Genomic DNA, 272,549 nt, shown 5'->3' on the forward strand with positions numbered 1-272,549 from the left:
AGTCGGGAACTACAGCTACGCTTTATTCGCCATCCACACCCTCCTCTGCGAGCCTTCTTCCCCGACCGACGCCCTTGGCTCAGAAGACATTCACAGAATGCAGCTGCACGTCTCCGCCCACCTCCACCAAGCGCACGCTCGCGGGTGGCATCCGGTGGCTGAAGTGGAGGTACTCTTCATCCCCGACCACTGCCTGCAGGGGGAAAGCTTCAATTAGGCCTAAATGCCGATCGCCGTCCACTCCTTGGGAAAACGCTAACCACAGCGAGACTCTCTCCTCAGAGGGAAAAGTGGGTCTGTTGTTCATTTTAATGGGACACAGTGAGTTCAGATCCACACAGGACAAAGGTGTTTCTTGTGTGGGGGCTGTTGATGTCGTCGTCGCCACCACGATTTGAGCGTCCATCTATGGCAGCGGGGACTGAAGGTGGTGAATGAGAGGTCTCTTCCAAGGCTCCTCCCAGTACCTGATACTGGATGTTGGTCTCAGAGCACAGGGAGAGCGGTTTGTGTCCACAACACCTGCTAGGACACCCACCCTTGGGGCACTTGGCTTTTGATCACTAGACTTGGTGTTAAGAGCAGATCAGGAGAGAGGGTCTGTGCCCGCACCAGGCCCGGGTTCCACGACCCCAAGGATTTCCTTCCCCATGCACGTAGCTCACTGCTCTAGGTCTGGGTCTGACCCATCCCCCTCCAAAGACGCACCTTGAACCCTTCTTCTGTGGTTATGAGGAGGACTTCAAAGGGCTGCCCGCGTTGGAAGGGGATGCCAGAGCCCCGCTCCTCACGGCCCCATTTGCCCTGCTGTTTGGTGTTGAAGACTACCTCAGATGTGTCGAGCCTCGGGTTAAAGTGCAGGGCGGCGTCTGCCCCCTGCTCCTCACTGCACAGCAGGTTTACGTGGAACCTGCCAGGAACAGTAGGCCTCAGAGATCAGCAACACCACGCGAAGGTTTATATGGTTCCCTGGGCACACATCCACCCACGCAGAGTCCCCATGTTCATAGCCTCATTTCCAGACACTGGAGCTGTCCTGGAGTTCTGGTGTGCTCAGTGGGCTGTGTTCCTGATTACAGGGAATCCCACCCAAGATATGCAGGCCTGGTAGCATGGACCCTATTATTCTAGACTACCAATACTCCCATAAAGTCCGAGGTCCCAATTTTAGTAGACCATGGGCTTGATGACCGGGTACTCCGGTGTCAAGACCCAAGGCAGATTTTCAGGCTCCTGAAAAATGGGACATGGAGCTCCTAGGACTGACCAGGGATTCTTGAGGTTGCCCTAGAACCCTAAATTTTTAGGGAGATTTGAGCACCCATCTATGAAAGTCTTTGGGAACATCAGTGAATATATCCAAATTAAGATAGCAACAGACAATCAAAGACCCTACTTGATAGAACAGGCCCCAGGGACCCCATGTATGTGCTGTAAGGAACGATCTACTTAGCCAGGAGAGCACCTACTTTTCATCCCCCACCCATGCCCTGGAGCCCAGGATGTCACCTGCCAGCCTGTTCAGGGACAACACCTCGAATTCTCATGACCATGCCGGGACGCAGGCCCTGAAGCAGAGGGGTCTTGTGGTGGGTGGCCTGAAAGATTTGGGTGGGGCAGGGATGAGAACCAGGGAGACAAAGAAACAGATGGGCCAGCCCCCAGTTAGGAACTCCAGGGCCAGGACAGAAGACAAGCAGATTAGAGGGGAGGCAGAGAGACAGGCGTGGATGGACAGAACAGTTACAAGGGAAGCCAGCCTGGGGACGACCTTCAGGACCAGCTGGTGAGACCCAAGAGTCAGGCAGCACTCAGCTCTCCTGAGGCTGTGAAGGGGAGGTTTCCAGAAGGCCAGACCTCCCAACCTGCCCCACCCGAGTGCCAGCTCCCCCAGCCTCAGAACACTTACGGAGCTCCCAGACATGGTTGTCACAGCAATTCAAAGCGATGAGGCCAAGAGCTGCAAGACGGGACCTTAAGTAAAGGCTGGGTGGTGGTTCAGCTCCACCCTTTCCATCCAACACCCACTCCTGGCACAGACCCCTGCCCTAAAGGCAGAGCTGTTAAGGCTGGGCCAGTCTCCTCCTGCCCTGCCCCCCACCTCCGTCAACTGAGGGTGAGGCTGTCTTCCCCCTTTTCTACACCAAAACTGGAGAGGTTCTCTCTGTACCCCCTCCCCCGCCGCCCCACCCAGCATAGGACTTCCCTGGATCCAGAAAGGCTCATCCAGCCAAAGCTGCTACCAACTCTTCCCAGAGGGAGACTCCTCCCAAGAGCCCAGGCTGTTCTGCTTTGCCCAGCCCAGCTCTACCTCTGCCACTGGGGGCAGACACAATAGCTCAATGGTATTTATTGGGGCCCCCAGGAAACCCATTATTTCTTCTTGTCCTATGCCAGGCCCCAGGTTACCAGTGTGTTCTGTCTGGCACATTTGAAGTGCCCAGTGATGGGGGCAAAAGGATGAAGGCACACTTAACAAGGGCCCCGGTGAGGTCTCTGGTGTCCAGATGTGTCAGAATCCCTGAAGCCACCAGGACACACAGACAGCAGCCGCCCCAAGCATTAACGTACAGGGATTGAGCTGGTGGGAGCAATCTGCCCAGAGGTCAAACTGCCACAAGCCGGGTAGTCTCTAGGTGCCCCCCTTCGGTGGTTCTGCCCCGTCTCCATCCCTGATAGCATACCCATGCTTGCTTTTCCCCTCTAGTCTCCAGCAGAGACTTCTGACCTGAGCCTATCTTCCCACCCAATTAGGGGGACATGGGATATGGGTTGGTGGGTGTCCCAGCCCCGAGTCACCACCTAGAAAAATTAAAAATAGCTTGGCTTTTAGTCGCCAGGACTCTAGAGAAAGCATGGGGGAAATCAGATAGAATGACAAAAGACGTTTCTAGAAGACAAGCAGAGGGTGGGTGGGAGTGCGGAGCAATTACCGCTCCTGACAGCCCAGCAGCCTTCTCAGAAGATCTTTCCCATCCCTACCCCCACCACCCTACTTCTGCCCCACCCACCAGGTGGCAAAGCCCTGGGCCAGATGCCTGCTGGGAGTAGAAAGTTGGGGTGGAGACTGCTTCCTATTGCTCCTCTGCCCCAGTATCTCAGATTCAATTCCCATCCCTAGAATAGGCATCAAGGACTCCCACGTGCAGGTCCAAAGAGGGAGCAGAAGATGGAAGGAGAGGAGCCGCAAGGCTGTGGGAGCCCCTCCCCCCCCTTTTCCCTAGACAGGGTTTCTCTGTGTAGTTTTGGTGCCTGTCCTGGATCTCACTCTGTAGCCCAGGCTGGCCTCGAACTCACAGAGATCCACCTGGCTCTGCCTCCTGAGTGCTGGGATTAAAGGTGTGCACCACCACCGCCCGGCTGCACCTCCCTTTTTATATAAGAGAAAACAGACTTGAGCTGGGCATGACGATCCACACCTGGAAATCAGGACTTGGAGGTGGAGGCAGGAAAGTCAGCTCAAGGTCATCCTTGGCTTCATACTGTATGGGCTGCACAAGACTGTCTCAAAAAACAGCAACGGCTGGGCACGGTGGCAAACGCCTGTCATCCCAACACTTGGGAGGCAGAAGCAGGTGGATCTCTATGAGTTAGAGGCCTGTTCTATATATCCGGCTTCAAGATAGCCAGGGCTACATAGAGAGACCTTGTCTCAAAAAAACAAATACACGTCTGGAGAGATGGCTCAGTGGTTAAGAGCACCAGCTGCTCTGCCAGAGGACCCAGGTTCAATTCCCAGCACCCACATGGCAGCTCACAACTGTCTGTAACTCTAAGCTCTGACACCCTCACACAGACACACATGCATACACCAATGCATATAAAAAATAAAGATAAATACATTTTTGTTTGTTTGTTTGTTTTTTAAAAAAGAGTGAGCACTGCCCTTGCAGAGAAACTGAACTTGATTCCCAGAACCCACAGTGGGTGACTCATAACTGCTTGTAACTCCAGCTCTGGCTTCTGAGGGTACTCACAGTCACATGCACAGAGAAACATAAGTAAATCCTTAGTTTTTAAAAACAGAACAAAGGCTGGAGAGATTCTTCGGTGGTTAAGATCATAGCTGCTCTTGCAGAGAACCCTAGTTCAGTTCCCAACATCCACATAAGGGGGTCTCACTACTGCTTGTAACTCCAGGTTCATGGGATCTGACACCCTCTTCTGGCCTCTTCAGATACCCACACACATGTGGCATACACACCATTTAAATAAAAAAAAACAAAAAAAAAAAAAAAAAAAAAAAAACCAAAAACAAAAAACAAAAAACGAACCTTGTGTCAGAGGGGAACATCTTGAGCAGGTTTTGAAGGCTTTGGCTTAGGATCCTACAGGACAGGGACACATCAGAGGGCCGAACCAGAGGACATGAGGTTTCATGTTACATAACCATCCATTTGTTAGGCCGAAAATTGTGGCTTCTTTATTCTAACTCATGCTCTGAATAAATCACTGTCTGACACCTGGTGCATCTCACTGTTGTTACTGGTTCCCATAGACTGGCCTCTCATTTCTTCATCAGAGCTGGATGTGAGTTTACACACAGGTCTGTACTTGCCTTCGGCGATTGGCAAATATGCTTGCATTCAATCCTTTATCAGTTCCTATCTCTGCCTCCTTTGTGGGAACTGAGACTGCTGAGTCCTTGATTGATTTCTCTTTGACTGTCTCAATGATCTTGGTGGTAAGCTCTGAATACCATCCCCTTGAACATATTTTTTTTTTTCATTTCTAGTACATTAATGAGTGTATTTATTTCCTAGGACTCACTCTTATAGAAACATACTATGAATTAAGAAAGATTTTTAACAAAATAGGTCCTTGAAGTTTTGTTTTGTTAGGAGTGTGTGTATATGTTGTTGTTTTGCTTTATTTTTGAGACAAAATTTCACATAGCCCAGGCTAGCCTTGAACTTCTTAATTAGCCAAGGGTGACTTTGAATTCTTGATCCTTCTGCCTCTCTACCTCTCAAGTGCTAAGCATGTGCCCCCACAATTGGTTCATGGAATGCTTGGGGTTGAACCAAGAGCTTTGTCCTTTCTAGACAAGCACCCTACCAACTGCACCACATCCCCGGCTCAGCTGTGGGAACTTAAAACCCAAGACAACTCAGCACTCTATCCATCAATGTCAGTCTGCTAAAATTTTTATTATTTTTTGTACACAGTGAAAATATGAAGTGAAGCTGATCATGACACTTGGGAGGCAAATGCAGGCAGATCTCTGTAAGTTCAAGGCCAGGCTGATCTACAGAGTGAGTTCCAGGACAGCCAAGGCTACACAAAGAAACCCTGTCTTGAAAAACAAACAAACAAACAAACAAACAAACAAACAAGTAAACAGCCACCCTCAAAAAAGAAAATAAAATAATTAGCTGATAATAATACTAAAAATCTAAACTTTAAAGATTTTATTTTGATTTACGTGTGTCTGAGGGTGGGGTATGTGCATGTGAGTATAGTGCCTGGGAAGATTAAAAGAGGGTGTTGGGTTCCCTGGAACTGGATTACAGGGGCTTGTGAACCACCTGACATTAATTTTATTTGTTTATTTTATGTGCATAGGTGTTTTGCCTGCATGTGTGTATGTGCACCATATGAGTGCAGTACCTGAGGAGGTCAGCAGAGGGCATCAGATCTTCCAGAACTACAGTTTTAGACAGTTATGAGCCACCTGTAAGTCTTGGGAACAGAACCCGAGTCCTCTGGAAGAGCAGCCAGTGCTCTTAACCACTGACCCATCTCTCCAGCCCCCTCTTTCTTTCTTTTTAGATGAAGTTTCCCTGTGTGGCCCAGTCTAGCCGGGGACTATTGATTCTCTTTTCTCAGCCTCCCCACTGCTGGGATTACAGGTCAGAACCACTGCGCCTGTGTGAAAGCTAATGATTCTAATGATAACTGTAGCGAACTGAACATTCCAGTCTCTGCTGAGGGCAAGTCTTTTCTCGTAGTGTTCAGCTCCATTTATGAACTTATTTAATTAAAAGCTCTTAATTATCTTAAGCTGACAGTATGGTTTTTTACAAGGCATTCATTTTCCAGTGTTTTAATTGTGCAGTGAGCATTTCTAGGTCATAAAGTGGATCTTGTAAATTTCAAGGCCTGATAATAAAATGCTCTGGGTGACTCTCTCCTCTGACTTCCTGTCTTTCTTTTCTTCCTTACCAAGTCTCATTGTATAGACCAGGCTGGTCTAGAACTTAGAGATAACTGCCTGCCTTTGCCTACCGAGTGTTGTGATCAAAGATATGTACCACCAGATATGGCATCCCACCTAGTTTTTGGAGACAGTCTGGAGTTGGAAGATTTGGCCAGGTCACCTAGCCAGCAACCCCCAGGAAGCCATCTGTCTCCAAATCCCCAGGGCTGGGATTACAAGCATGCTCTGCGATGCCTGGCTTCTTATGTGGGTGCTGAGGATCAAACTCTGGTTCTGGTGCTCGTGTGGCAAGCACTTGACCAACTGAACGACTTCCCTAGCCCCCTCGATGACAGCCCCAAAGAGTATGAGATGAGTTGGCCACCACTAGTTCCAGTCAGAGCCACCCCTCCTGGAGTGATTAACAGTGCCAAATGGGTGACTCACTCAAAGCTGTTTGTTTGGTTTGAGATCCTAATATAATTACAATATTCCTCCCTTCTCTTTCCTCCCTCCAACCCCTCCCATATACCTCTCCCTGATTTCATGCCTCTTTTTTCTCTAATTTTTATTTCACACACACACACACACACACACACACACACACACACACATATATATGAATATACATATATTTTAAAACATAGCCTTTCAATCTAATGTTACATACATTAGAAACATGAATACATGAGTAGTCAGCCCTGGAAAACCAATTCAGCTAGTCTTCCTTGAGGAAGATCTCTCTCCCTCTCAGCTTTCCTCCGCTGCCTGCAGTTCTTTGTGTAGAGTTGAGGCCATATGGACCTCATCTACTTTGGCATGTCTATTAGGACCATCTTGGTTCAGCTCATTTTGGGTGGTCATTGTGATAAGACTTTATGGGTGTAGCTTTGGCTATTACTAGAAGACAGGATCTCACAGCAGACTCCCTGATCCTCTGGCTCTTAAACCCTTCCACCTCCTCTTCCGAAATATTCTCTGAGCCTTAGGTGCTGAAGTGTTTTGTGGGTGTATCTATTGGGACTGGGCTCCACAAGCATGCATTTTGACTGGTTGTGGTTTTCTGCAATGGTCTCCATCTGTTGCAAAGAGAAGTTTCCTTGATGAGGGATGAAGATTACACTTCTCTGTGGGACTAAGGACAAATGTTTATAGACCGTTGTTATTATGTTGGCTTAGTAAATTAGTGGTTGTAGATTCTTCTCCAATAACCACAACATCATTAGCACTGAGTAGTTAGCTAGGTTTCTAGCACTAGGCACAGTTTCCCTCTTGTTGAGCAGGTCCTAAGTTCTATTAGAGAGCTGTTGGTTACAACCAAGGTCTGTGTGCCACTGCTGTGCCTGCAGGATTATTGTGCCACACTGGTTGTTGAAGTGGTTCACAGGTGTCACAGCTGGATAGGACTGTGACCCAAAGTTTTAAAACAAAGGAAACAGAAAAAATGAGGGGAGGGATGCTATGCTTTTACCCATATTTAGTACTTTGTGGGCTCAAGGGAGGAGTTAGTGTTTTTAGTACTTATTTTATTGAGCATACCAGGTGTGATGGCACATGCCTGAAAAGCCAGTCTTCTGGAGCAGAAGTGGGAGGGTCACAGATTTGGATTATGTGAGGAGATCTTCTCTCTCTCACACACACACACCTCAAAAAGAAAGAGACAGGGAGAAGGGAGAGAGAAAGAAGAGTTATGTGGAAGTGAGCTGTTCAGTGATATGACCCACTCTTTCTTTGTGGGCTTCCCACTGTCCTTGCTGGGGACCTCACAAGAGTCAACACTGTTATTTTGGACTTTCAGCCTTAACTATGTTGCTACAGCACTAAAACATCACAGACCATTCGGTGTTATTCCCTGGTAAGGATGGAGAAAGGGTGAAGGAAATAAACCAATCACCAGATGAATGGTAACTACTTAGACCTGGGACTGAATCCTAGGCAGAAAGAAATGCTCACTGAACGAAGAACTTCCAAACTGGGAGGAATCCATGGAGCCAGGCACCTCTGAAAACAGGCCTGAAGCAGGAGGCAGAGGGAAGAAGGAAATCCTCGGGGTGGTGGTAAGGGGAGTTTCTGGACAGCAGCATCCTCAGGGTTCCAGCCTCCTGCCCACCCATAGGAAATGGAAGGCAGACAGAAGGCACAGCTGGCCTGAGAGCTCCGTGAAGGTGAAGTTGACATACCCTTGACTTGTTTCAACACACTGAGCAAACCAAGGGCTTCAGTCCGATATACAGAGAAACCAATGGCACCCAAGAGTAAGCAAATGGTTCTGATGGCCAGGAAGCGTAGTAAGTTATGCAAGGAGACATCCCCACAGACACACCACAGGGCTGGGTGGAGAAGGATGCTACATTGTCTCAGTGACACCGACACTGAACACTGAGTCAAGCAGAACTACTTTGTGTATCTATTGTAGACAGTCAGGGTCGGGAGAGTCGGAGTCCAGGAGAGACAGAATGGGCAGTTACATCACCTAACAGTAAACCATGGAGAAAGTGAGGGCCTGGAGAACTGGCTCAGTGGCTGAGAGACTTTACCCCTCTTCGATAGGACCTGGGTTCCCATCAAGTGGTCACCACCACCTGCATGCAACTCCAGTTCCAAGGGATCCCACGCCCTCCTCTAGTCCCTTTGGGGAGTGGAGATCTTTAGGGGCGGGGACCCACCTGCCTCTGCCTCCCAAGAGCTGGCCTTATAGGCATACCCTTCCATGTTTGCCTAAATAAAAAAAATTTTAATATAGTTTCAAAAATTAGGGCAGCCTGCTCTACATAGAGAGCTCCAGGATAGCCAAGTTGCATAGTGAGACCCTGCCTCAAAAAACAAACACAAAAAATTAGGACAGGCAAAATGGCTCAGCAGGTAGAGGAGAGGCACTTGCCACCACACTTGAAGACCTGAGTTCAATTCCCCAGACCCATATTGTGAAAAGAGAGAACTAATTCCCATGAGTTGTCTTTTGACCGAAACACTTGGGCTGTGGCACATACCCATACATACACCACCACCACATGAAATACATAATGATAAAAATGTATCTTTATTTTTAAATGTTTTTAATTAAAGCAGAATCACACACCTTTTCTCCTTCCTTTATTGCATCCTCCCTCCAACTGTCCCACAACCCTCCTGCATCCCTCCCCACTCTTCTCAGATTGATATCTTCTGTCTTTGGTTACTATTGTTACATATATATGTAACCTATGCATACATCTGTAAGGACAACTTGCTGAGTCCGTTTTTGTGGCTTGTGTGTGTATTTTTTCAGGTCTGACCACTCTACATTAAACAACCAATAATGGGGCTCATCCCTCAGAGAGGCTAATTCTTCTTCTCCCAGCAGCTGCCTGTAGTTTTTGGCCCAGGGGTGGGACCCTGTGCATTTCCCCCTTCCATGTTAGCGTGTCTGTTAACATTGCGCTTGCTTGATCGTTATGCCGCCGTTTGCAGGAGAGTTGTCTTCACAGCAGACTTGCCTCCGCTATTCCGGCTCTAACAATCCTTCTGCCCCTCTTCTGTGATGCATACCCCGGCAGCTAGGCATGGTAAAACATGCCTAGAATTCCAGCTAACAGGGAAGCTGGGCTGCAAAGAGTGACAGGGCTCATAAATTCAGCAGCCACACGACAATGTAGCGCTCTCCGAGAGCAACTTAGTCGAATTGGTGTTAGTGGGTTCTGTCTCGGGGAGCAGTTGTTCCCAATCGGTGCAGGTTGGGCTTATGTCTTGGGTGGTTGTTGGGTTCGCAGGGGCTGGATTTTTTGGCGAGGGAGCAAGGAAAGGTAGCTGCCTGGTCTCTGGGGCTCTGATGGCTGGGGCCTAGGGGCTAGAGACCTGGTCTGCCAGTCCAGAGATGGGGCCTTACCTGTTCTTAGTCGGTGTAGTGGGGGTTTATGACTGGTGATCTGGTTCGGTGGCTGGACGGCTCCTTCTTCTGCATTCTCAGGTCTCTTGCTCACTCCTCAGCTGATCTTGTTTCCTCAGACTGAAGGCTGCCGGCTTCTGACACCTCTCCCAAACGAATCTCAGCTGAACAGGTTGATCAGTAGGACAGTCTCACCAACACCTCCAAGTTGTTGGGGTTTGCAGAATCAGCAGCTGGGCCCCTGGTCGGCCTCTGGCAGAATGCTCACATCGTTCTGGTCACATCCCACAGAGATGAATATAGCTCTCTCAAAAGAAGAAAACACTAGCCAGGAGTGGTGGTGAACACCTGTAACATTCCAGAAGCTAAGGCAGAAAGATTGCTAAAAGTCCAAGTCCAGGACTTGAGGGATGGCTCAGAGGTTGAGAGCACTTGACTGCTCTTCCAGAGGTCCTGAGTTCAATTCCCAGCAACCACATGGTGGCTAACAACCATCTGTGATGGGATCAGATTCCTTCTTCTGGTGTACATGAATACAGAAAATTCATATACATAAAATACATAAATAAATAAATCTTTTTTTAAAAAAAGAGTCTAAGGCCAGCCTTTCTCAACAAGCATCCTCATTAGAGTGATGTCATCTTTAAACCCTGTGTGGCAATCCTTGATGCACTGCTGTGATGCCCTGGGAAGACAGGGCAACCTAGAAATCCAAATGCTTTCTTAGGATCATTCTTAGTAACATTCCTTTACACTATGTGAATATATGTCTCCGTGATTGGTTTACCAAAGAAGCTGACTGACCAATACCTGGGCAGGAAGACAGTGGCCAGGAGAAAGAAGGGCAGAGTCTGGAGTAGCAAGCAGATGAAGAGAGAAGCAAGATACACATGCCATGCTGAGACAAGGTACCAAGCCACGTGGCAAAGCATAGATAAAAATATAGGTTAATTGAAAATGTAAGATTTAGCTAGTAACAAGCCTGAGCTATTGGCGATCATTTATAATTAATATTAAGACTCTGTGTCAGTTATTTGGAAACTGATGTGTGGGAAAGAAAAGTCTGCCAGTTGTGGTGGTGCACGCCTTTAATCCCAGCACTTGGGAGGCAGAGGCAGGTGGATCTCTGTGGGTTCGAGGCCAGCCTGGGCTACAGAGTGAGTTCCAGGACAGCCAGGGTTGTTACATAGAAAAACCCTGTCTGGGAGAGAGAGACAGAGACAGAGACAGAGAGAGAGAGAGAGATCATCCAACTTTCAGATGATTACCCAAAATGCTTCATTGTGGAAGCAGGCAATGTGGCCTCCAAGCAGATCCACACCAGATCCACATGTCCCTGGGCAGGAATACTGTAGTGCTGCTGAATAAGAACTCCAGGATGGGGAAGGCCATCGAGGACACCTGGAGAACCACCCAGCTCCAGAGAAATTGCTGCCTCATTCCGGGGAATGTGGACTTTGTGTTCACCAAGGAGAACTCCACAGAGATTAGGGACATGTTGCTGTCCATGCTGGTGCCATCACCCCATGTGAGGTCACTGTGCCAGCCCAGAACACTGGTGTGAAGCCTAAGAAGCCCTCTTTCTTCCAGGCTTTAGGCCTTACCGCTAAGACCTCTCAGAGTACCATTGAAATTCTAAGTAACGTACAGTTGATAGAATTGGAGACAAAGTAGGAAACAGTGAAACCACACTGCTGAGCATCTCCTCCATCTCCTTTGCTAGGCTCAGTCAGCAGCTGTTTGACAACGGCAGCACACACAACCTGGAAGTGCCTGACCCCACAGAGCCTGCTCTGCACTCACACTTCCTAGAGTGTGTGGGAAACGTTGCCAGTGTGTGTCTGTGGACCGCATGACTGTTGCCTCAGTGCTTCAGATGAACGGATACAAGCAGATCCCGGCTTTGTCTGTGGAAACTGAGTACCCCTTCCCACTTGCTGGGAAGGTCAAGGCCTTCTTGGCTGATCCATCTGCCTTGGTGGTGGTGGCTGCAGCCCCAGGCAGGGCTGAAGCCAAGGAAGAGGAATCAGATGAGGGTTCAGGATTCGGGATTCGGTGTCTTTGACTAATCCCTCAAAGCAACCAACTCAGCCAGCTTAATTTGAGCAACGTGGAAAGCCTTACTTCTCTTTAAAAAAAAAGAGTCCCAGGCCAGCCAGGACGGCACAGCAAGACCTTTGTCTCACAAACAAGATTTCGCCAGGTGATGCTGTGTCTCTATAACCCCAGCACTTGGGTGGTAGAGGCAGGATGATTAGCAGTTCAAGGCCAACCTGGGCTACATAACAAGTTTGAGGACAGCCAGGGCTACATGAGACTCTGTCTCAAAAGACAAACTAATGAACTAACCAGAAAGAACAATATTTATAGAAGTCTCACAGAATATTCATGATCATACTGTAATTATAAGGGAAGATAGATGGAGTAGTTATAAATTCCACTCCCATTCTTTAAAAAAATACTTAGTTTTAGTTTAGTGTGTATGCACGTGTGCAAACTCCTTTAAACAAGCTTGTGAAGGCCAGAGACCTTGAGTGTACTTAATCAGGAACTATAGTTTTGAGATGGTTCACAGGTTAGGATAGGTTGGCTGGTCATCAAGCCCCATGCCTCCTCCTGTCTCTGTCTCCCCAGAGTTACTGGGATTACTACGAGTACCTGCCATCACATACCTAGCTTTTGGGGTTTTGTTTGTTTGTTTGGTTGGTTTGTTTTTTTTTAAAACAGGATTTCTCTGTGTAGCCCTAGCTGTCCTGATACTCCCTCTACAGACCAGGCTGGCTTCAGACTCAGAGACAGGCCTACCTCTGCCTCCCAAGTGCTAGAATTAAAGGCACATGCTATCATGTCCAGCTTATGCCTAGCTTTTTTTATTTTTTCTCGAGACAGAGTTTCTCTGTGTTGTTTTGGTGCCTGTCCTGGATCTCGCTCTGTAGACCAGGCTGGCCTCAAACTCACAGAGATCCTCCTGGCTCTGCCTCCTAAGTGCTGGGATTAAAGGCATGCATCACCACTGCCCAGTTATGCCTAGCTTTAAAAACATTTATGGGCCGGGCGGTGGTGGCGCATGCCTTTAATCCCAACACTTAGGAGGCAGAGCCAGGAGGATCTCTGTGAGTTCAAGGCCAGCCTGGGCTACCAAGTGAGTTCCAGGAAAGGCACAAAGCTATACAGGGAAACCCTGTCTCGAAAAACCAAACAAACAAACAAACAAACAAAAAACCATTTATTTATTTGTTATTTTAGACAGAATTGCACTGTGTAGCCCTGACTGGAATGGAATTTGCTGCCTCAAACTCATAACAATTCACCTGCCTCTTCCTCCCAAGTGCTGGATTTAAAGACATGTGCTACCACACCTAGAGCCTTTTGGATGGATGCTGGGTATTGGACCAGGTCCTATGCATAATCAGCAATCTTTCTATTAACTAAGACATCTCATCCTCTTATTGACATTTATATTACCTTAAAAGGGAGATTCAATTCAAATCAACTTCACTAGTTTACTCATAAGTAAGAGAATGGGAACACAGAGATGTAGTATGACTTTCCAAACCAGGCCAGAAAAGATGAAGTAGATCTCCCCTGGGAGGCTAATGGGGAACTTACTTGTGGACTCCCTTGCAGCTAGATTAACTTGACAACTATACTGACATTGTACCCCTTAAGAACTCAGAAGGTGCAAGAGAGGCAATGCCTGTGGGCATGAACATGTTCTCCTCCCTGGAAAAATATGGATGGATATGGATAATGTTTTATTGGCTGCTTCTAATACAGATACCTTAAAAGAATGTTTAATGTAGTATAAAAAAATTTTTACCCTGTTAAGGATTATGAATTGCTCCTGAAGAAAATACAAAGAGATTCTCTTAATTATTTAGTATTTAAATTAAGTAAACAGAGAATCCAGCTACAAAGGGCATAGATTAGAAGAGATCAATTGCACACTCTTAATGATTTTCAAAAATTATTGGGTAATATTAACTAGTTGCAGCCTACCATTGGACTGACTACTCAAGAATTGAATAATGTTTCAGATCTTGCAAAGTGACTCAGATTTAAACAGTCCGAGATAATTAACAGCTGAAGCAGAAAGGGAATTGACTCAAGTAGAACAAAAATTGCAGGATGCCTATATAGATCAATTAGATCTCACAACTGAATGTTTTTTAGTAATTGCACCTTTCACTCATTCCCTTACTGGACTTACTATGCAGAGGGAGGATTATCTTTTGCAATGAATTTTCCTAGCTCACACAGTAAAAAGTTAAAAAACTAATAATAACAGTTTCCAAATTAACTATAAGGGAAGATAAGACTTCGTCAATTGTCATGAATGGATCCAGCTGAGATTGTAGTACCTTATACTCATGTTGAAATTATGTGATTGTGGGGGCTGGAGAGATGGTTCAGCAGTTAAGAGCACTGGCTGCTCTTCCAGAGGAGCCAGACTCAATTCCCAGCACCCATGTGGCAGTTCATAACTCCCTGTAACTCCAGTTCCAGGGGCTCTGACACCTTCACACAGATATACATGCAGGCAAAACATGAATATACATGAAATAAAAAATGAATAAATTATTTTTAAAAGGAATTATACAATTTTGGGTGATTAATGATGATTGGCAAAGAGCTTGTAACAATTTCTTAGGAAAAATAAATGATAACTAACTCAAAAGCAAATGGCTTCAGTTTACAAAAAGAACTAAATGGATTCTTCCCCACATAATGAAAAGAGCACCTGTTTCTGGGGCTGTTACTTTTTTTGGGGGGGGGCTCTTACATTTTATACTAATGCAAGTAAGTTAGAAATGGCTGATTATAAAGCAGGAAACAACAGTAAAGTAATTCAAAGTTCATATGATTCAGTTCAAAATCAGAGTTGTATGCCATTCTAATGGTTTTATTAGACTGTAATGAATCTCTTAATAATTACTGAATCTCAATATGCAGAAACAGTTTTGTTGCATATAGAAAAGAAAGTAAGAAAGAAAGAAATTACAGAAGAACTGTCCTACTTGTTGATTGTATAATCAAATTTCTTTACCTAACAGAAGTAATCCTAAAGGCACATGTACACAAAAAAATGAAATTTGGCAAGTGGATATCGTGTGATATTTTGATTGTGTTCTGATAAATAAAGCTTGCTTGGAGTCAGAGGTTGGAGCTATCCACTAGATGTCCATAGAAGTTTGGAGGACTGTAGACAGAGAGGAGACCAGAAGTAGTAAGGCAGCTCTTTTTTTCAGTCCAAAAAAAAAAAAAAAGAATCTCAATCCTTTTAGAGAGAGGAATGGTAGGGTAGGAAGCAACTAGCAGCTGCTCCCTGCTTCTCTGATGTTTCAGGTTCTTACCCCAACTTTTGACTCCCAATTTTTTATTGTTAAAGATTCATTAGATTAATGCTTCAAGTGGATGTATTTCATTTAACAGAATTTGAAAGATTCAAATGTATTCATCATACCATTGATACATACTCCGGATTTCAATGGGCATCTGCTTAAGTTCTGAAAAGGTTGATTCTATAATTACACATTTTTTAGAGGCAATGGAGATAACAGCATACTAATACAAATTAAAACTGATAATGTCCCTGATTATGTTTCTAATAAAATGAAACAATTTTTTGCATGTTACAACATAAAACACACTCCAGGGATACCATATAATCTCCCAGGACAGGCAATTGTTGAAATTGTACTCTAAAAGAGATGCTTTTTAAGCAGAAGGGGCATATGAGGACTCCCAGGGATAGATTACTAACTTTAATTTTGTAAATGCTAATGAAACAAGAACCACAGCTGCTGAAAGGCAGTGGATTGTGGGGGAAAACAGCTGGCTTGAGTCAGCCTGTGTATTACTAGGGTGTTTTAACATCAGAATGGAAACCAGATGGGCCCAAGAACATGCTTATGTTTCTGCAGGAGACAAAAGGCTGTGGATACCATCAAAACTGATACAACTTTGACATGAGCAGGAGGAGTCTCTTGGATGCTTTGGCTGCTGAGATGTGTGACATGACTTTGAGAAAGAAGACATGATCTCCCCACCTGGGGACAGCTTAAGAATTTGTGTGACAGAAGGGATAGTTCAACTGGCTGGAGAACATTTAAATGCTGCAACCTTGTTCCTTGCTGTGCTGCCTGTGATAACTATACAGGTAACAGGGACCGATCATATATATTATGCCTACATTCCTAATCCTCCAATTAACATAGGAGCAAGTTGGGGAGATATGGATATCACTGTGGTGGTTAATGAATCTTCTTGGCTACCTGGTCCTTATGACAAGCAAGGACCTGCTAAGCCTATGTATGAAGGAGGGTAAGGAAATCACAAATTATACTATGGGAGTGCAAGGAATTCCTATTTGTGAGATGTGGGTTACCAACAAGGAATCTGACTGGGTACATTGGCAACAATTAAGAGTGACAAACTTCGAGTGCTAATTACTGTCTCCCAAGAGACATCATTGATTAGAGCTTTTACAGCTTCCCTCAAGGAAAATATTCTCACTCAGAGTTAAGATGGCACAGATATACTTTGAATGGAACTGCAGACATTAATTCTACTGTTAATGAACCTATTCAATGGCACTGAGTTGGAAAATCAGGTCCTCTCCTACAATTTGACAATTCAGTTCAAACTAACTTGTGGAAATTAGCAAATGCTTTCGACCCTCTCAAAGCATGGGAAGGAAAGTTAAACATTAAGTATAAGTATACTCTGTCTTTTAGACTAAATCTAAGCCGTCCTTTTATGGCATATGTACCATTACCTTATTTGCTACTGAAGGGGCCTGTACAATGGCACCCTAATAATTAGAGCATCACTTGTGAATGTTGTACCCTTCATACCTGTGTTAATTCTAGTATGTCTTTAAACATAACTCTGAAAGTTTATACATTTCTTAGAGCAAGGCCAGCAACCGGGATACCGGTGAGGTTCCAAGACTCTCTTGTGATGATCCTGGTACAGAAACTCGCTGAAGGAATATTAAGAAGACCTGATTGAATGCTTGGAATGATTACTGCTGTACATATAGAAATTGTTGCATTGACTGCTACAGCTGCAACAGCTGGACTGGCCCTTCATGAAGAAATTCAAACTGCTGAGTTCACTAGAGACTGGCATAAACATTCCACAGAACTTTGGACTGAACAAGATAAAATAGATAGTGATATAGTTAATAAATTAGCTGATTTGAGACAAGCTGTTATATTATAGGAAGATCAGTTAGGAATATTGAGCGAACAGGTAAAATTAAAATGTGATTGGAATGTTATACCCTACTGTATTACACCTTTAAAGTTCAATAATAGTGGGTTGGGGATTTAGCTCAGGGTCAGGGTCAGGGACAGGGTTAGGGCCCTGGGTTTGATCCTCAGCCCTCAGCTCAAAAAATAAATAAATAAATAAAAATAAAAAAGTTCAATAATAGTTCAATAATAGCAAGTATGACTGGAATAAGGTTAAGATGCATTTGATGGGTCACCCTAACTCTTCTCAAATGATTTATGATTTACAGAAAGAAATTAAGGAAACTCTTTCAAAAAAGGTACCCGATGTGACAGGAACGGATGTTATGGAAAGCTTTGCAGATACATTAGCCTTGTTCAACCTGAATATCACTTTAATAAATTTCTTGTTCTAGCAATAATAACTTTATTGGCTTTAAAATGTATTTTGACTTATTTGCATAAGATTTCGAAACAACACAATAGAGAAAAGGCTGTATTTACAGTAAGGCTACAGAATCATCAACATAATTAATTAGACAGAAGTGGGAGGTGTAGCAGGAGGTCCCACAGCGCTTGAGTTCCGGAGCCTGGGCCTTGAACTGCCTCTGTGACTGCCGCCTTTTGTTTGAGGTGTTTCATTCTCATCTGAATTCTTTCGGAAGGGTCCCAGAGCCTCTGCAAAACTTACTTATGAGAGGACTTGGAAAATGAAGAGGTCTCACGGTTGAAGATTGCTTGGGCAAATGGTTCCTCCAAACTACTCAAGATAAGAGGTTTTGATATGATATGATTTGCTAAGAGGCGGAAATTGTGTAATAATAAAAAAAAGATTTCCGTGAAGCAACAGCCAGTCAGTTCAACAGAAGCTGATTCACCCTGCTGCTAAGCCCAAATTCATCCTAGAGTGACCCTAATTCTTCCACGGACAAGAGCAGAGCAGTGTGAGAATAATGCCTTTCAAGGGGACTTTTCCGGCTGCTGCCCACTCTTCCTTAGCTGCCTCCCAGGAACTTCTTTTAACTCAGTACCTGATTCTCCTCTGTCAACGTTCTTCTCTGCTATTGGTGGTGGCGCACACCTATAATCCCAGCACTTGTGAGGCAGAGGCAGAAGGATCTCCGAATTTGAGGCCAGCCTGGGCTACAGAGTGAGTTCCAGGAAAGCCAGGGCTACACAGAGAAACCCTGTCTCAAAAATAGATAGATGGATGGATGGATGGATGGATGGATGGATGGATGGATGGATAGATAGATAGATAGATAGATAGAAAGAAAGAATAAAATAAAATAAAATACAGATTCTTCTCCAAGTGAAGAATTGGGCCTAAAGTGAAAGGCTGATAATCGGCGCTGGTGGTGGCGCTGGTTGCTTCATGGAAAGGTCACAGTCACGACAGAACCAAGTATCAGTATTCAGAGCTTTATTAGGAGGAAAGTGGGGGGGAGGGGAACAGGCCTGGTGAGAGAGAAAGATAGCCAGGTGGGGGAAGAGGGAAGCAGAGCAGAGCAGGGAGCAGAGAGCAGAGAGAGCATGGCATCTGCATCTGGCTTTTAAGGTGCAGATTGCATGACCACGCCTTGTGTACATAGTTGCCAGCACCCCCGCACCTCCCACCCCCGATGACATAAGACTCAAGACCCCCGAGCTCTGCATGTTTAGGACTGAGGGTAGGATCCTAACATAAAGATTCATGAGCAGGTTTCTATTTCCTCTCAGCTCCTTTTTCCTCTCATTTTTGAGCTGGGTGGCGACTGGGGACTGGAACACCCCAACCCATATTCCATCTCACCCATCTGCAAATTGGGTGGGAAGATGAGAATTCAGGGAGGTGCTTAAAGGATGAAAGCAAGACACAAGTGCCTGGACTCTGAGCTGGAGATGGAGACAGTCAGGGCAGAGCCCTCAGGAGAGAGGTGCTTAGAGTCACTGGCCCAGTGGCCCAGTTAATGGTTGCACAGTTTGACCTCTGGGCAGATTGCTCCCACCAGCTCAATCCCTGTACGTTAATGCTTGGGGCGGCTGCTGTCTATGTGTCCTGGCGGCTTCAGGGATTCTGACACATCTGGACACCAGAGACCTCACCGGGGCCATTGTTAAGTGTGCCTTCATCCTTTTGCCCCCATCACTGGGCACTTCAAATGTGCCAGACCCCCAGGACCCAGCACTGGACAAGCAGGCATGGTGCAGCCCCTAGGAGGTCGAGTTTGAGCACTGAGTTCTTATGGCTGGGACCCATGGCAGAGGTGGATTTGCTTTGGCAGGGCAAAGCAGCCGGGGTTCCCGGGCTGAAGGTCTGTGCTGAGAAGGTGGAGGCTGTAGCTTGCTGAGCTGGTGACTCTAGAAACCCAACAGAGTCCTGTGCAAGCGAGGAGTCAGATGTCCTGGGGGGACAGGGCAAGCCTCCCCAGTCTTGATGCTAAAGAATGTCCCTATTCTACAAGCCTGGGAGAGGGGAGAGCAGCTGCACCCCAGTGTGTGTGGGGGCAGGGCAGGAGGAGACTTGCCCAGCTTTGACAGCTTTGCCTCAGGGCCAGGGTCTGTGCCAAGTACGGGTGATGGCTGGAAGGTTTGGGCTGAGTCACCGAATTGGCCTCCTTTACTTAAGGTTTCCTTTACCAGCCCCTGTCACACTGTTGCTGTCTGTGCTCTGTGGCTGAGCAGGGTGGTCTGGGTCAGGGAAGGACCAGATGAGGAGGCTGGGCTTGGCTGTCTCCCATCAAAATAGAAAGCGGGCATCGGAAAAGCTGGGCCTTGCCTGTCTCTCTGGTTTCACTAGCTGGTCCTGATGGCAGTCTCCCTGCCAGCTTCCCTGTCTTATAAGATTTTGTCTCTCTCCCAAGTGTCTCTTCTTCCTCTCTGAGCCGCTCTTCTCTATGCCGTCTGTCCCTGGAGTTCCTACCTGGGGCTGATCCACCTCTCTGTCTCTGGGCTTCTCGTGCCCTTCCCCACCCAATCTTGCAGACCATCTCCCTTAAGACCTGGGTTCAAAGCTATCTGTATGATCAACGGAATGAGAATTAAGATACTATCCCTAACCAGGCTGGCAGGTAACATTCCAGATCCCAGGGGAGAGGGTACAGTGTCTCTGGGATCATCAGATCCCCATTTTCGTAACCAGATATCGTGTCCCTGGGGCCACTTTTGATCATTGGTGTCTTGAGTTCCTTGTTCTAACTGAATTTAATGTACTCACTGGGTCCCTGAGTCTCTCTGGGAATCTGAGGTTCAAAAGCAACTGTTGAGCCTCTAGTCAATCCTCAGAACGCCATGTCCAAGCCTCCAGGAGTCTGGACACCTGCTAGAGCTCTCTGTCACCCTTGTCGTCTAGGGTTTCCTGGTACTGAAACTTCAAGCTGTGTGGGAGTGTGTGTGCCCTGGAAAGGGTAAGCTTCCTGGTATTGTCCCTGGAGATCCTCTAGGACACCAGGGCCATCATACCAGGACAGCTGGGTCACACCAGACTCTGGAAATGAAAGGACCCTTGTATGATGTAACTTGTCCTGGGGAATCATGGACAAATTTCTATTCATTCCAGAAAGTGCCCTGACAACAGACCGAAGGAACAATTCCACAAAAGTCCAACTTAGAAAATGGATGAGCTGGGCGGTGGTGGCACATGCCTTTAATCCCAGCACTTGGGAGGCAGAGACAGGCAGATCTCTGTGAGTTTGGGGCCAGCCTGGGGTACCAAGTGAGTTCCAGGAAAGGCACAAAGCTACACAGAGAAACCTTGTCTCGGAAGAAAAAAAAAAGAAAGAAAGAAAGAAAGGAAGGAAAGGAAGGAAGGAAGGAAGGAAGGAAGGAAGGAAGGAAGGAAGAAAGGAAGAAAGGAAGGAAGGAAGAAAGGAAGAAAGAAAGAAAAAAATGGATGAGTTTATTGGGGTAGCTTACAGGAGCAAGATGGGTGAGGGGTTATTTATTGTATCACAGATTACTCAAAGGTAGCTCTGTCACCAAAAAGCACACCCCATCATAAATGAAATACTCAGAGAGTCTTCTCTCCCCAGCTATCATTACTGCTTAGATTACCTTTGGGAGGGGCCTTGTGAATCCTGTAAGTTTGAGGAACTCCCTGACACTTGGAAGTTGTTAACTCCTGAGCCTTATCAGTTTTGAACTTCCTGAATCCAAGGAGCCTCCCTCCAAAATGGAATGTTTCAATTACAAAAAAATGGCCATGTAACATCCTACCCCTTCCCTGGCTCTCATAATCATTCTGCCAGCTCTCCTGCATTTGGGCCTTGGATGGAGTCATGTGGTTGGCTGATTCTTTTCCTTCATTTATAGCTAAGTCTTGAGCTATTGTGCCACAGGCTACTGACCAGTTATGAATCTCTGCAGCACACCTCCCACTGCAAAAATGGAATTTTCTTCCATGGCGAATCAAGGCTGACTAACCCAGAGCCACAGGAATAAAGGTTCTGAGCAGTGAGGTGCTGAGTAGAAGAACTAGAGATGAAAAATAAAGAAAACAAAACATAAGACAAAAACAATAGCTGGGACAGGAGGCCTTGCATAGGCTGATGACTTGTGCCAAGCAAGTTTATTAAGAAGTACAGCAGCCTATATCCTTTTTGCAAGGGGGGAATGACCGAGGTCTGCAGAGAGCTAAAGCAGGTGATATAGGTAAAGAGAGCACAGGATATCCCAAACACAACTGCCTTAGGACTGTAACTATTGCCCAGAGAAAGAGTTGGGTCCCTAGAAGGCACAACCTTGACCCCTTCAAGGCCTCAGCTCCAGCCCTAGATTGGCCTTGCCAAGTCCACTCCTAGACAAGGACACAGAACTGAGGTGTCCTTTGTCCTTCCATCAAGGCCTCTGAGAAAAGCTTGGGTTGGTTTGGTTTCCCACAGCTGACAGCCACAGTGATCTGTGAGCATAAGCAGAAATGTCTAGAAATAATTTGACAGATTTATCACATATATTCAAACAAAACAATAGTGGAAAATTACACCTTGGAGCCTAGGACCGCCTCAGCCACAGGCTTTGGTCTTAGCTTATGGCAGCAGATGGAGGAGCCTTAAGTCCAGCGGGACTCACTACTGCACTTGGGGTGACTCACCTTGCGTGTTGATACCGTAGCACCTGGCAGAGCAGGATTGCTGCTGGAGACAGTTCTCTCCCAGCAGTCTGAATGATATATTCTATCACTACAAAAACCAGCTAGCAGCCAGGTGTGGGAGCGCACGCCTTTAATCCCAGCACTTGGGAGGCAGAGGTAGACAGATCTCTGCGAGTTTAAGGCTAGCCTGGTCTACAGAGTGAGTTCCAGGACAGCCATTACACAGAGAAACCCTGTCTCGAAAAAAAAAACAAAATAAAACAAAACAAACAAACAAAAAACCAAAAAACGAAAAACAAAACTTGTCCCAAGAAGCAGTGATGAATCTGTGACAATGATATTATTTGTGAATGTATACGTAGATTTTTTTTAAAGATGCAGAAGCTGGGCATGGTGGCATGTGCCTTTAATCCCAGCTCCTGTGGGGGCAGAGGCAGGAGGATCTCATGAGTTCAAGATCAGCCTGGTTTACATAGGGAGCTCTAGGACAGCCAGCGAGGGCTATATAGAAAGACCCTGTCTCAAAACAACAACAACAACAACAAAAAAGACACCCCAAACAAACAAAACAAGGGGGTGAGAGGTGGCTCAGTGGTTAAGAAAACTGGCAGCTTTTACAGAGGACCCGGGTTCAATTCCCAGCACCCATGTGGCAGCTCATAACTGTCTGTAACCCCAGTTCCAAGACATCTGGCACCCTCACACAGACATGAATGCAGACAAAACACCAAATGCACATAAAATAAAAATAAATAAATCTTAAATTTAAAAAATAAAGATAGAATATGAAAACATCAACTGTTTTGTCAAAAGAAAAAATGTTGGGCTCAGTGGCATAGATGAGGGACACCACAATGCCTGGCTCCTACATATATTTTTTTTCATTTTTTTCCCCGGAGCTGAGGACTGAACCCAGGGCCTTGCGATTGCTAGGCAGGCACTCTACAACTGAGCTAAATCCTCAACCCGTATATATATATTTAAAAACAATAAAAATAAATCTTTAGGGTTGGAGGGATGGCTCAGCAGTTTAGAGCATTTGCTGTTCTTGCAGAAGACCCAGGTTTGGTTCATAGCACCCATATGTAGGTTCACACTATCTGTAGGTACACGTGTGGTGCACCTCCACATGTATGTATGTGCACAAAACACTCATGCACATAAAATAAAATAAATAAATCTAAAAACATAAAAAAGTTGTAGGACAGGTCTAGAAAGATGGATCAGTGGTTCAGAGAAGTTGCTGTTCTTTCAGAGGACCCAAGTTCAATTCCCAGCAGCCATCAAGCAGCTCACTAGCACCTGTAACTCCAATTCCTAGGGATACAACTCCAGGATCCTCCAAGGCATTCCACACTGTGCATACATATGCACACACTCATACACATACATACACACATGCACACACACTCGTATACATACACACATACACACCAGGTGTATGTGCCTCTAATCCCAGTACTTGAGAGTCAGGACGACTGTTGAAATCTCTACGTATGTCTTGGCTAGTTAGCAAGTTCCAGGCCTGGGCTACATAGAAGACACTGTCTCAGATAAGGAAGAGGAAGGCAGGAAGGGAGGAAGGAGGAGAAGGATGGATGAAAGCTGGATATAAGGAGGGTTAAATGAATAGATATTTTTCTTTGTGAGGCAGTGTGTGTGAGATTGTATGAGTGTGATTTATGAATAAATGATGTTAGGTGTTTGGATGCATGGAAAGAATGACAGCTGGAGGTGAACGCAGGATTGGATGAATGAATGGATGGATAAGCAGCTGGGTAGATGGAGCTAGGTAGACAGGCTGGCAATGAATGCTTGGACATTAAGACAGTTAGAAAGATAAGAGGTAGGTGTCTGGCCGGATGGATGGATGGATGATTGGGTGGGTGGATGGATAGATGAGTGGATGGGTGGATGGATGGATGGGTAGGTGGGTGGGTGGGTGGGTGGATGGATGGATGGATGGGTAGGTGGGTGGGTGGATGGATGGATGGATGGGTAGGTGGGTGGGTGGGTGGATGGATGGATGGATGGGTAGGTGGGTGGGTGGGTGGGTGGATGGATGGATGGGTAGGTGGGTGGATGGATGGATGGGTAGGTGGGTGGGTGGATGGATGGATGGATGGATGGATGGATGGATGGATGGATGGATGGGTAGGTGGGTGGGTGGATGGATGGATGGATGGATGGGTAGGTGGGTGGGTGGGTGGATGGATGGATGGATGGATGGATGGATGGATGGATGGATGGATAAGTGGGTGGGTGGATGGATGGATGGATGGATGGATGGATGGATAAGTGGGTGGGTGGATGGATGGATGGATGGACGGATGGATGGATGGGTGGACGGATGGATGGATGGATGGATGGATGGATGGACTTATGGTTGGCCTCATGAATGGAGAGAATGATGGAAGTTCAGATGATGTCCTACCTTTATCTCTGCTGCTGTGAGAAAATACCCTGACACAATCACTTCAGGAGGAAAGGGTTTTCGTTCACAGCTCCAGGTTGTGAGGAAGTGGAGACAGAAGCTCCATCTCGAGGCAGCAGGTCACATACATCCATAGTCAAGAGTAGAGAGAAGACAAAAAAAAGCCTGCTTGTGTTCGCTCCCTCTCCACACATGGGCAGTCCAGAATTCCCTTCCTGAGGAATGGTGTCCCCCGCAGTGGGCTGTCTTCCTACCTCAATTAACACAATCAAAATAATCCCCACAGACAGATCCACAGGCCAAACTGGTTTAGACAACCCTTGTTGAAACTCTCTTTGCAGATGATTGTAGATGTGTCAGGTTGACAATCAAAACCATCACAAGCCAGATTAAAGGCAGACGCCTTTAATCACAGCACTCAGGAGGCAGGTAGATCTTTTTTAGTTTGAGGCTAGCCTGATCTACAAACTGAGTTCCATGTTGGGGCTACAAAGTGGGAGTTTAAAAAAATTGTAAAAACTACAGGGGTTGGGGATTTAGCTCACTGGTAGAGCACTCGCCTAGCAAGCACAAGGCCCTGGGTTTGATCCTCAGCTCAAAAAAAAAGAAAAAGAAAAGAAAAGAAAAAAATTGTAAAAACTAAACATCACAGGTGGGTAAGCGGGTAGATGGCTAGAATGATGGGAAGCCAGACCACATTCCTAGTTCTGAAGTTTGTAGGCTATGTAACCTTGGGCAACTTCTTCCTCTCTTTCTGCCTCCTTCCTGCTCTCCCTCCTTGTTTCCCCCCTCCTTCCCCTCCTCTCTTCCTTTCTTCCTTCCCACCCTCCTTTTTTCTTCCTCTCTCTATTCTGAGACAGGCTCTTACTCTTAGCTCAGGCTAGCCTCAGTGTGACTGTAATCCTAATGCCTTAGCCTCTTAAGTGCCGGGATTGTAGAACACTCTACTCTGCAATTTTTTTTCTTTTCTTCCTTCCTTCCTTTCTTCCTTCCTTCCTTCCTTCCTCCCTCCCTTCCTTTCTTTCTTTCTTTTTTTGAGACAGGGTGTGGCGATATATTGTTTGTAATATAAGAAATAAACCTTGTCTGAAGATCAGAGGACAGAGCAGGCCACAGCCACCACCTCTTACCTCACCAACTCCTCAGCCTGACAGAGGAAGATTCTGTCTCCTCAAACTGAATTCCCCTGAGTCCTCAGCCAAGAGAGCTCTGAACTCCTGTCTCCTCCCACCTTACATTCCTTTCTCTGCCCAGCCACATCACTTCCTGTCTCAACATTCCTAGTGCTGGGATTAAAGGTGTCTGATCCCAAGTGCTGAATTACAAGTGTGTGGCACCACTGCCTGGCTCTGTTCCTCTTTTAGACTGGATTAATCTCAGTAAAGCCTTGAACTCACAGAAATACAGACGGATCTGTCTGCCTCTGCCTCCCAAGTGCTAGGATTAAAGGGGTGTGGCAGCACTGCCTGACCTCTGTGGCTAACTCTGTGGCTAGCTCTGTCCTCTGATCTTCAGAGGACAAGTTTTATTTCTTAGATTACAAACAATATATTATCACATTTCCTCTTTTTGTCTAAAGTAATAAAAGGTTATAACTACTATAAGAAAAACTATATACAATAAGTACAAAAACTATATACAAAATATACACTCAAGAATTATAAGAATTACATTAATAACGTCCAGTCCATTAACAATTGACAAATTCAGAGAAAATACTCCATTATTTATTATATTTTGGTGAATCCAAAGTGTTGTACCTATCCTATCCTAATTTGTATTAACAACAACAGGGTCTCATTATATAGTCCTACACTATGTAGCACAGGCTAGCCTTTGAAGTCCTACCCCACTTCTGTCTTCCAAGTGATGGAGCTACAGCAATGTGTTAGTATACCTAGCTTGGCAATTTGCCTATTTTCCTTCCTACCCTTCATTTCTGTGACAGAGTCAGGTAGCCCAGGCTAGCCTCTGGCATACTATATAACTAAGGATGATCACGAACTTCAGATCTTCCTGCCTTCACTTCCCAAGTGGGGATTAGAAGCATGTACCACCACACTCAGCTTTTTGTTAATCTCCCCTACCCCACCCCCGCCCCGCCCCTCGGCCCTCACGCACACTGCCTGTTTCCTCATCTGTTATGATGAATAATAGCTGTAGTTCCTAATCTTGGAATTTGGTGAGGAGTGCGTGGATCGATACACATAAAGCCAGGGCTTGGAGCATACCTCTGTTTGTTGTCGGGGGGGAGGAAAGATGGGTGGGTGTCTGGAAAAACAGGGCAGGATGGAAGCTTCCGGAGCCATGGGGGAGGTGAATGAATCACTCGCTCACACAGAGACCCCTTAGACATTTTATTAGAGGCTTAGACAGAACTAGGGGTCTTTCGTCTTTTCCAGGAGGAGCTCAGATCTGGACATAGGACAAGGTGATGTCGCCTTTGATCTCCAGCATGTCTATCCTCTGGAATGCTTGGAACCGGTGTGAGTAGTCAAAAAGGTGCTGGCCGTTGGCGAACACTTTGAATCGATCCGTGCCGCAGCGGATTGACAGCTGTGGGAGAAGGGAGAGGTAAGGCCCAGCAGGACCCGGGTCTGTGGGAGGCGGAGCAGGGACCCCCAGACTCACATCAAAGAACTGCCCAGGGCCAAATGGGTTATAGGTGATCTTCCTCTCCTCAGAGCCCCAGGAGCCATTCATAAAGGTGTTGCGAACCACGCCCTCACCCACACGAGGGTTGATGTGGAGAGCTATGTCCCCCGAAGACCCCACCTTGAAGTTGATGATAAAGCTGAGGACAAATGAGTTGTCAAGTGGTGTCCAGCCTCGGAGTCCTAAGAGGAGAGGGTCTGGGGTCTTGACCTCTGGGTCTGAGGGAGGAGGCTGGGGTCTTGATCTCTGGGTCTGAGGGAGGAGGCTGGGGTCTTGACCTCTGGGTCTGAGGGAGGAGGCTGGGGTCTTGACCTCTGGGTCTGAGGGAGGAGGGGAATTTCCCATGCCAGCCTGCGTGCTTACTTCTTGGCTGTGGGAAGTATATAGCCCTTGACTATGATGGTTCTTCGGGCTATAAGCCCTCCATGTAGGGTCCCCACATATGGTACAGGCTGTAAAAAAGAACATGGGTCCCATCCAGGCTCTGACTAGAGAAGCCAGGTACAAGACCACATTTTCACAGAGAGGCAGCATTTTGCCTGTGAACTGCCTGCCCCCAACCAAGTCTCCTCCTAAACCCTGGCCACCAATTGCATCTACTCCTCACCTCCCACCCCAAAACCCCTCAGCCCACATGTAGTCCACCCTTTCTGGGCTCCCCACATTCCCTGCTTCTCTTCAGCTTGCTCCCCAGAGAGCCCCTAGTCCCTGGAACACCATACCGGATTGAAGGTTGGGGGCCCTGCCATGACCTGCAAAAGAAGAAAGTGGTGTCACAATACAATTTTTGACAAATCCCTCTCCCCACCCCAAACTATCCCCACCCCTCCACGTGCCCACTATGCCCCTCCCACTTACAGGCAGGCTGTTCATCTGTGGAGGGTAGTACCCAGGACCCTACAGGGTGGACAGACAGAATGCAAGAGTGGTAAGGAAATGTGGAGTCCCTTGACTGTCCCAAATCTCCTCTGCCATTAATCTTCCACCTCTGGGAGAGCCTGCCCACCCCTCAGCAGGTACTTACAGGGTAAGGTGGACTAGCCATATGTCCCTGTGGGCACAGAGAGGGAAGGAGGTCATGGTTGGGACCCTTAATTCTAGACTGGAAAGTGTGGAGGAGTATAGCTTGGGGCAGCCCCTTGGGAACGTGGATAGACCCTGCTGTATTTGGGGACCACCAGCGCCTCGGCGGCAGCTTTAGGACAGCACCTGGTAAATTCTGTTCTTTGTTCCGCCTTCCACAACCTTGTATTAATCCCCTCTGTCCCAGGTCCCCATTCAATCCTTGCGGTTCCCTGGCCTAGGACCAATCTAGAAAGTTGAATTCCAGAGGCAAATGGGGCCCTGGGTACTTCTTTCCAGGCCTGTGATGACAGTGTCTGTCATCCTGTCTCTAGCCATCACTGGCCTGCTTCACACCCGTCCCTAGAGCAAGGCAGAACTAGTCAGCTCAGGTTCCTTTCCCCACCCGGCGGCTCTCATGTGCTGGCTAACATCTCTTCCGGTCTCCACAACTCAGTCTCTCTTGGAGCCGCCATGCTGTACAGGTGACTTGCTCTCTCCAGAACACCTCCCCAGCCTCTTTGTTGTTTCTGTTTATCGAGACAGGGTTTCTCTGTGCAGCCCTGGTTGTCCTGGAACTGGCTCTGTAGATCAGGCTGGCCTTGAGCTCAGAAATCCCCGGCCTCTGCCTCCTGAGTGCTGGAATTAAGGGTGTATAGCACCACTGCCCTGCTTATCATCCCCATTTTTATTGTTTTCTCATCTTTTTAATTAACTCCTGTTCTGAAAGCCCTTCAAATCAATCAATCAATCAGTCTCCCACCACCACCACACACATACAAATACAAACATCAGGGTCTTGATATGTGGCTCAGTGAACATCCTGCCTCAACCTCCGGATGCTGGGATTACAGGCAGGAGTCATCATGCGGGGTCAGACTCCATATTTGACATCAGCACCCCTACCCCATGGTTGTGCGGCTGTAACTTGTTCCTTCTCTCCTTTGGGTGATGAACTCATCATTTTGATTCACGGACTTGTTGAAGAACAGACTGATTTATTTTATTTTCAAAATATTTATTAAATGTATGCGTATGTGCCTAAATACACGTCTGTGTGCCATGAGTGTGCAGAGCATGTGGAGGTCAGAGGAGGGTTCAGATTCCCTGGACTGCACTTACAGATGCTTGTGAGCTGCCACTCTGAGTGCTGGGAACTGAACCTAGGTAGGTCTTCCTGGGTATTTGTTTGTTTGTTTGTTTTTAAGACAGTCTCACTATATAGACAGGCTGGCCTTGTGCTCACAGAGGTCCTCCTGCCTCTGCCCCCCGAGGACTAGGACTAAGGTGTGCCACCACCTTCGAGGTGTGTAAGGTGCTCTGCATTGCCGTCCCTCTAGCCCCAGGCTGACAGTGACTCTTAGGCTTTTGTTGCTTAGTTGGTTGGTATTGAGAAAGGAACTGAGGAACTCATCCCACACCCTAAGCTAGCTTACTCTAGCTGAGCCAGGGCCCTAGCTCCTTTCTGGGGGATTCTAGGCAGGGGCTCTACCACTGAGCCACACCCCCAGCCCCTCACTGGGGGATTCTAGGCAGGGGCTCTACCACTGAGCCACACCCCAGCCCCTCACTGGGGGATTCTAGGCAGGGGCTCTACCACTGAGCCACACCGCAGCCCCTCACTGGGGGATCCTAGGCAGGGGCTCTACCACTGAGCCACACCCCAGCCCCTCACTGGGGGATTCTAGGCAGGGGCTCTACCACTGAGCCACACCCCAGCCCCTCACTGGGGATTCTAGGCAGGGGCTCTACCACTGAGCCACACCCCAGCCCCTCACTGGGGGATTCTAGGCAGGGGCTCTACCATTAAGCAAGCTTCAACTTAAGACTTTTGGCAGTGGCATGCTACTGTATCGCAGTGGGTGTGTGTTGGAGGCTCCTCGTAGGCTGTGTACTTGGGTGTGGAGCTTCTAGGACACTGGGACTCATGTTTGCTTGGCCTTCAGATCTAGTTCTGTTGGCCAGTTTCCAAGGTGACTGCACCAAATTGCTCTCTGAACAGCCATATGGTAGCTGTGCTGGCTGATCCACATGCCCGCAAACAGGACACATGGTATTGTACCGTGCTTTGTTCCATTACAACCCCGATGGGTAGGCAGTGACAGCTCACTGTAGCTGTGTTTCCTGGATGACTCATGTGCCAGGCAACCTGTCCTAAATCCGTTTGCTAGTCCTAAACTTTCCATCTACAAGCTTTTCTTGTCTCACTTTCTGACCCAGTTTACACATCTCTTCTTCCTCCTGGAAAGCCTTCTTGATTAAGTCATATTCTTCCTTTGGCAGCTCAGAACTCCTTGCTATAACCCCACCCCCAAGAGCACCCTCTGCCTGAGCCTCCTCATTGGATCCCGACCCTCTCTCTACCTGCATCCCCTCTCACGGTCTTGACCATGGGAGCCATGCCTGGCTGGTCGTGTGTCTGTCTTCCTGATCTTGATCACCACAGTGTCCCCAGCCCCACCTGTCCGAGGGACCCAAGGTGGGACCATAGACAGTGACGAACGTGAGAAGGGGTCAAGGAAGCAAATGAAGAGACCTTCCGTACCGGATATGGGGCTGGGGCAAGTTGGCCTCCAAGGAAGTTGATTGACTGAAGTTCCAAGTCTCCATCCACATGCAGATGGTTGACCATCTGTAGCGGCAGCCGGTGTCTATATTCATAGAAGGGATTTCCATTTACCACGACCTGGAGGCCAGAGAGAAGGTGTCACACATCAGCACCCTGACACAAGGGGTGTGAGAAGGAAGAAATGGGGTTGTATCTGTTTATTTAGTGTGTATGTGCGTGCATGAGAGTTCAAGGATGTGCGGGTGCATGTGCGTGCACGTTTATGCGGACAACAGAGGTTAGCTGTGAGTGTTGTACCTCAGAGTACCATCGGCCTTGTTTTTTTGAAACAGGGTCTCTCACCGAACCTGTCAGCTGTCCGGTAGGCTAGGCTGGCTGGCCAGCAAGCCCCACGGATCCTCCTGTCTCTGCCTCCCTGGAGCCGGGGTTATAGGCGTGGCCACCACTCCCAGCTCATTCCTAGGCAGGGATGGACTCGGTCCTCAAACTTGCACAAGCAGTTCTTTAAAGACTGTCATTCCCCAGCCTCAAGGGATCTTCTCCCATTCCCCGAGAGACAGGGCTTCTCTGTGTGAGGTCCCCACTGTCCTGAAACTCACTCTGTAGACCCAGGCTGGCCTCCAACTCACAAAGATCACCCGCCTCTGCCTCCTGAGTGCTGGGATTACAGGCGTGAAATCTTAATTAAAACTGGCGGTGGCGGTGCACACCTTTAATCCCAGCACTCAGGAGGCAGAAGCAGGTGGAAATCTGTGAGCTCAAGGCTGGCCTGTTCTATATAGCAAGTTCCAGAATAGCCAGGCCTGTGTATAGAGATCCTATCTCAAAAAAACCAAACAAATGAAACAAAAAAACCGTAAACGTTAAAGGAAGGCTGGGAGTGCAGCTTAGTTATAGAGAAAGCACTTCGCGCTCTTGCACAGTGTGCTCCAGGCTCTGGAGTCCACCAGCAGGGTGGACAGCAGGAAGGGCAGGGGTGAAAGAGGGAGGGCTGCAGGGGTGAGGAAGGCTACAGGAAGAGGGAGGCTGCAGGGAGAGAGGGCTGCAGGGAGGGAGGGCTGCAGGGAGGGAGGGCTGCAGGGAGGAGGGCTGCAGGGAGGAGGGCTGCAGGGAGGAGGGGCTACAGGAAGAGGGAGGCTGCAGGGAGGGAGGGCTGCAGGGGGGGGGGGCTGCAGGGAGGGAGGGCTGCAGGGAGGAGGGCTGCAGGGAGGAGGGCTGCAGGGAGGAGGGGCTACAGGAAGAGGGAGGCTGCAGGGAGGGAGGGCTGCAGGGAGGGAGGGCTGCAGGGAGGGAGGGCTGCAGGGAGGAGGGCTGCAGGGAGGAGGGCTGCAGGGAGGGAGGGCTGCAGGGAGGAGGGCTGCAGGGAGGAGGGCTGCAGGGAGGGGGGCTTGCCGGGGTGGGACTCAGACCTTGTAGTAGTCGGACATGACCATGAACACCAGCTCGAAGTGGCTGCCCCTCGAGAAAGGCATGCTCATCTTCTTCTCCTCTTTGCCCCATTGTCCGTTCTGCTTCGTGTTGAGGACCACCTTGTCCCAGCCGTCAAAGCGGGGATTGAAGTGGAAAGCAATGTCCGCCCCCTCATCCTGCCCCACAGTGAAGTCCACACGGAATCTGGGGGCGTACAAAGGGCTGCTTCAGCGTCTGCGGGGTGCGTGAGGTCTTCTGTAGAAGCTCCGACTTCCTGTCCTGGAGCCGCCCTGCCGGGGCCCTGGCCCCGCTGACCAGCTCACAGGCAGGTAGGGACCCTGAGCTCCGTTTGCCCGGGCCTTGTGGCCGCCCTCCTCCCTCCTTCTCTTTCTCCTCTCCCCAGCCTGCCCAGCGGTCAGACTTCTGTCTTCCTTTTATCGTTTTTTTCTTTTGGGGGCTGGTCGGGGGATGATGTAGGTCAGGGCCCACTCTGTAGCCCAGGCTGGCCTCAAATTCGTCATCTTCCTGTCTCAGCCTCCAGAATTCTGGGATCACAGGCATGCACCACCTGAGGACAAGGAACTTTGTTCCCATCCAGACTCTGTTCTCGGCACACATGGCTATTTAATGAGGAGGGAACACCAAATAAAGACACAAGAATTGGGGGCTGGAGGAACACTTTAGCTGGTGCACACTGTGTAAGCATGACAAACCCGTGGGGCGTGTGCTCACCAACCCGCCAGCCTAACCAACAAGCTCTGGCCCAGTGAGAGACTCTGTCTCACAAAACAAGGTAGATGAACCAGGTGTATTGGCACACGCCTTTAATCCCAGAGACAGGCAAATCTCAGTGAGTTTGAGGCCAGACTGGGCTACAGAGCAAATTCCAGGCTAGCCAGAGCTACATAGTGAGACCGTCTCAGAAACCAAACAAACCAAACAAACCAAAATGAAATGTGACTAAAGAGATACCTAAAGTTGACCTCTGGCCTCCGTATGCACACATATATGTTCACACCACACACACACACACACACACACACACACACACACACACACACACACGTCCATACGTACGTACACTCTGCACACACGTGCACATTAAAATGATAAGGAAACAACTTAGTTCAATAATTCCCACATTGAAGCCTGGAAAAAGCCAAGCCTCAGTGGAATTGCTCTCTTTTGCACATTAAAACCTGACAATCAGCCCATTTTACAGTGGGAAGCTGAAGTGCAGAGATGTCCAGTACTCGCCCTAAATTACACAGTGGCTGAGTGTCCCCACCCCCAGGGGGCTGACCTTAGGCTCTGAGCTTGTGATCTGAGTTCACTCTCTCAAATCTGTCAGGGTATTATCTCAGCCGTGGGGCCACCTCTCCTGGTGACCCCTTCCTGACCTCTTAGCCAACCTTGATAGGACTCACTCAGCCTTTTACGGGACCTCCATCACTTCCTTCCTTCCTCCACCTCCTAGATTGGGGTCTCCCTGTTCATTTCGGTCCCCATAGGCCATTTGTACCCCACAAGCAGCCAGAGGGACCCTGTGAACACCAGAGTCCCAGCTTGCTCCCAACTGTGCCTGCCGCCAGAGTTAGGAAAGGGAGAAAGCCCCTCCCTGGGGTGAGCAGGGGTGGGGTGGGGGCTGTCTCACCGTTTCATGTTCTCTTTGGCTACTCCTTGGATGTAAACGGACATTCCAACATTGAGGCCACCTGGGATGGGCCTCTTGTAGGGCAGAGTCTGCAGAAGGAGCCAGTTAAAGAGCCTCAGAGGCCGCCTGCCTGTCACAGCCCCATCACCCCAAAGACCCCCAGTCCCTTAAGCAAGGGAGATGAAACTAGGGTGAGGGGCTGGAGGTGTAGCTCAACAGAATACTTGCCCAGCATGGCAAAGGGGGGGTTAGAAGAGGGGGTTTGGGGAAGAGGAGGTGTGGGCTCAGGTGGGCATCTCACCGGGTTGTAGGTGGGCTGGTAGCCTGGTGCAGGGACAAAGGCCATCTTGAGGGTCTGGGCTGGTAGCTTGTCCTGAGAGAGGCGAGGGAGTGTGGAATGGTAGCAGGCTGCAGGTGACCCTTATACTAGAGGGAGCGGCTGTCAGGAGAGTTCACCACGTCTCCCTGGTACGGATCTCTAGGGCACACCCTAGCCTCCCGTCCTGGCGGGGACGCTGCCCCTCCGAGGCCCCCTCCCCCTCCGAGGAGGAAGTGTTCCTGGACTTTGACCCTACGTGGCTTTATCAGAACCATAAAGCCCTGCCTTGCGGCCTGTTGGCAGAGGGAGGGTGAGATCAAGTGGACAGGGCAGAGGCTGGGCCACAGCAATACCTGGACAGGTGGCCAGTAGAAGCCAGCCAGAATGATGGGGAATCCTGTGTACCTCCTGACCCTGCACACTGTAAGACAGGGGCTTAGAGCACACACAGCTGGGGCCACAGGTTCTGGGTTCCAGCTCCACCCTTGCCCATTCCAGAGCCAGCACCTCACTCTGTTTGCCCATTTGTAAAGTGGAGGAAATGTATCCACCTATGAATCCTTGGAATGAACAGCAGACAGTGGTGGTACTGGGGACCCAGGCTATAACCCCAGCACATAAAAGGTGGAGGCAGGAGAATGGCAAGTCTCAGGTTAGCTCAGTCGGCAGAATGCTTGCCTGGCCTGCAGGAAACCCTGGGGTTCGTATCCAGCACTACATAAACAGAGTACGGTGATATGTGCCAGCATCCAAGCACCCATGAGCAGGATGTTCCAGGGGGATCAAGGTTATCCTTCATACACAGTGAATTCAATGCCAGGCGGGGCTATGCGAGATCCTGTCCCAAACAAATGAAAACCCAGCAACAAAGCCAAGTGTGGTGTCTGTAATCCTGACACTCAAGGAAGCAGAGGCAGGAGAATTATTTGCAAACTCAGGGGCAGCCTAATCTACAGTGCAAGACTCTACCTAAAAAAAAAAAAAAAATCTAGTCATGGTGGCGCACGCCTGTAATCCCAGCACTCTGGAGGCAGAGGCAGGTGGATCCCTGTGAGTTGGAGACCTGGTCGGCATAGTCAGTTCTGGGATGACCAAGGCTTTGTAGAGAACGAAAGAAAGAGGGGAGGAGGGAGGGAAAGAGAGAAAGAAGAAAAGGAGGGAGGGAGGGAGGGAGGGAGGGAGGGAGGGAGGAATATTCACAGCAGGAGACAGACAGGATGCTCATGTCTGTAATCTGAACACTAGGGAGGCTGAGGCAGGAGGATTGCTGAGTTCAAGGACATCTGACAGCGGTGGGGTGCAGGTGAGGAAACACTGCCTGGCCCGGTTGCACAGGCCTGTAATCAACCCCATCTGCTCAAGAGGCTGAAGCTTGAAGAACAACAATCCAAACCCTGCCTGTCTCAAAAGAATTGTTAAGCATATGGCACACACCTGTAATCTCAGTGCTTGGGAGGTGAAGGCAAAAGGATCAGGAGTTGGAGGCCAGCTCGGGATCCATGAGATCCTGTCTTTAAATAAGGAAGGAGGACACGGACGAGGTGGCTCAGTCAGCAACGTTCTTCCCACACAGCTCTGAGGGCTTGAGTGCAGCCCAGGGGCCAACACACGAAATGGACTCTGCGCACTGGAAGAGGCAGAAACTGGCCCTAGATCCCCCGGGCTAGCCAGGCTAGCATAATCGGCGGCTAGGTAAAGGGGCTGGAGACACGGCTCATCAGCTTAAGAGAGCTTGTTCTGGCAGAGGACCTGGGTTTGGTTCCCAGCACCCACATCAGGTGGTTCACAACCAGCTGTAACTTCAGTTCCAGGAATCGTACACCCTCTTCTGACCTCTGACGGCACCAGTGATCTACATATGGTGGCCTGGCTAATTTTATGTTGACTTGACACAAACTAGTGTTATCTGGGAGGCGGGAAACTCAATTGAAAAAACTCCTCAGTAAGATAGAGATCTAGGCAGATAAGTGTGTAAGGCATTTTCTTAATTACTGATGGATGGAGGAGAGCCAGCCCTTTGTGGGTGGTGCCATCCCTGGGCTGGTGGTCCTGGGTTCTGTGAGGAAGCAGGCTGAGCAAGCCATGGGGAGAAGCCAGTAAGCGGCTCCCCTCCATGGCCTCTGCATCAGCTCCCGCCCCCAGGCTCCTGCCCTGCTGGAGTCCCTGTCCTGACTTCCTTTGATGATGGACTGTTATATGGAACTGTGAGTAAATAAGCGCTTTCCTCCTCAGTTTACTTTTGGGCATCGTGTTTTGTTGCAGACACACATGCAGGCAGAACATCCATACATAAATGAATTAAACTTTTCAAAAGCCAAGCAAAGTCAGGGCTGGTGAGGGGCTCAGCGGTGAAGACCCCATAGCCCGGGTTAAGAGTCCCAGCACCCGCAAGACGACTTACAACCTCCCAAAGCTTCAGTCCCAGGGACTCAACACCCTTTTCTGGCACCAGTGGGTGAAACATGCATGTGCTGCGCATATATACAGGCAAAACACCCATACATAAAATAAAATTAAAAAGCAAAAACCAAGCCGGGCGGTGGTAGTGCACACCTTTAATCCCAGCATCAGCAGGCAGAGGCAGGTGGATCTGTGAGTTCGAGACCAGCCTGGTCTACAGAGTGAGTTCCAGGACAGCCAGGGCTACACAGAGAAACCCTGTCTTGTGGAAAACAAACAAACAAATAAACAAAAAACAAGGTTGAAGGGTCCTGAGGAGTACCACCAAAGGTTGAGGCATACATGCAGACATTCAGACAAAACCCAAAGTAAAATTAAAATAGAAATAAAAAGTAAAGAGAGGGCTGGACTATAGCTCAGAGGTGGGACACTTGCCTGGTATGTGTGGGGCCCTGGGTTCCAGCCCCAGCCAGACAAGAAAGAAGGAAGGGGGGGAGGGGCTCACCAAGTTAATAAATGCCCATAACATGACTCAGCATACAGAAGACACAAAGTAAATGTTTAGCCTTACACTCATTCCAAACAGAAATCTAGAAGGCCAAGATTATTCATGGATAAGAAAACCCAAAGTTAAAAAAAAAAAAAATGCAATTAGGCAGATTGCTAATGTACACCTGCAAATGGGAGTGCAGGGTCATTCTCAACTACACAGCGAGTTCCCTGCCAGAGCTGTCCACGTGACACTGTGTCTAAAGATAAAATAAAATAAAAGGCCTGCAGGTTGGCTCAGCAGGTAAAGGCACCCTGTGCAATTCATGGACCCATGTGGTGGAAACAGAGAACCAACTTTCTTACAAATACACACACAAGTCCACGCACACGTGAGTGCCTGCGAATGCAGTGCCCTCAGAGGGCAAGACAAGGCCATCCGACCCTCTGGACCAGAGTTCTAGACCGTTGTGAGCCACCACACAGGAACCGAGCTCAGGTCCTTCCCGAGCTACGTCTTCAGACCCAACCTGGAATTCTTGATTCTTCTGCTTCCACCTCTGGAGTAGAGGCATGTGTTACCACGTCTGGCTTAACAACTCTTAATATAAGTAGGAAAAAAAAAATCAGGTTGCAAAAGAGAAAAATAATAATAAAGTAAAATAAATAAAAATAAAAAACAAATACACAAATAAATAACAAAAGCAACACTTAAAAAAAGATGTTTATTCATGAATTTACACACACACACACACACACACACTCTGTCTCCTTGCACACCAGAAGAAGGAATCTGATCTCATTACAGATGGTCGTGAGCCACCATGTGGTTGCTGGGACTTGAACTCAGGACCTCTGGAAGAACAGCCAGTGCTCTTAATCACTGAGCCGTCTCTCCAGGCCCCAAATCAACATTTTTTTCAAAGGAGCTGGAGAGATGGCTCAGTGGTTAAGAGCATTTGCTGCTCTTTCAAAGAAAGAAAAAGAAAGGAGAAAGAAACGAAGCTCAGGATTGGTAACCACGAGCTCAGCCCAACACCAGGCCTACTGTGCTGCGCCACCCCTGCACAGGGAACAGGTGTGGCCTCTCAGCCTTCTGTGGCCTCAGTTCCCTGCACACTTCCTCTTGGCCCAGTCAGGTTCACCTGCCAACCTTCCCAATTGCCCTCCCTGGAGCCAGGCATCTGAGCTCCCACCCACTGCAGTAAAGACACCGGGCTGTGTTTAAATTTTATTGTTCGCAGTGAAGATAAGGCCCTGGGACTGAAAAACTAAGTCATAAAGTTCTACCTTGGGAGACCACGTGGAGGAAGGCACTGAGGGGACCATCCCGACTCTCCATGGAGCCTTCTTCTCTCAGGGTCAGGAAGGCGCTCAGAGCTTGGAGAAGGTGACACTTTTTGTGTCCTTCCTCTCCATGGCTGCCTGGACTGACTTGATGATGTCCTGGGTCTGCAGCATGCTCATGTTCCAGGTGGCCTGGATCAGGGTGTGGGAGAGACCGGCAGGGCACCAATCAGAGGAGGGCATGCCTGTGCAGATTCCCTGAGCCCTAGCTGATGGATGGCTCTGGGCCAGGGAGGGCCATGATTGGTGGAGGCGGGCCTTACCATGTAGTCAAGGCTCTCATCCACAGAATGGTCTCGGGAGTAGAGTAGGTTGATTTTTGACCCCTGCACAGCCACGGGGCTCTTGCTGGAAATCTCGGCTGCCAGGGCAAAGGCTGCATTCAACATGGCGTCCTTATCGGGGAACACGCGGCTGCCAGGGAAGGAACAGGTAAGAGGGACTTTCCCCCTCTCCTCTGTGGATGGCCAGGTGGCCTCACAGAGAAAATGGGAAACCCCAAACAAGGGGCTCAGCCACAGGGTGATGCTCAGAGGAAGAAACAGCGGCTCTGAGAAAGGCCATTTGGACTCTGGAGTGAGGATACAGGAGACCATAGAGCCCCACCCTGGCCTGGATGGCCCTGTGCCCCTCCCTGCCACCAGCCAGTCAGGGTCCTACCTGACCAGCCCACTGTCCAGGGCCTCGTCAGCCATCATCTTCCGGGCGGTGAAGGTCAGCTCATTGACCAGGCTGCATAAGGGGGGGAGGTCAGGAGCCGCTGTCCTCCTGGCTCCGGCCCCACCTCTCCTCTCCGGGTCACTGGCACCCCTCTCACCTCTGGTTCCCGATGACCTTGGGCAGCCGCTGCAGGGTTCCCACATCGGCAGCCAGACCGATATCTACCTCCTAGAGGGAAAGAGTTATCAGTGTTTGCTCTGTGTCTGCTACTGTCTCCCACACAAGCTCAGTGCATCACCGCCCACTGCAGAGGTTTCAGCACCCTTCAGCTCAGACACTCTCAAGATGCCATTGCCACCTGACCACCCACCCCCACCCCCCCCCCCCCCCCGCCCCCCAGCCTGCTCACAAGGCCCTTTCCAGAACCCTGGGCTCTATCCCGCCTCCTCCCCTCCCCAGCACAGATGGCAACATTCCCAGCTGTCTCTGTGCATAGGCCACTAGCTCATAGATGGGAGTGCCCAGGGTGACATCCTCTACAGCTGAGCCTGTGTCCCCTTCCAGTGCTGGGCAGCGCCAACTCGGAGCCTTTTTTCCTGCCCTCTACCACTGAGCTATATATTCCCACAGCATCCCTGCCTCCACCACCGTTTTGACAAGGTCTCTCTGGGTAGCTCAGGTTGGTCTGTGCAATGGCTTGTATTTCCTGTCAACCTGACAGAACCTAGAGATCAGCTCTGACGTACTATCTTTTTTTTGTTTTTTCAAGACAGGGTTTCTCTGTGTAGCCCTGGCTGTCCCGGAACTCACTCTGTAAACCAGGCTGGCCTGGAGTGCTGGGATTAGAGGCGTGTGCCACCCCCACCCCACCCTAGCATGTGGGTGGTGCATTAATTGATGCAGTTCACTGTGGGTGGCACCCTGGCCTGGGGGCGCTGAGCACCAGCATGCACTGCTCTCTCCTGACGGCCCTGGTAATGACAGCTGCTTCAAGTTCTCATTGCCTTGACTTCCCCGCCACAATGGACTGTACCTGGGACTGTGGGCTAAAATAAACTCTTCCTCTGTTACGTTGCTTTTCCAAATATTTTATCGCAGCAACAGGAAAAGAAAACATGACAGCCCTCCACTCACTCTATAGCCCAGGCTGCCTCAGTCTCTGAGGCTGAGGCTACAGGTGTGCCACTGCCTTGGCCTGCACTGTCCCTGCTGGGCCCCCACTCTGTGGCTGCCTAGCACCACAAGGGTGCCAGAAGGGGGAGCTCAGGAAGTGCCTCACTCACCTTGACCTGGAAGAAAGCATCCTGGGCACAGTAGCGAATGTCACAGGCAGAGATGAGGTCCACACCTGGAAGGAAAGGCCAGGGACAATGAATAATGACAGGAACCAATTCCTCCTCCCAAAACACGGGGACACAGCTGGGGACCCAGCTGGGGACCAGGTCTAATTAGCAACAGCTGGGCTCAGGTCACTGGGTGGGGGTTGGGGAGTGCAGAGGGTCAGAAGTCTCACCTAGTGGTGGCCAGCGGCTACAGACTCACCTGCACCAATGCAGCCTCCATGAATGGCAGCAATCACTGGCTTGGGGCACTAAAATGGAAAAGGAGGGTTGGGGCAAAATCTAGCTGAGGCAGGGTAGGCAGAAGGGATGCCACCCAGCCCTGAGTCACCTTCTCAATGACAGTGAAGGTCTTCTGATATTTGCTGATGAGGTCACGGAGGTGCCAGGCCATGCGGGCCACATCATCTCCCGGAGGCTGCAGGAGGCTTGCCATGTCCACGATATCAATACCTGGTGAGAAGGCATGAGGGGGTTACTTAGCTTTCATGGCCCCGCTTACTACCCCAGCCAGGGCTCAGAACCCAGGAGCTGTGGGTCCAGATACAAACATCTCCACAACAGAGAAAAAAGCTCACAGAGGTCTGGGGATATCAGGGATTTCCTGTAGGACATCAAATATCGATTTGTTGTTTTGTTTTGCTTAAGACAAGGTTTCTCAGGATGGAGAGATGGCTCAGAGGTTGAGAGCACTGACTGTTCTTCCAGAGGTCCTGAGTTCAATTCCCAGCAACCACATGGTGGCTCACAACCATCTGTAATGAGATCTGGTGCCCTCTTCTGGCTTGAAGGAATACATGCAAACATAACAAATAAATAAATCTTTAAAAAAAAAAAAAAAAGAAGACAAGGTTTCTCTATGCATGCAGCTCAGGCCAACCTCAATTTAGAGTCTCCAGTTTCAGCTTCCCCAATGCTGAGAATGTTGGTGTTCCCAAGAAAGACTTCTCCATGAGTGGTAAACTATTCCTACACAGCTAGGGGGAGCCTGTGAGCCACTGTCTTCCAACCCAAGCAGAATAAGTCCTAGCTGGTTTGTTGTAGTGGAAGAGCAGTTGCCTATGACTCACTCACCAGTGAGGTGGAGGGCATGGCTCTGTGCTAAAGTATTCGCTAAGAATTCACAAGTGAAGACCTGGGGGTGTGGCTCAGTGATGGAGCACCTGCCTAGAACGCAGAAGTCTTGGGTTCATCCTCAATGTTTTAAAACCCAATCCAAAAGCCAGGCAGTGGTGGCACATGCTTTTAATCCCAGCACTCGGGAGGCAGAGCCAAGTGGATCTCTGTGAGTTCGAGGTTAGCCCGGCCTACATAGTGAGATCCAGGACAGACACCAAAACTACACAGAGAAACCCTGTCTGGGGGGGAGGGAGAGTCCAAATAAAAACAAAGTCCTTCAACCGAATGCCTGGAGCCCGGCACCTGGGAAGAAGAGGTAGAAGGATTGCTTTAAGTGTGAGGCCGGTCTGGTCTACAGACTGAGTTCCAGGACAGCCTGGGCTACAAAGTGCAAAACAGTCTCAAAACAAATAAACTAAATAAACCACTAAATGCAGAGATTCCTTGGTGGTTAAGAACACTTGTTACAGCATCACAGCAAGGCCGCCACGGTCGTTGCTGCTCTCCCAGCTACATCCTGCCTTCCAAGGGTGACAAAAAGGAAGTCGGCCAAAGGAAGACAAAGACGCAGTAAACAAGTCTGGAGGCAAGGCCAAAATGAAGTGGTCGGAGGGCAGCGTTCAAGACAGGCTCCAGAGTCTAGTCCTGTTTGACGAAGCTCCATACGGCAAAGCCTGTGCTCTCCAAGAGACTGGGAGTGGCCGTTCCTTGGCCAGGGCAGACTCCAGGAGCTACTCAGTAAAAGACTTAGCAAGCTGATTTCGAAGCAGAGCCCAAGTCTACACTTGAAACAGCCGGGTGGAGAGGCCCGCTGCGGGCCAAGACGCAGGAATGGGTTCAAGCAGCTGAACATTTGGGGAAATAAAGCTTCATTAAGTAACAAAGAAAAAAAGAGCACCTGTTGCTCTTTTGGGGTGGGCTTTGGGAGGTCCAGCTCCCAGCATTGACGTAGGAGCTCACAATCATCTGTAACTTCTTTTTGGGGGGACGGGGGCTTGAGACAGGGTTTCTCTGTGTAACAGTCCTGGCTTTCCTGGAACTCACTCTGTAGACCAGGCTGGCCTCGAACTCACAGAGATCCTCTTGGCTCTGCCTCCCGAGTGCTAGGATTAAAGGCGTGCGCCACCACCAACCAGCACCCCCAGCTATTTTATTTTATGTGTACGGGTGATTTGCCTGCATGTATGTCTGTGAACCAGGCACATGCCTGATGCCAATGGAGGCCAGAATAGTGGGTATCAGATCCCTTGGAACTGGAATTAAGGAAGGTTCTGAGCCACCACATGGGCTCTGGGATTCAAACCCCAGTACCCGACAGGAGCAGCTGATGCTCTTTACCACTGAACCATCTGCCCTGTGCTGTTTGTTCATTTGTTTTTAGCTTTTCGCCACCAGTGTGTCCAGGTGCCTGGGACAGGGCTAGGTATGCAGCAGGCGTCCAGTTACTGGATAATTCAGATAATGACATAATCCTTGGTCTCCTGTGGAGACAGACAAGTGAATAAGAAAGTGCATTTTCAATTCAGACATGACCACACAAGCCTGTAATCCCAGTACTCCAAGAGGGTGAAGCTGGGGCAGTCTTCTGTTTAAGGTCGTTTGAGCTACTAATGAAACCCTGTCTGAAAAGGGGGGGGGGAGGGCGGCAGGAGCTCACTGGGTGAAGTGCCAGCCACAAAAGCATGAGTGAGGGGTCTGCCTCCCAGAACCCATGTAAAAACTGGGAGGCGAGGCAGGTGGATCTCTGTGAGTTCGAGGCCAGCCTGGGCTACCCAGTGAGTCCCAGAAAAGGTTCAAAGCTACACAGAGAAACCCTGTCTCGGAAAACAAACAAAACAAAACTGGGTGGGCACAGCGGCCACCTGTTATTGTGTAATGTTTTGTTTGTGTTCTGACAAATAGAGCTTGCCTGAAGATCAGAGGGCAGAGCCAGCCACTAGTTAACCATAGAGGCCAGGCCGTGTTGACACACACCTTTAATCCCTGCACTTGGGAGGAGGAAACAGGAAGATCAGGAGTTCAAGGCCACCCTGGGCTACTCGAGATTGAACAAGTCTAAAAGAGAAACAGAGGAGGGAGGTGGCGGGGCATGCCTTTGAACCCAGCACCTGAGAGGCTCAAGCCTTTGATCCCAGCACATGGGAGGTGGAGACCGGAATATAAGGTGGGTAGAGACAGGAGTGAATGCCCATTCAGTCTGAAGATTCATGTAGACGGGCCTCCCGACTCAGTCTGAGGATTTGTAGAGGTAAGAAGTCACTGAAGGCTGCTCTGCTTCTCTGACCCTCAGCTTTCACTCTAATATCTGACTCTGGGTTTTTATTTAATAAGACTAAGTAGGATCAGCCTGTAATCTCAGCTTGGGCTCAGGAGTAAGGGGACCCCGGAGCAAGCTGGCTAGTCAGACTAGCTTGAGTGCCAAACTCCAGACTCAGGGAGACACATGCCACAATGCATATAAGGTTGAAAGCAATCAAGAAAGACACGTGCACACGCATGCAAAAATATAAACAAAACAAAAACAAACTACAAAAAAGAATAAACAAGAGTTAGGCGGGACAGCAGGTTAAAGCAGGAGGATCAGAAATTCAAGGTCAGCCTGGCTATACAGTGAGACCTCTTCACAAAGAACCAACTAGAAATTTGAGGACTAGGAAAAAAAAATCCCTGAAGTTAAAGAAATCACTGGGTATGTTTCACGGCAGAACAGAATGCCAGAAGAAGCCATGGTCATAAATGAAGAAGGATCCGAAGAGGAGAAAGGTCAGTAGAGTGACTTCTACGTCAGTACTTTGTGCTCAGTTCTTGCAAAAGCCTGTGACTATGATAACACACTTGGCTGACACCAATATAGGACCTGAGAGATCCAGAGCCTTGTTCAAGGTCACAGGTCCACTATGGGAATCCAACTTCAGGATCTCATCATGTTCTGTTGTATTAATTTCTATATTTGAATTTGTGGGGAGGGAATTCTGGGTTTTATGCCAGCTGAGTACACGTGTGAATGTTTTAAAATAGACTTTAAAAAAAGTAGCTGCTCTAGCCTGGTGGTGGTGGTGGAGGTGGTGGTGCTGCTGCTGCTGCTGCACACCTTTAATCCTAGCACTCAGGAGGCAGAGACAGGCAGATCTCTGTGAGTTCAAGGCCAGCCTGGTCTACAGAGCTAGTCCAGGACAGCTAGTTCTGTTGTGAAACACATCCAGTGATTTTTTTTTTTTTAACTTCAGGGATTTTTTTTTTTTTCCAGTCCTCAAATTTCCAATTGGTTCTTTGTGATGAGGTCTCACTATACAGAGAAACCTGTCTTTAAAACCCCAGAAAACAAACAAAAACAAATAAAAAACCCCACTAAGGGCCGTTTATATGGTTCAACAGTTAAGAGCCCACCTGTGCTATTCTTGCAGCAGACTGGGTTTGATTCCCAGCAACTGCATGAAACTGATCACAGGCACCTGCAACTCCAGACCCAGGGAATCTGACATGCTGGCTTCTGTGGGCACCTGCACTCACATAGATACACATACATAATTAAAAATAATAAATCTTGCCATGCGGTGGTGGCGCACACCTTTAATCCCAGCACTTGGGAGGCAGAGGCAGGTGGATCTCTGTGAGTTCAAGGCTAGCCTGGTCTAGAGAGCAAGCTCCAGGACAGCCTCCAAAGCTACACAGAAACCCTGCCTTGAAAAACCAAAATAATAATAATAATTATATATTTTTTTTTTTTTTTTTTTTTTTTTTTTGGTTTTTCGAGACAGAGTTTCTCTGTGTAGCTTTGCGCCTTGGTAGACCAGGCTGGCCTCGAACTCAGAGATCCACCTGGCTCTGCCTCCTGAGTGCTGGGATTAAAGGTGTGTGCCACCACTGCCCGGCAATAATAAATCTTTTAAAAAATCCAAACCCTAATAGAGAACCACAGCAGGGCCAGTAAGATGGCTCAGTGTTTGCGACCAATCCTGACCAGTGACCAGCTGAGTTCCATCCTGGGGAAGGACAGAATCAGCTCTCAAAAGCTGTCATCTGGCTTGTTTAGTCACAAGTCACACACACACAAGGAATTTTTTTTTTTTTTCCCTAGACAGGGTTTCTCTGTGTAGCTCTGGCTGTCCTGAAACTCTCTGTAGACCAGGCTGGTCTCGAACTCTGAGATCCAGCAGCCTCTACAGAGTGTTGATACAGAGTGTGCGCCACCAGCTGATTTTTTTTTTTTTTTTTAATTAAGCATTGCTAAAAGAAAAGGAGGCGTTCAAAGCTCTGCTCAGGTATGGTGTCATGCATGTTTATAATCCCAGCATTCAACATTTAGGAAGCTGAGGCAGGAAAATTACTTCAAGTTCTAGACCAACCTAGTCTAAATAGAGAGTTCCAGGCTAGCCACAGCTACTTAGGGGGAGGGAAATTTAAAAAACAAACAAACAAACAAAAAACGCAAAAAAGCAAGGATGAACAAACAAAATCAGCAAAGGAAGCAAAGGAAAGGACAGCATGGCGGCTTTACCACCAGAAGGGAGGGCCAGCAGGGAGAGTCGTACCTGAAGTGAACATCTTTCCTGCACCAGAGATTACAACAGCCCGACAGTCGGAGTCTTCTGATATCTTCTGGAAGCATTCCACCAACTCCCTGCAGAGGAGCAAGGGAAGGGCTGTATCTGGAGTGAGGCCCGGTGCCTGCCCACCCCTGCTCCCCTCGCAGGCCATCTGCAGACCTCCAGAAAGCCCTGTTCATGGCATTCCTCTTCTCTGGCCGGCTTAGCTGCACGTGGAGAACATGCTTCTGGGACGATGTCACCTGAATCGACTCATAATTGTGGTCTGAAGATCCCTCGGGGGCTCGTTTGAAGGCCTCTTGTGCAGAAGCGCTCAGACAGCGGAGGCTGACATTGCCGTACAGCTGGGTAGTACCTCTCAGCTCTGGGGAGAGATCGCAAGGGCCTTTGGGATGCAGACTGGGGACACTTTAACAGCACACACCTAAGTGACCAACACAAGTTCCTCAGCGACCCGCCGGGCCAGACATAAGGTTAGGGTGTGCTTGTGGGTGGCTTCGGTCTGAGACTACTCTAGTTAAGACCCGTGTTTGTGGGAATGACCCAAGCTTGAGGACAGAGAATTCAGACCGGAAGACAGGCCTAAAAGTTATAATTTCATTAAACTACACAGCCACAGGTCCCCACAGATTAAGGGGTAACTCACGCTGCATCAGCAGGCTGCGCAGCTTGCTGGAAACAGTCATCATGCCTGCAGCCCTCTCATCCGACACTCCGGGGCTGCGCGATGCTCTATGGGAGAAAACAAAGGGGGCGGGCACAAATGTCCGCCATGTTGGTCAAGGGCACCGAAGCCACCGCCGCCGTCGCCCTTTAGTAGTGAGGCCCCACCTAGTTCGCCATCTTTAGTAAGGGCAACCGTAACTAGCACTCCCTCCTGTCCCTTACATAAAAGTAAGACCTTTGTCCCAGTGGGAAGCCGGCCTGAGGAAGTGTTTGGCTGCTGGAAAATTCTGTGTAAAGTTCGTCACAGCGCTGTGTTGTAACAAGAAAACTGCAGACTTCTGAGATAGTCAAACAGCCTAGAAATCTACAGTCCTAGCTTGGCTATGGTAACAAAAAGTTGCTAGGATACAGCCAGGCTAGAATTAAGCAGTTTTAATTCCCTCACCGCCAGAAAGTGGTACAACTTCCCGCGGGACTTGGGAAGCTGGCCCCTGGACCAGGAAGTCACTGGTTCATGGTTTCTGGACATTCCCAAGTGCTTAGGCAAGGGTAAAGACTCTAAAGCCCGCTGTCCTTTGTTTTGTGGTGCAAGGGGACCGTGGCAGGCAGCAGAGGCAAGCACTCTACCCTGGGCAATCCCTAGCCTCTCCTTTTTCTATATATGTCTGTATAAACCTGGGGCTGGCCTGGAACAGGCAAGGATCCTCCTCTGCCTCCTGAAAAAGGGTGGCGTGCACCAACATACCAGCAATTAGACTCTAAAAGAACCCAGGGCTGGGTTCACACACAGTGCTTGCCTAGCAAGCGCAAGGCCCTGGGTTTGGTCCTCAGCTCAAAAAAAAGACGAACCCAAAAAAGTTCAGTGTGGTGACTCCCGTCTTTAATCCTAGCACTCAAGGAGCAGAAGCAGGTGGATCTCTGTGAGTTCAAGGCCAGCCTAGTCTACATAGCAAGTTCCAGGACAGCTAGGACTATGTAGATAGACTCTATCTCAAAATAAATGTCCTTTTTTTTTTCTTTCTGTTTTTTTGTTTTGTTTTTGTTTGTTTTGTTTTATTTTATTTATTTATTTTTTTTTTTAAGACAGAGTTTCTGTTTAGGCTTGGCTGTCCTGTCCTAGAACTCACTCTGTAGGCTGGTGTTGAATTCACGTAGATCTGCCTGCCTCTGCCTCCCATGTGCTGGGATTAAAGGTGTGCGCCACCACACCCTGCTTGCTATGCTATTAAAACACACACAGGGGTTGGGGATGTAGCTCAATGATAGAGTGCTTGCCTAGCAAGCGCAAGGCCCTGGGTTCGATCCTCAGCTCCACAAAACACACACACACACACACACACACACACACACACACACACACACACACAGTACTGAGAAAGCATTACCCAAGAGCATAAACTACTGTGTAAGTGTGCTCCTTAGGGAGATGTTTACCAAGAGGGTGAACAGATGTCTCTGGGCCAGTGGGACATTTCCTTCTTCATGAATATGTGCTACCCAGACTTACAATGAGCTAGGCAGGCTTTTTTCAAGAGGAAGATGTAGCAGCTATCAGGAGTGAGTAACCTTTTATCTTCTATTCAATAGAAAACTTAAAGTCCTATGCAGATACCAACATGGGAGAGAAAAAAAAAAAAAAAAAAAAAAAAACAAACACCCTAATTCCAGCTAAGAGACTCTGGTCTTTATCAACAAAAAGACCAGAACTTTAGGTCCAGAACCCCTGGGACAAAGGGCTAACTGTGGTGCCTATTAGCATACCAAAGCACAAGCCCGTTAGGTCTGTACCTGTGACTCCTCAGCATTCCCTACCCTAAAGTCTTGGGTTTCTCTTCTTCAACTTCTCATTTCTTTTCTTTACTTTTTTTTTTTTTCTTGGTTTTTCGAGACAGAGTTTCTCTGTGTAGTTCTGGTGGCTGTCCTGAATCTCTCTTTGTAGACCAGGCTGGTCTCGAACTCGTGTTGGGATTAAAGGCATGAGCCACCACCGCCTGGCCAGCTTCTCATTCCTATATAACCCTGCCATTTTGGCCATGTGACCTCTTTCCCCAACCCCACCCCATTGCAGGCTTCAGTGTACCGGTCATGTTCAATCTACTTTCTCCTACTCTTCTAGATGCTTCTGGCTGTCCTCTCACATCTAGAATAAAAACCTCTTCAATGGTCATGTCCTCACTTCATCCAGTGGAATGTGTTATCATTTAATGTAACTAGTATAAAAAGAAAATAATTGTGGAGTGTGTATACTCCTATAGGTCAAATTGCCAACCCAAAATGAACTGGGACAGTAGATGGTGGTAAAACTCATTGAATCACCTTGATTACCTACAGCAAACTCAGATTTAGTACTTCCCATCTGATACCATGTGACTGTAGATGGCTATTTAGCTGGAGTGGCCAAGTTATCAAGGACACATTCTAGTCATCTCTGCCACCAGTGTGGCCTGCTCCCCTGAAAATTAGCTCCTCCCTCCAGGACATCAGTCCCTAACCCATGCTCCTCCTGAGCTCTGCTTCTCCTGGAGCCATCTTCGGAGGCTTCCATCTGAGTCCCAGGACTATCTACCACACACACCCTTTAACTCCACAGTCAAGCTTGGTTCAGGATGAATGCCAGGTTAAATAAACCATGGTGCCAGGCGGTGGTGGCACATGCCTGCAATCCCAGCACTCAGGAGGCAGAGGCAGGTGGATTTCTGTGAGTTTGAGGCCAGCCTAGTCTACAGGCTCCAAAGCTACAGAGAAGCCGTCTCGAAAAAAACAAAACAAAACAAAAAAAGGGCACCTCTGAACAATGATACCCCTCAAGATCCAAGTACCACTGTCACTTGTCATACAGAGCATTATTCTGAACTTTTTTCTTCCTAAACACACACAGCCACAAGGTGGCTGAGCAGGTTAAGGCACTTCCCACCAAGCTTTTGACTCCAAGGCTTGCTGGATGTCTGAACATACATACACAAACTAGAAATGTAGAATACTTGCTTATGGAGGGATAATCTGATTTTTGCTTTTTTCTGTCGTCTCCTCTCACACAAATGCAGGTGTTTAGGTGTGGATTAAACCCATTTTGTGGGTCTTCCTAAGAAATCCTGCAGCACTCCTCGTGATGGTGTGCACTGCCACAACCTGCTCCACTTAAGGTTTTAATTACTGATTTTTCCTTCCACCTGAGATTGAACTCAGCTAGGTCAGGCTTGCCAGCCAGCACCTTTAGCCAGGGCCACCCAATAGTGCCCAATTTCACTTTTCAACGAATACCCACAACTAAAATGAACCTGCTCGGGCTTCCACAATGTCACTGCTTTAACCCTAGTTTACTGACCACTCTTCAGAAACAGGGTGGGAGAGAGGAAAGCACACACCCCACCCTGCAGGCCCAGCTGCGGCTTTATTTTCCAAACCATTTTATTGAAATGTGCCAAGATACATGGGCAGCACAAATGTATGAACAGGGAAAAAAAATCACACATACAGTTATCTTAAAAAGTGAAGGTTAATCTTGGGAGATACCAGTTCCCCTCCCCCCCTCCAGAGTTCCAGAATTTCCGTTGTGGTTAAGCGCCTACTGACCTAGCATTTAAAAAGGAAACAAAAAACTGCAAAAATAAATCAAAACAGAACAAAACCAAAGAAAATCAACAGCATAAAGGAAAGATGTTTTCCTGCTCGGATGTGTTCTTGCCAGCATCTAATTAGGAGGCGTGCTGCGCGGTGGAGAAGCACAACTTCAGAGTGTATGGGTACGGGCCGTCTGCAAACAAGAGGACAGATGTCAGGCCAATTATCCCCACCCGCTGGCACCCACACACCCTCTTCTGCAGGTCAATTACAGGGATCTAAGTCGTCACCATCAGGGCAGGCCTGAGTAACTCCCAAGCTCTCAGGTGGGTGGAACCAAGCAGCCTGGCTGGCCTCCCAGGAGAATGTCATCAGACTGCTCTCCTGGTGACCAAGTCCCATCTGCCTGTGTCTGCGACAAAGGCAGTCTCTAGGGTCCTATCTTGCGGGCAGGAAGGCTCTGGCACGCAGCCAGATAAGCCGCCGGGGGTATTCTGCAGGACACACAGACACTCACTTGGGTTTTTCATCTGGTAATGGTTCAGGAAGCCCAAGGTCTCCAGGGCATCACTCTTAGAGTCCCACTCCAGCAGCCCAGAGGAGCTGCGCTCACCTGGATAAAAAGCAAGAGACAGCAGCAAGCTTAGGCTGAGCCAGCAGCTAAGTCTCCTCCCACCACCACCCAGAGGCAGAGGCCTGGGGAGAGAACATGACACAGGGACTCACTTTTGCCTGAAAATACTTTCACAGAGGTTGGCCGCTTCACTCCCAGCTCATCGCAGATCTGGGGCAGAAAGAATAGAGTTCAGAAACCAAGGACTGCCTATGGGAGCCTTCAGACAGACCGGGCCTAGCTGTGGTCACAGACTAAGGCGTCCTGGGAGCCCCTCTCATGAGGTAGCATAGGGGGAAAGTGCTTCTCTAACCCCGACCCTGGCAGCCCCACAGGGTGTCGTCACTCAGTTGTGGCCCTCTTGCCCTACTTCCCTGACAGACCAGGCTCTCGCAAACTTCAACCTCTAGAGTCATCTAGACACCCCAGGCCTGATGACCGTGTTCTGACTCTGCTCTCGGTAAATCACCAGTCATCACTGCTTGTTCAAGATGTGAAGAGCAGTGTGGAGCACTGCACCGTGCATGCTTCCGCTCTCACCCGCCCCAGCTACGAGCAGGTCTTTTGCTGTGTCCCCAAATCCAGGGACCAGTGAGTGGCATTGGGAGTCTGACGATTACTTATAGAACAGAATGAGCCCAACTCAAGGACAGTGCCACGACACCTACCTCAAAGAAGTTCTCCTCAGTCACTTCCAGTGGAGCATTGAAGAAGTGCAGTACATTGCTAGGGTGCTGGATGCGGTTCTTCGCTGCCTGCTCTGGGGTAGAGAACCGATTGTTCCTTGACTCGCTGAAGTCTTTGTAACTGCAGGACCCGTCTTCTAGCCCGTATGACTGGCCGGGCATAATGGCTGGTTGCTTGGAAACACTAGGGAAAGAAAGCGAAGTCTCTGCTACACACTGAACTGTCTGTCCTCTAGGGCCTGCCAGAGGCTCAGCTGGTCCTCTGCCTGTCTGACACTACCAGGGGCTTTAACCTCACACTGCTACCCCACTTTCTCCCAGAGCAGAAAACATGGCTCCTATACCCACACCCCCATCCCTGGCTGTGCAAGCACCTTGATCTCAGTCAGAACTTGGACCGTACCTCTGCCCATGTCCGCCTGTGGTAACAGCACCTACCAGACATTCATCTTCTGCCCAAACATGAAGTTGTTATTAAGGTGAGTGATGGCCCGGTCCACAGCATAGCCATCAGCCATCTCCACCATGGCGGCCCCCGGCTTGCTTTTCATAAATTTCACCTTAGGGAAAAAGGGTGCGATTTAACACCAGTGTCCAGCTACTAGAGTCCTCTCTCCTGTCAAGTCAGAAGCTAACTCCTGCTCTGGCTCTGGCCTTCCATTTCCTCACACGTGAATGGGAAACACAACTACCCCCCAATGCAGGCCTAGTTCTGGCATGAGCTCAATCCAAAGTAGGCAGCAGAGCACAGGCAGTGCTTTCCCACTGGAGAGCTGCTCTGTGAGGAAAATGGTATGCAGAAGGAGAATGCAAGCCAGCTGCGTCTTTTCGCTATGGCATGTTATACATCCAGTCACAACATCAAAAGGAAAAATCTTAAGTGCCGGGGATGGAATCCTGGGCCTCTTAAGTGTTTTACCTCTGAGCCCTAAGCCATCTTAGAGACTACTACAGTACACACTGAACAAAAGCAAGGCTCTGAAGCCAGGCTATCTAGCCAAGTCTTGCTTCCATGCACAGTTCCTTTCCGATTTAAGAAATACAGTGTGTGTGGGGGGACACCCCACACAAACAACTACATAGGAAGTTTTACTGTGTTCTTTGAGATGGTCTCATCTGTGGCCCAGTCTCCTGAATGCTAGGGTCCCAAGTGTGTATCATCACAGCAGGCTGCTATTACTCTTATTAGCTGGACCAAGCCCAGGACTCTTGGAAGAGCCTCCAGGTGGAGTCACCTCTCAGCAGAGTGGTCAGTCCTAGGCAATGTTGACATCACCATCTTACTGGGTGTAGATTCTTAGGCCTCCCACTCATCGGTCCACTTGTGCACTAAGTCTCAGGACGGTAAGATAGGTAAGGCACGGGCTCTTTGATACAGGTAACTCAAACTCATGAAGCAGGCTGCTGTGCTGCCCGAGTCACTACACAGGATGCACCTCACTGTTCTTCCCTCTGCTCCCTCCATCTGAGGCTTGGGGCCCTCCTTCAGTTCTTCAAGGAAAGCAACTCACCTTCTCCACATTGCCATACAAGCAGAAGACATTGAAGACTCGATCACAGTTCATCTTAGATTGATCCAAGCCATAGACCATGAGCACAGGGCTGTCAGCGTGGGGGCCATAGTCGGGTGGTGGGGGGGGGGGGGGGGGATGACCATACTGGGGGCCATAGCGACTTGGGCCCCGACGGTGACCCCCCACAGGTGGGCCCATCCTTCTCCCTTCGTAGTGAGGTGGGGGGGGGCCCGTAGCCCTCATCATGGTAATGGCTGTGGTACCCACCATGGGGCCCTCCTGGGGGGTGGGAAGGAAAGAGAGGGAGGACGGGTGAGAATTTTCGCGGCGGACGACGGGCAGGGGCACATGAGCCACGGGAGTCCACGGAGGGGAACCCCCTGCCCTCACCATATTCTGCGGGATGATCTCCCAGGAGAGGGGGCTGCCGCTGGCGTTTGTTGGGATTACTGCCAGGGTCACCTGTAGATGGAAAAAAGAGTTAGGAATAGAACTCAAGAAAGAATCCCCACTCCTAACTAGAAGCCCACCTCAAGGCCTTGGAGCTCCTGTGAGCATGGCTGCAGCTGCAGAACCTTTCCTTACAAGGGCTGCCAGGGCCTCCGTCCTATGACCTGCGGTCAGGGCATGAAGCCTAGGTCTCCAAAGTTGGGACCCGCTCCCCTACACCTCCTTTCTCTGCTAAGGAGGAAAGCTTCTGGGCTTACTTGCTTTCCCTTGCCCTGGTTTGTAGAAGGGAACAGGCAGGGTCAAGACCAGCCCCCAGGCTGTCTAGGGAACGACAGTGTGGGTGTGTTACGAAGGGAAGAGTACTTTTATAGATTGATGCCCAATGAAGGGAGAAAGATTAAGGGCAACAAGTAACCCAAGATGGACAGAAATGAAGCGAAACAGCCCAGAAGTCCCTAGGTTCTGGGCGCACAAGGCCTCACTCCAGGCCTCATCTTCATCACCCATGGCCTGTCACCACTCATATCCCACCCAGCCCAAGAGGGACAGTAGATCTGACAAGCAGGGCACCAGCACAATCAGTTTGAAAGAGCAGTTAGGTACAAGGCATCAACATTCTCAGACCCAACAATGGCGCAGAGCCCCTCCCGGCCCAGTCCTTAACCATTAGTTCAGCGCTTGAGTGACGGACACTGGTAAGCACTTTACAGACATCACAGCTTCTCCAATTCCTCACAACAACCCTATGAGGTAGGCACTCATTTCCCAGCCCCTTCTTCCAGTAAGAGATTAGAGCAGTTACTTTGTCACTGAGCAGTTAAGACACTCTTGCAGATCAGAGGCTGAGCTAGGACCTCAGCCCAGTTCTGGGTGGCACCAAGACCCAGAGCGTGAAACCACTGCCCTTTCCTGCCACCCTGCCTGGGTTTGTTTTTTAACAGTCATTACAAAGATGGAAAAAGGCTACTTACAGCAGAAGTACAGAGTACAATGTCCATTTGTCACAAAAAAACAAATCTGTATTTTTCTCTTACCATTGGACGCTTCAACAGTGAGTTAGCACAGTTCTGAAAGATGGCGTCCCATCAAACATACACTGCGACCCTGCATCACATGGTTTTACAGTCATAAATACAAGTCACGGTACACATCCGCTACATTTTTCTTTAAGAATCGTTTTAAAAGTCAATGTTCTGATTAAATCAAAATTGGCTCACAGATGCTCTGTCCTCAGAAGATACCAGAAATGGAATAAGGTGTATGCAGTGGGTGTGTCCCTCCATGTAGTCACCTCCTCACACTGTGTGCTGCAGTGCGGTGCTTCTGGCTGTGTAGCGCTCCATGTGCGTGTCTCCTGGTATGAAGTGTGCCAGTGGCCCCACTATGCTTGCGCTTTGGCCTTGGTAGCGCGCCCGGTTACCCACCAGCAGGTAACTGTGTGCCTCTGAGCTGTTTTTGATTTTAGGTCTGTTTGGTTTTTTTGATTTTTTTTTTTTTGTTGTTGTGGTTAAATTTTTTTATTTCTGATCTCCAGTTGGTGCAGACTGTGTTGGCAGCCGGTGACTGCAGGAAAAAAAAATCAAAACACAAAAGAAAAAACAAGGCCCTCCCCAAACCAAAGGACTTAAAAAACAAAACCCACATGGCGAGGAATGGAGAGAGGATCCTATTGTCTTGGAGGCCCATGGAATCTACTTCAGTCTATGAATCGAATCGTTCTCCGAAAAGAGCACCGCTGGCTGGCTGGGTGAGCTCTGTTCTGTGTTTCCTACTTCTGTGTACATTCTTGGGTTCAGTTTGCTTGGATTTTGACTTTAATGTTTAATAAAAAGCAGTGTCTGCTGCCATGTTGCGTCTCTTTCTTTGTCTCTGTCTGCCTCTGTCTCTGTGCTTGTAGCTGTTCCTTGGAGCGCGGTGTGGTGTTCTTGATGTAGTGAGCTCAATCTGCGGCTGTTTCTGGGGACGTGGTGGAGGCTGCATGTTCTGTTCTCCAGGAAGAACTAGTGGTTTTGTGCCCTGTGTGTTGTTGGTGCGCAATGTGCAGAGGCAGAGCCGCTGAAGTGTGGTTCCCGAGGGGTGGCGAAGCACCGCCTCACTCCAGGTTACCTCATCAGCCCTCGGATTTTTTTGGGCCCCAGGCTTGGGGCAGCCAAAGCTGAGAGGCATCAAAACCAATGCACAGCCAGCCCTGCTACTAGCCCCTGCCGGCCTGCACATCTTCTATTGTGTTCCTTGGAGAAGAAATGGTTGGTTGCCATGTTTCTGTCAGCAGTCATGTAATGCCATTGCCCGCTCTGGTACATTCACTTGGTCATAATTTGCCTCTGACCTTTGGAGGGAGCAGCCGGGCCCAGAGGGACAATTCTGAGGGTCCTTGGGAGAGTCTAGCCCACCCTGCCCACTGGCTCTCAGCTGCAAAGCAAGCAAGACAGGCCCACCTACAAGTGTAGGGGTGAGTCTCTGGCCTCCCAGAGTCTGCAATGTCAGCCACCAGCCTCCTCCCACAGCCCAAGGCCTAGTCCGACGTATCAGACCAAGAGGTGGTTGATCTTGCGGATTTTCAGAGGGGTGATGCTGTTTTCCAAAGATAATCCTTCCCCTCTCCCACGTACCAAAAGTAAATCATTCTTGACAACACTAGAGAGGGGGTTGTCCCTGTGGACCCTTGAAGAGATGCCGAGTCCCCTCTACAACGGAGACCAGTGATGTCTGTCCTGGTCTCATCCAAGTGTCTGACCTCTACAAGGTCTACTTGCTTGGAGGCTCTGCTTCAAAACCCTTCCTCCTGAACCCCTACCATCAGCCCCTCAGACAGCAGAGGACCTTTGCTCACCCTCCAGGGAATGGAGACTCAAGCAACCCTACCCAGGCTCTAGAAGGAAGGCAGCAAAATCCTATGGAGCTGCTACTGATCTCTGCCTCCTCGCCATGCCTCCTCCTCCTCCTCATAGATGCCCTGTCCCCACCCTGCCCAAGCCTCAGCCTCAACTCTGCCCCTTCAGCAGACTCAGGAGGCAGAACTGACCCAAGGGCCTTCCCATGCCCACAGGGAGCCCAATGGCATTACATAACCCTGAGCCCAGGTCTATGAAGTGCACTAGTCGAGTGAAGAGGCAAGGCGGTGTGTTTAGAACAAAGTAGCCATCAGGATTACCTTGTCCACTGAGGTTGGGGTTTGTGTAGTCCCAAGTATCTTGATCATTCTTGAACACATTTAAACGGGTAGGCTGCAAGGACAAGACCAAGTTTAAGACTGGCCATGCATCCCCTCACCAGGTAACTAACATCAGGTAGTCATTCCGAGACTCACCTTTGCGTACTCAATCTTCAGAGTGCAACAGCCAGAATAGATGTCAGCCCCATTAAGTGAGGCCTTGGCCCGCTGGGCACTTTGCACAGAGTCAAATGTGAGAGAACTTAAGGAAGCTATCAACGTGCAGCTTTGGAAAAGGCATTACACTGACGGATAAAACAAGGACCAGACAGCACTCAAAGATCATAAGCAGCCACTGGCCAGGGTTCTCTGTGATCTACATTTTTTTTTTTTTTGGTTTTGAGACAAGAGTTTCTCGAGGTGCCTGTCCTGAAGCTCGCTCTGTAGCCCAGGCTGGTCTCGAACTCAGAGATCCACCTGGCTCTGCCTCCCAAGTGCTGGGATTAAAGGCGTGCACCGCCACCAGCTGTGATCTGCATTCTTATCCCAGCCACCAAGAGATGGCAGCAACGGCTTCTCAAGCTGCCCCATCTTACCTCAAAAATCTACACCCTGCCTGCTTTTAAAGATGGCTTCTCACTGCATCCTAGCCAAGGGGGCCCTAAAAAGCCATCTTCATCAAAAATCCCCTCTCCCCTTTTAAGTCATTCTGCAGGTCTTGAGTCTTCTGATTATCTAAGCCCCATATGCACAGAATGCCAACCAAGCACCTCACAGCAGAAGACTGGATATAGCTGAGTGTTCCACCTGTGCAGTATGCATGAAGCACTGGGCTCAATACTGGGGTGGGGGGGGGGTGGAGGGTGAACATACCACCTGAAAGCAGCAGCACCCTCTTGAGAGAGGTGCCCACATCACTTGCTATTACATAAACCTCATGGACTGTTCCTTTAAGACTTGCAGTGTATGGCTCCCTGGTCCGACTTCCACATAACTGTCTCTGCAAAAGCATTTGGTATGTGGCATGAATTCTCTCTGCCTGAGAGACCCTCCCCCCCCAGATCTGAGAACACCAGTTTCCCAGAAAAGGATATTCCACCATAGCTTGGACTCCATTCTTCCGGAAAATGACAATTCTCTGGACAGGACCACAAGGATTACAGATAGTGTAAAGAACATCCTATAAGAGCAACAAGAGGCAAGGTAAGGGGCCTTGGCATGTCATGCTAGCTCGGGGGTGGGGAATTGGGACTACAGGGGAAAGGAGCTCTCAGAGCAGCCTAGAGGAATGCCTTCAGCACACACCGTGGTTATGGAGTAGATGGGGTTCAAGATGGTGAACAGAAGCACACTGTTGACGCTCCGCGAGTCATCAGAGTCGCCTGGGCGAGAGATCTTCTGGCTGGTTGAGTAGTTGACAAAAGCAGGGTGCCCAGCAATGTAGATCTGGTTGTCAGCTGCGTAGTTCACTGCATTACAAGCCCCCAGCACGTCTTCAAACTCCACCAGCGCCTGTCTCTTCTTTGGCATCACCACCACGTAGCTACAGAGAAAAGGTAGACTTCAGTCTTCCCGCTCTCTGTGAACCGATTCCTGCTCCTCTGAACTCTGACCTCAATACAGCAAATGATACACAGTCATCTCCTGACCCTCTTCCTGTTTCAGAAGAGACCGTCACAGTGCTAATCAATCGTTGCCCAGGCAACCTTGTAGAAGGAATCTAGGCACAGTAACTAGGCTGGACAAATAGCCGGAATACTAGGTAAACAAGAGTCTGACTAAAGCCAGTAAGCAGCACCCCTCCATGGCCTCTTGCCCTCTTTGAGCTCCTGTCCTGACCACTTCCCTCGACGATGAAAAGTGATGTGGAAGTGTAAGCCAAATAAACCCTTTCCTTCCCCCTCTCCCTCAAAAAGAAGCTCTACTAGACACCCCAGGGGCGCGATAGGGAACCGAACTTGGAACACTAGAAGAGTGGATATGGGGAGCCACAGGATCCAGCCAGACTCAGGACCAGACACCAGTGACACATGAGAATGCTAAAGAGACCTAAGCCCTGGCTTCAGACGATGAAGTACCTGATGGGTCCAAATTCCTGCAGGGCTTCCACAAGGTCAGCTTCCACAACACCATCAATCAGGCCCCTGATGTGGACAACTGGGGAGGCAGGGGTTTTGTGGGGGTCATCGTAGTTCTCCTGTAAAAGGATGGACAAACCATGAGTGAGAAGAGGGACCCCATTCAAAGCTATCCAATGAAGAAATGCCTTTGAGTGGGGGTAGCCATCTGCCCACTGGCTTTAGTTTTCTTTCTTTCTTTCTTTCTTTCTTTTTTCTTCTTCTTCTTGATTTTTGGAGACAGGGTTTCTCTGTGTAGCTTTGGTGCCTTTCCTAGAACTCACTCTGTAGACCAGGCCTGCCTCACAAGTGCTGGGATTAAAGGCGTACACCACCACCGGCCGGCTGGCTTTAGTTTCTAAGGAATGCTGAACGTAGGAAGAACTAGAGACTCACATTTGGCCTTCTTCCTGGAATCTGTCTCTCCTCCATCAACGTACAACAGGAAGAGTGGTGTGGAAAGGGGCCACACCCACGGTTAGAGCCCCAACAGCTTCCTGCTAGCCTCAGGAACACACTCTGCATGTGCTATTAACTTCTCTGTGCTTTCTCTGGCTGGCAAGCTGTGGTCACTTAGTGACTGTTCTCCACAAGTCACCTTCATGTCCAGTCAGGGCAAAAGACACATGGCTTCTAGGACATGCCCTTTCTTACACTGACTAGGCCAAACTAAAGAGAACAGGGCCAAGATCTTCCACACTGAACTGCTATCCCAACCTGTCAGACCTACCACAGCTCCTCCTCAGGGGATGTATCTTTCCACACACACACCCAAGTCTGGGGCTCTGGAGGCAACTTTCTCCTCTCTCTCTCCTGGGCTCTGGGAAGCCCATGAACACTAGTGGGTCCTTTTTTCAGTAGTGAACTACACAAGACACACTCTTCCTGGCAGTTTTCAGCTAAGGCTCGTCTCCCACAGCCCTGAGTTTGTTTAATCCTAGCTGTTCTGTAAGGGAGTCTACAAAACTACCAATCTCAGAGGACCAGCAACTAATGTGAGAGGTCACTTTAAAGTATTGGGGATGGGGGCAAGCTACCACACTGCCCATGAGATGCTCAGAGAACTCTCTGGAATCAGTACTCCTTCAACCTCATGGGCTCCAAGAGTCTAACAAGAGGGCATTGTTTGTTTGGGAAGGAGTCTCACTATGCAGAACAGGCTGGCCTCAAACTCCAGAGATTCGCCCGTTTCTGCTTCTAGAGCACTGAGATTTAAGGCCAGCGTCACCGTGTCCGGTAGGAGGACGTTTACACTTTTAAAGGGAGTGTAGACTGTAGCCAAACACAGAAATCAGAACTGTGACTCTTAGGAAAAGACTGAGTGGGCAAAATGCCTCCGTGCATGGCCACAGGGCCAGAAAATTTTAGTTTATAAATGCCCCTCTCCGGGAAACCGAAAGCAAACTGAGTGATGACTTCTAAGCTCAGCTCACTGCCAGTTAATCTACCTTTCACAAGCTCTCTTCCGTTTTACAATGCACACAGCAGCAGAGGTCAAATATTCTAGTCTGGCTGGGCGTTATAGTCCCAACAGGTCAACTTCAGTAAGACGCGACCGTGATTAGGCCGTCGATGGGGCAGAGTTGCCGACCCCACCGCCCAGTTCCCGCTCACAGGCCCTGGTTGCAGGAGCGCGCCTGCGCGTGGGGACACAGACCGGAAAAAAAAAAAAAAAGAGAAAGGGAGAAAGGGAAAGAAAAAGTGCCGGCCGCGTGCCTGGGCCCCCCACATGCCAGACCGCGGCGCCTGCGCACTGCGCCGCCCGCAGCGGCAGCCGCTTCCTCCGCCCCCTCAAGCCCCGCGACGGATGGCGCGCACGCGCAGCGACTGTCCTCGCGCAAACCCCGCCGTTTGCCCAACGCCCGCCCCTCCCCCACCCCTCCAAAAGCGCGAGGGCTGCAGCGCGTGCGCAGAGGTCCCCCGCAAAAATAAATAGCTTTAAAGTAAGAAATTTCCCCTTCCTCCCGGGAGTCTAAAGCCCTGGCCTCACCCCGCCGCCGCCGCCCGCCGCCCCGGATCCGCCGCCGCCGCCGCCTCCGTGCTGGTCGCCGGCGTTTTCAGTCTTCAGCCGTTTAGGAGCACGGCCTCCCTCGTTGCCGCCGCCGTAATAGCGACCACCGCCGCCTCCGCCGCCCGCCGCCGCCATCTTCACCATCGCTCCCGCCCGCCTCAGCTGCTCGTCCGGCTGCTGCCTCTGCTCGAGCCGCCGACGCCGCTTCTCCGCCCGGGGCAGCAGCCTCCGCGACATGGCGGCGCAGAACCCGCCTCCCCCCGCCTCTCATTGGGGGAGGGACACGCCCGTCACTCGCCGCCCCCACCCGATAGGGGGAGCCACTGGCCCTTTCGTGGGGGGAGGGGAAGGCCCCACAAGATTCCTGCCTATTGGATAGCGCCCATGCCGTTCTATTGGAAAGCCCGCCCTCGTCCGTCTATCGCACTTCTTATAGGTGAACGTTTCCTGCCAATCATTCCGCCAAGCCCCGCCTTCCTAAAATAAACTTCGATTTGATAGGCGGGATTTTTGGCATCGCTCCTCCTTCCCACAGACAGCAAATGGAAGCGGCTCCCCGAAGGCCCGCCTCCTTCCCACTCTCATTGGTTTCTTCGCCTATCGATCACTCTGAAATCCTTGCACCCCCCAGTCACAACGATTGCCTTCCCGCGCCACTCCGCTGGGATACAAGAAAGGCCTTCCCTTCTGTGTTCCTGCAGTGGTTCCCGCAAGTGCCCGTTTTCTACGTCACCACTCGATTGGTCAATGGAGAGTGGAAAGAAAACCCTCTTGCCAGATGGTATAGGGCGACTGATAGTCTCTGATTGGTGAAAAAGGGGAGCCCGTAGGCGCTCACTGGCGCAATCTAGGAACCGGCCGAGGACGCATGCGCTACCCTACTTTTCGGGGCCTCAGGAGAAGAGGTGACCAAGGAAGCGACTGCTGGATTACCCAGACGATATTTTGCTTGCCTGCTCCTTGCAAGCTCCGGAAATCTAGACCAAGACAGCAATTTGCAGCTATAACCCCATTAGTTCGTTTCCACTTCACCTTAAACCTATCCAAAGCTAGAGGTTGTTGTTCTTTGAAAAAGAACCTCCAAATCTGAGCACTTCTAAGTATAAAAGCACCCACTGCCAACTGACTTTGGACCCTGCCAAGCGGCACCGTTTCACTTTAAATTCAGCCACGATAGATCTTCAGTTTAGCTCGATTCGCACGTGGCAGCACCGCGTCCTTGGGAGTGCTTTGTAGCCCAGACTCGCTCCTTGGAGACTGCCCTGAAGGGAGTGGTCTTCCTCCTAGGGTCCTGCGAAGCCCTAGAGCTGTATCGCGGTCCAGAGCCCATTGGGGAGAGGACAGGGAAGGTTACTGACCGAGGATCCTGACCATGGGCCCGTCCACAGGCGTTACGGGGACAATAAAAAGTCAAACGGGCTGTGGAACGCTTGCCTAGCACAGACAAGGCGCAACTTTACACACCACCACGAGACACACACACACACACCAAAGTCTGAGGTCGTGGAAGATTCACAGGACGTCCTAAACGTGCTGGGGTACCTTTCCACCAGGTCAGTGGGATCCCCACAGCCAGGATCCCCTTAGGACTAAGTTTAAAATGTAAGGACACAGGGACTGGAACCCCGTCTGTTTGAAGTCAAGTTTTGAGCACCGCATGGTGGTTGCAAGCCTATAATCCCAGGGCTCTGGAGCCAGAGGCTGGATCGCCTTGAGTTCAGGGCTACCCTGGGCTCTAATTGAAAAAAAGAAAAGTTTGGAGGCGTCTGAGGCTGCAAACGAACCTCCACCCTACGCACAGGACAGATACTCCAAAGCGGGCCCTCCCAACGTGGGGCGCGCCGCGGCGCAGCGGGTGACGCGCGGCGGCGGGGCGGGCCGCTCCCGCGGAAGGGCGGGTCCCGCGGCGACGTCAGAGGGGTGGGGGAGGGGAGCGGGCGGCCGCCTCCCCGCCCCCGCGCCCGGCCCGGACGCCCCTCGCTCGCCGGGGCGCGTCGCCGGCTCTCGGCCAGACCCTGGACAGTGCGGGCCGCGTGCGGACCACGCGCGCCCGGGGCAGCGACCGGCGCCCGCGCCGGCTGCTCCCGCAACCAGTCCCCCGCCCTCCCGCCGGCGCGGCGGCGTGCGTCCCGCCGGTCCCCCCGCGGCCCGCCCCGACCCCGCGGCCCCGTCCCCTACCAGCTCGGCGGCGAGCCTGGCCGGCCGTCCGGGATCGCAAAGAGCAGACACTGGGAAGTTTTGGGGGAGGGAGGGGCGGGCCTTAAAGGGACCACGACCTCTTTTCACTGGGGGAGTGGGGGAACCGAGGAGGTTCCGAAGCTGGAACGGAGTGGGAAGAAGGTTGGGCCGCTACGTTCGTCCTGGCTCCGCGTTCCCGCTCACCCTCAGTCCCGCTCTCCACCTTAACCAGGAGAAAAAGTGCCGCAGTTGCTTGGGGTTCACGTGGCAGTTTTCCCCAACTGCTGAGTGTTTTGGAGGAAAATTGTAGACAAGTATGTTACCCAAATGTGTAAGCAAGGCTCAGAGCACTCAAGGTGCCACAGCTGCTAAGTGTTTGGTTTCGAAGCTCTGGCAGGGTGATGTCTGTGTGCTTACCAGAGAGCACTAGCGAATGGTGGAGAACAGCACAGGCTAGACCCCACGGCCGGGTTCAGCTACCCACCGGAGACAGAGAATCTCGAGTTTAAGGACAGCTTGGGCTGTGTATCTAGATCACACAGACATACCAACAGGCCATCTGACTCTCACAGCCTTGTAAAAATCTCCATCTACCCAAATCTGCCGATTCTCTGCCTGCCGAGATCAGAGGAGGGTTGTCTTCGGATTTCCAGGGACTGGAATAACCGACAGCTGTGAACTGGCATGTGGGTGCTGGGAATTGAGCCCCGGCTCCTCTACAAGAGCAACCGGTGCTCTTAACGGCTGAGCCAACTCTCCATCTAACGGCCTTTGACTCCATCTCAGTCCAGTAAACCTCCACACACAGTTTTAATCATGGCTCCTGCGTAATTCCTGAAAGAAACCGGGTGTGTCTCAGAGACTCCTCGTTTTCATTACCAAGGTTATAGCCAAAGAAAGAAGTGATTAAAGTGTGCCGGACAGGTGGAGACCGGAACACTGGAACACGTTGCTGCAAGGCTACCTGGAGCGCCATGGATTCCCCTCTCGTGCTGGGCCACCCTGGCGCAGGAAGGGTTATGAAATGAACTGCTTGCTGCTGGCCTGCTAAATTAGCTAATCCTCGCTTGGGGTACAAGGACAAAGCAAGCTAAGCTAATGAGGTCACTGCTAGATGTGGTCCAACCTTTAAACCCTTCCTCCTAGGCCAGAAATTCAGTGGTGCCAACATCTACCTGTAGTCACAGTTCTAGGGAAACCGAGTACAAGGTCATCCTCTGCTCCTAGTGGATTGGGGACAAACCTGGGCTACGTGAGATCCTATCTTCTCAAGAAACAAGAACATTTTTTTTTTTTTAATCAATGTAATTACAGCCAGCGAGTCTGGCCAGATGGATTAATAAAGCTGCTTTGGTGCACAAGCCAAATGACCTCAATTGATCCCCAGAACCCAGTAAAAGTGGAAGGACAGAACTGACAAAGTTGTCCCCTGCCTGCCACACATGTACCATGGCACTCAACCCCACACACACATCATGTACACACAATAATAAATAAATGTAATAAAATAAAGCCCCTCTTCCAGGGCTGGGGCTATAGCTCAGCAGTAGACAGGGAGAATCCTCCAGGGAGAGGCCAGGAAGCACAGCCCAGAGGCAGAGCTGCTGCCTACCATGTACAGCACAGTAGTTCCATACATAGGACTGCACTAAGTGAATCAATAAATACTTCAGGAGTGGAGAGAGATGGCTTAGCAGATAAGAGCACTCACTGGCCACTTTCCTAGAAGACCCGGGTTCAGCTCCCAACACTTACATGGAGTGTAATCACAATCATCTGTAACTCCAGTTCCAGGGGAGGCTACGCACTCTTCCGGCCTCCTCGGGCACCAACCTGGTATACGTGTCATATGCAGACATTCATGTAGACAAAACGCCCATACATATACAATGATAAAATGTAAAAATATATTAAAATCCCTCTTCCTTCAGCAACGGGCAGAAGAGCTGCAGATTCCACCTTGCTCTCAAGTTTGTCTTCCTGTTAGTTTTGCTTTGCTTGTGTAAGAGCGTCTCATTATGTATGTAGCCATGGCTGACAGAATTCTCTAGGTAGATAGACTGGTTTTGAACTTACTGCCTCTGCCTCCTGAATTCTGGAAGCAAAGCCCTGTGCCACCATGTGAAGCTTCCCTGTTGATTTTTTAAAATTATTGTTATGTATATAGGTATTTTGCCTACTTGTCTGTGTACCGCATAGATGCTTAGTGCCCACAGAAGCCAGAAGAGGGCACTAACTAGGTCCCTGGAGCTGGAGTTAACAGACAGTTGTGAGCTGCCGTAGTGGGTGCTGGGAACCAAACCTGGGTTCTTTGGATGAGCAGCCAGTGCTCTGTTTGTCTGTTTGGTTTGGTTTATTTCATGACAGAATCTCCCTATATACCTCGGGCTGTCCTCGAACTCACAGAGATCCGCCTGGCTCTGCCTCCCCAGTGCTGGGACTAAAGGCGTGCGCCACCGCCGCCCGGCTTGCAGCCAGTGCTCTTAACTTCAAAGTCATCTCTCCAGCTACTTCCCTTTTTGAAATGGTCTCATTTTAGTTTTGGCTACGGTTGATGGCTCAGCCGTTAAAGGCTAGGCTCACAACCAAAATATAGTTTTGGCTGGCCTCGAGTTCTGTAGTTAGACTAGGTTGACCTCAACTCAGAGATCTTCTTGCCTCTGCCTCCCATGTGGATTAAAGCCATGGGCCACCATGCCTAGCTTGCCTGTTTATTTCCACAATGCCTTTGGGTAAAATACCCAGTTGGGCAGTAGACCAGGGCTTTTTATGGTTCTTTTTTATCCCCAAATTTGTCCTTCTTTTTTGTATTTAAAATTTTTCTTTATGTATTTGTTATGTGCTGTGTGTGTGTATGTTGCTGCATGGTTTATGTACAGCACATCTGTACAGCTGCCCTGAGAGTCCAGAAGGTGTTGAACGCCCTGGAACTAGAGTTTCAGATGACTGTGACAAGGTCTTACTGTAGAGCCCTGGCTGGGCCTGACCTCGTGGCAATCTCGACCATGCCTCCTCCACCACTCCTAGCTTGCCTAGGAAAATTTTATTTCTCTAACTCTAGGAAAATAGGTATATAAAATATGTGACATGGCAAGCAGATGCAGGGGCAGGCTGATCTCTGTTCAAGATCCCTGGTTTATATAGTGAATTCCAAGTTGGCCAGGGAGATAGAGAGAGACCCTGTCTCGGAAAACCAAAAAGAAAGGAGAAAAGGAAGGGAGGGAGGGAGGAAGTTGCAGCCAGTGCATGTTCAGAAACTTTATTGTTACCACCTTTCCACCAACCCCACATTCAGTTATGCATCCCCCAATATGAGCTTCATGGGCAGTTCTGCTCTATGCCAGGCACAGCCTTCCCAGCACAGCTAGCTGGGGATATTACAGGTCCCTGCACACCTACTGTCATGGTTAGTATCACCATCTAGACTGGATCTAGAATCTCCCAGGAGACGAACTCCGGCATATATTGAGGGATTATGTTCATCCTAAAGATGGGAGGAGAAAGACCACTGGTCTAAGTTATCATGGCCAAACTAATTAATTCAAGTCAGCTTTTTTATTCATGTACACAGGCTGCCTCTCTCCCTAAGGCGGAGTTTGAGAGATCAGCCTTGGATGTGAGGGAGACAAGGCTTTGATAACTCAGGGGAAAGGGGATTTGGCAAGAAAATAGGTGGGGTTACAGGACTAGAACATCTTAACAAGTTGGCCCTAACAACCTCCAGAAACAAAGACAGGGTTGCTAGGTGGGCGTGACAAGGTAGTCATAACAACAGGTAGTCATAACAAGGTAGTCACAGGGGTTCATATAACCTTTTAAAACAAAGGTAGGGTTGCAAGATGAAGATGGTTATAAACAACTTTTTGAAACAAAGACATGATTGGCATTCCTGAAGCAAGCAGTGTAGAACCATTTGTAGTTAAGGTTACAGGTGGGGCATAGCCCAATCTTTGAGAAACAGAGGTTTTTTAATCATAACTAGGAATGAAGCTAGTTTGTCTTTACTATAAGATGGCTCTTAAGCCCAAGATGGAGGCAGGCTGGTTCTTCAATTACCTAGGTCAGGTTAGCCTCTGGATGTGCCTGGAAGGGATTTTCCAAATTAGGTTAATTAAGGTGGGAAGAATCACTTTAATTTTTGGTGGCACCATTCCATGGACAGGTGTCTCAGACTTTATAAAAAAAAAGAGAAAGTTACTGAACCCAAGCGCTCATGACTCCCTGCTCCCTGATTGGTGATGTGAGGGGACCAGTCAGCCTTCTGCCCGGGCTGCCAGGCCTTCCCCTCCCCATCAAATGATCCCCTCAAACTGTCAGGCAGAAGAAGTCCTTCCTCCTCCTTTTTCTCTTCCTCCTCCTCCTCTTCCTCCTCCTCCTCCTTCTTCTTCTTCTTTTGTTTTTTTGAGACAGGGTTTCTCTATGTAGCTTTGGAGCCTGTCCTGGAACTCACTCTGTAGCTTAGGCTGGCCTTGAACTCACAGACAGAGCTCTGCCTGCCTCTGCCTCCTGAGTGCAGAGATTAAAGGCCTACGCCACCACCGCCCGGCCGTCCTTCCTTCTTTAAATGACTTTTTATCACAGCAATGAGAAAATAACTAACATACCAAATAATTACTTCCTCCCACGTGGAGCCACTTGTTAATTTCTGACCCCTGTCTAGAACCTGGGCTCTTTAGGGACTGGGTGAGCATAGTCATGCATTGTATAAGGACACTGTGTCCCACCACAGTGGATGGCACCTAACACCAGGGCCCCCTAAGATTATATTGCCTGAAATGTCTTGTTGGACCACCCTCCACTACACACTTGCACCCCAAGAACTGAGTGGCTCCTCCATGCCTTCTGGCCACAGTCCTGAGCCACATCCATCCTGCCTTCTTGAAGCTGGACCTGTTGGATAGTTTAGCTACAGCGACACAGAAATGGTGAAATCAGGGGTCCCATCTGTTCTCTTGAACTTCTGCTGCTGTGAGAACGCACCCCAGTAAAGCAACTAGGCGGCAAGAGTTCATTCCACCAGGTCATCGTCCATCACGAGGGACGTCAGAGCAGGAACTCAAGCAGAAACCCTGGAAGACTGCTGCCAGCTGGCTCTCCTGTACAGCCCTGGACCACCTGCCTAGAGAATGGTGCCCTCGTGACAAAATAATCCCCGTGGGTAGTCATGCCCACAGACTGGTCTAATCCGAGCAAGTCCTCAGGTGAGACCACCTTCTCGGGGGACTCTGGGTTGTGTCAAATTGACAGTGAAAGCTATCCAAAATACTGCCAGTTGATGACTGAACCTGATGCAAGGTACCTGCCAGGCAAGTGGACTCCTGCTGAGCCCCTCCCCCACCCCAGGAAGTTCGGCTGTTTGGAAGCTCTCCCAGCCCTGTCCTTTTGAGGTTTTATGGAGGCTGCACAGGCAGGATTGTTAACAGATTGGGTGGGGAAACCCAGAAAAACCTGTTGGTTCAGATTGTCCCGGCCTACCCGGCAGCATTCCTTTCTCCGGGGCAAAAGACAGGATGTGCGGGGACGCTGGGTCCTGTTTAAGTTCTCCTAGGGAGAATCTACTCCAAACGCTCAGGGAATAAGGAAAACATCCTTTAATAGTCCCAAACCAGACACAAGTGGACATTAGTGAGGGATTACGTAAGATTTAGGCTTTAACATTCCACATACACCACTGTTCATCTGTACACATCCTTACGGTCTCAGCCCCAAGTTACGCCAAACAATTAAACAGGGGCAGGAGACTGTAAACACTGCCATTTTCAGCAATTGGGAAATTTACACAGCAAAGTTATAGTCACAGTTACTGTCAAAATATACCAGTATCGTTCTTTTTGGGTTGGCTAATATTACCCTGGGCCATCCTGCCTACCTGGCAGAATCGTTACCTCATCCTGATAAGAGAACAGGACTTAATGGCAGACTAGAACTCAATGGTGGCTGCTGGCCAGTGCCACCCCTTTGAACTGCCAGGTAGAGGTGTGTTCTTTGATATGGGAATGGAGCCTAATAGGCGGCAATCTTGGTGGACAAATCTCAACAGAAACATTTTCTCAGCAAGCCTAAACTGCAATTATGTTCGAGGTATGACATTTTCCCTACAGTTTGACAAGTCTGATCAGCCCTCTCCTTATCTCCGAGCCATATTAGGGGCAGCACTGCTTGCTGTAAGTGAATCCTACCCCGTGCGACTTAGAATTTCCTAAGCAAGTCTATTGGTGAATCCTTTGTAACCTCAATTTATTACTCTCAGTTCCGCCTGATCACCCTGACCTACTACCAGGAAGTAGGTCAGGGTCATGATTCAGGAATTGTGACAAAAACATAAACATGCACATTCATATTTGCTGTGTTTTGTTTGCTTTTATTGAGTTAGAGTTTTACTATTGAACCCCAAACTGGCCCCTGCCTCAGCCTTTCAAGGTCTGGGATTACAGGTTTGTACCATGATGACTGTTTACATTGTGCGTCTCTCTCTCTCTGGTACACATCAGTGTGCACATGTGTATGCTGTGCAGGTTCACATTGGCTTCCATCATGTGGGCTCCAGGCTTCACACGCAAGTCAGTCATGGCAGCAGAGACCTTTACCCACTGGTTTTTAGTAGTACCACATTTAATTAATTATTTTTTGTGAGAATGTTTTGCTTCCATGTATAAATGTGTACCACGTGTGTGCCTGGTGCCCATGGAGATCAGAAGAGGGTGTAAGATTCCCTGGAACTAAAGTTACAGGAGGTTGTAAGCTGCTATGTGGGTGCTGGGAACTGAACTCAGGTCCTTTGCAAGAGTAGCAGAATTGAGCCATCTCTCTAATTTCCTCGTTTTTGTTTGTTTGTTTTGTTTTGTTTGTTTTTTGTTTGTTTTGGGTTTTGTTTGTTTGTTTGTTTTTTGAGACAGGGTTTCTCTGTGTAGCTTTGGAGCCTGTCCTGGAACTCACTTGGTAGCCCAGGCTGGCCTCGAACTCACAAAGATCCGCCTGGCTCTGCCTCCCGAGTGCTGGGATTAAAGGCGTGTGCCGCCGCTGCCGCCGCCGCCGCCACCACCACCCTGTGCATCTTTAGAAGTTTTAAATATTGATGTCATGGTGGTTTGATGAGAAACGCCCTCTGACAGAAGAATTCCCACATAGCTACGCCTGGTCTGACTCTGGCGTGTTGCACCTAGCTTTGATCTGCCTTTTGTGATTGTGATTGTTACCCCCACCCCATCTACCTACCTTCTGTTTGAAGTCTTTTTTTTTTTTTTTTTTTAAGATTTATTTATTTATTATGTATAGTGTTGTCTGCATGTATCCCTGCAGGCCAGAAGAGGGCACCAGATCTCATTACAGATGGTTGTGAGCCACCACGTGGTTACTGGGAATTGAACTCAGGACCTCTGGAAGAGCAGCCAGTGCTCTCAACCTCTGAGCCATCTCTCCAGCCTCCCTGTTTGAAGTCCTTACCTGAGAGTTTTCCTGGGGGATCAAAGCCTGTGCAAAGGTAGTAACAACAACCCAGAAAACTGTGGTATTATTACTGAGAATCTGCATTTGGCATTGTCTCTCTGGGGGACTTAGATCAAAGACTTTGGTATAAGGAATTGACTTATTAAAGGTGTGATGTGTATAACAATCAAGGGGCCTTTTGCTCTGCAAAAGTTCATCCTTGAGGTACTGCTGTACTTCTCTCCACAGACCCACATGAACCTGCACCTACACCTGGTATGCTCAGGTATTTGAACACTTGGCTCCTGGCTGGTGGCACTGTTTGGGAAGGTTCTGGACCCTTCAGAAGGCAGAGCCTTGTTGGGGAGGACTTGAGGCCTTACAGCCTGACTTCCAGTTCTCTGCGCCTTCTGTGGGGTTAGAAGATGTGATCTCCCAGCTTCCTTCTCTGGCTGCCTGATGCCATGCTTCCCCCACCGCTCTGGACTCATCTAGAACCTTCAACCAAAATCAGTTCTTGCTTCCTCACATCACTTTTGGTCATGGTGTGTTATCACAACAATCAGTAAGGAATCCAGGTGTAGTCCAGTTGATTTTTCTTTGGCTGCCTTTTCTTCTGCTACCATTTCATACATCATTGTCCAATCTGTCTGCATGAAGATGTTCTCAGTTTTGTGTAAAACCTGAGAACCACACATTTCCCACTCCCACACAATTCACACACTTCTGACACAAGATATGTGGAGGCTTCCCACACATACATCAAGAAATTCCACAGCCAATAAAGATGGGTGTCCTATAATTTAACTCCATCCTGACATTACCTGGAGATAGCCTCAGATCCCACAGGTAGTGGGCTTGGTTCTGAGGATAGCGCCCAGCTCTGCTGCCTTAGGGCTAGCCTTGAGTTTCAGGTTATAAACACTACTTCTGGCCAACGGGCTTTCCGATTCCTGTGGGCTCTCCCTGGTGTTAATTGATTAGTTCAGGAGTTCACATAACTCAGGGAAACACACAAATATGTTTATCAACTTAGTATGTACATTCCCTAATTTATGATAGTTTCACTTACATTTTAAAAATAGTTAAAACTTTTATGTGTATGGATAGTTTGCCTGCATGTACCACATGTGTGCCTGATACTCGTGGAGCCAGAAGAGGGTCTTAGATCCACTAGCACTGGAGTTACAGAGGTTTGGGGGCTGCATGTAGGTGCTGGGAACTGAATCCTGGTTCTCTGGAAGAGCAGTCAGGACTCTTAACTGCTGACTGCTGAGACATCCCCCAGTCTTCACTTAACATTGTGTGTGTGTGTGTGTATGTGTGTGTGTGTGTGTTTTGCTGGTGATAAAACCTAGAGCCTCAAGCAAGCAAGACAAACAGGCCAAGCCATAGCTCCACAATGGTGAATGCTTAGGGAAGCATTGTTGTGCTGAGCCACACCCGCAGCCCTTCACTGGGAACTCTAGGTAAGAACACTATTACTGAGTCCAGCAGAGTCTCAGGTGTCCCAGGCTGGCCTCAATCTCCTGGTCCTCCTGCTTCTCCCAAGTGGTGGGATTACAGGCCTGCACCACTATTCCCAGGAAATAAACTCTTTATAAAAGGTTTATTTATTTATTATGTATACAGTATACTGACTGCATGTGTCCTTGCACACCAGAAGAGGGTGCCAGATCTCATTACAGATGGTTGGGAGCCACCATGTGGTTGCTGGGAATTGAACTCAGGACCTCTGGAAGAGTAGTCAGTGCTTTTAACTGCTGAGGCATCTCTCCAGCGTCCCCCCAGGAAATGCATTTTAAAGATGTATTATTACCATTATCACCTTGGTGTCTTAAGATAGTAGTAATTTATTTGCTCATAGTTCTGGGGGTCAGAGTTCTGACATCACTATCTCAGCCAGAAACCAGGGCGTCATCAAGGCTACATGACTTCTGGAGTTCTAAGGGGAAGACGCCTGTGCTGGAGTTGCACAAGCTTGTTCCTGGTGGCGGTGCACGCCTGTAATCCCAGCACTTGGGAGCAGAGGCAGGCGGATCTCTGTGAGTTGAGGATAGCCTGGTCTACAGAGTGAGTTTCAGGTCAGCCAGGGCTACACAGAGAAACTCTGTCTTGAAAAAAACAAAACAAAGCAAGAAACTATAATAATAATAATAATAGTAATGGCTGCACAAACACTTTTGTCAAATAAGGTAACATTGATGGGTCACAGAGATCAGGGTTTTCAAGGCTATCCCATTGTTTCCTGAACTCGACTATATTTCAGTACCACTGTCCTGAACATCTAATATGTTTCAATGCCACAGTGTCCTCATGGTCTTGGCCTGAAGTAATCCTCCCACCCCATTCTCCAGAGTAGCTGAGGGCATAGGCTCATGACACTCCCCATACCTCTGCCACCCTTTTAACTACTTAGGGCACAGAAGAATCCAGAATAAGCTCCCGCCTCAGGTCCAGACACGCTACCTACCATTTTTATAAAGTTCTCTTGACCTGGTGTCATAGATGTAGACATCTTTGGGGGACCGTGCCTTTATTCCACCTGCCCCAAAGGGGTTCAGGTGAGAGGATTGTAGTTTTAGCACTGTTGGGGGCGTTGTGTTTGCTGGAGAGAGCCTCCGTGAGGCAGACCAGAGGAGGAAGGAAGGGAAGGAGGGCTGCTATGGCTGTTAGGGAAGGGTTCGTCGGAAGTAGGAACAGCCAGGGCAATAAGCCCACCGCTTTTCCTGCCCCACCCTCCGGCTGTCCCAGATATATCCAGCATCTGGTTAGCAGAGAAGTGAGCCAAAAGCCCAGAAGGACTCCATCACTGGCCCTCTACTGCCCATGGCTCCTCAAAGGGCAGGTCGGCCTGTGGGGAGAGATGGGAACTGTGTCAGAGGGGCAACAGATCCCACCTTCTCTTTGACCTGGATCCCGCACAGGTGGTCACCTGGGCTGTGGGCACGGCTTGCTGGTGCAGTGTCCGCCTGCGGTGCCACTGGCGCAGGGAGGCCCGGGCCTCTGAGCTGAGCCCCTGGGGTGCACGGCCAGAATCCGGCTGGTAGTGAGCAATGTGGTAAAGAGCCCCAAACCACGTGGTAAGATAATAGCCAGCTGGGAGAGAGAAGGGGAGATCATCATGGCCCTCTGGGCTTCTCTGAATGCCCACCTCCCCTTCTGAGGCACAGGAAGATGGGGCTCGCCGAGGGTGCCCCCTTTTCAGTGTCTGGGCATACTGGAGGTGGGAGCTCACCTTCTCCCCGCAGCTCCTCTGGATCCAAGAGCTCCATTAGAAACTCCACATCCAGCTGCGTCTCCCCTATGTGTGGACTCCAGATCAGCTCCTCAGTCAGGGCGGGCAAAAAGGCATCGGCCCCTAGGGGCTCTAAGGAAGTCCGGGGACAGGTCGTGAGCTTGGTAGGGGTGCGCGCACACACCTTCCTTCGGGTCCCCATGAGTGGGCACTTGCCACCACAATGGGCTACCCTTCCCTTGGCTATGGGTACCCACCATTAAACCACTCTACCTCCAGAGGTTCTTTACCTTGATTCTCGCCACCGGCCAGACCCGCGTAGACGTCGCTGCATACCTCCAGCAGCAGCGCCACCTTGCGGCGCGGGACGCACGCGGCGTGCAGGTGCGCGAGGCGCGCGTGGATGCGGCTCCGCAAGGCTGGGGCAGGGTTCTGTCCCTCCGGCCCCGCCCCCGCCCTCAAGACTATCTGGCGCCGGCGCAGTAGCCGCAGTTCCTGGGCTCTGAGCGTTCGGAGTTTGGTCCACAGAGCCGGCTTCAGGGGCTCCAGAACTGCCCGACACAGGGCCACTTCCACAGCGGAGCCTGTGGGGTGTGTGGCAAGGGAGGACAATGCCATCGTGACCCACCCTGATCCCTACTCACCCCGTCTCCTGCTCCAGGCCACCTACAAGTGTAGATGGGAGTAGGGGCGTGGGGGTGTGAACACTCCAAGGATGGGAGAGTCTAGCCGGCAATGCGTGTGTTAAGTGGGGCTACGATGCAGTAGTTCTATGAAGTAAGGGTGTGCTTGCCCATGGGGAATGAGAAGTTGGATATGAACACATACTGGACGGAGTCATGGCATCCCCAAACCCTTGTTCCCCTTCAGTTCTCATTACCAAGATCTTCGTCCGGAGGGACCCTAGGTTCTCTGTTCCCAAAGACAGCTCTGACATCGGGGTCCTTTGCCAGGTAATTCTGGAGATCAGTGAGGAGCTGGCGCACATCCTGAAGCAGCTCCGTGGCCGGATCCCCGGGCCTGTAGGGATTTCCAGAATTTGAGGTGAGGCGTGCCCGAAGGCATCGGCACTGCCTGGCTACATAGCTGCTCCGGGCCCTGGCCAGAGCACGGATGTGGTCAGTGAGCAGGTCCTCACGGCCTTCCTCTTCATCTTTGTACATGTCACTGCTCAATTCCTCCTTCTCTTCCACCACACTAACTAGAGCAGGCCTAGGAAAGGACACTTCTGCTCCAGGACGGGACACTGCCAGCTCAAGGTGCTGAGTGTCTGGTCCAGGGTGATGCACTTCCGGCTCCAGTGGGTCTTCCACCCAGGAGACCCGATGTGGGGTGGGCTTCCTAGGGGCTAAATGTGAGAAGTAGGTTGGGTCTCTTGTTACAGCGGCATCCATTCCCTCCTCCTCCCTCAGGGTACCCACAACTAACCTGGATTGTATTTCTGGTCAGTCTCTGGCTCTGTTTGCTGTGGAGCTTGCTCTGTCCCCCAGCCTCCATGCGTCTCCAGATACAGCTGGTTCACTACAGACAGCACCCTCCCTGAGGTGTGGACCTGGATGCAGCCAAGTCGCAGAGGATCTGAGAGCCAGCAGAGGAGACAAGGTGTCCCAGGTGTGCAGGGGGCAACCAGGAGGCTTCATCGCCAGCCTTGTGCACTCAGGACCAAGAATGCGGTCCCAGCTCACAGGTCCTCGAGCTCTATCAGGACCCGGAGATGGTCTCATCCCTACTGCCACAGCTGCTATTGGTTCTTCTTTTTCCTCCTCCTCCTCCTCCTCCTCCTCCTCCTCCTCTTCCTCCTCCTCCTCCATCATCTTCTTATTTTCCAGACAGGTTTCCCTGTGTAGCCCTGGTTGCCTTGGAACTTGCTCTGTAGATCAGGCTGGCCTCGAACTCACAGAGACCCACCTGCCTCCGCTTCCCAAGCTCTGGGATTAAAAGCATGCACCCACCACTGCCTAGCACACCACAGCTTCTTTTCATACTTGCCCCAAGCCCAGCCTCACCTTCTCTTAAACCCAGTTATCTGGTCCTAATTTAGATCCAGTCTCTCTGGACCAAGGAGACCAGCAAGTTGACCTCTCCCTCCTCTGGAGCAGTGTTCCTCACCTGTGTCCTTGTCTCCTGGCCCTACAGGTGGAGTGGGCAAGAGCAGTGTCCTTGGCAAAATGTCCCTGAGGATAAAGGAAGACCTCAGTATGGATGGGGTATATCAGGGAAGGGTCCCCATGCCACTAGGCCAGGGCACCTGTACCTGCTGGCTGACAGGAAGGCCAGGAGGTGGGGAAAGTCTGGCATGCAGAGGTTGGAGGACTCCAGGGACACACCTGGTAAGAGATGAGAAAGCAAAGTTCAGGATGGCCACTGGCCTCCTCCACCCTACCCTGTGGCCCAGCCCCCCCCCCTTGGCATGGACTCTATTCTTATATTCCTCCCTCAGAGAAGAAAAGGTTTCTACCCCTGGGAGCTGACATCATCTCCTTTCCTGATGACATCCCAGCTCTGACACAAATGGAAGTCATCAAAAATGTCTTCACTAGTTTTTGTTTTGTTGGAGAAGGGTCTCACTGTATGTAGCCTTGGCTGGCTTGGGACTCACTATATAGACCAGGTTGGCCTCAAAACTCGTAGCAATGTTTCTGCCTGAGATAATAGTCCTGAGCCACCATGCCAGGCTTACATTTCTCAATTTTGTTTTTTATTTTATTTTATTATTTTATTTTATTTTATTATTTTTAGACAGGGTCTTGCTATGTAACCCAAGCCATTTTTGACCTTGATATGTAGCCCAAGCTAGACTTGAACTTTTTTTTTTTTTTAATTTAAACTTCTGCCTGGTAGCGATGGCACACTCCTTAGATCCCAGGAGGGAGGCAGAGCCAGGCAGATCTCTGTGAGTTCAAGGCCAGCCTGGTCTACAGAGCAAGATCCAGTACAGGCATCAAAAGTACATGGAGAAACCCTGTCTCAAAAAAAAAAAAACAAAAAAAGCCGGGCGGTAGTGATGCACACCTTTAATCCCAGCACTTGGGAGGCAGAGGCAGGTGGATCTCTGTGAGTTTGAGGCCAGCCTGGGCTACCAAGTGAGTTCCAGGACAGGCATAAAAGCTACACTGAGAAACCCTGTCTCAAAAAACCAAAAAAGAAAAAAAAAAGAAAGAAAGAAAAAGAGGGGACTGGAGAGATGGCTCAGAGGTTAAGAGCACTGACTGCTCTTTCAGAGGTCCTGAGTTCAATTCCCAGTAACCATCTGTAGTTAAGTAAGATCTGGTGCCCTCTTATGGCCTGCCTACATGCATGCAGGTATAACACTTGTATACATAATAAATCTTTTTAAAAAAAGAAAAAGAAAACGAAAATTTTAATTTCTATTTTAAAATTTATTTCTATGTGTGGGTGTTTTGCATGCACGTGTACTACATGCCTGCAGTGCCCACAGAGGCCAGAAGAGGGCATTGGATTCCTGGGACTGGAGTTACAGGTGGGTTTGAACTGGAAGAGCAGCCAGTCCTCTTAACCAGGACCCATCTTTCCAGCCCCAGACTTTGCATTCTTGATACCTTTTTATGGAGGCTCTCATGGCTGCAGCCTGGGTCAACCAAGCACTCATGGAGGAAGAAGAAGAGCAACACACTGTGGCTGGGTTAGCAGGAGCCGAGAAGAGAGCCCCAGCTCTGAGCAGAGAGGGAGGGAGGGCCAGAAGCATGTGAGAGCAAGCTGGATCACAAGGCACTGGGGCTCATGGTGACCACCTAACTCTGTATCTGAGGATGTTACCAAGCCTCTCCAGGGTTTGGGGAAGGGATGGACAACATGCAGTCTATGTGTGAGAACACCTGTTGGCTGTTCCTGTAAGGAAAGGGTACCCACAAAGGCCCCTGAGAAGAGGCTGCTGCAGTGGTCTTGGCAAGAAGGAATGGGCCAGCATCAGGGCCACCTGATGGATGCAGGTGATATTGGGGAGAGTCAAGAGATATTGGGGGATCAAAGCTGAGAGTTCTTGATCCATTTGCAGTGTGGACTGGAAACCTAGGAATAGGTACCTCACCTCCAGCAAACTTGTGAATTGGGTAGGTGTTGACGTCTCCTGATGAAGGCCCTGTCTTCAGCATCAGGACCTGGCTAGGATCTTGTCCTATGACCAGGAAGCTCTGGGGGCGGGGGGAAGACGAGGGCAAGAATCAGCTTGATGCAGGTATGTGCAATATTTCTTTTTGCCTGCTTGGGGCCACTTCCCTTTAAACCAGTGGTTCTCAGCCTTCCTAACGCTGCCACCCTTTAATATAGTTCCTCACGTAGTGACCCCAACCATAAAATTATCTTTGTTGCTGCTTCATAACTGTAATTTTGCTACTGTTATGAACTGTGAATATCCAATACACAGGATATCTGATATGGGTCCTCCTGAAGGGGACATGACCCACATGTTGAGAACCATTGACTGCTTTAGGGAAACCTTCTCTCTACTCCTAGTTCCTGCGGATGGGCCCCTAGGGGTGGGGCCTGATCTAGAATAGCCAATAGGATGATGGGCTACTGTCTGACCACTGTTTGGTTCAAGGATGGGCAACTGCCTAAGCATGACTCTCTCTCTCTCTCTCTCTCTCTCTCTCTCTCTCTCTCTCTCCCCTCCCCTCCCCTCCCCTCCCCTCCTCTCCTCTCTCTCCTCTCCTCTCCTCCCCTCTCCTCTCCTCTCCTCCCCTCCTCCCCTCCCCTCTCCTCTCCTCCCCTCTCCTCCCCTCTCCTCCCCTCTCCTCTCCTCTCCTCTCCCTCCCTCTCCTCCCTCTCCTCTCCTCTCCTCTCCTCCCCTCCCCCCCTCTCCTCCCCTCCCTCTCCTCCCTCCCCTCTCCTCTCCTCCCTCTCCTCCCCTCTCCTCCCCTCTCCTCTCCTCTCCTCCCCTCTCCTCCCCCTCCTCCTCTCCTCCCCTCCCCTCTCCTCTCCTCTCCTCCCCTCTCCTCCCCTCTCCTCTCCTCTCCTCCCCTCTCCTCTCCTCTCCTCCCCTCTCCTCTCCTCTCTCTCCTCTCTCCCCTCTCCTCTGTCTCCTCTCCTCTCCTCTCTCTCCTCTCCTCCCCTCCTCTCCTCTCTCCCCTCTCTCTCCCCTCCTCTCCCCTCCCCTCCTCTCCTGCTCACTCAGAATTGAACCCAGGTTCTTTGCTGAGCTACATCCCCAGTAGTGCTTTCTTTTCTTCCCTTTTTTCTCCAAAAGGGTCTCACTACATAGCCCAGGTTAGCCTCAAACTCAACCCCCCTCCTTCAGTCTCCCAAATACTGGGATTACAGGCTTATCCCACACACTTAGCTCGAGGGAATTCTTTGGAAAAAGTGGGGAATTCTTGTGGGGGGGGGTTGCTTAAATCCAGGGACATTTGCTCACTATGCAAGAATGCTTAGGGCCACTGAGCCACGCCCTGATTCCAAACATCTTTTCCCGGGTTTCTGAAGCTGGTAGAACACTGACAGTCATCTTTACCATTACAGTGAGTGGGCAGCTGTGGTCTGCCACACCCTGTTAGCTGTCCTTTCCAAGTTGATCCTGTATTCCCGGAAGAATTTATTTAGTTAGTTATATATTGACAGGACTCAATGTAGTTCAGGCTGGCTTTGAACTCACCAAGTAGCCAAAACTAGCTTTGAACTCCTGATCCTCCTGCATCAGACTTCTTAATGGTAAGATGACAGGCACGTGCCACCAGGCACAACCCTGTGGAATGTCTTGTTTAAGGCATTAATATTCTGAGCTATAGGAAATAATGATGATGGACATCTGGGCTTGGTGGTGCATACTTGTAATCGCAGCACTCTGGAGGCTGAGGCAGGAGGATGGTGGGTTCAAGAGTAACCTGGTTACATAGTGACATAGAGGTGCTCAGTGCTGGCTTGGCTGTACTATATAACTCCCAGGTGATCTTTTTTTTTTTTTTTTTTTTTTGAAGATTTATTTATTTATTATGTATACAGTTTTCTGCCTGCATGTATGCCTGCATGCCAGAAGAGGGCCCCGGATCTCATTATAGATAGTAAGAGAGCACAGGATCTCTTGTGGATCATTGGCTCAGGTAAGATCTCTGAGCCAGATATAATAGAATTAAATTATTAGCCCTTGCCCTAGCTGGAGGAGCCTCGAGTCTTGTCTTCCTCCATGCCAGAGGCCAGAGCATGGCTCACTGGTGCCTGGCAACATGAGGATTGTCCAGCCGGGACCTGGCTAGGATCTTGTCCTATGACCAGGAGACCCTGGAGAGGAGGGTGAGGACAAGAATCAGCTTGATGCAGGTAGTGAGCCACCACGTGGGTGCTGGGGATTGAACTGGGTCCTCTGGAAGAGCAGCCGGTGCTCTTTACCTCTCAGCCATCTCTCCCTCCAGCCCCCTCCCAGGTGATCTTTTAAAGCTTGGGTGCCCAGCCCTTGCCATGTGTTCTGCGTCAGGTCAAAGGCACAAAAGCACCTGGCACCTCTCCTCTTCCTGCCTGGGATGCACACAGTGTGGACCTGGGCCACACCCCAGGGAAGACAAGGGAAGCTCAGAGAGATGCAAACAGCCAGCCCTGATGTCACTGGGCTGCAAAACTCCAGCTGCCAGGTGCCTTGCTGTTGGAAAGACAAACAGCTGTTTGTTGATGCCTATAGGAACAGGCCAGGAGATTAAACTCAGTTGGTAGAGTACCTTCCCTGAATGCATGAAGCACTGGGTTAAATCCCCAGCACTGCATACTGCATATGCTGGGTGTGGTTTCTCTCTTTTACACACACACACACACACACACACACACACACACACACACACACCTGTAATGTTAGTATTCAGGAGATGGGAAGTCAAGAGGTTCAGAAATTCAAGGTCAGCTAGTGCTACATAGTGAGTTGGGGACCAGCTTGGGCTACATAAACCTTTTCCTAAGTTTTGGGCTAGCCCAGTTTGCATTGTGTCAGTCTCCTACCTGACACAAGTTGACAATAGGAATGGTCAGAAGTGACCCCCAGCCGAGAGTACTCACCCCCAGTGGCCACAGCTCCAAAAAGGCCTTGGCATGCTGAGCATCCAGCTCTGGGACCTGCCACACCCTCTGTGTCCTCTGCAGTCGAAGAAGTGGCTCTGGATTACTGAGGACCCCAAGTGAGTTCTTGCCTGCTCCATCTGTTAGTGGCCAAGCCAACCTGGAATGTACAGGTTCCAGGAGGTCAAGGGTCATAGTAGAATCTGGCCATTGATGTTGGGTCCAAGAAGCAGGGATAGCCCAGGGACCAAAGGTCAGAGATGGAGCTGGGGCCATTGGGTAGCCTTACCTGTCCCCTTCAGTAGGGGCTGCAGACACCATGTCCTCCAGCTGGACAATCCTCATGTTGCCAGGCACCAGTGAGCCATGCTCTGGCCTCTGGCATGGAGGAAGACTCGAGGCTGCTCCAGCTAGGGCAAGGGCTAATAATTTAATTCTATTATATCTGGCTCAGAGATCTTGCCTGATTAGAATGGACCTCAGCGGTCCCCAGCTATGCCAAGAGCCGTTCTTTGTTTTGGTTTTCAAGACAGGGTTTCTTTGTGTTCTCTGTGTAGCCCTGGCTGTCCTCGAACTAGCCCTGTAGACCAGGCTGGCCCCAAACTCATGGAAATCTTTCTACTTCAAGCTCTGAGATTATAGGCCTGAGCCACTCTGCCTGGCTGGGGTGGCCATGCAATGCAATGCAATGCAATTCTTTTTTTTTTTTTTTTTTCTCTGAGACAGGGTTTCTCTGTGTAGCTTTGCACCTTTCCTGGAACTTGCTTTGTAGACCAGGCTGGTCTTGAACTCACAGAGATCCACCTGCCTCTGCCTCCCGAGTGCTGGGATTAAAGGCATGCGCCACTGCCGCAATGTAATTCTTTAGTTGCTGGGTGGCAGGCAACTCTGGGGACCCAGGAGAAAGGCCCGTGTATCTCGGGGTGGAGGGCAGCATTCTCAACAGGAACTTGCAGAACAGAAAGGGGTATTCCAAGATCTTCACAGAGGTATTTGCAACCATACAAGTGCATGCGAGCTGGATAACCGCCACACTTAAACCCAGAGCCTTGAGAAGTTCTTGGCTCACCACAGAGTACTCTATCCAGATGCAATGTGATACACACTTCCTCCTTTCCCAGCCTTCAGAGGAGCCCTAGCAGACCCTCTCCCACACTCAGTTTTTGGTTGTGTGTTTTTTGTTTTTGTTTTTTCTTTTTTAGAAACAGGGTTTCACTATGCAGCCCTGGCTGTCTCTATGTAGCCCAGGCTGGCCTCAGACTCACAGAGATCCACCCGCATCTGCCTCCCGAGTGCTGGGATTAGAGGCTTGCACCACCATACCCAACCTTGATACGGAAAAAAAGAAAAAAAAAAAAAATCAGGGGACTGGAGAGATGGCACAGTGGTTAAGAGCACTGGCTGCTATTCCAGAGGATCCAGGTTCAATTCCCAGCGCCCACACAGCAGCTCACAGCTGTCTGTAACTCCAGTTCCAGGAAATTTGATACCTTCACACCAATGCACATAAAATAAAATTAAACAAATTATTTTAAAAAGTAAAACATGCTTGGCTTTCTAAAAAATTAATTCTAAACATATAGAAAAGTTAAAAGAATATTCTAGAGCCTGCCATATGCCCAATATCTGGCTTCTCCTGAGAAAATCTTGCTCTTATTCACCTCACATCTGAGCTATCCACTTCTCTGTCAAACCTTAACTTTTTGTTTTTCAAGATGGCTTCTCTATGTAGCCCTGGATGTCCTAGAACTCACTCTGTAGACCATCAGGATGCCCTTGAACTCACAGAGATTTGTCTGCCTCTGCTTCCCAAATGCTGGGGTTAAAGGTGTGTGCCACCATTGCCTGGCTCAACCTTAATTTTTCTTTCTTCTTTTTGATACAGGTCCTCATGTAGCCCAGGCTTGTCTCATACTTGTTGTGTATTGTAGTAGAGTAGATCTTCCCCACCTCCCCTTCCCATGTTCTGGGATCACAGGCATGTGCCAACTATACCCAAGAAGGGGACCCTATAAGGGATTCTCAACCCAGGGTGAGCCCTTTTGAATATTTTCTCCCACAGCAGTCTCAGGAGTAGGGAGGGTCTCTGGAGAGAGACCATTCATCCATCTATCTTTCCATCATCCATCCATCTCCATCCCCCCATCTTTCCATCTGAATTATTCAGCCTGGGCCCAGCATTAGGTGACTGGCCTGGGAGGAAGTGGGCTAGCCCTTTTGTGAAGGTTCCATTTCTGATAGGGTGTTGTATGCAAGCCAGATAATTAACAGCTATATAAATCAATTAGCTGCTGACTGGCAGCTTCAGGGGGCAGGTGTCAGGGGCAGGCACACCTCAGGGATATAAGCAGGGAAGAGGGGTAGAGGGGGAGGCGGGTGCTCCTCCCTCAGGACTCTTGGGAGGAGATCCAGATATGGCTGGTGCTGGGCAAGGTTGGATGGAGGCAGCTGTGGGTGCAGAAGCCAGATGCTAGGTCCCTGGGGGCCCTACCTGTTCCGAGGGGAGCCGAGCAGCAGGAAGCGAAAGTGTTCTCTGGAGAGGAAGCCTGCATGCAGGGGAAGAGGCGGGGCTGGGGGCATCTGAAATCACCTTCCTCTCTCTTTCCGGGGATCAGCCTTAAGGGCTCCTCTTTTGGAGGAGTGGACCTCTGACAGGCTGAAGGGTCACCAAGCCACCCTCTCCAGGGGGCATCCTCTTGGCGCTCCCCACTACCACTCCTAAGATCCTGGAGCCATAGGTCATCGGCTGCTGTCTTTATGGTCCCCCCCCCCCCCCCCCCCGCCCCATGCCGCAGGTACCCACTAAAAGAAGGAGAGGCCACACAGCTCAAGGTTAGTTGCTTTGTTTTGGTTTTTAATTTGTTTCCAATAAGCAAGTCTCCTGCTCATCCCCCACTGGCTGGCAAGAGGGTCCCTTGGAAAGGGAGGCCAGCATCCACTTTGTCCGTTGGAGGCAGAGAATTGGCAGGGGGGGGGGGGGCTTCAGGCTTGGAGATCTCACAGACTCTAACCCCTGGGTGAAGTTCTACATCACCACAGAAGTGCAGCCCTTCTGTGGGGTAGGTTAATTTGATTCGGCCATGGCCCCCCTGAGAACAATAGAGAAATGCCTTGTTCTGGCACAGTTAGCAGTCTGGGGGTAAGATGTCTGGCAGTTGTTAGAAGTTAGGGAGGTCGCTTCTTGCCCTCGGTGGTTAGAGGCTGTGGGCTCTTAGGGAAGGGCCATGCAGCCCTTAGCCCTCAGGTATATTAGAACTTTCTGGGATTGAATCTGGGACCCTGGTTTGAAGAAAGTGGTTAAGAGAATGAAGGATCCACTGAGCCACACAGCAGCTCATGTTAGAGGGGCCAGTGCTGACTGGGGCTCCACTGTCCTGCTCCGGAGGTAGCGGTCAGGGGCGCTTCTCTTCCTCTCCCGTCCTGGCTGCCTCCTTGGCTGGAGGTGGGGACTTTCTAGAGGAGGCACTAGTGCTGGGGTTCGGGGCCTGTGACCCTGACTGAGCATCTATGCTGGCATGCTCCCTCCGGACAAGGTCTTCCAGCTCCTTCTGCAGGGGGCAAAGTTCATAGAAGTCAGAGGTTACCATACATCCTATAGGGCTGGGCTCAGGGTGGGCTGGAGTGGCCTAGCTCCTCACCTTCCATCCGAGGAGGTCAGCAAGGGCCAGGCAGCCTTGGTCACAGTCACCTAGCCAGGCCACATCCCTGCAGTGTGAGCAGGAGTTAGAGAACAGGCTGAGGCCTGGCCAGGCTTCTGTCTTCTCTCCCACCTCAGCTTGCCCTTCCCAAGCTCCTTCCGCCCCTCCCCCCAGGCCCAGACCTCACCTGTAAGCTTTCTTGGAGTCAAAATCCATGCCGCCTCCCAAGCCCATCATCATACCCAGGAAGGGATCTGTCTGTGGGGGGGAGAAGAGCTAAGAACACAGGGTCCTGGAGCCACCAGACCTGGCTTGTGTTTGTTTTCCAGTTCCTCTGTGCAGCCCTGCCTGTCCTGAACTCGCTCTGTAGACCAGGCTGGCCTTGAACTCACAGAGATCTGCCTGGCTCTGCCTCCCGAGTGCTGGGATTAAAGGCATGTACCACCACAGTCTGGCTTATTTTTATTTCTTAAGTGTATGTAGTAAGTATGTGTCTCTGTGTATGTGGGTGTGAGATCCCCAGGAGCTGGAGTTAGAGGTAGTTGTGAGCCTCCCAATATGGGTGCTGGGAGCTGCACTTGGGTTTCTGGAAGAACAGAAAGTGAGTGTTCTTAACCACTGAACCATCTCTCCCATCCAAAACCGTTATTTTTTTTTCTGACAGTGCTGAGGCTTGAACCCAGGGCTCTGTGTATGCTAGGCATGTTCTTTTTGAGACAAGGTTTGGCAATTGGCCTGGAACTCGAAATTGGTGAGTCCAGTAAGGCCCAGGTGTCCCCCAGTCTTTGCCTCTCCAGTATGGGATTGCAAATGCATGCCACATGCATTCTTGTGTTATTTCACATGTCCTGTCCTCCATGTCTCCTGTCAGCTGAGATTTGTCACAGACGTGTAATCAGAGTCTGTCTGGGAGGGTGCTGTCATTTTACTTGAGCTCTCCCCGAGCCTTCCATCCACAGCCCCCTCCACCACCCTCTTTTAGTATTGGCAGCAGTAGCTGGTGAGATGGGACACGGTGATATTTCAACTCCTAAGCAGCTGCCGGGCGGTGGTGGCGCACGCCTTTAATCCCAGAACTCAGGAGGCAGAGGCAGGCGGATCTCTGAATTTCAGGCCAGCCTGGTTGGGGTTGGGGATTTAGCTCAGTGGTGGAGCGCTTGCCCAGCAAGTGCAAGGCCCTGGGTTCGATCCTCAGCTCTGGCAAAACAAACAAACAAGAACAAAAACCCCACAAACAGCAACAACAACAATAACAACAAAAAGATCCTCCAAATAACATAGTCAGGTGTGGTGGCACAGGCCTGTAACCCCAGAATTTGAAAGGCAGAGGCAAGAAGATTAGGAGTTCAAGGCCACCTATAATTACACAGTGAGTGTGAGAGGACCTGCCTCACTGTTTGAATAACTCTCTCCAGGTTCACACTGTGTTGCACCACACGTCAAGTAGACACAGCTTAGCATCTCCAGGAGGATGTGTGTGCTCCATACAAAAAAATCTACCACTTCATGTGAGGGACTTGAGAGTCCCCAGATTTTGATATGTGAGAAGGTACTAGAATGGTAATGGCTGGAACCCTGTGGCACATGCTATGATGGTGCCTCCCAGCGTCTGTGTCACACTTGTCCAAGACTAAGGCCCCCGGAGAGGTGAGTCAGGCCTGGGCAGAGTCAGTTACGAGTCAGCCGTACCCTGGTCTCCTGGGTCCCAGAAAGCACTCGACCTTCAGCAGGTTCAAGGTGTGGTTCTGTCATTTGCTCAAAGGAACCCAGAGTGACACTGAGACCTGTAGTGTCAGGTTGCCCAGCACCTGACGCCCATATTCTCCAGCCTGAACCGGCAAGTCTAAAGCACAGATGCTCTCTACGTGGGACACACCAAGACCTGTCTCATCCTCCTGCAGAAGAGGTGAAACAGCCCCCAGTGAGCAAAGAGAGGGAAGTGGAGACAGACTCACCTGGCCCGTCTTCTCCTTGTTGATGAGCAGGCGTGGGGTAGATAGTGGTGCCCTGGCAATGGGGAGCTGGATTCAGGATCTGCCCTTGTCCCCTGTCCCCAGCTGACCCCCAATCCTACCCCTCAACCTACTTGCTGATGAGGGAGGCGAAGGGTTGCACCTGCAGGGAGGTGCCCATGATGATGAGGAGGTCCACCTTGGAGAAGTCCTGTAGGGATTAGCCAGTAAGGACTTGGACCCCACTGCTCTGGCTTTGTGCCCCCCCCCTCCAGCTCGCAGCCCACGTGGGCCAAGCCCAAGGTGGACACTTACTGACTGCATGCAGGAGAAGAAGCGTGGCGGAAGATTCTCACCAAAGAACACGATATCTGAGGTAGGAACAGGGGGAGACATGGGAGACAGATCCAGAACAGGCGGAGTCAACTGAGGCTGGGGCAGACAAATACCCACCCTCTGTAGGACAGTGGGGGCACGCAGCAGAGGTGACCAGAGGTGGAGTGAGGGCAGTAGTGGGTAGAGGGTCCCAGCTGCAGTCCCCTCCCCCCCCCCCACCCCCCACCCCCGGCCTGGAGGCTCACCAGGCTTCACCACACTCTGACATTTCTCGCACTTGGGGGTTGCTTCTGAGAAGATCTTCTCTGGGAGGGAAGAGGAAGGGAGAGAGAGGCGTGAGGCCTCCCAAGGCTGGAGAAGCCATCTTCCTTCTGTCCCTCCTACCTGTCAACATAAATGCACCCCAGGCAGGTGGCAGAGGTGCACACCACTAAACCTGCTTTTGGGAGAATTCAGGAGGAAGACTGTGAGTTCATGGCCAGTCTTGGCTATAGCTCAATACTGGAACATTATGGGACTTGGGACATGATCATCAGTAGAGCCCCTACCTAGAATCTGACTGGGAGCATGCTCAGTGGTAGAGCCCCTGCCTAAAATCCTCCAGTGAGGGGCTGGAGTGTGGCTCAGTGGTAGAGCCCCTGCCTAGAATCCCCCAGTGAGGGGCTGGGGTGTGACTCAGTGGTAGAGCCCCTGCCTAGAATCCCCCAGTGAGGGGCTGGGGTGTGGCTCAGTGGTAGAGCCCCTGCCTAGAATCCCCCAGTGAGGGGCTGGGGTGTGGCTCAGTGGTAGAGCCCCTGCCTAGAATCCCCCAGTGAGGGGCTGGAGTGTGGCTCAGTGGTAGAGCCCCTGCCTAGAATCCCCCAGTGAGGGGCTGGAGTGTGGGTCAGTGGTAGAGCCCTGCCTAGAATCCCCAGTGAGGGCTGGGGTGTGGCTCAGTGGTAGAGCCCCTGCCTAGAATCCCCAGTGAGGGGCTGGGGTGTGGCTCAGTGGTAGAGTACTTGACTTTGCATGTCCAAGCCCCAGCACCACAAAACAAATAGCACACCTCACCACTAAGGGATCTCCTGGGGTGTCCTTCTGGCTTATTAGAGAAGAGCTCCCTTCTTAGAGAGCTGTCCCCTTGTCTCCAGGCTTGCAGGGGGTGGCTCCAAGTACCACTGCCTACAGCTAGTGAATGAGATGGTAAACACAGGAGCAAACCCACCTACCCCTGGACTCCACCAGACCCCCATCTGTGGAATAGGGGCCAAGCCCTTCCACTGGGTCTTGAGGACTGTCCTATTTGCCCTGGGTCAGGAGAGGACATACAGATAATCTGGGATGGAGCCAACCTCAAGCCCATCTGCCTCCCCCCCTCCCCGCCCCTGCCCCCTGGACTCTGTGACAGACTCCTCTAATACTACCCTTAAGACAGTCACACTCCTTATTGCTCATGAGCAGGGGCTTGAAAGCAGTCTGTCACTGGCAGCCTGCAGAACTGGAACTCAGCTGCCAGCCGCTCCCCTAGCGCTCACAGAGTGCAGCTTTAACCACCACCATGCAGGGTACTTCAACACAAACACCACGCTGTTCTGCGGGGGTAGAAGCAACTCCACAGAGACATAAAGCGGTGTATGTCTATTGTCCGGAGCCCCCAGCTGTGCCACACTCGGGCTGCTCAGGACCCCTCAGTCTGGGGGCAGCTGGCTGGCATTCTGTCAGAAAGGCCACCTTCCATGGTGCTGCCACAAAGGCCACAGCTGTCCTCATCTCAAGGGGACACGAGGGCTTTGTGAAGTCAGCGTAAAGAATATAGCTTCCCAGCAAGGGACACAGCAGCTTCAGCACGATGGCTGCCAGAGACAGGCTGGTGCTGGCACTGAGGGCGGGAACTGGTTGTTTCTCGCGGCTGCTCTGTCCTTCCGTGAACGGGGACAGTGGGGACAGTGGCAGTGGTGAGGTGTGTGCTCCCCACACTCCTCTCTGGCCGGCACTGCACCCAGCTTCCCCACACACTCCTCTCACACTGTCCACCGCACCCAGCTTCCCCACACACTCCTCTCACACTGTCCACCGCACCCAGCTTCTCTCCACACACTCCTCTCACACTGTCCACTATGGGAGTCACTATGGGAGTCCGGGCTACATGGAACTTAGACAATTTTTTTTTTTTTTTCCCAGAGCTGAGGACCGAACCCAGGGCCTTGTGCTTGCTAGGCAGGTGCACCACTGAGCTAAATCCCCAACCCCTCTTATTTTTATTTTTTGTCATGTAGCCCAGGCTGCCCTGGAACTTGCTATGTAGTTAAAGCTAGCCCTGAACTCCTGATCCTCCTGCCTCTATCTCCCAGACAATAGATAATAGGCATATACCATGGCTCCCGGTGTGGCACCTACAATTTAAATCAACAAAAATTTAATATAATTAGAGACTCTGTCTTTAAAAAAGAAAAAAGAAAAAGAAAAAGAAAAATTAAAATGTCCTGGGTCAGCAAGGTGGTTCAGAAGGTCACATGCCACCTTCAAGCCTGGCAGCCTGAGTTCAATTCCTGGGACCCATATGGTAGCAGAGAATTGATTCTTTGGTTCACTAGGCTCATTTATGGTGCTCAGTGGACAAACAGAGCATTGGGCACCATACTGGACACAGACAGGCCTCCTCGTTTCCATGCTATCCTCAGAACACAGCCGTATTTGCCTTGACAGAAGGACTCTCATGTAAAATGGTGATACACCTCAGAGGCCACAGAGCCGGTGCTCATGACTTCAGTGGCTCTGTGGCCACTGTGGGTGTGAGTCAACGCGTGGCTGCCCTTGCTCCATAGTTCATATGTATGACAGCCTGGCAGAGAGGTGATAAGGGAGCCATGACCTGTCACCACCTTGACTCCTTGGGGCTTCTACTGCTGCTGTAAAGAGAGCGGAGTGTGCTGGCGCATGCCTGCAATCTCAGCACTAGGGAGACTGAGGCAGAAGTACAAGTTCAAGGCTAGCCTGGGCTACACAGGGAAACCTAGTCTCCAAGGAAACCAACCAACTCACCGACTAACCAGCAAGAGCTGAACAAGTGAACAGGACCACACTGGTGCCGAACCACGTGGAGACCTGGCTATGGCACAGCGAGGAGTGGGAGGTCTGGCCCATCCGTGACCCCCAGCCTCACCTTTCATCCAGCTCAGCGTGTACTCTTGCCGGCAGCTGGAGCTGACACAGTGGGAGGTGTAGAAGGTGCCGTGCGCCTCCACCAAGTCTTGGGGCTCAAGTCCTGCCACTCGCTCCAATGTGTCTATGTTCTGGAGAGGGAGACAGGGGAGGGCAGGACAACCAGTCCTCATGGGCTCTGAGGAGTGGGACTGCGGGGGGAAAGGGGCGGGGAGGAATCTTCCGGTGGGCCACCCAAGGGTGAACAGTCAGGGCTACAGGGCTGCCCAGGTGACATCATTCTGTAAACTTGGGTCGTTGTTTCTATTTTTCAGAGACGTTCTTTTGTTAGAGAGCCACACTTTCCTGCCATTTGCTATAAATGTATTAAAATAACTGTACCTGCACAGCTTGTACACAACCGCTCTGGCCAGGCATTAATATGATAAAATGAGTCAAGCCACGAGTGGAGGTGGCTGCTTGAAATCCCTACACTTGGAGACCGGGGCAGGAGGACTGCTGTAAGTTTAAAGCCAGTTTGGGCTACCCAGCTATTGCCAGGCCAGCCAGGGCTACATGGGAAGACCCTGCCTCAAAAACTGAAATAAAGCCAGGCATAGGAGCACACCCCTTTAATCCCAGCACTCGGGAGGCAGAGGCAGGTGGATCTCTGTGAGTTTGAGGCCAGCCTGGGCTACACAGTGAGTTTCAGGAAAGACACAAAGCTACACAGAGAAACCCTGTCTCGAAAAAACAAGAACAACAAAACTGAAATAAACAATAAATAAAGCCAGGCATGGTGGATCATGCCAATAATCCCAGATTGCTACAAGCTTGAGGCTAGCTTAAGCTACATAGTGAGTTCTAGCCCGGGCAACAAGAGTGAGCTGCTTGAAAAACCCCAGTAAAGGGCTGACAAGATGCCTCAGCAGGTGATGGCATCTGCCACCAACCTGCCAACCTGATTCTGACTCCTGGAAACCACATGGTAGAAGGAAATACCTCCCCCAAGTTGTCCTCTGAACTCTACACACACGCTAAATAAATGTAATAATTTTTTTTTTTTTTTTGCTAGAGCTGAGGACTGAACCCAGGGCCTTGCATTTGCTAGGTAAGCGCTCTATCACTGAGCTAAATCCCCAACCCCAAATAATTTTTTTAATTAATAAATAATAGAATGCCTTATTTATTTCTTTGGGAGGAGTTATGTTTTTTGAGACCCTCTCTCTAGAGTGCTGGGATTACAGGGATTCACCACCACACCTGGCCTCACAGTCACAGACCCCCCTCAGTTGTAAATGACTCAGTCTAGAGGCCCTCACTGGAGAGTAAGCCACACACATGCAAATGGCTAAACAAGGGCCTAGGGAACTACCACAGCATTATCCACGAGAGACATGGTTCAGGGTCATACCACAGCCTGTATCCACAGGAAACACGGCTCAGGATCATAGGAGATGCCTGAACCCTCAGACTGGGGTGGCTCCTAACCACACAGCTTGTGGTGATGTCCTGATGAACCCATTGTGAGTTGAAGTTGCCTCAGACACATCTACCCTACTGCACATCACAGCTAAGTGACCCAGGATCTGTCTGGGTCAGTCTGCACCGTTTCCCTCCTGATGACATGGCAGGACAGCTGCCTCTACCCAAGGCCAACAGAATAAAGCTGGGCTAGTGCAAGTCTGTAACCTCAGCTACAGGCAGAGGTGAGGCAGAGGATGGCAAGTTCAAGGCCTGCCTGGGCTCATGGCTCAGCAGCAAAGCATTTGCCTAGAGTCCCCCAGTGAGGGGCTGGGGCGTGACTCAGTGGTAGAGCCCTGCCTAGAATCCCCCAGTGAGGGGCTGGGGCGTGACTCAGTGGTAGAGCCCCTGCCTAGGATCCCCCAGTGAGGGGCTGGGGTGTGGCTCAGTGGTAGAGCCCCTGCCTAGATTCCCCCAGTGAGGGGCTGGGGTGTGGCAGCTCAGTGGTAGAGCACTCCCTTCCCACCCAACCCCACACCCAGCCACTCCCCAGCCCCCCTTTCCCCATGCACACAGGAAGCCCTGGGGCCTACCATCACTGCACACACCACCCCCACCCCAGACCCATGGGGGAAAAAAAGGGAAACAAGATTAATCTTCAGCTTGTGAAAAGCATGGTGCTGCTGTGTAGTGTGTATGGAAGGGGCCCAGACAAGGGCTGAGTGGGAAAAGGAGCTTGAAGGTAACCTCTGCATTGTGCATCTCAACATTCAATCTGAGAGGTGTGCAGCCGTCCCTCTGTGGGGACCACAGTGGCTCCAGTGGCCACAACAACTGTTTCAATGTGTGAATGGGTTCCTGTGTCCTGAGCTGAAAACAGCAGCTCACACTTCAGAGACGCTGCGTTGGCACAACTCAGAGCCAAGCTGGAGTGTTCCAGAAGGCGGGTCAGTGACTCAAACAGTGACTGAGGAGAAGGAGGGCCAAGTGCCTGAGAGAAAAAAATGTCACAGAGTGGGCAGGTGGAACATTCTTTTCCACCGCTAGATATTTTATATAAGTCACTCAAAAATCTATGCGTGGGGGCTGGAGGGATGGCTCAGCAGTTAAGAGAGCTGCTTGTTCTCACAGAAGACCCAGCTTGGGTTCCCAGCACCCACACTGCAGCTCATACCACCTGTTAACGCCCTCTCCTGGCCACTGTGAGCACTGCATGTACATGGTACACAGACACATAAAATAAAAATAAAACCCTCTCAAGTGTATGTGTGGGGTTGGGGATTTAGCTTAGTGGCAGAGCGCTTGCCCCCTGGGTTCGGTCCTCAGCTCTGGGGAAAAAAAAAGTGTATGTGTAGCCAGGCGGTGGTGGTGCACGCCTTTTATCCCCGCACTTGGGGAGTTCGAGGCCAGCCTGGTCTACAGAGCAAGTTCCAGGAAAGGTGCAAAACTACACAGAAAAAACAAACAAACAAAAAAATAAAATAAAATAAAAAATAAAAACTGCAGGTAGTTATCAGATATCTGCGCATTTCACACTGAGCACGCCTGTGCTGGCTTTCTGATGAAATCGGAACATGTCAGCATTCAGGGCACTTGGCAGCTCTCACTCCCGGGTGACTTTGTCGGAGGCCTCAGTTTTTCACTCCTTCTGCTGAGTCAATACCCATATGCTGCTTCTCCAGCTACTGTCTCTCTGCTCAGCCCAGGGTCCATGTCCAACTGCCCCCTACCTCCTATGTAGCTGTCTCCCAGGGTCTCAAGGCAGAATGCCATCTCCCGGACACCTCCCTTCCAATAGTCTCAGGAAAGCATGGGAGGTACTCAGACGAGGAACACCCCGCAGCCAGGCTTCATCTTCCAAGAAGATGCCTCGTCTTCCTGCTGTTCTTCCTCAATGGCCCTCACCAAAGGCTGGACAAACATGGCAGCTTCTTGTCTGCTCTCTGCGGCTCCCTTGACCCTGCCTCCACACACACCCACAGTGAGCTCTGACTGAAGATCCCTTCCCTCCAAGTTCTCAAGTCTTTGCTTCAATGCCGCCCTCTGGGTGAGGCTTCCAAGCCTACCCTGTGCACACCAGCACCCGCTCACACAGACCCGACTGGCCTCCTGCATAACTTAGGAGACCTGGTACCATGTGACACACAAAGTCTGTGGCTCGTCTCCTCCTTCATATGTCACACATATGAGAATATCAGCACCAGGAGTGCAGGGGGTCGCTCTGCTCACGCTGGCAGTGCTCAGCACTGGGTGGACATCTGTTGTCACAGAAGCTAGCAAACAAGGGTGCCAGAGGCACCCACAACCATATGCAGGGAATGTGGGGCTTTAAGGAGGGTGTTGGCATGAGGCTTGGTCCTTGTTCTGTGAATGAGGCTGAGTTAGGCGTGCCCTGGGCTTGGGCAGCATCTGAGCATCTGAGGGCTGAGCTGTCCCTTCCCCAATTTGGGCCTCCAGCCATCTGGCCCCAAAAGAATTCATCCCCCCCTGGTGGCCATTTTTGACTTTGCAGGTACCTGATCGGGTAACTCTTCTGTAAGATTTGGAGTTCTGGTTTTCCTTTGTAAATTTTTTTTAAAGTTTAAATTTTAGACTCACTGTGTAGCCAAGGATGACCTTGAATTTCTGCTCCTTCTGTCTCCACGTCCATAAGTACCTACTTACCCAGTTTCTGGCCCATTTTTATAAAGGGGAAACTGAGGCCAAGAGGAGTGGCTCACCGAAGATCACTCATTACTACTGGCTAGACCCTGGCGGCTGGCCCTGTGCCTGCCTGTGTCATCCCCAGCTCTGACTGAGGACTCCAAGACCCACCCGCGCGGCCCGCCCACCCGCGCGGCCCGCCGCGGCCCTACCTGTGTGTAGCAGCGCAGCAACAGCCCTTTCTCCTTCAGCAGGCGGATGAAGTAGTGGCAGAGGGTTGGCTGGAGGAGAAGAACAGTGCTGACGGCAATGTCCACAGGCCATCCCATGGGCCAGGGATGATGCCAATCGTGTGCCCACTCTATCCCTGGCCCCATCCTTGCCCAGGGAGGACGAGCATGGCATTCTCCCTGTCACCGATGAGGAGACCATGCGAAGGCACAGTGGTGGCCTGCTGACATCACCAATCGGTTAACTGCACAGTTAGGCTCATAGCCAGGCTCCGGCCTCAGCCCTTTCTGTGACTCTCAGCAGCTTTGTGGGAAAACTGAGGCTCAGAGCCACAAAGTAAAGAGGTGAGGGCCAGGAGGGAGGCCAGGCCGGGCAGGCCTGCAACCCATTCCTCCTCCTTTCCTTTAATTTCTTAAAATTGTTTAGTATTTATTTAGTTTGTTTTTTGTTTGTTTTTCAAGACAGGTGTTTTGTTTTGTTTAGTATAGGCTTGGGTATCCCAGAACCAGCTCTGTAGACCAGGCTGCCCTCGAACTCACAGAGATCTACCTGCCTCTGTCTCCCGAGTGCTGGGATTATGGGTACGCAACACCACCAAGTGGCTGCATGGATTTAAAAAAAAAATGATTTCTTTCTTTCTTTTTTTTTTTTTTTTTTTGGAGCTGAGGATCGAACCCCGAGCTTTGCGCTTGCTAGGCAAGCGCTCTACCACTGAGCTAAATCCCCAACCCCTTTTCATTTATGTGCATTGATTGGTGTTGGATTTTCTGGAACTGGAGTGACAGACAGCTGTCAATTGCTGTGTGGTACTCAGCCCACCTAGTGCTTGGACTAAGGGTGGGCACCACCACTCCAGGCCTTCCTTTCTTTTAAAAATACTTTATTATTTTTAATTACTGTGCATGTGTGTGGGTCTGCATGAGTATATGCATGTGAATTCCAGTGCCCACTGAGGCAAGAGGTCTCAGATTCCCTGGAGCTGGAGTTACAGCCTCCTCACATGGCTGCTGGTTCTCTACAAGAGCACTATGCTCTTAAACACATCTCTCCATCTCTCCCACCTTTTTAATTTTTTAATCTTTTCTTTTTTCTTTTACTTTTGAGACAAGGTCTATGTAGTCTAGGCTGACCTTGCATTTGAAAGTTTCCCATCTCTGCATCCCAAATGCTACAGTTACAGGCATGCACTACCACATCTGGCTAGAATTTATGTCCCCCCTTAACATTATTCATTTATTTACATGTTTATATGGGAGGGGTGCCAGGAGGTGGTGGTGCACACCTTTAATCCCAGGACTTGGGAGGCAGAGGCAGGCGGATCTCTGTGAGTTCAAGGCCAGCCTGGGCTACCAAGTGAGTTCCAGGAAAGGCGAAAAGCTACACAGAGAAACTCTGTCTGGAAAAACAAAACAAAACAACAACAATTAAAAAAAAAAGATATCTATATGGGAGGGGTGCACTTGCCACAATGCATAGCACCTTTATGCACTGAGCCACGTTGCTAGTTCCAGAGCCTGGATTCTTAATAATCATACAACGCTTGTCTGAAGGGCCTATAAGGATCCTCCTTCCCATGTCTGCTCGTCCCAATCTCCCCTGCAGAAAAATACCTCACCTTGAACTGCCCAGGGTAGAGCTCCTTGGCAAGGGCAAAGAAGGGTTCTGGATGTTTCTGTAGGAGAGAGAACCAGAGGGCCACACGCCAGGTAAGGTAAGGCCTGGAGGTGGGAACTCCCTCCCTCCATCTCAGCAGCGTACCTTGAAGTAACTGATCTCAAAGATGGCTTCCGGGTAAGGAAGGCGGTACTTCTCCAGGTTCGCATAGAGGCCAGTGGATGGGGAGCGGAAGTCAGGGATACCCGCAGCTAGGGAGGAGCACTCAGTTCTAGCTCCATATATGCACAGACCCTCCCAGGGCTCCCACACCCCCAGGAGTGGCTGGAAGGAGGGACACTTACATGTGGAGATTCCGGCTCCCACCAAACAGATGACCCTACGACCTGGTGGAGAGAGTTGACATCATGTGATAGTGGTGGAAAGACAGTGTTGGCAACCCCACATTTTGGGTGAGGAAACACCCAGAGGGAAGCAGTGGAGTGGACGACAGTGGTGAGGTCTTGGGGAGAATGCTGCATCCAGCTGAGCAATACAGAGCTGGCTAGTTGAGGCTTGAGTTCCATCCCGAGAACCTTGAAAACCAACCCAAACCAAACCCTGGGGACAGCTTACCTTCAGGACATCAACATTATATAACTTAAAAATTATTTTTAATTTTCTTTTTTTGAGACAAAGTCTCATAATGTAGCCCTGACTGGCCTAGCACTGGATATGTAGACTAGGCTGTCCTTGAACTTACAGAGATTTGTCTGCCTCTGCCTCCTAAATGCTGGGATTAAAACTGCGTACCATCATAGCTGGCTTTAAATCTCTCTCTTAAAATCAAGCCAGCAGGTCGGTGCACACCTGTAGTCCCAGCCCTGGGGAGGCCGAGGCAGGCAGATCTCTCTGAGATCCTGGTTTACATAGTGAGTTCCAGCCAGCCAGTGCCAGGAAGGGAGACCCTGTCTCAAGTACAAGAGAACAACAGAGGATGAGGGCTGCATAGAAGGCTGAGGTTAGGAGCTCGGGACCTTCCCAGGGGACCTTCCATGTCAGGCAGTGCCCAGCTCCATGGGAGCCACCGCCTTTCACGGTACCTGTTTATACATACCTCGTGGGTGCTGGGGCTATGGTGTGTGCCAGCACGCCTGCTGTTACTTTCTTTGGTTTTGAGACAGTGTCTCCCTACACAGCCAGGACAGTCTGGGGCCCTAAGCCTCCTGCTTCAGCCTCCCAGGCGCTGGGATGATAGGCTTCACTTTCTTCCTTTCTTTCTTCCTTTCTTTTTTTGGTTTTTGAGATAGGGTTTCTCTGTGTAGCTTTGCTCCTTTTCCTGGATCTAGTTCTGTATGTAGCCCAGGCTAGCCTGGAACTCACAAAGATCTGCCTGCTCTGCCTCCCGAGTGCTGGGATAAAAGGCGTGCGCCATTGCCGCCCAGTGAGGCTTCACTTTCAGATGACCCATTTCCAGCATGTTCTCTTTCCTTCACTACACTGCTGTGTTCACACAGAAGCCACCAGTGACTCTGCCCCTTGGAGTCAGCCGCACTAAATAATCTCTTTTTTGTTTGTTTGCTTTTGGATTTTGGACAGGATCTCATGTATTTCAGGCAAGCTTTAAATCCACTGTGCAGCCAAGGAGGACCTTGAACTGCTGATTCTCCTGCTCCATCTCCAAGTGCTGGGATTACAGGCATGCATCACCATGCCCAGCTTTTCTTTTCTTTCTCAGAGACAGGGTCTCACTATGAGCCTGGCTGTCCTTGAACACCTGGCTGGTTTGTATTCTTATGAAGGTTTTGCTCCCAGTTTTTAATAGTTCTTAGAAAAGAAGATTGGCCAGGCGGTGGTAGCGCATGCCTTTAATCCCAGCACTCGGGAGACAGAGGCAGGCGGATCTCTGAGTTCAAGGACAGCCAGGGCTACATAGAGAAACCCTGACTAGAAAAACAAAGAAAAGAAAGGAAGAAAGGAAGGAAGGAAAGAAGAAAGAAAGAGAAAGGAAGGAAGGAAGGAAGGAAGGGAGGAAGGAAGGAAGGAAGGAAGAAAAGGAAATGGGCATGATATGGTCCAATCCATTTGCAAGCACATGGCTGGCCAGAAAGCGCCTTGCTGCCTCAGCTGCTGGCTGGCAGGCAGCCCGGCCACACAGAGCCCTGGCATGTGTCTGTCAGCTGATGGACAGACACAAGTGTGGTGTCCCATGAATTGGGCACCCCTGGGGCCTTCTGTTTAAGGGATAACAAGTGTGAACAAAGGTCAAAGCCTGCCACAGGGGCCGGTGAGATGGCTCAAGGGGAAAGGCACTGGCTTGCTGCAGGCCTGAGTTTGATTCTGAGAAACATCATAGCGGAAAGAGAAGAACTCCTGAACACTCCTCTGCCAAGCACACACCAGCACACATGCACCTACACTAATGCACACACCACACACACATACACATACACTTACAATGTTTAAACTGGGCGTGGTGGCACACACCTTTAATCCCAGGAGGCAGAGGCAGGTGGATCTCTGTGAGTTCAAGGCCAGCCTGGGCTACATAGTGAGCTTCAGGACTGCCAGAGCTACACAGAGAAACCCTGTTTCTAAAAACAAAAAAACAAAAAACAAAAACAAACACAAAAAAGGCCATAGCCTAGGCACTCAGCTTTTTGTTTTTGTTTTTTGTTTTTTGAGACAGGGTTTCTCTGTGTAGCTTTGAGCCTTTCCTGGGACTCACTTAGTAGCCCAGGCTGGCCTCGAACTCACAGAGATCCACCTGGCTCTGCCTCCCGAGTGCTGGGATTAAAGTCGTGCACCACCACTGCCCGGCAGCGCTCAGCTTTTTTAGGATGTCACTGGCCCTGGTCAGGTTGGAGGTCATGGGCACTGAGACTGGGGGACGCACACATTCTAGATTCAAGGGGCCTGATACTCCTGTGTGTGGTAATACATGTCTGTAATACCAAAACTAGGGAGACTGAGATAATCCTGTGTTCAAAGCTAGCCACAGCTATAGAGCAAACCCTTGATTCAAGGGCCCTGGGATCGAGTCCTGACTGTGCCACTTGCCAGATGTTCACACCAAGTCACAACCTTTCTGTGCCTTAGTTTCCTCTTCAGTTCAGCTTACTTCTAGAAAGCCCTCCTGGCTTTTCTGAGATAATCAGTACAAGGATGCTTGTGAAGTCCTTAGCTCAGAGCCTGGCACACAGCCAAGGCCTGGTTAATCACTATTTATCCTAAGTCCCTTTCCCTACAGGCCAGTGACGCTAAGACCTGAGTGGAAGGACAAAGGGCTCCTAGCCACGGCCAGGGTTCTCTCTGCAGGCGGCTGCCCAGCCTGTGGCAAGAGAGGAAGGCTCAGCCGCCAAGCCTGGCTGCCAAGGAGGGAGATGAGCAGCTGGGCGGAGGGGAAACCGGAGAAGATGACCTCAACAAAGGGCCGTTCAGGACCCTCATAGCTCCATTGTTCTCACTGAGGACCAAGAGGGCCTGGTTTCTCAGACTTTGGTGACTCACCCTCAACGAGAAATACACATTTCACGGTGACCCAGCTAAGTGGCTTCTAAACAGCACATCTGAGACAGGCTTCCTGTAATAATACCACAGCAAGCACATCCACAGTTCTCAAGGGATAGAAGAGTCCTGTTCTAATCATTTATCTCTTCTGAGAGAGAGAGGGAGAGAGGGTGTGTGTGTGTGTGTGTGTGTGTGTGTGTGTGTGTGTGTGTGTGTGTGTGTGTGTGGTGTGTGTGGTGTGTGATATTTCTCAGGAGCCATCCACCTGTTTGTTTGTTTGGTTGGTTGTTTTACACGTTTATTTGTGTGTGTGTGCCCCAGCAAGTGTGTGGTTGTTTGTTTGTTTTACATGTTTATTTGCGTGTGTGTGCCCCAGCAAATGTGTGGTTGTTTGTTTGTTTTACACGTTTATTTGTGTGTGTGTGTGTGTGTGTGTTTGTGTGCCCCAGCAAGTGTGTGGTTGTTTGTTTGTTTTACACGTTTATTTGCGTGTGTGTGTGTGTGTGTGTGTGTGTGTGTGTGTGTGTGTGTGTGTGCCCCAGCAAGTGTGTGGTTGTTTGTTTGTTTTACATGTTTATTTGCGTGTGTGTGCCCCAGCAAATGTGTGGCAATCAGAGCACATCCTCTGAGTCATTTTTCTTCTACCCTGTGGGTCCAGGGACCAGCTGAAGTTGTCAGCTTTGGTGGTAAGTGCCTTTCCTTGCAAAGCCATCTTGCAGATCCGATCATGTTTAAGGCAAAGTCTCTCACTGGGACCTGGGGCTTGGCTCCTCTTGCTTCTGTCTCCCCAGCCCCGGGCTTACAAGCACTGAGCTCCTATGTGGGTGCTGGGGATTACACCCAGGTCCTCATGCTGGTGTGGCTGCACTCTGTGGACTGAGATATCTATCTCCTCACTCTCTACTACTCTCTTTTTTACGAAGCCCAGGCTAACTTTGGATTCAGACCCTCCTGCCGCAGCTTCCTGAGTAGCTGGATTGCAGGTGTGCCAGCCCATTGGGCACATTCACACCTGTTAACTTCCTTAGCCTCACCCCGGGTCACCCCAGAGAGATCATTACTTCTAGTCTCGGGCCTGGTGGTTCTGGTCTACATTCGCAGCTAATCTGAGAGACTGAGAGGGGAGGATCCACCTTCAGGGACTGTAGAGTAAATTCATACCCACTCAAAATTCAACAGTAAAAAGAGGGCTGGGCTGTAGCTCAACGGTGGAGTGCTTGCCTGGCATGTGGGCCCTGGGCTCCATCCTCAGTACCTACTTGTTCCATCCCTCAAAAAATAAGCAGTGACTCAGGTCTGCCAATCTACAGGGAACTCAGAGGAGGCGGAGTTCAGGGCAGTCATTTGATTCAGCCTGGGCCAGTGTGGCTTGGTTCTCTGGAAAAAGTGCCCTCTGGAGTAGCTCTGGTCTCCTATGTGGAGCATGTGCACACATGCGCTCGCGCGCGCGCGCACACACACACGCGCGCACACACACACACACACACACACACACACCCCACACACACACAGGCGCGTGCGCGCGCACACACACACACACACACACACACACCCCACACAGGCACAGACAAACTTGTCAGACTTGTGGGGCTTGAGAACAACATCCAAGCCCCTCCCCCCATCACGTTTAATGCTTAGAGTCTGCATGCTCCTTTTTGGGCTAGGTTCTTGTCTGCCTGTCCGTCCGTCCGTCCGTCCGTCCTTCCTTCCTTCCCTCTTTCCTTTCTTTCCTTTGAGTCAACATTATGTAGCTTATTATGTAGCTCAGGCTGCCCTCAAATTCATGATCCTCTTGCCTAAATTTCCTGGAGAGCTGAGTTTCTTTTTAAGTGTACAAGTGTTTCTCCTGTGTGAGTGTTTGTGTACCAGGTACATAATTGACACCCATGGTTGGCTATAAGCAGACTCTCCTGGAACTGGAGTTACAGATGGTTGTGAGCCACCATGTGGGGCCAGAGAATCCAACCCAGGGCTTTTGGAAAAGCAGCCAGTGCTCTTAATTAGTAAGCCATCTCTACATGCCAAGAGTTGGGTGTCTTCCATTTTTTTATTTTAGAAAAGCTGTCATGTAGCTCAGGTTAGCTTTAAATGCACAACATAGCCGAAGTTAACCTTGAAAAGCTGGTCCTTTTATACCTGCTCAGAGTTGAGATCACAGATGTGTATCTCCATACTCATCAGTTTTTCTTGCTTCTCATACCTGACAAATCTGAAGTCACTGTGGGCTAGGGGTGGGGAAGTGGCCAGGCAATGGGGGACTCACAGCGCTCGCTCTGCATGTAGCGGGTCACTCCTTCAAGGCTCAGCTCATCCAGCAGACGTTCCCTCTGGGATCCCAGGCCCAGGGTCTGGGAGAATAAACTCCGCAGGAAGTCCACTGACCAACAAGAGAGACAGTGCCAGGCGGGCATCGAGCCAGGGCCTCAGGCCTTGCCCAACCATGCAATCTACTATCCTCCCCCCAGCAAAGTCCCAGTGTCCCCACAACCAGCAGGCTCCAGTACCAAGCCCATTATTACATGCTTTAGGTGTCACTCCTATCAGCTACCCTCCAGTCCCAGACCCCTCCAGGAAGACACTTACTCTCTGCCGCTCCGCCAGTAGCTCCTCCCTCAGTGTCCGAGTCTGAATCCTGGAAGGGGCAGGTGGGATGGCCAAGCCCAAGAAGTGGGGTTAGGGAGAAAGGGAGAGGAAGGGATGGGGTGCCACCTGGTTCAAAGAGGTAGGGCTCTGACTGGGAGGTGGCCTGAAGAAGTAGAGGGCCAGTAGGGGGTTCTAGGAGAGGTTGCCTATAGGGAGGGGATCTAGGTCTCCTCATGTGACTGACTTCCTAGGCCTTATCTTTTTTTGAAATGGGATCTCTCTGGCTGGCCTAGAACTGGCTATGTAGACCAGGCTGACCCAGATCTCCCAGAGATCTACTGCCTCTGCCTCCTGGGCTTAAAGGCGTGGCCCACCATGCCTGCTCCCATCTTTTTTCTCTTGACAGGATCTCACTATATGTCCCTAGGTAGCCTAGAGCTCACTATGTAGACTATGATGCCCTTGAACTCAGAGATCCACCTGCCTCTGCCTCTTTCTGACTGTTGGAATTAAAGGCATGTGCCACCATACCTAGCTTGCTTTCTGAAATAGGGCTGCCCTCAAACTTGCTATGAAGTCTACATGACCTTGAACTTCTGATCCTTTTGTCTCCACCTCCCCAATGCTGGGATTACAGGTGTCATGTTGGAGCTCATGTCCAACATTCTAACTAGCCCGCCATCACAGCCTGACAAGATGCTAGGGACCAAAGCCAAGGCTTCATGAACACTAGGCAACCATACCGCCAGGGCCAGACCTTGAGCCCACAGGCCTCAACTTGTACATCCTTGACTCAGTTTCCATCTCTGATCCTCCTATTCCCCATGGCAGCCTACTTAGGACAATCCACCCCTCTTTTCTTTTTATTTATTTATTTATATTTTTAAAAATTTATTTTTATTTTTTTCACCCCTCTTTTCTTTAACCCCCCTGAATCACAAACATCTACTGCGTGCCATAATATCAGCCAAACAAGGGCAGAGACTTTATCTACGATCACCACTTAATGCCCAGCTTAGATAACAAGACTTCTAGAACCTTCTGCCACTAAATGCATGTATACTGGGTGCTAGGCCAGAGTTTGACCTACTCAATCAACTAACTGCTCAAAAGCCCTCAGGCTACCCATTCCCTACTCTGCTCCCAAACCTCCTTTTCAAATTATTATTATTATTTTATTTTATTTTATTTTTTGGTTTTTCAAGACAGGGTTTCTCTGTGTAGCTTTGCACCTTTCCTGGAACTCACTCTGTAGACCAGGCTGGCCTTGAACTCTGCCTCCCGAGTTCTGGGATTAAAGGAGTGCGCCAACACTGCCCGGCTTCAAATTATTTAAAAAAAAAATTCTTTCGTTGTTACTGTTGTTTTGAGACAGAGTCCTACTAGCCCAGGCTGGCTTCAACCTGTTATGTATCTGAGAGTGACCCTGAACTCCTGGCCCACCTTTTATTTCTTAGGTGCTGGAATTATAGGGATGTGTCACCACCACGCCTGATTCTAAAATGATTCATTCCTGATGTTTTAAAATTACACAAGCTGGCTGGGCAGTGGTGGTGCACGCCTTCAATCCCAGCACTCGGGAGGCAGAGACAGGCGGATCTTTGTGAGTTCAAGGCCAGCCTGGTCTACAGAGGGAGATCCAGGAAAGGCTCAAAGGTACACAGAGAAACCTTGTTTCGAAAAACAAAACAAAACAAAAAAAAACATATTGGGGCCGGAGAGATGGCTCAGAGGTTAAGAGCACCGACTGCTCTTCCAGAGGTCCTGAGTTCGATTCCCAGCAACCACATGGTGGCTCACAACCATCTGTAATGAGATCTGGTGCCCTCCTCTGTATACCAAATAAATAAATCTTTAAAAAAAAATTACACAAGCTGGCAAGAGGGTCACCAGGGAAAGGTGCTTGCCACTAAGCCTGACCATCTGAGTTTGATTCCAGGTCCCACGTGGTGGGAGAAAAGGACAAATGTCCTCAGATTGCCACACACCACTGTGGCATGTGCATCCTACCCACAAACAAACAAACAAACAAGTAAACTTTAAAAATTAAAAAAGAGATTATGCAAGCTTATTTTTTTTTTTTTGAGATGGGTCTTACTTTCTCACCCAAGCTGGCTTCCAACTCATAATCCTGCATTTTCAGCCTCCTGAGCCTTCACACAATGAACAAATGCAAGGCAACGTCAAATAATGATTAAACAGAAATAACTCCAGCTGTATGTGCTGCATGAGTTTTTACTCATTGATATTGCAGAAACGGGTCATGTCAGAGTATAGTACTAAACATTGTTTCACAGACCCACCTTATTCTTTTTGAGATTTAATTCTGTGTAGATGTGCATGTTTGTGCATGTGTGTGCAAGCGCTCACGGAGTCAGATCCCTTGGAACTGGAGTTAGAGTCACTTGTGAGTTGCCTGATGTGGGTTCTTGGAATGGAACTCAGATCCTCTGGAATAGCAGTATACATTCTTAGCCACTGGGCCATCTTTCCAGCCCCCACCTCATTCTTTATTGTGGCTCCATAGTAATATATTGTATGATGAACCATAGTTCATTGACTCCCTCTCCTGATGGCCACAGAGGCTATTTCTAGTGTTGCTCTGTCTGGATAAGGCTGCAATTGACACCCCTACATCATCTTTGCCACTGAGAACCCCTTCTGACTGAAACCTTTGGTCTGGCATTGAGTCTTATTCTGGAAGCCAGACAAGAAAGATACTAGAGACCCACAGCAGGGCTGCCACAGCTTTGCTAAGCACTTATGGGTGTACTGTTGACTGCAGCTTCTGAACCTGCCTCCCTTTGAAGAGGGATCTCATATCGATGGGCATGCTGGCATTCAGTGGTTGTAGGCATTGTCTAGTACAATGGTTCTCCACCTATGGGTCATGATTCTTTGGGGGTTTGAACAACCCTTTCACAGGGGTTGAATATCAGATATGCTGCATATCAGATATTTACATTACAATTCATAACAGTAGCAAAATGACAGTTATAAAGTAGCAACGAAAATAATTTTATAGTTGGGGGTCACCACAGCATGAGAGAGACTGTATTAAAGAGTCCAGCATTAGGAAGGCTGAGAACCACACTGTTCTAGTACATGAGGACAACCTGGCCTCTGGGGGCTCTACAGGCATTGGCAGGGTCTTCAAACATCTTTGAGATGTTCATCTACTTCCCCACTGGACTCACAGCATCTTTCCCTACAGGTTCCAAGCCCTTCCCTGTCCCCCTACCCAAGGGACACTGCATCAAGTTCCTCATCTGTAAAGTGTCCATGGAGGGCCTGATGCTCACCAAGACACTGGAGAGAATAAATGGGGTCGTGCACAATAAAGTACAGGCAGAGCACCAATAAAGGACCACCCCAGAAACCATTACTAAAAATGTTTACTCCTCCTCCTTGCCCTTCAGGTCTTCACACTCTGCATGAAACACCATATCTGGTCTTATTTAAGAAAATTCGAAATCACTTCACTTATGACACTGTGACTATATCTTGGTCTTGTTCCTAGATCTGCTTTTGAGTTCCTCCAAGAAAGAGTTTGGCTAGAACCTTCTATAATCTTCTCTGACCCACAAAGTTTTCTGTGCACTCCTGGAGTGCCTCACCCCAGACAGAGCCTCACTCTATGGCCCAGCTGCCTGTCATTCTCCATCTTCCTACCCCAGGCTCCCAGGCGCTGGGATTACAGATGTATGACATCATCCCCAGCTTCTGTGCTACTTTTAAAATCAACCCTATAAGGTCATGTCCCCCACCCCATGAAACCTGTGAGTTTGAGGATCAAACTGGAAAACTGTCCCTTTCGGGCCCAGCACAAATGAGGTTCAGAAGGGATTGAGGAAGGGGGTGGGTAACAGTCAGCAAAGATGACAACATGGAAGGGCCACCAACTGGTGGTTGAGGCTGTTCATTTTTCCTTAACAGTCCTCAGAAGCCACCATTCCCCAGGAGGCTGTACTAATCCCCACACAGAGTTAGGGATCAGGACTTAAGCCAAGGGCCCTCGGGTAAAAGTCTCCCCTCACCACCTCCCAAGTCCATCTGTCTCCTTCCCTCCACCCTTTCCCCATCTCACCTGAGCCTCCTGCACCTTCCCTGCCTGGGTCTCCAGAGGGTCAGAGGCTGGGGAGGAGGGGGAGCAGACGTGGTTACAGTGGGGGGAATAGTTATGGGGATGAAGGGTTCACAGTGGTGGAGGGCAACAAGAGGACCCACCAACCTAATCATCCTGGAGTCAGGGATTGGTAGTAAAACTGTCGGAATGGGGAAGGGCGTATTTTAGAGTGAGAGGCTACGTGAGGTGAAAAGGCTGAGAAGGAGAAGGTTTAGGAGGAGAAAGCAGGGAGACTTCAGAATTAGGCAGGACATGGTAGCGGGTGTGTCAGTAGGGAGAATGAGGGAGGGTAAAGTTTTTCAGGAGATACGAGTAGGGGTACTTCTGCTGAGAGTGGAGTATGGGAGAGGAGATGCAGTAGAGGTGGGAGGTTTAGGAGAGGCACCGGAACCGAAGGAATGAGACAGAAAGGGGCAGGAGGGGTCCCCGAACATCCTATAGTTGCCCCTAACACCAGACAACCTTAGCAACCAGGATCGTGGCAACTTTGGTCCTTAGCAACGAGGGTCCTCAGCAACCAAAGTGCGAGAAACGCGATCATTAAGAACTTGGCAAACGGACCCTTAAAGTCTCACAACCCAGAAACCCACCAACCTAGCAATACCGACTACAATCCCACTCCCTTCACGTAGCCCCTTTCTCCCACCCAACCGAACCTGCCCTCGGGCCCCGGGGCCTGCAGCCCAAAGCCAGGCCCCGGCGCGGCCCGACCCTCCCATCCGGGCCCCCGACTCACGGTCCGGCTCGGCCATGGGAGCGGGGTGGGGGCCCTCGGAGCTGTCACCGACTGCTCTGTCCCGTGACGGCACCGGAAACAAGAAGGGACCGAAATAGGATAGAGAACTACAACTCCCAGCAGCCAACGCAGTCCCGCAACTGCTTTCGTACAATACACCTCTCATGGCATAGAACTACAAATCCCAAAAGGCATGGCGCTTGTAGCCATATTGATAAAGGGCGTCTGGAAAAAGTGGGGAAACTCAGCGAGCCGGTGTCCACCTCATTATTCTGATTGGTTCCGGTGCTGCACAGGGGCGGGGTGTAGCCATTTAACACATTTTGATTGGGTACAAGAGGGGGCGTGTTGGGGAATTCCCAGCAGGGCGGAAGCCCTGGAGATCACCGCAGAGCCCAGCGACAGGCGGGCGACCACAGGGGGCCACCCGAGGTGGCTGGGACCATGGCCGGGGTCGCGTGCTTGGGGAAAACTGCGGACGCCGATGAATGGTGCGACAGCGGCCTAGGCTCTCTAGGTCCCGACGCAGCGGCTCCCGGAGGACCAGGGCTGGGCGCAGAGCTGGGCCCGGAGCTGTCGTGGGCGCCCCTGGTCTTTGGCTACGTCACTGAGGATGGGGACACGTGAGTAAACCTTAAATTACCAAACGGAGCCCTACCTGAGTCCCCATTACCCTATGATTCCTGTGGCTTCTTCTCGTTCCTGACGCTGACTTCCGATGCGGGACTTCCTGACCCATAACTCCCAAATATTAAGTTGTGAGAAGACTAGTCTGTCTTCACCCACAGTCAAGAGTCTCACCTTTCTTGAACTCTAAATTTTTGCTCCTGGAATCTACATCGTACCTACTGATCCTCAAACTGGATCTGAGCTTTTCCGACCGGGTCCCCAAACCTTTGTTAGCACCCTAGTTCCCACACCTTCTGACCTCTTACTTCCAAATGTGGTCTTTGATCTTTAGCTACTCTTGTATAAGCCAGATTTTGATTTCCAAAATTAGTCCTGGACCCTGAGTCTACGACTGTGACAATTCCAGCACTGATCTGCAATTAAGAAATTGAGGCCAGGCGGTGGTAGCGCACATCTTTAATCCCAGCCCCCCGGGAGGCAGAGGCAGGTGGATCTCTGTGAGTTCGAGGCCAGCCTGGTCTACATAAAATTCAGCATCTCATTTCCATGAGGATAGATTCATCTGTTAACCAAATGTTTCTCCCACACTACCACCTTCCAGTCCCTGTTTTCAGTTTGAGCTGAGTTTGTGATTACATTTGTGATCCCAGCACTCAATGGGCCAAGACAAGAAGATCTCTAGTCTTGAGGCAGCCTGGGAGAACCTGGAAAAGGAGGAAAGGGAGATTGAAAGATAATTTTTGAAAGTAGGAAATTTTGATTAGTAGCTAAGTTGGGGAGAAGGGTCAGCTGTGGTGAAGGTCTTTGTAAGGGACTGTACCCGGGATTTTTTTGTCCTTTGTGCTTATTGAGTCTGCCCAGTGACTCAGTGTCTGACCCATGAGGGAACGCAATAAACGCTAATCTTAAAGAACCAGGTATAGTTTCCTTAATTTTCTTAGTTTTCACTTTCTATTTTGTTGGTCCCTGTTCCTTTATTATTTTATTCTAATTACTTTGGATTTAAGTTTTGTAATTTTCTTTTTCCCCTTCTTTTTTTGTTTTTTTCAAGACAGGGTCTCTCTGTATAGTTCCAGGACAGAAACTCACTCTGTAGACCGGGCTGGCCTCAAACTCACAGAGATCCACCTGCCTCTGCCTCCCGAGTGCTGGGATTCTAGGCATGGTGATGCATGCTTGGCTTCTGTTTTGCTGGGGATTGATAGTGAACGCTCAGCAAGCACTCCTCAGCTCACCTTTTCTCCTTTCCTTCTTTTTTTTTTAAATGTATTTATTTCTATTTTATGTACATTGGTGGTTTTTGCCATGGGTGTCTGGTCCGCTGAAACTGGAGTTATAGACAGTTGTGAGTGGCCATGTGGAAGCCAGTGCTCTTAACCATCCCTCCAGCTTTCTAATGTGCATTGAGTACTATAAATATTCCCTCCAGAGAACTTCTGATATATTGCATTTTTGTTTTCACTTAATTGAATATATTTTCTAATTTCTCTTTTGATTTCTCCTTTGGCCAGTAGATTATGAAAAAGCATGTTCATTTTCCACTCTTGGAGGAGTTTCCAGATGCCTTACTGTTGCCAATTTTGAATTTCATTTCACTGTGGGCAGAGAATATTCTTTGCTTGATTTGAAGTCTCTAGTTTTTCTCTTTCAGTGCTGGGCATCAACTCCAGACCTTCTGAGTGCTAGGCAAGCACTCTGTCAGGAATTGTATCTCCATGGAATTTCATTTTGATTTACTCAGACTTTGTTTGTTTGTTTGTTTGTTTGTTTGTTTTTGGGGGGGCCCAGAATGTGTTATTTGTGCACTTATAAAGAATATATAAGCCGGGCGGTGGTGGTGCACGCCTTTAATCCCAGCACTCGGGAGGCAGAGCCAGGCAGATCTCTGTGAGTTCAAGGCCAGCCTGGTCTATAGAGTGAGTTCCAGGAAAGGCACAAAGCTACACAGAGAAACCCTGTCTTGAAAAACCAAAAAAAAAAAAAAAAAAAAAAAAAAAGAATATATAAAATGAGATTGGGGAGATGGCTCACTAGTTAAGAGCAATAGCTGCTGTTCTAGAGGACCCACCCAGGTTCAGTTCCCAGCACCCAAAGGCAACTAACAACTATCTATAACTCCAGTTCCCAGAGGTCTGCTGCCCTCTTCCGGCCTCTGTTAGCTCCTGTGCACGCCGTGCACATCCATACATTCAGGGACACACACACTAAATAAATACTCTGTGATTTAGAGGTAATGTTGGTTAGCTGTGTTGTTCAAAGCTGAGTGTGTAATTCCAGCTACAAAGAAGAAGGATTCTGAAGTTCAGGGCCTGCCTAGGAACAGAGTGAATTCAAGTTCATCCTGGGGAACATTGATGGCAAAGCTCTGTCTAAATAAAGGGAACAAATAGGCTGAGGATGTAGCTCAGTGGTAGGTAGCATGCTTCCCTGCACGCACAGTGCCTTAGGTTCAGTCCACTGCTGAAAAACCACGCAGCAGCCACCACAAACCCTGCTCTGCAAGTCCGCTGTTTCTTTGCTGATATTTTTCTATTTCTTCGAACAATCAGTGACAGAGACCTATTGAAATCTCCAAGTCTATGGATTTGTCTATTGCTTCTCATTCTGTTAGCTTTTGCTTTATGTAATTGAAGGTCTGTTATTAGAATGGCTGTGTGTGTGTGTGTGTGTGTGTGTGTGTGTGCACACGTGCGCGCGCGCGTTGTCAGTCAAGCCTGAGGTCTTGCACATGCTAGGCAAGTGCTCCCCCAACCCACCCCAGCTCCAGCCCTTGTTTTCTACTTTTTTGTATTTTGTTTTTTGAGTCAGGGCTTCCTTGTGTAGCCCACGCTGGCCTTAAATTGTGATCCTCCCGCCTCAGCTTCTGAAGTGCTAAAATTAGAAGCTGGGGTTATCACATGCAGTGAGTCTTTGTGTGTATGTGTGTGGAAGCCATTGACCCATGTTCACTGTCTACCTCTATTGCTCTTCACTTTCATTATTATTACGCGAGACAAGGATTCACGGTGTAGCCCTCGCTGACCTGGAACTTACCATGTGGACCAGACTGGCCTGGAATTCACAGAGATCCTCCAGCCTCTGCCGCTCTCACACATGCCACCATGCCCAGCCTATTTTTGGTGACAGAATCTCACTATTTAGCATTTGACCATGCTGGTCTAGAACCCACCAGGTAGCCCAGTCTGGCCTTGAAATAACAATCCTCCTGCCTCAGCTTCCCCAGGTGCAGGAATTTGAGCTATTAGAGCTGGCTAAATTCCTTAGTAAACACTGGTAGAACAAAGTTGGTAGCTGGGCCTACTTTTCACAAGCTTGCCAGCCCAGCTACTCAGGAGGCTGAAGCGGGAGGAACTTGAACTCAAGGTCAGCCTGGGCAATTTATGAAGACCCTTGTCTTATCTTAGAACACCAACCAGCCAGACAAACAAAGTTGCTGGATTAACGCCTGTCCCTGGCTCTCCGGACACTGAAGTGTTTCCAACCGTGGCCACAGTTTGTAGCAGACGGTAGACACTCCGTGTTTGTTGACCCCTGCCTTCTGTCCCCAGGGCTCTGCACTTGGCTGTGATACATCGGCATGAGCCCTTCCTGGATTTCCTCTTGGGCTTCTCTGCTGGCACTGAGTACCTGGACCTGCAGAATGACCTAGGCCAAGTAAGCCACGGGGGACGGTCGCTATAGGGAGCTGGGTCCAGGATTGTCAGTATGGCCCTAACCCCTGCCCTCTATCCCTGTAGACAGCCCTGCACCTAGCAGCCATCCTGGGGGAGGCATCCACGGTAGAGAAGTTGTATGCAGCTGGCGCAGGAGTGTTGGTGGCTGAGAGAGGGGGCCACACCGCGCTGCACTTGGCGTGCCGGGTGAGGGCCCACACGTGCGCATGCGTGCTGCTCCAGCCCCGCCCCAGATGCCCAAGGGATGCCTCAGATATCTACCTCACTCAGAGCCAGGACCAAACCCCAGACACCAGCCACACCCCTGTTGCTGTGAACCCCCAACGCAACCCAGAGAACGAAGAGGAGCCGAGTGACGAAGACTGGAAGCTGCAGCTGGAAGCAGAAAACTATGAGGGTGAGGGAAGGATGGGAACCCCGGCCGAGCCGGGGGCCAGGTTACTGGCTCTCACCAACTTGAACCCAGCCTCTGGCTGCGGATATGGCTGAATCGATGGAGTGCTTATCTGGCATACGCGGAGCCCTGGGCTTGATCCCCGGCATAAACTAGGCATGTTCAGGGTCATCTCTGGGGCTGTCTAGCTAGTTTGAGGCCAGTCTAGGTTCAGGAGACCCTGGCTCAAACAAACACCCACCTCAGGGCATGGCAGTGTGTGCCTATAATCCCAGCCCTTGGATGGTAGAAGCCAGAAGCAGAAACATTATGAGGTCAGGTTCAGCCTGTGCTACATAGTGAGCCTCTGTTAAAAAAAACAAAAACAAAAAAACCCAGGGTTGCGGATTTAGCTCAGTGGTAGAGCGCTTGCCTAGCAAGCCCAAGGCCCTGGGTTCAATCCTCAGCTTAAAAACAAAACAAAACAAAACAAAAAAACCCAAAGCAAAACCAGCTCCTAAGAGCAAAATCATCCCCAGACTCCAGAAATCCCAGCATTGGGTCCAAGGACCTTCACTCTGCCTCAGAATTAGACATATAGGGCTCCTCTTCCCCTGGTCATCAAACCACTTGAGGCCCAGACCTGCTACCCACAGATGCCAGGATATAGTGGTTGAGCCTGAACTACCCATCTGCAAGGTGCCTTCCCTCCAGAACTACTCCCAAGTATAAGTCACTAGCCCAGCCTGCCCAGGATGAGGACCCTCCTCAGTCAGGCCTGGTGGGAAAAGAACCTGGCTTCTCCATAAATGGGCTGAGATCATCTGGTAGCCAGTGTCCCAGGTCCTTTGTGGGCCTTCTATGTTATTATCCTTGTTGGTTTTCTTTATGATGCTGGGGATGGAACTCAAGAGCTGTACACCCTAGGCCAGCCTCTGTTCTTTGGAAAGGAAGAGCAGAGACGTGGTCCTGTTGTCCACAGATTAGGTGCTCTCATCCAGAGTCCCCAGGCTTGTAGATCCCAGACACTGCCCACCAGTCTCAGGCTCACACCCACCAGCACGTTGACACCTGAGATTTAGGCATCTGGAATTCAGCAGCCAGCCCCCAAACCTGGTATCCTCAGCTCACATGGCTCTTCTTAGGGTCGTGACCAAGCCGAGGCTCCTTAGCCTCTCATCTGACACCAATTGCTCTATCCCCAGGCCACACCCCGCTCCATGTAGCTGTCATCCACAAAGATGTGGAGATGGTCCGGCTGCTCAGGAATGCTGGAGCTGACCTCAATAAACCGGTGAGCCACTGTGGTGGGCCCATGTGGGGGAGGCACAGTCCCTCTCCGGTCTCACTGACTGCTCTGGTGCTCCACAGGAGCCCACGTGTGGCCGGACCCCTCTGCACCTGGCAGTAGAGGCCCAGGCGGTCAGTGTGCTGGAGCTTCTCCTAAAGGCTGGTGCTGACCCCACCGCCCGCATGTACGGGGGCCGCACGCCACTTGGCAGTGCCCTGCTCCGGCCCAACCCCATGCTTGCCTGCCTCCTCCGTGCACATGGAGCCCCTGAACCTGAGGATGAAGATGATAAGCTTGGCCCTTGCAGCAGCAGCGACAGTGACAGCGACAGCAGAGATGAGGGCGTGAGTCAGCAGCGGGTATCCCAACTGCAGGGGTCAGGGTCAACCAGCACCGAGAACCTGGGCGGATGCCATCAGGGAACTCACACAAGGCACACATGAGATGTGGGGAAACTGTCGTAGACTTGGGCAGTGGTGGCTGGACAGCTAAGGCAGTCTGTCATGGTGGCACACATTAGCCTTGAATCCTGGTATTCAGGAGGCAGAGGCAGTGGATGTCTGTGGGTTTGAAGCCAGCAAGGGCTGCAGAGTGAGACTCTGTCAAAAAGAAAAACAAAAACAAAGACCAGCTAAATTAGACTTCCTCCAGAGGTGGGCATGAACACAGGCAGGGAGGGACTGAACACGGGAGGCAACTCTGGGAGAAGGAGATGCAGAACTTGGGCTGTAGGTAGGTGACCTTGGTCAGAGTGGCCAGAACACTGATAGTAGGGAAAGACCTCAGCCACGGGGGCGCATTAGTGAAGAACCCAGGCCACAGCATACCCCTGGGTAGGGGCTGGTAGAGCAGGAAGAGGGCCGAAGGTGGGTGAAGGCAGAGGGGAGAGAGCCAAGTCAGGCGGCTGTAATACCTGAGCCACTGGGAGGCTGGGACCACAGGGTAGTGGTGGGGAAGGGGGTGCTGAGCCATGGCCTCCAGCGTGGCGCATTAAGAGTGAGAATATTGGGTTGGGGATTTAGCTCAGTGGTAGAGCACTTGCCTAGCAAGCGCAAGGCCCTGGGTTCGATCCTCAGCTCAAAAAAAAAAAAAAAAAAAAGTGAGAAGGTTAAAGGAGGGCAAAGGGCACACAGGTGTCACAGTGAGACCCCATCAGGTGCTGTGGCCTGGGCAGTGGGCAATGTGGCAGCTACCTGACCCTGTGCTATCCCTCTCTGTCCCCAGGATGAATATGATGACATCGTGGTCCACAGTGGCAGGAGCCAAAACCGGCTACCTCCCTCCCCGGCATCCAAACCTCTTCCTGATGACCCCAACCCCGCCTGACTTAAGTTCTAATATTAATATAATTTCCAACTTAATAAAACTTCAGACCTGACAGCCAGAGCCCAGCCCGAGAGTGCTTTCCTGCTTATTTCAGGTCCCATCCCTCCAAAGCCAGGAGTGAGCCAGGGGTTTGCTTTGTGCTTTATTCACTCAGAGGGATGGGAGGGTGGGGGTGGGGGCTGAGTCAGACTTCTCTCAGGCACAACCTTGCACACCAGTCCTTCCCAGGTGGACTGGGGGCTCTGAGGTCAGCTGTCTGAGCCGGAGGGAGTATGGAAAGGGAGGAGAGTGGCGAGGAGTCAGCCTTCCCGCCCACGTGCCTCTCCCAGCATAGCAGTGGCCTTCTTTAGCTGCTCCTTCATGCGTTCTAGCCGGTCCACATCGTCTTCCTGGGGAGATCAGAAATCCAGTTCCCACCCCTGTGACCGCTGCGGATCAAAGCTGCCACTTTCTACACTCAAGTCCTTCTAGCTGTCTGTCACAGCCAGTGATGGCTGCTATCTGTGTTCCCACCTGACCGGCATGGAGGTCCACATTTCCTGCCACATTGGTCTCTTGATCCTTCTGCTTCCACTTTCTGAGTGCTAGGATTACAGATGTGTGTCATCACAGCTGGTTTATGTAGTGCTTGGAATTGAACCCAGGGCCTGTGCATGCTTGGACCTATATCTGGCCCTGGGTGACCCATCTGTGATGTGATGGCCATTTTGATGGCTGCTTCCAATTAAGTTTATATTTAATTCATTTAAAAGAAAACTTTTTTGAACTGTTAAACCATCTCTCCAGCCCATAATTGAAAAAGAAAAAAAAAAAGTTTATACATGTACTTATTGTGGATGTGCACGTGTGTGGAGAGGTCTGAGGACAACCTGTGGGAGAGTCCTCTCCATCTTCCATGGGGGATCTAGGGATTGAACTCAGGTCCCCAGGCTTGGCAGCAAGTACCTTTACCCACTGAGCCATCTTGCTGGCTCATATTCAACTTTGCATGACTTAGCCAACAGTGTCTGTCACTAGCCTAGTGAACCAGGAAAGTAGCTGCTAGCTTCAGTGGGAGCTGACTTACTGGTCCAGACTGGCAATGGTGGCTTACCCTGAGCTCTGGGTAATTAGTGGTGTCCTCCTGGTCACTGTCCTTGCTTGGGCGATGCTACCTAGTCCTGGTGCATACTTGGTCACTCCGATCCATCTCATGGTGGATTTCATTGTGGCCCAGCACTGGGAGGTGTTGGAAAAGACCCCTTGGGTGGCCTTGGAGTGCCCCCTCCACTCACCTCGTGCTCTGATGCCTCTTCCTCCTCTGCCTCTTCCTCCTGCTTGGCCTTGGTGCCTGGCTGCTCCTGATGGTGGTGACTTGAGGGCCCTTCATGCCTTTCTGCCCCGGCCATCTCAGCCCCCTGCCACAGATGGCGGCCTCCGCCCAGCAGCTGCATGCCCTTCTCCTCTGCCTGAAACTGGGCCATCTCCTCATCGCTGGCCTTCTCAGCCACCCGCTTCTTGGGGCCTCTGGTGCTCTCTAATTGCTGCTCCCACATATGCTCAAAAGTCTTCCTTGGCTGGCTCTTCTCTTCCTCCTCCTTCTCCTCCTGACGGAGCCGGCTGTGGAGCTGTGTGTGGATGGCCTGTTCCCGCACCTCAGACTCGTGGGTCCTCTCTGCTGCCTCCTCTTCCTTGTCCCTTATCTCCTGGCTGGACCTCATCTCTCCAGCTTCCTGCTTGTTGAACTCCCCACCCAGCAACCTCTTTTCCTCAAGGAACACACAGCCACGGGGCTCTGTCTCAAATATCTCTGGCAGGAAAAGACAGGGTGCTCTTTGTGCATCCAACTGAGGAATGGAGGCCCTGAGTTCCAGGTCCTCCCTGACATCATGAAGGTAACTGCTTGGCACTGGGAGGGGGTATCACTGGCTGCAGATGTTTGCTGTTCCAGTCCCTATGCTCTAGGGACTTAAGGGAGCCAGGCTTTTCATGTGTGTGTCAGAGAGGGGTAAGTAGTACCACACTAGTCCAGACCTGGGAATTCTCCCACCATGCACTGTGGGCCAGTAGGAGAGTAGGGAAGGATGTTGGGAGTCTGAGGGGAACTAAGGCATCCCTACCTTTGTGGAGCAGAACTGTGCAGGGGCCTCTCTGGGCCTGGCCCAGTGTCAGCACCTCCATGACCACCTCTGCTAGACAGCGGGTTAACTGGGGGCAAGGAAGAAAGGTCAGGGAGGCCAAGGGCAAGGGAGTTGGGAAAACAGTGACTACCAGATCAAAGGAAAGAGGGGATCCTGGAGAAGTTGGGCAGAGGGGACCCAACGGGACAGGGAGGGCAAAGAAGGTTTCCTCTCTCACCTTCTCCTTGGAGGGTCTGGGCGCCAGGGGAGCAGAGGAGGCTGTGGAGGGAGGAAACAGCCACTGTCCATGGTACCGATCCCAACTCCCCTAGAACCTCAGTCCACCAGCTGGGCACCTGTGCGGTCCCTATGTGTAAGCTCCCCTGCCTGTCTATAGCCCAACCCAAGGTGTACTGCCCTGACACCAATCCCTCTGTGGACTCTGGACTCACCGGCCTCCAGCAGCAGGGCCAACAGCGGGAGCAGTGGCAGCAGCAGCGCTGTGGAAGTGGGTACCCGGCACAGCATGGTGGGGAGTCCGGACCTGGGACCTCTCTGCTGAGTGGACAGCCAGTGCCAGAACCTTATAACCCAGGTGCAGTGGCCCCAGCACGGGGAGGAAATGACATCACCACCACCCCCTCCCCAGCTTAGGGGGAAAGGACAGCTGTGGGACGCTCCAGGACCCTCAATTATTCATAGGAACCCACACTCAAGCATGCACCCCTCCGGGCTTCTGGCCCAGGAGCAGGGGGTGAGGGTGTGGGGAAGGCTCTCCCCAGAGTCACGTGGGAACTGGGCCACTCTCCTTTTCTCAGCTTCCTCATCTTGAAAGTGGATCCACCTAAATATTTCCTGAGAGGTGCGAGCTCCTTCTGGCCAAGTCCCTGCTCCACCGTCCACCAGCTGTGCAGTGCCGGGACAATTGCCTAAGCTTTCTTGTATTTAGGAAGGTTGTGGTGACAACCTACTCCAGAGCTTTTGGGTGAGAATGAAATGTGAGGATGCTTGGGCAGTGCCCTGCACTGGGAACTTCATGGGGCTACATGCCACCCCAGTACCGTGTGTGACACACGTACATGTGGAGGCTGGTGTCTTCCTCTGTTGCTCTCCACCTTATTTTCTGGGATGGTCTCATACTGAACCTGGAGCTTGGATAGCCCAGTTGCCCAGGAAGCTCCTAGGATCCAACTGTCTGTCCACTTGGTGCTTGGGTACAAGAGCACACGGCTTCTATGTGGGTTCCAAGGATCTGAACTCAGGCTGTCACGCTAGCCTGACACTTCACTTTCCACATGAAGCCCTAACCAACCACCATTTTCCCATGCTTTTCTTTCTTTTTGTGGGGGGGAAGACAGGGTCTTGCCATGTAGCTCAGGCTGGCCTCAAATTTGTGGCAATCCTCTTGCCTTAGACTCTAAAATGCAGGGCTTACAAGTGTGAACCACCACAGATGATGTCCAGTAATCTATTTTTGTTTCTTTGAGACTGGGTCTTGCTAGAGACAGCCTGCACTAGCTGTGAAATCCTTTATTTTAAATTGCCATTACGTGCGTGGCAGTGGATAAGTACACACTTGAGTGCCTGTGGCCATGGAGTCCTTTGAAAGAGCAGCCAGTGAGAATTCTTAACTGCTGAGCCATCTCTTCAGGGTTTTTGTTTGGTTATTTTGTTTTTTTTTGAGACAGGGTTTCTCTGTGTAGCCCTGGCTGTCCTGGAACTCACTCTGCAGACCAGGCTGGCCTTGAACTCATAGAGATCTGCCTGCCTCTGCCTCCTGAGTGCTGGGGTTAAAGGCATGTGCCACCACTGCCCAGTTTAGCTCCTCCTCATTTTAAGACAGGGCCTCACTGTATAACCCTGGCTGGCCTGGAACTTGCTATGTACAAGGCTAGCCTCAAGTTCAGACAGATCTACCTATCTCCGCCTCCCAGGTGTGGATACTGAAGGTGTACACTACCACACCTGCAAGCCTTTATTTCCTGATCTTCGGCTCCCCCACACTGGGACCGCAGATGTATGTCAGCACACCAGACTCTGGGAATTCTTATTTTGAGATAGGACCTGATATATTCCAGCTGGCTTCAATTTATGTATACCAGATTTGCCTCTGTTCCTGGGCTGGGGTTATAAACACATACTAAAGTGCCCAGTTAATTCTATGCTAGGGAATTGAACTCAGGGCTTTGTGCAAGCACTCTACCAACTGAGCCACACCAGATTCCCCCAGTAACTTTCACTGGGCACTTACTGTATGCCAACTTTCTCCACAGAGCTGGATCTACAGCAGTGAATAAATTGGCCAATGTCCCAGGCCTGCTGGAACTGACATTTAAGAAGCTGGACAGTCAACATTTGCAGATAACGTTGTGTAGAAGAGTGAAGGACGGCAGTGAATCCCACAGAAGAAAAAGACATGGCACTCTTGTCCTTTACACTGATAGAGCCACGGAGGACCCTGGGCGGGGAGGGCCACACCCCAATTCAGATGTTCTCAGGGAGCAGAGACGAGGAGTCTTTTGTGACTATCCAGGTGGGGGACCAAAGTGGCCAGTTGAACAGGGCTGAGGAAGGAGGAAGCAGCGGGCAACATTCTGAAGGTAAAACTGCAGGTTTGCTAACCCACCAAAGGTGGGAAAACACCAAGGACAGCCTGAAGGGTGGTTGGAGCCACTCAGAGTGCTGAGCAAAATCCATGGGGGGAGGGGGCAGAGAGCTAGGGCTTGGAGTGCCTGTGAAGGGTGGGGTGAGCACAAAGGATTCTGGGGATCAGCTTCCATGAGTGTGACACTCTGGACAATCACAGGAGTTGGGGACCACTTTTGGCCAGTGGATAAGGATAAAGCTGGCTCAGTCTGAGGGAGTCATCAGAGGATGATGGCCTTCTTGTCCCAGAGGAAGAGAGAAGAGGCCTTGGCATCCTTTCAGTCACCCTGGGGATCCCCAAGCCACCCAGCATGGGAGCAGTCATCTAGCACCTTTCTTGCTCACAGATCCAGAAGACTTTGCTCTTATGACCATTTATTGTGTGTCTTCTGCTCAGTACCAAGGTGGGAAGGAGGAAGATGGGATGGCGTTCTCCAGCTCTCTCCAGCTAGCCGCCTTCTTATCACAGGCTGAGAAATGCCTCTGGCTGACAGCCAGTGACAGTAGGGGCCACTGCCAATAGTTCAGTGTCAGGGAAAGAAGAGTGGGAGACCAGGAGTTCAGGGGGGAGGTGACAAGTACAAAGACATCAGGGCTGGCTCCAGGGTAAAGGTTCTACGTGTCTGGGGTCTCCAGAGTGCCAATCTTCAGAGCAGACAGTTGCTAGCTGGCAGCAGGCCGGCCAGGGAGCCTGGGCTTCTGGGGCTGGTTGGGGCCGATGTACTGGAGAGGCACATGGGTGGGGGCTGTGATCCGGTCAGTGCCTAGGTAGGGCTGGAGGACAGCGGGCACAAGGACAGAACCATCCTGGAGACAGAGCAGTTATGAGGATGCTAGCCTTCCTCCAGCTCTCCCTCAGCTGCTGGGGGAGTCTCAAATTCTCACTGCCCCATCCATTTGGTACTGCCAGCTGAACCCAGGATCTGTCCCATAACAGGCAACTCTTAACCACTGAGCCACACCCCAGCCCCTCACTGGGGGATTCTAGGCAGAGGCTCTACCACTGAGCCACACCCCAGCCCCTCACTGGGGATTCTAGGCAGGGGCTCTACCACTGAGCCACCCCCAGCCCCTCACTGGGGGATTCTAGGCAGGGGCTCTACCACTGAGCCACACCCCAGCCCCTCACTGGGGGATTCTAGGCAGGGGCTCTACCACTGAGCCACCCCCAGCCCCTCACTGGGGGATTCTAGGCAGGGGCTCTACCACTGAGCCACACCCCAGCCCCTCACTGGGGGATTCTAGGCAGGGGCTCTACCACTGAGCCACACCCCAGCCCCTCACTGGGGGATTCTAGGCAGGGGCTCTACCACTAAACCATGCCCTCAGCCCTGTTTTACTTTTAAACTTGAGATAGTAAAGATCCCCAGACAGGGCTTGAACCTGAGATTCCAGGCTTGGGGACCTCTCACCTTTTGCTGATTGCTCTCCAGGAGGGCAATGAGGACTCGGGGAACAGCACAAGCCGTGGCATTCACCTGAGAGGAGGGTGTGTCAGGGCCAGGCCTGGGATGGGGTGAGGTGCTGCAAAGGATGGGAAGGTGGAGATGCAGTGTGGGCCTCACCGTATGTGCAAACTGCAGCTCCCCAGTCTCCGTCTCAAACATGATAAACAGACGGCGGCTCTGGAAGTCTGTGCAGTTGGAGGCGCTGGTGACCTGGAGCAGGGGTGATTGAGAGGCTGTCTTGAGAGACAGGCCCATCTTCCAGTGTCTTACCACACATCCCCACTGGGCCAGGGCTTTCACCTCTCCGTATCGGCCTCGGCCAGGCATCCAGGCCTCAATGTCAAACTTGCGATAAGCAGGAAGGCCCAGTTCCTGGGTGGGCATGTCCAGCACCCTGAGGCCAAGGTCGAAAACGGTAAAAGTCATTGGGCAGGTGAAAGATGGTCAGTGGAAGAGGAGGACAAAAAGGAAGGAAAGAAGGGGATAAGAAGACACAGAGGAGGAGAGAACCTGGCGCTGGGGAGGTGGTACCCAAAGGAGACGGAAGGCAGAGGTGGGAAGGAAGGACAGCCGTGCAGCAGTCTATGGGCTACTCACCCAACCACTCTCCTGGTCTAGAGCAGCATCTCCAGTTTGGGAGTTCTCGCTAACTGCCTTTTTCTTTTTGTATGGCTTTTTGAGGTAGGATCTCATGCAGCCCAGGCTGGCCTAGAATTTACTATGTAGCTGAGAATGGCCTTGAACAGGGTCCCGATCACAAGTGCTGGGACTGTAGGTGTATACCTCTAGGCCCTGTGTTTGTGTGTGCTCACTGACTGCGCTAGACAGGCTGGGCAGCAAACTCTAGGGATCCACGTGCCTCTGATCTCCAGCACCGGAGTCACAGATGCACACTATCACCCCCAGCTGTTATGTGGGTGCTGGAGATTAGAATGGAGGTTCTCATGTTTTCACAGAGGCACTTCTCTGTTTCCTTTGATACAGGGTCTCGTGTAGTCCAGGCTGGCCTCAAGCTCACAGCAATCCTTTTGCGTCAGTCGCCCTAGTGCTAAGATTGTAAATATGAGCACTACATCAAGCCCTTTTCGGTTTTATTGACTTAGTTATTGTGAGACAGGACAGCACTCTATAGTTCAGGCTGGTCTGGAACTCATGGAAATCCTGCCACAGCCTCTTAAGTGCTGAGATTATAGGCGTGCGATGCCCCACCTGGTTGTATACTCTTTTTTTTTTTTTTTTTTTTTTTTTTTTTTTTGCAATGAGTCACCTGGGGAAGAGGTAGCCTTCTTCAGTCCCCTGGAAAGCTGTGTGTCCTAAAGGATGAGTCGGCCTTGTGATATCTGGTGCCTCCCTTTCACATCCTGCTTCACCTTGGAGGACAATGAGGTCTCTTGGACCTCACTCCAGGGATGAGGAACTGCCCCAGAGGGGGCAGGAACAGCTTCACTGTGCATGCTTTTCATACTCCTACATAGCAAGATAATGCAGACAGAGACTATACTGTCCAGAGGCCTCACCCAGGGAAAAGGAGGCAGGTGGCAGGACAGCCCAGTCAACCCCACTCCCTTCTTCAATCCCCATCAATCCCCAGCTCCGCACCGGAAGTGCAAGCCCAGCTCAGTCAAGATCTCCACCTGCAGAGACAGGAACTCATCCAGCAGCTGCGAGCTCTGCTCCAGCCCAGGGGCTGTCACCCCAAACATCTCCACCTGGGACAGGGCAGGGGCACTGGGTCAGGAGGTCCTGAGTGGTGGTGGTGACCTGTGCATGGCCAGCTAGGTCTGCGCCACTCACTTTAGTGAAGTGATGAACTCGGTACAGTCCCCAAGGCTCCTTCCCGGTGTCTGTCTCAGCCCGGTAGCAGGTGCTGGCGCAGACCATCCTGGTAAGAGCATGTGAGGTTGGGTCAGGGAGGGTAGAAGACATTACCAACGGGGTTGAGGATTACAGAGACTGGGCATCACCTGACTGGCAGGTCCCTGAAAGCTACGGAATGGTCCATGAAGTATCCTGGGAGGAGAAAGAGGTGGAATGCGGTGAGCCAGGGTTACCATCTCCCACAGGAAGTCGGAGTTAGATTTTGTCAGAGCACACGGCTGGCTAGTCACTGTACTTTTAAGCAGTCAACAACCTCCACAACTGTATGTGTTAGCTCCAGGGTTATGATCTGTCACCTGCAGGGGGCTGTCCCTTGACCACCCAGGCAAATGCTCACCTGCTAGCCCCACCTCTGCCGTCCCAGCCAGGTTGAGATCTTCAAAACGGGAGGGGTCAATATTGTAAATCTGGGATGGGCTGGCATTGGGTGACATTCCACAGCCTTCCTGGGGGAAGGTTGCAGGAGTCAGGTAACCTTGGCCTCCTTTGTACTGGGGTCATGACCCCAGCGGTTCCTCTAGAAACATTTGGAAATGCTCCCTCTCCCCCCATTATGGCTGACTTCCATGACCCAGCCCAGGGCAGCCTCCTCAGGGAGAGAGGGCCCGTCACTCAGGCCTCACTCACAAACACAGCTCCTCGAAGAAGGTCTGGAACCGTCATGGGGGTGAAGCCCTGGGGAGAGAAGAAGGCATAAGAGAGGCACATAAACCTAAGACAGGCCTGAGGAGGGAGGGAGTAGCTGTACTGCCGTTCCACAATCCACCCCACAGCAGAGGCCTGAGCCCTGTGACCCTGTTATCGGGGCTCTCCTGCTGCAAGCACCCTGCTTTGCTTGCTGGTCATCCACAGAGGGCAGCTGGAGTTGCTACTGAATCTAACACATGTGAAATCTAACACATCCCTTCCCTGCTTGAAGCCTCCCGAGGCTCCCTAGTACCCACAGAACACCTTTTATCCCAGAACTTAGAAGGAGGCAGAGTTAGGCAGTTTTCTGAGTTGGAGGCCAGCCAGCCTGGTCTACACATGGAGCTCCAGGCCATCAGCTAAGGTTAAATAGTGAGACCCTCTCTCAAAAAAGAAAGAAAACCTGAAAGCCCATGATGCCCCCACCATGGCCAGGAATTCATGCTATCAGCCTATGGACTCATTAGTGGACACTGCTCTCCAAATGCCCCAGTGCTGCAGCAGGAAGTGAGGGTGGTGATTACAAGCGCAGGCTCCTGGCCAAGCTCTGAGACCTTGTACTGGTTACCTCCCCCTCAAGCCTCAATTTTCCCATCTCAAAAGGGGTATAATAATAGCACCCATGAGCACAGATGACTTAGAAATGAACATGTTGGTAACATACACTGATGCTGAGAACTGGGACACACCACTCTCAGGTGTTTTTAAGACAGTTTCACTATGTTGCCTAGGTCAGTCTTCAAGTTTTGATCCTCCTGACTCAGCTTCCCCAGTGCTACATAAAGTGTGTGTTACCATCTCTGTGTGTGTGTATATGATTCAGGGAATGGAACCCAGGGCCTTCTACACGCCAGGCAAGTGCTCTACCAACTAACTGAACTACATTCCTAGTAGCCTAATCCCTCTGAGCTTGGCACCCATTCCACCCTGTCCAGGCAGTCCTCAGGTAGGCCATACCCTGCTGATAAGTTTGCTGAGGGTAAAGTTGACCAGGCCATGCTGTAAGAGGGCCCCAGCCCCGCGCAGGTAATAGGACCGGTGGCCGGACACGTGAGACAGGCGCCTAGAGAGAGACAGGCAGAAAGACTAGCAGTGCCTGTGGGCCAGGGTGGGTGGAGAGAGGACTCTAGTACCCAGGGGGCAGAGGCCCAGATGCCAGGCGGGCCTGGCATCAAATATTCATCTTGGGCAGGCCCAGCCTGGCATTCCACCTTGTACCCTAAGGCTGCGGGACAGAGCTGGCTACCAGCTGTTGGTGTGGGGTGATGGGGTAAGAGGGGGGCCCGGGGGGGGTTGGGGAGGCTCACTTCTGCCGGATAATGTCGAGTTTCTCGCCAATTTCCAGGTGGCCTCGGGGTCGGAAGGAGAAAACTGGTCGTACATGAAAAGCAATGGGTAAGAAAGGAAGAAATATGAACTGGAGAGAGGGGATTAGAGAGCAAGGAGGAGAGAGGGCCACGGGGGAAGGGAGGAGAGTGAGAGAGAGGTGAGGGGAAGGAGAGAGCAGACACAAAGAGACACACAGGAGCTAGGAAGAAAAGCCCCAGAGAGTGGGGCAAAGCAAGTCTGAGAAAAGAGAGGCGCCAGACACACTGTACCCATGCCAGGGGGCACCCAGGGAAGTAAGGGTAAGGAGACTCCACCTCAGTCCCAGTCAGGTGGGCTGCTCCAGCTGCGCCCCAAGGCCCGACCTGATCCGACCACCCTTGCCCCACCCCCAGCCTGAGCTCTGAGGACACTGGATTCGGGCCCTGGGGTGTGACTCACCTGGCTTGTCTCCGACCACACGGAGCACCTTAGCCTGGCTCTCATCCCCGACAGGCTGCAAGAAGAGGAGCATGTCAGAGGAAGGCGGCAGCTCGGATGCCCCGTCTCCACTGCAGCTCCAAAGGCCTTTACCGTGTCAGGGTGGGTCTTGTTGGGCAGCCTCAGGGCCTGCAGGTAGAACTGCTCCTCCAGCTGGGTCTCTCTGGGGTACAACGGTGTGAGCTGTTTCCGGATTTCCCGGCCTTGGGCCCGCAGGCCCTGATATTGGGGGTCCTGGACATGGCAGAGAGGGTTAGCCTTGGGGAGGGTCAGGGATCCCATCACCAGCCTGACTCATCCTTGCTGGCGGGACACCATGTAGATGGTCGCCACCTCTTTCCACCCAGCAACTCGAGTTTCCACTCAATTGGCAAGTTCATGCAAACAAAGCCCAGGCCTGCCCAAATGGAACTTCTCTTGCTTTGGCTGTGAGGAGGCAGGAACCAAGCTGAGCTACCCATAATCAGCCAGAAGATTCTAGAGGGAACTATCAGGAAGGTGTGCATGGCTCTGACTTCCTCTGCCAGAAAGGAAGAAAGCCAGGCTCAGAATAAACCTAGTAATGGAGTCAAGGAGTTGGCTCCAGCCGTGCCCAAAGCCAGTTTTATTTTTTTCTCTCCAGAGCTGAGGATCGAACCCAGGGCCTTGCGCTTGCTAGGCAAGCGCTCTACCACTGAGCTAAATCCCCAACCCCCAGTTTTGTTTTTACAAAGAAACACGCTGCTTTTGTTTTTAATGTCTATGCGTATGCCAGAGAGCAAATTTGGGTCCTCTGCAAGAGCAGCATGCACTTATGACCACTGAGTCATCTCTCCAGCCCCAATGGAAGCTGTTCTTTTTGTAAAAACTTTATCTATTTATATTTTATGTATGAATGCCCTTGCAGGCCAGCAGAGGGCACCAGATCTCATTACAGATGGTTGTGAGCCACCGTGTGGTTGTTGGGAATGGAACTCAGGACCTCTGGAAGAACAGAGTGGTGCTCTTAACATGCCCCTCTCCATGCCCGGAAGCTGTTCTTGTCTGACCTCTAACCCTGTCTGAATGATGCTGTCATGGTAGTGCAAGAGCTGTACCAACATGGAACCTACCTTCTGCACTTGGCCACTGTCTTCCTTGGCCTGGTGGACAAGAGGAAAGGGGAACGGGATTAGGTAATGAACTTGGGGATGCGGAGCAGAGACAGAAGAGGTCAAAGTTCAAACAGGACCATGGCATCCAAATCTCCCACTCTGTCAGTGCTGGCTGGGCCCCTCCACCACTCTGCCTCGGTTTCTCTACTGGTAAGGCCAATGGTGGTAACATGACACAACAGTAACGACACCCACCACTGAGACACCTGCTCCTTCCTCCTGGGCTCTGGGGGGGACAGGCTTACCTCTTTATTTCACAGTTTGTCTCTGTGTATCTGGGTTTAAACCTAGGGCTTTGCCTATGCAGACAACACTCGACCACTCAGCTACATCCCTGGCCCTGTTGTTTTCCTCTATTTTTATTTATGAGTCTCTGTGTGTGTCTGTATGGTACATGTGTGGACGCCCTTGGAGTCCAGAAGGTGTCAGAACTTCTGGTGCTGGAATTATAGGTTGTTGTGAGCCACCTGATGTGGGTGCTGAGAACCAAATTCAGATCCTCTGCAAGAATCACAGGTTTGTTTTTAAACGAGGAATCTGTAGGGCGGTCTGGCCTGGAACCCGGTATGCAGCTGTGCTGTTTGAATGAGAAGGGCCCCGGAGGCTCACATGTTTACATGCGTAGTCCCCAGAGCATAGCTGTTGGGAAGGATGGAGAGGCACAGCCTTTCTGGAGGAGCTACGTCACTGTGGCTGGGCTGTGGGGTTCCAAAAGCATACACCAGGCCTAGTGTCTTGCTCTCTGCCTGCTGCCTGCACATCACAAGGTAAAGCTCTGAGCTCCTGCTCCAGCACGATGCCTGTCTGCTTCCCACCATGATGATAATGGACCGTCCTCCGAAACTAAGCAAGTTCCTGATGAAATGTTTTCCTTTCGAAGAGTTGCCGTGGTCACGGTGTCTCTTCACAGCGACAGAACGCTGACGAAGGCAGCAGCTAAGGATGGCATTGAACTCTTGGGCCTCCATCTGAGGGGCTGGGGTTGCAGCTGTGTGCCTCCACACCCTTTGTGACTTCTACTAAGCCATCTGTGCTAGTGCTACTGGGTGTGAAGCTTTGTAAATGTTGGACTGTGACTCTTTATGGGGTGCGGTAACTGAATGGTGGGGTTGCAAAATATCTGGGTAACAGTAAGGGTTTCTGTATGCACAATGATGGAAATTAATTACCAATCAAACATATAACAAACATGGGTGTTTCTGGCAAAAGGGGGCTGGGGAGCGGGAAAAGGTTAAGAAGCCAGGTCTAACCCAGGCACTCTCCTCCCCACAGGCCTGGTTCAGTCCCTCTTTAGGAAAGCCTCTGGTTCAGGACTGCCCTGGGGGCTGGCCCTAAACTAGCAACAGTGACGCCATCTGTCCCGGTGACTCTTGTGAAGCTGGGTGTCTGAACCCTGGCAACAAGGCAGGATTCTACTTAGGGAGTGGTCTCTTTGCTCCTGGAAAAGATCCTGAGGCAGTAAAGCTCAATTTTCGTCTCTGACACAGTGGTAGCCATCTTGGAACTGGGATGGGGTCCAATCTATGTGTTAAAGATGGGCACACAGAAGAAAAGAATCTGGTTGGGGATGCTGAGGAAAGCTAGTCCATCAGCCTTAGCAGCATTAGGACTAGGTGGCTTGTCTTACTAGGTAACAACTCTACATGATCCAAGCCCCTTTAATTAGATTTCCGGTCACCTCCAGCCTGCCCTGGCCCACAGAGCCCCCATGCTCACCAGCAGGGCCCGCACTGCCTCTGTCACAGCTGCCTTCTCTGCCTCCAGGCTCCGGATCTGCTCTCTCAGCTGCCTCAGCTCCTGCCACGTGGAGATCTGTGGGAGGACACCATGGGAGGAAAGTGAAATGGCCACTGCTCCAGAGCTTCATCTACTGGCCACCTGGGTGGCAGCAGGTGAGGTCCAGCATCTCCTCCAGCTAGTGCCACAACACCCAGAAGCCCAGGTGGGCACAGCTGTCCTGAACCCTGCTCACTCTGGAGCCGCTTCTGTTGGCATGATTGAGACCAACCAAGGGAAAAGCGTGGACGTGCGACCTTTTATTACTATTATTATCATTTTATTTTGTGAGACAGTGTATTGAAATACAGCTCCGGGCAGTCCTGAACTTGCACTCATCCTGTCCTTCTCCGAGTGCTGGGACTATAGAGGCACAAGCATGCTTGGCTAAGTCACTTTTTTAAGGTGACTAAACCCTCTCTTTTCTCTCTTGTTTATTTATTTTGTGTGTGGCCACAGCATGGAAGTGAGAGGACAGTTTATAAGAATTGGTTCTCTCCTTCCACTGCATGGATCCCAGGGACTGAACTCAGGTTGTCAGTTTGGCAGTAAGTACCTTTATCTGCTGAGCCATCTCCCCTGGCTCTTCCTCTTTAAATACAAGGTCCCCTTAAGTATCCCTGGCTAGCCTGGAACTTGCTATGTAGACCAGGCTGGTCTCAAACTCATGGAGATCTGCCTGCCTCTGCCTCCTCCAGGTTACTGGGATTGAAAGAGTGCACCTGGCCGGCTGGTGGTGGAGCATGCCTTTAATCCCAGCACTCGGGAGGCAGAGGCAGGCGGATCTCTGTGAGTTCGAGGCCAGCTTAGGCTACCCAGTGAGTCCCAGGAAGGGCACAAAAAGTTACACAAAGAAACCCTGTCTCAGGGGAAAAAAAAAAAAAGGGTGCACACATTTAACCCCAGCACTGGGAGGCATCCATCCTGGTTTACAAATCGGTTCCAGGACAGGCTCCAAAGCTACACAGAGAAACCCTGTCTTGAAAAACCAAAAAAAGTGTGTACCAACATGCCCAGAGATTGTTATTATTATTATTAAGCATTTATATTAATTTCTTTTTTTAGTTATTCGACACAGGGTTTCTCTGTGTAGCTTTGTGCCTTTCCTGGAACTCACTATGTAGCCCAGGCTGGCCTTGAACTCACAGAGATCTGCCTGGCTCTGCCTCCTGAGTGCTGGGATTAAAGGCATGCGCCACCACTGCCCGGCTACATTAATTTCTTGTGTTTGTGCTTGTATGGAGGTCAGAAGACAACACTCTCAGGAGCTGGTTTTCTCCTACCATCTGGGAATAGAACTCAGGTTTTCAGGCTTGGCAGCAAGTGTCCTTACTGGCAGGGCCACCTGGCCCGCAGAAACTTAAATGAGGCCAAAGTGTACATGATTTACAGTGCCTGGCGTGAGAGGGTGTGGTGGTTTCAATGAGAAATGTCCCCCATAGGCTCTGGCTCCTAGGCATCTGGTCAGTGCTGGTGATGTTAGCTGGGAAAGCTTAGGAGGTGCAGTCTTGCCGGAGGAAATATGTCAATGAAGATGGGCTTTGAGAGCTTAGAGCCTCGCTCTACCTAGTTGGCTGTCTCTGCTTCATGCTGGTGGTTAAAGGTGTGAGTTCCCAGTTTACTGCGCTGCCACCCGCTGCCATCCTGCCCCTGCCAACCCCAAATAAATTCTCCCATAAGTTGGTTTGGTCATGGTGTTTTAGCACAGCAACGGAACTCATATATAGAAGGGTTCTTGACTCATCCATTACATTCAGAACTCACTACGGACGTGGTGACCCCCAATTCTAGTTCCCTATAAGGTAGCATTATGTAAGCACTAACGATTTTATCAATCGCACCTAGTCTCAACATCTGGATCGTAAGTGTTGCTTAAATATCTGCTCAGCAGGTGTTTATTCATCCAACCCTATTTATCAGTTTGCTATTATAGCAGGATACAGAGCTGTCTCCAAGAGCCCCTCCCCCATCTGATTCGCATCTCACTCCTCAGTTTTCTTTGTGGCCTTAGGGTGAGCCTGGCATGAAGTTCAAGCACAGAAGACAATGGTATTTAAGTTCCAAGAATAGAGTAAATACCAAGTGTCCAATTACGAAATACATGCAAAAGGTCGAGCAGGCCACAAAAGGCATCCATGACGTTCAGTGGGGCCTTAGTCCTCAGTGGCCCACTGGCACAGAAGTGGGTGTCATGCACAAGACATTGCCTAACGTGGGAAGGAACCCAAACTCCTGTGAGTGGTTCCTCCCATTCCTGGAACGCGGCGGGCAAACCCACGTAAGCTAGCAGCCAGCTCCCGCAGCGGGCGCAGGCGCACTCACAATCGCAGGCAGGTCTGCAGGCCGCAGCTCCCCCTTGCGGAGCTCCAGGGCGCGCGCGGTTGCTTCTGGGCATGCGCATACCGACTCCATGTCCAAGTAAGGAAGCTCGCTGTAGCCCTCACGTGCGTGCTCATACAGGAGGTTCCGCACCCGTTTCTCTGTAGCGAAACTTCTCCTTGGGTTCTGGTTGCACACGCAGCGTCCTCGGGACCGGAGCCCCTGGCGAACCAGAAAAGGCCGCAAGTACCGAGCCATGGACGCAGCCATCTTGAATGGAAACAGGGAGTCACTCAGCAGGGGACGAGCCAATCAGACGCGGAAGGAGATTTCCCGCCCAGGCTTCAGAAACCCCTTCCAATGAGGGAAATTGAACCGAGATAGATTCTGTCATTGTCCAATTGTCACCTTTGCCCCGCCCCTCTCGTGACGTAAAGGAAGTAGCCAATCAGTAACGAGGATCTCCGGAAGGGGCTGGAGATAGACTTCAGCGTGTCTGCGACCGTGCTAGGTCGGTGGGGTGGGTGTAATTATCTGTCCTCCGAACGTCGCTCTTCTCTCCCCGCGTTCCCCGCCCAGGGTCGGGTCCTTGGGGCCTGCTCAGAGTGAGGCTGAATTTGCGGGCACTTTCTATCGTGGTTAGCCTTGTAGAGACTCCTGAGGCCTCCCTGCTGAGTCTCACGTCCCCTAACACAGGGACGCACAGACGGCGAGATGTCCGGCCTTCTCCGTGGCCTCACCACGTCCCTCAGTCGTGGTAAGTGAGCCTGGGCCGCAGGGGCGAGGCTGGATGAGGGCTGCTCACGGGCACCTGTGTGGCTTTTGCCAGACCCCGGATGGTGTCACCTTTAAACACGGTGCTTTTGTTGTTGTGGAGACAGGGTTTCACTGTAGTCCAGGCTAGCCTCTAATTCGCTTTGTAGACAGGATGGCCTTGAACTCCTGATCGATCACCCGCTTCAGCTTTCCAAATATTACAGGGGTTCTCTACCACGCCCCCGGCTCCAGGGACAAGAAGTGGGAAGCTCCTGTGTCGAGCAGAATTTAAGTCAATCATAGTCATGGCTCCCCCACATAGATAGTGGTGAATCCCTAAGGTTGTATTGGCTAATGATACTCTGTCTCAGTTTCTGTAAGTACACTCTGATGTTCATGTAGCAATACCAAACGAATGTTCGTTTCTCAGCATGTCTCCCTGGTTAGGTGTCTCAGCAAGTATTTATTGATGACCTCCTGTGGGTGAGAAATCCAAGCCAGGGATTTCAGTCATTCATTCAAGTGCTATTTTTCTAATTCTAAGATGTGCCTCCCACTGGAGGGGAAGTTTTATGTTTTTAGACATACCCCAGACATCAGATGTTGTGCACAGTGACCTGAGGGATTTCATTCACCTGAATATTTACTATCTAACCTGATCTACATAGAGAGTTCCAGGACAGGCAGAACTACATAGTGAGACTCTGTTTTCTGTTTGTTTGTTTTTTTAAGTGTTCAGTTTTGTGTGTATAAGTTTTGCCTGTATATGTCTGTACATCTATGCATCATGTTTGTGCAGGGCATCAGATCCTCTGGAACTGGAGTTACAGATGGTTGTGAGCTGTCACATGGGTGCTAGGAATTGAACCAGGGTCCTCTGTAAGAGCAACCAGTGTTCTTAACCACTGAGGCATCTTTCCAGCCTCTGTATGAATGTTTTGCCTGCATATATATGAGTGCATTACAGGCATGTGTCAGATCCCCTGAACTAGAGTTACAAATGGTTTGTGAGATACCACCATGGGTGCTGGAAATCAAACCCCCATCCTCCACAAGAGCAACAAGTGCTTCCAACCACTGAGCCATCAGTCTGTCCCCACAAATACCTCTAGACATCAGCAGTTACGATCTTGTAGAAGGCTTGGATTCCTCCCTAGAATATGGAAACCAAGTAGACCCTGTTGTGTCTCTACAGGCCTGGCCCTAGGTCCCCAACTCTGGGCCACACGTTCCATGGCCACCCTGAACCAGATGCACCGCTTAGGCCGCCCGAAGGAAGTCCCTAAGCGTCTGGGTCCCACAGAGGGCCGGCCACAGCTGAAGGGTGTGGTGTTACGCACATTCATCAGAAAGCCGAAGAAGCCCAACTCTGCCAACCGCAAGTGCTGCAGAGTGCGCCTCAGCACGGGCAAGGAGGCTGTCTGCTTCATCCCCGGGGAGGGCCACACCCTGCAGGAGCACCATGTGGTCCTGGTGGAGGGCGGTCGCACGCAAGACCTGCCTGGGGTCAAACTCAAAGTTGTGAGGGGCAAGTATGACTGTGGCCATGTGCAAAAGAAGAAGTGACCATAATTCACAGTGGTCAGACACCGGGTCCTCAGAAACCAGTTCTTCCTGTCCCAGGGACAGCTAGTCTTGGACGCCACTCTCACTTGGCCTCATCAAGACTGCCATTAATCTGCAAGAGTTCTGGTGAATCGGGAGGAAGCTCCCCTCTGCCCACTCCCTTGGCTTCCATGTTCAGTGTCCACAGATGGGACCTGATGCTGGGATGGGAGTTGTAATAAACACATCTGCAGGTTGTAATGTCACCCATTGTGCAGTGTCTGTCCCCGGCTGATGGCAAATGCCGATCTCTGTGCACCTCAGTTCCCTTTTCCAGAAGACAGTTCCCTGGCAGAGGAACTGTTCTAGGTGCTGGAGATGATTAATCGGATCCTCCACAAGCTCGCACATGTGTGTGGTGGTAACAGTGTGGGTTCTTGAAGCGCTGAGAGGGGTGAAGGCCCATCCCAAATGTGGCCATCTGCCAAGTAATAGTTAAGTTTGATAGTGGCAGGGTGTTGAACGTTTAAATGGATAGTGAGTGGTGGTGCATGCCTGTGAGGCCCTTTCTCAGAAGAGGGAGGGGAAGGGGTTTGCTGATTCTTGCCTACGCGTGCTGTTATTTATTTTTTGATCAGTCTGTGTGTATGTGGGTGCTTGTGGGTGCCCTTCTGGAGCTGGAATTACAGGAGATTGTGAGCAGTTGATGCTGGTACTGGGGTCAAAGTGGGGTCATCCTCTGGAGGCTGGAGACAAATAGCAGGTGCTCTTAACCACTGAGCCATCGTCCTAGCCCCGGGAGGCCCTGCCTCTGGCCTTCAGTTTCCTGCCCTGGATAGTGACATCAACTGTAATGTGGCCTTTTGTGATCACAGGTTTTAAGCTGTAGGAGTTATACTCACATTATTGGACTCTGGAGTTCAAATGATCCTAGCCCTGCATACACACACACACACATACACACACACACACACACACACACACACACACACACACACACACAGTTCCTGCCTGGTGACCTGGGGCAAGGCATTTTAATGTAACCTGGACTACATGGCATTTATCAATAAGTTTGAGACCAATCTGGGCTATGGAGTAGGAGTCTTACCTAACTGGCCTGGGTCCTGCAGACTTGCCTCCAACACATTAGCATGAACACAGCCTCTTGATGGTCTCCGATTATGTGCATGTGGCCCCATGTACTTCTGGATCGGGGCTGGAGGCAGACAGACACCTTCTGCAGTCTCATTTTCTCGACTGAGGCTGAGTCTCTCATATCCTGGCCAGCTTGGGACTCCCTGTGCGGCTGAAGATGCCCTTGAACGGTCCCTTCCTCCTCCACCTCCTGCGTGCTGGGGTTACAGGCGCCAATCATCATGCCCAGTTTATGTGGTGCTGGGGACGGACACATGAGCCTTTGCATGCTGGGTAAGTGTTCCACTGTGACCTCTACCCCAGCACCAGTTTTTGTTTGTCTTTAGGGTTAAGAATTTAGGGGTGTGTGTGTGAGAGAGAGAGAGAGTGCAGCTGCCCTTGGAGTCCAGATGTGTTGAATCCCCCAGGAGCTGGAGTTGCAGTAAGCTGCCTGGTGAAGTACTGGAAACCAAACTCGGTTCTCCTGTTTGTGCTCCTAACCTCTGAGCCATCTGCCAGCCCCTTTGACACCTCTTTAATAGTACTGTTTAAATAATATTATTTAAACAATATTTATATTTTATGTACATTGGTGTTTTGCCTACATGTATGTCTGTATGAGGGCATTGGATCCCTGGAGTTACACAGTTGTGAGCTGCCATGTGGTTGCTGGGAATTGAACTCAGGACCTCTGGAAGAGCAGCCAGTGCTCTTAACCACTGAGCCATCTCTCCAGCCCCTTAACACCAGTTTTATTGGGCAGTGTGGGGGGAATTTAGAGCAGGTGTTAGGGGAGCTTCCCCAGAGCCTGTGTGGTGCCAGGCGACTCAGCAGGAGGGGAGAGGAGGGTGTTACCTGGCGTGGGGGTGTGGGGGTGTCTCTGAGGAACTGATGAGAAATGCTGCCAGCCTAGAAAGATGAGGTGCTGCTGCGGGGCAGTAGAGACAGACATTGTCCCCAGGTGGATCTGCGACTCCTCAAAACATCATGGCTGCTGACCTCTGTTCCCTGCCAGCAATCAGCCCATCCCCCCAATGTGCAGGTAAGAATGCCCAGGGCTGGAGAGACACTCAGTGAGTGGAGGTGGCTGCCAACAAGCCGATGACCTGAACTTGACCCCTGGATCCACCTGGTAAAAGGAAAGAACCTGTTCCTGCAAGGTGTACTCTGACCTCCTCACATGCGGTTCTCAACCTGTGGTTTGTGACCCCTTTGAGGTCAAATGGCCCTTTCGCAGGGGTTGCCTGAGTCCATTGGAAAATAGATATTTATATTACAGTAGCAAAATTAGTTATGAAGTAGCAACGAAATAATTTTATGGTTGGGGTCACCACAACCTGAGGAACTGTATTAAAGGGTCACAGTGTTAGGAAGGTTGAAAACCACTGGTCTACACAAACTGAAGAAATCACTGTGAGTGCCTCTTTCAGGGAGCTTAGGTTCAGTTCCCAGCACCTATGTTGTGTGGCACACTATCGTCTGTAACTGCAGCTCCCTCTGGAAATTCCCACACTCACATGTACATACCCACACACTGACTCACAATTAAAATAAATTGTTTTAAAAAGTCACTGTCTCCTTATAAGTAGCTTTCTCCTTTTGTTATATTCTGAGCTTGGTCTATTGGATGTTTTGGGGTTTTGGGGTTTTTGACGTGGTCTCACATAGCTCAGGCTGGCCTGGAACTCAGTATATAGCTGAGGATGACTTTGAACTCATGACCCTCCTACCTCTACTGAGAGTGCTGGGATCAGAAGTGTGTGCTATCAGGTCTGGCTTGGCCTGTTTTTGTTTTGACACAGTTTACCCATTCACATCCACACATGAAGCCGTTCTCAGGCTTAGTAACCTAGAGACACCTGTCACTTTAAGGTGGTCCCTGCTTGAGGAGAGAAGGAAGCTATAGACAAGCTGTTTAGGTCCCTGGGTTGTCACAGCAGGAGGGCCATGATACTGAAACAGCAATGTGTAGGGGAGCCACACAGGACCCCCCTTTTGTTTGTTCAGCTGGGGGCTGCAAAGCCACCTTTGACTAACACCATCCGCGAGAAGGCAGTATGTCCTGGGAGTCCTGCAGGGCTGGTCAGCTAGGACAGACGGATCCTGAGCCGTACACTGGAGTGGGTCACAAGGGCACCATAGTGTCCCACCCAGGAACGCGTGTCTCTCCCATACTGCTCAAAAGACACATATCGGATGCCTTTGCCAAAGTCAGTGAAGACATGGGAGACCTGTGGGAAAGGAGAGGGTGACATGCTGAGGCTGGTGGTCCCTCTTCCTCCCTCTCAGCAGACTCCTGGGCACCCAGATGGGACCATTGTCGGGGAGACCAGTGGGCGTGCTCCAGGAGGGAGGCGAGTATGAACAAGTAGGAGGAGCTGAAAAGACCAGGAAGAGGCTTCATGGAGGTTGATACTGGAGGGGAGATGAGGAGGACTGGGAGCCATGTGAGGTTCTGAGAAAGTGTTGCCGATGATCAACCGTCAGTGCAGAGACCGTGAGCTAAGAGAGCCTGCCACAGACTGAGAGCAGAAGCAGGAGGTGGGCCAGGTAGGTGTGAGGCCATGTGGGGCTTTGTGGGACATAATGAACCACAGACTTTGGCACCCTCCCCCAATGTTGTCTTCACCCATTTGTTACTGATTGAGAGAGGTTCTATATAGCCCTGGCTAGTCTTAGACTCAGAGATCCACCTGCCTCTGCTTCTCAAGTGCTGGAACCAAAGGCCTGCACCGCCACTTATTTCAGGTAGCCCAGGTTGGCCTTGAACTCATTAAACCTGAAGAAGTGCTTGAACTCCTGATCCTCCTGCCTCAGCCTCTCAAGTGCTGTAATTTGAAGTGTGCACTACCAGGCCTGGCTCCTGCATACTTTTGGGACTTAAGGCCTGTCACCCTCTCTGTGTGGCTCAATTTCTCAACCATAGGATAGTAAAAGGGCAACGACTTTAGTTCATGCATTACAGCACCTTAAACACAGTAGGTGCTCAATAAATGCTCTAATAAAATGATTTATCAGTAAGCCTCTTAGAGCAGAGCTGAGATGTACTGTAGTTAAGGGATTGATAATTGGCAGTTGTTACCACAGACCCCATCAATGAACCGGGAAACCCAACAAGGTGATTGTTGGGCGCAGGCCTTGGAGCTGGTGGGCAGTCAGGACTTACTTGCCGGCAGCTGCTCTCAGTCCACTGAAGTACTGGGTTGGGTGAGGCCGAGAACTTGACCACTTCATTTTCATATTCATCCAGTAGGCGGACCCGCAGCCTGTAGACACAGCCGCAGTTCTCACGGGCGCCCCACCTGCCAGGTGTAGTGCGTTTTCAGGCCCTGCCACCCAGCCAGCTCTCTGGCTTGCGAGGAGGGAGGCTGAGGGCTGAGCCTCCCTGCAGCTGAACCGAGGTCCTATCCACTTGCACAGCATTTAGTGCGTTTGGGCACTTAAGAGAAGGTGGGCCCAGTGGTGGGCCAGAGCTAAATCGTGGGGGCGGAGCCAAGCCTGAGAAGAGGGCCTGGAAGACAGTGTTGCTACTTTGACTGGGTGCCCTATGGAGGAGCCACGCCCAGGCAGGAAGAGTTGACCTGAAGAAGACACCAGAGGCCAAGAGAAGAGACCAAATGCCTCCAGCTAGGGTTCTTAGGCCAGCTCGTCAGAAGCCTTGACTACCCACAAGATTTTAGGGCCGGCACTGGGGGAAATGACAGCCAGGCCGAGGGCTCGTGTGCTCATGTGCGCAAGCCATGCTTGCCTGCTAGGGAAGAGGGTGCCAAGGAGTGTAGGAACCGGCCTGGGATGCAACAGGGCTCTGCTCCTAGCTCTTCAGCTGTATCTCCCAGGAAAGGGAGCCCAACCCAGAGGGCTGATGGGAGCGAGCCGAGCTATCCCTCCAGCCCACTCGCCCCGCCCGTCTCCGCTCACCAGTCAGCCACGCAGATCTCAATCTGGGCACTGTCCAGTAGCTCCCGCCACACTCCCTCCATCACGAGGTCCACCAGCTGCCTCTTGAAGCACCATCTGGGAGGGAGATACCGGGGCTGAGACAGTCTAGAAACCACTTCCTCCACCAAGTCTCCTGATCACCTGCTCTTCAGGACAGGAAGGTTTATGGTGGACGATGCATCTCCCGTCACACTATCCCCAACCCCGTTTCCACGTTGCTCCACCCCCAGGAGACTGATCTTCATGCTAGTCTCCTTAACCCTGATGTTGGCGGGGACCAGGATATGTATATAAATAGGGCTACACACTAGACAACTGAGCAGGGCGTTCTGGGGCCTCCCAAGATTCTGGGGCCCAACACAGAAGCTTGTTAGTGGAACAAGCTGTGTCAGGACAAACTTAGTTATGTGTGAGAACTTCAGAAATGAGGAGACATGGGCATGGTGTGTGGGCCTGTACTGCCAGTTACGTGGGAAGTGGAGCAGGAGGATCAGGAATTCAAGGCCAGCCTTACCTACACAGAGTCTGCCTGGTCTATATGAGACCCTATCTCAGGAGGAAAAAAAAATCAGAAATTCTGGAGCCAGATTAGCTGGATTCAAATTCTAACTTTACTATTTATCTATTTAGTATATATTTCTTTACTTTGAGACAGGATCTCACTATGTGGATCTGACTATCCTGGCACTTGTTATGTAGACCAGGCTGGCCTCAAATTCACAGAGATCTGCCTGCCTCTGCCTTGGCAGTGCTGGGATTAAAGGTCACTATTCCCAGCCCACCAATTTATTAGATATTAGCTTTCCTCTGTGCTTTAGTTTGTCATAAGCTGCGGAAAGGAAAAAAAGCCCATGTTGACGGACTTAACAGACTATAAACAGCAGGAAAAGAGTGCTTTGCCCATCATTCCTGGAGACCTGGATTTCATTCCTAGTATCACAAAGACCACCACCACAACCAAAACAAGGACAGGTCAGATGTGATGTGGTAGCACACGCTTGGAATCCCAGCATGCTGGAGGTCAGAGGTTCAAGTTTATCCTCTGCTACAAATCAAGTTAGAGGCCACTCTGACCTACCTAAGACCCTATCGCCAAACCAGGGTTAGGGAGACAGCTCAGTCTGTAAAATGCTTGCCTCGCGTGAAGACCTGAATTCCATCCCCAACAGCCATATAAAACACCAGAGTGCCATCACCAGACGCCCTCTTCTGGTCTCTTTCGGCACCTGCACTCATGAGCACAGCTCACCTCTCCACATACACACAGGAAGGGGGGGAGGGGAGAGCGACATTAGGATAAGCAGCCTAAGTAGGTCCCTCCCACTCTTTGGACCCTCACTCTAGGCATCAGGGGCCACTCACTCAAAAGAAGTCACAAAGCAGGTCTGGGAAGGAGCTCCTGACACCACTGTCAGATTCTTTTCCACGGCCCAGCCGTTCCCTCCGTGCTCCACTTCCCAGCCTCTGAAGCCCTCTGTAGAAAACAACGTGGCAGAATATAAAGCATTCGCTTGCCCCTCGGGGCCTTGCAGTTTGCCCTGCCCATAAGCCCCCCTCAGCACATTTCAAATCTGGGGCGTTTTACTAAACCCATCTTCCAAGTTCCTGTACCCTTGCCCCACCGACCCAGCCACCCAACCAGCTTCTGCTTTCAGCTTTCTGACCTACTGAGTCTCAGAGCTCCTAGTCTTTCTAGGCTCGCCTCCAGGCTTCTGCCTTGCTCCGCCCACCCGCTCAGGCTGGCGCACTCTGATACGCTTAGTGTTTTATGCAAACTCCTCCTTCCACCCGCGCCCAATCTGCTTTGTCTTAGCCCGCCTCGGCCCCTCCCTCTAGGCCCCGCCCATAGCCAGAAAGCCCCGCCCCAGGTGTTAGGCCCCGCCCCCGGGACCCACGCTCTCCGCAGGAGTTGAAGATGAGGTTGCGACCAAGCGGTGCCCGCAGGCAGAAACGGGCCAGAGCGCAGAGCGGGAGCTCGTCTTGATGGTCATCGTCGGCGGGGCAGCGCTGGGCCAAGGCGTAGAGGGCTCTGCCCTCCGCACTGCGGTCGCGGGCCAGCTGCAGCAGCCACACGCTCGAGCCATCCACCACGTCGCGCCAGGCTCGGCACACGGGCCGGCAGCGCGTCACTAACGCGCGGGGAGGCACGTGGCTCAGCACCTGGACCAGCAGCTCCGGAGGCAGCGCGGCCAGAGTCACGCGCGGAGCTTCGGGCATCTGCCGTCGCGAGGGTCGGGCACCCATGTCCCGCCACCGGCGTCCTCTGAGTGCAGAGGGGTTGGCGGCTTGGCCTCCCTGGGTCAGGAAATGGGTTCAGGAGGTCTGGCTGCAGACAAGATAGAGCAAATCCGTTCGCCTGGGGCCAAAGACACCTCCAAATCTAACCCAGTCCCAGCCGGGTGTGGTGGAACATGTCTGTAATCACAGCACTTTGGAGGCAGAGGCAGGAGGATTGCCATGAATTCGAGGCCAGCCTGTCTCACATAGTGAAACCTTTTAAAAACAACAAAGCTCCATGAGGGGAAAGCCATTTCTGCCCAGACCCCCACCTTGTGCAGTCCACTTGGGCCGTGGAATCACTGTGTATTTCCAGCAAAGTCACTTTCTTCTGAACATCTTTTCTAGCCGGGTAGTGGTGGCGCCCACCGGTAATCCCAGCACTTGGGAGGCAGAGGCAGGTGGATCTCTGTGAGTGAGTTCAAGGCCAGCCTAGTCTACAGCAGGAAAGGCTCAAAGCTACACAGAGAAACCCTGTCTCGGAAAACAAAACAAAGCAAAACAAAAAAACATCTTTTCTAGAATCCGGTTCTCTTATGCTCCTTCTAAACCAGTAGTGTCTGTCCTTGCTCCTTTGAGCTGAGTCCAGGCCATTCAGCCTCTCCCCTCCCGAAGTCCCCACCTGCAGATCTCAGGGGCAGCAGGTCCACTGCTCCCTTTTTCTCCTTCACTGTCTCAGTGTCTCGGAGTTCCACGAGCCTTCCAGCCCACTGTGGTCTCTGTGTCCCTACGGCCTTTCCTCTGCCCTCACCCTTCGCTCTTTAGAGCTTCAATTCCATGGCCGATCTTAAGGGTCTAACATGCCCTCTTGACCCTTTGGCTTTCCGTGCCTAGTGTTTTCTGAACTCCAACCCCGAGTCGCCTGTGCCGCCCCCACAGGAAACATACAGTCCTCCTTGGCAGCCTGACTTCTCTGTGAGGCTGACGCCTGTCACTCTTCCAGCTGCCCGGGAGTCAGATTCACGTTCACTCATCAGCTCCCTCTCTCTCCCTTCCTCCTTCCCTTTCTCTTCCCGGTGGAGCCCATACTATCGTCCTTTAAACTAGGATTCCTCTCCACCCCCGTGTTAGCCATGGCCATACTGCTTTGTAAAACTCCTCCATCTTCAGTAAACAGTGACAATTCCCCAAACTGAAGTTATATGGTCCCTAGAACAAGAGTGACTTGTTTCCCTAAATTCTTTTTGTTTGTTTTGTGGGTTTTTTGTTTGGTTTTGGTTGTTTTGTGATAGGATCTCACTTGAACTGGAATTCCTCATGTAGACCAGAGATCCACTTGCATTTGCTGGGATTCAAGGTGTGTGCCACCACACCTGGCTATTTTTCTGATTCCTGACTTCCCCGCCCCATTGACATCCCACTCCACTCCTGATGGCTGGCCTTGAGACAACTTTCCAGAGCACCTGGTTATTTCTAACTGACTCTCACTGGTTGGCCATGGCAATGGCTAACAACAGATCAAAAGGGAAAACTTTGAGTCCACTTACCCTGTTTTCTAACGGTTTCACTACTCCAGCCTGGAAGTGTACTTGGAGCTCCCTGTTTCTTGAACTAGAGGCTCTGCTCCACAGGCCTTTTCTTGAATACAGCCTTCCTTTCACTGAGCTGCTTGCAGACTCCCCTCTCTCTGTTCCCATCCCCAACTTCCAATGCGAGGTTGTAATTCTGGGCTCTGTGCACGCGGGTCAGTCACTCTATCATGGAGCTGCACTTGGGATCCCCACTGCTGAATTCTAGGTGGTAGCTCTACAATTGATCCAGGCCACACCCGGCTCCTCTTTATAGTAAAAGTTACCCCGGAGCCACACTTAGCTGTGCACAGTGGTGCATGCCTGTAATCCCAGAATTCAGGGGTTGGAAGCAGGACATTCTAAGTCCTAGATCAGCCTGAACTATGTAGTGAAAATCTCAAAACTCCAAGGGCTAAGAACAAAAGGTCCATATGCACTACTTCTGTGCTTTCCGCCTGCGATATCTCTTGAATCTTTCCTTTCCCTTCCTTTCTTTTGCTTTTTTGTTTTGTTTTGTTTTTTGAGACAGGGTTTCCTGCATAGTTTTGGTGCCTGTCCTGTATCTCGCTCTGTAGACCAAGCTGGCCTCGAACTCACAGAGATCCACCTGCCTCTGCCTCCCGAGTGCTGGGACTACAGGCATGCGCCACCACTGCCTGGCTCTTTTTGCTTTTTTTGACACAGGGTTTCATGTAGTCCAGGCTAGTCTCAAACTTGCTATGTAGGTAAGACTGACCTTGAACTCCTAATTGAGCAGCCTTCACCTCCCACGTGCTGGCTTACAGGTGTGTGTCACCATGCCCAGGGTGACCGTTTTCTAAGCACCCTAAAGGGCATGATGCAAAGCTACTGGTTGCTACTCTGCTGGCCCTGTCAGTGACAATTCACCGGTGTCACCTACCTCATCAACTGTCTCCTCAATCTAGTCTTCTACCTAGGTTCTTGGTTACCCCCTTGGCTTCTCTGATAGCCTGTCAGAGATGACCCTTAGTTCTCAGGGACTCTCAGCATCCTTCCTTCCTCACACACAGTCAGGTAGGAGAAGCATCTGGGTCAGATGTTGCCCTGGGCAGCTCCGAACACTCCACAACTTCAAGTTTTCAAGCTAAGGGAGGAATCCTCCCTGGGGGTCACAAGGTCCCACGCTATCTGCCATGTCTTTCTTTTCTCATCTCCCACGCTCCCTCTGCCTCAGCTACACAGGCCTCCACACCTCAGGGCCTTTGGTCTGGCTGTCCCCTCTACTAGAAGCATGATCCTTACGTTTGTTTTTGTTGTTTGTTTTTCCAGACAGGGTTTCTCCGTGTAGTTTTGGTGCCTTTCCAGGATCTCACTCTGTAGACCAGGCTGGCCTCAAACTCACAGAGATCTGCCTGGCTCTGCCTCCAGAGTGCTGGGATTAAAGGTGTGCGCCGCCGCCACCACCACCGCCTGACAATGCTTACATTTGTATGTCCTTCAGGTCTTTGCTCAAAAGTCTCCAGATATCTTATAATTTTAGGGCCTCATTACCAAACCTAATCCTTCTTCCCTTTTCCTTAAACTTTTCTCTTTTAAAAAATTCATTTTTCACCGGGCGGTGGTAGCACACACCTGTAATCCCAGCACTCGGGAGGCAGAGGCAGGTGGATCTCTGTGAGTTCGAGACCACCCTGGTCTACAGAGCTAGTCCAGGACAGGCTCCAAAGCTACAGAGAAACCCTGTCTCGAAAAACAAAAACAAAAACAAAAAAAATTTTCATTTTTCTTGCCAATTGTGGTGGCATACACCTTTAATCCCAGTGCTATTGAGGAAGAGGAAGACAGAGCTCTCTGAGTTTGAGCCAGCCTGGTCTACATGGTAATTTCCAGGCCAGCCAGGGCTACACAGAGAAACCTGGTCTGGAGAAGAGAAGGAGGAGGAAGAGGAAAGAAAAACAGACAAATGGGGCTGGACCGATGGACCAGTGGTCAAGAGCTTGCTGCTCTTGCAGAGGTCTGGTGGAATTCCCTAGCACCTACGTGGTGGCTCCCAACTGATGTAACTCCAGTCTCAGGATCTGATGCCCTCTCCTAGCTTCTGAGGGCGCCAGGCACGCACGTGGCACACAAGCATACATGCAGGCAAACCACCGATACAATAAGATAAATAAATGTTAAGAAAAATTACAAGTAGATAAAAATAAAAATGAAGGGTTGAGGTCATTCCAAAAAGGACTATGATGGTACTTCCCATCTAACACGTGGCTCCATAATTCTGCTAGTCATAAGGCATGACATTGCCAAGGGATTTTCCAGGTGGCATTCTAAAATGTCTCTACTGAAGTCCAGCTCCTTCTCTGGAGTCCTGGAGTATTGCTAAGTGGTTAACAACTGGCTGGTGGAGCGAGCAGACTAGAGTTGATAGCCTTGGTTGCTGTCTGTGAATCGCACACCTCTCCACTGCCCAGGTGAGGTCCCCAAGCTGTGAGGTTGGGAGGGCTTTACACACTTTATAGCCTTGAACCAGTGGGAGCCTGCTCCACCACATCCCTGCCCCGTCAGCTGCTTTGAGGGCAGGGGGTTGGAGAGAGCAGAGGGAGGCGTGGCCTAGACAGGCCAGCTGTTCCAGCCCACTCTAAGGGCACTCTCTCCTCTGCTGGGTATGTGTCTCACTATGTAGCTATGGCTGACCTGTCCTGGCTTTGTAGACCAGGCTTCGCTCGAACTCACAGAGATCCACCTGTCTCTGCCTTGGGAGTGCTGGGATCAAAGGTGTGCACCACCACATTTGTCTTTTTAAAAGTTATCTTTTCTTTTTCTTTCTTTGTTTAAAATAAATTACAGGGCTGGAGAGATGGCTCAGCAGTTAAGAGCACTGACTGCTCTTCCAGAGGACCTGGGTTCAATTCCCAACACCCATATGGCAGCTCACAGCTGTCTATAACTCCTGTTCCAGGGGATCCAACACCCTCACACAGACATATGCAGGCAAAACACCAATGTACATAAAATACAAATAAGTAGATTTTTTGCCGGGCAGTGGTGGCGCACGCCTTTAATCCCAGCACTGGGGAGGCAGAGCCAGGTGGATCTTTGTGAGTTCAAGGCCAGCCTGGTCTACAGAGTGAGTTCCAGGAAAGGCGCAAAGCTACACAGAGAAACCTTGTCTCAAAAAACAAACAAACCAATAAATAAATAACAAATAAAATAAATTACGTGTGTGTGTGTGTGTGTGTGTTCCACTGATGTGGAGGCCAGAAGACAACTTTGTGGTCAGTTCTCTTCTCCCGTCATGTGGATCTCGGGGACTACACTCAGGCCGTCATATGTGTTACCAAGAACCCTTACCCAGAGTCTTCACCAGCCCTCCAGTTTTCTAGTACTTGGTGGTAGTTTTTATTTTTGATGTTGTTATATAGGGGCTTACTCTTGTGCAAGCTGGCCTAGAATATGTGGTGGTCCTCCCGCTCAGCCTTGCCGCGATTACAACAGTAAACTACTGTAGTTCCTGTCAATCACCTATTTATTGAAGTGAAGTTGGGCCCTTTAATACTTTCTCCTCTGCCGGCTGCCACGGGTTTCCAGTAGGGGGCGCTGGAGGAGCGTGGCAGACGGCAGGGTGGACTCCCAGCTTTCAGGCTTCTAGGTGGCAGGGGCCACGTCTCTGGCATCAGGATTCCCCAGCACCTGGCTCCTGCCACGTGTGGCCAACACACCACCTCACCCCAGACACTTTCTGTATGGAGTTTTGTCTGGCATCATACAGGCCGAGAACTTCTGGCAATTCCATCCCAGCCTGAGGCTGCTGTCTTTTTATTCTGATTTCATTTAAGATTTTATTTTTAACGTTTGTTTATTTAGTGCATGTTTTGTGTGTGTGGATGAACTTGTGCCACGGCACACATGTGGCAGTCAGAGAGCTGTTTGTTCTGACTGCCAGAACAGTCCTTCTACTGAGTGGTTTCTGAGGATGAATTCAGGTTGTCAGGCTTGGTGGCAAGTGCCCCTCCCCCACGCCTTTTGTGTTTTTGAAACAGGGTTCACACAGTCAAAGCTGGCCTTGAACTTCTTACCCTTCTGAGTTCATCTCTGAAGTGATGGGATTACAGTCGTGTGACACCACACTCAATTCTGTGCACACTCACTTCTCTCTCCTTCTCCCGTTCCCGCCCTCTTTTTTCCGTTCTTCCCCCACGTTTGAGTAATGATCTCCGTATGTTGCTCAGGCTGCCTTGAACTACTGGAATTATCCTCCTGACTCCATCTCCCACGTGGCTGAGACTACAGACATACACTCAGGCACACACAAATAAACTAAATATTAAAAATTATAAATTTTTTTAAGGCCGGGCAGTGGTGGCGCATGCCTTTAATCCCAGCACTTGGGAAGCAGAGGCAGGCAGATCTCTTCGAGTTCAAGGCCAGCCTGGTCTACAGAGCAAGATCCAGGAAAGGCGCAAAGCTACACAGAGAAACCCTGTCTGGGGGAAAAAAATGTTTTAAAATTATTTTATGTTTATAAATGTTTTGCCTGAATGAATATATTAAGTGTACCACATTCATGCCTGGTGCCTGAGGAAGTCGGAGAGGGCACTGGATCCCCTAGAACTGGAGTTAAGGATGATTATGAAGCACCATGTGGGTGCTAGGAATTGAACCCAGGTCCTAGACAAGAGCAGTAAGGGCTATTGACTACCGAGCCATCTTTCCAGTTCCCAAAATGAAGTTTTAATTGTGTGTGCTCACACATAAGCAGAGGACAGCTTGCAGGAGCTGGTTCTCTCCTTTTCTCTCATGGGCTCTAGGGATTGAACTCAGGTCATCAGGCTTGGTGGCAAGCACCTTTACCCACTGAGCCATTAAAAAACAAAAAAACAAAAAAAAGCTGGGCAGTGGTAACACATACCTTAAGTCCGGGAGGCAGAGCCAGGCGGATCTCTGTGAGTTCCAGGCCAGCCTGGTCTACAGAGTGGGGCCGGCACCAAAACTACACAGAGAAACCCCTGTCTTGAGGAGAAAAAAAAAAAAAAAAAAAACCCAGCATTTTTCTATGTAGTCCTGGACTGTCCTGGAACTCCGCAGACCAGGCTGGCCTGGAACTCAGAGATCTATCTGTCTCTGCCTCCCATATTCTGGGATAAGGCGTGCGCCACCACTGCTTGGCAGTTGTTACACTTAACAGCTGAGTCATCAACATTCGTGTTTCCAATGACTATGTGGTTCCAGGATCCTGGTTAGTCTCTGATTGACATGTCTATCACATAGTCCGGAACCTGACTTCCTCCTTCAGGACAGCTCCTCCATTGACTCATCCACATTGCTGGATGCATTCGTCAGTGCTGACCAAATGAACCGAAATCTGTTTATCCACTCATCGTGATGGAGACTTACTTGAGCTGTTTCCCACGTGGAGCTGTTAGCAATGGAGCTGGTGTGAGTGTTCATGTATGAAGGTCTGTGTGCACACAGGTTGCATTTCTCTTGAGTAAATACCTAGGAATGGAATTAGTGGGTCATAGGGTCATGCATTTCGCTGCACAATAAAATTCTTAAGGGGCCTGGAGAGGTGACTCAGTGGCTAAGAGCACTAGTTGCTCTTCCAGAGGACCTGGGTTCAATTCCTAGCACCCAGTTACAGATGCAGGTTACAGATGGCAATTCACAACCATCTATTACTTCATTTCCAGGGGATCTAATACCCTTTTCTGGCCTATTCAGGTGGTATGTGTACACACATGAAGCTAAACACTTAACATTAACTTAATTAAACTTAAACAAATATTAATTAAAAAGATAAACTCTGAGCTAGATGTGGTGGAGCCTGCCTTTTATCCAGCACTGGGGAGGCAGAGGCAGGCAGATCTCTGTGACTTTGAGACCAGCTTGGTCTACAGAGAGTTCCAGGACAGCTAGGGCTGTTACAGAGAAACCCTGTCTTGAAAAACATAAATAAATAAATAAATAAATAAATAAATGAATGAATGAATGAATGAATGAATGAATGAATAAATGAATGAATAAATAAATAACTCTGTGTCTGTGTCTGTGTGTATGTGTGCTACCAGTGAGGACTCAATGGTAGAGCCCCTGCCTAGAATCCCCCAGTGAGGGGCTGGGGTGTGGCTCAGTGGTAGAGCCCCTGCCTAGAATCCCCCAGTGAGGGGCTGAGGGTGTGGCTCAGTGGTAGAGCCCCTGCCTAGAATCCCCCAGTGAGGGTCTGGGGTGTGGCTCAGTGGAAGAGTCCTGCCTAGAATCCCCAGTGAGGGGCTGGGGTGTGGCTCAGTGGTAGAGCCCCTGCCTAGAATCCCCCAGTGAGGGGCTGAGGGTGTGGTTCAGTGCAAGAGCCCCTGCCTAGAATCCCCCAGTGAGGGGCTGAGGGTGTGGTTCAGTGGTAGAGCCCCTGCCTAGAATCCCCCAGAGAGGGGCTGGGGTGTGGCTCAGTGGTAGAGCACCTGCCTAGAATCCCCCAGTGAGGGGGTGGGGTGTGGCTCAGTGGTAGAACCCCTGCCTAGAATCCCCCAGTGAGGGGCTGGGGTGTGGCTCAGTGGTAGAGCCCCTGCCTAGAATCCCCCAGTGAGGGGCTGGGGTGTGACTCAGTGGTAGAGCCCCTGCCTAGAATCCCCCAGTGAGGGGCTGGGGTGTGGCTCAGTGGTAGAGCCCCTGCCTAGAATCCCCCAGTGAGGGGCTGGGGTGTGGCTCAGTGGTAGAGCCCCTGCCTAGAATCCCCCAGTGAGGGGCTGGGGTGTGGCTCAATGTAGATCCACAGCTGTGGATTCATGAACAGCATCAGAAGGAAATAAACAAATAAAAGGAGAGATCAAAGCTATTAGTGATAAAAGGAAGATTAAGATGACTGTAAATTTATTTACAAGGGCCACAAAATGAAGGTAAGGAGAGCTAAGGAAATTTAATCAGTTAACAGCTGCAAGCCAAACCAACAGGAAAGCATTCTGTATTAAAAACTGTTCATCTGTTTGTTGTGTGAGTGTGCATGCTGTGGTGCAGGTGTGGAGGTTGTATGGCAACTGTGGGGTCCTTCCCCCTGTGGCAGGTGGGTTCTGGGGTCTAACTCAAGCCCTTACCTGCTGAGACATTTCTCTACCCTATTTTGCATTTTGAGGGTAGGGGGTTTGAGACAGTGTTTCTCTCTGTAGCACTGGCTGACCTGGAACTCAATCTGTAGACCAGGCTGGCTTCAAACTCAGAGATCCGTCTGCCTCTGCTTCCCGAGTGCCAGGATTAAAGGTGTGTGTGCACCAGGAAATGACATTTTTTAAAAATATATTTTATTTTATGTGTATGGGTGTTCTTGCACGTATGTCTGGGCTCCATGTGAAAGCAGTGCCCTTGGAGGCCAAAAGAGGGGGTTGTATCCCTGGGACTGGAGTTACAGGCGGCTGTGAGCCACCACGTGTGTGCTGGAAGTTGAACCCAGGTCCTCTGGAAGAGCAGCCAGTGCTCGAAACAGCTTTCTCCAGCCCTAAGGGACCTTTAGTAAAAGCTACCTTGCTGGAGGAAGAGCCTCACTGTGGATGGGCTGCGAGGTTTTACAGCTTTTCCCACTTCCTGTGCTCTGTTTCCTGTGTGTGGATGAAATGTGACCAGCTTCCTGCCTTTGTCAACCCTGCCTCCCCCCTGCCATCATGGTACATCTTTGCCTCTGGCACCCTGAGCTAAAATACACTCTCTTTTCAGTTGCTCTTAGTCATGGTGTTCATCCAAACCACAGAAAAGTAACTAATGCACTCCCGAAATCAACCAATCAATCGAATGTAAAAAAGAAAAAAAATTAAAAGGATGAATTCAGATCATTGTCTCACTGTCAGCTCATATTCACAATTACTTATCTAGACATTTAATTCAAGAAGTAAAAATAGAGGTGGACATGGCAGCCCACACCTACAATCCCAACAGTCTAGAGGCAAGAGGACTGTGCATTCAAGGTCATCCTTGGTTATATAGTTAGTTAGAGGTTTCATAAGTAAATAAACTTTAAAAATAAGGACTGTCTGGCTCCAGGAGGCGCCTAATACCGGCTGATCCTAACAGCTGTGGACAAAGCAAATGTGCTCAGGGCGCGGGACAGATGGCTCGCTGCGGTTGTCAGTGTCTCACTGGGATTACGGCCAGTGCCAGAACGCGGGCTCCCTACCGCAGCCTTGATGCCGGACAAGAGGAATGTGGGCGGGGACTCGCGTGGGGGCGGGGCTGACAGAGGGCTGGTCTACAGTCCCATCGAGTCTCTGGCTGAACTCAGAAATGCTCAGTTCAAAAAAAAGATCTAGGCTACCAAGTGACCAAGTGTGACTCTGTCTAAAAAAGAAAGGAAGGAAGGAAGAGAGGGAGTGAAAGAGGGAGGTGAGGGGGTAAGGCTATGGGGTTGACACAGTGCTCGCCTAGCATTCACAAGGCTTCTGGAATCGATCCCCAGCATTTCATAAAGCAGATATCTCAGTGCGCACCTGTAACCCTAGCCCTCAGAACTAAGGGGGTCAGAAGTTCAAGGTCATCCTTGGTTGTAAGGATTCTGTCCTTAATTATGTCATCAGCCTGGGATGGTGACCCAGCCTACAAAGCAGGCGGGCCCTCTGTGTGTCTTCCTTTTCTCTTCCCTCCATGCAGTCTCTCTGTTTCTCTGGTCCTTTCTTTCTCTCTGTCTCTGCCTCTCCCTCCCTCCCTCCCTCCCTCCCTCCTTCACTCCCTCTCTTCCTTCCTGACTGCTCTTCCAGAGGTCCTGAGTTCAATTCCCAGCAACCACATGGTGGCTCACAACTGGCTGTAATGAGAACTGACACCCTCTTCTGTCTACATAATAAATAAATAAATCTTTTTTTAAAAAAAAAGAAAAGCTACATTTAGAAAACAGGGTGGAGCTGAGGCTGCAGCTGTCTTTGCCTCCCATGCCTGCCTGAGGCCCTTGTTTAGCCTGCAGCAAGGGAGAGAGAGAGAGAGAGAGAGAGAGAGAGAGAGAGAGAGGATCTCAGAGAGGGCCCAAGAGCAGTTAACAGTTTTCACAACTGAAGAGGCTATAGTAGTTAAGAAAATTTCTTTGGGGCTGGAGCAATGGCTCAGCGGTTAAGAGCACTGGCTGCTCTTCCAGAGGCCCCGGGTTCAATTCCCAGAACATACATAGCCTCTCACAATTGTCTGTAACTCCAGTTCTAGGGGATCTGACACCCTCACACAGACATACGTGCAAGTAAAATACCAATGCACATAAAATAAAAATGAATAAATTCAGAAAAAAATATTTCTTCATTAAGAGGAGCCATATTCCTCATACACACAGAACACACAAACACACACAGGTCCTGGTGCGTGGGTGACTACAGAGTGATTGCCTGCACAACACACACACACACACACACACACACACACACACACACACATCTTCATGCCGTTGAGGCACTATGTCCAGAGATCACAGTGACTGTCCTTTACCAAACGCTAAGGGCTCCTGCTGACTACACATCTGCTTTACTCCAGGTTTCTGGGAAGGGCTCCTGCTGACTGCACATCTGCTTTACTCCGGGTTTCTGGGAAGGGCTCCTGCTGACTGCACATCTGCTTTACTCTGGGTTTCTGGGAAGGGCTCCTGCTGACTGCACATCTGCTTTACCCCGGGTTTCTGGGAAGGGTTTGGGAACTCACACAGAGCCCCACAACCACAGCAAGAGCAGAGCACAAAATCCCAGGAAGCTCACAGATCCAATGGATGGGTTGTTTTCTTTTACTTCTCTTTCTTTTCATTTTGAGACAGGGTCTCTCAATAGTCCGAGCCCTTCTGAACTCATTGTGTAGACCAGGCTGGCCTCAAACAGATCCACCTGCCTCTGCTTCCCAAGCACTGGAAATGAAATCGTGTGCCACCAAATCCGGCTCTGTTTTCATTTTGAGACAAGATCTTACCGTGTAGCCCAGGCTGACCTTGAACTCATGACCCCCCTGCCCTAACCTCCAGAGTGCTAAGATCACAGGCATGCACCACACCTGGTCTCAGATCTGATGTGTTTTGATGGAGGATTCTAAAATCAAGGCAGCATGTATTTGGCAGGCTTTGTAAAAGGCCATCACAGAAAAAGAATTGGGAGGTGGGGTGGGGAAAGCTGATCAGTTAAAATCCAGTTTCATCTGGTTTCCTTCTGCAGGAAATAGAGGACTTCTGTTTTTCTTTTTTCTTTTGTTTGTTTGTTTTTCTCTGTGTAGCCCTGGCTATAATGGAACTCTCTGTAAACCAGGCAGGCCTCGAACTCAGAGATCCACCTGCCTCTGCCTCCCCAGTGCTAGGATTAAAGGGGTGAGCCACCACCAGTGAGAGAGGACTTCTTCAACTCTGACTGAGGTTGACGTGTTTCAGGAATTTGTCATTTAGTGGCTTCCCCAATGTTTTCATTTGCTTGTGTGGCTTCTGGCATGAATGGCTGCAGATGCCTCCTATTGCGGCACTCAATTGCTAGGGACGTGAGACCTCATGCTCAGGACTCCAGTGTGTGCCACGGGACCAGTTCCACATCGTTTTACATCTAATCTTGCTTCATTCTTCCCTACTTAAAAATACGTGCTTACGTGCACACAAGCTCCCTTCTACTATGTGGGGTCCAGGGATTGAACCCAGATCATCTGGTTTGGCAAGGAAGAACTATCCTGCCTCTGTCTTAGGCCTAAGAGTCACCTTATAATAAAGACAAACTGGGTTCATTCCTGTTTATGATTAAACTTCTGTTTCTCAAAGATTGGGCTATGTCCCACCTTAACTACAAATGGTTCTGCCCTCCTGCTCCAGGAATGGCAATCATGTCTTTTGTTTATAAACATCTTGAAACCATACCTTTGTTTCAACAGGTTATATGACCCCCAATGACTACCTGTTGCTATGACTACCTGTTGCTATGACTACCTTGTTATGCCTATGACTGCCTTTTTTTGCCCACCTTGCAACCATGCCTTTGTTTCAAGAGGCCATTAGGACTAACTTGTTTGTTCTGCTCCTGTAACTCTGACTATTTTGCCGCCAAATCCTCCATTTGTACCCCCACCCCTGAGCTATAAAAGCCGTCTTCTTCACATCCAATGCTGACCTCTCAAACTCTGCCTTAGTGGGAGGCAGCCCATGTACATGAATAAGAAAAGACTGCTTTAGCGGGGTAGTGGTGGCAAACACTTTAATCCCAGCACTAGGGAGGCAGCGGCAGGTGGATCTCTGAGTTCGAGGCCAGCCTGGTCTACAGAGTGAGTTCCAGGACAGCCAGGGATACGCAGAGAAACCCTGTCTCAAAACACCCCTCCCCCAAAAAAGTAAAGTAGCAACAGAGAAGCTGGCAGTAATACTTTGACTACAGGAAAGGACAGAAATGTGGGCTGAAGACAGCTGTCTCCTGTTTCATCCAAGGGCTCAATGGTTACATTGAGCTGAGAAATAACAATGTAAGAATTTGTTTTAAAGATCTGCAAGTGGGCAGGGAGGTGGCGATCGCCTTCAATCCCAGCACTGGGGAGGCAGAGCCAAGCGGATCTCTGTGAGTTCAAGGCCAGCCTGGTCCAGCTCTTGTGGCTTCTGCAGAGGACTCTAGTTCAATTCCTCGCTCCCACATTCAGCCTCCCACAAGCGCCTACAACTCCAGCTTCTGGACATCTGGTGCCCCTTTTAGTTCTTCATGAGCGCCTGCATGGGTGTGCACTCCCCCAGCACACATCCACATACATAACAATAAAAGATATCCCATCCCCTTGAGATAGGGTTTCTTTGTGCAGCCTTGCTGTCATGAAACTCACTTTGTAGACCAGGCTGACCTGGAACCCTGTCTCTGCCTCCCAAGTGCTGGTTTTAAAGGCATGCATCACCTCACCTAGCTAATAAAAGAAATCTTAAAGAGATCTGAGAGTAAGCCTGGTGTGGCAGCTTACACCTGTAATCTCAGCACCCAGGAGACTGAGGCAGGAGGATTTCGGTATATTGAGACCATGGTGGGGGACATAGTAAGTTTTATGGGCTAACAGATGAGACCATATCTCAAAAAAACAAAACCCCAAACAAACAAAAAAGATTTCTAATTAGCTACCCAAGAAATACAAAGAAGAATAAATTAAAAAACGGCACTCTGATTACAAATGAATTATGCGTGTACTCGTGTGTGTGTGTGTGTGTGTGTGTGTGTGTGTGTGTGTGTGTGTGTGTGTTCTGGAAGTCCTGGTGAAGCTCCTTCCTCATGCTCTCCACTGCTGTTGTTTTGGAGCTCATGGATCGGGCTAGCCTGGAAAGTTGTTCAGGTCCAGAGCTCCTCCTCCTTTCCCAGGCTTCCCAGTGCTGGGATTACAGGCATGCTCAGCCTGCTCTGGCTTTTTCTGTGGCTGCTGGGGATCTCAAGAAACTCAGGTCCCCGGGTTTGCCAGGAAAATGCTTGGTGGATTCGGCCATCTCCCTAGATACACAAATTAACCATATTTTGAAAAATAGCTTAATTGCAATTTTAATTGGCTCCCTAGGAGGTGGGTGCTCCCTTGAAGAACTGCTTTGTCTTTATACAAACTTTCTCTGTCCTTCCAATTGGTTTTTTTGTTGCTTTTTCTCACTGGATATTTAGACAACTTATCTTAGTTAGGTTTTCTAAAGCTGGGATGAAACACTATGACCAAAAGCAATTTGGGTAGGAAAGGGTTTATTTTTAGCTTACCTTCATCCAGGTAAGTCAAGACAGGAACCTGGAGACAGGAGCTGATGCAGAGGCCATGGAGGGGTACTGCTTACTGGCTTGTTTAGCCTGCTTTCCTATAGAACTCAGGATCACCAGCCTAGGCACAGCACCACCCATAGTGGGACGGGTGCTCTCCCAACAATTGCTAATTAAGAAAATGCACTACGGGCCAGACAGGTAGGGGCATTTTTCAGTTGTGGCACCCTCTTTCCAAATTACGTTAGCCTGTGTCAAGGTGACATAAAACTAACCAGTACGAAATCATTGTTTAAAGTCAGATTTGTGATAGTTTAGGTTTTCAACATAGGGAGTTGAATAAACTGGGGGGAAAAAACAAAAGCCCAGCCATTGCAAAAGTAACTTCACAGAACAGATTTTAAACGGGAGGAGTAGCCACAGCTGAAAGATATCATGTAGCTAAACCAGGAGACAGCGTTGGGACGGAAGCACAAATTCTGAGAAGGGACTGCCAGCCAGAACATGGAGACTGCTCTCAGGGGCTGCAACGAGAACACTGTTGTGGTCTGGGAGGGATTTGTTGTTGTTGTTGTTAGATATTTTAAATGGCATAGGTAGAGCTGCAAGAATGGGTGTTGGAAGATCCTGTTCTTTCTTTTTTAATCTAAATTAAAAAAAATAGGTGTTATGGTTGCATACGTGTTTGATGTGCATGTGTGTTGAGATGTGGAGGTCAGAGGACAACATGTGGGAGTGGGTTCTCTCCTTTTCAGTCTCGAGGGTCATCATCAGCATTAGTGACAGGCACTTTTATCTGCCACCTTCAGCCAGTAGACCACTGTCCATAAAAACAGAGTGTGTACGAAACTTGGGAATGAAACCCATTACTTTGTATGCTGCTTCTTTTTTTTTTTTTTTTTTTTTTTTTCTGTTTTGTTTGTTTGTTTTTGTGTTTTGGAGACAGGGTTTCTCTGTATAGGCCTGGATGTCCTGGAACTCACTTTGTAGACCAGGCTGGCTGCAAACACACAGAGATCCCTCTGCCTCTGCCTCCCGAATGCTGAGATTAAAGGCACACACCACTACCGCCCGGTGTATGCCATTTCAAAATATGAAAAGTCCAGTGGCGGTGGTGGCGCAGGCCTTCAATCTCAGCACCAGAGAGGCAGAGCTATAGGCGGAGCTCTTTGAGTTCAAGGCCAGCCTGGTCAACAGAGTGGGTTCCAGGACATCCAGGGCTACACAGAGAAACCCTGTCTCACAGAGAGAGAGAGAGAGAGAGAGAGAGAGAGAGAGAGAAGAAAAACTAAAGACACACACACAAAGTAAAGTCTTTCATTGCGACTTGCAGCTTTGTTAACTTGCACGCGTACAGCTGAGTGTAAGCGAGCCCAGTACAGCGGGAGAGTCTGCCCTGGGAAGTAGGGATTCCAGGAGACCCCGCCCCCGGCATGGAGCCAGGGGAAGACTCCTCCATCCTCCGGATTGCCCCAGCTGCAGTGTGGACGTGACCCTTTGGCCCCAATCTCAGTCCCTACCTGTCCCTGCGCTCACCTGGTGGCCTGCTCCGAGGTGGCGGAGGAGATCCAGTCCCCGCCTGGCGCTGGGAGCAGTCGAATGGTTCCCCGCGATCCAGGGGGCCCCCGGGACCTGGGATCCTGGCGGACCGTCTCCTCCCGTGCTCGGGATTCCCGGCAGGAGGGGGCACACCGGGCAAGGTTCCAGTCCCCGGGAGCCCTGGCCAGGGCCGCCGAGCCACGTCCCTCCCGTCCCTCACGTGGCTCCCACCCTCCTGGTGCACACCCCGGGCACCTCCCCTGCTCCCCGCCCCCGCCCCACTCCGGCCTTCCCAGCCGGCCTTTCCTAACTGGGAACGTCCTCCCGTCGCTAGGAAACGGCTCAGCTGTGCCTCTGACCTCCGCCGGATTTGAAACCCGAGGATGAAAGCCAAGCCAGGATCGTCTCCTGTTGGCGCGGTTCTCAGAAGTCCGCTCCGTACTTAGTCCTTAGCAGAACCGCCCAGCACGCCGGCTGCGCCGCATCCATCCGCTCTGCTCTTCAGCATTAGTGAACCCCTCCCCGCCGTGAAGATCAGCATCCTCCAGGCCCGGACGTGACCACGATTTCTCTAATTTACACATATATTAATTAATTAATTTTTATCATCATGTCATTATGTAGACAAGACTGTCCTGGAACTTGCTATGTAGATCAGGCTGGCCTGGAACTCACAGAAATCCACCTGCCTCTGCCTCTTGAATGATAGACTCCAAGGGAGATATCACTACCTCTCAGGTATTATTATTACTTTAGACTTATTGTTTATTTTTATTTTATGTGTATGAGTGTTTGACTCCCTGTATCTATGTGCACCACATGCTTGCAGTGCCCACAGACAGAGGCGGTAAGGGGGGAGCCTTCAACCCTGGAGTTACAGATGGCTGTGAGCCGTCATCGGGGTCCTGTGTAAGAACAGCCTGTGCCCTTAACCCCTGAGCCATCTCTCCAGCCTTTTCCGGTGTCTTTCTAAATCATTTTCCGCCGTTTAATTTACTTACTTATTTATTTTTTACGTGTAGTCATTGTGTGTGATTGAGTGCAAACACGTGTCGCTGCCCCCGTGAACGTCAGAGGACAATTTGCAGAAGTTGGTTCTTTCTTCAACCATCGGATTCCTGGGGTGAACCCAAGTTTTGTCAGCCAGGCTGGGTGGCAAGCTCTCTTACACACTGAGCCACCTTGCTAGGCCTCCACCTTATTTTTTGGAGCTGTGTGGTTGAGTTAGACTGACTAGCAAGCTCCAGGGATCCTCCTGTCTTCGCACCCGGTCAGGACTGTGGTATTTTCACATGGGTGCTGGGGAGCCAAATTCGGGTCCTCGTTCCTATACAACAAAGCCCTTCACCTACTGAACCTCCGTCGCTCATTTATTTTATTTTGAAACACCAATCACCTCCGTAGCCCAGGCTGGCCTCAAACATGTCACTCTCCTGCCTCTGTCTTCAGAGCGCTGTGATTTCAGGCTTGTGCCACCATGCCCGGCTGTGTGTTGTTTCTAAGGATCCAAAGGGAGCTTGGGCCTGTGGCTCACTTACTGCCCCCTCCTGTGGTTCTACACCTGGCAACGGAATTGTTGGGAACCTTTGGGGAGGAAAAGTCACAGCTATCATCAAAAGGTAGTTTTGGTGGACCAAGCGGGTTAAAATCCATTTGACTGCAATCTAGCTAACATAAGGGAGAAGAGGGACAGAGCTCAGTGTAAGTTAGGACATGTTCCCAGCAGTGCAGGGGTGGTGCTTCACACTCAGCATGGGAGTTATAAATAGGCTAAGGCGGCTGGTGTGGTGCTGCATGCCTCAATCCCAGCCCTGTGGAGGTGGAGGCAGGAGGACTGTGAAGTTGAGGCTGCCTGGGCTTACATAGTGAGTCTCAGGACAGCCTGGGTTATAGGAAGCCTTACACTGTCAAACCAGTCAGGGCTGTGGATATGGCTCGGTTGGTGGAGTGCCTGACAAGCACACACAAGACACAGGGTTCAGTCCCCAGCAGTGCATAAATTGAGTGTGCTGCATGTTCCAGAGTTCCAAGCTCTAGAGAGGATGAGGCGGATGGTGTCTGTAGATGGAACTTTTCCCCCTCCAGGCCCCTTCCCCAGCCCACAGTCCTCTTCTCTGTGGAGCAGAGTGTGTGCACTTACCATGAGTGACAAATGAGTGAGACATTTTGTACCACGGAGGACTGTGGGCTCTAGAGACAGTGGTCAGATACGTGGACACGGATCTGCAGAAATACCAAGAAATTCAGAAGGCTGAAGAAGGGAAAGTGAAGTGGCAGGGGAAAGAGGAGGGAGCCAGCGAGGAGACATCTGGGCTGTGAGAGAACAGTGCTGAGGTAGGCAAAGGAAAAGAAACAGAAGGCTGCACGTGGCTCATCTGGAAGAGTGCCTGCTCCTCAGACACAAAACCCTGGCTTCCATCCCCAACACTGAAGAAACAGGCCCTGCGGCGCCCACCTGTGATCTCCAATCTCAGCACATCTGAGGCAGGAGCATCACATCAAGTTCGAGGCCAGCCTGATACAGAAAAGACCCTGCCCCTCAAAGAGAAAGAACAGGAAACAAGGGAAATGGAACCTGTCCCCAAGCAGTTGGTAGGGCTTTATAACTAAATTTTTTAATTATTATTATCATTATTTTGAGACAGGGTTTCTCTGTGTAGCCCTGGCTGCCCTGGAACTCACTCTGTAGACCTGGATGGTCTGCTTTATTTATGTGTCTGTGTATGTTCACATGTGTGTGTTCCTATGGAAGCCAGAAAAGGAAGTCAGGCAGACCATCTGGAGCTGCAGCCGTGGGCAGGCAGGCGCTGGGAGCAAACCCTTGTTCTCTGCAAGCACAGCAGCTGCTCTTAACTGCTGAGGGTCTCGCCAACCCCTACCCATTCCTTTGACCAGAACCAGGAATTAGAGCAGATTAGAAGGAATTAAAAGAAAAAGGTAAGAGAAACCTATAAATAGACACAGTCAGGGGTTGCTGTCACTTAAAAAAAGTTTGGGTTTTGTTTTGTTTTGTTTAGTTTTTCTTTAAAAAACAAAACAAAACACTTATTTGGGGGCCAGCACACACCCTGATTCTAGTGTGGAGATCAGAAGACAATGGTTAGTTCTCGCCTTTCACTGTGTAGTTGTTGGGAATTGAACTTGGGTCTTCAGCCTTGTCAGCAAGCACCCTTACCCACTGAGCCATCTTGGTGGCCCAGAATTGGCCTTCTTTTGATGACTCAACAAAGTCAACAAAGCCCAGTTACCTCCACCTTCCTTTGTGTTAGCCAGTGGTTATCCTTTCTTCTTCCTCTATAACCTTTTTCTTCCTCCCCTCCTCCTCCTCCTCCTCTGCCCTTCCTCCTCCTCCTCTGCCCCTCCTCCTCCTCCTCTGCCCCTCCTCCTCCTCTTTTTTCTTTTGAAACAGGGTCTCCAGTAACACAGACTGGCCTTGAACTTCCTGTACAGGGAGTGATCCTCTTGCCCTGAGTGTTGAGAGATTTAGCTCAGTGGTAGAGCACTTGCCTAGCAAGTGCAAGGCCCTGGGTTCGATCCTCAGCTCCACATAAAAATAAAAAATTTAAAAAAAAATTTAAAAAAAACCCAGCACTTCCCCATAGTGGTGGGCACACAGTAACTTTCCAGGTCCTAGGAGCTCAGCATGGTGAAGTTCTCAGAGATCACCCTGGGGCACCCTGGTCCCAGGTGTCTACCAAGCCCATCCCTAGGGATCAGGGAGATATTAACCAATACACTTCTGGGTGAGCCAAGCCTTGTTGCATTACTGACTTATCTTCAGGATTTCCATAAGTGCTTGGTGAAGGATCTTGTAACTTGGGTGTACTGACTGTGATGAGGACTGCCCCATCCAGTGTGCGGGACACCCAAGCTGGTGTTTGTAGCTCTTTAAGTAGCCTTTTTTTTGTTGTTCAAACAATGCATTAGGAAGATGTTACTATGAAACACAATTGATGTTTGCTTTCTATTTAATTTTATTCATTCCCCTATTGTTGTTTTGGGACGCTGTGGATGCCACCCATGACTTTGTATTGGGAAAATAAAAGAGAATTACTGCTTTTCTTTTCCTTTTTCTTTTAAATGTATGTGTGTTCTGGGGCTGGAGAGATGGCTCAGTAGTTAATGGCACTGGTTGCTCTTCTGGAGGATCCATTCCCAGCATCCACACAGCTGCCAAAATCTTAGCTCTGACTCCAGTTCTAGAGATCTGATGCCCTCTTCTGGACATAATGGGTAACTGCATGCTCATGGTGAATATACACATATACAGGTAAAACACATAAAATAAATCTAAAACAATTTTTAAAAGAATGTATGAGTATATATGTGTGTGGGTCTGTGCATTTGGATGCAGGTGCCCTCAGAAGTGGGAAGGCCCAGAGTTTCAAGAAAGAAAAAGAAACATTGTCTTTCTTAGTTATCAGAGTTCTACTTACAAGTATTAATTCTATCTATAAACCTAGGAAATTGTAACATCCACTTTCTAGGCTTGTTTGATTTTTGTTTGTTTGTTTGTTTGTTTTTGTTTTTGTTTTTCGAGACAGGGTTTCTCTGTGTAGCTTTGTGCCTTCCTGGAATTCGCTTTGGAGACCAGGCTAGCCTCGAACTCACAAAGATCCGCCTACCTCTGCCTCCTGAGTCCTGGGATTAAAGGCATGTGCCACCACTGCCCGGCTGGCTTGTTTGATTAATGTCCGGCCAAATCCAGTTTCAACAACTTCATGGCCCACTTAGAATGGAGGTTAATTAAATTCTCTAAATACTCTGCTTTTACAAATTTAAACCATTCAGTTTTCTTCAGAAGCTCAATAGAAGCGTGATCAGCCCCAGCGCTTAGTGCTTGTAATAGACTGAACACACTTAGGTCTTCACGCATCCCAGGACCCCAGACTCACTTGGAAGCACTCCTTCATGCCCCATAGTTCAGTGAAAAATTTCAGGTCTGAAACAACAATTTATCAATGAGACAATTTATGTTGGACACATTTGTCTCACTTTTTTTGTTTGTTTTGTAGTTTTTGTTTGTGTGTTTGTTTTTTGAGACAGGGTTTCTCTGTTTTGGTGCCTGTCCTGGATCTCACTCTGTAGACCAGGCTGGCCTCGAACTCACAGAGACTCTCCTGGCTCTGCTTCCTGAGTGCTGGGACTAAAAGCGTGTGCCACCACCGCCCGGTTGTCACACTTTTAAAAACAATTAGATGGGGCTGGAGAGATGGCTCAGCAGTTAACAGCATTTGCTGTTCTCGAGGGGACCTGAGTTCAGTTCCCAGCACCCACATCTGGTAGCTCACAACTGCCTGTAACCCAGCTCCAGGAGACACCTCTTCTGGCCCACAGGGCACCCATGTGCACATGGTCTAAACACACACACACAAATTGAAAACGCTGAAAATAGCTGGGTTTGGTAGTACACACCTTTAATCCCAGCACTTAGGAGAGAGAGGCAAGTGGATTGCTGTGAATTCAAGGCCAGCCTGGTCTACATAGTGTGTTCTGGGCCAGCCAGAGTTGCATAGTGAGACTCTGCCTCAAAAAAAAAAAAATCTTAAAGTGTAAATTACTCATAATTACTTATACAAGTATAAATGCTAACTACGATTGTCCACTCGTGGTTCATTCTCTTCCTTTCTTCTCTCCTCTTCCCTCTGCCCCCATCTCTAGCTCTCTCTTTCTTTAAAGTTTAATTAAAATGTAATTACATAATTTCCCTCTCTGCCCTACTCTCTCCCAAACCCATGGGGCTTCTCTTCTTTCACCATTGCTGTTGTAAATGAATAAACATTTACAGGAGGCAGAGGCAGGCAGATTTCTGTGAGTTTCAGGTCAGTCAGAATTATATTGTGAGACCTTGTTTTAAAAAAAAAAAAATGAAAGGAAAGAAGTGTGGCTGCAGGCATATGTGACCAGAGCCGACCATTTGCTATTGAGAACCAATCAGGGACCATCCCTGGGGAAGGCTAATTCCCTGTGCAGTTGTTGATTGGGGGCCTATGAGAGTTCCTTATCTGCTTCAGGATATCAACTGGTGTTGGAATTATTCAGCCTTTGTTTAGGCAGCCCTGCTGTTGAGATATCATGATGTCACTTCCCTGTCACAGCTGGAAGACACAATCTCACAGCAGAGGTCTGGGTCCTTTGTCTTTCTGCTTCCTCTTCCAAGACGCTGCCTGAGTCTTATGTGCAGGAGTCGTGTTGTGACTGTATCTGCGGAGCCCAGGCACCCTGTAATCAGCTGTTTTCTGCATCTGACTAGTAGTGGCTTTCTGTCTGCCTCTGTCTTTGCCTCTTCATCTTTTTTTCTTTCCTTTCCTTTTTTTTTTTTTTTTTTTAAAAAAAACAAGGTCTCACAATATAATTCTGACTGGCCTGAAACTCACAGAAATCTGCCTGCCTCTGCCTCCTGTGCTGGAATTAAAGGTGTGCACCACAATGCCTATTTTTTTCTGCCCTTCCCCCCTTTCTTTGTGTAATTAGGTAGGCTGCCAACTGGAATCCTCTTGCCTTCAGCTCCTGAGTTCTAGGATTGTAGCCACATGCTACCCTGCCAGACTCCAATTACTTTTTTAAAGTATTTTGAAAAACATTTATTTATTTGTTTACTTGTTTGTTTGTTTATGTGTGTACACATGTGCACATGCTATAGCATGCATGTGGTGGTCAGAAGACAACTTTTAGGATTCTGTTCTCTCCTTGTACCATGTGGGTTCTGGGGGTCAAACTGAGGTCATCCACTGGGACAGCGGGTACCTTACCCACTGAGCCTTTCACCAGCCCTGCATGGTGATTCCTAGATATTACCCAGAAGGCTTAATTCTGTGGGGTTGGGCCCTTCCATTGCTTTGTTCACATGTAACCTTCCTGGCTTGACACGAAAAGATGCCTACAAAGACACATGTTAAAGGAGCTGGGAGTGGAGTTCAGTTTGAAGAGTGCCTTCCCAGCATCTGTGAAGCCTGGGCTTCAATCCCTAGGAGTGCAGAAACCCAAAGTGTGGTACATGCCTGTAATCTGACATTCAGATGGTAGAGGCAGGAGGACCAGAAGGTCTGGGTCATTCTCAACTGCATAGCCAGTTCAAAGTCAGCCTGGGTGATGGGAGACCTTAATCCTCCTAGAATAAAAGAGTCAAAGACAACAATGTCACAGCTGGGCATGGCGGTGAACATCTGGGATCGCAGCGCTTAGGAAGAAGGAAAATTGCTAAGGGTTTGGCTAGCCTGGGCTACATGGTGAGACTCTGTCTCAAAGACAGACAGGGAGACAGGACACATACACACTCATACCACACTGGAGATGAGAGGAAGCACACAATGCCTAGTGAGCAGAAGTTAGCCATCTTGGCTATGACTATGAGGGTAGATGCTGTGATATCCAGTTATGAGCAACCCACCCTGAGCCCTTTATTAGCAGTCACCCCAACACATTGTGTGTCATGGGCTAAAAGGGCCTGCACCTCAGGTTCTGGGGTACTAGCACCTCATTTTTCCAACTAGTGACTAGTGTTGGGTGCTGCTGGTGCAGCCCACATTGGTGTGGGCAGGTGTGACCACCACTGAGCTCTCCTCTGCATTCCTGCCCGGCCAAAGCCCCTGCAGACAGCCGGGTGGTGGCGCATGCCTTTAATCCCAGCATTCGGGAGGCAGAGGCAGGTGGATCTCTGTGAGTTCAAGGCCAGCCTGGGCTACAGAGCAAGATCCAGGACAGGGTCCAAAGCTACCCTGTCTTGAAAAACCAAAAAATAAAAATAAAATAAAAAGAAAGAAAGAAAGAAAGAAAGAAAAGAAAAGAAAAGAAAATCTCCATCAGACAGCAAAATGAAACGCAGTGTGCTGATGGTGTGGCTTTGCCCAGTATGGCTGAAATTGGAGATCAGGATGAACAGGCAGGCCTTGGAGGGTCCCTTGGGGATGGTGGAGTTGTCCTCAGGATGGATCACTTTGCACTGTCACCAGAGTTCACAGTCTGAAATCCCCCAGCCCAACATTTTCTTTCTTTCTTTCTTTCTTTCTTTTTTTTTTTAAACATTTATTTATTGGGTTGGGGATTTAGCTCAGTGGTAGAGCGTTCACCTAGCAAGCACAAGGCCCTGGGTTCAGTCCTCAGCTCAAAAAAAAAAAAAAAAAAAAAAAAGATTTATTTATTTATGATGTTTACAGTGTTCTGTTTGCATGTATTTCTGCATGCCAGAAGAGGGCACCAGATTTCATTACAGATGGCTGTGAGCCACCATGTGGCTGCTGGGAATTGAACTCAGGACCTCTGGAAGAACAGTCAGTGCTCTTAACCTCTGAGCCATCTCTCCAGCCCCCAACATTTTTTTTTTTTATCTGTCCATGCTGCAGATGAAATTTTGAGTCTGGCACATGCTTTATCAGCAGTCACTCCAACACAGGCAACCCTCTACCACTGAGCCACACCCTAGCCCCTCACTGGGGGATTCTAGGCAGGGGCTCTACCACTGAGTCACACCCTAGCCCCTCACTGGGGGATTCTAGGCAGGGGCTCTACCACTGAGTCACACCCCAGCCCCTCACTGGGGGATTCTAGGCAGGGGCTCTACCAATGAACTCCACCACAATCACCTACTCACTTTTTGGGGTGTGGGGGAAGAGCTGTCACAATTTTCATGTAGCCCAGGCTAGCTTCAAGATCTCTATATAGCAGAGGCCAGCCACAAGCTCCCAATCCTCCTATTTCCATAACTCAAGTGCTGGGATTATAGGTGTGCACTGCTATGCCTGACCCCCCTCCATCACTTAAAAATTTCATTGCCAGGTGGTGGTGGTGCATGCCTGTAATCCCAGCACTCGGGAGGCAGAGGCAGGTGGGTCTCTGTGAGTTCGAGGCCAGCCTGGTCTACAGAGTGAGTTCCAGGAAAGAAGGGCACAAAGCTACACAGAGAAACTCGTCTCGAAAAACAAAAACAAAACAAAACAAAAATTCATTGTTTATCTTATGTGTCTATGTGCATGCACAGTGTAATGTGTAATGTGTAAGTGCCTGAGGAGGCCAGAAGAGGGCACCAGATCTCCTGGAACTAGTGTTATAGGAGGTTGTAAACTGCCCAGTGTGAATGCTAGGAACCTACCCCAGGTCTTCTGTGAGAGCAAGTGCGTTTAACAACACATAATCTCCTCTGCCTCATCCATCATTTAAAAGAAAAAGATTTATTTGTATCTGTGTGTGTATGTGGGGGGATACCACCAGGTCTACATGTACCCATGAACATCAGAACCAGGTATCATATCCCCTAGAGCTACAGTTACAGGTAATTGTGAGCTATCTGGTGTGGGTGCTGGGAACCAAACTTGTGTCCTCTGAAAAAGCATCAGGTGCTCTTACCCAGGGAGCTATCTCTCCAGAGCCTCCACCTCATCACTTTAATATTCTCATCCATACCTTTGGGGGGGGGCAGTTGAGACAGGGTTTCTCTGTGTTGCCCTGGCTGTCCTGGAACCCACTGTGTAGACCAGGGTAGCCACATACTCACAGAGATCCATCTTCCTCTGTCTCCCCAGTGCTGGGATTAAAGGTGTGCACCACCACCACCCAGCCTCATCCATACTTTTTGCCTCTAAGGTTTAGGTGCAAAAGAGATAAAACCCATTTGGGTGGGAGGCACATTTCTATAAGTTAAATAAAAACTCACACAGGCATCAAATGATGGGCCACAGAGATTGGATTTTTCATCCATTTCAGAGTGCTGTGATGCCAGGCTGCACTTGATCTTGCATCTGGCCAGCAGCCTGGAAAGCATCAATCACTCCCAGGGACGGTTGCACCTAGGAGTCAAAATGTCTTCCTAAAGTGGCATTGTGGAGCAGGCCACTGTCACAAACCACACCAGTATGCATGACTACAGAAGTGAGAAAACCCCTGGGGGCTCAGAGTACAGTCTGTCAGGTGTGGCCCAGGTGTCACAGCCCCTGTGATGTGCTGTGTCACGACCAGCAGACCTGTAGATTTGGCAAGACTGACAAGTTAGAAAGCATGAGAAGAGCCATAGCTAGGCAAGTCCAGTAGCACACACTTGTAATCCAAGCACTTGAAGGCTGAGGCTGGAGGATCAAAGCCAGCCTGGGCAACTTAATAAGACCTCCTCTCAAAACACCAAGGTTGTACATCAATGATGGAGTGCTGGGCTAGAGACCACCTGTGAGACACTGGCTCTTTAGCAAAAGAACTCTCACCTAGAATTCAGCAGCCAGGGGCTGGGATCATGACTTAGAGCATGCCTAGAATCCCCCAGTGAGGGGCTGAGGTGTGGCTCAGTGGTAGAGTCCCTGCCTAGAATCCCCCAGTAAGGGGCTGGGGTGTGGCTCAGTGGTAGAGCCCCTGCCTAGAATCCTCCAGTGAGGGGCTGGGGTGTGACTCAGTGGTAGAGCACCTGCCTAGAATCCCACAGTGAGGGGCTGGGGTGTGGCTCAGTGGTAGAGCCCTGCCTAGAATCCGCCAGTGAGGGGCTGGGGTGTGGCTCAGTGGTAGAGCCCCTGCCTAGCATGAAGAGGTCCTAATTCTAACCCCCAGTACCTCCCCTGTACTTCACACAATGTCTTCACCTCCATATTGTTAGAGGTAGACAAAAATGACTCCATTTTGTACCTGCAGCTTTTGCAGTGGTACAAAAGTCTGACTGAGCCTCAGTCGGCTGCTGGAGGTAAGTGTGACATAGAATTTACAGAGCTCGGGGAGGAGTGATCTGGTTCAGTGGTTTCCTTGTGACCTCTCTTACAAGAGGCAGGTATCTGTAAAGCCCTTCATTTGGTTAAAGCTTGAGAGCTCCTGAAGCTACAATAGTTTGGCTTCCAGAACTAAGGTAAGTCATTCTCCCAGATTCTCTCCCGACCCTCACAGCTGATGAAGAGTCAGCCTGACTGACAACCCAGACTGTGGGTACTCATCAATTACAAGGTCCAGAATGTCCCCTTCCCTCTGAAACCCATAAGAAGGAAGCCAAACTTAGCCACACAGGCCTGAACTGTCCTCAGAGCTGCCATCAGGCTGCTGTCTGCCTGTGGCGTTAACAACTTCTATAAGAAATCTGGGGTTGGAAAGATGGATCAGAGGTAAAGAGCACTTGCTGCTCTTCCCCAGCACCCATATGGCACCTCACAACTGTCTCTAATTGCAGTTCTAGATCTGCTGCCCTCTTCTGGCCTCCACAGGTACTGCACACACAAGATACACATACTTATAGACACTCATACACATAAAATAAAAAGCAAATGAGTTCGAGGCCAGCCTGGTCTACAGAATGAGTTCCAGAATGGGCTTCAAAGCTACACAGAAAAACCCTGTCTCACCTGGCAGTGGTGGCGCACATCTTTAATCTCAGCACTTGGGAGGCAAAGGCAGGCAGATATCTGTGAGTTCAAGGCCAGCCTGGTTTAAAAAGTGAGTTCCATGACAGCCAGGCTGTCACATACAGAAACCCTGTCTCAAAAAAACAAAATAAAACAAGAACAACAAATTAAAAAAAAAATTCTCCTACACAGAAAGAAGATTTGGAGGCTGCAGAGACAGAGATTAAAACTGAGCCATGTTCTTACAGAGGACTTGAATTCAGTTCCTAGAATTTGGAAGGTGGAGGCAGGAGGATCAGAAGTCCAAAGTCATGGTTGGCTAGACAGTGGTGTGAGGCCAGCCTGGGCTCCATGAGATCTTGCCTCAATAACAAAACAAAGGACTGAAGGAAGCTGGGTGTGTGTTATCTGTAATGCTATCACTTGGGACACACAGGAAGGAGGATTGTCATGAGTTCCAGGCCAGCCATAGCATAGCAAGAGTCTGATAAAAAGATCAAAATATTGGTGGCCAAGATGGTTCAGTGGGTGAAGGTGCTTGCCATCAAGCCAGATAGCCTAGTTGTCCCTGGGGTCTACACTGTGGAAAGAATGGACTCCTTCAAGTTGTCCTTGAGCTCTGCATGCCTGCAGGGGCAAATATGCACCTCCTCCAAGCACAGAGAGTATGTACACACACACACACACCCACCACACACACATACACACAACACACACAGACACACATACATACCACACACACCACATACACACACACACCCATCTCACACACACACCACACACATACCACAATACCCCCCCACATACCATACATACACACACATACACATCTCACACACACACACACACACACCACACACGCACACCAAATACACACACACACCACACATACACACATACCACACACACACATACACACATACACACACCACACACACACACACTCATACATACCACACACACACACCACACTCATAAACACCACACACACCACACACACACTCATAAACACCACACACACACATACACACCACACACACACTCATAAACACCACACACACACATACACACCACACACACACACTCATAAACACCACACACACACATACACACATACCACACACACTCATACACACCACACACACACACACAAACACACATGAGCATTTGGCTGGGGTAGTGCATGAAACAGAGGCAAGTGGAGGAAGTTGAGGCCAGCGTGATCTACACAGTGAGTTTCCTGTTAGCCAGGGCTACATAGTGAGACCTGTCTCAAAACCGCAAGAACAATAAAACAAACAGAAAAACATATAAACCAGTTTAGGCAAAATAATTTATTACAGTGCAATTGGCAGACAGATATTGCCAGTACATGATTATTCTCTGTTTGAGAAAATGATAAATAACTTTAAATATTACACAATTCAGAGGTCCCTGAGGATCAGGGTTGCAGCTCTAGGCACTTCCTCATTGTTTGGAGAAAATCTGTGGGCAGACATACCCTTCAATGAGGAGACCTGGTTGGAGCCATGTGAGCTTGGATTCACATGGGAGTTGGGATTTTGCTAGCCATAAGTTCAGATATGAGTGGAGGGCTTCAGTAAAGGGACAAAGAAAGTCCCTGAGGCAGAAACAGGAAGTGACAAGAAGACAATGCTTGGGGACGCTGCTTAGTTGGTAAAATGTGTGCCTGGCTTGCACTAAGCCCTGGGCTTACCCCAGCACCACACAAACCTGGGAAGTATTGGTGCATGCCTGCAATCCCAGCACTTGAGTGGCAAAGGCAGGAGTCTAAAGCCACCCTTGGTTTTAGCCACTGGATACATGAGACCCTGTCTCAAAAAAGGCTGGGGGATCAATACTGAGGACAGGCAGTGAGGGATCAAGCTGAAACAGAGGCAGCTTGTGACCTCTCTGAGCCGAGCGTGCACTCGGGCGCCAGGCCCCCTCGCTCTACCCAAGCAGCAGCAATGGGCAGACCTGATGGAGGAGGACTCGGTGTTCAAGACTTCAAACAAGGCCAAGCAGGACCCTCCACAGGGTCCTAGAGTTTCATGTTCCAGGAAGGTGTGAATGCTTAATCCGTGAAGAATTCCAGTCAGCAACCTCATCTCCTGGAAGGCACAGTCAGGCTGTCTTGCCAGGTTGGTGGTGGCCGGCCTTTGCCTGGGGCTGACAGACTTGCAGGACCACACTGGAGTTGGTCACTCTGGCCCCATAGTGGCCAGCCCAGAACTGTGTGTCCTGGCCCCAGTGCTCAAAAGACACAAAACGGACTCTCCTGATGTTGGAGAACACGTGCGTGACCTGGAGGTAGAAGGAGACAGTCTCGTGTCATTGCCCCCTGTCAGACAGAGCTTCCCAGGATGGCGGTCATACCACTGCCTACGCCCCTTCTTCTTCTGAAATCTTGCCATCTTTCTCTAGGTGTGGCGATAAGCCCCTGTCATCATGGGGTTGGGTGACTGAGGCAGGAGGATGGAGAGTCAGAGAAGACAGTCTAGGCTGTGTAGTGGGGTCCAGGACAGTGGAGTTACAGAGTAAGAAACTGGCTCAAAAAGAAAGAAACAAAAACCCAACCAAATAACAGAGCTCAGCAAGAATGTTGCAGAGATTGTGGGTGTGGCTGTGCACATCTATAATTATTCCCAGCATTTGGGAGATGAAGGAGTTCAAGGTTAGCCTCAGCTACACAGTGAGTGTGAGACCAGCATGGGCTACACGAGACCTTGTCTCAAAAGAAAAAAAAGCAGCAGAAATGAACCTGAGCAGTTTTACTGAGTGACCTCCCAAGCTAGGTCAGGGCAGGCCAAGTGGCTAAATCTTGCACCTCTTGGCCCCCTAACCCCTGACCACTATGGAAAAACCTGCCTGCCCTGGGGTGGCCATAATGTGAGGAATCTCAGTGTACACTGGCCCAGAGATCTCATGGAGGAGATTTGAAACTAAATCAACAGTTGATTTTTCACATCATGGCTGCCCCAGGGTCTGCAGACCGCCACTTGTCATGGTCACCCACCACTACCCAGCCTGCCCTTCAGTTCCAGCCACAATCTGAACGCTATTGTTAGAAGAGGAGAGACTTCAGCTGGAATTGCCCAGCCCAGTTTTCTTCACGCCCTGATTCAGAAGACATGACAGGGCAGGGCTAGGTAAAAGGCTCAGTTGATAAAGGGCCTGCACACAAGTATAGTGGACCTGAGTTTGGATCCCCAGCACCCACGTACAAGCTGGCAGTGGGTGGTACATCTGTAACTCTAGTGCTGGGGGCAGACAGGTGGAGCCTCTCAACTCACGGGCAGATCAGTCAGTCTAGCCAATCAATGAGCTCCTCCTTCAGTAAGAGATACTGTCTCAAAAACTAAAGCGGAGGGTGATGGAAAGACATATGGCATTGATCTCTCTCTCTGCCTTCCACATACACATGGACATGGACAGGCACAGCCCCCCATACACACACACACACACACACACACACACACACACACACACACACAGAGTTGGGGGTGATGAGACCATGACAGTCCCCACCCCACTTTCCTCTCCCAGTGAGAGGCTTCTCTTGAGTCAGAGGCTCACCTGCAGGTAGATGTTGTTGTTCCATTGCTCAATGGGGTCTGGCACAGCCGAGAACTTATCCAGGACGTTCTGGTGAGCATCAAGAAGTTGGACGAGGAGACGGTACTTGCAGCCACTGTCGTGTCGAGCACCCCACCTGTGGGAAGGGAGGTCTGAATGTGTCACCTGTCTTTTCGGGTGCCTGGACTCCCTGTGGGTACAAATTAAGTTCCTCAAAAGGGCCTCTTGGGGCTGGCAAGATGGCTAAGTCAGTAAAGTGCTTGCCACACGAGGATGAGGACTTGGATTTGAACCCCAGAACTCATGTAAGAGCTGGGTGTTAAGCTGGGTGGTGGTGGTGGTGGTGCATGCCCTTAAACCCAGCACTTCTTTAATACCAGCACTTGGGAGGCAGAGGTAGGTGGATCTCCAAGTTCAAGGCCAGCCTGGTCTGTAGAACAAGTTCCAGGACAGCCAGGAATACACATGGAAACCCTGTCTTGAACTCTCTCCCCCAGAAAAGGTGGGTGTTGCTGGATGTGGAGGCACATGCCTTTAATTTAAACTTTCTGGAGGCAGAAGCAAGTGGATCTCTGTAAGTTTGAGGCCAGCCTGGCCTTCAGAGAGTTCCAGGTCAGCCAGGGCTACACAGGGAGACCTTCTCAAAAGAAAATAAAAGGCTGAAAAGCCAGGTACTGTGGGATAATCCTGTTGTCCACTGTAAATATGCATTACTCTCATTGGATAATAAAAAGCTGATTGGGGCGGGAGGGGGAGACAGGGGACCCCATGGCTGATGTGTAAAATTAAAACACAAATATAATAATAATAATAATAATAATAATAAAATTTAAAAAAAGCTGATTGGCCCATAGCTAGGCAGGATTCTGGGACTGAGAGAATGCTGGGAAGAAGAAGGGCGGAGTCTCAGGCATTTGGAACCAGAAGCAGAGGAAGCAAGACTTGTAGAAAATGAGGTAACAAGCCATGAGCCATGTGGTAGAACTTAGACAAGAAATATGGGTTAATTTAGGTTTAAGAGCTGGTTAGTAACAAGCCTGAGCTATCAGCTGATCATTTATAATTAATATTAAGTCTCTGTGTGTTTATATGGGAGTTAGCTGGCAGTCCCATCAAAAACTGCTTACAGCCAGGGAGAATACTACATGCTTTTAACCCTAGCACTGGGGATGCAGAGACAGGCAGACTGCTTCTGAGGAATGACACTAGGCTGACCTCTTCCTCCACCACAGGCACACACTGCATCTGCCCTGGTCCCCAGATCTTACAATGGGCCTGCTGGCTCAGGCAAGTAATCCCAGTTGTTACAGAGGCTGACATGGGAGTATCTCAAGGACAAGGCCAGCCTGGACAACTTGGTGAGACTGTGCCTCAAAATAAAACCAAAAAGAGACATGGCATGTGTGGCTTAGTGTTGGAGGCTTTTCCTGGAATTCATGAGGCTCTAGGTTTGATCCCCAGTTCCTGTACTTGTCTCTGCCCCAATAAAATGGTCTTGGGACTGGGTGGTGGCGGCGCACGCCTTTAATCCCAGCAGAGGCAGGTGGATCTCTGAGAGTTTGAGGCCAGCCTGGTCTCCAAAGTGAGTTCCAGGAAAGGCTCCAAAGCTACACAGAGAAACCCTGTCATGGAAAAAAAAAAGTCCTGGGAAGATGATACCAGGCCTTTTTGAAGCCATGTCTGCCAGAAGTGTCTTTGTTGGAGATTCCAAATAGGGCTAACCAAGCCCACAGATAGGCTTGGATAAGAGCTGGCCACTTTAGAAAGATCCATAACGCAATTTAGGGCTGTGAGTCAGCCTCACACAGAGGCTGTGGTTAACCACGTGGGCAAGCAGCCAATCAGTCAGGTATTCCATGAAGCCCCAATCAAAACTCTGTACAGAGAGATGGTTCTGTTTCAGGCATCTTTTTATTCCCCCCTTTTTTTAATTAAGAAAAAATTTTCATTCATTTTACACACCAATCAAAGATCCCCCTCCAGGCATCTTGACACACACACTCGACTCTCAGGCTGTTAACACTTCACTCCTGGGAGAGAGGCATGTATGTGATCAAGGTTCCAAAAATGTGGCCACCCTTTCATACTTACAAAGCCCTAGCTGGGTTTCATGTGAACTCATTATATTTCAGGTTTTTCATTTTGTTTTGTTTTGTTTTTTTTTTTAGACAAGGTGTTGCTATATAGCCTTAAGCTCACTTACACTGTCCTGGGATTCCCCACGATCCAAGTGCTGGGATTATAAGAGTGTGCCACGGCCATGGTCCCCAGTGTTGAGCCAAGGGCTTTTCCTGTTGTCACACTCACCAGTCAGAGACAGCAATCTCCACACCACCACTGTCCAGCAGCTCTGGCCACAGCCCCTTCTCCTGCAGGTCCACCACCTGCTTCTTGCAGCACCAGCTAGGAGGGTGGGAGAGGGTCGTGAGAACAGGCGGGCCTCCCACAAGGGCGCTGGCCCTGGGGAGTGGGGCTGTCACCTGAAGGAAGTCACAAAGCAGGTCTGTGAGGGGGCCCCAGGCACAGGCTTCATGTTCCTCTCCACCACCCAGCCATCTCCACCATGCTGCACCATCCACTTGCGCAGGCCTTCTGTAAAGTGAAAACAAGGCTGAAGTGGAGTAACCAGGGAAACTGAGGCACTGGGACTGCTGTCACATTCAAGTGCCCCCTCATCGGTCACAGTCTGCAAAGAATTATAAGAATTTGTGTAAAAATAGGAGAATTGACTGCACAAGGTTGGCCTATGACCCCACCACCCACCTGTGCCATGACACTTGAGCCCTTTCTGCACACACAATAATAATTTTAAAGTCAAAAATGTACGTCTGTGCCCCATACGTATGCCTGCTGTCTTCGGAGGCCAAAACAGAGGCTGGAATAGAAGAAGGTGGGACCTCCTGGGTCTGGAGTTATGGATGGTTGTGTGCCTCCACATGAATGTAAAGAACTGAATTCAGGTCTTTTGGGAGAGCGGTTAGTGCTCTTAACCGCTATCTTTCCAGTCTGCAAATAATAATAATAATTTAAAAAAAATTGTTGAAAAGCTAGGAGCTGCTCTTCCAGAGGACCTGAATTCTGTGCCCCGCTCCCAAGCCAGGAGACTCAGTCTCCTTTGTAACTCCAGTTCCAGGTGAGCTGTCTTTCTTTTGCCCTCCAACAAGCACACATATCCATTAATAAAAATACATTTAGAAATTTAAAAGCTGGGCTGGAGAGATGGCTCAGAGGTTAAGAGCACCGACTGCTCTTCCAGAGGTCCTGAGTTCAATTCCCAGCAACCACATGGTGGCTTACAACCATCTGTAATGAGATCTGGTGCTCTCTTCTGTATACATAATAAATAAACAAATAAATAAATAATGTTTAGACGCCAATCAAATAAAAAAAAATTATGTAGCAATTTTAATTGCTCACTGGTGGCTCCCAGGCTCACCCTGTCTCTCAGGTAGAGAGGGGTATGGAGTTTGGTTCCCTCCCAAGCTCCCTTGTGGTTGGTCAGGTCCTTCCAGTCACTCTTTCTGGGTCAGGTGTGGCCCCCCTCTACCTCCCCCGCTGCTTCATCTGTAGACAAGCTTCTCTTTCTACTCGTCCCTTAAGCCCCGCCCATCTCGTGACTCTGCTTTTGCCCCTCTCAGGTTCCCCTGTGGCCCCTGTCCTCAGCGCCCCGCAGACTCTCCCCTTCGGGCCATTGGGACCCGCCCCCATCCTTTCCCATTGGTTCCCTCGTGGCCACGCCCTCACCCCCGCCCGTCAATTATCTCGTGACCCCGCCCCTCATCCGCTCTCATAGGTTCTCTTTCTTGAGCCCAGCGATTATCTTGCGCCCCCCCCCCCCCCCGCCGTCATCCCTTCCGGTCGATGCTGTCGTGGCCCCGCCCTCGCAGCACTTCCGGGGCTTCACCTTGGCCGCAGGGGTTGCTGATGAGGTTGCGACCTAGTGGCTGTCGCACGCAGAACTGGCCCAGCGGGCAGGGCCTGCCTTCGCGGGTCGGGGGCAGGCAGCGGCGGGCCAGCGACAACAGGGCGCGGCCGGCAGCGCTGCGGTCGCGGGCCAGCATGAGCAGCCACAAGGCCTGGCCATCCACCAGGGCGCGCCAGGCGCGGCACACCCGGCGGCAGTGCAGCAGCAGCGTTCGCGGGGGCACGTGGCTCAGCACCACCAGGAGCAGCTCGGGGGGTAGACGGCTCAGGTCCAGCGTCTCCTGGGGGTCGGGCTCCCGCGTGGGGACCCGGGCCCTGGAGGTCCAGGCACCCATGGTCCCCGCGCCCCGCCTGGTCGGGACTACAGGAGGGAAGGGTCAGAGGTCAGTGACCAGCAGCCTCCGCGACGCAGCCTCCGCTGGCCTGCTTTGCCGCTGCCCGTCCGCCCCAAAGCCACCCGCCGCCTCCCGCGTCTCTCGCCGCTTCGCGGTCCCCAAGCCTCCCTGCCCCCCCCCCGCAGCTGCCACCCCACCCGAGCCCTCTGGCGCTCACCAGCACCTCTGCCAGCTCCCCTCCGCGGCCTGGAGGACCTCATAGTCCTAGTCCTGCCTAAAGCGGTTGTTCCCAGATGGGACTTGTCTGAGACTCTCTCATTTCCTAAAGTCCCAGCCCTTTAGTTCAAGACCCCACCTCCTTCCGGCTGAGGACACCGTGTGAATCCACCTGGCGACACAGATGAGGCCAGGGCTCTGGGACAGTCCTAGGAATTCCGCAACAGTCCCGACACTTGGAATGACCCTAAATCCGCAGTAGACGTCTGGCCTCTGGCAACAACTATTATTTTGGCTAGGCATCCGAGTGGAAGGCTCCACCCCTAAACGCCGCATTGAACCAGTCTTCTTTAATGTCAGACATAATCATCCGTGATTTACAGGAAAAGGCAGGCTCTAGAGGACCAAAATAACCGCCCCCCAAGCGAAAGCATCAGCTAAAGTTGACTGTTTCACTTTGCCAAGTTAGCACATCTCTGCCTCCACATCACAGGCGAGGAAACGGAGGTTCTCAGAGGCCAAGTGACTAGTAGGTGCAGGTAGGTCTAGATCAGTTGTTTTCTCCTTTTGAGACAGGGTCTCACTTTGTAGGCCTGGCTGGCCTGGAGCTCACTGTAGGCAAACGCACGGAGACCCACCTGCCTCTGCTTTAGGAGTGCTGGGATTAAAGGTGTGCGCCACTATGACAGCATTTAAAATATCACTTTTCCATTTTTATTATTTGTATGAGTGCTTTTGCTTGTGTTTATGTCTCCACCACTTTTGTGCCTGGTGCCTGGGGAGGCCAAGAGGGCATCATTGGGATTCCCTGGGCCTGGCTGGCTGTGAGCACCTATGTGGATGCTAAGCATTGAACTCAGATCCTCTTAGAAGAGCAGCCAGTGCTCTTAACCCAAGTCATCTTTTCAGCCCTATTTTGCAACTGAGTCTCAGGTAGAGCCCATGCTGTCCTTGAACTCACTATGTAGCCAAGAATGACACTGGACCTCTACCTCCGGAGTAGTGGAATTACAGGCACGTGTCAGCATACCGTTTACAGCGTCTTTTATTTTAACCAGTGTATCAGCTCTGTCCCATGCAAATGAATGAGTCATGTGCATGCTATTAAATGTCAACAAGTAAAACTGGACCTGGTTCTTGCGCACACTGAGCTTGCTGTATAGTAGACACAATAAGCAGCATGTGTGTGGTGTTGGGAAATGAATTAAAAATTCTTACCCGGTGCCACAACCACCTCGACCAGCAAGGAAGACACAACACCAGGCTCTTCTTTCAGCAGAACCTCGTGCCCATGTCAGCCCGTGCCAGAGCCCTGTCAACACATCTTTCCATTTTACCATTCCTTTAGCTGTACCATGAGACTCATGATGCCTATCCGCTGCAGAATGGCCCTGACCAAGCAGCGTATCTCTGTCCCAAACAGCATTCCCCGCAGCTTGATTGGCCGAAGCCTCTTCATTAGCAAACTCAATCAGGAAGGCCTTCCAGTCTAAGTATTGGCCTGGGCTCAAGCACGTTCGTGCAAGCCCTCTCCAATCACTGGGTGTCATGCAGTGCCTGTTCAAAGCCTCCACCTGGGCAATTGTGAAAGAGGCTGTGATCCTGTAGGTCCGCACAGACTCGGCCAAGGATTTTATCACCTTAAAATCTAAGGGCTCATACCGTTGCCCCTGCGGGTCTTGAAACACTGGGTAGGCTAGGCGCAACTCAGTTCTGACTGCTTTCCATACCCCCGGGCTAAAAGAGCATCCGGAGCTGAAAGAGCATCTGGAGCTACCATTTCCGGGGCCCTTCGAATAGGGAGGAGGAGCTGAGGGGTGCGGCATGGCATATTGGGGGTGCACAGCATTCTTCTGTCTGGATCTTCCTTCTCCTCCCTCTTTTTCCTTTTTCTTATCTTTGTCCTTTTCATCTGTTCTATGAGTGACATCAACTCCTCCTCTGTGTCTGTCTCTATCTCAGCAAGGTCGGGGTATAATCCCCCTTTGCTCTGTCCCTTTTCACTGCTTGCCTTTTCCGATCTCTCCTCCTGCAGCATCTCCAAAGTGGCCTGACCATTCCCTACCGCTTCACTGTAACGTTGATCCTCAAGACAGCCTCTTACCAATTCCCAGACCGGTCTTACCCCACTCTTAAGTGTCCCTTGTTCAAAGGCAAAATCTAAATCTCTACCCAATTTATCCCATGAGGATATCGTGAGACTTCGGGAAACAGCAAACCATGGGGCAACGATGTCACATTCCTGCAAAAATCTCTCTAAGGTACTCTTCTTTAGTTTTAATTTTTTTGAATACAGTAGCTTGTTAAGAGCCAAAAAAAAAATGGGTGCGAAGAAGCAGCGCCCATAGCTAATTTACTGACCTCTTGGACAACCTTTCACTTTTCGTTTTTAGCTCGCCTATCGACCAGCTCTTTATTCCGCTCTCTCTTTATCTACAGAGAAGAGCAAAAAGGTTTCCGCTTTTGTCGAGGATTCCCACCTTACCTGGGAACTTACTGGTGCACCACCCTGACTGCAAAAAGTTCTGAGCCCTCATTGAAAGCAACTGGAGTCCCCGTACGGGCCACCACTTGCCACGACACCAGGCTCTTCTTTCTGCAGTTTATTCAGGAACCTTGAACAATCTTCTGACTTCTGACCCCAGGGAAACCCGCTTACAGCCTTAAGTAATCACTGGGTAGCCAACCCTGATATGCCACGTGGGCACTACCAATAGGTCCAGGTGCGCGGAAGCAAGCCAAAATCTTTGCCTTAGCCAATTAAGGAGTTGTTTATCACAGAGAGCGCTCACGGTCGGGAAGGCGGAGGGCGGAAGCCGGCAGCAGCGCCATCTTTGATGTGCAGCTGTATGCAGCTCTCTACAACCCGGGCCTGCTGTGGATCCTAGCTCCCTGGGGGCTGAAGCGAGACAATCTTACATTCTGGTCCTGCCTGGACAATTTAGTGAGAGCCTGTCTGAAAATGGAGTCCTAGAGATACAGACCAGAGGCACAGAGCTTTAGGACCATGGAAAAGGGGTTCAACCTTCAGGGTGGGAAAAACAAAAACAGAAATCAGGTCTGGGTGTGGTTGCAGATATGTTTAGTCTCAGTGCTCTCGAGGCACAGACAAAAGGATCTCTGTGAGTTCCAGGCCAGCCTGGTCTACACAGTGAGTTCCAGACCAGCCGGGGCTATGTAGTGAGACCCTGTCTTTAAAAAAAAAAGAAAGAAAATAATCTTCTACAAACCCCCATACTCTCTGTAAATGTGGAAAAGAATGATGTGGTTAATTAGTGAATGGGTGTTTACATGCCATAAGGTGCATCAGCCATGATGGTCACACTCCTCATGATGTGGAAAAACAGTGCTGGCCTGGGCCTGGCCGAGAGCCTGATGGCTGGGTGGAGAGGACAAGACCCCTCACCATGAGAGGAGGCTGCCTTGACTAAGGGGCTGGCTGCATTTCTTCTTAGCACAAAGGTTTATTAACTTTTTAATCGTTTTTTCCATGCTGAGTATCGACACCAAGACCTTGCTCAGGGGCCACTGAACTGCATCTGTCCACAGCTCTCGGGTTTTGATAAAGAGTCACTGTGCAGTTCAGATAGCTTCTGCCTTAGTTCTAGGAAGACAGGCCTGTGCCACCACACCTGACTAATATACGCATGTTTATGTGTGATGTATGCTGGTGTGTGATGTATGCTGGTGTGTGTTTATCACAGCAACAAGATTAGGTCCAAAGTGCTCTCCCAGAATGGCAGTGCTGGTGACAATGTCCTAAACACAAGGATTGTTATTGGGTAAACAGATGCCTAATGATGGGTTTCTGTTTACCAGGAGACCACCACCTCCTTTAATCATCCCAAAGGTCAACTATCCTGGGCAAGGGCATCTGGTTCTGGGTCAATCCAGACAACCTGTGTTACCTTAAAGCCCTACCCTGCTGATGTCATATAAAGTCCATTGCCTTTTACACCATTTTGCTCTTTCTCCTCACCCTGGAGCGGGGTAGCCTTGGCAATTTGATCTCAGTAAACCTTTCTTTCTACTCATGGGGTGGTCTAGTTTGGTGGTTACACTGGCCCCATCTTACAACCACAAGCTCAGGGAGGCCAGAGGATGGCTTGTGGGAGTTGATTCTTTCTTTTCACAGAGATGTGGGACCTGGGACTTGTACCCCAGGTACAACAAGCACCTTTCCCCACCTGTCTTTACACACCAGCCTCCTTAGTGCATACAATGTCCAGCAACACTTTACCATGGAGACATCCAAATGCATTTAAAAGATCAGTGTATGACCAGTCAGTTTGGACAGCTGACCTCCTGCCTGGCTCTTTTTTCTGCCCTTCAACCCACTCTTTCCCTTTGGGCTGTTTGAGGCATAGGTCAGGCATGAGACTTTCCTGTTTATAACAAATTCAGTACTTTAATGCCATGTACAAGGTGTAGGGAAGGCAACATCATGACCCAGGTGTAGTGTTGTACATCCAAAATGCCAGCACTTTGGAGGTAGAAGTGGGAGGATCAGACATTCAAGTTCATCCACTACTATAAATATATAATTCAAGGCCAGCTGGGGCTCCATGGAACCCCATCTTAAAAGAACATGGGGATGGAAAGATGGCTCAGTGGCTAAGAGCATGTATAGCTCTTGCAGAAGAGTCTGCAGTTCAGTTCCCAGCACCCGGGTCCATCTCCAGGGGCTCAGTGTCCATCTCCAGGGGCTCAGAACCACCTGTGACTCCAGCTCTTGGGGAATCTGGCTCCCTCTTCTGGCCGCTTCAGGTACTGCACTCACATGCACCCGTGTACATAAGTAAAACCAAAAGAAATCTTAGCTAGTGTGGTGCCTCAGGTCTTTAATTCCAGAACTCAGGAGACAGAGGCAGGCAGATCTCCATGAGTCTGAGGCCAGCCTGGTCTACAGAGTGAGTTCCAGGGGAGGCGAGGCTACCTAGTGAGACCCTGTCTCGAAAGAAAAATAGTAAAATTTTTATATAAAATGAAACAAATAGTAGCAAAGTGTAAACACTGGTCAGTTCCCCTTTCTAGTCCCCAGTTCTCCCCAGAAACAATCCCTGTCAGTTCCTGGTATTAAATCCTAGGCTCTATTCCGGAAAAAAAAAAAAAAAAAGAAGTATCCGTACAGACTTGAGAATATAATGAGTAAGCCTGGTATGGTGGTTCACACCCGTAATCCCAGCACTTCAGTGGATGAGGCAGGAGAATTTCAGGTTCGACCCGTCTGGAGTACATAGAGAGTTTCAGGCCAACCTGGGCTACACAGTGTCTGAAAGAAAGGAAATAAACAAACAAACAGGGAGGGAGGAAGAAAAAGAAAAAGCCAAGAACCAACAAAGAGTGGATTTTCGGACTTGGTGGGTGAGTGTAGTTTGGGAAATCACGTGTACACAAAAGGTCTCGGCTGAACAGCTGACTCCATTTCTCTTATCCACATCTCACATGGGTGTCAAAAGACAGCATCCCAACAGATCTAGCATCAAGATTTATCGGCTTTTATTTCCAATTCTAGAGCACAGTAGCACCCGCAGAGAGGGTGTTTCAAGGGGCTGAGCAGAGAGATGGCGCAGGCTGGAGAACATGGAACAGAGGACAGAAAACAGACTGGTCATTTCACAATGGCTTTCCTTGAAGTGACCTATGCAGAGGAAACTTCTGGCTCACATGGGCCTGCTGGGGAACTGACCGATTGTTCCTCACCAGACTCATGGAAGGTGACACATTCAACTTGGTGTCACGGAACCTTAGCTTGAGTGACCTCAGTTTAGTTTGGTGCATAGGGCCTACTACAGAGCTGAGCCCAAACAGCAGTATTCATCCGTCCATCCGTCTGTTTATCCGTCTTTTAAAATATTTCATTTTTAAAATTAATTAATTAGCTTTTTTTGTTTGTCTTGTTTTTTAAGACAGGGTTTCCCTATGTAACCCTAGCTGTCCTGGAATTCACTCTGTAGACCAGGCTGGCCTCAAACTCAGAACTGAAGAGATTGCCTGCCTCTGCCTCCTGAGTTCTGGGATTTATTTTTATTCTGTGTGTTGTGTATTTTACCTGCTTGTCTATGCACTGTGTGCATGCCTAGCACCTTCAGAGGCCTAAAGAGGGGTGTTGGATCCCCTGGAACTGGAGTTCCAGACAGTTGTGAATTGCCATGTGGGTGTTGGAAATGGTAGAGTACTTGCCGAGCATGCAAGAAGGCCTGGACTCATTCTCCAGCCCCACTGGGCATGGTGGTATGTGCCAGGAATCCCAGTGCTGGGGGAGGTGGGGATGATGGGATCAGAGATTTGAGACTATCCTTGGCTATGGAGGGAGGTCTATGCCAGCTTGGGCTTCAGGAGACCCTGTCTCAAAAACAAAAGGGGGCTGGAGAGATGGCTCAAGAGTTAAGAGCACTGGCTGCTCTTCTAGAGGTCCTGAGTTCAATTCCCAGCAACCATGGTGGCTCACAAACATCTGTAATGAGATCTGGTGCCCTCTTCTGGCATTCAGGCATTCCGGTATGCAGAACACTGTGTATGTGATAAATAAATCTAGAGAGAGAGAGAGAGAGAGAGAGAGAGAGAGAGAGAGAGAGAGAGAGGAGGGAGGAAGAGGGAGAGGGAGAGGGGGAGAGATATCGATCTGGCTGATAAAACAACACAATTCTCACTTGAACAAAGGCAGTTTATTCTGGAGCCAAATCTGAGTGCCCACAGCCGGGGGCACAGATTCAGACCCAGGCTTTCCATAAATGCTGTGTTATCATGCCGTGGGTGAGTGGGTGGGTTTTTTTGTTTTTTTTTTTTGTTTTTTTTGTTTTTGTTTTTGTTTTTTTTTTTTTTGAGACAGGGTTTCTCTGTGTGTAGCCCTGGCTCTCCTGGAAATCGCTCTTTAGACCAGGCTGTAGACCAGACTCAGAGTTCCACCTTCCTTGGCCACCCCAGTGCTGGGACTAAAGGCATGTGCCACCACCCAGATCTCCCATAAAGATTCATAAAAAGAGAACAAAGCCGGGCGGTGGTGGCACACACATCTCTGTGAGTTCGAGACCAGCCTGGTCTACAGAGTGAGTTCCAGGACAGGCTCCAAAACTATACAGAGAAACCCTATCTCGAAAAACCAAACCAAACCAAACCAAACCAAAAAACAAAGAGAGAGAAAAAGAGAGAGAGAGAGAGAGAGAGAGAAAAAGAGAGAGAGAGAGAGAGAACAAAGAAACCATAAATCAAATCACCTCTAAAATACCTTGAGGTATTTTAAATACCAATACATCAGGTCAGCTGAGTATGGGAAGGTGGGACTCTCAGCCACAGGCCTCAGGTACTGCCTGACAGTTCAGCCTCTCGGTTGGTGGAAGCTAGTGTTCTGTTTTACATTCCAAAAGACTGAAGAGTCATTTAGGTCACACGCACTGGATGGCCATAAATGGAGTTAAAGATTGGCTCAAGATAACTCAGCTCTGGACTCTTTGAACTCTCTACTATCACTGAATTAGCTGGTGGTCCAGCAGGGGTGGAGGGATTCCACAGCTGAAACAAGCTAGGTATGGCTGCATATGTTTATAATTCTAGACCAGGGAGGCAGAGACAGGATAATGGTACACAGTGAGCTCCAGGCAGGCCAAAGCTGCATAAGAGACCCTGTTTCAAAAGACAAACAAAACAAAACAACAAGATCCAAAGCAGTTCAGGCAAAATAGTAAAGTTATTATAATATGATTGATTGATATGTATTTCTGACATAGTACTTTCTCAATGTTTGTTGAAAAATTTTTAAAGATTTCGGTCTGGTTAATTTCAGTATGTGTTTTTTATTTGCAACTTTAGAAAATAAGTTAAAAATAAAGTTATCTTTAATAACAAACTTATTATTATTAAATAATCCCAGCACGAGAGAAGCAGAGGCAGGGGAAGACAGATCTCTGTGGGTTTAAGGCAGCCTGGTCTACACAGTGAGTTTCAGGCTATCCAGGGATACATAGTGACACCATATTCCTCTCCCCATGTCTCCCCAAAAGATTTATTTTTACTCTTTTTTTAAAATTTTGTTTTTGAGCTGAGGATCGAACCCAGGGCCTTGTGCTTGCTAGGCAAGCACTCTACCACTGAGCTAAACCCTTACTCTTAATTATATCTCTGTATGGGTATGTGCATGTGAGTACAGTGCCTGAAGAGGCCAGAAGAGGGAGTCAGAGTTCCCAAAGCTGGAGTAATAGGTGGCTGGGAGCCAAGCTCAAGTCCTCTGCAAGAGCAACACTCAGTCTTAACTGCTGAGGCATGTCTTCAGCCCCTGAAATGAAGAACATTTTTAAACATTCCATAATTACAGAGGCCCTTGAGAATCATGGCTGTGCTTGAGGTATTTCCTCATTGTATTTTTCCCAGAGAAGTCCCTTTGGACAGATTTATCCTGAGCTGACCTAGCTGATGGTCAGTGACAGACTTTAGACAAGAGGGCATCATCAGAGGAAGTGAAGCAGAAACAGGAGGTGACAAGGGACTGTGCTGGGGACATGGAGGAGAGGTCTTCAGCTGAATCAGAGGCAGCTGGTAGGGAGGGGGTCTCTCCCAGACCAGCATTTCCCAGTGTGTAGATCATCTAAAAAGTGAACACAGGGCCTGGAAGGACTGTCGATGGACACATTCCTAGGTGGATGGAGAGGGTAGGAAAGAGTCTCTGGGGGGTTAGGGTGGGGCCCAGATCTGCTTCTTGGGACACCAGGAAGGTGAGATAGGGGTTGTGAGGACAGGCAGGCCTTTCTCAACAAGGGCGCTGGCCCTCAGGGAGTGAAGCTGTCACCTGAAGGAAGTCACGAAGCAGGTTTGCCAGGGGACCCCAGGCACCATTTGTAAGCTTCTCTCCACCCCAGCCTTGGTCTCTGCCATCCTCTAAGATCCATTTTTCTCTGCATTCTGTTAAATAATCAAACTGAAGTCAGGTAATTCCACAACATACAGGAAGCTGAGGCAGCAGGATGGCTGTGAATCCAAGGCCAGCTAGGGCTACAGTGTGAGACTGTCTCAAAAGAAAAACCAACAAAAGGGTTGTATACAGATTCCAGCAATCTTACACTAAACTTCATAGACAAGAAAGTAGAAAGTACTCTTGAACGCATTGGCACCAGAGATCACTTCCTAAATATAACACCAACAGCACAAGCACTGAGCACAACAATTAATAAATGGGACCTCTTCAAACTGAGAAGCTTCTGCAGGGCAAAAAACACGGTCAATAAGACAAAAAGTCAGCCTACAGAATGGGAAAAGACCTTCACCAACCCCACATCTGACAGAGGATTGATCTCCACAGTATATAAAGAACTCAAGAAATTAGACATCAAAATACTAAACAAACCAATTAAAAATGGGCTACGGCGGTGGTGGTGCACGCCTTTAATCCCAGCACTTGGGAGGCAGAGGTAGGCAGATCTTTGTGAGTTCAAGGCCAGCCTGGTCTACAGGGCGAGATCCAGGAAAGGGGCAAAAGCTACACAGAGAAACCCTGTCTGGAAAAAACAAAACAAAACAAAAAAAGGGCTAAAGAGCTAAACAGAGAATTCACAAAACAAGAATTACAAATGGCTGAAAGACATTTAAGGAAATGCTCAACATCCTTAGTCACAGAGAAATGCAAATCAAAACGATTCTGAGATACCTTACACCTGTCAGAATGGCCATGATCAAAAACACTAATGACAGTCTATGTTGGAGAGGATGCAGAACAAAGAGAACACTCCTCCACTGTTGGTGGGAGTGCAAACTTGTACAACCACTGTGGAAGTCAGTATGGTGGTTTCTCAGAAAATTGGGAATCGAACTACCTCAAGACCCAGCCATACCACTCTTGGGCATATACCCAAGGAATGCTCAACCATACCACAAAGATACATGCTCAACTATGTTCATAGCAGCATTATTTGTAATAGCCAGAACCTGGAAACAACCTAGATGCCCATCAACTGAAGAATGGATTAAGAAAATGTGGTCCATATACACAATGGAGTACTACTCAGCAGAGAAAAACAATGACAGCATGAAATTTGCAGGCAAATGGATGGAACTAGAAAAAAAATCATCCTGAGTGAGGTAATCCAAACCCAGAAGGACAAACATGGTATGTACTCACTCATAAGTGGATTCTAGATAGAAAGCAAAGAACAATCAGACTGCAACCCACAGAACCATGGAGGCTAAATATATGGCATGGAGGACCCTAGGATGACTGTAGCTTATAATAAGGTTTGGTTTTACTTAATTACTGAGCAACCCTCAATGAAACATTTCACTATTAAGATAAGAATTTATACTGTATCAAGCTGATAATAGAAAAACAAATTATTTAATTTAAAAAATAAAAGAAAAATTTGAACTATTAAAAAAATCATTAGAATATCTTTATTCCCATCAGAACATTTACAATCACCTATTTTTTTTTTGAGGGGGCGGGGCTGTTGTAGAACTCTCTATATAGGCCAGACTGGCCTTGAACTCCTAGAGATCCATCTGCCACTGTCTCCTGAGTGCTGGGATTAAAGGCGTGTACCATCATGCCCAGCTGGATTCCCCACTTTTTATAAGTCTATGTTGGAAATAAAACTAAATGCAATGCATGTAGGGACCAAGGACAGAACACACTTAGAATGTTTATATAATGCCTTGGTCAACTTCCCATCTCAGCCCCTCCCACTCACCCGGGTTACTGATGCATTGCATGTTTAGTACATTCACAGAAGTTGCTGTGAATTGTTTGTTTTTTCAAGACGGGATTTCTCTGTGTAGCACTGGCTGTCCTGGAACTTGCTCTGGAACTTGCTCCCTAGACCAGGCTGGCCTTGAATTCACAGAGATCTCCTTGATTCTGCCTCCCGAGTGCTGGGATTAAAGGCATGCCCCACCAAAGCCCTGCCGTAGTTATGGCCTTTGTTCTCAGTTCCCACTTCAAGAAGCAAAGAGAGAACCAAAGACAGTGTGCAGCAGGAGACTTTATCTAGAAGCCCAAGGTCTCTGCTGGGACCAGCTTGTAGAGGTGTAGGGGGGGGGGCACAGCATGGGTGAGTTTTTGTTTGTTTGTTTGTTTGTTGTTTTGTTTTGTTTTGATCAGAACACAGAACTTCTGCCTTCTTCCCAGGGGTGAATAGTTTTGGTCACATGTGCACTTAATCATGTCTAGGCAGAATAAAAATTCCAGCATGCTGGGGTCAAACCATCTGACAAAGTGGCAAAATGCCCGCCTAGAGAGAAGCTCGAAGACTCCTTTTAAGCCTGCTTAGGGAATTCCAGCTGTGGTTAAGTGTACTTTGAAGTGATTGGATATAGACCCTTACTGATACAGGAATCATTTTACAATTGGCTCATGACATCTGGTCAGCAACTGTGGTTCCAGTGTCAGGGTCTGTCTGCCTGCTGTGTCAGGGTCTGTCTGTCTGTCTGCTGTGTCATGGGTCTGTCTGCCTGCTGTGTCAGGGTCTGTCTGTCTGCTGTGTCAGGGTCTGTCTGTCTGCTGTGTCAGGGTCTGTCTGCTATGTCAGGGTCTGTCTGCTGTGTCAGGGTCTGTGTGCCTGCTGTGTCAGGGTCTGTCTGTCTGCTGTGTCATGGTCTGTCTGTCTGCTGTGTCAGGGTCTGTCTGTCTGCTGTGTCAGGGTCTGTGTGTCTGCTGGGTCAGGGTCTGTCTGTCTGCTGTGTCAGGGTCTGTCTGTCTGTCTGCTGTGTCAGGGTCTGTCTGTCTGCTGTGTCAGGGTCTGTGTGCCTGCTGTGTCAGGGTCTGTCTGTCTGTCTGCTGTGTCATGGGTCTGTCTGTCTGCTAGGTCAGGGTCTGTCTGTCTGCTGTGTCAGGGTCTGTCTGTCTGCTAGGTCAGGGTCTGTCTGTCTGCTGTGTCAGGGTCTGTCTGTCTGCTAGGTCAGGGTCTGTCTGTCTGCTGTGCCAGGGTCTGTCTGTCTGCTGTGTCAGGGTCTGTGTGCCTGCTGTGTCAGGGTCTGTCTGTCTGCTGTGTCAGGGTCTGTCTGTCTGTCTGTCTGCTGTGTCATGGGTCTGTCTGTCTGCTGTGTCAGGGTCTGTCTGTCTGTCTGTCTGCTGTGTCATGGGTCTGTCTCTCTGCTGTGTCATGGGTCTGTCTGTCTGCTGTGTCAGGGTCTGTCTGTCTGTCTGCTGTGTCAGGGGTCTGTCTGTCTGCTGTGTCAGGGTCTGTCTGTCTGTCTGTCTGCTGTGTCATGGGTCTGTCTGTCTGCTGTGTCAGGGTCTGTCTGTCTGCTGTGTCAGAGTCTGTCTGTCTGCTAGGTCAGGGTCTGTCTGTCTCTCTACTGTGTCATAGGTCTGCCTGACTAAAAATACCAAGAACAGTTCCTGCTTTGTGGCTGGTAGGACCCTGATTGGCTACCAGACTGGACGTACTTGCTGAGGGTCTGACTGAAGCCAGACATGAGTCGACATAGAATGGTGGAGGTCTCAGCAAACTGGCCCCTGGGCGGCAAGGGAACTGCCCTGTTAAGGCAGTCCTGTTATAAGAGTCAGTTAACACTGCTGGGACAGCAATAGAAGACTAGGCCATCAGGCAGGTACCTGGACTTTGAAAGTTCCAACTCTCTCCTAAGAGGAACGCTTTCACAAGGTTCAGTAGATATTTGTAGGAATGAGTAAATCAGCAGTTCCCCATCTCCTTTTCTCATTTAAACTGCACCTCCCAGGAGCTCTGTGAAGCAGGAATGCCCCAGCTAGGTAGTGGCATCCAACTGCCTCTGGTGCTACTGGGAAATGTAGTTTTGCTATTGGTTTCTCCATTCGTCCTTGAGGAGAATCTTAAAGATCAGAGGAGTTTAGGGGAGGGAGTGACACGGGTTTTCATTTGGGATCATCTTGATTTCCATATCTCGATGGCCTGCTTGTGTGTTTCACCAACACACTACTGCAAAGGCAGGCGGGTAAACCGGAAGCCTCGGCCTGTTAAACAGGGGATCCCTGGAGTTTTCACCAGGGCCTGGGGGAGGGCAGGAACTGCACCACTGCAAACGCGCCAGAGCACAGGGCAGGCTACTCACCGGGCTTTCCGTGGCCTGGCTGTCCTCCTGATGGGGCGCCGCGCGGTCCAGGGGCACCGCCAGCACAGCACACAGCATCAGTAGAGGTGCTAGGAGAAGGAAAGGGGCCCCGCGGGGCGCAGAGGTAGGCATCGTGGCTGCTCTGCAAGGAGAGATCGAGAATGGGTTTTGTTGTTTTGCTACGGTTTTTTTGTTTTGTTTTGTTTGTTTTGTTTTTGTTTTTCGAGACAGGGTTTGTCTGTGTAGCTTTGCACCTTTCCTGGAACTCACTCTGTAGCCCAGACTGGCCTGGAACTCACAGAGATCCACCTGGCTCTGCCTCCGGAGTGCTGGGATTAAAGGCTTGTGTCACCACCGCCCGGCATTTAAAAAAAAAATTTTTGTATATATGTATATCTGCATGTACAACTTTATGCCAGAAGAGGACATCAGATACCACTGGAGATAGTTGTGAGACACCATGGGGTTCCTGCCAGTTGACCTCAGGACCTCTGGAAGAGCAGGTGGTGCTCTATACCACTGAGCCTTCTCTCCAGCCTGGAAGCTCACATTCTTAAGCATGACATTTCCTGCGTCGTTTTCAAATAAAAGTCAAAGCCCTGGATGCGAGTAGAGGATGGGAAGGGAAACTTTTGCGGACATCTTGCCGCTGTGTATCCTGGGAATTGTAGTTTTCCTCATTTATTTTTGCTCCACAAGTTCCTGTAAGAGCTTTGGTGATAAGCAACTGCATAGAATGCTATCACTACCTTTGAGAAAGGTCTCATTATGTAGCCCTGGTTGGAACTCTATGTAGACCAGGCTGGCCTCCAGATCACAGAGATCCTCCTGCCTCTGACTCCCAAGTACTGAGATTAAAATACCCCAACTCGCCGCACCTCTCTCTAGCTCTCTTTCTTTCTTTCTTTTCTTCTGAGAAATGTCTTTATGCTTACCAAGCTGACCTCGAGGAGATAGAGAGGCTTGCAGAGGAGCAATGCTTCGATTCCTGGCACTCTTGTATGCACTTCCTAAGTGCAGGAATTACAGGCGTGTAAATTTCTGAAATGCTCTGTATGTAGAACTATATTGCTAGGTAGATGCTCTTGGGTCCCTTTAAGGAACGTTGGCTTGCGGTTCCAATTCAGAACCCCCAGAACAAGGGATCTGTCTTCTTCAGTGTCCTGGAGGCATTACTCTGTTGGACATGGACCTTGAGGAGCCTACAGGGCCAAGAAGAGGGCAAGTCCCTGTGGGAATCCCCTTTTCCCAAGAAAAGTGTCAGGCTTTGTTCAGAGTTCCAGCATGGCGGCAAGGCCATGAGAGCTCCACGCTGGTGCTAGGGAGGGGTGGGCACCTCTGGGGTTCCAGATAGCTGGTTGCTGAGGAGTTGGGGTTTGTGAGCCTCAGACCCAAAGTCCCAATACTTAGAAGCAGGACCAGCCTTACCTGCTTGGTAGAGAGCTGGATTTCTGTGCTCCCAATAGCGCTAAAGCTCGCCACAGGCTACTGAGTCTCAAAGGGCATTGAGATTTGGGTTGTTAGGGCTCAAAAGAAAAATGAAGGCAGATGTCAGGAATTAGAGGGCGGTTTCTATTGAGATGTTGGGTCTAGGTCTGATTATGCCTTCCTAATCCTCTAGACCGGCTCAGGAAAATGAAGCGTGGAAGAAAGAGTGAGTAGGGAAACCTAATGGTCAGCGAGGTTGGGGGAAGGAGGACTTAGAAGCACACAGGATACACACAGCTTCAGGGCTCAAACTGTCTTCAGGCTCTCCACCATCAACCATTCACAGGAAGGTGCGGGGGATCTGGACTCTGAAGTCTGCGGCGCCTGAGAGTGCTAGAGCCTGGGGCCTCTGGTTGGGTCCTAAAGGGGAGCTGCTGGGAGAAAGGGAGTCATAACTGACCTAGAAAGCTCAGGTCCCTCACATACTGTGACATCACTGGGGCTAAGAACCCAATTTGGTCAAGGGGAGGGGCTCTTGAACAGGCAAATCTGCCTGTGGTGACCAGCCTGTGTTTCCCGCAGAACCTTGGAGGATGAATTCTCAGGTGTGAGGCTGCAGAAGCTAGAACAACAGGTATGGCCCCGGATCCCACTCTTCCCAGGAGGCTCAGAGCCCCCGGTCCCATGTTCCTCTTCTCTGGACTTCACGTTCTCGAATGAGGAAAAGAGAAAGTAGAGAAAGTAGGCATTCGGCTTTCTTTTGAAACAAGACCTTGCTGCCTAGCCCAGGCTGGTCTCAAACTTGCATCTTGGGTGCTGGAATTACAGGTGTGAGCCACCACACTCGCTTTGTTTTGTTAAGTTGCATTTACTCAAGGGTAGAGGACACACACATGCCTTGGTGAGTAGTGGAGACAGCTTGCAGGACGGGTTCTCTCCTTTGAGGATTTGGGTCCTAGGGCTCAAACTCAGGTTGTCAGGCCTGATGGGAGCACAAGCACCTTTACCCACCAAGTCCTCTCAGGCCCCAAGAGCCGCTCTGTAACCTATGCTGACCTCAGACTGGCTCCCACCCTCTTCCTTGTGTTTCTGGACTTGCTACAGGTGTGAGCCTTTATGCCCACCTTTGTATTTGGAAACAGGGTCTCACCAAATTGTCTAGGCATACTTAAGTGTTCCTGCCTCAGTTGGGAAGGCAGCCCAGGCTGAGGAAATTTTTAAGGAACAGTCTAGAGGGCTGGACTCCTAGTTCTTGGAGGAGGAGGTGGAGAGAGATGGGATCTGACAGGAGAGGACTGGGTATCTGGGACCCCAATGGAGGAAGGGTACCTGACCTCTCCCAGGCCAGCCTCACCCCTGCGCCCACCTTCCTTCCCCTCTTGATCCTTCAGCAACAGCTACTCGAGAAGAAACTGCGCAGGAAGCGCCAGGAGCCCCTCATGGTTCAGGCCAATCCTGATGCTTCCCTGAGGCCCAGGCGACCAAGGCGTGGGGAAGATCGCTTCCAGTGTGACAGCAGCTGGGGATCTGGTCTGATGGAAGGGATTTATGGGGGCTCGGGGGCGGGGTCTAGTGAGCACTGGAGGGTGGAGCCTGGTGAGGCCCAGGGCGGGAACTGGGTGGATGGTGCTGGCTGCCAGAGGGATGGCCTTATATATGTCAGGAAGTGTCCTAATGGGACTGGTGGGGCCTAATTGCATCCGGAGAGGGAGTTTATGGTAGAGAATAGGGGTGGGACTTGAGTGTAGAGCTTTCTGAGGGAACAGGGGTGGGGCCTCGTGGATCCCCAGGCAGAGAATTGTTTTCTTAGGAGCCACTCCAATAAAGCTGGGCCCTTGAGATCACCTGGTCTTCTGACAATAACCAGGCAGAGCTTAGAGCAACTGGAGGGCCAGAGGACACAAAAGAATCCAGTGTGACTGGGTGTGTCAGAACCTAGTAGAGTCTGAGGGAACTCGGACTCCCCAAGGCAGAAGATCTGCTGGTAGAATGGAGTTCATGTTGTTTGCTTTTCGTGGTGATAAGGGTCAAACCCTGGGCTACACGCACCTGATCGTGCCTTACTTACTACTGAGTTTTTGTTTAGAATTTGGGGGGGGGGGCGAGGGTCCCATGCTATCACTGGCTGGAACTTGTTAAGTAGTGGAGGGTTTGAGGCAATCCTCCTGCCTTACTCAGTAGATCCTTTTTAAATGGGCCTCTCTGCACTTTCTCCCAGGTGCAGGGAGTCCTTTCCTTCAGGAGAACGTACCCCAGGCGCATCTGCCCTCCAGTGCCCCCAGTGCCCTGGTCTCCAAGAGCAGTGTCAGAGATGGTAGTGGCCAGAGGGCCCCCCTTCTGCCACCCAGAGAAGCAGGTAATCTTAGACCCCTGATATTTAGAGCATGCGTCCTTAGAAGTTCAGGATTCCGTCCTTCTCCTCTGACGCTGGTGTCAGGTCCACAGCTCCCTCTTCTTGCACCAAAGGACCCCAAATCTGAAACTCCTTTTTCTCTAGTATACACTCAGGGCGATGGCGCTGCGGTCCACCACCTGTGCTATCTCCCAGACTGCTTAGATTCAGATGTGGAGGAAGTGACCATGGAGGACATCCCGGTCATCCCCCCACCTCCCAAGACACATCTGGCAACCCGTTGCAGGGGCTGGTTAGCCTCCCCAGGACCTGGTAATTTCGGGGACAGGGGAGTGAAATCTGGCCCCTGGTTCGCATGACAGATTGTCATCCTTGCTTTGACAGCTTTATGTGAGATGTCAGAACTCATGGGTCTCCCAGTCCATCTGTCAAGATGTTTAGTCCCTGTCACACAGTGTACTCGGATGTAAAACCATCACCACATCAAATGCATGTGTTTAAACTCAGTTTTGGATGGATTTCATCAATCTTTATGTATCCCTGGGCTGGCCTTGAACTCACATAGATCCACTGGCCTCTGCCTCCTTGTGTGTTGGATTAAAGGCTTGTTGAACCACACCCAGATTATTTATTATTATTGTTGTTGTTATTGTTTTGGTTTTTGTTTGTTTGTTTGTTTTAGTTTTTTGAGACAGGGTTCACTATGTGACTTTGGAGCCTGTCCTGGAGCTTGCTCGGTATACCAGAACTCACGGAGATCCACTTGCCTCTGCCTCCTGAGAGCTGGCATTTAAGGCATGAGCCAACCCGGTCATGTTATTTTGGTTTTTCTTTAATCTTTTTTTTTTTTTTTTTTTTTTTTGAACTGAGGTAGGCAAGCGCTGTACCACTGAGCTAAATCCGCAACCCTCTTTTTAATTTTTATTTTATTTATTTATTTTGGTTTTTCGAGACAGCGTTTCTCCGTGTAGCCCTAGCTGTCCTGAAACTTTCTTTGTACACCAAGCTGGCCTTAAACTCACTGAGATCTGCCTGAGTCTGCCTCCATAGTGCTGGGATTTAAGGCAGGTGCCACCACTGCCTGGATCAGATTATTTATTTTAATTACTTTTATTTTTGTGTATGTGCATCTGTGTGTTTGTGAAATTGAGTGCAGTTCCCACAGAGACCAGAAGAGGATGTCAGACCCACTGGAGCTGGAGTTGGCTGTGTTTGTGAGCCATGAAACTTGAGAGCTTGGAACTGACCTTGGGTTCTCTACCAGGGCAGAATGTGCCCTAGACTGTTAATCTATCTCTCCAGCCCTTCAATTTATTGGTTTTTTTTTTTTTTTTTCAAACTTGTTTACTTTTGACCAGGAACTGAGACACATGCCTTTAATTCCAACACTGGAGGCAAAGGCAGGTGGATCTCTGTGTTCAAAGCAAGCCCAGTCTAGAAATCTAGTCTCAGGCTAAGCCAGAGCCACACAGTGAGACACTGACTCTTCGAGATCAGGAGGCAGATTTTAGTCTTTGTAGGTTCCATGTGCATAGGAAGTGCAGAGAGGGTGGTCAGTGGAAGAGCCTGGCAAAGCAGCTGGGACCTGGAGTTCTTGTCCTGTCTAGCCGACAGTGCTGACCTTCCTCTAACTGGGACTAGATATCCTGACCTGTGACCACTTCTGCCCCTTAGGGATCAGTGAAGAGGAAGAGGTTGACTCCAAGGATGCTGCCTTTGAACCTAAGGCACCCAGTCCGGCCCCAGCCCCTCTAGTGAGCGCTGGTAGCATTCAGGGACACTTGGCATCCTGTGAGGAGGAAGAAAACACAGCACAAAGGGATATAGAAACAAGGAGTCCAGCCTCTGACCTGGGGGTAGGTGGAACTAAATCTGCAGCCCAAACTACAGGGTATTACACTAGCTGAAGGAGCCACAACCATGGTGAAAATCTGTGCACAGTTGTGCATGCTTGCATTTCCTGCAGTCAGGAGGCTGACATTCACTGAGAGTTCAAGGTCAACCTGGGGTACATAAAGAGTTAGTCCTCTAAAAAGAAAAATCGCCGTAGACAGGTGCCAAATTATAGAGACTACAAGTTGTGAATTGGAGGTCTTTTTTTTTGTTATTTTGTTTTTAAGGATGAGGTTACTCTGTGTAACAGCCCTAGGTCTCCTGGAACTCATTCTCTAGACCAGGTTGGCCTTGAACTCACAGAGATCTGCCTGTCTCTGCCTCCCGAGTGCTGTAATTAATGGTGTGAGGCTTACAAGGCTCATTTTATAGTAAACATGGTCAAGTGCTTTGCTAGGCCAGTGCTCTTACCACTGAGCCACACCTGAGCCCCTCACTGCGGGATTCTATGTGTGTGTGTTTGTGAAAGGCCGGACTGGGTGCCTTAGGTTCAAAGGCAGCATAGAGGTACTATACTATTCAGTCATGCCCAACAACCTCACTGGCATGTACTCTGGCTTTACATGGTCTAGAGTATGACCTCACACCGTTTGTGTGAGTTAATGAGGCTGCACGTTTGACTAATCAGCAGATGGGCCAACTTGTTTGGTTGGGTTAGCTGACATGCTTAATAACAAGAAGCCATGGGTCTTCAAGGGTCATCCCTTAGCTGAAACAGCCAATCAGTCTGCAGGGCCGAGCCTGACTGTCCCTCAATTGTGGCTTTGCACTTGAGCTAGGATGAAGACCTGGAGAAGAAAGTGTGCTCAGAGGCCTCAGAGTCAGCAGGGACAGACAGCACTCCAGTGGGGTCCGAGGTCTTGCAAGACACTAAGGACACAAGCAAGCACAGTGCTTGTACCTGGACCTGTCCTGCGGCCCGCCCCCCAGGCCCTCGGCTGGGGGAGGATGTGGAAGCTTATGTGCTGCTCCCTGCACCTCGGGACCACGTGGTGCAGTGCCGCATCATCCGAAACAAGCATGGCATGGACAAGGGCTTCTTCCCTTCTTACTATCTCTACCAGGAGGCCGAGGATGGTGTGGCAGTAAGCTCTGGCCCCTGGTGGTGGGAGCCTTCCCACTGAGTGACAGAAAAGGAAACAAGCCCCAGTTTCTTTCTTTCTTTTTAAAGCTTTATTATACATACAGCAAGTATGCCTGCAGGCCAGAAGAGGGCACCAGGTGTCATTACAGATGGTTGGGAGCCCCCATGTGCTTGCTGGGTATTGAACTCAGGACCTCTGGAGGAGCAGTCAGTGCTCTTAACCTCTGAGCCATCTCTCTGGGCCAAAAACCCCAATTTCCAGGAGCATGTCCCTCCCCTTTTTGGACAAGGTTAAAAATTTCTAGCCAGGCAGTGGGTGAATATGCCTGCAATCCCAGCGCTCAGGAGGCAGAGGCAGGTGGATCTCTGTGAGTTCGAAGCCAGCCTGGTCTACAGAGCTAATCCAGGACAGGCTCCAAAGCTGCAGTGAAACCCTGTTTCAAAAAACAAAAACAAAAACAAAAACATAAAAAAAAAAAAAAAAAATTCTAGAGCCAGGTGTGGTGGCATCTAAATATTTACCTAATCATACATGGGAAATGGTGGCAGAGAGGGTCAGGAGAGCAAGGTCAGCCTTGTATATAAAGGAAGAGTCAAAGCCAGCTTCCTGACCTAACTTGAGATATCTTTGAAAAACTAAAAAAAGAGCCAGGTGGTTGGGGCAGATACCTTTAATTCCCCCACACTTGGGAAGCAGAGGAGGGCAGACCTTTGAGTTGGAAGCCAGCCCTTTCAAATTAATAAGTTCCAACCCAGCCAGGGCAACAACGTGAGATCCTTTCCACACCTTTTTCTCCCCCTGGACTCAGGTCTCTGTCACTTAGTTAGTACCTGTCAGGTCTAAGCCCCACCCACCTCAGCACTTCAAACTTTTCAGGACTTAGTAGCTTAGGTCCAAGCCTTTTCCATTCCAGAGTTGGTCCATATCCACCACACCTCCCTCCCACTTGAGTTAAGTCTCTTCTCCGGCCATCCACCTGAGTTCTTGGTTACCAAACCCCACCCAATCCTGGAATAAACTGGACCCCTCAAAGTGTTTCCATTCTATAGCTAAGCTACACCCCTCTCCCGCTGAGCAGTCTTCTCCCAGTGTGGCCTTCTTCACCTCCAGAAATAGCCCTTCCCTTATTCAGAGCTGTGTTCAGGACCCTGGCTCTAGACATATATCAAAACTCAATCCTGAAGTCTCTTCTCTGATCTGCAGCATTTCCTTCTGGCTGGGCGGAAAAGGAAAATATGCAAAACCTCAAATTATCTCATCTCTCTGGATCCCAAAGATATGTCCCGCAACGGGAACAACTTTGTGGGCAAAGTTAGGTAAGTGAAGCCTTCTTGGTGTGTGGCCCTCCTAGTATGTGGTGAGGCAACAGGTTGCAGGAAGCCAGCAAAAAACAGGCCAATGGACTTCATTTCCCAAGAGGCTGTAGTGCACAACACAGGACCTGCACTAAAGCCTGATGGGTTTTGTAGTTCTGCAGGTTGTGGTTAGTTCCACAGGTGGGAAAGAAAAAACATGAAAGCTTTGGATGCCAAGAACATAGGCTGGCATTTAAGATGTTTAGCTTTTTGATAGGCAGAGGCCTGGGACCCCTCAGTTCCTGTGGGGAGAGCGGACTGGAGTGTGTGAGTTCTTACTTCCTAGATGGAAGAGGGTTCCCAAAGAGTCAATGTGGGATGCTAGAAAGACAGAAAAATCAGAGGGCTGGGACTGGACTGTGATTTCTTTCTTAGAGGATGGTTTGAGAAAGCACTTAACATAGTGTAGCAATCACTATCCTGGTTTTTATTACTCTCCTCCCCTGCCCTCCTGGGACAGATCCAATATCTTGGGCACAAAGTTTACCATCTTTGATAATGGGTTGAACCCTGAGAGGAACTACTGGATCCCAGACAGTTCCCGGATCAGAAAGAAGCTGGGAGTTGTGTGTTATGTAAGTATCCTGGCAGAGGCACAGATGAAGGAAGGGGGTGCCATTCGGTAAGAGAGCATAAGGAGCTAGGCCAACTGGGATATAATCAATTAACCCTCCAGGAAAGCAATGTCTTGGGATTCCGGGGACCTCGGAAAATGACTGTGATCCTTCCAGGAATGGACAGGCGGAAGCAGAGGATGAGAGTCCAGCCACAAAATGTGAGTCTCTAAGGTTGTGAATAGCAATACTGTGAGAGGAGAATGGGTAAGAAAACCCATGGTTTGCAGGTCACATTGAATGGCTTTGCCAGAGTCCCTTCTCTGGAAGAAAAGGCTTGAGACCCAAAATTGTGGGTCTAGGCCTGAAGAGATGGCTCAGTGGTTAACAGTTCATGTATTGCTCTCCCAGAGGGAGAAGAAAGACAGACCATGTAAGTTGGAGGCTAGCCTCATCTAAATATGAAGTTCCATGATAGATAGGGCTACAGATGAGACCTTGGTTTTTGGTTTGTTTGTTTGTTTTGTTTTGTTTTTCCAGAGCTGAGGACCAAACCCAGGGCCTTATGCTTGCTAGGCAAGCGCTCTAACACCGAGCTAAATCCCCAACCCCTGAGACCTTGTTTTTTAAAAAATTTGTTTTATTTAATCCCAGCACTTGGGAGGCAGAGGCAGGTAGATCTCTGTGAGTTTGAAGCCAGACTGGTCTACAGAGACATTTATAGAACAGCTAGGGCTACACAGAGAAACGCAGTCTCAAAACAAAACAAAACCAAAGACAAAACAAAACAACCATGCCAGGTGGCTCACAACTGCCTGTACCTCCAGCTCCAGGGGACTTCTTGCCCTCTCTGGTCCTGAAGACAACTGCACTCATAGGCACATAATCCACATATACCAGCACATATAGTACATCTAATTAAAAGAATTTTTTTTCTTTTTTTGTGACGGAGTTTCTCTGTAGTCCTGGCTATCTGGAACTCCCTATGTAAACCAGGCTGGCCTCAAACTCAGAGATCCTCCTGCCTCTGCCTCCCAATTGCTAGGATGAAAGGCGTGTGCCACCACCACCCAGTTTACGTTTGGCTACTTTAAACTGTGTCTAACAACATATGCACAGTAGATCATAATGACCTGTGAGTCTTTATGAATAAGTCTGTTCATAATGTATGAATAATCTCTTTGCATAAATGTATATGTAAAATTTATCTAGGGAGTAACATACATAATATTGGAGATATGGAATCACCACCGGAAGAGAGCTGGGAAATTGCAAAGCTCAAACAAAGGTGAAGAGGTGTTTTCTGTCTGCTCAGCACTCTCATGCATCCTCTAAAGTCCACCAAAAAAATCAAGTACTAACAACAGTGTTTAAGTGAGAACTCTACCTCAGAGAAGTCACCACAATCCTGATAAAATCTTTAAGGTTTCCATTCATAACCATAAACAAAAGTTAGATGGTGAACGTCAAGTACCAGCTGCAAAACGAAAATATAGAAGAAGAAGTACATGCTAGATGGTGGCACACGCTTTTAATCCCAGCACTTGGGAGGCAGAGGCTCAGGCTCACTCCATTATCAAAGATGGTGAATTTGGTGCCCAAGACATTGGATCTGCCTCGGGAGGGCAGTGGACAGAGTAATAATAACCGTGACAGTGATTGTTACTGTGTTAAGTGCTTTCGCAAACCCATCCTCTAAGTATAGCAACTACAGTCCCAGCCCCGTGTGCAGAGCTAATGCCAGGCCAGGCAGGGCTACACAGAGAAACCTTTCCAAAACCACCAAAGGGCAAACCTGGCCATCTGGAGACATTGTTCTCAAGTAAATAAATAAAAGTAGCACGTGCATCTGGACTTAAAGGAGGGCTGCAGCTAGGCTAACAAGGATGCCCCTGTTGTATCTCGAGGATCAGGATTCGACACTGAGTCTACAAAAAGGTGCTAGACAAGGGCCGCTCCTACTGCAGAACAAGGCCCCATCCTGGAGCGACGAGAGCGGCGGCTACGTGCTCAATTTTCACGGTCGCGTCACTCGGGCTTCGGTCAAGAACTTCCAGCTTGTGCACCCCGATCTACGTGAGCTCCTAGCAACCCGAAGACCTGGGCTTGGGGGCGGACAGGGGGCATTAAGAACTACCCCCTCCCCAACCCCTCTGTCTCTGGGCGGGTTCCTAAACAGGGCGGGAGCGGCGCTGTCGCAAGGGCTATTGGGAGATGTAGTCTCTAGGCTCCTGGAGTCTCCTAGCTTGGTAAACACGCAGCTGCGTGGCGCCATAGGACGGAGTTTAACTCAATCTTATTTCCTGGTTTTCCCATCAGCGGACTACCTGGTGCTCCAGTTCGGCCGCGTGGCCCCAAACATATTCACTATGGATTTTCAGTATCCTCTTTGCCCGCTCCAAGCTTTCGCCATCTGCTTATCCAGTTTCGATGGGAAACTGGCGTGTAACTGAATAAATTATCATCCCTCACCAGCTGTCCTGTGAGTTTGCAGAAAGCTTCACGCCAGGCCTCCTTTCTTGTTTAGTTTTTGATACTCAGTCTGGTCTCCAACAATGTAGCTGAGCCTGTCCTTGAACACCCCATCCTCCTGCTTCCATCTCTGGAGTCCTGGGATGGCAAGCATGCACCTTTGTGGCTGGCCTTGTCTTTCAATAAATTTTTCTATTTGTAGTACACATAATAGTGGGCTTCATTATGACATTTTTATACCTTTGTCGAACTTTCCTTTGCTTGTATCTACCACCCTCCCTTTTTTTTTCGAGGCAGCTTTCCTCTATAGGTTATGCCTGTCAGTCCTTGGAACTCATGCCAATCCTCCTGCCTCAGCTGGAAGTGCTGGGATTAGTTGTGTCCCCCTACACTATGTAGATCAGGCTGGTCTTAAACAGGTTTGGACACAGAACTCATTTTTGCCTCCCTGGAAGATCCAACACATACTGAAGACTTGATCACTATAAATCAAAAGGCTTTATTTCTTATTAAAAAAACAATAAATAACAGGACACTACTTGGGGTTAGCCCCGCCTTCCACCAAAGTCCTGGCTGGGAGGAGGGGCCTCCCTGGGAAGGGGAGAGGGTGCGGTCACATTTTGGCTCAAGGGCGTGGCCTCAGAGGTGGAGCAGGGCCCAGGCTGAGTAGGAGCAGGAGTGAAGGCCAGAGGGAGGGGTGGGTTTCCATGGCGCGCCCAGGCTCTGGCCCGGAAGGCAGGGGTGAGGTAAGGACCCAGCTTCTCCTCCACCTGGGCAATGCGGCGGGCAAAGCGGCTCCGATCTCGTGCGAGCTGCTCCCAGGGACCTCGGCGGGCAGCCTGGGCTGGTCCTGCCCAGACAGCAAGGAAATGGACGGTGACTTTCTCAGAAAAGCGCACCTGGGCAGATGGGCAGAGGCAAGGGGTAAAAATCAGTCACACAGTAACAAGTGGTATTCGAACACTCATCTGCCTGCCGTCTGACTGTCCGAGTCACCCTGATACCATGAGCACAAGTGCACTCACCATTCCTGCCTCTTACAGGAGATTGCAGCAGGGTGAACGCAGTCTTCCCATGTAACAAGTTGCAACACATGGGTCCCTGGAGTCTGCACCTCCAGCACCCCACCTCAGGGATTTCCAGGTCTCAGGCCCCTCCTCCTAACTCAGAATATAAGCCTTTTGTATTAATTATATATTAAGCACGTGGAATCCTGTTCTAATCCCAGCATTAAACGATTATGGAGGGTCCAGGTCACTGTAGGCTTCACTATTTTGGGGGCAGGTGGGCCTAAACCCAGAGCCTTGGGTTAGGGAAGCGCTCTAGCCTCTTCCCTAGAGATAAGATAGCATGTCTAGCCCTTTAAAAAACTTTATATTTGTGTGCATGGCAGCACAAACCTTTACTCCCTGCACTGGGGAGGAGGAGGAGGCAGAGTTTGAAGCCAGCCTAGACTACATAGTGAGTTCCAGGACAGGATAGCTTATCTCCAAAAAAGAAAAAACTGCCTTTGCCTGAAAAAGGTTCTTCTGTGTGTGTCTCTCTCCAAACCCCTCTCTTCTCTCTCCCTAGAATCTGACATGGAGAATGGTCCACACATTCCGAGGAAGTTCTGTCCATTTGCTAAGGATTATGACTCCATTAGACTTGAATGAGCCCTCTGGCTGCACTCTCTGAGAAAGGCCTCATGTAGCACAGGCTAGCTGCCATCTCTCTATGTAGCTGAAGGTAACCTTGTGCTTTTTAATAAAGTTTGTTGTATTTTGAGTCTGAATGTGCACATGTGCATGCAGGTGCCCCCAATGGCCAGAAGAGTGCAGCAGAGTGACAGGTGGCTGTGAACAGGCCAATGTTTGGGCTTGAACTCTGGAAGAACTTCCAGACCTGAACTCTGGATCAGCCAGTGTTCTTAACTTCTAAGTCATCTCTCCAGTTCTAACTGTAAACCCTCCCTCCTTCCTCCCTTCCTCCTTCCTTCCTTCCTCCTTCCTTCCTTCCTTCCTCCTTCCTCCTTCCTTCCTTCCTTCCTTCTTCCTCCTTCCTTCCTTCCTCCTTCCTTCCTTCCTTCCTTCCTCCTTCCTTCCTTCCTCTTTCCTTCCTTTCTTTCTTTCTTCCTTCTTCCTTCCTTCCTTCCTTCCTCCTTCCTTCCTTCTTCCTTCCTTCCTTCCTTCCTTCCTTCCCTCCTTCCTTTCTTTCTTCCTTCCTTCCTTTCTTTCTTTCTTCCTTCCTTTCTTCCTTTCTTCCTTCCTTCCTTCTTTCTTCCTTCCTTCCTTCCTTTCTTCCTTTCTTTCTTCCTTTCTTCCTTCCTTTCTTTCTTTCTTTCTTTCTTTCTTCCTTTCTTTCTTTCTTTCTTTCTTTCTTCCTTCCTTCCTTTCTTTCTTTCTTTCTGTTGAAATACAATCTTGCATCCCTACCTGGCTTGGAACTGAAATTGAGGCCTGATCTCTCAGAGAAGACTGAGCAGTCTGTTATGGCAACTGCTTGGTCCTTTTATCCACCACCAAGCTGGGCAGCCTTGAACTTTTAATCCTCCTGCCTTTGCCTCCTTCCCAGTACTGAGATGTCAGAAGTGAACCACTGCACTGGTTCATGTGGTGCTGAGGATGGAACCCAGGGCTTCCTCCATGCCAGGCAAACACTGTCCTGTCCACAGAGCTACATTGCCAAGCACTTCTTCAGCATCGCTTGGTTGGCTTCTTTCTTTCTTTTCTCTTTCTTTCTTTTTTTTTTTTTTTTTTTTTTTTTTAAGACAAGGTCTTACTGTGTAGGGCTAACTGGCTGGAAATTTGCTATGTAGACAAAGCTGGACTTGAACTTACAGAGATCCTCCTGCCTCTGCCTCCTGAATGCTGGAATTAAAGGCGTGGGCCACCACTGCCTGGCTAAATCACTAATTTTGGAAGTCACACAGTTTGGTGGCAAATTTTTAGTCTCCTATTAGCTTTGCCATAGATGATATCTCTGACTGGAGCCATGTAATGGGTTAAAGCCTGCACTGGCAGCCAGGCGGTGGTGGTCCACAGAGCGAGATCCAGGGAAGGTGCAAAGCTACACAGAGAAACCCTGTCTCAAAAAAAAAAAAAAACAAAAAAAAAAGAGCCGGGCGGTGGTGGCACTCGCCTGTAATCCCAGTACTCGGGAGAGGCAGATGGATCTCTGTGAGTTTGAGGCCAGCCTGGTCTACAACTCGAGTTCCTGGACAGCCTCCAAAGCTACAGAGAAACCCTGTCTTGAAAAAAACAAAAACAAAAAACAAAAAACAAAAAAACAAAAAGAAAGAAAGAAAGAAAGAAAAGAAAAGAAAAAGAAAAAAACTGCACTGCCTTGAATGCTACGGGCCGCAGGAAAATATTACAAGAACTCCGCAAAGCTACTACCTGAAGGGATGAAGGAATTCCTTCAGAGGAAGCCAAATGCCAAGGAGCATTTGGTTTTACTTGGCTTGTTATATGTCAGCTGTCTTCTGTTAGGAAAATCATGTGTGCCTTCATAGCTTTCCCAATTGACTTTTTCCTAAAAAGCACTAACATTGTGGACTGCTCACTCTCTGGACATACGCATTCAAAGTATTTGGAGAACAGCCTCAGGAAAGGCTTGCCCCATCCCCTTTCCTCACTGGAATCAGATATCTCCCTTAGCCACTTTCAAGAACTAACAGAAATAACAGCCCAGACCACCACATGCTCAACTGTGATTTAAGGTAAATTCCACAAGGAGACACTGTCTGTTGGAGCCTGCCGACAGTCAGCTGGGGAGCTGGGTGGAGGCGTGTGGATTGTAGAGACAATGAAGAAGACAGAAAAGAGTCCAGAATTCTGCCTGTCAATGGCGGACAGCCCCGAGTTGATTTCCCAGCCAGCTTCTACACAGTCTTGAAGGACAGAGGTAGAACAATGCACAGCTCAGGCATTCAACCTCTATCTATCCTGCCTTGTGTCAAGGAGCAGGCAGTTTCTTTTTCTATCTCCATGTACCTCCAGCTGGCATCAGCAGCCTGTGTCTAGCTAGATAGTGTACACGTTCCTTCCTGTGGCTAATCAGGACTTTCTCACAGCCCTTCAAGGAGGCTCTGGGGGCTAATCAGGACTTTCTCACAGTCTTGGAGCAAACAAGCGTGAACTCTGTTGACTCAGAATAGACTTCAGATTCAAACTGGGAAACTGAGTCACTTGTGGGCTCCCACAACCGCCTAGGTCAGGTGGACCTTAAGTAATAGCTTTACACAATTTGGCTCGGACCCTCCTATCTTTTTTTCTTTCTTTCTTTCTTTCTTTCTTTTTTTTTTTTTAAAGATTTATTATGTATACAGTGTTCTGTCTGCACATAACCCCGCAGGCCAGAAGAGGGCACCAGATCTCATTACAGATGGTTGGGAGCCACCATGTGGTTGCTGGGAATTGAACTCAGGACCTTTGGAAGAGCAGTCAGTGCTCTTAACCTCTGAGCCATCTCTCCAGCCTGGATCCTCCTTTCTTACAGCCTTACTAACTTTATAAACCCCTAACTTTTTTTTTTTTTTTTGAGCTGAGGATGGAACCCAGGGCCTTGCACTTGCTAGGCAAGCGCTCTACCACTGAGCTAAATCCCCAATCCCAACCCCTAACTTCTTACCTAACCATTTCTCGGAACGTAGACTGAGCACATAGACCCCTTTTTCATATACTAACCGGTCACTAGCACTCAGTAGACCTTCTCTTTTACCACTCCCATTTTGGATTGTAAAAGAAAGCCTGGTGATCACTGCCTGAGGAACATTCTTACCTGCCTTTATGACCCCAGAGTTGGCCTATGTTGCCACCCAACACCCCCAGCACACATTGGTGGTGCTCCCCTGCCTGGCAGCTGGAAAGGCTGTCTTTTGTGAGAATGCAGCAGAAGTTCGGGAGATGGCTGCAGAGGCCCGTTCTCAGGGCATCTTCCTGATGGAGGTAAGCCTGGAGGGCCTTCTGACATCCACATAGCACCAGCTACCATTACTAAACACAGTTGCCCAAGCTTGCCCACAGTCAAAATGCCAAAGGATCAGAATCTCGGTGAGGGCTGGATGTAACCGAATCTAGCATCTGTTGAAAGCACAAACCCAAGTCCACTGTTCCCCACTTGGAGAGGCCAGCGACTAAGGTCAGGTTAGAAAAAGGATTGATTTGGAAAGCAAGAAAACCAAAAAAGACAGAGGCCATTTTGCTTAGGGGTGGCTGGTACAAGACTTCCCTAGGGAGTTGTAGGGAAGTGTGTCAGGCAGCCCAGTCGCTCAGGAGAGTCCCACAGCATGCAGGAGTTCAGCTTTCCAGAGGCACACACTGCAGCTGTCTTCGGGTTACTGCTTGCTCTGTGAACCTGAGGAAACCACAGACCCGGACAGTAGCTTCTTCCGGGAGACTGAAATGCTGGTCCACAAACAGCTTCTTTCTCCTGCAGAACAGGAGAAATGAAAAGACTTTTCCAGAGCTCCATCCCCGCACAGGGGAGGTAACCTTCAAGTCTTGTATATTAGAGGGACATCCCAGGGGCTCAGGAGAGAGAACTACTAACGGCGAGGACTATTTTCAGGAAATAGAATCTCAGCACACCGAGCTCCATAGTCCACTTGCTTTAATTCCTCTGGCATAACATCCTCTATACACAGCTTCAGTTCTGTTCTCCTGCCTACCTCCTTTCTTGCCTGACTTCTATTTATCTACTCTTCCATCTCGTTCCCCTAGCCCTCTCTTCTAGCCCTTCAGTCTATTTCTTCCCCGTCTCTGTTCCTCTCCAGTTCTTCCCATCTAGTTCTTCCATTCTCTTTTCTCTTCTCCGTCTCCTTATTCTCTCAGCTCTCTAAGGAATCCAGTTATAAACCCAAGCAATAGCAATCCTCTGGCCGAGCAAGATCACCAGGCTTGAAACTTAACACTTGGCCTTAGCTACAGCGGCCTGGCATCCAAGCACAATTTAATATTGTTAACCCAGCCTCTGGCCAAGTCATTCCTTTTAACTCTGCTTCCTACCCAGCTGAACCTAAGCCTTTCCAAAGTCCCCCGCCCCGCCAGTCAGCTGCACTTGCTTTTTTTTTTTGGGGGGGGGGTGTCTTGGAACTCGCTCTGTAGATCACAGATCTGTCTGCCTCTGCCTCCTGAGTGCTGGGATTAAAGATGTGTGCCACAACTGCCTGGTGTCAGCTGCACCTGCAATCACACATTTACCACAGCACAGGCAAGAGGCTGTGCCTAGCTCTGCCCCTACCTTGTCATCCAGGCCACTCACCCATGTCTGGGTCCTTTGCCAGCTCCTCGTAGGAGCCGTATGCCTTGGGGATGTTGAATTTCTGGGCAAACGCCTTCACCCTGTTCAGGTCCCTGCAGCCACTGCTACTACCTGGTGTCAGATTCAAAGGCTTGAGGTGTATCGTTGTAGCAGATAAAGCAGATGAGAGGCAAGCATGGGAAGAGTCTGAAACGGGGGCTGGAGACTCCTCCAAGATGGCTAGGGAAGATATTCCTGTCTGGAGGGAGGAGGAGGATGAGGATGGAAAAGCCAGATTTATGCTGTGACCAGGCTCAGGCCAGCCTAGGCTACAGAAGAAGAGTCCAAGGCCATCCTGGGTGCACGGCAAGACTCTGTCTGAGTAAGAAGGGAAAGGAGGGCCCAGACCCTGGCTGCCCAATAGCTTCTCCTCCACCTCTTCAAACCTGGGGTGAAAACAAGTCCCTTATGGCCTCGGGGACCAGAAGAGGAGCTCAGCATCCCTTCTCCTCTCAGAGTTGCCGCCACCTGTCTCAGACCTAGGGACTCTCGTCCCTCAGACCAGGGACCTGTCCTTAGACCAGAGGCTCCCTCTTCCCTTGGACCCAGGGTCTCCTGAGGGAGGCAGTGAGCTCACCATGGTGGTGAAGTTGCTGGCGATCAAGCCAGCTGACATGATGCCCAGGATAGCCTGGAATTACCAATATAGCCCAGGCTGCTGACCTCAACTCAAGGTAATCCTCCTGCCTCAGATTCCTGAGTGCAGGGATTACAGACGTACATCACCATACCTGTTTTTCAGGTGTCCTATCCTTTTTTATTTTGAAACAGGGTCTTGATATTGCTAGAAATTAGTCTGGGGTCTCAAGAAAATGACCACAGGATCCAAAGTATTTTTGGTGAGGCAAAATCTGTTGACTGGGGCATAGCTGTGCCAAATCAAGCAGGCAAACACACTCAGCAGGGACTCACTGAGTTTGTCTTTGTTGTTTAAATGTGTGTTCATTTCATTTACATTCCCTGACATAGGGATCACAGGCTGCGCTTGAGATAATCCTCTCGCCTCAGCTTCCCAAGCCTGACAGGCCTGGACCACAGGTGCTCCCGATTCTTGTGACCCCAGAGCTAGGGACAGAATCCTCTTCCATGTCCCTCTGTATTTCCTCCTGGAGGTCACATTTCTGTTCTGGAAGACGGAATTACCCACAGTTTCTATTTACAGGAAATTCTTATGAGAATTAACTGAGTTCTATGGACGACAATGAAAAATATAAAAACTTATTCTCAACTGGTTGGCCAAGTCCACCTTCAGCAAGACAATACCCAGTTTCCCTTGCCTTGTAGACATTTATTTAAGACCTTGGTAGCTGGGGGCTGGAGAGATGGCTCAGTAGTTTAGAGCATATGCTACTCTTGCAAAGAACCCCAGTTTGGTTGCCAGCATCCACTTTGGGCAGCTCACAATCACCTGTAACTCCAGCTCCTCTCTGTGGGCACCTGCACTCTTGTGGCATACACACATACTTACTCAGAACTAAAAATAAACCTTTTTTTAAAAGGTAGGACTTGGTGGCACACACCTTCAATTCCAGCACTTGGAAGGCAGAGGCAGATGGATCTGTGAGAAGTGGTCTACAAATTTCCAAGCAAGCCAGAGCTGCATACCGACAGCCTGTCTCAAAAACAAACAAAAGCAGCCCGGCAGTGGTGGTGCACGCATTTAATCCCAGCACTTGGGAGGCAGAGGCAGGAGGATCTCTATGAATTCCAGGCCAGCCTGGTCTCCAAAGCGAGTTCCGGGAAAGGTGCAAAGCTACACAGAGAAACCCTGTCTCGAAAAAAAACCAAAAACCAAATCAAACCAAAACAAACGGAAAAGGCCTTGGTGTGGGAGGGGCCCACAAGGCCCCGCCCCTCTGAGGATCTCTAGGCAGTGAAGGTTGCCAACGGAGGAAGAAGTGCATTTTTTTCAGCAGTGTAGCTACTGTGTTGTATGGTGTTTGTTTTTCTCTCTGAATCATTATGTGGTACCATCTTGGAGAACAATGCATTCAGCCAGAAGCCGTGATCTGCGGCAATGGAACTACCTGCACTTCCTGGTAGATAGGATCCTGACAGTCACAAGACTGGGTCCTAAGATTCCAGCCATTACTCCTTCATGCAACTCCAACTTCAGGTGATCTTGAAGGTGCTAAAGAATATGGACAGTGGAAGCTTAGCTGAGATGCTCTATGATGTGTTTCTGTGAGGTCATCTGTGTGTGATATGGTGAGACTCGGGGGGGGGGTGCAGCTGGTGTGTGTGGGTGTTTGTGTGTGGGGGGTGTGCCCTTATGTAAGTGATGACCCTTTCCATACACTAATTTCATCAAAGAATGTCCCCATTCCAGATGAGGACAAATCACCATAGGTGGCTACCATCATGGTGTTCTTATGACCAATGGGATGGAGTGGGAAGCTGCATGGGAATGGGCTTTGGGAAGCAGATTGGGGAGCAGTGACAAAATCCAGACTGGATGTTGGTGCAGATGCATGTGGTAACTGGAGTTATCACAGCTATGTGTGACTGTAAAGGGTGTATAGTGTCCCAGTAACTGACAGTGCAGATGGGAGGCTGGAAAATTCCCTCATAATCCTGAAGCTAGTGTGCGTTAGCCATTTGTGTGTGTGTGTGTGTGTGTGTGTGCAGGCCAGAGAGCCATGTTGGATGTGTTCAACATGCTCCAGTTTTATTGAGTCTCCCTGAGGTTTAGAGGTTGCAGAATTGGCTAGGATGTGGACCAGTGTGGGACCCTACAACTGACTCAGTTTCCCAGTTTGAAATCTGAAGTCTATTCTGAGTCAATTGAGTTCAAGCTTGCTGCTCCAGGGCTGTGAGAAAGTCCTGATTAGCCCCCAGAGCCTCCTTGAAGAGCTGTGAGAAAGTCCTGATTAGCCACAGGAAGGAACGTGTACACTATCTAGCTAGACACAGGCTGCTGATGCCAGCTGGAGGTACATGGAGATAGAAAAAGAAACTGCCTGCTCCTTGACACAGGCAGGATAGATAGAGGTTGAATGCCTGGGCTGTGCATTGTTCTACCTCTGTCCTTCAAAACTGTGTATAAGCTGGCTGAGAAATCAACTCGGGGCTGTCCGCCATTGACAGGCAGACCTCTGGACTCTTTTCTGTCTTCTTCATTGTCTCTACAATCCACACATCCTCACCCAGATACTCAGGTGACTCTCGACAGGCTCTGACAGACCAGCAGCCCAAAGGGACCCACCTGTCTCTGCCTCCCCATTGCTGGAGTACAGATGTTTTATCCACGGGTCCTCAGGCTTGCAGAAACACCTTTCCATCGGAGCCATTTCTGTGGATAGGATCTCACTGTGGACTCTTGGCTGGCCTCAATGCAGGAATCTGCCTGCCTCTCTCTGCCTGCCCAGTGCCAAGAGTAAACAGGTACACAACCCACCTGACTTCCCCCTTTGGACACAGGGGTTCATATAGCCCAGGCTGGCCTTCAACTTGTACAGTTTAGGATGACACCAAACCCCTGAACCTCTTGCCTCCACATCCCCAGGGCTAGGATTACAGGATTTCACTCGGATTCCCCATTTAAGTTGCCTGTGGGACACAGGGCCTTGTACTCACTAGGCAAGCATTGTACCAACCTCTTAATAATATATTTTTTAAAATATTTAAGCTATTAAATTTTTTTCAAGCTTGGGTTTGGGTTTTCTGTCTCCGAGGCAAAAGTGAAGCAATGTTGAGGCTATGCTGCCATGAACACCCCCCAAACCTCTCAGAAGTGAGGCTTAAAGAGCCCATAGGCTACCCAGGAGTCAAGGTGGCGGCATGTAGGTGGGACTTCCAAGAGGGCAGTATGTACACACAGACACACTCATGTTTATTTGTGCCAGGCTATATTTGAATGGAACTGGAGCACAGAGCAGGACATCGTAGTGTGGCATGAAGCCAGGGTGTACCAATTTCAGGAGCACCCAATGGGGGCTGAGGGCAGTTGAATCTCAGCTACGTGTGCAGCCATACCTGGGTACCTTCTGGGGCCATGGGTAGGTATTGGGCCCAGGAGGTCAGGGTTCGGCTGGTGAGGTGGCGATGGAAGCCAGGGGTCCAGGCAGAGCTGACATTTACTTGAAGGACATCCCATGTTCCAAGCCTCCAGCCACCGAAGGGAATTGAGATCTGGCCCCACAGAAGACAGAGTAAAAGGGACCACGCCAAGCTCCTGGGACCCTGTGACACTAGGCACAGGACGCAAAGTGGCGAAGCCTGGAGCAGCTAAGAGCAAACCAGGAAGGCAGGCCTGGAGCAAGCACTCCACCTAAGGTGAGGGGCTCTCTCAGCTCCAGCTCCTGCAGAGTCCCTGACATCGTGAAGAAGCCAGGAGACAGGAGGAAGGACCGGGACCTGGAGGCTGGGAGAGCCGAGAGTGGCAGACACAGGCACCTCAAAGGAACCGGGGAGCCCCGTTCTCCTGCCCGGAAGCCACGCAGGCTCAGGCCTCCAAAGAGGCCGCAGGACACTTCCTCCACTTCCACCGCTGTGTGTAGGGCTTGAGGGCTGGGGGTCACTGAGAGATCATAAGTGCTGGGAATCCAGCTGGGGCAGCTCAGGGGGCTGTTCTGGGGCCTTCTTTTCAGAAGCAGCCACATCTTTCTGGTCACCTGCTGGAGCTGGGACAGGAGCGTCATCTGCAGAGGAAAGGGGAGAATGATGTTAGACATGGCAGGTGTTCCAAGGGTCTAACTAGCGAGGGGGAGGTCTTTTGCTCCACCCCTTGGCATTGTTATAAATAGACCTTTGGAATAAAGTTCTGGGCCCATTTGGATAAGGACCCAGGCCCTCCTGAGTCTATCCTGTGTTTTCTCTGTTTCTCTCCCTCTATTTCTTTTCTTATTTTATTTTATTTTGATGTTTCGAGACAGGGTTTCTCTTGTGTAGTTTTGGAGCCTGTCCTGGATCTCACTCTGTAGCCCAGGCTGGCCTCAAACTCACAGAGATCCACCTGCCTCTGCCTCCTGTGTGCTGGGATTAAAGGTGTGCGCCTCCACCACCTGGCTCTCCTTCTATTTCTTTTTGGGTTTTCTGTTACTGTGAAGATACACTATGACCATGGCAACTCTTTTTGAGACAGAGTTTCTCTGTATACCTTTGCACCTGTCCTGGAACTCGCTTTGTAGACCAGGCTGGTCTTGAACTCACAGAGATCCACCTGCCTCTGCATCCCGAGTGCTGAGATTAGAGGTGTGCGCCACCACCGCCCGGCTTCTCCTTCTATTTCTAACTAAGTCTCTTATCCCTCATTCCTCAAGAGTTCCTGGGGTAAATAAGTGTGGGGGCTGGTCCTCCATAACAAGAAACTTTCTAAACACAGAAAACAGGATTCCCAGGCCTGCTCCTTCAACATCCGGCCCAGGTCCATCCCTCCTCCCTCAGACTCAGGATCACAGTCAGCCATCCTCGGACTCTGATTTAGGGGCCTGGGCCCTGGCCTTCCTCCTTCAGACCCAGTGTCCCAGGGTGCAGAGCCGGTACCTGTGTCTGCACGGAACTGCAGCTGTCCGTCAGGTTTGGAGGGCGGAGCCTTCTGTTCCTGCTGTTGCTGCTTCCTTTGCTCCATCTGCAGAACAGCCTGCAGGAGGTGGACAAGTGCAGACAGGAGCTGACGGCCCAGAAAGACCCCTAGCCAACTGCCAAGTGGCCACAGTCCCTTTTCTTCCCCATGGCCTTGGTTCCTCTGCCACTGAGCTGGGGTTCACACCAGTTAGCATTCAGTTCCCTCCTGCTGTGGCTTAGGTGTTCCCACACTGAACCCCTATCCTCGCCTCCTGGGCCTGCCATCCTTCACTGGCCTCATGTAAAATGGCTGCTGTAGCATGGTCAGGCATGGAAAACCCTCTGCCCTTACTAATGATGGAAGCTACCTCCTGCATAGTTAGTATTATTAACATGGGAGCCACAGGCCATCCCACCCTGAAGACATCCTTTTGGATAAAGAAAAAGGCCCTAGGAGATGCAGATAATGGGCCCAGGTTCTCCAGCTGGTCACCTGCTGCAGCTCTCTCTTCTGAGCCTCTAGGCGGTCCTGGGAGCGCCCCAGGGCCTCTGTCTCTTGGCTGAGGCGCTGGGCCTTGGCATTCAGCTCAGCCTCCCTGGCAGCAAGCTCCTCCTCAAAACGCCTCAGCTCCTCCTCTGTGTAGGCTGGATACATTTCCACTGTCTGCAAGACACAGGACACAGTCAGTTGATGAAGGGGGCAACCCCAGCCCCACTGAGGTGGGAGGAGGGTGAGAGGTTGGGGTGCATGTGTATGTGCTACTGGCACATACGCCAGCGACCTGACTGGAGGTGAAGTGTTTGATTAAAGACTAGAGAAGGAAGAACGGGCCTAGATATGGGGAGTGGGGGAAATCAGGGAACCAGGAGGAGGGGCAGAGACCCAAACAGATTGGGAAACAGCCAGAGGTGCTGAAGGAAAGGCTGGAACTGGAAACCAGTATTAAGGTGGGGAAGTTCCCCATGCCTTTACCTTCCATCCTTCCCCAGTGTCCCCAAACTCCTTCCTCTGTGTGGATGCCAAGAACTCCTCCAGGGTCACAAGACGGTCCTGGTTGGTGTCCACCTGGGGAGCCAGATCCAGGTTAGGGCTCTGCTGAGCCTGCTGCCTGCTGCCCCCACCCCCACAGCCTGGATTCTCTCACATTCTTCATCACGTGCTCCCTCATACGCAGACGTTCCTCCTCCATCTCTCTCATGTCGTCCTCCTCATTCTTTGGGTCGTAAACCTTCTCCAGCTGCAGTTAAGGGAGAAGCATGACATGCTGAGAGGCTCAGGACAACCCACTCCTAGTTACCTTCTTCACCTCCCAGGGGACCTTGGGACTTGATGCTACAATTTGTTTGAGACAGGCAGGGTTTCTCTGTGTAGCTTTGGAACCTGTCCTGGATCTCACTCTGTAGACCAGGCTGGCCTCGAACTCAGAGATCCACCTGGCTCTGCCTCCCGAGTGCTGGGATTAAAGGCATTCACCACCAGTTTGATGCTACTACTAACAGCTTTGTCCCCAGGGTCTGCTGGGAGTTGTAGTTTTATCCTGCACTGTCACTGACAGGGAACCAGAGGATCTCTTAGGGTGCGTGAGGCTAAAGTATGTCTAGCCCCGGAAGCTTCTAGTACACTCACCTCCTTGGTGAAGAGAGCTTCCAGCTCTTGCTCATCTAGGACACCATCGCTGTTGATGTCTGCCGATGAGATAAGACACATTAGGGGGTGGAGGGGTGGATGATCTGGTCCCCACGGTAAACGCTGGTAAAGGAATGTGGGTGCATGTGAGGTTTCTTAGCAGAGAACAAACAGAATGGTGGCCACGGCTAGTAGGCACCAGTATCCTGCAGGGCCTGTTGCTCTAAGAACCCATTCTGGGGCTGGAGAGATGGCTAAGAGGTTAAGAGCACTGGCTGTTCTTCCAGAGGTCCTGAGTTCAATTCCCAACATGGTGGCTCACAACCATCTGTAATGACATCTGATGCCCTCTTGTGGCATGTAGACAGAACACTGTATACATAAATAGAGAAATCTTTACTTTTTTTAAGGTTTATTTATTTATTATGTATACAGTGTTCTGTCTGCATGTGTCCTTGCAGGCCAGAAGAGGGCGCCAGATCTCATTACAGATGGTTGTGAGCCACCATGTGGTTGCTGGGAATCGAACTCAGGACCTCTGGAAGAGCAGTCGGTGCTCTTAACCACTGAGCCATCTCTCCAGCCCACACAAATAGATAAATCTTAAAAAAAAAAAAAAGAACCCACTCTGGTTGGTATAATAGCACATGCATTACATGAGTCTCAGCATTCCTGAAGCAGAGGCAGGCAGATGTCTTGAGTCCGAGGCCAGCCTGGTCTATAGAGTTCCAGGACAAAAGAGCTGCACAGAGAAACCCTACCTCAAAATCAGAACTAAAACCAAAAAAAACTCACTCTGTAGCAAACAGGGGCCTAAGAATGGGGTCCAGGGGCTCTGAGAATCAGGTCCACACCCACTCCTGTGGCCAGGGAGGCCCGTGCATCATGGGCTTGGTTTGCCAGCTTGCCGCTCAAAGTGATGCCTGACTTAGACCCAGTCTGTCTCCTACAAACCAGCCACCAGCATTTCCTGCCATTCTCAAGGCTCCTGGGTCTGGCCCTCGCCTGACTGTCCGGAATAGTTCAGACAGACTCTGTTTATCCTTCAAGGTGGCTGCTCCTGACCTTCTCTGCAGAGCCGGCAGTGAGCAGGGCCCGTGGTGCCACAGACCCCGCTTCTGCTCCAATCCTTCCTTGCGCAGTGTGCACGGCAGCCCTGGAAGCCCAGGAAGCCCAGTGCCTGTATGGGTCTGAGTTCCACTCAGCTGGAAAATTCTTCCAATGTGGCAGCAAGGATAGACCCGTCATTTCGGAATTCCTTGCTTTTGTTCTTTTGGAACCTAGGGCTTAGTGTAGGCTAGCCAAGCACTCCACCACACACTGTAACCCCACGCCTCACTTTCCACGTTGTGTCTATGTGTTCTCTCTAACTCAGCAGCCACAGGTCATGTGACTAAAGTTACAATGACATCAAGTTCCATGGCATGGGCAGTGTTTACTCAGGGCATCTGGAGCCAGAATCAGAGACAGGAAGGACAAGGGACGACACTGATACGGAATCTAGGGTTGGGAGGGGGGTGAACTAGAAGCTGTCTGGTGGGTACAGAGGTCTAGTTCATTCTTTTTTTGAGATAGGGTTTCTCTGTGTAGCCCAGGCTGGCCTCAAACTCAAGAGATCTGCCTGCCTTTGCCTCCCAAGTGCTGGGATTAAAGGCGTGCACCACTACATCTAGTTTTTTTCTTTGTTTTGTTTGTTTTTTTCAAAACAGGGTTTCTCTGTGTAGCCCTGACTGTCCTGGACTAGAACTCACTCTGTAGACCAGGCTGGCCTTGAACTCAGATCTGCCTGCCTGTGCCTCCTGAGTGCTGAGATCAAAGGTGTATAAGGTGTGCCATCACCGCCTAGTGGTGTGGGGTTTTTTTGTTGTTGTTGTTTTTTGAGATTAGGTCTCATACAGCTTAGATTGGCCTCCAACTTGCCACGTGGGTGTGGGTGACCATGAACTCCTGAGCCTCCTCCCAGAACTGCAGAGTGCTCACAGGGGTCAGGTGTACCTCACTGTAGGTGGCTCAAAGTTCCAGTTTTGCAGGACTGAAAAGAAGCAAGGGATTATGTGCACAGCTGCGGTCAAAGGTCAGAGCTAGAGCACTTGCTCTGCGCTATATAGTTTTTCTTATATTAGTTGTAATTTTTTTTTTTTTTTTAGTTTTTAATTTTATTAGAAAAAAGGGAAATGTGGTGATATTTTATTTGTATGTTAATAAATAAAGTTTGCCTAGAGATCACAGGTCATAGCGAGCCATAAACAGAAGTCAGGCAGTGGTAGCACACGCCCTTAATCTCTGTGTGGTCAAGGACACAGCCAAGCATGGTGACACACACCTTTAATCCCAGTACCAACCATAGAGACCTGGAGGTCTGTATAGACAGGCAGTGCCGAGGAAGTGAGGTGGCTGGGCTAAGAGCCAATGAGAAGGCAGAACAGGAAGGCAATAAAGGCGCGGGTTAGACAGGAAGAAGTGCTCTTTGGCAAGCATAGTGAGCTAAGGTTAGCTGGTGGCTCTCACCCCTGCATTTGGCTATGTGTTTCTTATCTAATAAGACTGTTTAGAAAGTCGTCTTCTGGTACCAAACCAAGCCAAATCCACTAGCTACAGAAATTCACTTAAAAATTGTTACTGTGGGCTTCTGAGCCTCAGACATTTCCCCAGCTCTCTGGCTCACCCCTGTTCTCAGGCACAGCATACCTTTGTCTTAATAAACTTCTTTATAAATTAAAAAAAATGTTTTAATTATGCATATGTGTCTGCATGTGGGTATACACATGAGTGCAGGTACCTTCAGGGCCAGAGGCATCATATGCCCCCTGGGGCTGGTGTGGAACAAGTGCTTGTGAGGTGCTGGATGTGGGTCTTTGTGTGCTCTTGTAGGGTGTGAATGCAAACACGCACAGCACAGCTACGGAGGGAAAAAGAGGACAAAAAAAACCCAAAACAACAACAAAAACTCACACGTGCCGGGCGGTGAGGCACGCCTTTAATCCCAGCACTCAGGAGGCAGAGCCAGGCGGATCTCTGTGAGTTCGAGGCCAGCCTGGGCTACAGAGCGAGATCCAGGACAGGCTCCAAAGCTACACAGAGAAACCCTGTCTTGAAAAACAACAACAACACCCCACGTGTCTGTGGTCATTTTCTTCCAGAGAAGGTCTCTTATCAGCCTGGAACTGCAAGGTGGGCAGGCTGGCTGGCATATGAGCGTGAGGGCCCTGCCAGTCTCTGCCTTCTACTTCACCATCACTGGGTGAAGTAGAGACACTACCTCACCTGGCTTATTTGGTTCTGGGGATCTGAACTCGGTTCCTTACATTTTCAAGGCAAGTGATTTACCAAGTGAACCATCCCCTATTTCCTAAATTTTTAAAAAATCTGTAAGCTGGGCATAGCAGTGCTCACCTTTAATCCCAGCACTCAGGAGGCAGAGGCAGGCAAGTCTGTGAGTCCGAGACCAGCCTGGTCTACAGAGGGAGTTCCAGAAGAGCCAGACCCTGTCTTTTTTTCCTTTTTCTTTTCCTTTAGGTCTCTCTATGTAGCTCTAGCTGTTCTGAAATTCTCTCTGTAGATCAAGCTGGCCTCAAACTCAGAGACCTGCCTACCTCTGCCTCCCTAGTGCTGGGATTAAAGGTGTGAGCCACCACCGCCCAGCAAGACCTTGTTTTAAAGAAAACAAAACAAAAAAATTACATTTTCTTTAAACTGTGTGCATATGTGCGCCTGGGTGTGGGTGCAGGTGTGGAAGTCAGAGTTGGTTCCCTCTTCCCATCATGTATGTTCCACAAACCAAACTCAGGTTGCCGGCCCTTGGGAGGCCCAGGCTTCTGGGATGCTGTGGCAGCCAACATACTTCATTTTCTAAGGTCTAAGAACTTCAATTCCCAACAGTCCTGTGGCAGATTAAAAATAAAATAAAATAAAAAAACAACCCCCCAAAATTAATGTATATGGGTGTTTTGCCTGCAGGTGTGCATGTGTACTATGTATATGTGCAGTGTGCTCAGAGGCCAGGAGGCACTGGATCCCCTGGCACTGGAGTTAGAGGGTTATAAGTGCCACATGATTGCCAGGGCCCTCTGGAAGAGCAGCCAGTGAGTGCTCTTAGCTGCTGAGCCGTCTCTCCAGGCTCCCTATCTCCGCCCCTTTCATATAGGCACTTTTTGTCTCTGTGGCTCTTGGGAGTTGTAGTTCTTCTGTATTCCTCAAGCCTGGTCTGCTCAGTTAGAGGACATTGGCATTCCTTAGAATACAGAGGAAAAGATTATTGAGGAAAAAAGACTTGGCCCTTACATGGAAGATCACAGGCTTAGTTAGCAACAGGAAGAGGCAGCGTCTTTGGCCAGTCAGGATATGAAGGAGGCCTGGTAGGCTCACAAAGCCCCACTGGGAAGGGTAGACTTCCCTTGGCATTCAGGCCCCAGGACCGTCAGGACCTCTCAGGTTCTGGAACACTCTCCCCATCTTACCATGTAGTATGAAGAAAGTCTTGGGGTTGAATCTATTAGGGTCCAATCCATCCAGTTCCTCCCACACCTCCTTCAATTGGGCTTGGCTGCCCTGTGGAAAAGAATAGCAGGAGCTTGTGAACAATGAGTATCAGGTCAGATAGCCCCATGTGCCCATCCAATAAACTTTAATCCCCTTCATGCAAGAACTATAGTTCCCAGCCACCCTTGGAGCAGTTTCATATAGGTAGATGGACTTTTTGCCTCAAGGCCTCTTGGGAGTTGTAGTTCTGCGTCTGAATTTTTTTTGTTTGTTTTTGTTTTCCTGTCTAGGAGTTGGACATGGTAAGGCATACTTGGCGTCCTTACAGGGACGTTGACTTTGGGGTGTTCCCGGTGTCTGCGCTGTTGCTCTTGTAGCTTCCTCTCGGCCTCTTTCCGCTGCTCCTCGCCCAGAGACTCCAGGTAACGTCTTCTCTCATGTTCCTTGAGCATCTCATAGCGTTTGAACTCTTCGTGATGTGCAGCATCGTACTGGGCGAGATCTCGGGTGGCCTGTGCAGAGGCAAGAGGGTCATGTTCCTCCTGTCTTCCGGACACCTGGCATAGCTTCACTCTCTTGGTCACCGTGGTTGGTCCTATCACAGCAAACCCTGGGCTGCTTTCCCAAAGTGATGATGTTTATGCAGTAGCAGCTTGGATGTGAATCTTCAAAGTCCCCCTCAGCTCAGCATTTCAGTGATGAGCAGGGGACGGCCCGTGGGGTGGGCTTAACAGAAACAGCAGCATAGCTTGGGTACCCAAGAACATGTCAGGTAAGACCAAGCCTGCAATCTCAGCGCTTGGGACGCTGAGACAGGAGGCAAATTCTAAGCCAGCCTGGGCTACACATCAAGACACTGGCTCAAAACAAATATTTTTTTTTCTTTTGGTTTTTTGAGACAGGGTTTCCTTGTGTAGACCTGGCTGTCCTGGAACTAGCTTTGTAGACCAGGCTGATCTTGAACCCATAGCGATCTGTCTGCCCCTGGGATTAAAGACATGTGTCACCACTGCCCAGCTAACACAAATGTTATAAGACAATGAATTCGCACTTTCTCAAGTGCCTAAGTTGGTAACCAGTTATCACTGCGGCAACCAGGCGCTAACAGCTGGCTACGCACCAAGGGACAGCAGTCAACGCCAGACAAGTTTTGCTTGCCGCATCAAGAAGTCTTAGGCATCTAGGGGTGAAGCCCGGGACTGCTGCTCAGCACCTTACAGTGCAGAGAGCCCTAGCCACAGCTCTCCCTAGTTACCTGCTTTCCTGTGGGAAAGCAGGAGGGCGCTGAGAGCTGACCCACACCCAGAACACCAGGAGGCAGGACCCACATTTTAACTCAGTTCCCTCTCCTCCCCGCTGAGCACCTCAGCCTACCGTCTGGATCAGCAACTCTAGGTCCCGAGCCTCAAATGTGTGCTGGTTCTGCGGGTCCAGGTGTTCAAACTGCTTCAGGAGGTTCAGGTGGTCCACCTGCAAGTCTGGGTGAGGGAAAATCAGACAAACACCCATCACAGAGTTCTGTCAGAACCCCTGACTCAGGGCAGGAGTGCAAAGAGGAAAGGCATGGAGGGCCAAGGAGGCAAGGAGGATGGCACACGGGCCTGGGACAGTGTCTGAGGATGGGACGGAGGAGGTGAGCCTTCCACTGACTCTGATGCTTAAAATAACAGTAACCATGACAGCGATGCCAGGTGTTGCTCTTCATAGATCCAAGTCCGCCCCGCCACTACAGCCTAACAACACTAGCCCCATGGGTAGCCCTGTCAGTCTGTTGCTGTAGCGGTGGTGGTGAGAGTGTACATGTCTCATCCAGGTTGTATGTCTCTCATCAAGTTGCTACTAAGGCTTGGGAGCAAGCGCCTTACTGGCTGAGCCATCTTGCCAAGCCCTAAACCATTCATTCAAAGCATACAATGTGACGGTTTTTAGTACCTTCACAGGTACGTACATACAAACACCGCCACCATGACTTTTAGGATGCTGCTGTCATACCCCAAAGAGCATAGCCCAACCCCTTAGCCAGCACCGTCTTCCCCCCTCCGGCTGCTGGCAGACACTCATCCCCATCCCTTCTCTGTGGATTCGCCGACTGGGGACATTCCATGTGTTTGGTCGACTTGTGTCTGGCTTCTACAGCACCCTGTTTCCAAGGGTTACCCCCTTGTTCTGCACACCAGTTTCCCACACCTTCTCAGGGCTGACTATGTTCCATGGTGCAGACAGGCCACATTTGATTTACCCACCCCACAGCTGGTGGACATTTGAGCTATTGGTATTTGAGCTATTTAGCACATGGGTATCCAGGTGCATGTCACAGAATTCATGTGACGGTCAGAGGTCAGCTTGTGGTGTGGGTTCTCTCCTCCCCAGCATGGTTCCAGGGATTGAACTCAGGTCATCAGGCTTGGGGACAAGTGCCTTTACCCACCTCACAGGCCCTTATTACAGTTAAATAAGGATATCTAGAAGAAAAAGCAGCAATGTGTGGAGCCTACACTAGCACTCAAGAGGTAGATGCAGAAGGATCAGGAATCCAAGGTCATCCTTGGCTACATGGTGAGTTTGAGGCTAGTCTGGCTGCATGAGACCCTGTCTCAGAAGGGCAAACTGGTCACAAACCCTCAGAAATAAACAAAAGGGGGGAAAAGCAGAGAGAATAGTGTCAGTGAAAATGTGCCCGAAAGAAAAGAAAGAAATCCCAAGTACCTGCCACCTGCTTTCCCAAGAGCCCACAGCGCCACCCGCCCAGCACAAAGCCACCCACACTCACTGGGCTCCTGCTTTGCGTCCATCTTGGCCTTGAGCAGCATCCTCAGCCTTGATACCTCCTGTCGCTTGAGCTCATCCAGCTTGGTGTGGACATGGTGGCTGACGAAGTCCAGCTCTCGGCTCAGCTTTCCACTCTTCAAGGACAGGGAAGGGGGTACCCCAGTCAGGCGGTGCCAGGAGGGGGTGTGCTGGGTAGTCCCACGCTATACCCTACACCCCCAAACCCCCAAAGCTCCACTGTGCTCCTGTCTTCCTTTTTTGCAGCCTGCCCTGGTACCTGGAAGCCCACAGGACCAGGATGCAGCCCGAGCTTTGCAGAGAGGCCCTGCTCACCTCAGACCCAGCAGTACTGACTGGGAGTGCCCACGAGAATGTCAGTTCTCACCACAGGACCTTTGCCTGTGGCCCGACTCGCCTGCCACCTCTTTCCAATCAATTCTGTCTTTCAATATTCACCTGAGGTGGCACATCTCCCTTAGGAAGACATCCAATGTCACCATCTCCCACCCACACAGAGGACTGAGTCTGTTGTTTTCTCTGGGCCCAACATGCCCGATACCATCTTGACTCTGTCTGTATTCCTCTATCAGAGCTGACCCTGGCCTCTCCTGCTCACAGCAGTGTCTCTGCTAGGTACAAGCCCCTGCAACACTGCCTGGCCATCAGTGCCAAGGAGCTTCTGGCAAACAGCTGAGGGCACCAAGAGGGCTTCCTTTGCAACCCAGATCTGTCATCGGGAATGCTCAAGACTGCCAACTTGACCAGATCTAGAATTATCTAGAGGACAAACATTTGAGCATGTCTAAGAGGGAGTTTGTAGACAGGGTTAATGAGGGTGGGAAGCCCCTCCCTAACTGGTAGTGGCAGCATCCCCTGAGCTGGGCTCCAGAGCTGACAGGAAGCAGAAGGTAGGTGTGCCTCACTATCATTGTCTCTCTGACTGTGGACACAGCCCAGGAGCTGTCACACTGCCGATGCCACCTCTGTCTGTGGTGGCCTGTGCCTGGGAACCGTGGACAAGTCCTTCCTTAGGTTGCTTTTCTCAAGGATTCAAGGGCGACCTCTTGACAGATGGGAAACTGAGGCACAGTAAACTGAGGTTCCATAGCTGGGAAGTGGGAGAGCTGAGAACGCATGTCTATGTTTAAACACATCTTTGGGGGTCCCCAGACTCCTTCCCAACTGTGACCCCGAGAAACTCCCTTGAGCACATCCTCCCCACAGCCCATGCATGTGCACCTTGATGTCCTCAGCGTTGGCAGCTTGAAGCTTCTTCCGGAAGTGCCCGTCTGTCTCTAGCACATTGATGACCTCCTGGAGGTACCGGTGGTAGTACAGGCCTGTGTCCTGAGGACAAGGGCAGACATGGCAGCACCTGCCTCATCCTGTAAGTTTCTTTCCCCTGGCCGAGACCAGCTTGACTGGCTGAGTACTCCAGCCATCCAGTCCAGTTCCAACCCCTGACCTTCTGCCAGTGTCCACCTCCTGGAAGGTTCTATGGCACACAAGAAGTGAGCATCATGGAGGAGCTGGAGAGATAGGTGATTATGGGGTAAAACGCGGCTGGGTGGTGGTGGCGGCGGCGGCGGGGGCGGCGCACGCCATTAATCCCAGCACTTGGGAGGCAGAGCCAGCCTGGTCTACAAAGCTAGTTCCAGAAAAGGGGCAAAGCTACACAGAGAAACACTGTCTTGAAAAACAAAACAACAACAAAAGAGGTAAAGTGCATTCTGCCTAAGCCTGAGTTAGAGTCCCAAAATCCACTCAACAGAAGAGTCAGGCGGAATGGAGACAGCTCGGGAGGTTAGAGCCCTGGCTGCTCTTGCAGAGAAGCCGAGTTCTGTTCCTGGCACCGGAATCTGGTGGCTCAAAGACCATCTGTAACTCTGGCTGCAGGGGATCTGACGCCCTCTACTGGCCTCTGCAAGCACCTACATACAACACACACACACACACACACACACACACACACACACACACACACAAATATTTTTATTTATAAAAACTCTAGAAAATAGTAAAAATAAATCTCCTGAGGAAAGTCAAGTATGGCAGTGCCTGCTTGCCTTGCCAGCTCTGGGGCTGAGGCAGAGGCATGTCTGGGAGCTCACTGGACCCACAGCTGGACCTACTTTGAGAATTCCAGGTCCAAGGAAAATACCCTGAATCAAAATAAGGTAGACAGCTCCTGAGGAGGGAAATCAGAAGCTGACCTCTGACCTTCACATGCATCAGTCCACACATACATAGGCATAAAAACCTGAACATACACATTTACACAAAAAATGAAAAGAAAATCACTGGGAGATGCCATGCTTGTGACCTGAAGCAGGAGGACTGCTTCAAGTTCAAGCCCAGCCTGGGCTACAGGGTGAGCTCTTGCCTTTAAAACAACCATAGACATCCAAACTAAAGCAATGAATATCATCTGGACTGGCAATAATGGAAAGAGGCTCAACTGTGCCTTTTTGCATTTGCAAAAACCCCACAGAGTAGCTGATGCTCACAGACCCTCACCATTGAGCTTGCTGGCAGTCCCGAGTTCTCACTGAAAAGAGCATAACTTCTGGGGCTGGAGACATGGCTCCGCTCTGACAGAAGACCCACACCAGCCCCTCGCAACTGCCTTAACTCCAGTTCCAGGGGATCTGACGCCCTCTTTGGGCTTCCACAAGTACCCGCACTAACATGCACATACCACACACACATGCAAAATTTAAAAAATATTAGCCGGGTGTGGTGGTGCACACCTTTGATGTCAGCTCCACAGGAAGTGTCTCCTATACCACCCCTAACTGAGGGGCTTTTTTACTAGAAAGCGGGGTGGTTATTCTCATGCAGTATCTGCGGGGAATCTCCACGTTATTTCCCTGTGATAAGGACCTCCATGGTGGTGGGTTCTTCTTCCACATAGTGTGGCCTGTATGAGTAAGTCCTGAATAATTCATTCTCTTCCCCTTCTGGGTGTCTTTTCAATCACTCCAGATCTTCACAGAAGGAAATCAGTACAATATGAGAGGGCAATCCCACCTTTATTATGCGTTGCTTATTTTATTTTATTTTTGCGACAGGGTCTCTTTACATGGCTGTCCTGAGGCTCCTTCTGTAGCCCAAGCTGGCCTCAAACTCACAGGGATTCACCTGCCTCTGCCTCCTGAGAGCTGGGACTCAAGGCTTGTGCCACTGTGCCCAGCTGCTTACCTTTATTATTATTATTATTATTATTATTATTTTTAAATTTCATTTTTATTTTTATTTTTTTTAAAGCTTGCTCCTCAGGGGCTGGAGAGTTGGCTCCATGGTTAGGAGTATTCGTTCCTGTGAAGAACTGAGGTTTGATTCCCAGCCCCCACATGGAGGCTCACCAGTTCTTCAGGTACCAGGCATGCATACGGTGCACATACATATGTGCAGAAGAAGCACTCAGAGGAATAAAATAAATCTAAAAAAAAAAAAGGCGGGGTTGGGGATTTAGCTCAGTGGTAGAGTGCTTGCCTAGCAAGTGCAAGGCCCTGGGTTCGGTTCTCAGCTCCACCAAAAAAAAAAAAAAAAGTTGATCCTCAGGAACTAAGGCAACTTGTGGGTCCTGAGCCCCTCAGTCCCCAACAACTAAGGTCACTCCTGATCATTAAGTCTGTTGATTCCTATTGGCTCAACTCCAGGATATATTCTCTATAACTGGGAAAAATTTGATCTCCCAATTTTTTTTTGTTGTTGTTGGTTTGTTTTGGTTTTTTGAGACAGGGTGTATATTGTGTAGCTCTGGCTGTCCTAGAACTCACTTTGTAGACCAGGCTGGCCTCTGCACCCAAGTGTGTGCCCATGTTGGTGTCTGAGTGAAATTGGAGAACACCATGCAGCACAGATTCTCCCCTTCAGCACTGATTCTCCCCTTCACCATCCGGGTCCCAGGGGTTGGACGAAGCCGGTACCCTTACCCAACTGAGCCATCTCATTGGCCCCACCATGTTTTTGGAAAAATGGATTTGGAATTAAACCTGCAGATCTCATGGCAGAAATGGTTCGCGTCTATTATCATCTAGGGAGTGAGCCTATTAACCTTTAGATATTTTATATTGAGCTGCTCTCTTACTTTGTCTACCTTCAGATAATTCTATGAGGTCTAACTCCATCCAGCAGATTCCTTTGATCTTACTCCAAGGCCTGAAGGTCACTGTGAATGGAACCGCTTCAACTGTAAGGAGTCAGACCAACTCGACCCTTAAGCCTAGACACGTAAACACTAAAATCTAAATGGCCTTAGGGTCTCAAATCTGGACGTGGGAATCAGGCAGGCTTAGGGGTCACTGAAGATAGACCCCCCTCCTTCATAACCAGCTTTACATCCTTAACATTTAAAATGCCATATAAAAGGGAGCAGAGTAGAGAGAGAAGGATGTTGTTTTGGCCCAGTTGAAGGAAGCTACTTCCTCCTGGTCAGAACAGAATCTGGATTCCTTCTAAATAGCCCAAAACACTGTATACTTCTGTTGTCCCCTCCCTTAAGAGTCGATCCACGCCGGGTGGTGGTGGAGCACAACTTTGATACCAGCACTTGGGAGGCAGAGGCAAGCGGATCTCTGTGAGTTCGAGGCCAGCCTGGTCTACAAAGTGAGTTCCAGGAAAGGCGCAAAGCTACACAGAGAAACCCTGTCACGAAAAACCAAAATAAATAAATAAAAGAGTCCATCCAAGGGCAGTGGTGGCACACGCATTTAATCCCAGCACTATGGAGGCAGGGCCGGCAGAGTTTGACTTTGAGGCCAGCCTGATCTACAGAGTTCCAGGGCTACACAGAGAAACCTTGTCTCAGGGGCAGGGATAATAGTCCATCCAACAGCACCTGCCAGTCTAAGAGCCTACTGGTCAAGAATGCTGATTCACCTCAAGACCAGCTTGACAGGAGTCAAGGCCATCTTCTTTCCAGGCCAGAAGCCCCTCTCTAGGGGGAGCTGTTGGCAGACCTTACTGCTGAACCTGCCACTTTTCAGAATTCTCAGTCAAAAGCGTAACATTTCCTTCCCTCCCCTCTCTGGGTATCAGAAAAATCCTAAGCCCGATGGTCCCAACACTCAAGACACTCTCCCCTGTATTTGCAGCTCCTTATTGATCTACAGTGCTCAACCTACTTTCTTCTACCCTATCTCAAAAAGCCTGGCTTTCTCCTCCATCAACCCTCTTCTTGGAACCTGCCAAGACTTACAACATGATTGCCCTATTATTTCTCCCTGAAACTAACAAAATGGTATTCAAGCTTCAGGATTCCACAGAGTCCAGTACTAACAGCTTACCGGAGGCCATGCCACACAGGGGCTTGGAACCTCAGTTAACACTGCTGGGACAGCAATAGAAGACTAGGCCATCAGGCAGGTCTTTGAAAGTTCCAACTCTCTCCTAAGAGGAACGCTTTCACAAGGTTCAGTAGATATTTGTAGGAATGAGTAAATCAGCAGTTCCCCATCTCCTTTTCTCATTTAAACTGCACCTCCCAGGAGCTCTGTGAAGCAGGAATGCCCCAGCTAGGTAGTGGCATCCAACTGCCTCTGGTGCTATTGGGAAATGTAGTTTTGCTATTGGTTTCTCCATTCGTCCTTGAGAATCTTAAAGATCAGAGGAGTTTAGGGGAGGGAGTGACACGGGTTTTCATTTGGGATCATCTTGATTTCCATATCTCGATGGCCTGCTTGTGTGTTTCACCAACACACTACTGCAAAGGCAGGCGGGTAAACCGGAAGCCTCGGCCTGTTAAACAGGGGATCCCTGGAGTTTTCACCAGGGCCTGGGGGAGGGCAGGAACTGCACCACTGCAAACGCGCCAGAGCACAGGGCAGGCTACTCACCGGGCTTTCCGTGGCCTGGCTGTCCTCCTGATGGGGCGCCGCGCGGTCCAGGGGCACCGCCAGCACAGCACACAGCATCAGTAGAGGTGCTAGGAGAAGGAAAGGGGCCCCGCGGGGCGCAGAGGTAGGCATCGTGGCTGCTCTGCAAGGAGAGATCGAGAATGGGTTTTGTTGTTTTGCTACGGTTTTTTGAGACAAGTGTTACGTAGCAAAGGTTGGCGTTGAATTCCTGATCCTCCTGCCCCCCCCCCCCCCCCGAAGCGACTTGTAGGCGCGTATTACTACCCAGCCTAAGGATGTCCTAACCCCGTGTCCGGCTGGGCAAACGAGTGTGCACGCCATCCTCAGTGCCATTCCCATTTGCAAAAATGAAGACTCCACGCGTTTCGTCACCTGGAACCCAGGATGCCAGGCCTCCAGCCTCCTTTGCCTACAGCGCAGCGCGCAGACCTTCATCCTGTCTCCCTCAAAGGAGGGAATCCTCCCCCGAACCGAGATCCTAGGCCCCTAGACTGCCCTTCTCACCAGACCACGGAGACCTGAAACCCTGCAAGTACCCGGATCTCCAGTCCCCTGCCTCCGCTATCCAACGCCCCTCACCTCTCCAAGCGCAGAGGGCGTTTTCCCACGCTGGGAGCTCTGCCGGGTTTCTGGTGACTTCCCTCCTAAGTCACGCCCTCTTTTCCACGCGCAGAGGGCCTGCCCCCAGGATACTGATTGGTCCACGCTAGCTCCCAGCTTCCGAGCGTTTGTGGCCCCGGCCGACGAGGTTCCCTTACTTTGGAAAATTTCTCCTGCTTTCCTGGAAGCTCACATTGTTAAAGGTGACATTTCCTGCGTCGTTTTCAAATAAAAATTGAAGTCCTGCATGCGGGTGGGGATGGGAAGGGAAACTTTTGCGGACATCTTGCCGCTGTGTATCCTGGGAATTGTAGTTTTCCTCATTTATTTTTGCTCCACAAGTTCATGTAAGAGCTTTGGTGATAAGCAACTGCATAGAATGCTATCACTACCTTTGAGAAGGGTCTCATTATGTAGCCCTGGTTGGAACTCTATGTAGACCAGGCTGGCCTCCAGATCACAGAGATCCTCCTGCCTCTGACTCCCAAGTACTGAGATTAAAATACCCCAACTCGCCGCACCTCTCTCTAGCTCTCTTTCTTTCTTTCTTTTCTTTTGAGAAATGTCTTTATGCTTACCAAGCTGACCTCGAGGAGATAGAGAGGCTTGCAGAGGAGCAATGCTTCGATTCCTGGCACTCTTGTATGCACTTTCTAAGTGCAGGAATTACAGGCGTGTAAATTTCTGAAATGCTCTGTATGTAGAACTATATTGCTAGGTAGATGCTCTTGGGTCCCTTTAAGGAACGTTGGCTTGCAGTTCCAATTCAGAACCCCCAGAACAAGGGATCTGTCTTCTTCAGTGTCCTGGAGGCATTACTCTGTTGGACATGGACCTTGAGGAGCCTACAGGGCCAAGAAGAGGGCAAGTCCCTGTGGGAATCCCCTTTTCCCAAGAAAAGTGTCAGGCTTTGTTCAGAGTTCCAGCATGGCGGCAAGGCCATGAGAGCTCCACGCTGGTGCTAGGGAGGGGTGGGCACCTCTGGGGTTCCAGATACCTGGTTGCTGAGGAGTTGGGGTTTGTGAGCCTCAGACCCAAAGTCCCAATACTTAGAAGCAGGACCAGCCTCACCTGCTTGGTAGAGAGCTGGATTTCTGTGCTCCCAATAGCGCTAAAGCTTGCCACAGGCTACTGAGTCTCAAAGGGCATTGAGATTTGGGTTGTTAGGGCTCAAAAGAAAAATGAAGGCAGATGTCAGGAATTAGAGGGCGGTTTCTATTGAGATGTTGGGTCTAGGTCTGATTATGCCTTCCTAATCCTCTAGACCGGCTCAGGAAAATGAAGCGTGGAAGAAAGAGTGAGTAGGGAAACCTAATGGTCAGCGAGGTTGGGGGAAGGAGGACTTAGAAGCACACAGGATACACACAGCTTCAGGGCTCAAACTGTCTTCAGGAAGGTGCGGGGGATCTGGACTCTGAAGTCTGCGGCGCCTGAGAGTGCTAGAGCCTGGGGCCTCTGGTTGGGTCCTAAAGGGGAGCAGCTGGGAGAAAGGGAGTCATAACTGACCTAGAAAGCTCAGGTCCCTCACATACTGTGACATCACTGGGGCTAAGAACCCAATTTGGTCAAGGGGAGGGGCTCTTGAACAGGCAAATCTGCCTGTGGTGACCAGCCTGTGTTTCCCGCAGAACCTTGGAGGATGAATTCTCAGGTGTGAGGCTGCAGAAGCTAGAACAACAGGTATGGCCCCGGATCCCACTCTTCCCAGGAGGCTCAGAGCCCCGGTCCCATGTTCCTCTTCTCTGGACTTCACGTTCTCGAATGAGGAAAAGAGAAAGTAGAGAAAGTAGGCATTCGGCTTTCTTTTGAAACAAGACCTTGCTGCCTAGCCCAGGCTGGTCTCAAACTTGCATCTTGGGTGCTGGAATTACAGGTGTGAGCCACCACACTCGCTTTGTTTTGTTAAGTTGCATTTACTCAAGGGTAGAGGACACACACATGCCTTGGTGAGTAGTGGAGACAGCTTGCAGGACGGGTTCTCTCCTTTGAGGATTTGGGTCCTAGGGCTCAAACTCAGGTTGTCAGGCCTGATGGGAGCACAAGCACCTTTACCCACCAAGTCCTCTCAGGCCCCAAGAGCCGCTCTGTAACCTATGCTGACCTCAGACTGGCTCCCACCCTCTTCCTTGTGTTTCTGGACTTGCTACAGGTGTGAGCCTTTATACCCACCTTTGTATTTGGAAACAGGGTCTCACCAAATTGTCTAGGCATACTTAAGTGTTCCTGCCTCAGTTGGGAAGGCAGCCCAGGCTGAGGAAATTTTTAAGGAACAGTCTAGAGGGCTGGACTCCTAGATCTTGGAGGAGGAGGTGGAGAGAGATCGGATCTGACAGGAGAGGACTGGATATCTGGGACCCCAATGGAGGAAGGGTACCTGACTTCTCCCAGGCCAGCCTTACCCCTGCGCCCACCTTCCTTCCCCTCTTGATCCTTCAGCAACAGCTACTGGAGAAGAAACTGCGCAGGAAGCGCCAGGAGCCCCTCATGGTTCAGGCCAATCCTGATGCTTCCCTGAGGCCCAGGCGACCAAGGCGTGGGGAAGATCGCTTCCAGTGTGACAGCAGCTGGGGATCTGGTCTGATGGAAGGGATTTATGGGGGCTCGGGGGCGGGGTCTAGTAAGCACTGGAGGGTGGAGCCTGGTGAGGCCCAGGGCGGGAACTGGGTGGATGGTGCTGGCTGCCAGAGGGATGGCCTTATAGATGTCAGGAAGTGTCCTAATGGGACTGGTGGGGCCTAATTGCATCCGGAGAGGGAGTTTATGGTAGAGAATAGGGGTGGGACTTGAGTGTAGAGCTTTCTGAGGGAACAGGGGTGGGGCCTCGTGGATCCCCAGGCAGAGAATTGTTTTCTTAGGAGCCACTCCAATAAAGCTGGGCCCTTGAGATCACCTGGTCTTCTGACAATAACCAGGCAGAGTTTAGAACAACTGGAGGGCCAGAGGACCCAAAAGAATCCAGTGTGACTGGGTGTGTCAGAACCTAGTAGAGTCTGAGGGAACTCGGACTCCCCAAGGCAGAAGATCTGCTGGTAGAATGGAGTTCATGTTGTTTGCTTTTCGTGGTGATATGGGTCAAACCCTGGGCTACACACTCCTGATCGTGCCTTACTTACTACTGAGTTTTTGTTTAGAATTGGGGGGGGGGCGATGGTCCCATACTATCACTGGCTGGAACTTGTTAAGTAGTGGAGGGTCTGAGGCAATCCTCCTGCCTTACTCAGTAGATCCTTTTTAAATGGGCCTCTCTGTACTTTCTCCCAGGTGCAGGGAGTCCTTTCCTTCAGGAGAACGTACCCCAGGCACATCTGCCCTCCAGTGCCCCCAGTGCCCTGGTCTCCAAGAGCAGTGTCAGAGATGGTAGTGGCCAGAGGGCCCCCCTTCTGCCACCCAGAGAAGCAGGTAATCTTAGGCCCCTGATATTTAGAGCATGCGTCCTTAGAAGTTCAGGATTCCGTCCTTCTCCTCTGACGCTGGTGTCAGGTCCACAGCTCCCTCTTCTTGCACCAAAGGACCCCAAATCTGAAACTCCTTTTTCTCTAGTATACACTCAGGGCGATGGCGCTGCGGTCCACCACCTGTGCTATCTCCCAGACTGCTTAGATTCAGATGTGGAGGAAGTGACCATGGAGGACATCCCGGTCATCCCCCCACCTCCCAAGACACATCTGGCAACCCGTTGCAGGGGCTGGTTAGCCTCCCCAGGACCTGGTAATTTCGGGGACAGGGGAGTGAAATCTGGCCCCTGGTTCGCATGACAGATTGTCATCCTTGCTTTGACAGCTTTATGTGAGATGTCAGAACTCATGGGTCTCCCAGTTCATCTGTCAAGATGTTTAGTCCCTGTCACACAGTGTACTCGGATGTAAAACCATCACCACATCAAATGCATGTGTTTAAACTCAGTTTTGGATGGATTTCATCAATCTTTATGTATACCTGGGCTGGCCTTGAACTCACATAGATCCACTGGCCTCTGCCTCCTTGTGTGTTGGATTAAAAGCTTGTTGTACCACACCGATGATTTATTATTATTATGTTTATGTTTATGTTTATGTTTATGTTTTGTTTGTTTGTTTTTTGAGACAGGGTTTCACTGTGTAGCTTTTGCACTTGTCCTGGAACTTGCTCTGTATAACAAACTGGCCTTGAAGTCAAAGAGATCCACCTGCCTCTGCCTCCTGAGCGCTGGAGTTTAAGGTGTGTGCCACGACTGAAAGGCTATTTTGGTTTTTCTTTCTTTTTAATTTTTATTTTATTTATTTTGGTTTTTGAGACAGGGTTTCTCTGTGTATCCCAAGCTGTCCTGGGACTTGCTTTATAGACCAAGCTGGCCTTGAACTCACTGAGATCTGCCTGCCTCTGCCTTCATAGTGCTGGGAATAAAAGTGTGTGCCACCACAGCCCGGCCTATTTTGGTTTTTCAAGACAGGGTTTCTCTTGGTAGCTTTGGCTGTATTGAAACTCACTATGTAGACCCAGCTGCCTCTGAACTCACTGAGATCTGCCTGCCTCTGCCTCAATAGTGCTGGGATTTAAGGCAGGGGCCACCACTGTGTGGATTAGATTATTTTAATTCCTTTTATTTTTGCGTATGTGCATCTGTGTATGTTTGTGAAAGTGAGTGCAGTTCCCACAGAGACCAGAAAAGGATGTCAGACCCACTGGAGCTGGAGTTGGCTGTGTTTGTGAGCCATGAAACTTGAGAGCTGGGAACTGACCTTGGGTTCTCTACCAGGGCAGAATGTGCCCTAGACTGTTAATCTATCTCTCCAGCCCTTCAATTTATTGGTTTTTTTTTTTTTCTTCAAACTTGTTTACTTTTGACCAGGAACTGAGACACATGCCTTTAATTCCAACACTGGAGACAAAGGCAGGTGGATTTCTTGTGTTCAAAGCAAGCCCAGTCTAGAAATCTAGTTTCAGGCTAAGCCAGAGCCACACAGTGAGACACTGACTCTGCGAGATCAGGTGGCAGATTTTAGTCTTTGTAGGTTCCATGTGCATAGGAAGTGCAGAGAGGGTGGTCGAAGAGCCTGGCAAAGCAGCTGGGACCTGGAGTTCTTGTCCTGTCTAGCCGACAGTGCTGACCTTCCTCTAACTGGGACTAGATATCCTGACCTGTGACCACTTCTGCCCCTTAGGGATCAGTGAAGAGGAAGAGGTTGACTCCAAGGATGCTGCCTTTGAACCTAAGGCACCCAGTCCGGCCCCAGCCCCTCTAGTGAGCGCTGGTAGCATTCAGGGACACTTGGCATCCTGTGAGGAGGAAGAAAACACAGCACAAAGGGATATAGAAACAAGGAGTCCAGCCTCTGACCTGGGGGTAGGTGGAACTAAATCTGCAGCCCAAACTACAGGGTATTACACTAGCTGAAGGAGCCACAACCATGGTGAAAATCTGTGCACAGTTGTGCATGCTTGCATTTCCTGCAGTCAGGAGGCTGACATTCACTGAGAGTTCAAGGCCAACCTGGGGTACATAAAGAGACTTAGTCCTCTAAAAAAAAAAAAAAAAAAAAAAAAATCGCCGTAGACAGGTGCCAAATTATAGAGACTACAAGTTGTGAATTGGAGGTCTTTTGTTTTCTTTTGTTTTTAAGGATGAGGTTACTCTGTGTAACAGCCCTAGGTCTCCTGGAACTCATTCTCTAGACCAGGTTGGCCTTGAACTCACAGAGATCTGCCTGTCTCTGCCTCCCGAGTGCTGTAATTAATGGTGTGAGGCTTACAAGGCTCATTTTATAGTAAACATGGTCAAGTGCTTTGCTAGGCCAGTGCTCTTACCACTGAGTCACACCTGAGCCCCTCACTGCGTGATCTAGGCAGACAGAGGTACTATACTATTCAGTCATGCCCAACAACCTCACTGGCAGGTACTCTGGCTTTACATGGTCTAGAGTATGACCTCACACCGTTTGTGTGAGCTAATGAGGCTGCACGTTTGACTAATCAGCAGATTGGCCAACTTGTTTGGTTGGGTTAGCTGACATGCTTAATAACAAGAAGCCATGGGTCTTCAAGGGTCATCCCTTAGCTGAAACAGCCAATTAGTCTGCAGGGCCGAGCCTGACTGTCCCTCAATTGTGGCTTTGCACTTGAGCTAGGATGAAGACCTGGAGAAGAAAGTGTGCTCAGAGGCCTCAGAGTCAGCAGGGACAGACAGCACTCCAGTGGGGTCCGAGGTCTTGCAAGACACTAAGGACGCAAGCAAGCACAGTGCTTGTACCTGGACCTGTCCCGCGGCCCGCCCCCCAGGCCCTCGGCTGGGGGAGGATGTGGAAGCTTATGTGCTGCTCCCTGCACCTCGGGACCACGTGGTGCAGTGCCGCATCATCCGAAACAAGCATGGCATGGACAAGGGCTTCTTCCCTTCTTACTATCTCTACCAGGAGGCCGAGGACGGTGTGGCAGTAAGCTCTGGCCCCTGGTGGTGGGAGCCTTCCCACTGAGCGACAGAAAAGGAAACAAGCCCCAGTTTCTTTCTTTCTTTTTAAAGCTTTATTATACATACAGCAAGTATGCCTGCAGGCCAGAGGAGGGCACCAGGTGTCATTACAGATGGTTGGGAGCCCCCATGTGCTTGCTGGGTATTGATTCAGGACCTCTGGAGGAGCAGTCAGTGCTCATAACCTCTGAGCCATCTCTCTGGGCCAAAAACCCCAATTTCCAGGAGCATGTCCCTCCCCTTTTTGGACAAGGTTAAAAATTTCTAGCCGGGCGATGGGTGAATATGCCTGCAATCCCAGCGCTCAGGAGGCAGAGGCAGGTGGATCTCTGTGAGTTCAAGGCCAGCCTGGTCTACAGAGCTAGTCCAGGACAGGCTCCAAAGCTGCAGATAAATCCTGTTTCGAAAACAAAAACAAAAACAAAAACATTAAAAAAAAAAAAATCTAGAGCCAGGTGTGGTGGCATCTAAGTATTTACCTAATCATACATGGGAAATGGTGGCAGAGAGGGTCAGGAGAGCAAGGTTAGCCTTGTATATAAAGGAAGAGTCAAAGCCAGCCTCCTGACCTAACTTGATGTATGTTTGAAAAACTAAAAAAAAGAGCCAGGGTGTTGCGGCAGATACCTTTAATCCCCCACACTTGGGAAGCAGAGGAGGGCAGACCTTTGAGTTGGAAGCCAGCCCTTTCAAATTAATAAGTTCCAACCCAGCCAGGACAACAACGTGAGACCCTTTCCACACCTTTTTCTCCCCCTGGACTCAGGTCTCTGTCACTTAGTACCTGTCAGGTCTAAGCCCCACCCACCTCAGCACTTCAAACTTTTCAGTACTTAGTAGCTTAGGTCCTTCCTGTAACCAAGCCTTTTCCATTCCAGAGTTGGTCCATATCCACCACACCTCCCTCCCACTTGAGTTAAGTCTCTTCTCCAGCCATCCACCTGAGTTCTTGGTTACCAAACCCTACCCAATCCTGGAATAAACTGGACCCCTCAAAGTGTTTCCATTCTATAGCAAAGCTACTCCCCTCTCCCGCTGAGCAGTCTTCTCCCAGTGTGGCCTTCTTCACCTCCAGAAATAGCCCTTCCCTTATTCAGAGCTGTGTTCAGGACCCTGGCTCTAGACATATATCAAAACTCAATCCTGAAGTCTCTTCTCTGATCTGCAGCATTTCCTTCTGGCTGGGCGGAAAAGGAAAATATGCAAAACCTCAAATTACCTCATCTCTCTGGATCCCAAAGATATGTCCCGCAACGGGAACAACTTTGTGGGCAAAGTTAGGTAAGTGAAGCCTTCTTGGTGTGTGGCCCTCCTAGTATGTGGTGAGGCAACAGGTTGCAGGAAGCCAGCAAAAAACAGGCCAATGGACTTCATTTCCCAAGAGGCTGTAGTGCACAACACAGGACCTGCACTAAAGCCTGATGGGTTTTGTAGTTCTGCAGGTTGTGGTTAGTTCCACAGGTGGGAAAGAAAAAACATGAAAGCTTTGGATGCCAAGAACATAGGCTGGCATTTAAGATGTTTAGCTTTTTGATAGGCAGAGGCCTGGGACCCCTCAGTTCCTGTGGGGAGAGCGGACTGGAGTGTGTGAGTTCTTACTTCCTAGATGGAAGAGGGTTCCCAAAGAGTCAATGTGGGATGCTAGGAAGACAGAAAAATCAGAGGGCTGGGACTGGACTGTGATTTCTTTCTTAGAGGATGGTTTGAGAAAGCACTTAACATAGTGTAGCAATCACTATCCTGGTTTTTATTACTCTCCTCCCCTGCCCTCCTGGGACAGATCCAATATCTTGGGCACAAAGTTTACCATCTTTGATAATGGGGTGAACCCTGAGAGGAACTATTGGATCCCAGACAGTTCCCGGATCAGAAAGAAGCTGGGAGTTGTGTGTTATGTAAGTATCCTGGCAGAGGCACAGATGAAGGAAGGGGGTGCCATTAGGTAAGAGAGCATAAGGAGCTAGGCCAACTGGGATATAATCAATTAACCCTCCAGGAAAGCAATGTCTTGGGATTCCGGGGACCTCGGAAAATGACTGTGATCCTTCCAGGAATGGACAGGCGGAAGCAGAGGATGAGAGTCCAGCCACAAAATGTGAGTCTCTAAGGTTGTGAATAGCAATACTATGAGAGGAGAATGGGTAAGAAAACCCATGGTTTGCAGGTCACATTGAATGGCTTTGCCAGAGTCCCTTCTCTGGAAGAAAAGGCTTGAGACCCAAAATTGTGGGTCTAGGCCTGGAGAGATGGCTCAGTGGTTAACAGTTCATGTATTGCTCTCCCAGAGGGAGATGAAAGACCATGTAAGTTGGAGGCTAGCCTCATCTAAATATGAAGTTCCATGATAGATAGGGCTACAGATGAGACCCAGGTTGTTTTGTGTTTTGTTTTGTTTTTTTTGTAGGAGGTAAGGATGGAACCTAGGGTCTTGTGCCTACTAGGCATGTGCTCTACCCTTGAGCTAAATCCCCAACTGAGACCCTGTTTTTTAAATAATTTGTTTTTAATCCCAGCACTTGGGAGGCAGAGGCTCAGGCTCACTCCATTATCAAAGATGGTGAATTGGTGCCCAAGACATTGGATCTGCCTCGGGAGGGCAGTGGACAGAGTAATAATAACCGTGACAGTGATTGTTACTGTGTTAAGTGCTTTCGCAAACCCATCCTCTAAGTATAGCAACTACAGTCCCAGCCCCGTGTGCAGAGCTAATGCCAGGCCAGGCAGGGCTACACAGAGAAACCTTTCCAAAACCACCAAAGGGCAAACCTGGCCATCTGGAGACATTGTTCTCAAGTAAATAAATAAAAGTAGCACGTGCATCTGGACTTAAAGGAGGGCTGCAGCTAGGCTAACAAGGATGCCCCTGTTGTATCTCGAGGATCAGGATTCGACACTGAGTCTACAAAAGGGTGCTAGACAAGGGCCGCTCCTACTGCAGAACAAGGCCCCATCCTGGAGCGACGAGAGCGGCGGCTACGTGCTCAATTTTCACGGTCGCGTCACTCGGGCTTCGGTCAAGAACTTCCAGCTTGTGCACCCCGATCTACGTGAGCTCCTAGCAACCCGAAGACCTGGGCTCGGGGGCGGACAGGGGGCATTAAGAACTACCCCCTCCCCACCCCTCTGTCTCTGGGCGGGAGCGGCGCTGTCGCAAGGGCTATTGGGAGATGTAGTCTCTAGGCTCCTGGAGTCTCCTAGCTTGGTAAACACGCAGCTGCGTGGCGCCATAGGACGGAGTTTAACTCAATCTTATTTCCTGGTTTTCCCATCAGCGGACTACCTGGTGCTCCAGTTCGGCCGCGTGGCCCCAAACATATTCACTATGGATTTTCAGTATCCTCTTTGCCCGCTCCAAGCTTTCGCCATCTGCTTATCCAGTTTCGATGGGAAACTGGCGTGTAACTGAATAAATTATCATCCCTCACCAGCTGTCCTGTGAGTTTGCAGAAAGCTTCACGCCAGGCCTCCTTTCTTGTTTAGTTTTTGATACTCAGTCTGGTCTCCAACAATGTAGCTGAGCCTGTCCTTGAACACCCCATCCTCCTGCTTCCATCTCTGGAGTCCTGGGATGGCAAGCATGCACCTTTGTGGCTGGCCTTGTCTTTCAATAAATTTTTCTATTTGTAGTACACATAATAGTGGGCTTCATTATGACATTTTTATACCTTTGTCGAACTTTCCTTTGCTTGTATCTACCACCCTCCCTTTTTTTTTTTCGAGGCAGCTTTCCTCTATAGGTTATGCCTGTCAGTCCTTGGAACTCATGCCAATCCTCCTGCCTCAGCTGGAAGTGCTGGGATTAGTTGTGTCCCCCTACACTATGTAGATCAGGCTGGTCTTAAACAGGTTTGGACACAGAACTCATTTTTGCCTCCCTGGAAGATCCAACACATACTGAAGTCTTGATCACTATAAATCAAAAGGCTTTATTTCTTATTAAAAAAACAATAAATAACAGGACACTACTTGGGGTTAGCCCCGCCTTCCACCAAAGTCCTGGCTGGGAGGAGGGGCCTCCCTGGGAAGGGGAGAGGGTGCGGTCACATTTTGGCTCAAGGGCGTGGCCTCAGAGGTGGAGCAGGGCCCAGGCTGAGTAGGAGCAGGAGTGAAGGCCAGAGGGAGGGGTGGGTTTCCATGGCGCGCCCAGGCTCTGGCCCGGAAGGCAGGGGTGAGGTAAGGACCCAGCTTCTCCTCCACCTGGGCAATGCGGCGGGCAAAGCGGCTCCGATCTCGTGCGAGCTGCTCCCAGGGACCTCGGCGGGCAGCCTGGGCTGGTCCTGCCCAGACAGCAAGGAAATGGACGGTGACTTTCTCAGAAAAGCGCACCTGGGCAGATGGGCAGAGGCAAGGGGTAAAAATCAGTCACGCAGTAACAAGTGGTATTCGAACACTCATCTGCCTGCCGTCTGACTGTCCGAGTCACCCTGATACCATGAGCACAAGTGCACTCACCATTCCTGCCTCTTACAGGAGATTGCAGCAGGGTGAACGCAGTCTTCCCATGTAACAAGTTGCAACACATGGGTCCCTGGAGTCTGCACCTCCAGCACCCCACCTCAGGGATTTCCAGGTCTCAGGCCCCTCCTCCTAACTCAGAATATAAGCCTTTTGCATAATTTTTTTTATAAAAAGCACTGTGAAAAGCTATTGTAATCCCAGTACTATGAGTGTAAATTCCTGATCTACAAATTCTTAGAAAAGGAGTCCTGCCACTCACCTTTCTGGTCTGTAGAGGAGTCTCAGAGTCCTGATGTCGGGTGGGGTTTCTGAACAATCTGAGTCTCCTTCTCAGTCGAAGGGGTAGTTTAGGGTCAGGCCAAGGTGGTGCTGGCTTCTCTCCAGGTAAATAGAAGGCCACCTGGAATAAAGAGGGGTCTGCTTCCACACATCCCTGTGTCTTCTCTCCAGGTAGACAACCCTGGGCCTGAAGAGGCCTCCTGCCTGGGTCAGCTGCTTCTGAATCATCCAAAACCACACTGTCAGAGTCGTCTTCTGTGTCCTCTCCTGGGCAGTACACCCAGGCCTTCAGAAAGGCACTTGTATGGGGGGTGGCACAGGTCTGAACTATACTGTCTTCTCCAGCTGATCCCCAATCACTGTCCTCCTCCTCCTCTGTGTCCTCTCCAGGTCGACACCCCCAGGCATTCAGGAAGGCATGTGCAGGAGAGGTAGGGGAAGGCAAAGCCTGGCCTTCTTCCTCTTCCTCAGCTGATCCCCAATCACTGTCATCGTCCTCTGTGTCTTCTCCTGGGCAATACACCCAGGAGTTCAGGAAGGCCTTCCCAGTACAGACAGACAAAGATGAAGCCTCAGTGTTTCCCTCTTCCTCAGCTTCCGCATTCTGGCAAGACTGATCCTGCCCTGCCCCGTGTGGCTCTGGGTTGGCTTCTCCCTCCTGCTCAGAGCCCTCTCTCTGGAGGTACTGGCAGGCTCTGGAGTGGGAGCCTAAAGGAGAGCTGGGGAGGTCAGCTTTATCTTCTCTTCCCTTTCCCTCCGTGGCTTGATGTCCTGCCTCCCCTAGACAATACACACAAGTGCTGGGCTTGTGTCCTGGAGTTATGTAAGCCTTCTTCACAGTTTCTCCATCCTCTTCATCCTCAGCTGGACACCCCTCCCAGTGTGAAGTGGGATAAGCCAGCTCAGTCACAGCCTGTCCTCCAGCCCACACCTCCCCAAAGCTCTTATCAGCACCTTGCAGGCTAGGCCGGGCAGCTGTGTGTTCCCTCTCCTGCTCTCTAGGTCCATCCTGTCCTGGCTTCTCACAGTATTCATCATCTGAAAGTCCCCAAGTTTCAGGAGGGGAACTGTTGGCTTGCACATGAAGGCAGGGCCCCTGGGCTGCTTCATCCTGTTCAGGAGCTCCAATTTCTTCAGCCTCCCCCTGAGGGAGGTGGTTCCCAGGGGCGAGGGGAGGTGTCAGCAGAAGTTTAGCTTCTACCCGATCTGCTCCTGTTAGTGTCTCTGCCAGCCAGGGCTCTGGGGTTTCTGGGCCCCTCAGGCGGCTCCAAGCCCGGCTGAGGAAGCCCATCAGTGGAGACAGGAGGTAGGAGTGAGCATCCCTCCAGGGCAGGGTATGCTGGGGTCTTGGGCTTGGGGCCATGTGTCTGGGCTATCAAAAGGAGAAATTGTTTAGAAGCCACTCGGGAAATAGTATTGTGCCACAGCCGTGAGTCATGGTAATATAAATAGTCACAGTAGCAACATGAGAATCCGTGCCTCAAATTCCTAAGAGCACTGCTCACACCCACCCGCGTCACCTGCTTCTATTCTCCTAATGCCCAACACTCTGGGCCCTGGGTTCTACAACCTCCTGAACCTTTCTTCAGCCCTGTCAAGGGTTCCTGCCTAGCCCTCCTCACACCTGTGAGTCTGGCTTCTAAGGACCCTTCTCCCCTCAGGCTTACGTGTTCACGCCCCTAGTACCTTCTGCCTTCCTCTTGGGCCCGGCCACTCCTCCTGGAGTCCTTCCCTTTACCGGGCTCTACACAGGCCCTAGAGTCCTAGCACCCAGGCCCCTTCCTATAATCGTAGAGTTTAAACTTCAACCTCCCTTAGACCCAAGGGTCGGGGCTTGGGTTTTCCCAGCTGCCCTCTCTAGCCTCCTCCCACCCTCATCCCCCACGCACCGGCGGGCTGCGCGTCACCCCGGGGGCAGGAGCGCCGGTTCGGGCTGCCAGAAGCGGTCGCGGGTCCGGAGGTCTCGCAAGGCCGGCGCGTTCATGTCGCCCTCAGGCGTGGGGCTCGGGGACGCGAGGTGTCACAGGCTGCCGCAAGGAGTGTCCCGGCGAAGGGATGCGGGGCCGAGCGGGGTCGAGCGGGGTCTCGCATGCAATCGTCCACAGCTTGAATCCGGCTCAATCTGCGCAGGAACCGGCACCACTGCATTTATAGCCCGACGCGCGGTGCTGACGTCACGGGGCGGGGCTTGGGGTCCCTGGGAAGGGTGGGAAGAGGAAAGTCTCGCGGACTTTCCGGGCTTTGTGACGTCGCCGCCACAAAGCTTGTGAGCTGTCAATCTTAAAATAACTTGTGAGCAAGCGGCTGGACTTCCTCAGCCAGGCACAAGTCTTCCCAACCCAGTTAATTTCTTTTCTTTCTGTTTCTTTTGTTTAGTTTTTTGAGAGACACGTACAGGCTTCCAAATCAGTGGTCTTCCTGCTGCTGTCTCCCAAGTGCTGGGATTAAGGGCGTGCACCATCACGTCTGCCATTTGTTTTTCCAGGCAGGGGTGATTTTTATTTGAAGGCAAAACACTCAGTGTTTTTGTTTGTTGTTTGTTTTTGTCTGTTATCCTTTCTTTCTTGGTGTTTCTAGATAGGTTGGCCTCGAACCCACAGATATCTTGCCTCTGCCTCCAGAATGCTGGGATTAAAGGCGTGTGCCACCACCGACCAGGTATATTTATTTATTTTTTTAAGATTTATTTATTTATTATGTATACAGAAGAGGGCGCCAGATCTCATTACAGATGGTTGTGAGCCACCATGTGGTTGCTGGGAATTGAACTCAGGACCTTTGGAAGAGCAGTCGGCACTCTTAACCTCTGAGCCATCTCTCCAGCCCCTATTTATTATTTTTTTAAAAAACTTTTTAAAATGCTAGCTGTGGAAGTGTACACCTTTAATCCCAGAATTAAAGAGGCAGAGAAAAGAGGGTCAATGTGAGTTGGAGGCCAGCTAGTTCCAGACTGGTCAAGTCTACATGGGGAATAAAAAAAATTACCTTGCGATCCATGATGGCAAATGCCTTTAACCTCTGCACTCGGGAGGGAGAGGCAGGCAGATCTGAGTTGGAGCCTACCCTGTTTTATATAGTGAGTTCCAGAACAACCAGAGCTACATAGTGAGACTCAGTCTCAAAAAAGAAAAGCGGGGTGGGTGGTGGTGGCCCACGCCTGTAATCCCAGCACTGGGGAGGCACAGGCAGGCGGATCTCTGTGAGTTCGAGGCCAGCCTGGTCTACAGAGCTAGTCCAGGACAGGCTCCAAAGCTACAGAGAAACCCTGTCTCGAAACCAAATAAACAAAACAAAGTTTTTTTCCACATATTTTATCTGAGTATTTTCCCTCCACATATATGTGTATGTAAATGCACACACACACACACACACACACACACACACACATACCACTTCTCTATATGAAAAGATGGTTTCTAATCTCGTAGAGCTGGAGTTAGAGATGATTGTGAGGTTCTGTGGGTTCTGGGAACTGAATTTGGGTTCTTTGAAAGAGCACCAAGTGCTCTCAAGCCCTTGCTTAGTTTTGGTGTGTAGGTCTGTCTCTGTCTGTTTTGAGACAGTTTCACAGTATAGTCCACACTGTCCTGGAACTCATCTTGCAAGCTCAGGCCAACCTTGATATTTGGGCAATCCTCCCACTGTGTACAGGGTAGCAGTGGCCCCAGCCCAATGCGTGTCCTACCTCAGCTTTCCTGATATAGAGGTTATGAGTATGGCCTCAGTACATACTGTATGGAGAACACTGCTAAACAGACTTCTTTGCCTTCATAGGCAAGCTTCTGCATCCTTTGCTGCTTCAAAACTATATGAAGGCTCTGTTTAAGCAACTGAAATTCTGATTGGGCTGCACTCTGGTGGGGGCGGGGCTCTGTTTAAATCCTGGATCTAGATCCAGAGACCCAGTTCCAACCTCCCTCCTCCTCTCCCTACCTGGGGTGTGTGTGTGTGTGTGTGTGTGTGTGTGTGTGTGTGTGTGTGTGGTGTGTGGTGTGTGTGTGTGTGTGTGTGTGTGTGTGTGTGTGTGGTTTCTGGAGATAGATCCCAGGGCCTCACATACCCTGGGGCAATGCTTTCCTGGAGCTACACTCTGAGCTTTGTTCTTCAGAATATACTGGCACCATACCTTCCTCCTAATAGGTTATCAGTCTGCCCTGAGGGAAAAGTTTCAAACTGGGACTATCTTCCCCTCCTTCCAGGTCCAGTGCCGACCATCACTGCCTTGTTTGGTCAAGGCCACACTTGTGGACCATAGGTGTACAGTCCTGACTTCCAGCTCAGACCTCCCTGGCACCCACCAGCCAGGCGGTATCCCAGTTTCCCAAGGTTTCAGGAGTTGGAATCCCCATTCTTCCAAAGACCTAGGACACCTCTCTTGAAGGTGCCCAGAGCTCAGAACCCCAGTAACAACAAACCCATGTATCCTGGTGTTCAAGTCTCTGCTCCAAACACTGAGGAGTCCCAGCCACAGCTTAGGGGAGCCAGTAGTTGGGGGAGACCTATCCCTCCCCTTAGCTGTGGGGGCAGCTGAGCCAGGGGTCAGGCTGTAGTGGGGAGGCCAGAAGAGGCGGGGACAGCCAGGATTGGGAGGGGAGGCAGGAGCGTGGGCGGCTGCCAGAGAGAGGGAAAGCCCAGCAGAGAGGAAAGAGAAACCGGGAGAGGGAGGAAGAGAGAAAGTGAGGAAGAGTATTTGAAAGAGAAGAAAGGAAACAGGTCTGGTCAGGGAGAAAGAGGAAGACTGGGTGTGGAGAGAGAGAATAACGGGGAGGGGGCGGGGGGAGCGGGAAGACGGGAGCAGTAAGGTAAGGAGAGGGACTGCAGAGAGGAGGTGACAGAGAGAGGAGGGTGAGCAAGCAGGAACTCACAACCAGGACGGGGTGAGGAGAGACAACATCAGGTGAGGAGAGACAACTGTGAGAGGCAGTGTCTGAGACACAGAGGTGACAGACCCTGTCACTGGGACACGGGAGCTGGGTAAGTCCCTGGCTGGGCTGGGAGGAACTTGTCCGGATGCTCATTCCTGGTGTCGGAGGACTTGTCTCGGGGAGCTGACAAAGATGGTTTTGGGGTTCATGAGAGAAGACAGGGACAGGTAGCCCAGGGCACCCTGAAGGAGGCAGGGAGTCAAATCCCTATGCATAGAGTGCATTCCTAGCCAGAGTTCAGTGGGCAGGAAGAAAGGAGCCCCTATTCTTATGGCCTGGCTGCAGACAGCTGCCCCCTCCCACAGCTGCCAGAGCCGCCCACCTCTCTTGGCACTGCTCTTGGTATGTGATCCCTGGCCGTGGCCTCCCCCAGCCCTCAGTCCTCAAACAACAGTTTCTTTCTCCTTAGCATTCTCTGTCCTCAGCCCCCATCAGTGGAGAGACACAGCCCCTTTCTCCCAACGCTCTCGATGGAGCAGGGCCGACCCCGGAGCAGCCTGAGCCTGGCCAGCAGTGCTTCCACCACATCGTCTCTGAGCAGCCCGGGCACCAAGGTCCTCAGTGCTCGGAGATGGGCTAGGGAGGACGGGGCGAAGGGTGGCCCTGGCCCATTACTAACTGTGGGTTCTGTGCCTCACTGGGACTCCAGTTGTCAATGGCAAGGCTCCTTAGTGATTGGGTCTGCAGACTGGTCCCTCGTTGAGCATCAGCTGCAGCTGGGAATTTAGAGACATTCCCAGCTCTGTCCCCACCCATCTCAGTCTTTCCTAACTTTAAGTCAGGAGAACAGACATAGACTGAGAGAAGATGGCTGCTCTTGACTGGACTAGGGGACTTCCTGCCTAGTCTATAACCCTCAAACCCACCCACTAACAACCAGGCATGGTGCTTCACAACTGTAATCCAGTAGTGGGGAGGTGGAGGCAGGAATACAGATTGGGCTAGGTGAGACCCTCCTGCAAGACAACAAAATCCTAAACCAGAGCCAGCACTGGGGAGGCAGAAGCAGGTGGATCTTGGTGAGTTTGAGGCCAGCCTGGTTTACATAGTGAGTTCTAGGACAGTCAAGGCTACATAGTGAGACCCTTTCTTGAAAAACAACAACAACAACAACACAAGACAGAAAAAGCCAGGTATGGTAGTACACACCTCAAATTCCAACATTCTAGAAGTAGAGGCAGGATCTGAAATTTAAGGTCAACCCCGGTTACATAGTGATTTGAGGATAACCTGGGCTACATAAGCATCACCTAGGAAAAAATTCACTTTACTCCCTTAAGTTCAGAGCCCAGAGAGATTTGGTCCAAGGCAGCCCGTGTTTCGTTCAACGGGTGCCCCTTGTGAAAGGAGAGGATGAGAAGCTCCATCGCCACTTGAACCTGCTTGCTGGCTCGCTCTGCCGCAGCAGCAAAGCTGTCCTGTCTTTTCATTTACCAGGACTTCTGTTTGGAAGATGCTCCTGTGGAGGACTCCCAGCCCACACTCCCAGGTGGATTGCAGAGGTTCTTTGGCATCCCTGGCTGTGGTGGCCGAGAGTGTGCTCTTGCTGAGGACACTCTACAGGGTCTCATGGAGCCCAGGCTGAACTTGAACTCCCCATGTAGCAAAAAACTGACCTAAAACTTGTTGTCATCGGGGTCTCCCTAGCCCTAGTTGTCCTGGAGCTTTCTCTGTAGACCTAGCTGATCTCAGAAATCTGCCTGTCTCTGCCTCCTGAGTGCTGGGTTTAAAAGTGTGCAACTTCACTTTGCCCTTCCAATTCTGCCTCCAGAGTGATGGGATTACAGGTGTGAACAACCACCCTTGGTTTATGCAGTGCTGAGATTTGAACTGACGCTTCATGTATGATGAGGAAGCGCTGTGTTAACAGAGCTAACTAAATCCCTTGTCATTTTTGTTGTTGTTTGTTTTAAGACGTGGTCTCAAACAGCAGACTGTCCTGGCACTCACTACGTTAACTCCTGACACTCCTGTACCAACACAATGCTGGTTTTACAGGCATGTGCCACCACCCTCTATCTCCTTGCCTGGCTTCTAGCCAGTCCCAGGAGAAGCCCTCATTCACTTCGGTTCCTATTGTACCTCAGAAACCTACTCGCGCCGTACATAAGGTCCATGCCTTTGGGAAAAGGAACAATGCACTTCGGCGGGACCCCAACCTGCCCGTGCACATCCGTGGCTGGCTGCATAAGCAGGTAGGGTTCGGGGGAAAGCTGTGGTCCCTGGATGCTGAGGCCTACTACTGAGTTTCCTTCCACACTCCTAACACGATACGCTTCTTATGCTTCATCCTTGACCTGTTATTGTAACCTTAACCGTTCATTCCCTGTCTGTGTTTGAATATTTCATGTTCCTGGTCCCAGGACACAGGGTATACACATATAAGATGAACAGGTATCTAGGCCATATTTAAGATCATCAAGGTGGGATGTAGAGCATGATGGCATGCACCTTTAATCCCAGCACTCTTGAGGTAGAGGCAAGTCTGGTCTACATTGCAGGACAGCCAGAACAACATAGAGAGAGAGACCCCGTCTCAAATCAAAAGATATCAAGATGATGATCAGGGTGAGGCAAGAATTGTGTAATGGATTAGTAAATAAGTAAATGGACATGCCTATAATCTCATTACTAAGGATGCAGAGGCAGGAGGAGCTTTTAGCTACCTAGCAAATTCAAAGCCAGCCGGGCTACTTGAGACAAACAAAACCCACAACATTTTGAATAGGCTGTTGGGAGTTTGTGGAGAAGGAACAGCACATGATAGGGAACCTTCTACATCTCAGGCTTTGAACATCTGCACAAAGTTCCTGTATGTGAAACCTCTGTGGTGAATAATCTTAACCACACCTTCCAGAAATTTCTAAAACCTCCATGGAAAGTCAGGTCCTAGTAGAGGTAGGACTTTTCCTTCCTTCCTTCCTTCCTTCCTTCCTTCCTTCCTTCCTTCCTTCCTTCCTTCCTTCCTTCCTTTCTTTTCTTTTCTTTGAGACAGGGTTTCTCTGTGTAGCTTAGGAGCCTGTCTTGGACTTACTTTGTAGACCAGGCCAGCCTCTGCCTCCCACATCCTGGGATTAAAGGTGTTGGCTGCTGCTGCCGCCACCACCACCATACGAGGTAAGACTATTCTAAGGTATAGTTTAAAATTGGCCAAGCTTAAGCCGGGTGGTGTTGGTGCACTCCTTTAATCCCAGCACTCAGGAGGCAGAGGCAGAGGCAGAGGCAGAGGCAGAGGCAGAGGCAGAGGCAGAGGCAGAGGCAGATAGATTTCTGAGTTCGAGGCCAGCCTGGTCTACAGAGCGAGTTCCAGGACAGCCAGGGCTACAAGAAAAACCGTCTCAAGGGGAAAAAGTGGCCAAGCTTAGAGCCAGATGCACTACCACTCAATCAGGCCCCCAGATTTCAACTATATGAATCCATCAAACCAACACATGCCTATAGGCCCCCCTAGTCCCTCTGCCCACTCCCCCATTCCTCACTCCCTCTCACCCTCTCAGTGTGCCCGCCTCTCTCTGGGTCTCTGCCGCCCATTTCTCTTTCCTTCGGCCTCTCTGGACTCTGTCCCCCTGGGTCACTTTCTCTATCTAGCTTTTTCTCTGTTCAGCCTCTTTCTTGTCTCTCTCCCTAGGACAGCTCAGGCCTCAGGCTGTGGAAACGCCGCTGGTTCGTCCTGTCAGGTCACTGCCTCTTCTACTACAAGGGTCAGTGTCCCAGCTGTCCTTTCCCATCAGCACCTCTCTCGGGCGGGCTGGAGTCTAGCTGCCCTGACACCTTCCTGACCTCTGCCCCTAACCCTCTCTGCAGACAGCAGAGAGGAGAGTGTCCTGGGCAGTGTGCTGTTGCCCAGCTACAGTGTCAGGCCAGATGGGCCAGGAGCCCCACGTGGCAGGCGATTCACCTTCACAGTGAGTATGTTTGTGGGTTCTTGTTAGGTGGTAGGCCTGAACGTGAGGTGGTCCTTGGTCCACATTTGAAGAGGTCTTACCATGCTTCCTCTGAGTTCTGGTCCCAAGCCTCTGTCCCTTGCAGGCAGAGCACCCAGGCATGAGGACCTATGTCCTTGCAGCTGACACACTGGAGGACCTAAGAGGCTGGCTGCGGGCTCTGGGAAGGGCATCTCGTGCTGAGGGGGAAGACTGGTGAGTGAAAGCCAGGCATGCTCCCCATCAAGCTCCTCCCTTTGCAGGGCAGTCATTTAAGTATGCAATTACTAATTATCTCCTAATAGTCCCGACCATCAAAGACACCATCTCCACCCCCCCCCCCCCCCCCGCTAACACACGCCAACACACACACACACACACACACACACACACACACACACACACACATACACACATAAGGAACTTCCACCAATAGCAAAAAGATCTGCCAACCTGCAAACTTTTAAGATCTGCCAACCTGCAAGCTGGGCAGGGTGGCGCATGCCTTTGATCCCAGCACTGGGGAGGCAGAGCCAGGTGATCTCTGTGACTTTGAGGCCAGCCTGCTCTACAGAGCAAGATCCAGGACAGCCAGGGCTGTTAACACAGAGAAACCCTGTCTCGAAAAAGCAGGAAAAAAAATCTGCCCACCTTCTTGTCCAGCCTGACTCCCAACTGAGGATTCAGTCAACATACTCAGTAGACATTCTCAGCTCTGCCCAAGAGTTAGAAACCTTTTCCATTCTCAGGATACTAAGTCCTGGCTTGTGTCCACTAAACAAAGTCAGCTTGAAGGCCATGCCACACTTTTAAAAAGACTATTTTCTTTTTATTTCATGTATGTGTTTATTAGCATGTATGTATGTGTACCACATATGTGCATTGTGCCCTCAGAGGCCAGAAGAGGGTGTCAGATCCCCTGGAATTGAGATTACAGTTGTAAGTTGCCTCAAGGGTGCTAGGAATTGAAGCCAGGTCTCCTGGAAGGACAGGAAGTGCTCTTAACCTCATCCATCTCTCCAGCTACAAGGCCAGGCCACATAAGAAATGTCTGTAAATGTATTTATTTATTACTTTTTTTTTTTGAGGGAGGAGCTATGTAGTCCTGGTTGTTCTGGAACTCTATGTAGACTGGGTTGGCCTTGAACTCACAGAGCTCTGCCTGCCTCTGCCTCTGGATTAAAGGCAGGCATATACAACCACACTATTTTTGTTTTTTGAACAAGGTCTCCAGTAGTCCAGACCAGCCTAGAACTCTTGTGTAGTTGATCACCTTGAACTTCTGACCACACTGGTTCCACTTTTCAAGTGCTAGAATTCCAGATGTGGGCTGCCACACCTGGTCCTGTAGAGACTTGTCCTCAGGAACTCTTGTATACCACTAGGCAGGCATTCTACCAACTAGCCATACCCCTAGCCCTGTGTGAGTGTTTGGTTGGTTGTATGCCTGTGTTGGTCTGTACACATGGGTTTGGATGCTGGTGCAGGCCAGAGGTGTTGGGTCCCTCTGGAACTGAAGTAGTTACAGGTGATTGTGAGCTGCCCAGTGTAGGTGCTAAGAGCTGAACTTGGGTCCTCTGAAAGAGCAGCAAGTGCTCTTAACTGCTAGGCTACCTCCCCAGTTCCTGCTTATTGGCTGGGGATTGAAGCCAGGGTTTCATACTTTAAGCAAGCTGTCTAGTACTGAGCTACCTCCCCAGGCCTATTTTTAAAGTAAGTGTGTGTGTGTGTACAACTGCACATGCCTGTGTTAGCGCATGTGGAGGCCAGAGCAGGGCATCGGGTGTATTTTTCTATTACTGTCCATCGATTGCCTTGAGATGGGGGTCTCACTGAGCTGGAAGCTTGCTTATTAGTTAGGCTGGCTGGTCCATAAGCTCTCAGGGTCCAACTGTCTCAGCTCCCCAGTTTCCTTAGGTATTGACACACAGAGCCATGCCTAGCTGTTTGTTTGGTTGGTTAGTTTTGGTTTTTGTGACAGGGTCTCACAGTATAACCCTGGTTGACCTAGAACTCAGATCCACCTGCCTCTGCCTCCCCAGGGTTGGGATTAAAGGTGTGCACCACCTTACCCTGATAGATTTGATTTTTTTTCTCTTTTATTGGGGGGTGGAGGCAAGGGTTCCATTTGTACTCAGCCACGATGGCCAAGTTTAAAAAAAAAAAAAAAGTATTAACAACAGTTCTTGGGAGACTAAAGCTGGATAATCACAAAGAATTCCAGGCCAGCCTGGGCTATAAAGATGCTTGCTTCAAAATGACATCATCTCACCCCACAATTTTCCCCCCCAAATGTCAGACTGTCTCAGGCATTTCCCCAGCTTGCCTCAATTTCTAGACCGCAGGACACTGAGTCCTGTACCGGTAGACCCAGTGACCTTTTAGGAGCAAGAGTAATGTCACTTTATGTGTCCATTTGCTAGTGGACTACCCAGGTCACCTGTACGACCCCAGCCCGGGGAAGGACCCGGGGGACCCGGGGGTCCCCCAGAGGTGAGCAGAAGGGAAGAGGGGCGCACCTCAGGAATCACCAGAGGTAGCTCGGCTCTCCAGAGGTCGCGGCAGACAAGGAATACACACGTCCAGCCCTGCAGCTGATCTTCAGTCCGACACGTGGAGTAGGACCAGGAGCCCAGAGTAAGTAGGGACACGCTGGGGGTTTAGGGCAGAGCACTATCAATACCAGGGCGTGCCGTAAGGGAAGGAGGAGTTAAAGGAGGAGTTGGCCCAGGTGCTGGTTGGTGGTCTAAGGAAAGAGGAGCCAGTTGGAGGCGCGGCTTGGGAAGGAAGAGGCCTGGAGAGACCTTGGTAGTGGCTTGGTCCTTTGCAAGTGGATGCAGGTGTTCCCAAAGGGAACCCACAATTTGCCCAGCAGAGAGGGACAGGGAAGCCAGACATCCTTGTTGGGTAGTGAGGTGGACTGGGAGCAGGGGCTCAGACTAACTCGGTTCCCTGATTCTCTCCTCTCCATAGGCTGTTCTCATCCCTCTCCCGCCCGCCCTCCCCTCTGAGCCTTCCCCGTCCTCGGTCTGCCCCGGCACGGCGACCCCCTCTCTCAGCAGGAGACATATCCTTTCCAGCCCGACCTCACACTCCCCTGAGTCGCATTGATGTCCGACCGCCTCTGGATTGGGGACCCCAAAAACAGACCCTCTCCCGACCTCCCACTCCACGCCGAGGACCCTCCTCCGAAGCAGGCGGAGGTCGGCCACCCCGGAGTCCGCAGCCCTGGAGACAAGAGCCTAGAACACAGGTGCGCGGAGAAAGCGGGCTGCGTTTCCCGTCAGGCTTCCAAGCTCTCCTTCCAGGCCAGCAATCGAGTCACGCCTCACGGACATCTTGGGGATTAGAGTTCACAATGCAACTGGTTTCCCCAAATCCAAGGCTAGTGGATTTCAAGTCCCATCAGGCCTCGGGATTATTTTTGTGCCATTGTTCCTGTGCATTGTGGGTATTGTAGTCCACAATGCTCTGCATCAAACTGAGGCATGGTTTGGTTTCCAGTTATTATTTCAAGATAGCCAGCCGCTTGATAATTTCTCTAAGAGTCATGGGTTTATAGCCTAGAATATTGCAGCTAACTTCCCAGAGCCCTTAGCGGCCTTGCCAGGTTCGTCCATTTATTAATATCCTGTGTGTGTGGAGCCAGTATAGTTGAAGATGTGTGTATGTGCTCCAAACCCAGAGCCTGGCCATTCTAGGCAAGAACTCTACTACTGACCTACTCTCCAGTACCTTTTTTACTTTTTATTTTGAGACAGGGTCTCCCTAAGTTGCCCAGGCTGGCCTTGAACTCACTCTAACCTAGGCCTCCAGAGTAGCTGAAATGACAGCCTGTGCCACTAGGGCTTAACCAGCCACTCCTAAGCATTTTTATTTCAGTCCACCCAGGCCTCTTCTGGTTCTTCCACCTATCTCCAGCTGCCCCCAAGACCCCCTGGGACCCGGGCCTCCATGATTTTGCTGGTAGGTTTCCTGCAGCCCCAGGAACCCACTAGACTCCCTCTCTCGCTTGACCTCCCTACTCCCCAGGATGGTTGACAAGGAGCCTTGAAAAGACCATTCAGGATCCTGGGTAGGTTCTCTTACTGTTTTCCCATGGCTGATGAAACAAGGCATTGGATGAAAAAGTGAGCACATGACTGTGCCTAGGTGTGGGTCAAGGAGAAGGTTTACGTGGCTACAAGGAGGGGACAGTCAGAGGCATCTGGAGGAGTCCACACTGAACAGGGCCATGGCAGGAGAGAAAGGGGCGGGGCAGATAGGAAAAGAGGGCAGAGAGGAGCGGAGGACGAGAGATCAAGAAACCGCGTGGCTGATGTTATATAGGAATCAGAGAAGCTGGGGGAAGGGAAGGGAAGCTCCCGGTTGGAGAGGTTCAGGGTGGGGGTGGGGCGCATCGCTGAGGCTGGTGGCCAGCCCTCTTTGCTGTGTTAAGTAGGCACCTCAGCCTTTTGCCCCAAGTTTCTTTGAGACCTAACAAGTGTCACACGGAATTTGTTTCCACATGGTTTTTGCTGTGGTGTTCAGAACCACAGGGGAAGACCAAAGATGTAGACCATTCAAATTTGGATTTAATGATCTGATTCTTACTGCTAGCAGAGAAGATGACAGCCCTCGGGCTAAAAAGCATGCCATGCCAAAGGGGGCTGATGGAAGGGTTTATAAAAATGGCCATCAAATCCCTGTGACCCTGGAATTTTCTCCTCCTTAGCCAGGCCCCCCAGCAGACCCAACTTTGCATCAGAGCTTGGAAACGGATGTAAGTTCTCCCAGATCCAATTCCTGTCAAGTTCTCAGAGTCAAAGAGAAAAGATTCTAGACCAGCTGTTCTCAGTCTGTGGGTCCAGACCCCCCTCCCCACCGCGGGTTGCATATGTTCACATTACAATTCATAACAGTAGCAGAATTACAGTTATGAAGTAACAACAAAGTAATTTTATGATCGGGATCACCACAACATGAGGAATTGCATTAAAGGGCCGCAGCCTTGGGAAGGTTGAGAACCTCTGTTCTAGATGGAGCTGGGGTCGGGGGAAGCCAGGTGAGGTCCATAAACACTTTCCTTCTCAACTTCTCCCAGACTCTGTTGACCAAGTTGTGTGGGCAGGACCGGCTCCTGAGGCGGATCCAGGAGGATCTGGACAAGAGGCAGGAGGAGAAGGTGCAAGGAGGGCCTGAGCTGCTCATGTCCTTGAGTCCTCCCCAGGCGTGAGAGTGGAGCTGCTTCCCACCGGAGGGACTGGGGGCACACTCATCTTCTTGGGTTGGAGGTGGCTTCAGAAGTCTGACCACTGTTCTCTGTGCAGGAGCAGCTAGAGGCAGCCTTGGAGCTGACTCGGCAGCAGCTGGGCCAGGCTACTAGGGAGGCTGCAGCTTCGGGGAAGGCCTGGGGTCGCCAACGCCTTCTACAGGACCGGCTGGTGAATGTGAGGGCCACTCTGTGTCACCTGGCTCAGGTGAGCATCTGGGAAGGGCAGAACTCTCAGGCTTGTGCAGTGGAGACTGTATGGGCTTGAGGGTCACGTGTGAATCATCAGCCTGGTCACAATTTTAAATCTATAATCTTTTAAAACTGTGTTCTCATTGTGTGTGTGTGTGTGTGTGTGTATACATGCACACCAGTGTATCCCACGGCACCCATGTGAGGGTCAGAGGATAACTTGAAGGAATTGGTTTCATCTTCCACCCTGCTGGTCCTGGGGATCAGACTCAGCCCGTCAGACTTGGCAGCAAGTGCCTTTACCAATTGGGCCATCTTATGGCTTCTTTAACCCATAATCTTTTTTTAAATATTTATTTATTAATTATGTATACAGTATTCTGTCTGCATGTATGTATGCTTACAGGCCAGAAGAGGGTGCCGGATCAAATTATGGATGGTTGTGAGCCATCATGTGGTTGCTGGGAATTGAACTCAGACAGTGCTCTTAACCACTGAGCTATCTCTCCAGCCCTAACCCATAATCTTGATCATTATGGGAGGTGCGGGGCAAGCAACCAAGCAGTAACAAAACTTAATTTAGTAGCTTAAGAGATGATGGTGATGATGATGATTATTATTGTTTTATTGAGACAGAGTTTCTCTATGTAGCCCTGGCTGTCCTGGAACTCACTATGTAGATCAGACTGGCCTTAAACTCACAGAAATCTACCTGTCCTTACCTCTGAGTGCTGAGATTAAATGTGTGTGCCACCGCATCTGGCCAAGAGGCTGATTTTTACAATGAATTTATTATTTTCTATTATACATATGTATATGTGCATATAAGCATATATGTGCACATATGTGAACATATATGTAGGGTGTTGGGTGTTCTGTGTTGCATGGGTCAGTCAAAGAAAGAGTCACTCCAAGATGCAATTTAGGCTCTCTGTGGCAGCAGGGAGGGAGAGTTTCTACGAGCTGAACCCCAAGCAACCCTGCAGAGGTATGTTTATTGATGGTTACCCAAAAGTTGTTTTTTGAGTAAAACAAGTTCCTCATCCCAAAGCCCTGATCTAATCTATGTTTTGTGAAGGAACACACCACAAGCCTGCGGCTTTAGTCCTTATTGTGCTGTGCGCTGTTTGCAGTACCTAATAAAGCAATACACTCCAGGGGTGCAAACTATTCATTCTGATGTTTACCCTAGATATAATGAACACAACTATCTCATTCTGATGTTTAGATACTGTACTAGATTTCCCACTACACACATACATACATGTGAACCCAGGCCCTCAATTATAAGATGATCTGATTTGATTTTATCTTATTGTTTGAAATAGTCTCACTATGTATTCCCAGCTGGCCTGGGACTCATGGAGTTCTGCTTCTTCTGCCTTCCTTCTGCTGGGATTAAAGGCGTGTGCCACCATGCCCTGCAAAGTGAAACCAAAGGGATAGCTTATTATTGTTGTTGTTGTTACTTATTCTGTGTGTTGGTTTGATGAGATGTCTCAGCAGGTAAGAGCTCCTGCCCCCAAACCTCAGGACCTGATTCTCAGAACCCACATGTCCCAAAAAGAGAGCCGACCCCCACAAGCCATCCTTCCCACTCATACTTCCAAACATGCATGAGCATTTGCACACATAAAAATAAACATTTAAAAATGAATTGTGTGTACATGTGCCAGTGTGCTGGTGGTGTCAGAGAACAACTTGTTGGAGCTGGCTCTTGCCTTTCACTGTGTGGTTTCTGGGGATGGAAGAGTTCTTCAGGCTTGCTGCCAAGCACCCTTTCCTGCTGACCTCACTTGCTCTCCGTAGGTGATTTGACATGGGCTTTCTAGCTTTCAATGAACTCTTTCTCAATATTACTGTGACCTTAAAAAGGTTATCTAAACAGTCGAGGCATTTCTCTAGATAAGAAAAATAGTATTTGAAGAGGCAGGGGATTTCTGTGAGTTCGAGGTCAGCCTGCCTGGTCTATTAGTGAGTTCCAGGACAGCTAGAGTTACATAGTGAGACCATCTCAAAAAAAAAAAAAAAAAAAAATGTGTTGGAGAGATTGCTCAATGGTTTAGGTCACTTTTGCTCTTCTAGAGGACCTGGGTTCAAGTCCCAGCACCCACATGTTGGCTAACAGTCATCTGTAACTCCAGTTCCAGAGGATCTGACATCCTCTTCTAGCCTCCATGCACACGATGCACACACATACATACAGGCAAAATACTCATACATATAAATAAACCTAAAAATTAACAAAATAAATAGTATCTATTTCATATGATCCTTGTGAGGACCATGTTAAAATACAGAAATGAGCCTGGCAGTGATGGTGCACTCCTTTAATCCCAGCACTCGGGATGCAGAGGCAGGCGGATCTCTGTGAGTTCAAGGCCACCCTGGTCTCCAAAGTGAGTTCCAGGAAAGGCGCAAAGCTACACAGAGAAACCCTGTCTTGAAAAACAAACAAACAAACAAAACAAAAAACACAGAAATGAACAGATACTTAAAATTTTATCTGTGTGCTGCTAGGCTGCGTGGCTTTAAGATCCACCTGTGTCCACAGGGATCACATGTGGCATATGGCCTGGGGTTCCCAGTAATTTAGACAAAGAAGATCATGGGGTTGAAGTCCATCTAGAGTGAGGTGACTTGGAGGGAGCCTCCCTCTTTCTTAGCCTGGGTAAGATCTGGGTGGTTTGAGGGACTAATCTTGTATCTCCCCCTTCTTGAAACTTTAGGAGCGAGAGCAGGTTTGGGACACGTACAGCGGCCTGGAGCAGGACCTGGGCACCTTAAGGGAGACTCTTGAGTACCTCCTACACCTCGGGTCCCCCCAGGTACACCCCCACCCTCCCCTCCCTGCCCACAGCACCAAAGCCACCTGGGAACTGTGGACGCTCCAGCAGTGTCTGGGAGCCAGAGTCCCACCCATTCCATTAGTGACTTTCTTCTTGATGTGACCTAATACTTGGCAAGAAGCAATCACGGGAACTGTGTTATGTTAGGTTGTGTTTTGGTTTATGTTTGAGGATATGGTTCTTCACTGTGAGGGAGGTAAGGCAGAGTTCATGTTGGCAGGAGTAGACGAGGATTTCTCAAACTCAGTGGATCAAGACCCAGAGAGTCAGGGCTGGAGAGATGGCTTAGTGGTTAAAAGCACTTGCTGCTCTTGGAGAGCACCATAGTCCAGTTCCCAGCACCCACATGGTGGCTGTCAATCATCTGTAATTCCAACTCCAGGGGATCTGAAGCCTCTGGCCTCCACATGTACCTGCACTCAATGCACACATTCACATATAGACACGCATATCTACTCATATTTAAAATAATAAAAATAAACATTTAAAAAAGAGAAGAGTCAGGAAATGCTGGCATCACTCTAGCTTACTCACTCTCTAGAATGCTTTAGTCTAGAATACTCTGCTTGCTTCCATTATTACATTTTCAGATTTATTACATTTTATTTATGTGTTTGTACATGTATTTGTGTGTGTGTGTGTGTGTGTGTGTGTGTGTGTGTGCCCTTGGAGGCCAGAGGAGGGTGTAGTTGGAGTTTTCCTGCCTGGCCCATAGTCAGGACAAATCTCTCTCACCCACCAGGCCCATAGACGCTCAGACCCAACCAAGTAAACACACAGAGACTTATATTGCTTAAACTGCTTGGCCATTAGCTCAGGCCTACCATTGTCTAGCTCTTACTCTTATATTTAGCCCATTTTTATTAATCTATACTTTGCCACGTGGCTTGTGACTTACCAGTACCTTACATCTCGTCATGGCAGCGGCTGGCAGTCTCTCTTTCTCCTCAGCCTTCCTGTTCCCAGCATTCTCCTCTTTCTTGTCCCTCTTACCATATCCTTCCTGCCTGGCTACTGGCCAATCAGCACTTTATTTATTTTAACCAATCAGAGCAACACATTTGACATACAGAACATCCCACAGCAGGAGGGTGTTGGAATCCCTGGAATTGGAGTTATATGTCAGTTATATGTTGCCTGATGTGGGTGCTAGGAACCAAACTTAAGTCCTCTGGAAGAACAGTAAGTACTTGTAACCCCTGATCCAGCAACCCCCACCCCCAAGGTCTGTCTTTTAGGTAGCTGTGATGTCCTGTCCTGGAACTGGCCATGCAGACCAGTCTGGCTTGAACTCATAGAGATCCACCTCTCCTTTGGCTTTCTCTTTTGTCTCCTTTATTCATTCTGGGGCCCCAGCCCATGGAACAGTGTGACCTAAGGTCAGTGTGGTCTTCCCCCTCAGTCAACCCTCTCTGGAAACACTCTCTTTTTCCCCTCCGTCCATCCGTCTGTCCGTCCCTCCCTCCCTCCCTGATGGAAAGAAATACTCTTAGACCCAGCCTAACCATCAGTCTGGCCCAGGCTGCTCCTCCTTCCTTCCTAAGTCCCCTATGGTCCTAAAGACCTAGTTTCAGAAAGCTGCTCTCGGGCAGGTTCGAAATGTCTCCTCTCAAGTGAAGCCCTTCGTGTACTGTTAAACGCCACGACTAAGCCCTGTCTCCTTCCACCCTGAAAGTTCATGTCTAGCACCCGCTTCCAGTCAGTTGCTGTTAAATTTATCCTTGGGAGTTTTCTGTGCTCTTTCTCTCTCTCCCTTCTCCCAGATTTTCTTTCTCTTCTTCGCTCTTTCACTTTGTGTGTGAGTGTGTGCAGGTGTGTGTGCACGTGTGGAAGCCAGAGGACCTTGTACACCTTGTTTCTCAGACTGAGTCTCATATTGGTCTGTACTCAACTGGGCACTAGACTACTTGGCTAGTGAGCCCCAGGCATCACTGAGATTACTTGTGCCTCTGGTCTGGCTTTTTGAGATTTAGGTATTGAACTCAGATCCTCACGCTTGCACAGCAAGCCCTTTGTGGACAGAACTGTTTCTCTGGCATTCTCTGTTCTTGTTGTTGGTTTTTTTGGGGGGTTGGGGTGGTATGAGACAGGGTCTCTCTGTATCTTTGGTGTCTGTCCTGGAACTGGCTTTGTAGCCCAGGCTGGCTTCAAACTCACAGAGATCCACCTGCCTCTGCCTCCCAGTAAGTGCTGGGATTAAAGGCCTATGTCGCCATATGTCTCTGTTGTTATTTTGAGACAAGACCTCACATTGTAGCCATGGCTGGCCTTGAACTACATAACCTAATTTGGCTAGAAAATATGGTGATCCTCCTGCCTCTGTCCCTCAAGTGCTCATCACATTGGACCTGTTTAGGCCTGATGGAAGCAGCCCACCGTGTGCACCTGTGTGCTTGGCCGCTCACCTCTTTTTAGTTCTAACCCGAGCTACATAACTGTAAGTCCTACATGGAATTTGTAAGCAGAGGACAGAAACAGCCAAGACAACCTCCATGCAGCGCCTTTGGAGCCTTCTGAGTGGGGCCCATCTGGGGCTGCTGTCCTTGTGTTTTCTTCTTGAACAAAGGCCTTTCCTTCTCCTAGGACCGAGCAGCTGCTCAGCAGCAGCTGTGGATGGTGGAGGACACGCTGGCAGGTCTAGGTGGCCCCCAGAAACAGCCCCCACATACTGAGCCCAAGTCTCCATCCCCTGCACCCCAAGGAGAGGAGTCCTCAGAGCGGGAGGTGAGATTTCCAGCTCCTCCCCAGTTTCCTATTTCACCTGTCCTAACCTGGGTGAGTCCCCCACCCTCCTCTTTCCCTTAATCACCTACCAACCCCACAGCAATGGGGGGCATTGGATCCCCTGAAGTCTGCCATCATGTAAATGCTGGGACTTGAACATGGGTCCTGTGCAAGAACACTGTGCTCTAACCACTGGACCATCTCTTCAATCCCATCCTCTTCTATTTGTTCCCAGGATCCTACCCCAGGCAATAGTACCCCCTTTTAGGCCGGGTCTTATCCTATCAATGAATGTAATCAAGAGAGTCTCTGCAGACAAGCCCACAGCCAAGGAGATCTAGATATCCCCTCACTGTCACCGTGTGTGTGCACACTGTCACCGTGTGTGTGTGCACACTTTAGTGTGGGTTGAGTACTCATGTCACTTTTCATGTGGAGATCAGGGATAATTTATAGGAATCAGTTCTCTCCTTCCACAGTGTAGACCCTGGGGATGGAACTTAAATCATCAGACTTGGTAGCAAATACCTGTATTTGCTGGGAGATCTCACCAGCTCCTTATTTAGTATATATGTTTTTTTTTGGGGGGGGGGTATTTTTTGTTTATTTATTTTTAGAGACAGGGTTTCTCTGTGTAGCTTTGGCTGTACTGGAACTTGTTCTGTAGACCAGGCTGGCCTCGAACTCACAGAGGTCCACCTGGCTCTGCCTCCCGAGTGCTGGGATTAAAGGTGTGAGACACTACTGCCCAGCATTATATTGTTATTTATTATTCTGTCAAGGTGTTCTGTGTTGTATGAGTTGGTCAAGGAAAGAGGTCACTCCAAGATGAAATTTTCAGGCCTGTGTGGCAGCAAGAAGGTCCAGCCTCTGATGGACTGAACCTTGAACAGCTGTACAAAGGCGTATTTACTGATTGTTGCACAAAGTTTTTTTTTTTTTTTTTTTTTTTTTGGTAAACAAGTTTCTCATACCAAATTTTTTTTTTTTTTCTTTTCTTTCTTTCCTTTTTTTTTTTTTTTTTTTTTTGAGACAGGATTTCTATGTATAGTTTTGGTGTCTGTCCTGGATCTTGCTCTGTAGAGATCTGCCTGGCTCTGCCTCCCAAGTGCTGGTATCAAAGGTGTGTACCACCACTGCCCAGCCATTCTCTAATCTACTCTGTACTATATGTTTTTCTGAAGGAAAGTATCACACCTCCACCACTGTAGTCCTTACTGTACCATTTGCAGTGCCCAATAATCCAAGACCCTTGGGTGTGCCAGGAGCATCTTGTGGCCAAAGTCATGTGAAGGCTGTAAGGCCCCCTCAGAAAAACAATTCTACAAATCATGGAAACCAATCACTGTTTTCCACAATGATTCTTCAAGGTTGAAGTACTTTTAGAAAATAATTATTCGGGGGCTGGAGAGATGTCTCAGTGGACCTGGGTTCAATTCCCAGAACCCACATGGCAGCTCACAGCTGTCTGTAACTCCAGTTCTGACATCTTCACACAGATACACATGCAAGCAAAACACAAAATGTCGAAAACAACTGTTCACTCCAACGTTTTACCCTGGATACAGTGACTGCTAGATTCCTACGATGTTATCCATCTGTTTCCTGATTTTTGACCACCCCAGCTAGAAAGAGCATCCACACCAAAGGAAACTTCAAGTGTGCTTTGGTGAACCACTGAGTTTTTAGGGGTTAATTACAGGAGCAGGAATGTGTGACTCAGAGGTAGCTGCTCCACTGGGAAGCCCCAGACACCAGCACATCAGCCAGGTCAACACCATAGCATGGCACCCAGTGCGTGCTCCTGGGAAGCCGCACACTGCTCTCAATGCCTCATGTCAAAAGGTGGAATACTTTTGATGTTGAGCAACTTGTTTAACTTGAGAGGGTAAGAGAGGTTAAGCAACTTGTTCAAAGTCTCACATAAGTGGCAGAGATGTGATTTGAAGCCAGTATATATCTGGCTCTGTTTGTAATCTTAATATTTTCCATGCTGTGCCTCAATTGGTAAATACTTGAAAATTTGTGGTAGTTGTAATAAGAAGAACAACAATATTTGATCCCCATTTTTTGCCTTCCAGAGCCTTCCAGAGTCACTGGAGCTTAGCTCTCCTCAGTCCCCTGAGGTGGACTGGGGTCGACCCCCAGGAGGTGACAGAGCCCTCCTCAGCCCTCGCTCAGGTGAGCACCCTGGTAGGGTGGGACTGCTCTGTGTTCTTATTCTAAGTCCCTTTCTGTTCTTCAAGGTGTTGGGTCTCCAAGGGTCTCCCGGGCATCCAGCCCTGAAGGTCGTCCACCATCATCCCCACCGCTGAAAACTAAGGTAGACTGTCTCTCAGACACCTCAAATCTGCCTTTAACTGTGCTCCATCACCTCTGACCTCCTAACACTAGTTGTGTGCAGATGCTGTGTGATTTGGGGTAGTTACTAAGCCCCTCTGAGCCTCTATGCTTCTCATCTTTGTAATGGCACTAATAGGCTTGCAATGACTTGAGATTGAAAACAAAACAAGCAGGGGGCTCAGTGGTAGAGCCCTGCCTAGAATCCCCCAGTGAGGGGCTGGGGTGTGGCTCAGTGGTAGAGCCCCTGCCTAGAATCCCCCAGTGAGGGGCTGGGGTGTGGCTCAGTGGTAGAGCCCCTGCCTAGAATCCCCAGTGAGGGGCTGGGGTGTGGCTCAGTGGCAGAGCCCCTGCCTAGAATCCCCAGTGAGGGGCTGGGGTGTGACTCAGTGGTAGAGCCCCTGCCTAGAATCCCCAGTGAGGGGCTGGGGTGTGGCTCAGTGGTAGAGCCCCTGCCTAGAATCCCCAGTGAGGGGCTGGGGTGTGGCTCAGCAGTGAAGCCTGGGAGGCGTGGGTGCATTCTGCAGGCTTCTCTGGTAAAAAGAGAAGTTTTCCACTCAATGTCGAGTTTCTGGGAGAAGCTGACATGCCTCGGAACGCTTCCTTCTCCGTAAGGTGGGGCAGGTGATGGAAGGCGGCCAAAGACATGGGTGGGAATCCGACCACACAGGGCCTGGGAAGCCTTTGTCCTCGGCTGCAGGTCTTGTGTCTAGGGCCAGCGAGGGGTCCGCTCGGGCTGTGTGAGGGAGCGCCAGGCTGTTGGTGGGAAGTTCCTAGGACAGACAGACGGAGGAAAGGAAGGTTAGGGTCTTGGTCTGTCTCCCCCCAGGCCCCGGTGGCGCGGCCTCGCATGAGTGCGCAGGAGCAGCTGGAGCGCATGCGCAGAAACCAAGCCTGTGGGCTTCCTCTCCCTCGCCCGGCCTCCCCCAGGCTCCTGACCCTGGGGCGGGCGCTGTCCCCAGCTGGACGCCAGCCTGACTCGGAGCCCAGGGTGAGGAGAGTAGGGTCTTGGGCTGGGGAGCAGGGTGGGAGAGGACCCTCTGTTCCTGGGTTGAATCTCCCTTCTCCCTTCCTTTCTTCCTTCCTTCCTTCCTTCCCTTTCTTTCCTTTCTTCCTTTCTCCTTTCCTTTCCTTTTTCCTTCCCTTTTCTTCCCCCCCCCCCCCCTCTTTAGACAGGGTCTTGTGTATCCCAGGATAGCTTTGAACTTGCTACATAGCTGAGGTTGGCCTTGAACTCTGGCCTCCAGCCTCTACCTCCCTTGTGCCATGATTACAAGCGTGTGCCACCATGCCCGGTTTATGCAAAATTGGGGGTGGAGCCTGGTAGGCAGTGTTCTATTGATCAGCCACACCCCAGTCCCTGCTGCCTTTCTAAAATGGGAATACTTCCCACTTCCTCGATGCACACTAAGTCATCCCACCGTGTACTTGTTCCTCTTGCAGTGGGAGGACAGAGTGAGGTGTGTGAGAGGCTTCTGGGGAGATGTCGCACATACTCAGGTTACCTCAGCACAGCAAGGGAACTCGTAACAGCCTACAGCAGAGATTGCACCCCAGTCCAGCCTGGAGAATCCATGAGGTTTTATGGGGTGTGTGAGGGGTTACCTACAGTAGTAGAAATGACCTAAAAACGGCCCCATTGCCAAAGCCCTCCTGGCATGAGTGACAGCTCACCGGAGCTGCAGTGGCTGCACTGTCTTCGGAACTGCAGGCACTCAGTGGTTCTGAGAGATCTCTCTGTAGCGTGGCTGGCCAGTCTACTCTTCCCGCAGAGTTTGCTGCAGCCATCGGTCAGTGCTGGAAGTTTCCATAACTCAACAAGTTTCAGCTTTCCCAGACATGTGAAGTTGGCTGTCTCCTCAGTCCCAGGATCCTCCCCGCTCCTGCAGGGAGTGTTTCAGTCCAGAGGAAACTGCCATGAACCGGGGGGAGCAGGCATCTCTCTCCAGTCTGTGTGTCGGAACTCAGGCTCTCAGTTGCTATGTGGCATGGGAGAGGCTGTGCCTCCTGAAGCTCTCTTCCACGCTCCCTATGCACATGCCATGCCAAACTAAATCACAAGATCTGGGGGAGAGACAGAGAGACAGACTGATTAAGGATGTATCTTTCCTCACCACACCCCTTCTCCAGCTAGGCCCTGCTTGCTAATGGCACAATTAGCCATAAACTCCTGTCCTAATGTTAGGAGAGATGACCGAGTGGTCCTGAAGGAAGCTGGCATATAATCCCATCAGTGAAGATTATAGTAGAAGATCCTCAAGACCATCATTGGCCGTGAGCTGGGAAGGGAAGCATTGACAGAAACAATGGAGACCCAGAGGGGAGGGGAGACTGGAGCTATGGCTCAGTGGTTAGGAACACTGGCTGCTCTTCCAGAGGACTCATATGGCAGCTCATAACTGTCTGTAACCAGCTCAAAGTGATTTGACACCTCATACAGACATAATTGCAGAAAAACACCAATAAACATACAATAAAAATTAAAACAACAAGTGAGAAAGAGAAAAAGCACTTGAGCGGGATGGGGGAGGGCGGGAGGCCAGAGGAGCCTCTTCAGAGAGCAGCCTTCCCTGAGCAGGCCCCTTGAGGAATCTCAGACTCTTTCCCCACCAAAGCATAGGTCTGACTTTTTATAGCCGTGGTCAGGCTAGAGGAAGTTTCAGATGATGCGATTTTGTTCCATGTGGTATATGTGACAGGGAGCATGGAGGAGCCACGTGCCACGGATGGTTAGTTGTCAACTCACAGCAGTGACTTACTGTGAACCTCAGGGAGGCGTGGCCTGATTCAGGCTGTGGAGTCAGGCCTATGTTCTGTCACTCATCTGTGGATGAATCATTGGTCCAATGAAACATTCTCATGGTCCAATCACATCCCAACAGCACCACAGGCTGGGGACCAATCCTGTGACATATAAACCTCTGGGGATATGTACATCCAAATTAGAGAAGCTTTTGTAGGGCAGGACTAGACCCGCTATAGGTATGGCAGAACTTTGTAAGCTCGATGCTCTTAGAGGACAGCTGAGTTCAAGCATCGTGTCTTTGGGCCATTTCATTCTGAGACCCCCACCTAGCATCACCATAAAAATAAGAAGTGGGACATCAGTGGAGCTGATGCACAGCTCCCGCCCCAACCCTGAGGAGATGGAGGTAGGAGGATCAGGGGTTCAAGGCCATCCTCATCTATATAATGACTTGGAGGGCACTCTGAGCTACATAGGAATCTGGCTGAAAAATGTGGGGGCAGCCAGGTGGTGGTGGCACACGCCTTTAATCCCAGTACTCAGGAGTCAGAGGCAGGTGGATCTCTGTGAGTTCGAGCCCAGCCTGGTCTACAGAGTGAGATCCAGGACAGGCACCAAAACTACACAGAGAAACCCTGTTTTGAAAAACCAAAAAATAAAAAATAAAAATGTGGAGGGAGTCAGGGCGATGGCCCAGTGATTGACTTTGGGGCCTCAGACCGCCTGGGCCAACAGTGAATGCCTGTAACACCCATGGCGTGGAGATGGGCGGAACCCTGGGAGCTCATGGATCAGTTAGTATATTGAGTCTTTCTCTGTCCTGCCAGCCAGCTCCCAAATCAGAGACTCGTTATTAATTATGAAAGCTTGGCTCATAGTGTAGGCTTTTTTCTAACTAGCTTTTATAACTTAAATTAACCCATTACTGTTCATCTGTGTGGTGCCACATGGCTTGTGGCTTTTACCTCTCCTCCTGCATGTCTTGCTTCCTCTGCATCCTGCTGGCAACTTCCTTCTTTCCAAGTCCTCTCTGTCCCCAAAATCCTACCTAGCTATTGGCCATTCGGCTTTGCATTAGAGTGACACATATTCACAGTGTACACAAATATTATTCCACATTTCCCCCTTTTTGTCTAAATAAAAGGAAAGTTTTTAACTCTAACACAGTAAAACTATATACAATAAGAATTACATTTACAATGTCCAGTCCATTTGTATTTGGCATATTTGGAGAAAATACTCCATTATTTATTCTGTCTTGATGAGTCCATGGCTCTGTACCTAATTTACCTTCTATCATAACTAAGGAAAACTATAACTATAAACTGCATAGTCTTCAACTCCATCAAAGACCCAAAATGGATATAATATTACCTGAGTAAACAGGAAGTGCAGTGTAAGCCACTTCCAAACCTATAGAAATGACAGACATCTGGCTGCCTGGAAGTCACCCAAGGTTCTTATACAACATTGGGGCATCCAATCTTTAGCCTACAGGCCTGGAACATCTGGCAGACTCTTCTATGAAACAGGAATTTTGAGAGACCCATCCTGCCTTGTTTTGATAAAGTTCAACAGTTACTTTCTTATGTGTTTTGCAGAATGTCTGGCAGACTTTTCTATGAAGCAGGAATTTTGAAGGACTGTCCCACCTTGTCTTGGCAAAGTTCAACAGTATTTTTTCTTTGTGTCCTGCTTGTCCAGCTGTACAGCACATTGTCAGGAGTCAAGACAAGCAGTCTTACCCAAATAGCTAGATTTGCCACATTGAATGCAAACCCCATATGAAGTTTCTTTGATGCCCATCATCTTCTCTGAAGTAAATTGGAGCAGATGTCTCATTCTCATGAAAAGCTAATTTTTTTTCAATTAATTAATTAATTTATTAATTTTTATTTTATGCACTTTGGCATTTTGCCTGCATGTATGTCTGTGAGAGGGTGTCGGTTCTTGGAGTTACAGACAGTTGTGAGCTCCCATGTGGGTGCTGGGAATTGACCCTGGGTCCTCTGGAAGAGCAGTCAGTTCTCTTAACTGCTAAACCATCTCTCCAGCCCCCATGAAAACCTTACTTTAACAAAAAATTTCAATGTCATATTCTATAGGTCTCTAAAGTGTTTGAAGACCACCTGTCTATCTAAAATATGTCTCGTTTGACCTTGAAAACATGCCTGACATGACTGCAAGTTTGATTGCTACAGGTGACTGACTACTAACTTCATTTTTTTATTACCCTAAATAGTTTATAATAATAACTTTCAAGGATTATAAATTTACATTACATTGTTAAATGAGCTGTATAGGTGCAATACCTTAAACAGTAGAAATGTATGTACAGTGTGATCTAACAAAAAATAACCTTAAATTTGGGTCAGTATATAAAAATCTGTACCAATGTAAAATATTTGAGACTAGTGGTTGTTCAAAAGTAGACTCAACAATCCACCCCTTTATCTTATCATTTTTATATTGTATCCCCCCTTTTCTCTTCAGAAAGAGATCCCTGAATCTAATTTACCCCTGTAAACAATGATAAACATCCATAACCCACCCAATGACCAAAACCCACCCACCTCACCTCTTGGAAATGTGGATATTTTGTTCTCTGGAATGCTTTCTGTAGTCTAGGGGAACTGACATCTTTGGGGGGGATCCTGAATCTTTGGGGGACCCTGAGAAAATTAGGATAATGGTCAAATCCTGGCTAGAATAGTCTGCGAGGCTGGACCATCTCAGTCAGCAGCCTTGAAGCTGTTCTGGATGCAGAACTCTGAGGAAACTGCAACAGAGACACTCTGAGAGGCTGGATCACCTGGGCCACCTGTTTTCATTGGTGTCTGCTCCCCTTGCTCTGAAAACACACAAACTTTCAAAGGTAGCACACTTACCTTCGTTAACATACATATGGACTGTGTGTTGTACACAAGCCAGCCAGAGATGATTTTTTTTTATGTTTGAGCAGGTAAAATACATGTCACCTGTCTCATAGTTTTTCTGGGTTAATTTCTCTATATCTGTAGCCCGGATTTCCAGGGGGTCTTCCCCATCAAACCTGACCTCTGTCAACCTTGAAGGAACCCACGGCCTTTTGTTTCTGCGAAATAAAAGCACAACTTCTTTAGTCACATAACATTTTTACTTTCATTTTGAAGTTAAGACATTTTTAAATGTATAAGTTGGTTTAATTTAGCAGTTTTTATAATCCAGTGTCAGCAACTATTGCTTGTTCATCAGCAATCAAAAATTTTAAAAACATCACAATAACTTACAGGATCCGGACTCCCTGTGTATTTCCCATCTCTACATGGCTTATTCTTTTTTTTTAAATAAAGACTTTATTATTTTTAAACTATTTAATTTTTATGACTGTCTATATCCCTTTTCTTTTTCTTAAGCCTACACACATTGTTAAACACATTGTAACCTGTTTAGAGTTTTTTTTCCTTTTCCTCTGAACCTGCTTTACTGTGTGTATCTGTAACCTTTTCTGTCTTTATGAGCAAAACCTAGAACTGCCACACAGCTTAGCTCAGCTTATGGCCTGCTGGCAGCTCAAGTCCTCAGGCTGCAGCCAGGAGAATGAGAGACTGCAGGACTAGGAAGCCACATTTGACTCCATTTTTATGTGGTTGGAACCTTTTTTAAAGCTTTCTCGGGTCTTACATAGAAATATGTGCCTGGATGTTGGATGCCATTTGTAGTCAGACTTTTCTTTGGACCATGACACAGAGACTTTTTAAAATTTTTTTATTTTTCATTTTTTTATGTGTGTTGGTGTGAAGTTGCCAGATCCCCTGGAACTGGAGTTATAGACAGTTGTGAACTGCCATGTGGGTGCTGGGAATTGAACCCGGGTCTTCTAAAAGTGCAGCCAGTGCTTTTAACCACTGTGCCATCTCTCCAGCCCCAACACAGAGACTTATTAATTATGAAAGCTCAGCTGATAGCTTAGGCTTGTTTCTAACTGGCTCTTATAACTTAAATTAACCCATTGCTGTTCATCTACATGGTGCCACGTGGCTCATGGCTTTCACCTCTCCTCCTACATGTCTTGCTTCTCCTGTGTTCTGCTGGTGACTCTCCTTCTTCCCAGCATCCTCTCTGCCCCCCAAAATCCTACCTAGCAATTGACTGTTTAGCTTTTTATTAAATCTGTCAGAGTGACGCATATTCACAGTGTAAAAAAAGTTTATTCCACAACAAGTCTGGCCAACTTGCTGGTTCCAGGCCAGTGAGAGATCTTGTCTCACACCAAGAGTGGAGGATCAGAGGAGGGATACCAGATTATCCTGTGACCTTCCTAGGTATCTGCATGTAGGTGGGTGGGGAGTGGGACCTGAGGAGGAGAGAAGAGGAAGGGAGGCAGAGACTGGGGAGGGAGGTAGAGAAAACGGGCTTCAGTGGCAAGAATTCTATCTCCATCTCCCTTCCTTCCTGTCCTCCCGCCACCCCCCCCCCCCCCCCCCATTTTCCCTACCAAACTCTCCTCTCTTTTTCCATCTGGACACAATCTCCTCATGTACTCAGACCAGGCTGGCCTTGAACTTGTGACCATTCTCCAAGGCAAGAATTCTAACCACCTAATTCCTTCCAGCCTGTTGTAGGAGCTGCGAAATGGCTCAGGAGTTCTGGGTCCTGGAGTAGGTATGGATCTAGAGTGGTGAGTGGAGATGGGGGGATCTGGATGCAGACAGGGAAGCAATGACATTTTCAGAGTGTCCTGTGTACCAGACAAGTCCCTTGAGTTCCTGTGGTATCTGCAAAAAAGCCAGGAAGCCCCTCATGCCCAGTCAGGAACTGCAGCACTCCCATGGCCTGGTTCATCCAGTAAGGGCGACTGGACTGCTGGTCTACCTGCAATGCACAGGGCCTGGGTTTAAAGTCCTCTAGATACAAGCCAAGAAGCACCAATCCCAGCAGGCCTTGGTGGCCTCTTTGTCACCCGTGGCTTATTTTCTGTAGTCCCAGGCACTCCACAACCTACATGCCAACATCTGGAGGCCACCGGGAGCGGGTCCTCAGTCTCTCCCAGGCTCTAGCTACAGAGGCTTCCCAGTGGCACAGGCTGATGACAGGTGAGGTGCCAGGCTCTGCACCCCTGGGTCTGAGGGAGGAGGCCTGGAAATGTGGAGTGCAGATGTCTAAGTTAACAATTCTCATTTCCCTTTCAGGCTCTCCAGGGGGAAGCTCAGACTCCAGGGGAGATGGTCTCCCGCCAGGCTCACAGACTCCCAGTGAAGATCTGCCCCAGGTCACCTTGTCCCCAACTTCTCAGAAGGCTAACTCTGCTACCACAGGGTTCTCATGCCCAGGGAGTGGGCGAGGCCTGGCCCAGTGGGAAGGAGGCTGGGGCCCTGGGAACACTCCCCCTGCTCCACTGCAGGATGAGGGCACATGGCCCCTGAGAGTCACTCTGCTGCAATCCAGCTTTTGACTTGCTTCTTTCACACAAGCTGGGAGCACAGCCTTGAGGTGTGAGATCACTCAGGACCACAGGGGAAAAGTTTGTTCCGTCATGTGTTCTAGGTGGGCAGGGCTACTATGGACAAAGATCGATTATCCCAACACTGTCCAAATTTGGATTAAAACTTTGAACTGTTGGTCAATAAATAGCTTTATTCTCTCTAAGGTTGTGATATTGTGTTCAGATTCACAGGTAATGAGGAAACTGCCTGACTCCATTTTGAGGGCAGGAGCCATTATGCTGTATTTGAAAATAAGTTTCTATTACTGTGAGAGTTGAGTTGCTCTGTTTCCTGGGACTTGACCTTCCCCGTGACCTTGATTTGTTTTTGAGAATACCCTCATCGTCCCTGCTCATATGGTGGGTGACCACATGATGTTTCTTTAAGGCTTTTCTGTATTTCCTTTTTGCCCCCTTCTGTGAAAACTGCCCCTGATTTTACTCCTTCAAAGGGGTCCAAGAGGTGGATTTGCTGCTGCGCTCTGTAACCTGACTCAGAGGAGACGGTCGCTGGCCAGCTCTTGGGTGCACTATATAAAAATAAAGCTTGCCTCAAATTTGACTCAAACTGTGGTCTTATTCTCGCCGTTTTGGGTTATCATTTTCCGGAGGCCCCAGTGAGATTCAGACCACCACCGGATTCCAAACCTGGACCTTCTAAGGCTCGGGGCTGCCCGAGGTTCTCGGACTGTCCTGATGAACTTTTGTACGAGAAAAGCAGCAAGTATCTACAGAGGCATCCTGGTGAGTCATGTCTGCTTCTGCTTTGCAGGATCCCTATCTGGGTTGTGGAGGGGGTTCAACAGGATCCCAATGTTCTCCCTTCCAGGGCAAAGAGCAAGGTGTCACGTTGCACCCCCACCTGAGGTTCTTGGTCTGGTTTTGTGTCTGTCTGTCTTGTCTTTGGCTTCGTTTCTGCCTTTTGACTTTGTGTTCATTGGTTGATTTTGGCACTGGGGCAACTGAACTGACAGACAGTGTGGGTAATAAGACTAGCAAGACTAAAGCCCTAACTTTACCCCCATAGTTAAGAAGGGTTTTGATCGGTCCTACCATATCCTTATATGGCAGACTTCCTTGACTCCCCCTGGGAGGCCTTACCCTCTCTGAGGACTGGATAGGAGGTTGGGTGGGGCAAAGATGGAGGGTGGGTGGGAGCAGTGGGGGGAGAGGGAATTGTGGTTACTATCTAAAGTAAACAAAAAAACCTTTTTTTTTTTTGGTTTTTCGAGACAGGGTTTCTCTGCAGCTTTGGAGCCTGTCCTGGACTAGCTCTGTAGACCAGGCTGGCCTTGAACTCACAGAGATCCACCTGCCTCTGCCTCCCGAGTGCTGGGATTACAGGTGTGCGCCACCACCGCCCGGCATGAACAAAAAAACTTTTAAATAAAAATTTAAAAAAAGAAGGGTTTTGATTATCCTACTACCAAGTGTCATCTCCTAACATTCTGTGAAACTGAATGGCCCGCGTTCAGGGTTGACTGGCCTTCCCAGGGTACTTTTGATTCTCAGACAGCCTGGGCAATGGTTCATGCCACCCTCGGTAAGCCCGGCCACCCAGATCAGACTGGATTCATCTTGCCTCGGGCTGAAGCAACTTCCAGCCTGTGCCCCTGGGTGAAGGTTTGTATGGTCACAGACCTGTAACAGGCAGGGTGGCCAAGGCCTGGTTGTCGGCAGATGGACCTTACAAGGGCCTGCAGCACAGACCCACAAGCCCCCTCTGGAGACTGTTCTGCAGGACTCCCAGGAGGAAGAATCCTTCTCCCTCATAAAACCATCTTTACCCGCTTCTCCCTCCTCACCTCAGCCTCCACCTTTGCCTCCCCAGTCCCCACCACCAAGGCCTCATTCTGCCCCTACATCCGCACCTGCCCCTACCATCTAGTTCTTCCCTAACTCTGCCTATCTTCTCTCCACCTCAGCCCTTCCCTACCTCCCCGTCTTTTCCCCTCCCCACACCCACCAGGAAGTCCCTCCCATACAGCCCTCAGGCCCTCCCGACTTCTCTGATTCTGGTTCAGGAGTGGCACCTCCTTAAGCCCTCGCTCCCCTATGGTCATTTCCTGATCTATAGGTCATTACATGTATGTCCCTTTTACCACAGATCTTTACAACTGGAAGAATCAGAACCCCCTTTCAGCACTAGCCCTGATTCCTTAATTTCTCTAATTGATTCTTTTTCAATCATCTCCCGACGTGGGACGACTGTCAGCAGATTCTCTGAACCCTCTTCACTACCGAAGAGAGGGAATGGATTCTCGGGAAAGCAACTGACGCACTCCCTGAATAGCTTGAATGGCTGATGACCAGAGGGCAGAGGCGATTGACCATGCTCTGCCCAGAAGGAGAGCCCGAAGGAACCGCAACACAGAGAGGTAGGAGGTCACTCAGTACCACCAGGTTCTGCTAGAAGGGATGAACGGGCAGCCTGGAAGCCCACTAACCTATCTAGGGTAACAGATGTGAAACAGGGCCCAGATGAATCGCCTTCAGCTTTTCTGGAGTGCCTCCTGGGTGCCTATTGATTATACACTCCTATTCACCCAGAGGACCTGGCAAATCTCAAGGTGATTAACCTGGCCTTTGTTACTCAGTCAGCCCCTGACACACATAGGACAAAGGATGAGTGGGTTTGCAGGAAAGAACAGGTCAGAAGTATTAGAGCCTAGAAGGTGTTTGACGGCAGAGACAGCAAAGAAGATCTTCTCATAAAGATGGGGCGTGCCACCATGGCTGCACTACAAGCCCCAGCTGCTCTCAACTCTGCCCATGCCTGCCATGATGAATGGAGGAGACCTTTGCAAAAGGACCAGTGTGCCTACTGCAAAGATATGGGTCATTGGAAAAATGAATGTCCTTGCTGGAAACAGGTTAACTCCTCCCAAACCCAAGTCAACCCTAGCTATGGAGGATTAGTGAGGCTGAGGCCCCTTGGAACTAGATCCCCAGGATCCTATGGTAACCTTCACCATAGAGAGCCAACTTGTAAAATTTCTGATGGACACAGGGGCTACTCATTCGGCATTACAGGAGCCCCTGGAACCCTTACCAACCAAACAATGGAAGCACAGCAGACAACAGGAATGTCAAAGAATACAAACGGACCACTGACTGCACTGTTAACCCAGGACAAGGAACTGACTCAGTCTTTCATTGTTGTTTCTGAATGTCCCTACACTTTACTGGGCAGGACTTTTTGAACAAGCTCCAGGGAACAATATCATTCCCAGGAGACTCTCCCAGGTTGCTAAGGCTTTAACTATAACCTGCCCAAAAAGTGAGGAATACCTGCTCCTCTAAAATACAACTCATTCCCAGGAGGGAGAATGGAAAAAGTTGCTGATCCAGGAAATTCCTACAGTTTGGGCAGAGGACAATCCTCCTGGCTTGGCAAAACATGTGCCATCCATCAGAGTGCAACTAACATCTGGGGCAATGCCCACTGGAGTAAAGCAGTGCTCCAACTGTTCAGAAGCCAGGGAAGGGATTCATATCCAGTGCTTCACTGAAGCAGGCATACTTATTCCGTTCCAGGCAGCCTGGAATACCCCCTTGTTGCCTGACCAAAAGCCTGGAGCTTGAGACTGTAGACCAGTACAAGACTTGAGGGAAGTGAACGAGAGGAGAGAATCCATTTACCCAGCAGTTCCAAGTCCCTATGCTTTGCTTAGTTTATTACCACCAGAGCATAAAGTTTACACTGTATTGGACTTAAAAGATGCATTCTTCTCCACTCCATCCCTCTGTCAGAATTAAGTCAGCCCATCAGATGAGCTGACCCTGAACTGGAGATATCAGGACAACTAACCTGGACCAGACTGCCTCAAGGGTTCAACAACTTGCCCACCATCCCTGATGAAGGTCTCAACCGGGATTTAAATGCTGTGGAATAATTCTCTGTACACTGCAAAGATTTGTCGCTCAAATTGGTTTAATAAAACACTGACTGGCCAGTAGCCAGCCAGGAAGGATAGTCAGGGTGAGCAAACAGAATTCTGGGGAGAGGCAGGGGGAGTCAGGAGTCGCCAGCCAGACGCAGAGGCACAAGATGAGAACATCAAATTGAGAAAAGGTGCCCAGCCACGTGACCAAACAGATAAGAATTATGGGTTAATTTAAGTGTAAGAACTAGTTAGTGTAAGTAATAGTAAGCCTCCAAATCAATTATTTGGGAAGCAGCTGCTGGGTACTTGGAGTTGCTGGTGGAACAGAAACTTCAGCTTACATTTAAGTCTCTTCTGTATTAAGTACCCTGAGGTAACCTTGTAATAAGTAGCTGATTTATTATTAGCTGTTAAAGATGGGGACTGTCTGAGAGCCACCTGAGGCCTTTTGGAAACTCCAGTCCAGTTAGGCCAGAGAGTTCCTAAAGAGAAAGCTCAAATTTTCTCACCCTAAGATACTTCCTTACTTGGGATATGAGCTGAGAGAAGGGTAAAGACTGTTGTCCCAAGTTTATGTCTGTTTAGCAGCCATACTGCAAATCCCAACTCCAACCACCAAGAAGCAAATTAGGGAATTTCTGGGAGCTATTGGATATTGCTGTCTTTGGATATCTGGGTTTGCTGAAATTGCCAAACCCTTGTACTCCACTATGGCTGGAGGCAACACCCCTTGTAATGGACTGAGGAACATGAACAGGCCTTTAAGGACTTAGAAGAGGCCCTGGTACAGACCCCCACATTAACTCTCCCTGATGTCTCCAAGCCCTTCCATCTTTATGTTCATGAAAGAAAGGGCATTGCCAAGGGAGTCCTGACTCAGACCCGGGGTCCCTGGAAACGGCCCAGAGCTTACATTTCAAGAGCCCAGATCCTGGGTCCTCTGGATGGCCCCTTGTTTGAGAGTCACTGCAGTCACTGAAGTTCTTGTAGAAGAAGCTGAGAAGCTCACATTGGGACAGATCCTAACTGTAACAGCTCCACATGCTGTGGAAGCCCTGCTGAGATTCCACCAACTAGTGGATATACAATGCCCATCTGACCCAGTACAAAGCCCTTCTTTTAGATAAAGACAGATAGACTTTTGATAAATCCTTGGCAAT

At 49.9% G+C, this 272,549-nt stretch overlaps 17 protein-coding genes and 1 pseudogene across 23 annotated transcripts; 6 read left to right on the plus strand and 12 right to left on the minus strand.

Annotated features, from left to right (window-relative positions):
* Positions 1–79: 79 nt before the first annotated feature.
* LOC118593825 (galectin-7) lies at positions 80–1,924 on the minus strand. The gene is made up of 4 exons (XM_036203440.1): positions 1,910–1,924; positions 1,510–1,598; positions 709–910; positions 80–193 (listed from the first exon to the last, which is right to left on the minus strand). Exons 1-4 carry the CDS (start codon positions 1,922–1,924, stop codon positions 80–82), a joined length of 420 nt encoding a protein of 139 aa, XP_036059333.1.
* Positions 1,925–11,245: 9,321 nt separating this feature from the next.
* Positions 11,246–12,069, plus strand: LOC118593913 (annotated as a pseudogene).
* Positions 12,070–27,096: 15,027 nt separating this feature from the next.
* Positions 27,097–35,422, minus strand: Lgals4 (galectin 4). Of its 2 annotated transcripts, XM_036195856.1 has the most exons (10): positions 34,396–35,422; positions 34,095–34,183; positions 32,440–32,644; positions 31,007–31,147; positions 28,424–28,450; positions 28,258–28,296; positions 28,122–28,151; positions 27,763–27,851; positions 27,376–27,538; positions 27,097–27,300 (listed from the first exon to the last, which is right to left on the minus strand). In XM_036195856.1, the coding sequence occupies exons 1-10, from the start codon at positions 34,438–34,440 to the stop codon at positions 27,154–27,156; spliced, it is 975 nt and encodes a 324-aa protein (XP_036051749.1). In that variant the 5' UTR covers positions 34,441–35,422; the 3' UTR covers positions 27,097–27,153. The 2 variants fall into 2 exon arrangements, with proteins under 2 accessions (XP_036051749.1, XP_036051757.1); XM_036195864.1 differs by lacking the exon at positions 28,424–28,450.
* A 3,099-nt stretch (positions 35,423–38,521) lies between these two features.
* On the minus strand, positions 38,522–47,256 carry Ech1 (enoyl-CoA hydratase 1). The gene is made up of 11 exons (XM_036173256.1): positions 47,204–47,256; positions 46,962–47,047; positions 46,475–46,679; positions 46,301–46,389; positions 40,981–41,102; positions 40,852–40,900; positions 40,593–40,657; positions 39,467–39,537; positions 39,310–39,381; positions 38,913–39,063; positions 38,522–38,781 (listed from the first exon to the last, which is right to left on the minus strand). The coding sequence occupies exons 2-11, from the start codon at positions 47,002–47,004 to the stop codon at positions 38,677–38,679; spliced, it is 972 nt and encodes a 323-aa protein (XP_036029149.1). The 5' UTR covers positions 47,005–47,047; positions 47,204–47,256; the 3' UTR covers positions 38,522–38,676.
* Positions 47,257–50,360: 3,104 nt separating this feature from the next.
* Positions 50,361–61,341, minus strand: Hnrnpl (heterogeneous nuclear ribonucleoprotein L). The gene is given in 14 exon segments (XM_036187121.1): positions 50,361–50,735; positions 51,060–51,155; positions 51,269–51,326; positions 51,824–52,025; positions 52,280–52,401; positions 53,353–53,586; positions 53,588–53,634; positions 53,746–53,817; positions 56,960–57,032; positions 57,116–57,212; positions 58,054–58,139; positions 58,265–58,502; positions 59,038–59,156; positions 61,067–61,341. Coding segments are annotated over 14 exon segments (1,761 nt in total). The 5' UTR covers positions 61,325–61,341; the 3' UTR covers positions 50,361–50,676.
* An 11,473-nt stretch (positions 61,342–72,814) lies between these two features.
* On the minus strand, positions 72,815–81,269 carry Rinl (Ras and Rab interactor like). Its single transcript, XM_036200220.1, has 11 exons — positions 81,214–81,269; positions 80,925–81,084; positions 77,977–78,079; positions 76,183–76,255; positions 76,038–76,102; positions 75,357–75,506; positions 74,809–75,276; positions 74,219–74,512; positions 73,929–74,060; positions 73,626–73,789; positions 72,815–73,544 (listed from the first exon to the last, which is right to left on the minus strand). Exons 1-11 carry the CDS (start codon positions 81,267–81,269, stop codon positions 73,500–73,502), a joined length of 1,710 nt encoding a protein of 569 aa, XP_036056113.1. The 3' UTR covers positions 72,815–73,499.
* A 2,488-nt stretch (positions 81,270–83,757) lies between these two features.
* Positions 83,758–106,936, minus strand: Sirt2 (sirtuin 2). The gene is made up of 16 exons (XM_036185921.1): positions 106,857–106,936; positions 106,082–106,128; positions 101,995–102,043; positions 101,675–101,788; positions 96,267–96,308; positions 96,067–96,173; positions 95,924–95,980; positions 94,290–94,358; positions 89,993–90,122; positions 87,096–87,155; positions 86,830–86,885; positions 86,649–86,725; positions 86,518–86,569; positions 84,750–84,820; positions 84,563–84,629; positions 83,758–84,472 (listed from the first exon to the last, which is right to left on the minus strand). Exons 1-16 carry the CDS (start codon positions 106,870–106,872, stop codon positions 84,317–84,319), a joined length of 1,170 nt encoding a protein of 389 aa, XP_036041814.1. The 5' UTR covers positions 106,873–106,936; the 3' UTR covers positions 83,758–84,316.
* Positions 106,937–107,078: 142 nt separating this feature from the next.
* On the plus strand, positions 107,079–114,215 carry Nfkbib (NFKB inhibitor beta). Its single transcript, XM_036186993.1, has 6 exons — positions 107,079–107,479; positions 111,035–111,140; positions 111,224–111,557; positions 112,739–112,827; positions 112,905–113,168; positions 114,049–114,215. The coding sequence occupies exons 1-6, from the start codon at positions 107,301–107,303 to the stop codon at positions 114,148–114,150; spliced, it is 1,074 nt and encodes a 357-aa protein (XP_036042886.1). The 5' UTR covers positions 107,079–107,300; the 3' UTR covers positions 114,151–114,215.
* Positions 114,216–114,295: 80 nt separating this feature from the next.
* On the minus strand, positions 114,296–119,178 carry Ccer2 (coiled-coil glutamate rich protein 2). 2 transcript variants are annotated; one of them, XM_036187008.1, is made up of 6 exons: positions 118,501–119,178; positions 116,702–116,807; positions 116,488–116,528; positions 116,250–116,337; positions 115,425–115,939; positions 114,296–114,539 (listed from the first exon to the last, which is right to left on the minus strand). In XM_036187008.1, exons 2-6 carry the CDS (start codon positions 116,775–116,777, stop codon positions 114,450–114,452), a joined length of 810 nt encoding a protein of 269 aa, XP_036042901.1. In that variant the 5' UTR covers positions 116,778–116,807; positions 118,501–119,178; the 3' UTR covers positions 114,296–114,449. The 2 variants fall into 2 exon arrangements, with proteins under 2 accessions (XP_036042901.1, XP_036042895.1); XM_036187002.1 differs by having other exon boundaries at positions 116,250–116,528.
* Positions 119,179–119,253: 75 nt separating this feature from the next.
* On the minus strand, positions 119,254–130,355 carry Sars2 (seryl-tRNA synthetase 2, mitochondrial). Of its 3 annotated transcripts, none has more exons than XM_036186975.1 (16): positions 129,946–130,344; positions 127,564–127,659; positions 125,806–125,835; positions 124,808–124,948; positions 124,676–124,730; positions 124,216–124,279; positions 123,866–123,971; positions 122,849–122,896; positions 122,559–122,667; positions 122,308–122,353; positions 122,138–122,225; positions 121,943–122,052; positions 120,644–120,737; positions 120,461–120,553; positions 120,308–120,373; positions 119,254–119,669 (listed from the first exon to the last, which is right to left on the minus strand). In XM_036186975.1, exons 1-16 carry the CDS (start codon positions 130,210–130,212, stop codon positions 119,559–119,561), a joined length of 1,524 nt encoding a protein of 507 aa, XP_036042868.1. In that variant the 5' UTR covers positions 130,213–130,344; the 3' UTR covers positions 119,254–119,558. The 3 variants fall into 3 exon arrangements, with proteins under 3 accessions (XP_036042868.1, XP_036042858.1, XP_036042875.1); XM_036186965.1 differs by having other exon boundaries at positions 119,254–119,702; positions 129,946–130,340; XM_036186982.1 differs by lacking the exons at positions 119,254–119,669; positions 120,308–120,373; positions 120,461–120,553 and adding an exon at positions 121,611–121,810 and having other exon boundaries at positions 120,677–120,737; positions 129,946–130,355.
* Positions 130,356–130,387: 32 nt separating this feature from the next.
* Positions 130,388–132,509, plus strand: Mrps12 (mitochondrial ribosomal protein S12). Its single transcript, XM_036187018.1, has 2 exons — positions 130,388–130,699; positions 131,894–132,509. The coding sequence occupies exons 1-2, from the start codon at positions 130,657–130,659 to the stop codon at positions 132,262–132,264; spliced, it is 414 nt and encodes a 137-aa protein (XP_036042911.1). The 5' UTR covers positions 130,388–130,656; the 3' UTR covers positions 132,265–132,509.
* Positions 132,510–135,289: 2,780 nt separating this feature from the next.
* Positions 135,290–155,491, minus strand: Fbxo17 (F-box protein 17). Of its 2 annotated transcripts, XM_036197927.1 has the most exons (7): positions 155,270–155,491; positions 146,457–146,558; positions 139,212–139,642; positions 138,679–138,790; positions 137,296–137,391; positions 136,544–136,679; positions 135,290–135,608 (listed from the first exon to the last, which is right to left on the minus strand). In XM_036197927.1, exons 3-7 carry the CDS (start codon positions 139,558–139,560, stop codon positions 135,465–135,467), a joined length of 837 nt encoding a protein of 278 aa, XP_036053820.1. In that variant the 5' UTR covers positions 139,561–139,642; positions 146,457–146,558; positions 155,270–155,491; the 3' UTR covers positions 135,290–135,464. The 2 variants fall into 2 exon arrangements, with proteins under 2 accessions (XP_036053820.1, XP_036053811.1); XM_036197918.1 differs by lacking the exon at positions 146,457–146,558.
* A 12,413-nt stretch (positions 155,492–167,904) lies between these two features.
* Fbxo27 (F-box protein 27) lies at positions 167,905–175,039 on the minus strand. 2 transcript variants are annotated; one of them, XM_036208262.1, is made up of 6 exons: positions 174,631–175,039; positions 174,059–174,439; positions 172,635–172,746; positions 172,462–172,557; positions 170,155–170,290; positions 167,905–168,882 (listed from the first exon to the last, which is right to left on the minus strand). In XM_036208262.1, exons 1-6 carry the CDS (start codon positions 174,671–174,673, stop codon positions 168,703–168,705), a joined length of 948 nt encoding a protein of 315 aa, XP_036064155.1. In that variant the 5' UTR covers positions 174,674–175,039; the 3' UTR covers positions 167,905–168,702. The 2 variants fall into 2 exon arrangements, with proteins under 2 accessions (XP_036064155.1, XP_036064164.1); XM_036208271.1 differs by having other exon boundaries at positions 174,769–175,007.
* A 13,790-nt stretch (positions 175,040–188,829) lies between these two features.
* On the plus strand, positions 188,830–198,949 carry LOC118593964 (tubby-related protein 2-like). The gene is made up of 12 exons (XM_036203687.1): positions 188,830–188,864; positions 189,654–189,705; positions 190,463–190,601; positions 191,290–191,427; positions 191,569–191,736; positions 193,099–193,280; positions 194,097–194,402; positions 195,606–195,718; positions 196,218–196,332; positions 196,434–196,532; positions 198,219–198,387; positions 198,631–198,949. The coding sequence occupies exons 1-12, from the start codon at positions 188,830–188,832 to the stop codon at positions 198,762–198,764; spliced, it is 1,650 nt and encodes a 549-aa protein (XP_036059580.1). The 3' UTR covers positions 198,765–198,949.
* Positions 198,950–208,876: 9,927 nt separating this feature from the next.
* LOC118593443 (nucleobindin-1) lies at positions 208,877–226,089 on the minus strand. Its single transcript, XM_036202921.1, has 13 exons — positions 225,886–226,089; positions 225,286–225,427; positions 220,685–220,792; positions 219,447–219,579; positions 218,051–218,154; positions 217,003–217,188; positions 216,655–216,745; positions 212,198–212,256; positions 211,716–211,808; positions 211,544–211,636; positions 211,064–211,234; positions 210,550–210,646; positions 208,877–209,705 (listed from the first exon to the last, which is right to left on the minus strand). The coding sequence occupies exons 2-13, from the start codon at positions 225,415–225,417 to the stop codon at positions 209,593–209,595; spliced, it is 1,380 nt and encodes a 459-aa protein (XP_036058814.1). The 5' UTR covers positions 225,418–225,427; positions 225,886–226,089; the 3' UTR covers positions 208,877–209,592.
* A 2,210-nt stretch (positions 226,090–228,299) lies between these two features.
* On the plus strand, positions 228,300–235,947 carry LOC118593437 (tubby-related protein 2-like). Its single transcript, XM_036202910.1, has 10 exons — positions 228,300–228,481; positions 229,168–229,305; positions 229,447–229,614; positions 231,048–231,229; positions 232,011–232,316; positions 233,520–233,632; positions 234,132–234,246; positions 234,348–234,446; positions 235,230–235,398; positions 235,624–235,947. Exons 1-10 carry the CDS (start codon positions 228,391–228,393, stop codon positions 235,755–235,757), a joined length of 1,515 nt encoding a protein of 504 aa, XP_036058803.1. The 5' UTR covers positions 228,300–228,390; the 3' UTR covers positions 235,758–235,947.
* Positions 235,948–236,257: 310 nt separating this feature from the next.
* On the minus strand, positions 236,258–239,247 carry Ppp1r15a (protein phosphatase 1 regulatory subunit 15A). Its single transcript, XM_036189937.1, has 3 exons — positions 238,978–239,247; positions 237,069–238,460; positions 236,258–236,677 (listed from the first exon to the last, which is right to left on the minus strand). Exons 2-3 carry the CDS (start codon positions 238,449–238,451, stop codon positions 236,324–236,326), a joined length of 1,737 nt encoding a protein of 578 aa, XP_036045830.1. The 5' UTR covers positions 238,452–238,460; positions 238,978–239,247; the 3' UTR covers positions 236,258–236,323.
* A 2,652-nt stretch (positions 239,248–241,899) lies between these two features.
* On the plus strand, positions 241,900–268,058 carry Plekha4 (pleckstrin homology domain containing A4). Its single transcript, XM_036176530.1, is given in 21 exon segments — positions 241,900–242,062; positions 242,423–242,567; positions 244,101–244,208; positions 245,642–245,714; positions 245,818–245,918; positions 246,043–246,152; positions 248,360–248,459; positions 248,461–248,573; positions 248,910–249,189; positions 249,819–249,902; positions 250,651–250,698; positions 251,020–251,100; positions 251,246–251,395; positions 254,109–254,207; positions 256,812–256,952; positions 259,034–259,133; positions 259,199–259,275; positions 260,122–260,283; positions 266,633–266,682; positions 267,001–267,113; positions 267,210–268,058. Coding segments are annotated over 20 exon segments (2,337 nt in total). The 5' UTR covers positions 241,900–242,062; positions 242,423–242,483; the 3' UTR covers positions 267,473–268,058.
* Positions 268,059–272,549: the final 4,491 nt, after the last annotated feature.

The sequence above is a fragment of the Onychomys torridus genome, chromosome 1, assembly GCF_903995425.1.
Source record: "Onychomys torridus chromosome 1, mOncTor1.1, whole genome shotgun sequence".
NCBI classification, from domain to species: domain Eukaryota; kingdom Metazoa; phylum Chordata; class Mammalia; order Rodentia; family Cricetidae; genus Onychomys; species Onychomys torridus.

Bases quoted from the DNA above. Each gene is read 5' to 3' on its own strand.
- LOC118593825 (XM_036203440.1), bottom strand. The intron at 911-1,509 runs GTGACATCCTGG...TGTTCCTGGCAG, and splicing joins GTCCCTGAACAGGCTGGCAG to GTTCCACGTAAACCTGCTGT. The intron at 194-708 runs GTGCGTCTTTGG...TTCCCCCTGCAG, and splicing joins CCACAGAAGAAGGGTTCAAG to GCAGTGGTCGGGGATGAAGA.
- Lgals4 (XM_036195856.1), bottom strand. From the start codon at position 34,440: ATGGCCTTTGTCCCTGCACCAGGCTACCAGCCCACCTACAACCCG. The intron at 28,451-31,006 runs GTACGGAAGGTC...CTGTGCCCACAG, and splicing joins TTGCCCCAGCCCCATATCCG to GGACATATGGCTAGTCCACC. The intron at 28,152-28,257 runs GTAAGTGGGAGG...CTTCTTTTGCAG, and splicing joins CACAGATGAACAGCCTGCCT to GTCATGGCAGGGCCCCCAAC.
- Ech1 (XM_036173256.1), bottom strand. From the start codon at position 47,004: ATGATGACTGTTTCCAGCAAGCTGCGCAGCCTGCTGATGCAGC. The intron at 46,390-46,474 runs GTCTGCAGATGG...GCTCCTCTGCAG, and splicing joins ATGAACAGGGCTTTCTGGAG to GGAGTTGGTGGAATGCTTCC. The intron at 40,658-40,851 runs GTGAGTCTGTAG...CTTTCCTTCCAG, and splicing joins TGGAGGCTGCATTGGTGCAG to GTGTGGACCTCATCTCTGCC.
- Rinl (XM_036200220.1), bottom strand. From the start codon at position 81,269: ATGAGGATTGTCCAGCTGGAGGACATGGTGTCTGCAGCCCCTACTGAA. The intron at 74,061-74,218 runs GTAAAGAACCTC...GGACTTCCTTAG, and splicing joins GGCCGGTGGCGAGAATCAAG to AGCCCCTAGGGGCCGATGCC. The intron at 73,790-73,928 runs GTGAGCTCCCAC...TCTCTCTCCCAG, and splicing joins AGAGGAGCTGCGGGGAGAAG to CTGGCTATTATCTTACCACG.
- Sirt2 (XM_036185921.1), bottom strand. The intron at 96,309-101,674 runs GTGAGTCCCCCA...TCTCTCCACCAG, and splicing joins CTACATGCAGAGCGAGCGCT to GTCGTAGGGTCATCTGTTTG. The intron at 94,359-95,923 runs GTGAGGTATTTT...CTTCTCCTCCAG, and splicing joins TCTACCCTGGGCAGTTCAAG to CCAACCCTCTGCCACTACTT.
- Nfkbib (XM_036186993.1), top strand. From the start codon at position 107,301: ATGGCCGGGGTCGCGTGCTTGGGGAAAACTGCGGACGCCGATGAATGG. The intron at 107,480-111,034 runs GTGAGTAAACCT...TTCTGTCCCCAG, and splicing joins GTCACTGAGGATGGGGACAC to GGCTCTGCACTTGGCTGTGA. The intron at 113,169-114,048 runs GTGAGTCAGCAG...CTCTGTCCCCAG, and splicing joins GCGACAGCAGAGATGAGGGC to GATGAATATGATGACATCGT.
- Ccer2 (XM_036187002.1), bottom strand. From the start codon at position 116,777: ATGCTGTGCCGGGTACCCACTTCCACAGCGCTGCTGCTGCCACTGCTC. The intron at 116,529-116,701 runs GTGAGTCCAGAG...CTCCCTCCACAG, and splicing joins GGCCCTGCTGCTGGAGGCCG to CCTCCTCTGCTCCCCTGGCG. The intron at 115,940-116,249 runs GTAGGGATGCCT...TTTTCCTGCCAG, and splicing joins CACAGTTCTGCTCCACAAAG to AGATATTTGAGACAGAGCCC.
- Sars2 (XM_036186965.1), bottom strand. From the start codon at position 130,212: ATGGCTGCGTCCATGGCTCGGTACTTGCGGCCTTTTCTGGTTCGCCAG. The intron at 124,949-125,805 runs GTAGGTTCCATG...TGCCATGTCCAG, and splicing joins ACAGTGGCCAAGTGCAGAAG to GACCCCCAATATCAGGGCCT. The intron at 120,554-120,643 runs GTGAAAGCCCTG...CCCCTGCTCCAG, and splicing joins GCCGAGGCCGATACGGAGAG to GTCACCAGCGCCTCCAACTG.
- Mrps12 (XM_036187018.1), top strand. From the start codon at position 130,657: ATGTCCGGCCTTCTCCGTGGCCTCACCACGTCCCTCAGTCGTG. The intron at 130,700-131,893 runs GTAAGTGAGCCT...GTGTCTCTACAG, and splicing joins CACCACGTCCCTCAGTCGTG to GCCTGGCCCTAGGTCCCCAA.
- Fbxo17 (XM_036197918.1), bottom strand. From the start codon at position 139,560: ATGGGTGCCCGACCCTCGCGACGGCAGATGCCCGAAGCTCCGCGCGTG. The intron at 138,791-139,211 runs GTGGGTCCCGGG...TGTTTTCTACAG, and splicing joins CTTCAACTCCTGCGGAGAGC to AGGGCTTCAGAGGCTGGGAA. The intron at 135,609-136,543 runs GTAAGTCCTGAC...CCTTTCCCACAG, and splicing joins CTGAGAGCAGCTGCCGGCAA to GTCTCCCATGTCTTCACTGA.
- Fbxo27 (XM_036208262.1), bottom strand. From the start codon at position 174,673: ATGAGGTCCTCCAGGCCGCGGAGGGGAGCTGGCAGAGGTGCTG. The intron at 172,747-174,058 runs GTGAAGCCCCGG...TTCACTTTACAG, and splicing joins CAGCAACCCCTGCGGCCAAG to AAGGCCTGCGCAAGTGGATG. The intron at 170,291-172,461 runs GTGAGTGTGACA...CCCTTCCCACAG, and splicing joins GAGATTGCTGTCTCTGACTG to GTGGGGTGCTCGACACGACA.
- LOC118593964 (XM_036203687.1), top strand. From the start codon at position 188,830: ATGGACCTTGAGGAGCCTACAGGGCCAAGAAGAGG. The intron at 190,602-191,289 runs GTCTGATGGAAG...ACTTTCTCCCAG, and splicing joins TGACAGCAGCTGGGGATCTG to GTGCAGGGAGTCCTTTCCTT. The intron at 191,428-191,568 runs GTAATCTTAGAC...CTTTTTCTCTAG, and splicing joins TCTGCCACCCAGAGAAGCAG to TATACACTCAGGGCGATGGC.
- LOC118593443 (XM_036202921.1), bottom strand. From the start codon at position 225,417: ATGCCTACCTCTGCGCCCCGCGGGGCCCCTTTCCTTCTCCTAGCACCT. The intron at 216,746-217,002 runs GTAAGGACGCCA...TCTTTTCCACAG, and splicing joins ACCCCAAAGTCAACGTCCCT to GGCAGCCAAGCCCAATTGAA. The intron at 211,809-212,197 runs GTGAGTGTACTA...CCTTAACTGCAG, and splicing joins AAGCTCTCTTCACCAAGGAG to CTGGAGAAGGTTTACGACCC.
- LOC118593437 (XM_036202910.1), top strand. From the start codon at position 228,391: ATGGTTCAGGCCAATCCTGATGCTTCCCTGAGGCCCAGGCGACCAAGG. The intron at 234,447-235,229 runs GTGAGTCTCTAA...TTGTATCTCGAG, and splicing joins TGAGAGTCCAGCCACAAAAT to GATCAGGATTCGACACTGAG. The intron at 235,399-235,623 runs GTGAGCTCCTAG...TTTTCCCATCAG, and splicing joins GCTTGTGCACCCCGATCTAC to CGGACTACCTGGTGCTCCAG.
- Ppp1r15a (XM_036189937.1), bottom strand. From the start codon at position 238,451: ATGGCCCCAAGCCCAAGACCCCAGCATACCCTGCCCTGGAGGGATGCT. The intron at 236,678-237,068 runs GTGAGTGGCAGG...CCATCTGCCCAG, and splicing joins CTCCTCTACAGACCAGAAAG to GTGCGCTTTTCTGAGAAAGT.